Source organism: Balaenoptera musculus, chromosome 15 (genome assembly GCF_009873245.2).
Source record: "Balaenoptera musculus isolate JJ_BM4_2016_0621 chromosome 15, mBalMus1.pri.v3, whole genome shotgun sequence".
Lineage (NCBI taxonomy): Eukaryota > Metazoa > Chordata > Mammalia > Artiodactyla > Balaenopteridae > Balaenoptera > Balaenoptera musculus.
In genome coordinates, this window is record NC_045799.1 from 51,359,328 (window position 1) to 51,603,171 (window position 243,844).

General features: G+C 52.6%; 10 protein-coding genes, 1 non-coding gene and 1 pseudogene across 20 annotated transcripts; 7 read left to right on the top strand and 5 right to left on the bottom strand.

Moving 5' to 3' along the window:
* Window positions 1-1,145: 1,145 nt before the first annotated feature.
* NTN3 (netrin 3) lies at window positions 1,146-3,710 on the top strand. Its single transcript, XM_036826931.1, has 6 exons — window positions 1,146-2,073; window positions 2,145-2,333; window positions 2,424-2,573; window positions 2,742-2,792; window positions 2,920-2,994; window positions 3,295-3,710. Exons 1-6 carry the CDS (start codon window positions 1,146-1,148, stop codon window positions 3,642-3,644), a joined length of 1,743 nt encoding a protein of 580 aa, XP_036682826.1. The 3' UTR covers window positions 3,645-3,710.
* A 1,200-nt stretch (window positions 3,711-4,910) lies between these two features.
* Window positions 4,911-32,469, top strand: TBC1D24 (TBC1 domain family member 24). Of its 8 annotated transcripts, XR_005016620.1 has the most exons (12): window positions 4,942-4,995; window positions 19,815-19,923; window positions 21,659-22,738; window positions 23,323-23,340; window positions 23,798-23,956; window positions 25,136-25,199; window positions 26,265-26,360; window positions 26,657-26,879; window positions 27,325-27,495; window positions 28,210-28,564; window positions 31,874-32,015; window positions 32,128-32,469. XR_005016620.1 is itself a non-coding variant. In XM_036827132.1 (10 exons), exons 3-9 carry the CDS (start codon window positions 21,774-21,776, stop codon window positions 27,477-27,479), a joined length of 1,680 nt encoding a protein of 559 aa, XP_036683027.1. In that variant the 5' UTR covers window positions 4,942-4,995; window positions 19,815-19,923; window positions 21,659-21,773; the 3' UTR covers window positions 27,480-27,495; window positions 31,874-32,096. The 8 variants fall into 8 exon arrangements, 4 of the variants coding, with proteins under 4 accessions (XP_036683028.1, XP_036683029.1, XP_036683027.1 ...); XR_005016618.1 differs by lacking the exon at window positions 32,128-32,469 and having other exon boundaries at window positions 31,874-32,096; XR_005016619.1 differs by lacking the exons at window positions 4,942-4,995; window positions 32,128-32,469 and adding an exon at window positions 17,083-17,103 and having other exon boundaries at window positions 31,874-32,096.
* A 6,774-nt stretch (window positions 32,470-39,243) lies between these two features.
* ATP6V0C (ATPase H+ transporting V0 subunit c) lies at window positions 39,244-44,915 on the top strand. Its single transcript, XM_036825800.1, has 3 exons — window positions 39,244-39,466; window positions 43,828-44,011; window positions 44,161-44,915. The coding sequence occupies exons 1-3, from the start codon at window positions 39,388-39,390 to the stop codon at window positions 44,363-44,365; spliced, it is 468 nt and encodes a 155-aa protein (XP_036681695.1). The 5' UTR covers window positions 39,244-39,387; the 3' UTR covers window positions 44,366-44,915.
* A 145-nt stretch (window positions 44,916-45,060) lies between these two features.
* AMDHD2 (amidohydrolase domain containing 2) lies at window positions 45,061-52,017 on the top strand. Of its 2 annotated transcripts, none has more exons than XM_036825799.1 (11): window positions 45,061-45,237; window positions 45,317-45,453; window positions 45,534-45,673; window positions 49,059-49,113; window positions 49,289-49,501; window positions 49,594-49,673; window positions 49,753-49,897; window positions 49,972-50,079; window positions 50,245-50,313; window positions 51,308-51,409; window positions 51,791-52,015. In XM_036825799.1, the coding sequence occupies exons 1-11, from the start codon at window positions 45,155-45,157 to the stop codon at window positions 51,877-51,879; spliced, it is 1,221 nt and encodes a 406-aa protein (XP_036681694.1). In that variant the 5' UTR covers window positions 45,061-45,154; the 3' UTR covers window positions 51,880-52,015. The 2 variants fall into 2 exon arrangements, with proteins under 2 accessions (XP_036681694.1, XP_036681693.1); XM_036825798.1 differs by having other exon boundaries at window positions 45,064-45,237; window positions 49,585-49,673; window positions 51,791-52,017.
* A 10,132-nt stretch (window positions 52,018-62,149) lies between these two features.
* Window positions 62,150-62,417, bottom strand: LOC118881628 (60S ribosomal protein L39-like). Its single transcript, XM_036826753.1, has one exon. The coding sequence runs from the start codon at window positions 62,415-62,417 to the stop codon at window positions 62,166-62,168; it is 252 nt and encodes an 83-aa protein (XP_036682648.1). The 3' UTR covers window positions 62,150-62,165.
* A 749-nt stretch (window positions 62,418-63,166) lies between these two features.
* PDPK1 (3-phosphoinositide dependent protein kinase 1) lies at window positions 63,167-144,120 on the top strand. Its single transcript, XM_036824938.1, is given in 16 exon segments — window positions 63,167-63,527; window positions 100,130-100,396; window positions 103,386-103,428; window positions 103,693-103,830; window positions 108,864-109,008; window positions 109,887-109,984; window positions 121,564-121,639; window positions 125,892-125,960; window positions 126,196-126,292; window positions 127,321-127,494; window positions 129,204-129,279; window positions 129,282-129,385; window positions 129,387-129,421; window positions 137,129-137,186; window positions 138,200-138,352; window positions 138,777-144,120. Coding segments are annotated over 16 exon segments (1,941 nt in total). The 5' UTR covers window positions 63,167-63,236; the 3' UTR covers window positions 138,894-144,120.
* LOC118882139 lies at window positions 112,458-112,564 on the bottom strand. The gene has a single exon (XR_005016691.1). It is a non-coding gene; the product is annotated as a U6 spliceosomal RNA (small nuclear RNA).
* Window positions 144,121-144,860: 740 nt separating the features above from the next.
* Window positions 144,861-172,864, top strand: KCTD5 (potassium channel tetramerization domain containing 5). Of its 2 annotated transcripts, XM_036826667.1 has the most exons (7): window positions 144,861-145,145; window positions 157,073-157,181; window positions 158,841-158,932; window positions 160,897-160,992; window positions 164,257-164,382; window positions 167,144-167,202; window positions 170,895-172,864. In XM_036826667.1, the coding sequence occupies exons 1-6, from the start codon at window positions 144,894-144,896 to the stop codon at window positions 167,186-167,188; spliced, it is 720 nt and encodes a 239-aa protein (XP_036682562.1). In that variant the 5' UTR covers window positions 144,861-144,893; the 3' UTR covers window positions 167,189-167,202; window positions 170,895-172,864. The 2 variants fall into 2 exon arrangements, with proteins under 2 accessions (XP_036682562.1, XP_036682563.1); XM_036826668.1 differs by lacking the exon at window positions 167,144-167,202 and having other exon boundaries at window positions 170,895-171,285.
* Window positions 172,865-175,142: 2,278 nt separating this feature from the next.
* On the bottom strand, window positions 175,143-182,874 carry LOC118881283 (serine protease 27-like). The gene is made up of 6 exons (XM_036826016.1): window positions 182,781-182,874; window positions 179,445-179,471; window positions 178,620-178,782; window positions 177,222-177,493; window positions 176,671-176,840; window positions 175,143-176,219 (listed from the first exon to the last, which is right to left on the bottom strand). The coding sequence occupies exons 1-6, from the start codon at window positions 182,833-182,835 to the stop codon at window positions 175,926-175,928; spliced, it is 981 nt and encodes a 326-aa protein (XP_036681911.1). The 5' UTR covers window positions 182,836-182,874; the 3' UTR covers window positions 175,143-175,925.
* Window positions 182,875-194,169: 11,295 nt separating this feature from the next.
* Window positions 194,170-194,474, bottom strand: LOC118882055 (annotated as a pseudogene).
* Window positions 194,475-211,527: 17,053 nt separating this feature from the next.
* Window positions 211,528-215,767, top strand: LOC118880553 (brain-specific serine protease 4-like). Its single transcript, XM_036824204.1, is given in 7 exon segments — window positions 211,528-211,675; window positions 212,330-212,356; window positions 212,745-212,916; window positions 213,160-213,437; window positions 214,505-214,662; window positions 215,268-215,457; window positions 215,460-215,767. Coding segments are annotated over 7 exon segments (1,014 nt in total). The 5' UTR covers window positions 211,528-211,593; the 3' UTR covers window positions 215,567-215,767.
* A 19,928-nt stretch (window positions 215,768-235,695) lies between these two features.
* LOC118881629 (testisin-like) lies at window positions 235,696-240,976 on the bottom strand. Its single transcript, XM_036826755.1, has 8 exons — window positions 240,899-240,976; window positions 240,620-240,755; window positions 240,492-240,521; window positions 240,377-240,403; window positions 239,997-240,162; window positions 238,983-239,266; window positions 236,240-236,394; window positions 235,696-235,935 (listed from the first exon to the last, which is right to left on the bottom strand). The coding sequence occupies exons 1-8, from the start codon at window positions 240,974-240,976 to the stop codon at window positions 235,696-235,698; spliced, it is 1,116 nt and encodes a 371-aa protein (XP_036682650.1).
* Window positions 240,977-243,844: the final 2,868 nt, after the last annotated feature.

Consider the following 243,844-nt stretch of genomic DNA (forward strand, 5'->3'; position numbering starts at 1 on the left):
ACCCTTCCTGGGATGCTTTGCCTCCTCCATCAAGGAGGGACTCCAGTCTGTTGAGCTCCCTGGCTACATCCAATACCTATGTGGCTCATGAAATCCCAACAGCTTGGCAAAGTTGAATAATAGGCATCTGGCTGATGAGGAAACTGAGGCTTGGGCAGGTTGAGGAATTGAAACCACACAACTAGAAACTGGAGCAGCTTGGATTCAAAATCAGACCTGGCCCCAAGCCTGGGTTCTTTTTACTACAGCAGACTGCTGCCCTGGGGACACCCCACAACCACCAGCCCAGCTTGGCTCCCTCTGTGCTGAGTGTGCCCTGTAGGGACCAATGGGAGCATGCGGGTCCCACCTTCAGATCCAGGGCCCAGCCAGCCTGATGGGCCTGAGGGAGGAGGCAGCCAGACCCCCACCCAGCACGTGGCACAACCCCAGGAGCAGTCAAAGCCTGGAGGCAGGCCGGGGGCCGGCTGGGTGGTCCCCCACGGGCTCCGTGGCTGAGCCACCCCCTCCAGAGCCCTCCCACCAGCACATTCCTGGCTCCCCGGCCCCTCCCCCGGCTCCAGGGCCTCCCAGCCCCCTCCCCCGCTGGCCCAGCCAGTGTCTGAATCTGCTTCTGATTCCGGCTCTGCCGACGAGGCCCCCTCCCCTCCCCTCCCTCCTTCCCGGCCCGAGCAGCCCCGCCCCCGGCTGGGCCCAGGCTTGCGCCTGCTGCGCCCCCCACCCTCTACTGGCACAGCTCGCCCGCCCTCGCTGCAGCCGGGAGGAGGTGGCGGCCGGGGCGCCCCAGGCCCCGCCCGCCCTCGGCCGGTCCCGGGAGGCCGGGAGACCTGCTCGACCCGGCCCTCGGTGGGTGAGTGCGAGCGGCGGGCGGCGGGTGGGGCCTCTGCGGGCGGAGGCGCCGAGAGCGGGGGCGACGCCTGTCAACGCTCCAGGCCCAGCGGGAGGACGCGCCGACATCCCCGCTGCTCCGCTCGGCCCGCGGCGTGCCGGCGGCTGCGCCCACCTCTGGGCCCCGACTGGAGCGGCCCGGGGCTCTGGTTGCTCGGCACCGCGGGCCAGCGGGCAGAGCCTCGGATCGGGCTCTCTCTCCCGAGGGCAGCGGCGTGGGCCCCCGGCCGGCTGGCTGACCCACGGCGGCTCCGGCCATGCCCGGCTGGCCCTGGGGGCTGCTGCTGGCCGCGGGCACGCTCTCGGCCGCGCTGAGCCCGGGGCCGCCGGCGCCCGCCGACCCCTGCCATGACGAGGGGGGCGCGCCCCGCGGTTGCGTGCCCGGCCTGGTGAACGCGGCCTTGGGCCGCGAGGTGCTGGCGTCCAGCACGTGCGGGCGGCCGGCCACGCGGGCCTGCGACGCTTCGGACCCGCGGCGGGCACACCCCGCCGCCCTCCTGACCTCCGCAGGGGGCACCACAAGCCCGGTGTGTTGGCGTTCGGACTCGCTGACGCAAGTGCCCCTCAACGTGACCCTCACAGTGCCCCTCGGCAAGGCTTTTGAGCTGGTGTTCGTGAGCCTGCGCTTCTGTTCTGCACCCCCCACTTCGGTGGCCCTGCTCAAGTCGCAGGACCATGGCCGAAGCTGGACCCCACTGGGCTTCTTCTCCTCCCGCTGTGGCCTGGACTATGGCCGCGTGCCTGCCCCTGCCGATGGCCCAGCTGGCCTGGGGCCCGAAGCCCTGTGCTTCCCTGAGCCCCAGGCCCAGCCTGATGGGGGTGGCCTTCTGGCCTTCAGCGTGCAGGACGGCAGCCCGCCAGGCCTGGATCTGGACAGCAGCCCGGTGCTCCAAGACTGGGTGACCGCCACAGACATTCAAGTAGTGCTCACAAGGCCTACCATGCTGGGGGACACGAGGGATGCCATGGCCATGGTCCCTTACTCTTACTCAGCCACTGAGCTCCAGGTAGGCGGGCGCTGCAAGTGCAATGGGCATGCCGCCAGGTGCCTGCTGGACAGCCAGGGCCATATGATCTGCGACTGCCGTCATGGCACCGAGGGCCCCGACTGCGGCCGCTGCAAGCCCTTCTACTGCGACAGACCATGGCAGCGGGCCACGGCCCGGGAAGCCCACGCCTGCCTTGGTGAGGCCTTGGAGGGTGGCCTGGGGATCTGAGACCAGGCCAGCCTGTCCCTGACTCATCCCTCCCTGCAGCTTGCTCCTGCAATGGCCATGCCCGCCGCTGCCGCTTCAACATGGAGCTGTACCGACTGTCTGGCCGCCGCAGTGGAGGTGTCTGCCTCAACTGCCGGCATAATACCGCCGGCCGGCACTGCCACTACTGCCAGGAGGGCTTCTATCGAGATCCAGGCCGTGCCCTGAGTGACCGCCGCGCTTGTAGGGGTGAGCCTGCCGCCAGCCACCTGCACACCCTCACCTTCCGGTTTCCCACATCCCCAGATGGGCTTCTGACCATCCCACTTCTATCCTCAGCCTGTGACTGTCACCCTGTTGGTGCTGCTGGCAAAACCTGCAACCAGACCACAGGCCAGTGTCCCTGCAAGGATGGCGTAACTGGCCTCACCTGCAACCGCTGTGCCCCTGGCTTCCAGCAGAGCCGCTCTCCAGTGGCACCCTGCGTTAGTGAGTGATGCTGCCCTGCTTAGACCACCTCAGCCAAGGTCAACCCAGCTCCCTGCTGCTGCCAACCTGGGCCCCGCAGATCCCCCTGCCCCCCTCAGCTGTCCCCTGAGCCCTGCAGATTCCCTTGGCCCCCTTCAAAGGAAGGCCTTTATCCCATCCTCTCCACAGAGACCCCTGTCCCTGGACCCACTGAGGAGAGCAGCCCTGTGGAGCCCCAGGGTGAGTGGAGGTCCCAGAGGGGCATGTCCTTGGCTGGAGGGGGCTATGGATTCCAGGAGGGGAGGAGGAGAGGGTGGGAGAAGGAGGTGCAGATCGGTGCCAACCTCCTCCTGCGCCCTCTTCCCAGACTGCGACTTGCACTGCAAACCTGCCCGTGGCAGCTACCGCATCAGCTTGAAGAAGTTCTGCAGGAAGGACTACGGTAGGCCGCCCTCAGGCCTCCTGCCCCCGTCCTCCTCACCTTGCCCTCTCTACTGTCCCTCTGTATACCCTGACCCTCGCTGGACCCCAAGGCCATCCCCCGGCCCTCAGGTCCTCCGTTGTCGCCGGCCCCGCCCTGTCAGCCCCCTTGGCCTCTCGATGCTCCCGCTGCGGCGTGTCCTCTTTGTGTTCCTCCTCCACCCCCCCTCCCACCCCCGCGGGCGCCCTGTGCTCCTCTGCGCGGCCCGCCCCCTCCGGGCCCCGCCCCGCTTGACCCCTCCCCTTCTCGCCTCCCCCGCAGCGGTGCAGGTGGCTGTGCGCGCGCGCGGCGAGGCGCGCGGCTCCTGGACCCGCTTCCCGGTGGCCGTGCTCGCCGTGTTCCGGAGCGGCGAGGAGCGCGCGCGGCGCGGGAGCAGCGTGCTGTGGGTGCCGGCGCGGGACGCCGCCTGCGGCTGCCCGCGCCTGCTACCCGACCGCCGCTACCTGCTGCTGGGGGGCGGGCCGGGGGCCGCGGCCGGGGGTCCCGAGGGCCGGGGGCCCGGGCTCAGCGCCGCCCGCGGGAGCCTCGTGTTGCCCTGGCGGGATGCGTGGACTAGGCGCCTTCGGAGGCTTCAGAGGCGCGAGCGGCGGGGGCGCTGCGGGGCGGCCTGAGCCCGCGGGCCGGGCGGGGGCCGGGCGGGGCGCTTCTCACACATCAAGGCACACGTTCATCCAGTGCATCCGCCTGCCGAGAAGTCTTTGCTCGCGTCGCGCGCGTCGCCATCTGGGCCTCCCGCCCCGACTCTGCCCCGCGCCTCCCTCGGTGCCTCGAGCTCCTGCCCAGGAGGGGTGTGACGGACGCAGGGACACCCCCGCCCCAACACAGAGGGATGTGATAGCCCCAGAGAGGTGCTTTGAGGGCCCCTGGGGCAGCTGTCATCCAAAGGACCCCTTGGCCCCCCCACCTTCAAGCTATCTGCCTCCTCCAAGGGGCACCACGATACCCCCAGAGGGCTGTGAACCCCCTGTGGGGCCGAATACTTAATAGGCTCTGCGAACACCTCAAGGGCCTCTGTGACACAGCCCACCGTGATGTCGTGGTCCCTCAGCGTTCCCACTTTCCTGAAAGGCACTGACACCCCCCTCATATACTTATGAACCCCCTTCTGATGCCAGGACCCATAGAGATCTGCGAACACCCCAAGGGCCGCTGAGACTCCACCCGCCCCCGGACTCTGTGATCCGCCAGAGAGCGCCCTGACTCCCCAGGAGGCACTGTGGCTACCACAGACGCCTGTGGACCCCCATGGAGCTCGGTGACACTGGCTCCCCCGCCCCCTGTCAGGACACGCAGAGGGCGCTATGACTCCTCCCCCAACGAGGACGGCGGCCTCTGGTTCCCGTCTGTCTCGCAGGTCACCTCTGCCTGTCCTGTCTCTGCCGGCTGGGCGGCCGTGTCCCTGTCTCCCGCTGTGTTCAGCCTCTTTTTTGCCCCGTTGTGTCCCTGTCTCTTGTCTCCGTCTGGCTGTCTCTCTCGGCCTCGGCCTCAGGACTCCTCCACCCAGGTCCCACCCTGAGGCCCCCCCTGCACTCCTCCTCCACCCGCTCGGGACCGGACGTCGTGCCCACGCGGGCGCGCGTTCCCAGGTCTACGCGTAACCCGGCGCGGCAGCGACTCCGGCGGGCACCCCTGCCGACTCCCAATGCCCCAGCCTTGCCCACAGCTGGGCCTGGCAGCCACCCGCCCACTCGCGCGCACCCCCTCGCCTCGCATCGGGACCCGTGCTGAGCCGGCGCATGCTCCTGCCGCCTCGCCTCGGGGCGTCAGCGCGCATGCCCGGAGCCCGCTGCCCCAGAGACCCGCGGGCGCCGCGGGTGGGCAGCCGGCGGCGCGTCTCGGCGGGGGCGGGGCCGCGTGCGCGCGTGCGCAGAAAGGCCGACGCTCGGTAGCTAAGCTAGCTGAGGAGAAAGCGGCGCGGCGCGGCGCCGGGAGGTGGGTTCTCGGCCAGCGCGACGGGCGGAGGTAGGTGCGCGACGGGGTGGGCGGGAGCGTGACGGCCCGGCGCGGGGGCCGCGGGGTCTGGTGGCCGACTGTCACCGCGTCCCGGGCGTGCTGACGGAGGGGGCGTGGGGGCCTGGCTGCCGGGCCTCCGTCCGAGCGGGGCGCGGGGGCCGGCCGCGGCGCGGGTGGCGATTCCGTGGCCCGCGCTCCCGGGGCCCGCGGCCGTCCGCCGGGCACTGCCCGCCGCCGCCGGCGCTGCCCCGCGGCCCGAGCGCCGGGCAGGGCGCGACGTGGGGCCGGAGCCGACCTCGGCCCCGCGGGACACCCACCCCGGGGGTCGCACCGGCGCCCCTCACCAGGCGCTGTCGGCGCTCCGGCCGGCTCCGGGCGAGGCGGCGGTGGGAAGAGCTGGCTCTGTGTCACTCCTTCCTCGGGCGCTTTCGGTCTCTGCGGGGTAGGAAATCCTCTTCTGGACTCGAAATTGCAGCAGATTCTCTGATAACGTTCTGTCTTCGAAGACCTACAGCTGCTCCCGTTCTGGCCCTACGGTTGCCCCAGGATGACACGCCGCCCACCTGCCGCCTAGGTATCTACCCAGCCTCTGAGCCCTGTCCGGCGGGTGCCTCCTGGGGTGGCCGCTGTGCCAGGCGGCAGCTGTCCGCCAGGCTGTGCTGGGGGCGGAAGCGTTTCCACAGGGCCCCTGGGCGCTGTGCTCTCTGAGCCTTGAGTAAGCACAGCTGGAGGTCGGGGATGGGCTGCACTCGGTCAAGGTCCTCTTCTGGCAAGGGCGCTGGTGGCCTGGTGGCCTTACTCGGTAGGGAACAGACGAGCGGTGGGCTTCCTGGATTATCACTTGCTAGGCTGACACTAAAGGCCAGAGGCTGTCTGAAGACCATCTGGGCAGTGCGGAGGCACGGGTCAGCTGTTAGGATAGCGATGTGCCTGGGAGGCACAGGCCTGGTGGCCGATGTGGGCTGTGGTTTGTGATGCTGGTGTTGAGGTCTTTACCTAGCTGCTTATTCCTAGTGAGGAGTTTGCCTGCCTTTCCCAGGGCCAGTAGAAGGACTTGAAGGTGGTTTTCCTTAGTTCTGGTGTGTGTTTGCTCCCAGGTTAGCAGGAACAATCTAGGCAATTACAGGGGGGAAAAATCCCATTATTCATCAGATATAGCGGTTTATCCTACTTGAGGCCGAGGGCTCCCCTCTGTCTTCACTTTCTAGCCCCAGCACACAGTAGCCACCTGTAAACATTTACTTAATTGCCTGAAGATAGGTGTGCTGGTTTTTCTTTTTAAGGATACAGGCTTGGAGAAACAAACCCAGGTAAGAAAAGATCAAGAAATCTCGCAGAGGTTTTACAGTTTCCATTTCTAGACAGTGGTACAACCCCCACATATGCATCCTTTTATCCTGAAGGTTGGTCCTCATTTAGTCTTCTCAGCCCCTCAGGTAAAAGCTTGTATGAGAAGTGTTTATCCAGTAGCCAGTGCTCTGTTTAGAAGCTCATCTCTCCCTATGAACAGGGCCGGAGCCACGTCGCGTTCATCTTTGCTCCCCCATTGCCTCATATGGAATGGGCCAGGGTTCTCCCTGAATGGTTGTTGAAATGAACCAAGGTGCTAAAACTAATGCAGAGTGGTTTTCATCTGGATGAAGGGTGACCTTCAGGGATGTAAAGTAATCTAGTAATCTAGGCAGGTTTTTCATAATTAACAAAATTCACCCCTGAATTGCAAGTTCACCTGCTGGTGAGCCATGCTAGCTGTCGCTGACCACACCTGCCAGGACTGTCCAGCAGGCCAAGTGACCTTGGGCATGCAGTGTTGCGCCTAAGTCTCATTACAGTCTGAGCCAATCTCAGAAGACATATTTAAGTGTTTGCTTTTAGATGGTTTCTGGTTTGAAGTACATAAGGACAATGAAGCAGGTTATAAAAAAGCACTTAATATTTACCCTGTTCAATGTTTTACCTGTTTGAGCATAGCTTCTCTGTTATGACAACTCTGTGCAGGGAAGAAAAAAGGCCTTTTCAACTCGAAGCAGCAGTTTCAGTGGCTGTTTCAAGTGTCACTTTCCAAATGGAGATAATATCAGAGAAACAACACCTTGGGCTTTTCACTAAGGACCAATCTGAATTCATTATTTGATGATTTTTGTTATTCTTTCAATGCAAGTTTATCCAAATCATACTTCACATGATGAGGACTTGTGCCCCGTATTCTGTGGCTACAAAGTTGAGTGAGCCTGTGCCCTTGAAGAGCTTAGGGTACAGTGAGGAGACGGGCCAGTGAACTGTGGCACTGCGGTCGGCGCTCTCACAGAGGCAGACGGAGCTTGCTATGGGCACAGAGGGGTGGAGTCCAGCTGGCCTTTAGTGGGGGCTCCTGAGAAGGGCTCAAATTAAATTTTGAAGAACGGGGAGTCCCTGGCAGTCCAGTGGTTAAGGCTCCACGCTCTCATTGCCGAGGGCATGGGTTCAATCCCTGGTCCGGGAACTAAGATCCCATAAGCCTCGCGGTGTGGTCAAAAAAAAAAAAAAAAAAAAAAATTTTTTTTTTTTTTTTTGAAGAACGAATGGGAGTGGCAGGACCACATGATGGAACAAGACTTCCAGGCCAAGGGACGGTGTGTGAAGTACAGGAACACAGCTCCCACCCACCGGCTGTTGGGAGAAGGGCAGTGGGTAGCTCTGGTGGTTGGGGTGAGGAGAGGGAGATGAAGTTAAGGAGCTAAGCTGGCGGCAGTCAGGAGAGGCCTTGAGTACCAGTCCCGAGTTTGCATTTTACCCTGAGAGTGGTGGGGAGCCGCTAAGGGATCTCGGGTTTGTGAGTGACTGGTCAGATTGTGCCCTCATGGGTGACCAGGCAGTGGTGGCCAGGGTGGGTTGGTGAACTCCTGCACTGAGTGAGGGCGGTTAACAGAACACGGGGATATACCTGGTGGGACAAAAGGCCCAGCACCAAGGAAGGGCAGTGGGGACAGAAAAGAGAGCAAGACCTTGAGACAGGTGGCTGCGGGGATGGGCAGGACCAGGGATAGGACTTAGGGACCTAAGTCCAAGGTTGAGTGACTGGCAGCTGGTAGGGCCGTGCCACACAGAGTGTGCTGGAAGGGACAGGCCTGGGAGTGGGTGATGACTTGCGGTGTGGAGATGTTGAGCTGAGGGTTGGTAAGAATTCCTGGATAGAGATTGGTCTGGAGCCAAGGAGAGCAAGCACAAAAGTGTTCTGGGCACTACTTCCTGTGTGGCACTGAAGCCAGGGAGTGGGGTGGTGTGGAGTGAGAAAAAGAAGACTGAACCCTGGAGATGCCTGATGTTTCATGTCTGTAGAGCAGAGTAGATAAGGTAACAAAAATCTGATAATGCTCTCTTGCCTTTTGGGGGGATGGGGGCAGGATAGTGGGCTTTTTATTTCTGTCCTAGAGCCCCTGTTTGTTGGTTAAACAGCAAAATGTAAGATACTAAAGGTGCAAAATCACATGATTGATTCCCGGGGCTTCCTGTCACATGTGTGTTTATTTGCCTTTTGGGAAACTTCCAGATTGTCACTCATCTCAAAGGACCTCATTCCCCTCCAGCCCGACGGTTGGTCCTCTCAGGGCGTTCTCACAATTAGATCTCTGAAAAAAGGCCTTCTCAGACCCAGAGATAGACCCAAGGTTGCAGAATGCTCTGGGTCCTGTCGCTCTCCTTCCAGGACCCCAGTTTCTGTGTAGTGCATCAGCATTAGCAGCAGGTGGGACTTCGGAAAGACTTGAAAATACAGAGGCCAAGTGTATAGTGCCCCCTCCGTAATCTTTCCCCCATGCTGAGGGGCCGCACGGGAGAGGGTGAGGAAAGGCTGTTGCAAAAGGAGTTCCTCTTTACCCACAGGAGGCACATGGCCCCCAGGGCTGTCCCGGCCTCTGGATAAGTGTTAGCAGTTATCTTAGTCTCTTAGGGAACCTGCTCACTTAGCGATACGTGCAACAAGCTTTCCTTCTGTCTTGTTCAGTTATGGTCCCCTGCCTGGCCGTGGGACCTTATCCATCTCCCCTGGGTATTGCCCAAGGAGCTGCTGGCAGGGGTCACGTGTGCGCGGTCATGGTTTCTCCCTCCAGCCTGCACTCTCCTCTTACAGGCCATTGAGAAGCCACTACACATGGCTTGGCCTGTTTCGCATAACCTGAAACTGTGTCCGCCTAATTGTTACACAGTTTTAATTGGGTACCAATTGATTACCGATGGGTGATTCTGTTACCAATAAAAGCCCTTCCACTGTGTAGCATTCTAAATGTAGCTCATTACCTGTGTCCCACCAAAAGCTTCCCTGGCTTCTGTCTCTTCAGCCTTTCCTTGAATCAGTTTGTCCTCATTCCTTAATTATCATCTGTAATTCATTTTTCAGCAAGGGTCATTCCCGCCTTCCTATCTTCCTAAACCTGTGGGCCTTCAAAGGATCCAGGGGTATACATTAACTCCACTTGCCTCTGGTTTCTTTCCCTGCCTTCCTGGGCCATCCCCTCCCCACCTCCCAGCACACAGGAGCACTGTCCTTCCTCGGCAGCCTGGTGAACCCCAGGCCTCTGTCTTGGGCCCTTTGGCTTCTTAGAGCCCATGAAGCTGGGCTGTAGAACTGTCTTTGAATCTGAGCCATGAATGACACTCACCGGCCCCAAACAGCTATGCTCTCCAAGGCCCTGTCCTGTTCGCATGCTGTTTCTGCTGCTTCCTGGACGAAGGCCTCCTCAGCCTTCAGGATCTAGGCCAGGCAGGTGCTGGCTAGGGAATCCTTCCAGACCCCTCTTTTCTTGTGGGCTGGGGGCCCAGACACCCTGTGCTTTTCTCTCATAGCATCTGCACCTGAGTTGGCATGATCAATACACCATGTCCCCACGTCCAGAAGCTCATTGAGAGCTAGGACTGGGCCTTGCATCTTCATATTCCAGCACTTGATACACTGGTGTTCAGGAAGTGTCTTGAATGCCTACTAAAATGATTAAACCTGCAAGATTCCCTCCCAGCCCAGCTCTGTTGCCAGGCCTAAAGATACTTGCTGAGAGCCTGCCATGTGCCCAGCCTTCCGAGGCACACCTAAAACAGGCACCTTGCTCAGAATTCAGACCAGTCAAAATTCTAGCTTCTGACAGCTGCGTTTTCTCCCTCTGCTTCTCATTTTGTGCAGCTAGTTGGTTTCTCCTATGCCCTTGGGGGCTGTTTTCCCAGACCTGCTGTTGGGAGGACCTTTTGAACTCAGAAGATAAAGATCTTGAATTAGCAGAGCCCCCTTGCAACCCCAGTCCCTGCTTGTGGGTGGACCAAACCAGTGGTGAGCGGGGGCTGCTCCTCATTGTGGTGCACAGGCTTCTCACTGCAGTGGCTTCTCTTTGTTGCAGAGCACAGGCTCTAGGCACGGGCTTCAGTAGTTGCAGCACTCGGGCCCTAGAGCGCGCGGGCTTCAGTAGTTGCAGTGCATGGGCTCAGTAGTTGTGGCGCACAGGCTTAGCTGCTCTGTGGCATGTGGGACCTTCCCGGACCAAGGATCAAACCCGTGTCCCCTGCGTTGGCAGGCGGATTCTTACCCACTGCGCTACCAGGGAAGTCCCAGTGCCAAGTCTTAACCACTAGACCGCCAGGGAAGTCCCCGAGTCTCTGCAGAAAACCTTTCGAGTGGCTAATACGGTTAGGACTCTGCCCTGCTTGGGTCCCATCCATAGGCTCAGTTGCCACTGGTAAGACCTGCATTTGAACTTCTGACCGGCGGCAGCAGATGGGCCAGCCAACTGGACTGCGGTGCTGTGACTAACGCCTCCTTAATGGTTACGCCCCTTTATACCTGGCACGTGCTCTCCATTATGTGCCATCAGCAAACGGCCCACTATCAGGTTCCCGGTAACTGGCAGCCTGGCAGTCACTGTGGAATGCCAGTTGCCATTAGCATTTGAAAAATCCCAGTGCTGCTTCAGGGCTGAGGCGGAGCCCAGCCTGCCTTCTCATCATGTGAAGATGTCTGCTGGGAAGGACACACGCCTAGAACAAACGAGTTGGCAAATGGCCCCTGTTATTTAGAGTTAAATTTCCCTCTTGGGCCCAAGTGGTTTGGGATTTTCCTGAGTCTCCATTTGTTTCCTTCTCTTGCTTCCTTCTTCATGGGTACACTGAGTATATAGTGTGAGACACCTGGGCTCAAAGTCACAGTAGAGTAGAAGAGCTTGACTCATAAGCAGCTCATCACAGAGGCCTGCCAAGTTCAAACAGACCTGGACAAGGAGGGGTGGAGTGTGGGGAGGTCGCCCTCAGTCCTGCCTGTGAGGTCAGGAGTCTAGAAGGGCTGGTGAAGGAGGGGGCATTTGGGCCGAGGCTTGAAGCAGACTGGCCCGAGAGGAGAAAGAACAGGTGTGTCCTGCCTTTCCCCCTTCCCACTGTCAAGACTCCTGAAGCTGCCCTACCTGGAGGGCAGGTAGGGCCAAATCCTGAAAGGAGGGGGGGGTGGGGCGGTGGGCGGGAAAGGGTTTCAGGTGGAGAGTGGGGCAGAGTGGGTTGGGAGTCAGAGCTGAGCTGTGTTGGAGTCACACAGAGTGTGTGAAGGTGGGGAGACTTCAGGAAAGCAATTGGAGGTATGGGACCTGAGAATTCTCGGCTGAAAAGAAGATGGATTTCTGCAAAGGAGACATTTGAGGGACAGGGGCAGGAGCAGCAGCAGCCAGAGAGGCAAGGAGACAGACAGAAGGGGTTTCTGGAGGCCTGGGGAGAGGAGAGCTGAGAGCAGTGAGGTCAGCTGTGTGTGATTCAGGGAGATAAGGGCTCAAAGGTGTCTGTTAGGTCTGGCAGCCAGGCGTGAAGGGCGAGGGGGGAGACATACAGCCTGCTCTCCCCAGGAGCTTGACTGGGAAGGAAAGAAAGAGGAAAGGCTTAGCTCAAGGGGAGTGCCGGGTGCTGGGATTGGGGGTTGGGGGCCTGTCTAACAGATCCAGGACCAAGGGTGGGGGTGCAGATCAAGGGCCAGGGTCAGACAGGAGAGGATGCTTCTTGCCTAACACCGGGTTCTCAAGGAGAGTGGGAGATGTGAAGCTGTTGGCTAGTGTGGGGACCAGGGGCGGGTGCCGCGAGGCATGCTGAGGGCTGCCAGGTGGCTCCAAGGGCCACGAGCAGGGCAGTGTGATTTTCTCTCTACAGTTGGTGCGCGGGCGTGGAGAGGCATGCCGTCAGGCTGGCCTCTCGTGGGGCTTCTTCTGGGTAGCTGAGACAGGAGCATGGGAGTGGTGGAGCTGAGGCTTGGAGGGTCAGGTCTAGGCTGAGCAGACAAGTAAAGTCACAAAGGGCTGGTGGTGCAGGGAGATAGAGTTATGGTGAGTGGGAGGAGGGCAGTGAAGAGCTTCAGGACAGTTACAAGAGAGTGGGGTGTTTGTGATATGTGTCCTCTGAGTGGAGGAGTTTCTGGGGCTGACCTGGGTGTAGATGAAGCATCAGAGATGTAAAGGTTTCTAAAGTTGGGGAGCTTTGAGCCAGGTCTGCCTGCTTGACCCTCGAATGCCCTGCAATGAGGGCAGCTGAGGGGAGGAGGCCAAGAACTGGAATGAAGTGTGTGACACGTCCTGGGGAGACCCTGGAGAGAGGGGGCAGGGTCCCAGGGAGAGAGGGAGAGCCCCCTGCTTTCTGGCCTGGAGGAAGGGTGCATTAGGGGAGAGGATGAGGAGGTGGGGGATTGTTTGCTACAAGCCAAGTTCCAGAGCAAGAAGAGAGATGGGAGTTGGGAGTGAGGTCAGTAAAAAGCAAGGCAGCAAAGGAAGTAAATGTGGGGGATCGGTGACCGTAGTCACCCCAATCAATGACACTGTCACCACCAGTCATCTGCAGAATCGGGAATCATCCTACTGCTGAGGCCTTGGGCGGGGAGATGAGTATCCTCGACCCAGGGCTCCAGACAGAGTCTTGACGCTGTGTCTCTGAGGCCTCCAGCAGATCCTTGGGAGTGGGGTTGGGCATTTCCCTGGCCTCTCCCTATAGATGGATGGGAGCACTGGGCCTCTCATGAGGAAGTCAGACTTGGACTTGAGAGGAAGGTCCCAGCCTGAGGAGAGGTTGGAATGCATCCTGCCCCAGGCCCCACCCACCCCGCCCCTTCTGGGTGTCCTAGGTGGATGGCCTCAGGGATAACTCCTACCCCCCACCTCCGTCCACCTTCTCTGCCTCAGAGCTCCACCTGCCATACCCTACCCACCAGCCCAGATTCCCTTCCAGGCTATCCCATCCGCCCTGCTCCTCTACCCAAATACCCTACAAGCAGAGCCACAGGCAGGAGATCATCTGCTCTTCCCTGTCCTGCTGCCATATTCCATGCCTGGCACCCTGAGATCTTCTTATCAGGCAGTGACCATGTCCTGTAATTGCTGTGTCTTTCTCATCCCCAGACCTCACATACCCTGAGGGCTAGAGTGGGGCCACTAGTTGTTTGAAGGATTCGTCATTCTGCGTCCTGGCTGGGGACCGATGGTCTCTGAGGGTGAGGGGCTCCCTAGAGAGCGCGTGCTCTGAATTCCACCCTGGGGAAACTGCCTGAGAGGAGCGTACGTTTCTTGGTCACATGGAACTCCTCAGGCCCAGGACCTAACGCCTCTCACTGCCCCTCCTGCCCATCTGTCGCCCCATTCTTGGCCAGTCGGCAGGGCTGGAACCAGCCTCCTTCCTCTTTCTTTGTTTCCTGATCTCACTCTCAGGAAACAGATGTGGGGTTGCTCAGAGTGAAAGGGAAGAACTGAGACACAACCGTGCAGCACCCTGTCCTGTGGTGCAGTGACTAAGGCCCAGCCAGGCTGAGCCCCGGTTGCTTAGGCTATGAGCTATTCCTGCAGCCAAGGGGGAGGGCGGGGAGTGGTCAGGCTGGGCTGGGCAGGGGTCAGTAGGAGTGGGTAGGCTTCCTGGGGAGCACCAGGCTCCCTCTGCATAGGGCTGCCACTTTCCACCTGGGCCACAGTTGGCTCTTTGGTGGCCTCCGGGTGTGTGGAGGGGCCATCCGTGAGGCCCACTGGGTGACACAGGAGTCCAGGAGCCAGTGTAGGTGTCAGGGCTGAGGGCTGGGTGTCTGGGCAGGACCTCAGCACAGCAGCCCAGGGTTCTGCCTCACCTGAGCTGCTCTGGCATTTGCCTGAGAGGCATCTGTGTCATAACAGGCATTTTAAAATGGAGCACTTCCTCTGCCCCACCAAAACCCCACCCCTGGGCCAGAATTCTCTGTTCTTTGCTTGGGTCTTTGCCCCCCACCCCGAACAGGTCACCACATCTGGTGGAATCCACCCCATCTTCTGCATCCTCCCTGGCCGGCTCAGCCCAGCCCAGCCCTCCTCCTGCCTCCGTTTCTGGACTCTGCCCTCCTTCCTCCTCGGCCACCAGGGGTTTTTTCTAAAATGCAGATCTGATATGTCACCTTCTGCTTCAGCTCTTCTCCTCCTGCTCCCTCTTGTGTGGGGATGATGTCCGGTCTTCTAGTGCAGCTGGCACAGAAGGCCATCAGCCCCTCGTATCCCACCTCCGGCCACTCCCTACCATCTCTCTGAGGCTCCCCAGTTTGCCGTGCTCTCCCTCATGCATTTGTCCCCACCCCCGCCTTTGTACACTCAAGTACCATTGCCCCCTCTGTGGCACTCACACCGAGTCAGCGCCTGCCTTGGTGGTCTGCCAGTGCCCCGCCTGGGCTCTTGTAGTCTCACTGTGGATGCCGTGACCACTGGTCTCCTCGAGAGCTGTCTTTTACCCTCGTATCCCCGGTGCCCTGCCCAGAAAAGGAACTTCGTAGAAGTTTGTTAAATGAATCAAAGTTTGAGTCAAGGGGAGGCATGATGGGGTGCTGGGCCCTCTGGGAGAGGCAGCCTGTAAGGAAGGCATAGTGCCCAGTGTTGTCGGGTGGTTAAGATGGGATCACCCAGGCTTAATGTGGAGGGGTCTGTCACATGCAAGAGAGTTTTTTTTCAAATCCAGCTGTTTGGGAAAATCATGTTCCCCACTAAAAAGGTAAGAAAGGCAGAGGTCTTGTGACTCATCAGACCATGGGTGGTGCTTTGGGATAGCAGTGTGGCATTAAGAAGCCAGCCCTCGGACTTCCCTGGTGGCGGTGTTTAAGAATCCGCCTGCCAATGTAAGGGACACGGGTTCGAGCCCTGGTCCGGGAAGATCCCACATGCCACGGAACAACTAAGCCCGTGTGCCACAACTACTGAGCCTGTGTTCTAGAGCCCACGAGCCACAACTACTGAGCCCACGTGCCACAACTACTGAAGCCCGTGCACTCTAGGGCCCATGCTTTGCAACAAAGAGAAACCACTGCAATGAGAAGCCCGTGCACTGCAACAAAGCATAGCCCCCGCTCGCCACAACTAGAGAAAGCCTGCGTGCAGCAGTGAAGACCCAACACAGCCAAAAATAAGTAAATAAATAAATAAATAAATTTATTTAAAAAAAAAAAAGAAGCCACCCCTCAACTGGCTGAGGAGAGAGTGCAGTGGGGCTGGCCCTCCTGGGTGACCTGCGCTCCTGAGATGGGAGAGGGGTCGAGGACACTTGTGGGGTCACTCTGGAGGCAGAAGTGGCAGGTATGGGGTGGGGGGCTCCTCCCACCCCACTGGCCGCCTCCCTCTTCCTGTGGGCACACTTAGGGGGTTCACCAAGGAGGGCAGAGTTCGGGTTTATTTGACCTACCATGGGGTGTTCCCAGCCAAAGCGTCATCTCACAGGAACTCATCTCCTCAGAAAAGCTTCCTGGCCCAGGACCCATGGGACTGCAGTCCTAGAGCTGCTGAAGGGGCCCCCTAACACCCCTAAATAGAGGTCACTTAGTTCCACTTAACGTTTTTATTTTTTCTTTTTAAGGAATACTTGCGTTCCATTAGGCAGCCTGAACTCTCAAAACAGGTATAGTATTTGTGAGTAAAGGGACATGACGGTGACTGGAAGGGGCTTCCGGGTGGGGAAGCAGTAGCACAGGCAGGGAAGGGAAAGAAGGGCCCTCGAAGAGGCCATTCGGAGGGACCATCCCGAAGAGAGCAGGGGCCTTCTCGGGCCCGTGGGAGAACCTTGGCAGCAGCCTCCTGTGGCTGCACTGCCCCCTTAAGGAGGGGCACGGTTCGGCCTCACCACAGGACTGATCGGGCATTGGCATTGACCTACCTGACCCCATCACTCCCCAGACGTCCCTGAGCCAGTGCCAGGCCAGTGCCCAAGGAGCAGTAACCACGAGAGGCTCTCAGGACTTCTGAGCTGCCCTGCTGAGCCAGGCCGGGCTGAGTGCCTTCTATAAACAGGCTCAGTTAATCCTCACAGCAGTCAGCTTTTAAACCCCTCCGTTGGATCACATACCTTCCCTGCTTCCCACTGCACTTATAGTCCAGGCTCCTCCCCGTGCACGATCCAGCCCATGGATATCTCCGCTCTTCTTTCTCACTGTGCCCTGGCCGTACCGGATGCCTTTCCCTTCCTGGAGCAGGCCTCTTCCTGCCTCGGGGCCTTTGCACGCGCTCTTCTCGTGGTCCAGAGTGACCTCTCCTCAGCTCTTCTGGCAGCTTCCCTCTCATCACTTCAGCTCAGGAGAGGAGCGGTCCTCCTGACAACCCTAGCTGAAGTAGCCGCCACCCTCCAGACACACTGCATGGTGTCCCCACTATCTGAAATGGTCACTGTGTGCAGTTCTTGTGAGTCTAACAGGATGCTGAGCAGAATTTTTCCTGTTTTCCCAGAGTTGCAGGTTAGGCCCAAAGCTAAGGACAGAAAACACAAAGTTCCTTCCTACAGTCTAAATTCAGGGAGCTGCGGGCAGCTGGGGCCAGCCTCCTCCCACAGGGCTGATGGAGAGGTGCCACCCTGGAGCCAGCCCTGCCCCCACCCCCTTCTTCTGCAGTGAACTTGAGACGGGGGGGGGGGGGGGGGGGGGGGCGGGGGCGGTGCTTAAGGTGAGTGCAGTGTTTGTGATTAGAATTCACTCCTTCCCTCCCCTTCCTGAGGCTGAGGGAAAGTGGTTTCCCAGGGCACCTGCGGCCAGGGCCCCGCTGGCCGAGAAGAGTGGCCGTTTGCCCTGGGCTGCCGCAGGGCAAGGGGGAGTGGGAGAGAGTGGGATGTGCCTGTGTGCGGGGTGTCACCCACACCCCAGCCAGCGAGCCCAGAGTAAGAGCTTAACCCACAGGTGCTGTGTGGGGATTAATGTCTGTCCAGTGGCTCATATTCATCAGCTCCATTTTAGAGACGGGCACCAGCTGTTCGGGGAGGAGGCGCAGCTTATCAGAGGTTCAGCGCAACAAGCAGCAGAACTGGACTCTGAGCCTGGCCTGTCTGACTTTAAACTGGCTCGCTTCCCGAGTAAGCTCCTGCTTCCCTTCTCTACCACTGGCCGCCAGGCGTGGACGGGGGAGCACGGCCTCCTTCCCGGGCCTGGCGCCTCAGTCAGGAGCTGGGGGACTGTGGGGAGCCGGTGAGGCCTTGTGTTCTGAGTGGGAGCTGGAGGTGTGGACAGTGTTGCAGGATGGCTGCAAGCCGCAGGTGGGACAGCTGGGGGAGGGTGTACCTTCACCTCCATACGGTGAGTGAGGGTCCAGCCCAGTGACTTTGTGTTTTTGATCTGTTTCCCATCTCCTGACTTCCCCTTCCCAATAGCCAGCTTAAACCATCTAACAGGGTTGTGGATGTGTGTGCACGTAAATGCAAGAAAAAGGTTTTGAAGGACATGCACTTAGATGTGAACGGTGATTACCTTAGGTAGAAGAGGGAGTAGGATTGAGGGGGTGACTTAAACAGGACTTTATATTTTTACTCTATAATTTTGTATTACTGGATGTTTTCATGATTATGTGTTTATGTAAAAAACAAACCAAACAAAAACCTGCCCTGAGACCTGGCTTTATAGATGCCTAAGGAGGTCATTATAAGCCTTGTTTGCCTTGCTCCACAAACACCATGCTGTCTTTTCAGGTGGGAGGAGGCCTGCAGGGATCCAGGACCTCCTTCAGGGTCTTCTGCACCTGTCTTTGCCTCGGAGTCCCCAGGCTGCAACAACTTGCTACAGCAAATAAAACGGTGGGGGACTTCCCTGGCGGTCCAGTGGTTAGGACTCTGCGCTTCCACTGCAGGGGGCGTGGGTTTGATCCCTGATTGGGGAACTAAGATCCCACATGCACTGTGGCACAGCCAAAAAAGAACAAACAAAAAGTGGGTCTGCTTCTCCCTGAAGGTCCTTTCTGAAGGAATTTGCAAGGAGCAACAACTGTTTTTGGAGTTTCCAGTTTAATATTCAACCTGAATCTGAGGCCACTTGAGCAAGGTTTGGCACTGTCCTGCCTAGCTCTTGTTCTGTTTATAAACATGTTTATTGCCCTGACGAGGAGTGGGTTCTATTCGAGAAAAGAGGATGGGCCTGGGGTCCCTCCAGAGGCTAGTGGGCTCAGAGCCTAGAACGAAAGATGTAAACTCTACAGGTAATTCACAACCTGGGGAAATGGGGGAGCCCTAACTGCCATCCCTCCCAGGACAGAGCAAACAAACCAACTGCCATTTGGGATTCTTTTCTGGGGAAGAAAGTTCCATCACTGTCGGCACCTGGTCCTGCTGTGGGTAAGGTTTTTCCAGTGGGACGTGTTAAGTGGATGTTGTCACAAGACCTTATTTCTGTGGGAAAGTCTCTATAAAAACAGTATCAATGGATATATATCCAGGGACTTGAACAGATACTTGTACAGCTGTGTTCACAGCAGAATTATTCATAACAGCCAAAAGGTAGAAACAACCCAAATGTCCATCGACAGATGAATGGATAAACAAAATGTGTCTGTCCATACAATGGAATATTATTAGCCATAAAGAGGAATGAAATTCTGATGTTGCAGGGAGCAGGGATGAATAGGTGGAGCACAGGATTTTTAGGGCAGTGAAAATACATTTTATGATACTATAATAAGGATACATGTCATTTTATATTTGTCCAAACTCATAGTATGTACAACACCAAGAATGAATCCTCATTAATCTATAGATTTGGGTGATGTGTCAGTTTAAGCTCATCGATTGTAACAAATGTACCATCTAGTGGGGAAGGTTGATAACAGGGAGGCTGTGCATGTGTGGGGGCAGAGGGTATGTGGGGAAATCTCTGTACCATCCTCTCTAGCTGTTGAACCTAAAACTGCTCTAAATAATAGTCTTAAATTCAAAAAATATATTCTCATACATGCTATAAACATAGATGAACCTTGAGGACATTATGATCAGTGAAATAAGCCAGACACAAAAGGACAAATATTGTATGATTCCACTAATATGAGGTCCCTAGAGTGGTCAAATTCATAGGAAGTAGAATGGTGGTTAACAAGCTGGGGACCAGGGAATGAGGAGCTGGTGTTTAAAGGATGCAGAGTTTCCATTTGGGAAGATGAAAAAGTTCCAGAGATGGATGGTGGCGATGGTTGCACAGCATTGTGAATGTACTTAATGCTACTGAACTGTATATTTATAAATGGTTAAAATGGTAAATTTTGTTAGGTATATTTTAACACAATAAAAAAAGCGCAGCCTGTGCTCCGCAACAAGAGAGGCCGAGATAGTGAGAGGCCCACGCACCGCGATGAAGAGTGGCCCCCACTCGCCACAACTAAAGAAAGCCCTCGCACAGAAACGAAGACCCAACACAGCCAAAAATAAATAAATAAATAAATAATAAAATTTAAAAAAAAAAAAAAGAATGGGTTGCACCTTTTAAAAAAAAAAAAAAAAAAGCGCCACCATATCAAGGTGCTTTCTCAAGACATCTTCTCGAACATAACAGGTTTTACATTACAATTCTTTCCACTCAATATTTTTAAAATGTTACTTGCTTTTTATATTTTCAGATAAATGTTCTTGATGCAAGCAGAACCGGAATGATCTGGTCATTTACCAAAACTCACTGAAGCAAACCCTTGTGATAACTCCGGACAGTGTACCATCCCAGGTGGAAAGGTTAGTCTGAGGTGCATGGGCAGACTATTGTGCTTTAGTGTTGAGGACAGTAGCCTTTGGCAAAAACAAATGTCAAATTGCGGTATTCTGAACAGTAGACTTCTGTCTTGCCGTCCACATGCAGCCAGAGACTCTCAAATAGCACATTTTATCCTTTTTTTTATGTCTGCACGAATCTCAATAGTTGCCCATAATGGAGAAACAGCACCAAATCCCCCAGTACTTCTGGTTCATTTGGTTCCAGAAATGTCTAATTTTGAAGCTGTGACACCTTCCATTTATTTCTCAGCCCTCATGTCTACTCCCCACCACTGAGTCTTCTCTGGAATACCTGCCTGAAACTTAGCTGTTATTTTTAGAAAGTTAAGAGCTGGCTTCCAATTACTGGACTGAATGTCAATATTATGACATAGTATGAGTGTGTTTCATGTTTGGTAATTGCAATCATTGTTGCTTTTGTTGTGGTCATCCATGTACAATGCTTGGTGTCAGTCTATTTATCTCTTGTAAAAATAAAATACAGTGTGTGTGTGTGGAAAAAAAAAAAAAAAAAGAGCTGGCCTCCAAATTCCAAGCCAGGGGTCCTGGGACAGAGTAGGTGTGTGTCTTCCTCATGATACACGGCTGGTTAAAGGCCTGAAGCCTTTGAGAACTGAAACGCAGCGTCTGTTGACTTCATGGAGTCTTCTTGACTAGCTGCTCCTTTTACAAGGCCCACAGGCTGCAGGGTGAAGTGTGGGGGCCCGGTGGGCCACCCACCCCCGAGCAGAGAGTTGTTTACAGTAGAGTCAGCCTCTCGAAGTCCTTTCTCATAACCCAGAATCTCATGATCCAGAATCTATGTGACCTCCTCCAGTATCTTCATAAGCCCCATGGAAAGAAGTCATGCTCCAGAGTTTGTAGTGAATTCTCAGAATGTCCACTTATCTTAAATGGAAACCCTACTGATACTTTATAGAAAGACTAAAACAGGACTTCCCTGGTGGTGCCGTGGTTAAGAATCCGCCTGCCAATGCAGGGGACACGGGTTCGAGCCCTGGTCCGGGAAGATCCCACATGCTGCGGAGCAACTAAGCCTGTGCGCCACGACTACTGAGCCTGCACTCTAGAGCCCGTGAGCCACAGCTACTGAGCCCGCATGCCACAACTACTGAAGCCTGCATGCCTAGAGCCCGTGCTCCGCAACAAGAGAAGCCACCACGATGAGAATCCCCCGCACCGCAACGAAGAGTAGCCCCTGCTCGCTGCAACTAGAGATAGCCCGCGCACAGCAACAAAGACCCAAAACAGCCAAAAATAAAAATTAATTAATTAATTAATTAAAAAATAAAGTATACAATTAAAAAAAAAGACTAAAACAAAAACATGTTTTTTTTAAATGTAAACCTTTATACACGCATACTAAGCATGGTTTTTTTTTTTTTAATTAATTAATTTATTTATTTATGGCTGTGTTGGGTCTTCATTTCTGTGCAAGGGCTTTCTCTAGTTGCGGCAAGTGGGGGCCACTCTTCATCGCGGTGCGTGGGCCTCTCAGTATCGCAGCCTCTCTTGTTGCGGAGCACAGGCTCCAGACGCGTAGGCTCAGCAATTGTGGCTCACGGGCCTAGTCGCTCCACAGCATGTGGGATCTTCCCAGACCAGGGCTCAAACCCGTGTCCCCTGCATTGGCAGGCAGATTCTCAACCACTGTGCCACCAGGGAAGCCCCCTAAGCATGGTTTTTAATCCTGTAGGGTATGGGATGGCAAACAGGCTAGCAGAGAAGCCTCGGACAGATCGCTGGTGGATTTAGCTGCTCTTCGCCCCCTCCTGGCAGCCCCGGGCCTCCTCCTGGGCACGCCCTGCGCTATGGACTCCCTGGGCTACAACTGCTTTGTGGACAGAGATAAGATGGACGCCACCATCCAGGACCTGGGGCCCAAGGAGCTGAGCTGCACCGAGCTGCAGGAGCTGAAGCAGCTGGCGCGCCAGGGCTACTGGGCCCGCAGCTACACCCTGCGGGGGAAGGTGTACCAGCGCCTGATCCGGGACATCCCCTGCCGCACGGTCACACCAGATGCCAGTGTGTACAGTGACATCGTCGGCAAGATCGTGGGCAAGCACAGCAGTGGTAGCTTGCCCTTGCCCGAGTTTGTGGACAACACGCAGGTGCCCAGCTACTGCCTGAACACACGGGGCGAGGGCGCCGTGCGTAAGATCCTGCTGTGCATCGCCAACCAGTTCCCTGATGTCTCCTTCTGCCCCGCGCTGCCTGCGGTCGTGGCCTTGCTGCTCCACTACAGCATTGACGAGGCCGAGTGCTTCGAGAAGGCCTGCCGCATCCTGGCCTGCAACGACCCCAGCAAGAAGCTAATCGACCAGAGCTTCCTGGCCTTCGAGTCTTCCTGCATGACGTTCGGGGACCTGGTGAACAAGTACTGCCAGGCAGCCCACAAGCTGATGGTGGCCGTTTCAGAGGACGTCCTGCAGGTCTATGCGGACTGGCAGCGCTGGCTGTTTGGGGAGCTGCCCCTCAACTACTTTGCTCGCGTCTTTGACGTCTTCCTGGTGGAAGGTTACAAGGTGCTGTACCGCGTGGCGCTGGCAATCCTCAAATTCTTCCACAAGGTGAGAGCTGGGCAGCCACTGGAGTCAGACAACGTGAAGCAGGACATCCGCACCTTTGTCAAGGACATCGCCAAGACTGTGTCTCCCGAGAAGCTTCTGGAGAAAGCGTTTGCCATCCGCCTCTTTTCTCGGAAGGAGATTCAGCTCCTGCAGATGGCCAACGAGAAAGCTCTGAAGCAGAAGGGCATCACCGTCAAGCAGAAGAGGTAGGCAGGGGCTACCATCAGGGCCCGAGTGGGGCGGGGTTTTGGGGGAATGCATTCTGGGTGCTTGGGGCCTGAGCCTGTCCAGCCAGCCATCCGTGTGTGGATAGAAAGCCACGGGAAAGGAGAAAGCCTTCCTGGCTACAGCCACAGGCTGCTGAGGCAACTGTGGGCGCAGAAGGCATAGGGTCCTGTCCCCGGGTACAGGGGCCATGGCTGAGATGGAAGCTGGATGCTGACCATGGCCGCAGCAGGTCCAGCAGTGAGCCAGGCTGGCCTCCTTGGGTCATTTTAGAGCAGCTCCTGCTCCACCACTCTAGCTCTGGGCTCCCTTGCTGGCCATTCTCGTGGCTGCTGAGCGTGGCCCCCTGCCCTGAGCACAGGCCCCTGGGGAGCAGGCGTGGCAAGGGCCCATGGTGTCCTGATACCTTGGCAGCAGATGCTGTGAGTGTACTCTAGGTGTGGAGGCCTTTCTTGCAGGCCAAAGGCAGGCATATCCTGGGCATCAGTACTTGCAACTAACCTCTCCTTGTCTGTTTTATTTTTCTTCCTGGTCTCCATGTCTGTTGCTTCCTCCTGTTTTTCAGTGTTTCACTTTCTAAAAGGTAGGTCTGGAAACCATGTCTCCACGCCTGGCTTCCCTCTGTCTTCCAGCCTGTCTGCTTGCTCTGGCTCTCAGCGCTGGCTTCAGCAGTGCTGCCTCAGAGCCTGGCCAAAGTTCAGGCCCTGTCTGCCTGCCTGTCGGTGCTTGGCTGGCCAGGAAGCATTGTCTTTCAGAGCTGACTCACTCTCTATCCCCGTTTCTTAGAGAAAAGGTGCTTTTGTCCCCACCCAGGCTGGGCGCTCTCCCCTCTGTGTAGCGGGGTGGGAGCGGGACTCCAGGGGGACAGCTCCACCCTGTTTCTTCCTGAGGGCCCCTAGAACCAGGCTCTGACCTGACTGAACAGGTGAGACATTTCCTCCAGTCTGAGCTCACACAAGAGGCTCTGCACACCTCCAGGGTGGGGGGCGTGGCCAGGGCTGGGGTCGCAGCTGTGCTCTGACCTCTTCCCACTCCCCCAGGCAGTTTGTGCACCTGGCTGTTCACGCGGAGAACTTCCACTCAGAGATCGTCGGCGTGAAGGAGATGAGAGACATCTGGTCATGGGTCCCTGAGCGGTTTGCCCTCTGCCAGCCCCTCTTGCTCTTCTCCTCACTGCAGCACGGGTACAGCCTGACCAGGTAATGCCCAGGAGGCTGGGGAATGCTGGGCCTGCCCTCCCAAGGCCCCAAGGTATGGACTCCAAGGGCCAGACAGTGCAGAAGGGGTGGAGTGAGCTGTGGAGTTGCCCAGCTTCTTCATCCTGTCCCCACTTCTGGGAGGTCATGGTGGGGCTGGAAATGAGCCTTCGAACATGGGCACCTGGACAAGGCCCTGTCTCTTCCTGGGGGGCCCTAGAATTGGGAGCACCTTTTCTGGGCATCTCTCACTCCCAGGCCACCCAAACTTCAGGGGTCATTACAGTACACGCCGTAGCTCCAGGCCCCCACGTAGGTGTTGTGATGACGCGGGAGGCAGAGTTTCCCCCCGGGAGCTTACAGAACTGTCGGGACAACTTGAGGCGGCCGGCCTTGGTTCACTACTCCTCCACCCCGCTTCATCAGTCCACACGCCAGGTCCATGTTGGCCCTGTGGGCTGTGCCGGGCCCTGTGCAGGCTTCCCCCAGGGCATACTGTCTCCCAGGGTCACTCTGCCAGGCGTGGCCGCCCCCCTAGAGCCTCAGATGGCAGGTGGCTTCTGACCCAAGCTCTGGCTTGGGTCATAGGTGATGCAGTCGGGGCTGGCCCAGCCCACACGGCAGGCACCGGAGCTGTGCTGACCTGGCCCCCACTTCTGTGCAGTGTGGGAGGCCTGCTGAGGGACGGCTAAGCAGGGCCACCAGGGACGCCAGCCAACCCCTGGGCACCTGGTGCTGGCACAGCGGCAGCCTCAGGCCTCCTCACATGCTTCTCAGTGCTGCCCAGCTTCCGAGGACGTTCCGAGCTTTCCCAGAGCAGGGACCTGTTCCTCTGGTTCTTGCTTCCCCGAAGCACCTGGCACATGGCTCTGTCTGCTGGGGGCCCTCTGCCATGCAGCTTCTCCTCTGTGTCACACCAGGGCAGAGAGTCCTGGGGCCTTTGACCGCTTGGCCTGCGGGCCTCCTGGCCAGGGCTCCATCTTGTCTGAGAAAAGTGCCCGGGCCAAGATGTTACCATCCAAGCCACTGTGCCTGGTCCCTGGGAGAGGAGGACAAGCAGTTTCCAGGTCCATCCACCCCCAGACAGCCTGGGGCAACAGAGGCTGGCTGGAGGTGGCACAGGGAAGAGGTGCAGGTGTAATTGTTACTATCAGGACTGGCATGTGTGGTCTCTGCCCCCAGGTTCTATTTCCAGTGTGAAGGACACGAGCCCACCCTCCTGCTCATCAAGACCACGCAAAAGGAGGTGAGGAGGGACCAGAGGGAGCTTGGGGTCCTGGCGTCTGATGAGCCTGGGGAGTCTGTGTCCCAGAGAGGATGGGTGTTCCCCGATAGCCCCTACCCAGGCTCCCTGGGCTTAGGGGTGCAGAGCAGGGCCCCTCTACAGAGAGCCCTCTACAGAGAGGTGACTCTAGCCTCCCCTAGGACCCCCTAAGTACCCAGAGCCTCCCTGTTTCCCCTTGGGGTCCAGGCCCCCAGCCTGACACAGCCTGGCAGTTTAGAGGAGCTTTGCAGAAATGCCTAGTGAGTGAGGCCTCACCTCCTCCTGCAGTAGTTGGCCAGCGCCAGGTGAGTTGTCTGCCTTCACCTGCCTCCAGCCCCTGACAGGTAGTTCTCAGGGCCTTGTTCTCTGCAGTGCTGTCATCTGGAAAGCATCTAAGATGTCTAGAATAAAGTCAGAGCTCACACGCCCCAATCCTGGGGGTGTCTGCATGAGATAGAGCCTCCTCGTTCAATGGCTCCCAAACCTGCACCTGTGGGAGTTTCAGTTTCTTCACCCTGTTCCAGAGTCTGCATCTGCCTCTCCAGGAGAAGCCCGGGCATCTGTGTTATAGCGGATGACTTTGATTGTCAGATACTTTGGGCAAATCCTGTAGCCACTCAAAGGAGTGACTCTCTAATGGTGAAATCAAGCACTTTGCTGGCTGATGGGAGGGTTGGAAAACGTTTCTTGAGCAGGGGTGCTTCCTGGAAGCTTCCATCTGAGGGGCCTCCCTGGCGCTGATGCCCACAATCAGAGTGTGGATATGGAGCTTATTCCCATGCTTTAGGGCCCAAGAGGGAAATGAAAATATCCCAAGTAAGCTGATGGCGGCCGAGGCAGCCCCCGTGCACGCTCACTGCCAGCCCCACGCCCTCCAAACTCTTGACTTTCCCTATTACTCTCCAGCCCTGGTCCTCAAGTGTGAGGGGGGCTGTGACCACAACAGCCCCAGCTGTGACTGTACTGTGGCCTCTCAGCAGGTCCTGAGTGAGGGGACGCTCCTGCAGGCAAGCAGGGCACAGCCTCACCCTGGGCCTTTCTCCCCAGGTATGTGGAGCTTACCTGTCAACAGACTGGAGCGAGAGAAACAAGTTTGGAGGCAAGCTGGGCTTCTTTGGTACCGGAGAATGCTTCGTGTTTAGGGTGAGTGGGCCTCCCTGCAGGAGGTCACCCCCACTCACGTGACCCTGTTTACTTCCATCAGAGCTGTTACCCTACAGGCTAACCTCCCCGTCTCCTTCTGGTTTGTGATCATTGGACCGTGAGCTCCGTGAGAGCAGGCAGGCCCTCATCTGCGCTGTGCAGCGCCATCTCCCAGCCCCCACTCGGGGCCTCACTCAGGGCACTGATGATGAATTGGGTGGGATGGGGGGCGGGAAGCGGGCAGAGGCCCTGTGGGCGCCATATGCCAACTCCTCATGCTGCCCTTTCGCCCTCAGCTGCAGCCCGAGGTCCAGCGCTACGAGTGGGTGGTCATCAAACATCCGGAGCTGACCAAGCCTGTGTCCTTGGAGTCTACCACCATTCTGTCCTCGCCCTGCCGCTCTTTGTCCTCAGACCCTGCTGACCGCCTCTCGCCATTCCTGGCTGCTCGACACTTCAACCTGCCCTCCAAGACGGAGTCCTTGTTCATGGCCGGGGGCAACGACTGCCTCATCATAGGTGGGCGCCTCCCTGCACCTCAGGCTGGGCTCCTGTCTGCCCTTGGTCACTTAGCCTGGGAGGAGGGTACAGGGTCGTGGGTGGCTGAAGCCCCGGGCCAGCCCTTGCTGAGCCAAGTGGTAGGTACCTCACCTGAGGGACAGGCAGAGCCCCTGTGATGGCGGAGGAAGGCAGCGGGATTGTTGGGGGTGGAGCATGCATGCGGGGCAGGCGTGGGGACCTGAGGCTGCATGCTGGGGAAGTGGACTCACTAGCAGGGTCTCACCAGGAGCCGGGGGACTTTACAGAGTGGAAAGCCAGCCCCGTGGTTTTAGAGAGGCCTCTGGCAGGGCTGCGCAGGGACGGCTCCAAGACTTGCCCTGTCCAAGTGGAGATGCTCAGGATCAGGAGAGCCCCTTGGGGGCAGCGCTGGACAGCGGGCAGCCACTGACCAAGCATCCCACAGGTGGAGGGGGCGGCCAGGCGCTCTACATCGACGGGGACCTGAACCGGGGCCGCACGGGCCACTGCGACACTTTCAACAACCAGCCCCTCTGCTCTGAGAACTTCCTCATCGCTGCCGTGGAGGCCTGGGGCTTCCAAGACCCTGACACCCAGTGATAGGCGTGAGCTAACGGTGACCGAGCTGCTGCTGTAGGGTGGGGTGGTGGCTGGGCCCCTTCTTCAGGGAGGAGGCAGTGAATGAAGGACCGCCACCCCGCCACGTGCGTGGGCACCATCAGGGTGCAGCTGGGCTCTGGTGCTGGGCTGGGCAGTGGTGCCAGGACCTCAGCTGGCCAGGCCTGTCCCTCCTGGCCCTTCTCAGACCTGCCCATACTTGCTACTGTCTCCACCTCGGACTCAGGCCCTGGCTGTCCTCTGTGCAGGCATCCTGTGCCCAAGACCGGAGGGGTTAAGTCTTGCAGCCCCTGAGCCTTGGTTCTGTGGGGTGAGAGGGGTGGGGGAGATGAGACTGGAAAGGCAGAAGGAGCCTGCCCCTCTAGTGTGGGTCCATGGCACCCCCTGCTGGTGCCTCTGAGCATGGCTCCCAAGCAGGCCCTGTGGCCTCCTGCCAGGCCTGCTGCTGGTGGTTCCCTAGGGGTGTGTCGGTCTTGGGAAGACAACAGGCATGCTGGGGACTATTCCTTAGCAGGAGCATCTGCCTGAAACTTCTGACTCAGTTCCCTCCTCCCCATACTGGCCTTCTGGGGGTGCCTCTCAGACAGGAACGGCAGGGTGAAGGCAGGGAGGGCAGGCTGTGTGCAGGGCTTTGGGCCCCTCCCGAGGGAGGGCCGAGGGCCAGTAGGGTGAAGGGCTGCAGGGGACAGTACGTATCCTTGTGTTTCTACAGAGCCTGATGCTTCTGCTGGGCCTCAGTGTGCAGTCATGCCTAAAGAGGCCGCCCAGGGAGGGGCCTTCCGTGACTGACCTCAAACCAGCCAACATTTCCAGGGGCCTGCCTGGAGAAGCCTGGACCCCTGGAACCTTTTTCAGCCCTCCTCTCCAGCTCGGGCCCTCCTTAGCTCCCCTCCAGTCCTTGCGGCGACCGCATTTCGCTGCAGTGACGTGGCCCAGGATCCTGTCCAGACCCCTCAGCACGGCGTGCTGGCCTTGTCCAGCCCTACCCATCTCACCTTCATTGTGCTCCACACGCCCTCCCCAGCTCCCTGCCCCCGAGGCACCTTCCTGACGCACCCCTCTGCATGGTACGAGTTCTCCCTCTGTGTCTCTCAGGGCTGTGTGAGCCCTGCAGGGAGTGGCCCTCCCACCCCATGACCTCCCTCAGCTGGTCCTGAGGGCCTGGGCACACCCCTGAGGAAAGAGAGGAGAAGCGGACACCCAAGGGGCTGTGCCAAGGCCATGGCAGCCTGGGCCACAGATGCCAGGGGGTCCTGCCTCTCCATGTCCCCACATGCCACGCCTCTGTCCTCCACACCTTGCTTGCTCTTCCTGTGGGGTGCTCATCCTCCCCTGCCCACCTACTCAGATCCCCCCGAGCCAGGCCGAAGTGATACAGAAGGAAGGACCGGGAACCCTGTGTGGCTTTGGGCAAGCTAGTGAACCTGTCTGGAACTGTTTCCCCAACTGTAAAATGGGGCCAGTCATCCTGCTGTGCTGTCCCCACAGGACTGCTGAGAGGCTCTGAGGGGCCAGTGTGAATCCCTGTAGAAGGGAGAGGTGTTGGGAGGTGGTGTCACAGCTTACTCCCCCCTCACCAGACCCTGCAGCCCTCGCTGCCCCCTGTCTTCGAGCCCCCACAGCCCTCACCTGTACTTTGGTGTTCATTAAACACGGTCTCGTTACATGAACTCCAGGGATCCCGAGTCTGGTTTCTTCAATTAGGGGGACCTCCCGGGCCTACCCGCCCCTAGGCATGCCACCGAACGGGGTGCAGCCTCCTGCTTGTCAGTGTTCTATCACGGGAACGTCAAAGGCCTTTTAAAAGCACAGCCTTTCAGAAGCAGCTGAAGGCATACCTGAGCGCTATTTGCATGGCCCCCTCTGTAAACTTCCTGAACTGGGGTGTTCTTTTTCTGGTGAGTAAGTCCAGAGGGTTCTCTGTGGCTGCCCCAAGGGCCCCCAGAGGTCTGGCCCAGGGAGGGTGACTGCTGATTAGTCACGATTTCTGTATCATGAGATCTTCATGTGTGCATGCAAAATATTCAGTTTCTTTGAATTTCACATCTTCTCCCTAACTTTTCTGCTAAACTAAAAGGTATGTGGTTATTATCTTTATTTTTTATTCTTACTATTGTCCTTGTTATCTGATATTAGGTGTTAATATTCTCTATTATTTCTTCCTGATTATTACTAGCATTTTATGTTAAAAATTAGCCAAAGTTTTATGGATTTGCATAATGAATTATTTGTTTTTCTAGAAACATTTGAAAATTTATTTTAAAAACAAAAAATTAGGGACTTCCCTGGTGGCACAGTGGTTCAGAATCCACCTGCCAATGCAGGGGACACGGGTTCGATCCCTGGTCTGGGAAGATCCCACATGCTGTGGAGCAACTAAGCCCGTGTGCCACAACTACTGAGCCTGCGCTATAGAGCTGCAAGCCACAACTATTGAAGCCTGTGCACCTAGAGCCCGTGCTCTGCAACAAGAGAAGCCACCACAATGAGAAGCCCACGCACTGCAACGAAGAGTAGCCCCCGCTCACCGCAACTGCAGAAAGCCCACGCGCAGCAACGAAGACCCAACACAGCCAAAAATTAATTAATTTAAAAAAATTTTAAAAATAAAAAGAAAAACAAAAAATTGAACATAGATTAAACCAGTTCATTATCAAAGTGGACTGTATGCATTTAAGGCTTTAGAAGATCAGTTTTTCAAAAATAATTTGTAATACAAGAGTAAGTCATTTGTACTTTATGAGTTTTTCAGTTTTAATTATTGAATTAAAATAAGTATTTTGGACTTCCCTGGTGGCACAGTGGTTAAGAATCCACCTGCCAATGCAGGGGACACGGGTTCGAGCCCTGGTCCGGGAAGATCCCACATGCCGCGGAGCAACTAAGCCCGTGCGCCACAACTACTGAGCCTGCGCTCTAGAGCCCGCGAGCCACAGCTACTGAGCCTGTGTGCCACAACTACCGAAGCCCGCGTGCCTAGAGCCCGTGCTCCACAACAAGAGAAGCCACCACAATGAGAAGCCCGCGCACCGCCACAAAGAGTAGCCCCCGCTCGCCACAACTAGAGAAAGCCTGCACACAGCAACAATGAAGACCCAATGCAGCCATAAATAAATAAATAAAATTTAAAAAAATAAGTATTTCAATTTTTCCTATTTTTATAAGTTCCATGCTTATTATTTTTTTCAGGTTTTCAGGGCAACTTGTTTTAGAAAATTCTGAAGATTTCACAAGACCTTCAGATTTCTTTTATCTATTTCCTGAAGCCACAGAGCCTTTGTAATAGTCTCCTTACATATTTTATGTTTAGTAGATTCAGTTTTTGTCACTTTATTTTGAAATAATTTTTGATTTACAGAAGAGTTTCACGGATGGTATAGAGCTCCCACAACCCCTCCCCACCCTCCCTCAGTGTTAACAGTGCATGTTTATCAAACCTAAGAAATGACCATTAGTACGATGCTGGAAACTTAAACTACAGTCTGTGTTTAGATTCCCTCAGTTTTTCTATAGTCGTTTTTGTTCCAGGAACAGATTTAATTTTTATAACTGTTTACTTCCCCACATTTTAATTGAATCCTGAATGTCATCAAGTTCACATGACTAACACCGGTCAAAAAAAAATTGCCATAATTAGGCCGTACAGCGACTGCATCAAATATGTATTCCTATATCTCAACAGTCCTCCCCCAACTGTCATGTTTGCACAGAGAAGTCGCCAAATGAGGCAGGAGTGCCAGGCACACCTCGCAGGTGCTTCACCCTACGATGTCAAGTTAGGCAGAAAGAAAAGCGTTTGCATGTTTAAAAATAACCTGTTGTAAAACAAAAAAAGAATTTATGATCTTCGTTATATACGTGTCAGACTGCTCGAAGTTAGGTGCAGTGTCATGTGACTCATGTCTGGAGCTGAAATGCCTCCCACGTGTGCAGACCCACTCATTTCACCCGACCACGTGGAATTTATCAACACTGCACTTGGTGACCAAGGAAGCAAAGTCAGTGGACACACTCACACAGACACTGACCCATGATGTGACATGGGACACGCCAACTAACAAAAGCTTCCGCCTTAGACCGCTAAAGCCCAGGTGTGGCTGCTCAGTTAGGTTCCCCATTAGATGCGCCCCTGGTTGCAGGGAGCTTGCAGGTCTGATCTTGTCCAGTGATATGGCTGACAATGTGGTGAAGCTAGCTCAATCCAAGCTATCCCCGCCCCTGTTTTTATCTTCACACAAAGATACAGGAGCAATCCCCTGTTCTATTTCACCCTGAAGTGCGTTGACTGGCAAAGAACACGTTTTGTCAAAAGTTTACAAGCTAAAGATCGAAGAGAAGAGCTGTGTGAATAATTTTACCTTCTTGTTCTTGTCTAGGATGGTTATTGGCTGAAAAATGGATTACTGGACTGACACTTTGGAGCATTTAAATGAATGTAAAAAAAAACTCTGAGGACCCTGTGGAAATACATGTAGTGAGCGAATGTGTAACTTTGAAGCAAAATCTAACTTTGGAAAAGTAAGTGATTTAGTGATATGTTTGGTCAGTGTTAATTTTGAGTTCTAAATAAAATGAATGAGAACAAATGGATCAACATCACTGTGAAGTATTTGATGTGAAAATGTTTCAGTGGGATGGGAATTCCTGAAGGAACCACTGGACATGAATTTGAGGGACTGCATTAGCTGATCATGATCAACGGGGAGAAGTTTCTTCATTCCAGAGATAGATCCTCTGCTGCCTCTGGTGCCAACCAAGTCTTCCCCTGATGGATTTTGTCTACTGTTGTTCACGGCGCCCGGCATGTGGACGTGCTCCGTAAACATGAGGAATGGCCATCAGAAAATGTCGCCCAAACTTCTCCGTCCAGAATTGCAAGGATCCCTGTCCGTGTAAAACTCAGTGTCAAAAAAGTCATGCTCATTCAAAATAAGCATATTCTATCTGGAAGTTTATAGAAGTCACTATGAATGTTTTTTCTAATCCCTTGCATTTTAGTTGGGTGTACGTATACAACAAACACGTAAGACCTATTTTCTCTGCCACGTGCACATGCCCGTCCTTCAGTTCCTCCCAGGGCCGGCGGATCGCCAGCGGCCCTCCCATCCTGCTGGCAGCCATGGTGGCTCTGTCCCGCTCTTGCCTTCTGTTCCTCTTCCCCACACTGGCGGCTGGACACTCACTCCTGCTGCTCCCCCTTCCTTCGGCGTTGCTTTCCAAGACCTGTGTCTTCCCGTCATCCCTTTCCTGCTGCCACCCTCAGATGGCCTGGCCCAGGTCCCAGAAATCCTGGGCTGGTAGGGGAAGAGAGGCTTGGCCCCAGTGTTGCCAGCTCTCTGACACCAGCTGTTTCAGTTCCTCTTCTGGACCAAGAGCCTGGGCCTCTGGACCATTTCCCATCCATCAGTGGGCTGCGTGCCCCTGCCCCAGTACCCCTCCCCTGTTGGCCTGTGAGAGCAGGAGCCCCCCCATGGTCCTGCCCATGCTGGTGTCCATCGGACAGTTCTGGATGGGGATGGCTGTGCACCTGTCTCACGTGGCAGTGTGTGTTCCTGGGGCCTGCGGTTGGAGATGCCCCAACATTCCCTGCAGTCCCTTCTTTTTTTTTTTTAAATTTATTTATTTATTATATTTTATTTTTGGCTGTGTTGGGTCTTCATTTCTGTGTGAGGGCTTTCTCCAGTTGCGGCGAGCGGGGGCCACTCTTCATCGCGGTGCGCGGGCCCCTCAGTGTCGCGGCCTCTCCCGTTGCGGAGCACAGGCTCCAGACGCGCAGGCTCAGTAGTTGTGGCTCGTGGGCCTAGTTGCTCTGCGGCATGTGGGATCCTCCCAGATCAGGGCTCGAACCCGTGTCCCCTGCATTGGCAGGCAGATTCTTAACCACTGCGCCACCAGGGAAGCCCCTTGCAGTCCCTTCTTACTGTAAGTGGGCTTAGGCCCATCTTATGGTTGACATTAAGACACTGTGACCCTGGGACTTCCCTGGTGGTGCAGTGGTTAAGAACCCGCCTGCCAGTGCAGGGGACACGGGTTCGAGCCCTGGTCCAGGAAGATCCCACATGCCGCGGAACAACTAAGCCCACGAGCCACAACTACTGAAGCCCACACGCCTAGAGACCGTGCTCCGCAGTGAGAGAAGCCACCGCAATGAAGAGTAGCCCCCGCTCTCCGCAACTAGAGAAAGCCTGTGCACAGCAACGAAGACCCAACACAGCCAAAAAAAAAAAAGACACTGTGATCCGGGCCAGAATTGGGCAAGATGTGTTCCCTGGGTGGGGGGATGGAGAAGGCCCCCATAGGGGAGGTAGGGATGCAGGCCTATATCCTCCAACATTTCAGAGGCATGCCTCCCTCAGGCTGGGTCAACTGTGGCGCCCACGGTGTCTGCCCAGAGCTCGACCAGGCTGGGCTACCTCTCTCCTCCCACCACCACCTCACGTGGGCCCCTTTTTGGGCCTGGTCCATGGTAATCGTATCTCAGCTTGTGTTCCCACCTGTAGCCAGCCATGGAAATGCTTTGTTTTATTGTCCTTTTAAACATTCAAATGGTTAAATTCAAAGTGAGCAATGCAGTGGCCCTTAGTGCCATCACAGTGCTGTGCAACCACCCCTTCTATCTAGTTCCATGACATTTTCATCACTCCAAAAGGAAACTCATTTAAGCACTTGCTCTGCATTTCTCCCTGTCTCCTGGTTTTTTAAAAGGTAAAATATGCACCTCATAGAAAATCAATACAGTACAGGAATATCCACAGGGGGAGGTCTTCCTCCCAGTCTGGTCTCGGGGGCCCACCGCTGTCAGCAGGGTCTGTGTGCACTTCAGGTAACCCACCTGTGCGCTCTCCCCACCCTGCTGCCTGTCACTTAACTGCATCTCAGGGGTCATCCACCTGCTTCCATCTCCTCAACAGCTGCCCAACTTTCTGTGGTGTGGATGGTCTGTAATTTAAGCACAAACAGGATCCTGTCTCTCCCCTGCTCAAACCCTCTTTATCTTTTGGGACTTCCCTGGTGGTCCAGCAGTTAAGACTCCATGCTCCCAATGCAGGGGTCCTGGGTTTGATCCCTGGTCAGGGAACTAGATCCCACATGCCACAACTAAAAGATTCCACATGCCACAACTAAAAGATTCCACACGCGGCAAAGAAGATCCCGCATGCCGCAACTAAGACCCGGAGCAAACAAACAAACAAATAAATAAATAAATAATATATTTTAAAACCCTCTTTATCTTTTAAAAAAAAAATTTATTTATTTAGTTTGTGCTAGGTCTTAGCTGCAGCACGTGGGCTCTTTAGTTTTAGTTGCGGCATGCAGAATCTAGTTCCCTGACCAGGTATTGAACCCGGGCCCCCTGCATTGGGAGCGTGGTCTCAGCCACTGGAACACCAGGAAAGTCCCTCTCTTCATCTTTTAAGCCCTCATTTAGAGATCACCCGCTGGGGGCCATCTGAGCTTTCCAGGCTCCTCCCTCCTTTGTAGCTGATTTGGCACTGGGACGTCATTGTCTGTGAGTCCAGCCCTCCCAGGTAGGGTAGGAGCTGTCTTCCTCAATCTTGTATCCTCAGAGCCTAGCTCAGTGCCCGCACATGGTAGATGCTCAATAAGTGCCAGACGAGTGGCTTAGAGTTGAAGGCTGACTGTTGGAGTGGAGGGAGGTCATACTGGCCTTCAGGGTGCTGAGCCCAGACCAAGGCCGATGGTGCCCACCAGGGCTGAGGATTCATCCAGTGCCCTTTCTGAGAACTTGCTCCCTGTGCCAGGCCCGGCGCCTGGCCCTGGTTTACTGTAAACCCATAGGATTCCCCCTTCCTTCCTCTCACTGGCCCGGGGAAGGAGTCACACACTGCCCCCTGGCAGTCGGGGCCGGCCCCTGGGCTCCCTGCCTGCTGCCAGTCTGGTTCTCAAAGAGTTTTAAGAATCAGTCAGGCTGGGAATTTCCTGACAGTCCAGTGGTAAAGCCTATGTGCTTCCACTGCAGGGGGTCCGGGTTTAATCCTTGGTCAGGGAACTAAGATCCCGCAAGCAGCTCTGCTTGGCCAAAAAAAAAAAAAAAAAAAGAGAGAGAATCAATCAGGCCCTTTCTCATCAGCCCACAGAGTTGGGGTCAGTGAGAAGTGGGGGGGCTGCTCCATCTCTGGGATCACCCCAGTCCTCCACCTCTTGCCTCTCTCAGGGCCTGACATCCAGCTGGAGCCACTCAGGAAAACACAGTTTCCCCTGCAGGACTGGCTGCCCCCAGCTGTGCCCCTGTCCTGCTTGTACATAGACATTTTTTATTTAAAAAAAACCTTGTATCTTTTTGTAAGCTCCAATTATTTTAATTATACCAAAAAGTCATTTTTATGCATCCCGCCCCTCCCCCCTCTGATATCGCAACTATATTTTTTGTTCCATCTCCTCCCAGCCTTGCCTGGACCACACTTAGCTCTTATCTAGTCAAGTCAAGAGAGCCTGGTGCCCTCTCTGAGCATCACACCCTATGGTGTGTCTTCATGGCTACTCGGAAGAATGGGACTGTCCGCTGGGAGAAGGCGCTCTGCCTGGACACCTTGTCTGCAGTTTCCTGATGTTCTTGATAAGACTGCCATGTCAGGCTGCAGGACTCTCTCCTTTCTTCTTTGAAATGGCTTCCTCAGGATTAGTTCATCTTTCTAATCATTTGAGGCCCTTTGTCACTTTATTCCTGGTCTCCATTCTCCCCAGCCATCTCCTCCTTCCCTGAGGTCTCTGCAAAGTGCCATTGGATTTCTCTCTCCCACCATCTTTCAGTCCAGACAGTGGGCCTGTTCATCCCCATTAGAACCCTCGGGGAAGTCGGGACCTCACCCCGCATCTCTCTATACCTCTCCCTATTGCGGTCTCTGCCTTGAGTCTCCTAAAGCCCCTCCTTCTTTATTCCTGGAAATTCCCACCTGCACAGTGACAGGCCAGGGGCTTGTGACACTGTGATTTCACTCCAGGGGCTGCATAACTGTGAGGGAGAAGGCAGAGGTGTGTGTCCCTGGCCATTCCCTTCCACATCCCCTGGCCCACCCCCTCCCTGGGCCCTGCCTGATTCTGGGAGGCCAAGGGGAAGGTGACCTGGGTCTCTCCTGTCCCTGTCACTGGTCACCAGACACTCCCTGAGCGCCTATGCAGGAAGCAGGAGGTGTAGTAAGCCGCACAGGCTAGGCTCAGCCTGTGGAGTTTGAGTTTCAATTCCACTACTCGCTAGCCGGCTAACCCTGGGCAAGGTACTAAACCTTTCTAGGCCTGTTTCGTCCACAAAATGAGGGTAATGGTTATATCTTCCTCAAAGGATCATTATGAGGATTAGATAATGCCCCCAAATGCTTAGAGGGACATCGAAGGATTCCAGGACCAGAGTGACTGGTCAGATGTACCAGTTAGGAAGCTCCCATGGTGACAAGGCGAGGAAGACTGGGCAGGCAGACCAGCTTGGAGGCTGTGAGAAGATCCAGGCCAGAAGTAAAGGCCTGCCTGAGGGGCAGCAGCAGCAGCAGCAGTGAGGCAGGGGCAGAGCTGAGAGCTGGGAAGCCACAGAATCTCGGGGCCTGGTGAGTAATGAAGAGGGAGCTGTGACTCGAAGGCTGCTGGTGTGGCAGTGGCTGATGGCTGTGCCTCTTGCCGGAAATGGAAACAACCAAGTGGAAGCTGGTGGTGATGCGGTGGGAGGTGAGCTCAGTTTGAGACATGCGGGTTTGAGGTGTCAGCAGCCCCACTGGAGACCCGCTGTGACTTCTCACACCAGAACTTGGGCAGAAAACTAGAGGACGGTGAGCAAAGCCGACCTGCCCTCTGAGCCTGAGAAGGGAACTGTCTCCCTGACCTCCCAGTCTCAGGACTTCAGCTGTGCTGGGGTTTGTGCGCTTTGCCACCACTGTGCTTTTGGCTGTGCAGTTTCCCGAGGGGGGCTGTCCTGCATCTCCTTTCCTTAGTCTGAATTCTGCCCCTGCATGCAGCCTCCCTGCCCCCCAGCCAGTGACAGCTCCCTGGTCTGGGCTCCCCGGGCCCTGGACCCTGAGTGCCTGTAATTATGGGGATTGGGCCTGGGGCAGACACTTGGGCATTCGCTTGCTCGGACAGCTTCAGGTCTGGAAAGGTGCAGGTGATCAGCCAGGGTAGGGCAGGGCAGGGGGAGCCCTGGGAACACCCGGGACCTGCAGTGAAGCTGAGGCTTCAGGGCTTGGGTCCGTCCTTGCTCCTCCTTGTGACTCCAGGAAGGAATGAGGGCGTCAGGGCAGATGGAGGTGAACTGGAAAGAGTGGGGTGTGGAGAAGTGGGCAGCAGGCCGCGGCAGCAGAGAGGCCCATTCAGACAGCTTGACGAATGTTCCTCAGCTTAGAGAAATGGTGGTCACCAGCAACCTTGGCAAGGGCAAGGAGCTGGGGAGGAGGTGGAGATGCTGAGTGAAGATTCCTCTTTCCAGAAGTTGGTCAGGTGGCAGAGGGTGGTGGGGAGGGCTCTAGCAGAATGGTGGCCTCCTCTCTTTTGAAACACGACAGACATGGCACTCTGAGGGCTGCAAGTTCAGAGGGGGGCAAACTCAGCCTCACTGAGAAGAGGCTGTGAGGGAGGTTCCTGTCGTGGAAGGTGGGTCTGAGAGTCCAGTGGGAGGGCCAGGCCAGGGGAGGTGACCCCACCACCCACATGGAGAAGGTTGATGACAGCTGCTGCTCAGGCTGTTCAGGGAGGGTGCTTTAATGCTGGGACAAGGGCTTGGGGCTCAAGGGAGACCCAGGACCAGATGGCAGCCACCCAGGGCTCCTGAAACGGACGGGACAAAAAGGCAAAGGGAACCAGAGCTGGTGGGCAGAGATAAGGCAGCCAGTTGGGGTGCCAGGATGGCCACATGGAATCATCAGGGTGGGGCCAGTCCCAGGCCAGGCTGCCTGCTGGGCTGAGAGGGAACCACTTACTGCTGCTCCAAAGATAAGGGCGGCCCTGCATTTGCAGGCTTTGTGTGGGAACAGGCAGGACAGGGACCCCAGAAGATGTAGAAACCCGAGGAAGACTTCACAGGTTGCAACACCGACAGGGCTTCAAACCAGTCATGCTTACATTTTGAGGGGCAGAGACAACCCCTCCAACTGTAGTCTGGGTCCCTGATGCAAAGGAGGGAACAGATACGGGGGAGGGGGCTCCTTTTCCTCGGAAGCCAGGGGAGAAATCAACAATTGCTGGGTCGGGGCCTGGTGGGTCTGGAAGAGTCTGGGGACGGTTTCAGCGGGGTGGGGGTGGGGGGCAACCGGGGACACAGGATTTCGGCTCCGCCTGCTTGGACTCTCAGATCACCCCAGGAAGTATGAGGACGTTCGGGGTAGACGGTAGTCCTGGGTCCCTGCGGGCTGGGCCGTGAGAACCCCCCGGCCAGCCTGCACACCGAGAACGCAAAAAAAAGCGACGCTCGGAAGCGAACACCGGATAGTGCCGCGCAGCCGCAGAAGAGGCGGGGCACCTCGAGCCCCGCCCCATATGCTAATATGGCGCGCCACCGCCCCGCCCCGGCCCGGGGACCGGAAGGGCCCAACGCCGCGGGGTTCGAGAGGCCAGCGGCGCCCGACAGCGCACCTGAGGAGGCCGAGGTGGGGCGGGGCGCAGGGGTCCAGGCCGGCAAGGCGACAGCACAGTGCGTGGGCAGTCAGCGGGCCGCTAGGGGGCGTCCCGGGGCCGTGACGCCCCCTACCGGCGCGAAGTGGTATGGCCCGCAGGGGCGGGGCCCGGGTCATGTGACGCGGCCACGGCCGCCATTTTGTTCTGCGGTGCTGGTATTTAGAGCGCAGCGGTTGACGGCCTGGATCGCTTGCCCAGCCGTCTGATTGCTCGCTTCGTACAGCTCGGTGCTCGCCGCGCCCGGCCCGACCTCGCTCCCGCCTCACCCGCAGACATGTCCGAGGCCAAGAGCGGCCCCGAGTACGCTTCCTTTTTCGCGGTCATGGGCGCCTCGGCCGCCATGGTCTTCAGCGGTGAGCGCCGTGGCAGGAGGGACCCGGGAGGCGGGGGGCGCGCGGGGCCCGTGCCTGCTGCTCGCCGGGGTTCAGCGTGTGACGTCACTCTGACGTAATTTCGAGCTGTTGGGGGTCCCGGGTCTCACGTGACTGCAGGCCTGGGCCAGGACCCTGAGGGCTGCAGGGGGCTGTCGGGTGTCTGGAGGGCAGGGCATGCGGGTTAGGCCCCGGTGTGGGTCCCAGGGTCTCCCGGGGGTCCCGGGCTGGCCCGCGGCCAGCCGGTCGTGTCGGTGCGGGGGTGGGGCGGCGGCGCCGCTGCCATCTTAGCCCCTGGAGAAGCGGGAGCGAGGCTGGGGTGGGGGTTCGCGGTCCTGCGTCTGCTCCGCACCCGCCCCCCCCATCCTGCGGCCAGGTGTGACGTCACACCTCGGAAAGATCCCCCGACACGGGGCCGACCCTGTCCGTGGGCGGCGGAGGTGGGGAATCCGGCCCTGGCGCTCCCCGCTGTGGTCCACAGCCTTCGCCCTTGTGGAGGCCTGGCCTGTCGGCGGGGGTCAGGTTGGTCTGCACCTAGTCAGGTGCTTCCAGTTAGGGCTTGTCGGTGTTTCCCAATACCCCTGTAGGCGGTGTGGGTTGGTTAGAAAAGCTGGGTTGAGAGGTTGGTCTTGAGAGCCGGCAGGGACCCAGAGGTGGGAGTGGAGTTGGGGGGTGGGGGTGGGTCAGACAGGCCGAGGGTGCAGTATGGATGTCTGGGAGACAGGCCAGCCTCAGCACTGCGTTTGCGGACGCTTGTCTGGGTGAGCGAGGTAGCATGCAGCCTCAGTGTTAAGGGGATTGGGGTTTTTTCCATAGAAGGAAGTCTTCAGTTCAGGCCTGAATGAATGAATGACCTTTTTCTCCTTCCCTGAGGCCTGGATTTGGGAGGGGCTGCCCTAGGAATGGAGAAGGGGCCTTGCAGGGTTTTTGATGGCACCTTGGTTTTGAAGTTGGGTCTTATCAGTACTGGGGTGTAAAATTCAATGAAAATTGGCCCTTCTGGGAGAAGAGCACTTGGGCCCGGCCAGGAATGTGGGACCCAGGGACGTGAGTCCTGCAGCCCCTGTGGACTGGTCTGGCCTGGTCTGGTCCAGGCCTTCTGAGGTAGGTCTGGTTTGGGCTTTGATGACTCGCCCTGCCCCACCCTGTGTGGTGGACTGGAGAGGCTCCCTATGCAGGTATGTGGAGGGATGAACTCTAAACACTCTCTGCTGACTGTAAACACTAGTGGGGTGGGGGCTTGGGGCCTCCCTCTGCCCAGGCAGGCCTGACTGCCGGTCACAAGCTGCTGAGTGGGCCCTGCCCTTCCCATCATGTGTGAGTAAGGGGTCATTTGTGGTGGTAGAAGTGGCCTGTACTTCCCCTTCTGTCCTAAGCGACGCCTACTATTTCCACATCTTCCAGAGCTGCCTGTTCTCCCGTGCCTCCCAGCAGGCTGATGTACCCCCTTTTCCCCCAGCCTTTTCTGCTTTTTGCCTCTGGAATGCCTTCAGGGCCAGTGCCTAGCCACTTGTGGGTTGTTGATTGTCTGTCATTGACTATTCAGCAATTCTCCATTGAGCTCCTACTATGTGCCAGGCACTGGGGGACATCGGTGAACAAAACAAGAACCCTGCCCATGTGGAACTTGAATTCTCGCTGAGTTTGCCCCTGAACCCTTTTTCCGTATCCAGCTCCTGGCCTCCTTCCGGTCACCAGGTGCCTCTCTTCCTGTCCTTCTAGAACTTACTTGGTACTTTTGAATGGAGCGTGACCAGCAGGTCTTTGGAAGTTACTGAGAACAGGGTATCACTGGTCCAGAGGTATTTTGCTTGCCTCAGGCTCCTGGGAATTGGGGCCACCCGTTCTGGTTGGCTCGTATGCAGCTCCACTCCTGCTCCCCTCCCTACATGGGGCTTGCTGTGGCCCTACAGTAGCCAGCTTCTTACTTGGTCAGTTGGGTCAGACTCTGACTTAATTTCTTTCTCTAGAACCTTTCTCCAGGGCCTGTCTTCGTCTACTTCCTTGTGCTTTCCTGAAAAGTTCTCAGGCCTCAGGTGTTGCTGCCAGGGTGAGTGCAAGCTCTGTCCGCTGCTCCTGGCCCAGATTGCCCCTGGCCTGCCTAGCATTTGGCTGACTGGTCTTCTTACGACTGAATGAGGTCCACTCCCTCTCCCAATCCCCATCACCCATTCCAGCTTCCCTTTTTTTCTTAACTTACGATCCAAGTCTTGTATATTCTTTCTTCATCATGTCTTCCACGGAGCCGTCAGTTGCTCCTTTTCCATATCTTCTGTGACTTCCTCCCTACCAGTGAGCCGCTGGTGTTTGGCGCTATGTTCACGGAACCGTGTGCTGATTCCTCTTTCTGTTCCCTGCTCCATCTGGAGCACCTTCAGGCTTGGACTCTGGAGCTGGCATCCAGGGTCTTCGCAGCCCAGCTGCCTGGGCCAGGCTGCTCTTCCCTCTTGATGGTCATCCTTGTTCCCTTTGTTCCTCTTGTGGCTTCCCCACCCCCAGGGGAAGCACAGCCACATGATCTCCATGCTGCACTCTACAGAGAAGGGCCCAGCTCACTTGCTGACTCTTGCCCGCTCCAGCCTTGCAGCAGGGCCCACTGCCTGGGGTGCTGGCTTCCCTGTAATGGGGTCTCACTCAGTGCCACCTATCAGTCTGTGCCCTCGTCCTTGAGTAATGAGCCCTGGTGCTGGCCTGGTGTGGTGCTGGGCCCGTAGTAGGAGGTCAAAAAATGCACTGTTGCTCCAGGAGCGGCTTGGTGAAGATTGGCACCTGAAGGCTGGATGTTGGGGGTGTGGAGGGGAGGCAGTGCAGGTCCTGCTGCCCCCACCGCTGCCTCCCTCCCTCCCTCCCTCTGCTCCCTATCTGGTGTCTCTGCTCTGTGTGGTCTGGAATCTTCTTCCTCTTGCCTCGCCTTTCTGTGACCACCTACTCACTATCAGTCCTCCACTCAGTTGTCACCTCCCTTGTGAAACCTTTCCCCAGACCTCCCCACTCTTCCTGGAATGTGTTGCCATGCTTGGAGGGGCTGCGTCTGTCTCTTCACCAGGCTCAGAGCCCTGGGAAGGCAGAGCCCCTCTGACCTCATCCCTGCTCTGCAATGAGCACAGATTAGTCATCTTTTGGCACCCCAAATAGGTGAGTCAAAGATGCACAGGAATGTCTGGGATTGTCCTGGCCCCTTCCATCTCTGACCCATGTCAGCATCTGCTCAAGCTGCACATTGGGAGCCTCGAGGGCGGCGACTGGAGTCAGAAGAGTTGCCTGGGCCCCTGTGGTTCTCTGTTGTGCTTGCAAACGTTTTTTCTAGGCTTGGAAGACAGGCCAGGAGAAGGGGGGCTTTCAGGAAGGCAGCCCACCCTGGGAAGAGGGAGGAGGGACAGTGGCAGGGGAGACAGGAGTCCTGCAGTGCCTAGAGCCCCCCCCCCCCCCCCCAATGACTGGAGGCCTCAGCACAAGCTAGGCTTCTCACAGGTCTGCAGGGGCCTTGGGGTCGGCCTGGGTGATGGCTTCACAGCCCACTGTCTGTCCTGTACCATCCTCTCTTTGACTTGCCCTTTCTCTGGTTGTTCAGAGAGGATTCTCCCCGAACTCAAGGGTCCTGGCCTGCTCTGTGGCTGAGGGTGCCGAGAGCTGCCTTTTCTGGCAGAGCATTCAGCCTGTTGACAGACACACTAGCTCTTGCTGCAGCGTGTCCCTGGGCTGGGAGTTGTGGGAAGTGCGGTGGGCAGGGTGGGGAGTGGGCGAACCTCTGGCCTGAGAGGACGAGAATTGCCAGGCCAGCTTCCCCTGACCCTGCACGGCAGTGGCTCTTCCAGCGTGTTGTCTCTGCACTTAGTCCCAGGGCTTGTGGGCTGACCCAGGCTCAACATCTGGGCTGTTGACATAGCTTGTGCTTTTCTAGGCCTTTCTTGACCTGGGAAAGTGCCTGGTGGGACAAAAGGTGCCCAGAATCTGCAAGGCTTCTGTGCCCAGCTGCCTGTTTCCCCACGTGACAGGGCAACCTGTCACAGCTTCACCTTTTAGGTCTGAGGCTCCATGGGAGCATGGGATCTATGCAGCAGGCATGGGGAGTGCTGGTGAGCCTGGGTTGGGATTTCACAGGAGAGCAGGAGCCCATACGGGCCAGACAGCCATGAGGGCATCTGGTGGAGGAACCCATACAGTGGGTTCCTTGAGTGCCCAGCTGTGGCCGTTCCTCTGAAGGCCACCTGCTCTTGGCCGAGTGCCACTTTCGTCTTGCCCCTTGCGGGTGATAACTTGCGTTGGCCTTCAAGTATGCCAAAAGCTGCCCCCAGGGTCCTGGCCACAGGTGCTCTGGGCTCACCTCATCTTCTCCCCCTCAGCCCTGGGTGCCGCCTATGGCACAGCCAAGAGTGGCACCGGCATCGCAGCCATGTCTGTCATGCGGCCGGAGCTGATCATGAAGTCCATCATCCCAGTGGTCATGGCCGGTATCATCGCAATCTATGGCCTGGTGGTGGCAGTCCTCATTGCCAACTCCTTGAATGATGGCATCAGTCTCTACAGGTGAGGCCTGGGTTGCTCTCCCTACACCCTGCCTGGGGTAAAGCCACTGTGCGGAGCCGGGAGGGGTCTTGGGTGGATGGCTGGTGACCCATGCCTGCTGCCTTCCCTGGCTGTTGGCTAACATCCATCCTGTGTACTCTCTCCCCCAGGAGTTTCCTTCAACTGGGCGCTGGCCTGAGCGTGGGCCTGAGTGGGCTGGCAGCTGGTTTTGCCATCGGCATCGTGGGGGACGCCGGCGTGCGGGGCACTGCCCAGCAGCCCCGGCTATTCGTGGGCATGATCCTGATCCTCATCTTCGCCGAGGTGCTCGGCCTCTACGGTCTCATCGTCGCCCTCATCCTCTCCACAAAGTAGCCCCTCCGGGCCCACCAGCCACAGAATATGATGTAAAGACCACCCCCTCCTCATTCCAGAACGAACAGCCTGACACACACGCACGGGGCATCTGCCTGCCAGTAGTTGGTCTTGTAAATGCGCAGTGTCCTAGTGCCCATCGTCTGTTGCCCCCAGCCTTGCCCCTGCCCGCCCCGTGCCGTGGACATCTGGGCCCACCACTCCCGGTCCAGGCCCCTGACCAGTGAGGATGCAGGCCTCTGGCCGCCCCCACCCATCTGCCCTAGAGTGCTCTGTGTATAAGGATGAATTAGAGTTGTCATTTTCTCTTCACTGGATGTTTATTTATAAAGATTTGACCTGTTCATACGTCTGTGGAGCAGCCCTCCGTCTCCCAACTCTATAGTAATCTTAGGTAGACTGTTGCGTTGTGCGGTTACCATTTGCCCTGAGACGCGTTGGATGGAACCACCTCCTGCAGCCCTGGCTGCCAGGGCCGTGGCGCAGTGTGTTGGGCCCACTGGGCCCTGGCGCCGAACCGTGTCCAATAAAGTTCTCGGATGTGACTGGATTCCTGGGTGTGGGTCGCTTGTTGGGGCCCCGGGCTCGCGGGTGGCGGGGCCGGGAAGGAGGGGCCGAGGGCCGGGCCACCCGGGAAGACGTTGCCGCGTCACTGTGGCCTGCGCTGGTCACGTGGGCGCCCGGATCACGTGGGCGCGCCTCAGTCAGCTGAGAGTCACGTGCGCCCGGCCAAGCTCTAGGCCGGAACTCGGGGCGGAATCCGGCGCCTCCCGCTCGGTTGGGCTCAGGATGCGCGGCGGGCAGGGCGCGGCGCGGGCCCCGGTGATCCAGTTCACCAACTGCCGCATCCTGCGGGGCCGGGCGCTGCTCAGGTGGGCGCGGGCCGGGGCCGGGGCTGCCTGGTGGGCTCCGGGGCCGGTGATGCGAACCTCCGCCCCGCTCTGTGCGCAGGGAGGATCTGTGGGTGCGAGGGGGCAGCATTCTGGACCCGGAGAAGCTGTTCTTTGAGGAGCGGCGCGTGGCTGACGAGCAGAGGGACTGCGGGGGCTGCATCCTAGCGCCCGGCTTCATCGACGTGCAGATCAACGGTGTGGTCTGGAGCCCGCGGGGCGGGGACCCAGAGGAGGAGCTCTGAGCATCGTGTGATCCCCTCTTGTCTGTACCGCAGGTGGGTTTGGCGTTGACTTTTCTCAGGCCACGGAGGACGTGGGTTCGGGAGTCGCCCTGGTGGCCCGGAGGATCCTGCCACACGGAGTCACCTCCTTCTGTCCCACATTGGTCACCTCGCCACCGGAGGTTTATCGCAAGGTGAGGTCAGGCTCCCAGCCTCAAGCGAAGGAGGTCCCAGGAGCACCCAGCCTCTTAATTTTCAAATCTGATCTCTTTCCCTCACGAACACCCCTTGGCCCTTGAGTCTGCCCTCACCTGCTGGCCTCCCTCCACCCGGGCCTGGGGGTCCCCTCCCCTGGGCTTTCTCATCCAGGTGTTCCTCCGCCTGGTGTGCCACTGCGGGTCTGACTGTCCCCATGGGCTTCCGCATTCGCTGCCTCAGCCACCTGCCATATGCCCTCCCCACCCTGCAATCTGGCCGCCTCCAGGCACCTCCTTGACTAAGGCTGCTGGGACTCTGTGATTGCCACGTCCTTAGTTGATCATGCCCCACCACCGATCTGTGGTATGCGGTGCCAGTGAACAGCTCTACAGAAAGAAGCTCCGTCGCCTGCCCCAGGCTTCCTCTGCTGCTCCCGCATGCACCACCACACTGTTCCAATTCTTTCTTATCTGCAAGTCTTGGGATTCAGTTGTCCACGGTCCATTTTTCCTTTAAGTTTTACTTTGTACGCAGCTTCTCCGGTTTTGCTCTTTGCCACGTTATGTTATTCGATCTTGTTTTCTCTGTATATTGTTCTGTTTCTCTGAATTTATGAATTGTAGCTGGCACACAACATACGTGTTTGCTCCTTAGTATTTACCCCTTTCTTTTTTTTTTTTTTATAAATTTATTTATTTATTTATTTATTTATTGGGTGTGTTGGGTCTTCGTTTCTGTGCGAGGGCTTTCTCTAGTTGTGGTGAACGGGGGCCACTCTTCATCGCGGTGCGCGGGCCTTCTCACTGTCGCGGCCTCTCTTGTTGGGGAGCACAGGCTCCAGACGCGCAGGCTCAGTAGTTGTGGCTCACGGGCCTAGTTGCTCCGCGGCATGTGGGATCTTCCCAGACGAGGGCTCGAACCCGTGTCCCCTGCATTGGCAGGCAGATTCTCAACCACTGTGCCACCAGGGAAGCCCTACCCCTTTTTTAAAAGCATGGGTATTCCTTTATTCGAGTACCATGGAGTCCTTGAGTTTGCGGAATTAACACGGTTACCTTTTAGTCTACCTTTTATGTTCTAGTTTTGTAGTTTTTCTCCAGAACAGGATCCATCCCAGGATCCCGGATTGTGTTGCCTGCTGTGGGGTCCCTTCCTGGGTGTGTGCAAACAGACTCAGAGCCGGGAGGCGGGGGAGGTTGGCTGTGGACCCGGGTTCGGTCCCGGCCCCCTGACTTCATGTATCGTCTGGGAGACTCGGGACAACGTTATTTGTTTCTGAGCCTCAGTTTTTTCAAACCTTAAGTAAGAATAATAACGGAATCCATCTCTTAGGGTTGGGCGCTCAGCACTATGCTTGGTTCATAGTATGCCCTTGGTAAATGTCAGCTATGGACATCTTTCTGGAAATTTCCCTGAGTCTCCCACGACAGAGTCAGGTGTCAAAAACCAATCTCGTTTTCCTGCTGCAAACTGGCCCCTGGTTCTGTGTTTTCTCTCTCAGTCATCAGGCTGTAATTTCCCTGCCCAGGATCCAGGAACATGCCTACCCTCTTGCCCCCGCTTCTTTCTCCTCCCCTCTCCTGGTCCCCAACAGTGAGGCTTAGTGACTCTTAACCCAGTCTCCCAACTGCTCTCCCAGCCCTGGGTCCTGCCAGAGTGGCCTTTCCCAGGTATCAGGCTCCGCACAACACTCATGTTTCCCCCAACCTCCTGCAGGGTGGACCAACCCTCCTGAGCATTCCTTCCCCACCTGCATTTCAGCCATTCGAGGCAGCTCCCTCTTCTGCCCCCAAGCTCTCTGCCTGGAAGGCCTCTGCCTCTCTCTGTCCACCCTGTGTAGCTCCTCTGCTGCGCACTGCCCATGCCGTGCTGTCACCCGCTGCCCCTGATTTCAAGCAGCACCTTCAAGCATCATGATATGAACTGTGGGGCTTCTTCCATAGGGGAAGGAGTTTTGGGCCAGTAGGGCTTCTGTCTTATGTTTTCTTTCTGGCACCCGTCACCCTTCATAAATGCTTACAGGATGAAAGCCTTGGGAGGCATAGAGTAAACTGATGTATGGTGGAAATCGTGGAGGGCTTTGAATATGAAAACTTTGATACCAGTATCGCGTTAGAAACTAGAGAACTGTTCACTTGGATGTCCCCACACACGCCCCCCCCCTTCGTTCTGCCCCACCTCCCTCCAGGGCCATTTCACAGTGGGCGGAAACGGATCGCTACTTTGTCAGAAGTTCTTCAGGTCCACTGAGACCAGCTGCTCTTTTTCGGGGGTCTCTTCCTCCAGTCTTGCCCTTTCCTACCCTTCCAGGAGGAGGGTCTGAGTGCGTTGTTCTCTGCTTCAGGTCCATTGTCTGCTGAGTCAACATCAGGCACCTCCTCAGGGTGGCAGCCAGGCCCTTTTCTCAGGCCCCACACGCCCTCTACACTTTCACCTTTTCCACTGCTTTCCTGCCTTGAACGTGCCTCATTCCCTTCATCTCCAGACTGTCTGTTCTGTCTACTCAGTGCTTTCTAGCATTCCCTTTTAAAACTCTATTCTAGAAAAACTCAGCCATTATTTCTTTTTTTAATTTTAATTTTCTAACCCTTTAGTGAACTTACATGTATCACACGGCTTGTTAGGAAAAACAGCAGCCCTTTGTTCCCACCAGTTCCTACCTAGAGGTAATCACTTTGAACTCAGCTGACCCTTGGAATTTGCCCCCATATCTCTAGAAAATGTGCTAGTACTCCTGCTTAACTTTTTGGTTTAGGGCAGCGTAAATGTTGCTTTCCACCAGGAAAGATAAGAGTTAGCTTTCTGTTAGCCCTTTGAGGCCCATCTCCTGCCCTTCCAGCCCCCCATCCTCCCCAGAGAGTCACACAAGTGCCTTTGCCCCTGGTGTCCAGATCCGGGCACAGTGTGGCTGCGCCGTCGGTGCCTGAGCTTTCCGGCCACCAAGCCCTGCTTCTGCCCCTTGCTCTGCCTGGACTGCGTGCCCTCCTCCTCCACCAGCCCTGCTTCCTGGGCCTGCAGCTCAGTGAGGCCAGGCTGGTCATCCTGTCTGGGTCCAGACCCTTTGGTGCGCAGCCCGCTGCGTCCTAGCTGCTGTCTGACGGGGCCACCTTGAGGGCCTTGGTGCCACGTGCCTGCCCCCTGCTTGGGAGCTGTCTCCCCGCCTCTAGGTCCTCTCAGGCAGGGCAGGCTTGCATCCCTGGGCACCTGTCATTTCTTGATGTGCTGTGCTTTCCCGTGGTTGGGGTCTTCGACCATCTTCTAACACCTGAGGGAAGGCCAGCAGGGGCTGGGCTCTGAACTCTGACCTCTGACCTTGACTGGGCTGTGACCTCTGGGTGCTGGGCCGTGGGGGGCAGGGCTTTAACAGCTGGTTCCCCCCAGGTCCTTCCTCAGATCCCCGTGAAGAGTGGTGGTCCCCATGGGGCAGGGGTCCTCGGTGAGTGGCTGACCCCTCTCCCCACCCCTACCTTGGGAGGCTCCTTGGGGACCTGTTGGCAGCCCCTTGCCTTCCAGATGCCCAACTGGGGAGGGAGGGCGGGCAGGCAAGAGAGGCCAGGGTGGGGGCTGCAGGGCAGGGGGCCTGCTGGAACCATACCCTCCCCTCCCCCCAGGGGTGCACCTGGAGGGCCCATTCATCAGCCGCGAGAAGCGGGGCGCACACCCCGAGGCCCACCTGCGTTCCTTTGAGGCCAACGCTTTCCAAGACTTGCTGGCCATCTATGGGGGCCTGGACAATGTCCGCATCGTGACACTGGCCCCTGAGTTGGGCCGCAGCCACGAGGTGATCCGGGCATTGACGGCCCTCGGCATCTGCGTGTCCCTAGGTAAGGGGGTGTGTCATCACCTTGGGGGCCGGCCCACCCGGGGTCCTGGGCTGGGTGCAGAGTCTGAGTCTGGGTCCCCGCAGGGCACTCAGTAGCTGACCTGGGCACTGCGGAGGAAGCCGTGCAGAGCGGGGCCACCTTCATCACCCACCTCTTCAACGCCATGCTGCCTGTGAGTGCCACCCCAGCTCCTGGCGGGAGGGTGCAGGGGTCCTGCTGTTGCTCAGCGCCCCCCGCCTGCCCCTGCCCAGTTCCACCACCGTGACCCAGGCATCGTGGGGCTCCTGACCAGTGATCGGCTGCCCCTGGGCCGCCACATCTTCTACGGGATGATTGCTGACGGCATACACACCAACCCTGCCGCCCTGCGCATCGCCCACCGGGCCCACCCCGAGGGTGAGCGGCCATACAGGGCGGGAGCCGGTAGGAAGACGAGGCCGGGCAGCTCCTGAGGCCCCTTCCCCTTGCAGGGCTGGTGCTGGTCACTGATGCTGTCCCTGCCCTGGGCTTGGGCAATGGCCGTCACACGCTGGGGCAGCAGGAGGTGGAGGTGGATGGGCTGACAGCCTACGTGGCAGGTGAGTGACCCCTGTCCCGAAGACTGCCGGAGTGAGGATAGCCTCTCAGCCCCTCTGGTGGGATATAAGAACCTGGGTGTCCCCTGCCGACCCACTGGGCCTTCGGGTGGCCCAATGTGCCTGGTGCCCTTGGCCTCCCCAGAACCTGCCCTCTCTGCTCTCAAGGCACCAACACACTGAGTGGCAGCATAGCCCCAATGGATACCTGCGTCCGGCATTTCCTGCAGGCCACAGGTTAGTGAGGCTGGGGTGCGTGTGCCGCGTGTGTGTGTGTGTGTGCGTGCGCGCACGCTGGGGCAGAGGCTACATCTGGGAGTGGCTGGAGGGAAGAGTGGGGACCACCAGGGCCTGTCTGTGTCTGGTGGGGTCCCCAGGGGATGGGCACTAGGAATGTGGCCAAGGTCCCGCCTGCAGGAGCTCATGGCAGAGGGAGAGGGCTGCGAGCAAGCGGATGGCTGGAACCCACAGTGACAGGCACTGAAACCACAGCACCCGAGGGCAGGGCCTTGGCCTGGGGCCTGTGGGACTGCAGGATTGGCAGGTGCAGAGCTGTGGAGGGCGGCGGGGTGGGGGCAGCACTCCAGGCTCCAGGGTTGGGCTGCTCGGGGGTCTCTCAAGGGGGTTGGCATGTTCTTGGGGAGGTGAGGAGGGTGTGTCTGGCAGAGGCTGTGGTGGGCCAGGCCCTGTGGGGCTCTTGGCAGTGCCTTGGGGCTGGGATGTCACGCAGGGGGCGGGGGTTAGGGGGCACCGTGGTCCAAGGTGCTGTTTGGAGCCGCAGGGAGACGAATTGGGAGGCACGGACAGCTGTGGCCTGGCTTGGGGGGTGAAGCAGGGGATGGAGAGAATTGGGGTACCCAGCAGTGTCCTCAGGTTGGGGGGAGGGGAGGGCCTCGTCACCCTGCTGTGGAGTCCTGGGGTGTGACCTTAGGATTTGGAGCTCTGGGGCTGGGGGAGAACCCTACTGGGTATCCTCTTCCTGCCACTTACCCATCCCAGCCCTGCAGGGACCTCACTGACAAAATGCTCTGGACCCAAATGCCTGCAGGCCCCTCCCCTTGGCTTCCAAGGAGAGCACCCCTCCAGGAAGCAGGACCCCAGGCATCATGAGGCCACCCAGGACTCGGTGCTCTGCCGCTGCGCCCCCACCCCCGGCCTTGCCTGCCCTGAAGTCAAATGGCAGAGCCAGCCAGAGGTTGGGGGTAGTCACCCATTTGTGCTCCCTGAGCAGGCTGCAGCGTGGAGTCTGCCCTGGAGGCTGCGTCCCTGCACCCTGCACAGCTGCTGGGCCTGGAGAAGCACAAGGGGACCCTGGACTTCGGAGCCGATGCAGGTCAGGGCCCAATGAGGGGCGGCCTGGGAGTTCCTGGGAGGCCCGGGACAGGGCCAGGGAGGCAGGTGGGCAGGAGGTGGGCTCTTCCCCTCGCCTAGGTGGCTTTGCCTGGCCAGCGGCCTCGGTCGGCCCCCCCTTTCCCATCCAGCAGGCCAGGCCTTCTGGCATCTGAGACGGGCCAGGCAAGGGTCTGCGGGAGCATTGTTGTCTGTTCTCTGCTGCCCGGAGTCTTGCTTCTGGGGCCTCAGTCTGTGATGGGCCGGGATGTCCTGCACAAGTCGTGTGCTGGGCCTTGGTTTCCCGCACCCGGGCCTTGGGGTGGGGACGGTGGCGGCCCTGCCCCTGCCTCTGCCTGCTTCTCACCACCCACCTCTGACCCAGACTTTGTGGTGCTCGACGACTCTCTCCACGTCCGGGCCACCTACATCTCGGGCGAGCTGGTGTGGCAGGCGGAAGAAGCCAGGCAGTGACTGAGGACTGCCGCTGGAGGGGATGCCCAGCCCCAGCTGGACACTGTCGGCTGGGCCATCGAGGAACTGGTCTCCAGAGAGTGGTGGGGGCCTCGGCCTGGAGGCGGCTGGCTTGGATAAACATGTGCCCCGTAGGGACTCGCCTGGTCTCTGAGTTTTTTGCTTCAAAGCGGGGCTTTTGCTGTTTCTGCCCTCACCCTGGTGGCTGTTGGCGGTGGTGGTTGGGGGTAGTGTTTGTGGCTCAGGGTTGGGAGTGGCCGGATTCCAGCTCCACCCTGCCCGTGGGGTTTATGGGGCTCAGTGGGGGCAGCAGGTCCCCTCTCTGTTAGACAGATGTGTTTGAGGCCTGCAGACCCACAGGCAGATGAGCTAGCTGAAAATGAATGGAGGGCAGGAGGGGGAAGCCATGGACTACAGGCTGGAAAGCCGGCAGGAAGGGGCTTGGGGAGTGATTGTGCGGCTTCAGTTTGCCTGTGGGGCTGAGCTAAAGGGTAGGTGCACCTTGGAATGTTTAACAGGAAAGAATGGATCAATGGTCATGGAGACAAGTTAGGGAACAGGCTGGGAGGAGCCGAAGACAGAAGGGGCCTCGGGTGGGCACTGAAAAGGTTTTGGGAGGCTGGTATGTGCGGGTGTCCTGTGGGTAGGTCTCTGTACCCTAGTTGGGTGGGCCGAGTGGAGGCCCAAGGCCACAGCGCTGGACCTGGACACGGCACCGGGCACTCCTCTCCGACCTTCAAGAGGAATCTGCACTGGCCTTGGGGCCCCTGGGCTGACCCCGGTCAACCTGCCCAACCAGAGTTCCCACTGCCTTGAGCCCTCAGGATAATTGAGGCACCATTTCTTTTGGCTTCTTTTCTGAACAGCTCTACCTCCTGACCCAACTCCTGAGTGGGTAAAATGATCCGCTTGTGCCCTGGTGTTTACACAGCTGTGGGTGACCCAGCCTGGTGCTGGTGGGCAGCTCGGGGGTCCTCGGTGTGTGTCCTGCACCTTGCCACTGTGTTTGTCCATTAGTGTCATCCTGCAGCCTCCGGTGTCCTCTCAGCCTTGGCAACAGTCCCCCCACATTGGGAGCACAGGCTCTTGGGCTCCCTGGGTAGGACAGCTTTTTTTTTTTAATCTCTGCATTTTAATTAATTTATTTTATTTATTTATTTTTGGCTGCACTGGGTCTTTGTTGCTGCACGCAGGCTTTTCTCTAGTTGCGGCGAGCGGGGATGATTCTTCTTTGCAGTGCGCGGGCTTCTCACTGCGGTGGCTTCTCTTGTTGCGGAGCACGGGCTCTAGGTGCGCGGGCTCAGTAGTTGTGGCTTTCCGGCTCTAGAGCGCAGGCTCAGTAGTTGTGGCGCACGGGCTTAGTTGCTCTGCGGCATGTGGGATCTTCCCGGACTAGGGCTCGAACCCATGTCCCCTGCATTGGCAGGCAGATTCTTAACCACTGTGCCACCAGGGAAGCCGGTTGCAGGTCCCAGCTGTGTTTGACGGTGAATAGGCTGGGAAGAACAACCATGTGATGCAGGCCTGAGGGATGGCCTGGGGTGGGGGCCACCTGCAGGAGCCCAATAGGGAGGAGACTTTACAGTGCCCACCAGTGCCAGGCCTCCTAGTGCTCTAGCATGTACTAGTACTCCTTCCTTCTGTCCACAATCCAAAGGGGGTTCCTGTTTGTCATCCTCATTTCTCAGCTGGGGAAACGGGGGCACCAAGTCCCAGAGCTGGTGAGCGCTGGGGTGGGGACGTGGCCTGGCCTGCCCAGCTGCCGGGCCTCTGTTAACCCTGCTACCATGCTGCCTCTCTGGGTGGAGAATCACAGAGGGGCTAGTTGAGATGGTGGTCAGCAAGAGTGACACCAGGGAAAGTGGGAGCGAATGCTGGGCTGGAAGCAAAGGGAACTGCCCCACAAAGGCCCAGTGCACAGGCTGTGTGTTGATGGAACACAGATGGCTGCTAGGGCTGGAGGAGGAGTTGACCTGGGGGCTGAAGTGGAACCACAGCGTGGGGAGCTGGGCCTTGCAGTTGGCCTGGGAGTTTGGATTTTATTTGAGGTGTGGGGGCAGCCACTGGAGTTTGTTTTGTAAAATATACGTAACATTCACCATTTTAACCATTTTTAAGTGCAAAGATCAGTGGCATTAAGTACATTCACATTGTTGTGCAACCATCACCATCATCATCTCCAGATCTCCCCAAAGTGGAACTGCACCAAGGACACTCTCACTCCCACCCCGCCTCCCCCAGCCCCGCACCCACCTCGCTTGCTTTGGTTCTGAGTTTGAGGCTGCTGGGTTTTAAACACAAGGATGCCCTGGCGTTTTAAGTGCTCCTTCCGGTTGCTGGGGGCGTGGCAGTAACAAGGAGACCCTGAGGGACTGGCTGTCGGGTGGCAGTGGGGCCAGAGACAAAGTACGGGGACAGGCTTGCTCTGGTGTGGGTGTGGACTGGGGGGGCGGGGGAGGTGACACCAGGTGTGTGTCTGAGTCACTGGTGGGTGCGGGCGACTTTCACTATTTGGAGAAACTGGAGTGGGATCCGGGGAGGGGACCTGGGGGCTCCCAGCTAATTCGTGGCTTGTTTGGGTGTGGGTGAGAGGACTCGAGGGCCCAGCGTTGGTAAGAGAGTCTCTGCAGGGAGGTGCTCGGCCCACGCGGCCACTGCGTCACGACTCCCCTGGGTGGGGGCGGGGGACACCTGGCTGCCGAGCCTGGGCTCTGCGAGGCTTCCACTGGACGCTTCTGGACTGTGCCGAGCGCCTGCGGTTCGAGTTGGAGTCTCGGCGCTGAGGTGTCCCTCCCGAAGCCTCGGGCTTGTCATCGGGATGACGGGTCTCCTAGGCCCCGAGCTCACCGGGCACCGTGGTGGGCCATTAATGCGCTCGGGGTCGCACGAGGATTCGTGCAGGGGTTCCGGGTGGTCCCGGCCGGAGAAGCTCGTTTGGGGGTTGGGGACCGACTTAAGGGCCACGCCGAACCGGGCTGTGTCCGAGAGGTGGGTCGTCCACCATGAACCTGGTCCAACCCGCTACGCCGCGCGCCAGGGCTAAGAGGACCTGCAGGTCCGGGAAGGGGTGCGGCATCCGCTGACTCGCTCGCCCTGTGCGGGGCTCCTTGCTGTGGGCGGGCTTCTGGCTCCGGCCAATCGGGGCCGCGCTGCGGAGAGCCGCGCCTCCGCCGAGCAATAGGGGTGCGCGGAGCCCTCTGACCCAGTTTAAGGGAGGCCCAGCGCCCAGACCCACCCGGCCCCGCCTCTCTGCGCCTCTTCCCTCTCCGTTCCATCGCCTGCCTATGGACCCCCCTGCACCACAACCCTCTTTTCCACGCCCCTCTGCGTCCCACTCCCCCACCGTTAACAGCTTGGTGTGGTTCTTTACAACGTGACCCTGGACTTGTTTCCACATTTATGTCTTTGTTTTACAACCTGGGATTGCACTGTTTTGTTTTTGTTTTGGCCCGCTGTGTGGCTTGTGGGATCTTAGTTCCCTGATCAGGGATCAAACCGACGCCCTCTGCAGTGGAAGCGCAGAGTCTTAACCACTGGGCTGCCAGGGAAGTCCTATGCACTTTTAATACTGCTCTGCCATTCACTATTTTTTTAAATTGAACAACGTGAAGTGGAGAGCTTCCCAGGTGGGGATGCGTGGATCTGTCTCACTGTTTTAACAAGGATGGATGTTCCTCTAAGATGCATGTTCCTTGACCTAATAACCAGATCCCACCATGGACCAGCTGGGTTCCTCCCCACCCACCCCAGCTGCCCTGGGGAGGATGGACCCTGGAGTGATGCACAGGGAACTCTGCGGATTCTGATGCTCAAGTGTATGTAGAAGGCTGAAGGGGGCCCTGCCTGGGCACTCCTTTGGGCCCTGTGGGTTCCTCCTCCATCCTGTGGCCACAGGAGGGCCACAGAAGGGCCACAGAAGGGTCTTCTGTATTAGTTTCTTAGTGCTGCTGGAACAAATTACCACAAACTTAGTGGTTTAAAAAGACATAAATTGGTTATTTTACAATTCTGAAGGTCAGAGTCAAAAATAAACCTCAATGGGCTAACATCGAGGTTGTGGCAGCTCTAGGGGAGAATCTGTTTTCTTACCTTTTCCAGCTGGTACATGCTGCTGGCATTCCTTGGCTCATGACCCCCTTCCATTGGCAAAGCCAGCAATGGCAGTCCAGTTTCTCACATTACATCACTCTGACCATGACTCTTTCTGTCTCTTCCATCTTTTAAGGACTCTTGTGATTATATTGGCCCTACCTGGATGATCCCCTGATTTTTAAAATTTATTTATTTATTTTATTTTTTGGCTGTGTCGCGTCTTAGTTGTGGCACGCATGCTCTTTGTTGCGGCAGGCTCTTCTTTGCAGCACGTGGGCTTAGTTGCCCTGCAGCATGTGGGATCCCAGTTCCCCGACCAGGGATTGAACCCGTGTTCCCTGCATTGGAAGGCGGATTCTTAACCACTGGACCACCAGGGAAGTCCCTAATCTCCTGATTTTAAGGTCAGCTCCCTAGCAACCTTAATTCCCCCTTTCCATGTAAGATAACATATTCACAGTTTGGGGGATTAGGATGTGGACATCTTTGGAAGCGCTGTTATTCTGTTATTCTCCCCACCATACCTTCTAGAGAGAAGGGCCTAGGCCAGGGCTCCGCACTGCCTGGGTCTAAAGGGGACACTACATTACTACCATCAGTGTATGAAGGTGCTAGTTGCCCTACATGCTTATCGACACTGGATGTTTTCAGTCTTTGGAATTTTGACCAATTTGGGGAGTCAACCCATTTTAAAGTTGGGGAAGCTGAGTTTCAGAGAGGGAAGCTTACTTGCCTGAGACCTCATGCAACTTTCCATTTCCAGACTTCCAGTCTAGGTTTTTTCCTCACATAGCATGATTCATATGGGAGGATATTTACCCAGGTGGCTAGGAAATCGTTGGCTGAATTTGGCATCTTTCATCCATCCACCAGCAGCCACGAGCAAACCTCAGGCATGGTGACCAGGGACTTAGTAGGCAGAGGCAGAGACCACGCCAATATCTTTTTTTTTTGGTTGCGTTGGGTCTTCGTTGCTGCACGTGGGCTTTCTCTGGTTGCAGTGAGCAGGGGCTACTCTTCCCTTGCGGTGCGCAGGCTTCTTATTGTGGTGGCTTCTTGTTGCGGAGCATGGGCTCTAGGTGCGTGGGCTTCAGTAGTTGCAGCACTCAGGCTCAGTAGTTATGGCACACGGGCTTGGTTGCTCTGCAGCATGGGGGATCTTCCTGGACCAGGGATCGAACCCATGTCTGCTGCATTGGCAGGCAGATTCTTAACCACTGCGCCACCAGGGAAGTCCCCCCCATTATCTTTTGAGAGTCCCCGTGTCTCTCCCTAACTGGATGCGTCCTAACTGGTCTCCCTACCTCCCCTTTTCCAGGTAGAGCACTTTCTTCCCAGGCTCACTAAACCTCCGGGGGTGCGGGCCTGGCCTGCTTCTCTTACCTTGTCTCTCCCTGCGTCCTAGCAGGATTGGAGTCCTGGCTCTGCCCTTGACCAGCTGTGGTGGCCAGCCTTGAAGATGGCCCCCAGCGATCCCACCTTCTGGAACTCACACCCTCCTGCAGTTCCTCCCGCATGGTACCAGGGGTACCCTGTGACCTACACACCGTGTCAGAAGTGATGCTATATCGCTTCCGAGATTAGGTTATAAAAGTCACTGCAGCTTCAATCTTGGGTGTTCTCTAGACTCATTCACTCTGGGGAAAGCCAGCTGCTGTGGCATGAAGACAGACAGCCCTGTGGAGGGGCCCCCATGATGAGGAACTGAGGCTTCCAGCAACAGCTGGGTGAATGGGTCATCTTGGAAGTGGATCCTCCAGCCTCAGTCGAGCCTTTCAATGACAGCCTGAGCTGACAACTTGCCCACAACCTCATGAGAGACCCTGAGACAGGACCATCTAGACAAACTGCTCCCGTATTCCTTATCCACAGGAACCATGAGATCATCAATGTGTGCTGATTTATGCCTCTAAGTTTTGAGATCATTTGTTGCACAGTACTAGATAATTAACACTAGCTGTGTGATGTTAGGCAGGTTCTGTAGCCTCTGAACCCCAGTTTCCTCCCTTGCGCCACGAGGGTTATAGAAGTGAGTGAAACATAGGAAACAGCACAGGCCAAGTGCAAGCACAGGGCCTGGTTTGCAACAAGTGCTCCACACACATGGGCCATGTGCTTAAAGCAGCCTCCCAGCCCCCTCCCAGGATGGTTACAGTCATCCTCCTGCCCCTCCCTGGGCGGAACATGACCTCACAACATCAGGCCGAGCCATTGCACTTTTGGCCTGAGGTCACTCTCAAGCCAGCCAGGGATAGAGGCTCTGGGCAAGGAAGGGACAGATCAGAGCCGTGGACCGTCCCTCCCCTTTCTCCAGCTGGGGCACCAATGAACTGTGCTGGGCCAGGTGAGTCCATCTCCCTTCCTGCCCACTGTCCTGGGATGGGCAGCCAAACCCAGCCCATAGAGGGGGTGCCCTGCCTCTCGCAAGGTGAGAGGAGTGGCCTGGTGTGGCTTGGGCTTTGCACGCTGGCTGCCTTTCGGGCCCCGTGAAGACTGAGAATTGTCCTTCGTTCTTCTTTCAGCTGCCCCTCCCTGCCCTGCCCCTGCTTCCTGCTCAGCTGACTTCTTCAGGGCCATGGCCTCCCCCTCTCCCGTCACCCCTTCCCCTGAAGCTGGCTGTGTGTGATCCCCTCCACCTGCTCTCCAGCAGGCTCTAGTGTCGATCACAGACGTTTTCCTCAAGCTTTGTTCACCTCCCTGTTTTTCCTTGCATAACTCAAGATCCCCATTGGCCATGCTTTGGTGTCATAGACTCTAATTTAAAAAAAGCTAAGACTCCAGTTCATATTCTGTAACTTGCTTCTCTGCCCTTACTCTTTTTCTGTGTTAGAGCTTTGCCCTATGCTTTTCAGCAGCTGCAGAGAATTCAGGAGGAATGTGCCTAATTTACTTTACCACTCTCTTGATAAATATTTTGGTTGTTTCTTTTTCTTTTATGCTTTTTGCTTCTTATTAAAGCCATGTGGTCATAGACATCCTCACACAGCTTTACATTAGCAAGTGAGAGCTTCTTAGAATTTCCATGAAGAAGATATACCAATTTATTAATCATTATTTGCATCAATGTTTAAGAGGCCAAACAGCCCTAGAAAGGCTTGTAATGAAAAACAGCAGCCCCCGCCACATAGCTCCCTACTCACAGCCCAGTTACCACTGGTTTAAGTGTTCTTCCTATCATTTCTGTCCATCTTTCTAAATAATATCTTTGTACTTTATGATTTGCTTTATCACTTGTAGTCATTATCTATTGCCTTTCTGTTAAAAGAGGTGAGAATTCAGCTCTCTCATGCCCCACTTCCTCTCCGGGTCCTGCCAGGGTGGAGTATAGTAATTACCGGTTGAATCAGTGCATCTGTGTTATGCCTGTAAATATCACTCAGTGCTGAGATGAGTGAGCTGCCTCGTGAACTGCGATTGTGCTTTCTTTCTTTTTTTTTTTAAATTTATTTTAATATTTATTTATTTTTGGCTCTGTTGGGTCTTCGGTGCTGCGCGCGGGCTTTCTCTAGTTGTGGAGAGCGGGGGCTACTCTTTGTTGTGGTGCACGGGCTTCTCACTGCGGTGGCTTCTCTTATTGCAGAGCACTGGCTCTAGGCAGAGCACTGGCTCCAGGCTCGCGGGCTTCAGTAGTTGTGGTGCATGGGCTTAGTTGCTCTGCGGCATGTGGGATCTTCCCAGACCAGGGATTGAACCCGTGTCCCCTGCACTGGCAGGCAGATTCTTAACCACTGTGCCACCAGGGAAGTCCCGTGTGCTTTGTCTTTGGTGTGGCTGTTTTTCTGAAGTTTTTCTCATCTGTCTGTCAGCTTCTTAATTCAATTTTTTAATGTGGTGAAACCTATCATAGACTCTATCATTTTCAGTATTTTGGGGGAGCCCTCTGAAGCCTGCTCGCTTCCCTTGGGTCTGAGGAATCTTGGGATTTCTCCCCTTTATCCATATCAATTGCACCTTCTCCCTGGGCACTCCTGTGCCCCAACTTACCTGATTTTCTTTCTTCCCCACAGTACTTATTACCTTCCAACATCCCATAAGATGTGCTTATTTATTATGGTTGCTGCCCCCCTTGCCCCCCACCAGTGGTATCAGAGTGCCACGAGGGCAGAGATTTTTGTGTGTTGTTCACCAATGAATTGCCAATGTCTACCACAGTGCTTGGCACGGAGGGGAGGTGCAATACATGCTTGTTGAATGGACAGTTCCTGGGACTTCCATTTATTGCCCACCTGTGTGCTTACCCCCTCATTTGGTGGAGCTCATGCTTCAGTAACTTTCTGAGAAAGGGTGCTTGTGGGATACACACACACACACACACACACACACACATTTTTTGGTCATGCCACGTGGCTTGTGGGATCTTAGTTCCCTGATCAGGGATCGAACCCACGTCCCCTGCATTGGAAGTGCAGAGTCTTAACCACTGGACGGCCAGGGAAGTCCCAAGATATATATTTTTAGACTCTATAGCTATATATATATTTACATTCACATTTAACGTTGTGTCTGGCAAATTTCTTCAGTTGTAAGATGGTAATAAACATTGAGTATCTCAAGGTTGTGGCGAGAAGATAAAGTGGTTAGCATTCTTTGAGGATAAGGTATTATTACTTTGTGAGGATTGAAATAAATAGAAAATAAGAGTTGTTGGGAGGCAGTTGAGCCCAGTGGCCAAGAGCAGGGCGTCAGTGTTGTTCGGGGCTGGTTTTGAGTCCTGTGCTCTGTAACCTAGTAACTCTGTGACCAAGAGTAACAAAGTCACTGAAGCCTTGGTTTCCTCATGTAAAGAATGGAAATGGTCGTAGTACCTATTGTTTGAGGCAAAATCCAATACACTGCTCTTAATATGCAGTAGTGGTTATTGACGTAGTATAACATTGGATGTGGCTTGGTATGGGAGCCAGAGCAGTGTCTACCTTGGACTTGTCTTTGTGTCTCCTGAGGGTGAGAGTGTCTCACTCTCAGAGTGGGGTAGGCAATTAGCAATTTGCAGCAAAAGTCCTGAGGGGGATACTGGCATTTTGACCCAGCAGTTACGTCTACTAAGAATTTATCCTAAGGGAAGAAGTAAGCATGTGCCTGGATTGACATGCAGGGCCTTGTTCATGAGGTAGAAGTCTGGGAACCACTTCAGTGTCAGGAGGGAGCTTGATCAATACATGGATCTATAGACTCTAGGCTTCCTCCAGTGGGGTCCTCTGTAGCCCTTACAACTGAGGAAGGCAGCAATCAGATATCAGGAGAGCTAGACAGGGTACACGATGATACACTGGTAAGTGAAAAAAGTGAGTATCAAAACAGCGGCAGCCTGGGCCTCCCCTGGTGGCGCAGTGGTTAAGAATCCGCCTGCCAAGGCTGGGAACACGGGTTCGATCCCTGGTCCGGGGAGATCCCACATGCCACGGAGCAACTAAGCCCGTGTGCCACAACTACTGAAGCCTGAGTGCCTAGAGCCCATGCTCCGCAACAAGAGAAGCCACCGCAATGAGAATCCCGCGCACCACTACGAAGAGTAGCCCCTGTTTGCCGCAACTAGAGAAAGCCTGTGGGCAGCAACAAAGACCCAACGCAGCCAAAAATAAATAAATGAATAAATTAAAAAAAACAACAGTGGGAGTCTTCTGAGGGATATGGGTTACATTTGCCTTTTTATTGGTTATTTATTTATTATTAATTAATTAATTAATTTTTGGCTGCATTGGGTCTTTGTTGCTGGGCACGGGCTTTCTCTAGTTGGGGTGAGCGGGGGCTACTCTTTGTTGCAGTGTGCGGGCTTCTCATTACGGTTGGTTTCTCTTTGTTGCGGAGCACGGGCTCTAGGCATGTGGGCTTCAGTAGTTGTGGCACGCGGGCTCAGTAGCTATGGCTCGCGGGCTCTAGAGCGTAGGCTCAGTAGTTGTGGTGCACAGGCTTAGTTGCTCCGCGGCATGTGGAATCTTCCCGGACCAGGTATCGAACCCGTGTCCCCTGCATTGGCAGGCGGATTCTTTTTTGTTTTTTTCCAACAAAAGGTTTTATATTTATTACTGAGTTACACAGTGAACAGTGGTGAGGAAAGATCAAAAAAAGAGGAGAGAGCCATTCCATTTCTCCCATCAAACACAGGCAGCTGTTCCAGACACTAGTGATGTTATGATACAGTAAGATGCAATTGACATTGATAGCATAAATGTGTGCCACTTCATATGTGAGGCTCCTTATAGACCCAGCTTGGTTCTTCTCCAATGTCTTCTCTTGGAGTTGTACCTGATTTTATTACCAGTTTTCATTCGAATCCATTGGGGAATGGGACAATTCTCCTTTTGTTTCTTGGCCAGGAATCGCTTGATCCTGAAGGTCTTGTGAGAAGACATGGCGAGGAGCAAATTCAACCACACATAGGATGGGGGATGAGAAAAGAGCGGCAGGCGGATTCTTAACCACTGTGCCACCAGGGAAGCCCTAGACATGAAAATTCCTTAATAAGAGTAAGCACCAAGTGAATGTTCGCAGCCATCAGTGCTATGCAACAATTAATTCTGGCCAGTGGGATGAGGGATTCACTTATCTTACTGTTACTTCTCTGTATTGTCTAAATCATTATTTTAAAAAATGAACATGTATTTCTTTTGGAAATAGAAAAAAAGTTATTTTAAAATATGCAAACCTTCAGGTAGCAAGGCGATTCTAATTTTGTTTGAAACAACATCATCTTAGAACAAAGTGAATGAATGAACTTAATGCCACTGAACTCCAAAATGGTTAAGATCGTAAATTTTATGTGTATTTTACCACAATTTTAAAAAGCAACAATATCACCGTCATCAACAACAATAACAACTACCAAAAAATTCAACATCATCATCGTCAACAACAACAGCTCCAAAAAAATTTATAAGCAGAGTAGAAAGTTCTGAAGGTGTCCCTGGGACTATTAGCAGTGATGAGATGGGATTGTTTTCTGCCTTATAGCTATGGCTTTAGAGCCTAGATTTCCTTCCGCGAACACTTCTTAGTTTTGCAACTAGTTAAGTTGCTCCTCTCGATGTTTACTCAGAGCCCCGCTCCGGAGTCGAAGCTGCACGGTTGGAGCCCAGCCCCACTCCCCCCTCGGGGCCGACCCCAGCGAGCCTCAGTTTTCCTGTCTGGCAGCGGGGATGACAGCTCGCCCGGTCCCGCGCCCGGCCCCACCCTGCGGCCCTGGGATTGGCTCGCGCGGGGTTCCCCCCCAACACCCCGCGCCCGAGGCGGGGCCGAACCTCTCCCGCCTGCCAGGCCCCAACCCGGAAATGCAGCTCGGAGGCGCCGGCTGGGCTGGCCGGGGCAGCGGCAGAGCGACGGTGAGTGTGACCAATGGACGCCGGCGGCGGCGGCGGTGCGGCGGAAGTCCCGCCTGGCGTCGCGCGGGGGCGGGGCGGCGCTGGGGGTGGCAGGCCGCGGGGCGGGCGCAGGATGCGGGCGGCCATTGCTGGGGCTCCGCTGCGGGGAGGAGGACGCTGAGGAGGCGCCGAGCCGCGCAGCGCTGCGGGGGAGTCGCCCGTGCAGACGCGGGGCCCATGGCCAGGACCACCAGCCAGCTGGTGAGTGCGCGGCAGCCGCCCGGGCGCGCCGGCCCGTCACCCCGCCAAGCGCGGCGGTCGCCGGGGCCCGGCGGGGCGGCCCGCGGTCCCGGGGGCCGGGCGGCGCCTCACCTGCGGCGAGCGGCTGGGCCGGGGACCGTGGGCGCCGTGGGGGCGCCGCTTGGCTGCTGCAGGAAGCTCTGGCCCGGGTGAGGCGGGCGCCGGCCCGGCGGGGGCGCTGACAGGCGCGCGGAGGGCGGGGAAGGCCGGGGAGGTGTCACCGGCCCGTCGCGGTGGAAGTGCTTGGAAAGTTTGTTTTCGGCGCGGCGCGGCCTGAGGCAGGCCTCCGGGGTTACCTTTCGTTCTGTCTGCAGAGGAACCGCCCCGGGCCTTCACCTGGGACGGGGTCCCTGTGCCTCCGCTTGCAGCGAAAGCGGGACGTGCGAGTTCTTGCTCGAAGCACCTGATGCTCGGGCCCCTCCGAATTCTCGGTTGGGGTGGAGTCTGATACACTCGGATATGCTCCTTTCCCGGCCCGGTGGGGCGGCGTTTCGGTGCTTCTCATGCCTCGGGGCTCCGCTCCGGCACCGGCATCGGTGTGATGGGAAGCCTCCTCGAGGCCGGCCTTGAAACCACCACCGCGGGCAAGTGAGCGTGACCGGCGGAAGGATTTTAGGGGGAAGGAAAGAGATAAAGCACTTGTTGGGTTAAATGTTTTGCTGCAAGTATCGTTAGTGTTTCTGTGTTTTCTTTCTGTTGCTAAAAGTATCCCTAGTGTTTTTATGTTTGCCCTCGGTTAAGTTCGGGAGTCTTGGGAAGATGGTTTAAGGATTTATACCTTGTATGCGAATGTGAAGAATGGAAGAATGTCGAGACAGCTTGCAAAGTCTGGTTCAAAAGGCAAATCCCTTAAATGAGGGAAAACCCAAGAAATTTACATTACCCCTTATTTTCCACGGTAGCGGCTGTTAATCTTTCTGAGGGGTCATGGGCCCTTTTGAGAATCTGACCCAAGATCTGAGTCCCCTCCTGAGAAAACCGCACGGCTTTACTGAATTTTGTAGTTACTTCAGGAGGCTCTTGATCCTTCTGGAGCTGGTCCGTGGACTTGAGGTTGAGAACGCTGCTTTGTAGAGATGGGTGATACTCTGAAGTCTGAGAGGAGGAGGACCTGTTCAGTTGAGAAAAATGGTGAAAGGCCAAGGGATGTCTTTGACTCTTGCGACGTGTGGTTGTACCGCGGGGTGCCTGGGCTAAAGCGCAAAAACACGAGTTAGGCTGCTTGGCGGACCTCAGTGGCGGCTGGGGCTGACAGTGATCACGGAAGTTTGTAAGACGAACTTTCACACAGTGATGCTATTGCAGTACAAGGTGTGCGCTCTGATGGCGTCCAGGGGAAGAGGAAGAGCATATCGTGTCATAGTCTTGGTAGTTCCATGTGATGGACACTTGACATCTGGAGTTTCTTTGCAGAAGGCAGCTTTTTAGTACAAAAAGACTGGAATCCGGTGAGAAGAAATGAATTACAGAATAAAGGATGGACCTCCCCATCAGGAAGTGAGAGGAACTAGGCTTTTGTGTTTTCATCAGCTACATTTGTCCACATGTATGTGAGAATATGCTGTATTTCCCATCAATAACGGCAAAGATGCCCCCAGTAGTGGATTTTTCATCTGGGGACAGATAGATTTGCACTGTTCAAGTGAGTTTGCACCTGGATTTTTAAGGTGGCACTTTAGGAGAGGCCCCGTCCCAATTACTTTCCCGCTTCTTTACGTGTGTACGGGCAGCGGGGGAGCAGTATGAGTTGGGAAGTCTGGAAATGGCCCAGCCCAGTTTGGTACTACGGTGAGCCAGAGGCTGTCAGAACCATTTATTGAGCACTTACGTCAAGGCAGGCACTTTGCAAGATAGCTCACACCGTGTTGCTTGACTTCTGTCAAAAGTGTTGTGAGATAGGTGTCGCTCCCATTTTACAGGTGCAGAAACTTCAGTTTCCACAGTGCAGAGAGGTTAAGGACCTGCCTAATATATAGAGTGCAGTTTGAACCCACGTCTGAGCGATGGCAGAGGCCTGGGTGCCACCCTGCCCCTCCTGGGAGGGGCGCCCTGAGGGAGGGTCGCAGCCCTCTGTCTGGGGAAGTCCTCAGTGCCACTCCCCAGGACGTCTTCCTGGGGGTTGTGTGTGTCCTCGGACTGCCGTGTGGGAGGCAGGAGGGACATCTTCTCGTGGAAGGACAGCACACTTAGCTATTTCTTTGGGCAGATGGCTGAACTCTGTGACCCCTGGACCCTGTTTCAGCCTCACGCTGTCAGAAAGCAGCTGTTTGGAAAGAGGCTCTGGTCCCTCCTTATTTGAGGGCTGATATTCTGAATGGGTGAGGTTTGGAATCCTTGCTTCTTAAAAAATTGCGCAACGATTTTGTTAAAGGTAAAACTGTTGATTAGGGAGAGTGGTTCCTTGCACACTCTAGGGTGGCTTTTGCAAGGGTGGCTGCATCTGTGTGGGAAGCCAGTGGGGAAGGCAGAGAACTTGGAAAGAAGTGGGTTCTGATTTTCACACACCCTTTTGGGGAGCTTCTCATGTGGCCTCGTGCAGTATGATGTATTTGTGACGCCCCTACAGCACTTACTGAGCCGAGTCCAGAGGTGGCAAGGTGAGGTCCCTATGCTAATAAAAGGTGGAAGTGTAGGTTTGTTCTAGTCTTCTGACATGCGTTTTATAAGAAGGATGACAGCAGCAGCTTGTGGCGATATGGGATCTGAAAAGAGGCCTTGGGCAGCTCTTCAAAGCAGGACTTGGCCTCTAGGCTGCCTTTTTTTTTTTTTTAGATATGTAAGATACATTTATATAATGATAAGTGTAATGAAGAACATACTACAGGATAATGGGTTACAATGACGGGGGTGGGGGGCAGGGTGGACTGGCGGTGGCACTTGAGACTTGAGTCAGTATACACAGTCTAGGCTGCCTTTAGCACAGGTTTGGGGAGGAGGAAAAGGCAGCTCCTGGGTGGGTCCCCCTCTTCAATCTGTGCCTTTGTCTGCTGAGCCACCTAACGCGGGGTTTGGGTGCATGTAGGGCAAGTGTGTAATGAACTGGGAAGCGCTGCAGAAATGAGGGGGTGAACAACGTTGGTCCCTTCTGAGTTGATGGTGTGAGGAGAGCCTCCACTGGCCCTACATTTTGTCCCTTCCTGAGGAGTATCTTCTTTGGAAACGGACTTTGATGGAATCCCACGTGATACTTCACTTCTGTGACTATGGAGCAAGGAGCCACTGCTGAGGAACACTTGATGCAGAAATGACTCCCTCAGCAGGTGTGAGGGTTGGGGCCAACGTGTGCGTGCTCTACGCCTGCCCTTGTGATGACAGCTGGCCATAGGGGTGCGGAGCACAGTTGTTTTGAAGGCAGGTTCAAAGGGCAGATCACCGGGGAGGAAGTGCTGGTGTGGAAACTGTAAGTTTTGGACATGTGTTGTTGAGGCCTTTTCAGTAGTGCATTCTTCCGTAACTGGATTGCATTCTTGTTCACTGTGATACCAAACCCTTTTAAAAACTTAAATATTGAGAACCAGTCGTGTATCCAGTCTCTAGATGAAACAACAGCCAGAGTGCATTTTCTCAAGAGCAGTGGGGAACATGTTCTGATGATGCTGTCTTAGAGGAGAAAGACCTGTTGGGTTCATGGTGGTTCTTGGCGGGGGGGTGGGGGGTGGGGGTCTGTTTTCTGTGCTCGACGCTGGTTGCATTTATATAGTTGCATGAAGTCTGCTTCCATCCTCTTGGTCTAGAAAATTTTTCTAATTTAAAATGGAATTTTATTATTTATTATTTTTTATTTGGCCACACCGCATGGCATGCGGGATCTTAGTTCCCCGACCAGGGATTGAACCCGCGCCCCCTGCAGTGGAAGTGCAGAGTCTTAACCACTGGACCGCCAGGGAAGTCCCTAAAATGGAATTTTTATCCCAAGAAATTCCAAGTTGTTTTGAATGTGTTAAGAGAGAGAGTTCATTATAAAGCATTTACATTTGTGGGCTTCAAATCCCTTATCAGAGCAACTGATTCAGGTTTCTGTTTAAATAGTTGGATTACACATAGGCTCACAGAAGCGAGAACTGACAGCACTGCAAACTGTGTGTGTGAAAAAGAGGGACAAATCTGACCTTAGCAGCTCATGACTGGGTGCATGGCCCACAGAAGAACAAACAAGTGTGGTTTCCATCTGGAGTGTAGTCGAGGGGCCTGATGAAGGTGAGCACATAGTTCCTGGTGGCCTGGTGACCTCCTCTATCCTACAGATAGGATTGTGTGCCCTCTGTACCAGCCACTTGCAGCCTTCGAAATATTTAAAGATGTGGTTTGAAGGTATGTCTGGAGGTCCCTGTCTTCCGCCTGTTTGTGGAGCTGGTGGCAGGTCTGCCCACACTGGAGAGGGCTGATGAGAGGCTGTGTGTGTGTCTCTCCTGGCAGTATTTCAGTCAGAATCTATCTGGGTAAAAGCTTATTTAACAATGAATTCATTGTTGTTAAAGTCTCATTCTTCAACCTGTTTTTCTTTTTTGGAATTAATTTTACTGCAGCAGGAGTTGTATCTCAAAGTGACAGCCTAATATTGGATGCTGTCAAAGAAGGTTGATAAGATTCGCCGGGAGGCTTGAAGCCGCATTGAAGTTCTCCTTAGTGCTTTGACCTGCAGTGGAAACCTGTGGGAAAAGGGGCTTGGAGTTAACTTTTCTATCTTCCCTCCCTGTTTCTGGAAGATTTGGGAAAACAGGGGCTGCAGTGGACCTGGGAACTCTGCCCCGTCCAGGGGGAGAAGGTTTACCTTGCAGACCTTGCTCTTGCACCGGGTCTGAAGTGCAGTCGGTTCTTGTGCTCGATGGTGGCGTGGCTGTGGACGCCCTCCTGCAGTGAAGGAAGTAGTTACGTCTGGAGGGGGATGGCCGCACTGCGTGCTCATCACACGCTCTCGCCTGTGGGGCTGAAAACATTGACACATTTTTTCCCTAGTTTTCCCTTTCCTGGTGAGGAAGTGAGTTGCTAGTGGGGGTCCCCAAATTCCAATGCTCCTGTGACTTCCCCTGCTTTTCTTGGCGTGTCACTTAGCTCCTCCTCCGCGAGCGTCACTCAGTTGCCCGTGCCATGTGGCCTCTCTTCCCAGCCTATAAAGCCCAGGACAGTGTCCAGGATGTTCTTGGCTGCCAGGTTTTCCTCTTTAGGCCCTTCCTCTTTGCCTGAAGAAATTCCCCTCAGTGGAAACACACCGGCCTCCCCACCCCCTGGCTGTGAAGCCTTTTCTGGCCAATCAGCTTCTTTGTGTCCCCCCTACGGCCCTTTGGTCTGCATCAGCTTTTGTTATATATTCAATGTTTTGTTTCTCGAAAACAGGTTCTGTACCTTGTTATGTATATATCTCTCTAAACTTGGAGTCTAGATGGTTTCTGTTACTCTTTTTCACGCTTTCTCTTCATGGTTCTCATACCCGGCATATTTGTGACAAGCTTGTCTTACCATTTTTGCTACTTATTAACGAAGACATCTCTGAATCCTGCATGTGTATTCTGACTCCCTGTGTTCAGAGCTGTATATGTTTGAGGGATGGAGGGTCTCATCATAAACTGTTTGTTGCTTAATATGAAAGCATTCCAAACTAGGAAGAAGTCAGATGGTTAAAAACATGGTCCCATGTACCATTTCTTCATTGTCTAAGGAAATATAATTCAAAAAATGGATGGCTCTTTTTTCTCTATATATATTATACCACCTACCCTTTTACCACTTTTCAGCCCTTGAAAGGTTGTATTTGAAAGCCATTGGTTCCTTTTTTTTTTTTTTAATTTTTTATTTTTTTAATGCTATTTTTGTCTGCTTACATTCTTTTTATTTATGTATGTATGTATGTATGGCTGTGTTGGGTCTTCGTTTCTGTGCGAGGGCTTTCTCTAGTTGTGGCAAGCGGAGGCCACTCTCCATCGCGGTGCGCAGGCCTCTCACTATCGCGGCCTCTCGTTGCCGAGCACAGGCTCCAGACGCACAGGCTCAGTAATTGTGGCTCACGGGCCGAGTTGCTCCGCGGCATGTGGGATCTTCCCAGACCAGAGCTCGAACCCGCGTCCCCTGCATTGGCAGGCAGATTCTCAACCACTGCGCCACCAGGGAAGCCCCATTGGTTCCTTTTTATACTACAGTCCTTCCTGGGAAGTTTCGGTGATCAAATGTCAGGTTAAATCTGGATTAGTAAGTGTTAGTGTCAAGCATACAGTATTCTGGCCTGAGGCTCTCCATGTTGGCACTGCTGCCCTGCTGTGCCAACAGGCAGGGGTGAGCCCTGCCATGGACCACTGTCCTCATGTGGTCAGACCTTGAGTATCTAACTTGTAGAAGAGCCAGTGTCGGCTTTGTGGACCCTGCAGGTGGGCCCTGAGGATCAGGATGACCCTAGCAGATTCTCTGACCAGAAGCCAAGCTGCTTTCCCCTCATGACGGAAGCAGCCACCCTGCTCTGCGGTCCCTTTGGCACACCTCTCTTTGCTGCTTTGGGTAAGATCAGAGAGAGCTTTTCCCAGCCCTTGGCTTTGCTCTAATTTCTAAGAGTGTCCTGTCTTAAGAGGAGCACATGCTCTGTGGGTGTGTGCAGTGCCACAGCTGTCCCCCTGGCTGTGAGGGGCTCCACCTTCCTGAGATGGTTGTGCGGGGCTGGTGGTCCTGGGGGATCCCAACACTCAGTGTCTGAGCAGCCCACCTTGTCTTGGGTTTTCCTGCCATGCACCTGTGCACGGATGTGGGGTGAACGAGTGTGAGTGAGAGAGCCACCAACCTAGGAGGAGGGCAGGAGTGGATGGGAACTTCAGACCTAAGTGTGTGCCAGCACTGGCCGTGAGCAGTGCTTCTCCTTTGGGAAATGGTGGGAACAGCCCAGTCTTTGGGAAAATTGCCCGAATACTGGCTCTGCTCAGGCATGTTCTTAGGAAAGTCTGATCCGTGGCAGCTAGGCTCTGGGGAAGCAGGTAAGTTAGCAAGCCAGGAAGCTTGATAACTGCTCATTTCCGGGGTCCTGTCATTATTAACCGGCTTCCTTCCAGAGGGTGAGCCCTTAGCCATTCTGCATTTTTCTCTCAGAGTGGCCTGTGACTTAGCCTGGACTGGAGACTGAGAGAATAAACTGTTTCCTCAGTGCACAGTCTCAGAAGCTCAGCCCATACTACCCTCTTTTTCCATTGTTAACTCATTTTTTTCTTCCTGCAGTTTGGCATTTTTCTTTCATGGGTTTTTTTCGTTGGTCAAAATTATAGTCTGCTGATTGTATGTACATAGCTGTTATTATCAGATATACAGTTTTAAAGTTGTGCATCTAAATATAGATTTTATTTGCGAACACATTTATTTTCATTCCTAGAAAAACAAAACTCATACAATCTAAGTGCTTTTTTTTTTTTTTTTTTATTCTTTCAAAACTCTTTTACCCAGAAGCGCTGGCACTGGGCTTTGTGTTTCGGGGGAGTGGGGGGTGAGGATGGTCAGTTGGTGAGTTAGGAGAAGAGGCATCAACAGAACAGGGCTCCATGCTTATGCCCTGAAGGAATCCTTGGGTGAAAAGGACCTGATGTGCAGCTCAGTGGGTGGGGGGCAGCCTACGTGCGCACTCTCACCCCTCTGTGACCCCCTTAACCATGGCCCCGCTTCAGGGACTGAGGGGAAATGGTCAACAGTGCGGCCAGAAGGGAGGGCAGTGCTCTGCCAGGAGGGGGTGGCCGGCCTTTGTAGGGCTGCTGCAGTGAGGAACACAGAAGAACCTGGCCCCAGGGTGCACCGAGCAGGGGGGCTTTCATGGCAGGGGCAGCCCGGAGGGCAGGGGAGAAGGGAAGTGGCTGAGTGTGGAGGAAGTTCAAGGAGGGAGCGCCAGTTTTGTGTGCTGGGAAGACCAGGTGGCTGTGCTTGCCTAGTGCTTTCTCGGGGAGACCTGCTGTGCTTCCAAACACGGATGTCTTTTGGACAGTGCATGATGAAGGTGGTGGTATTTGGAAATTTATACTGAATTTATTCAGTGTCAGGTTTTTTTCCCTTCCTTTCAAGTGTATTATTTTCCTTCAGTAGCCCTATATTTTTCAAATTAGTGTTCAGTATGGACTCTGAGTCAAGTTGTTTTTTGTTGTTGTTTCGTTTTGTTTTTGGCCGCGCTGCACTGCTTCCCTGAGCAGGGATCGAACCCGTGCCACCTGCAGTGGAATCGCAGAGTCCTAACCACTGGACCACCAGGGAATTCCCCTGAGTCAAGTTTTTAATGACACAGGATGTTTTCAGATCCTTTAAGTTTGCTTGAAGCTATCAAAATAGCCTACAAACAAACTTATTTTTAAAATAAACTTGAGGGACTTCCCTGGTGGTCCAGTGGGTAAGACTCCACATTCCCAATGCAGGAGGCCCGGTTTTGATCCCTGGTCAGGGAACTAGATCCTGCATGCGACAACTAAGAGTCCACACGCTGCGAGTAAATGTGCCGCACGAAGATTGCGCATGCCACAACTATGACCTGGAGCAGCCAAAATAAATAAATAAATATTAAAAAAATAAACTTGATTTTTGGAATAACTTTAGATACATAGAAAGGTTGCAAACACAACACAGAATTCCCATAATACCCATCATCCCACTTCCCCTAATGTTAACATCTATACAACGCTGCCACATCTGTCAAACCTAAGACTTCAACATTGGTGCCACACTATTGACTGTACTGCAAACCTATTGGGATTTCCTCAGTTTCCCCCCAATGTCCTCTTCTGTTGCAGGGTCCCATCCAGGGTACCACGTTGCATTTGGTTGTTGTGTCTCCTTGGTCTCCTCTGCTCTATGACAGTTTCTCAGTCCTTCCTTGTTTGTCATGAACTTGACGCTTTTGAAGAGTACTGGTCAGGTATTTCATAGACTGTCCCTCAGTTTGGGTTTGTCTGATGTCTTTTGTTGATGAAACTGCGGTTATGGACTCAGGAAGAATCCCAAGGAAGTTGGGTGCCCTTAGTGCGTATATCAGGAGTGCCTCATGTCCATGTGACTTATCACTGGAAAGATGAAACAAGATTAGTTCTGATTGACTGGAATTAGGCCTATGGCCCTGCTCTGCTCTCTGATACTTGCTGTTTGTGTGTCATAGGATGACCACAGTATTTTTATTTTGGGAGGGAGCTTCATGCTTACCCAGTTGGATCCTTCTGGTTTCCAGATGAAGACACTTGGGACTTGGAGGGCTTCTGACTTATGTACCAGGTCAGAGCTGGCATGGGGTCCAGGTGCCTGCCTGCTCTGGCCACTTTCTGCAGGCATGGACGCTCCCAGGACACTGTGCAGGGACAGAGATGTCCCCAGGTGCCGAGTGAACCTGAACCCACTGATAGAAACGCTTTCTAATCGGGGAAGGCCCGTGTCCCTCCGGAGTATTTGGAGGCTGCTATTTGTGATCTAATTAACATTTGCCGTCATCTGCTCAGGTCCTGTGTGCTCAGTCTCTTTGCTCAGTCTCTTTGTGCTTTCTTTGCAGGTAGGAGGATAGATCTGTATCACCTGGTCTTTGTGAAAGTAGGTGGTTAGCTTTGGTATGTTCTCTAGCTTTTTTTCTTTCAAGTGAAGCTATGGTGTTGTTTACTGTCTAAAGATCTTGAGTCACGGCCTGACTTGTGGGCTGTTACTTTGAGACATTTAGATTGAAACAAGCACAGAGTTTGGAGTTTCTTCTAGCCCAGAACTCTGAAGATAGGCATATTCAGGAAAGTCATGAGTTTGGTTTGTTTTCCCGCCCATCTGTGGATTTGCCCCTCCAACGTCGTTTCCATATGACCACAGCAAAAACAAGACAGTTATGAAGGTAGGAATTGGTGGGAAGAAGGACCAGGGCGCTGGTATAAGGGCAAAGCACTATGAAGAAAATGACAGAGAGGGCTCCTGGCAGCAGCGGAGAGGCCTGAAGGCATTGAAGTCCCTCCCTAGGACTGACTCTAGGAGTCCAGGAGGCTGTTTACGTGTTTGGGGTTGGCTAAGAGAAGGTGAAATAGAGACTGGACTGGCCTGGCCTGCTCTTCTTTCCTTCCTCCTCCTCTCTTTGTTTCTGGTAACTGAATTCTAAGTTGGTGATTGGTGGAGGTGTGGATGAATGTCATGCTAGACAAAATAGATCTTTCTCTGCACACTGATGATGTTGTGAAGCTCTTCTGTAGGAGTTAGCCGTTAACAGTGGGACAAAGTCTCTCTCTGTCTCAGTTGGCCATTATTGTTCCCAATAAGAAACTCGTTATTCAGAATTTGCAGATAAAGGCCCAGGAAAGGAAAGCATCTGTTAAAGGAGCCTTTTCAGGTGTCAGGATAGGCATTCTTAGTTAGAATAAGCTGGTCTCTCTCCTTCCGTTGCAAAACCATGTAAGTTTACACTGCTGGAAGGGTGTTCCTGCCAGATGATGTTGATATATATGGCCAGTGGCATTCTGGGCGCTGGTTTGTTTTTCTCCTATTTCAAAGAGAGAGGAGCTTCAGAGGATTAAAAACCAAAAGTCTGACCACATTAATCTGGCTTTTTTTTTTTTTTAAACAGGATAATCTGTTTGGGTGATTAGAACAGTTATCCATATCACTGTGGTTGTATGTTTATGTGTGGGAAACACCAATGGAGGGTAAACAAAATCTAGGGCATTTTAGGGAAGTTCCAACAGGTCCGTTTGCTGCTTTCAAGGATCGTGCACCTTGCTGGGGGAGGTGCACAAGCTGTGGGCCGGCAAGGACAGATTACAGTGCAATCCCCACTGAGGTTGAAGGACACAGGAGGAGGAGAGGGCATGGCTAGTGGGTCAGTGTCAGCAAGGGGAACGTAACGGGGCTGCTGAGGATCCCCAGCGCAGAAGAGGGGAAGGGGGGGGCTGGAGGGGAGGGGTTGGGAGGGCTGGAACCCTAGAGAACGGTTCTCATTTCATTGAAAGTGCCCATGTGCTCTAGATTTTATTTTAGCCGTTGACCTTTCAGTCTTGGAGGCTGAGGGAGGTTTCCTTTAAGGAGCTGGGGTTGGAAGCTGGAGAGTGGGAAAGAGGAGCCCCAAGGTTCAGCTCCTCTGGGTAGAAGGGGAAACAGCTCAGTACCTGCTGGCCTCACCACATCACTTAACTTTCAAGATAAATTGCTTTGGATCAAGTTAGGTATCACTCAGATTCACGAACTAGATTGCAGGGGAAAAACGTTTGCTGAATGAGTTTAATTCCCAAGGAAAGATTCATATTTAAGTGGTGTATAATTAATGTGACTTGAGCTTAGAAACTCAGTTTTTCTTAGTTGTCAAGTTTAATATGTTATATTATTTTAGTAAAACAGAAGGCGAGAGCTTGTTGATATTATTGTTTTCTGACTAATAATAGGTTTTACTGAAAAGCTTTTTTACTAAAGCTTTTAATGCATATTCTTTGTAGATTTCATCCAAGTTATTTGGCTGTGAAACAGAATCTTAAGTATATGGATTGGAGTGTCTTTGAAGTGCTGCTGTTTTGCTGATACTGCTCTAGGATGACAGGCGTTAAAAGCAGAAATAGGATTTCCACACTGGGCCCCCAGTGGTAGTTAATGATTTCTTCCTCACACATAGGATCTGTATCTAAAAGATCCTGATTTATTCATCTACTCATTAGCAAATACTTTTTATACATCGCACATCTTTTCTGGATGAATGAACTGATGGACCTGGAAGGAAGTGCAGAAGGTCTCTGGGCCCCACGTGGTATCACCAGTGTCTATTGAGGACTTAGTGGCCCCTGTGGTCGGTGCGCCATTGATAAGGTCCCTCAGAGGCCCCCACCGCCTGGAGCCCCTGTGCTGCATCTGCTGACCCTCCTAGGTCAAATTTCATCCCTGCAGCCATCAAGGTTAATAGTTACGAGGAACCAACTGGAAGATCTATCTTTTCTTCACCCAGGGGTCATCGTTTCCTTTCTGTATTTTTAAAAAAATCAAATTGGGCCCCTGACCGTTTATCTGAGACAGTTTTGTCTCCTGCTGTTTTTCACTGAGTGTTTTGCATGAGCCACTTCCAGTGGCTGTGTGGTACTCCCCACTGTGGGTCAACCATGAGTAGCCATTGTCCTGTTGTGGACGTTTACATAGGCCGTTTCCAGCTGTTTGGAGTAATTTCTTAATGAATGTTTTCATAATATAAATCTTAGTATGAATTTGACTGTTTCAACTAGATTCAGTGTAGCAGAAGTTGGCAGGTCAGAAGGACTTGAGCCTAAGATGTGATATGGGAGTGGTTACTGAATGCTTCCCAGGAAGGTCCTGCCAATTTGGGGCCCTACTTTCTTGTTCCCTGGGTCACATGGAGTATCAGCATCAGACATACCCTCTACCAGCTGGGGAGGGTTGAGAGCGAGTTTGAATCTGGCTTCACTGTTGGGCTTTTGACTTTGGACAGGGGCCTGATGTGTGCCTCAGTGCCTCCACCTGTGAAAAGGGATGCCAGTGGTCCTTACCCCCAAGAGTTGTTTTGAGGACTGTGATAATATGTGTGAAATGCTCAGAAGTGTGCGTGACAACAGTAAGTGCTTAATAAAAGTTATTTTTAGAAGTAGAGAAAAATGACAGTTCATTAAGTTCCTTTTAAGCAATATTATTTACAGTTGTATCTATAAGGGGTGTATATTGAGAATTCAAAACAAACTTGCATGTGCCACCACCCTGTTTTTTTTTTTTTTAGTTATTTCTGAGATATACATTTTAAAGTAATAACTAGGATTATGACTTATAACATTATACCAGAACATATAAGATTTTTAGAAATTTCATGTAATGTCTGAAACATTTATATTAACGTATTTCCGTACAAATAACCCAATGAAAGTTTAGTATTAGTTGTTTTGTTTGTTTGTGTTTTTATACTGCAGGTTCTTACTCGTCATCAATTTTATACACATCAGTGTATACATGTCAATCCCAATCGCCCAATTCAGCACACCACCATCCCCACCCCACCACAGTTTTCCCCCCTTGGTGTCCATATGTCTGTTCTCTACATCTGTGTCTCAACTTCTGCCCTGCAAACCGGCTCATCTGTGCCATTTTTCTAGGTTCCGCATACATGCGTTAATATACGATATTTGTTTTTCTCTTTCTGACTTACTTCACTCTGTATGACAGTCTCTAGATCCATCCACGTCTCAACAAATGACTCAATTTCATTCCTTTTTATGGCTGAGTAATATTCCATTGTATATATGTACCACAGCTTCTTTATCCATTCGTCTGTCGATGGGCATTTAGGTTGCTTCCATGACCTGGCTATTGTAAATAGTGCTGCAGTGAACATTGGAGTGCATGTGTCTTTTTGAATTACGGTTTTCTCTGGGTATATGCCCAGTAGTGGGATTGCTGGATCATATGGTAATTCTATTTTTAGTTTTTTAAGGAACCTCCATATTGTTCTCCATAGTGGCTGCATCAATTTACATTCCCACCAACAGTGCAAGAGGGTTCCCTTTTCTCCACACCCTCTCCAGCATTTGTTGTTTGTAGATTTTCTGATGATGCCCATTCTAACTGGTGTGAGGTGATACCTCATTGTAGTTTTGATTTGCATTTCTCTAATAATTAATGATGTTGAGCGTCTTTTCATGTGCTTCATGGCCATCTGTATGTCTTCTTTGGAGAAATGTCTATTTAGGTCTTCTGCCCATTTTTGGATTGGGGTGTTTGTTTCTTTAATATTGAGCTGAATGAGCTGTTTATATATTTTGGAGATTAATCCTTTGTCCATTGATTCGTTTGCAAATATTTTCTCCCATTCTGAGGGTTGTCTTTTCCTCTTGTTTATGGTTTCTTTTGCTGTGCAAAAGCTTTGAAGTTTCATTAGGTCCCATTTGTTTATTTTTGTTTTTATTTCCATTACTCTAGGAGGTGGATCAAAAAAGATCTTGCTGTGATTTATGTCAAAGAGTGTTCTTCCTATGTTTTCCTCTAAGAGTTTTATAGTGTCCAGTCTTACATTTAGGTCTCTAATCCATTTTGAGTTTATTTTTGTGTATGGTGTTAGGGAGTATTCTAATTTCATTCTTTTACATGTAGCTGTCCAGTTTTCCCAGCACCACTTATTGAAGAGACTGTCTTTTCTCCATTGTATATCTTTGCCTCCTTTGTCATAGATTAGTTGACCATAGGTACGTGGGTTTATCTCTGGGCTTTCTATCCTGTTCCATTGATCTGTGTTTCTGTTTTTGTGCCAGTACCATATTGTCTTGATTACTGTAGCTTTGTAGTATAGTCTGAAGTCAGGGAGTCTGATTCCTCCAGCTCCGTTTTTTTCCCTGAAGACTGCTTTGGCTATTCGGGGTCTTTTGTGTCTCCATACAAATTTTAAGATGATTTGTTCTAGCTCCGTAAAAAATGCCATTGGTAATTTTGATAGGGATTGCATTGAATCTGTAGATTGCTTTGGGTAGTATAGTCATTTTCACAATGTTGATTCTTCCAATCCAAGAACATGGTATATCTTTCCATCTGTTGGTATCATCTTTAATTTCTTTCATCAGTGTCTTTATAGTTTTCTGCATACAGGTCTTTTGTCTCCCTAGGTAGGTTTATTCCTAGGTATTTTGTTCTTTTTGTTGCAATGGTAAATGGGAGTGTTTCCATAATTTCTCTTTCAGATTTTTCATCATTAGTGTATAGGAATGCAAGAGATTTCTGTGCATTAATTTTGTATCCTGCAACTTTACCATATTCATTAATTAGCTCTAGCAGTTTTCTGGTGGCAGTTTTAGGATCCTCTATGTATAGTATCATGTCATCTGCAAACAGTGACAGTTTTACTTCTTGTTTTCCAATTTGTATTCCTTTTATTTCTTTTTCTTCTCTGATTGCTGTGGCTAGGACTTCCAGAACTATGTTGAATAATAGTGGTGAGAGTGGACATCCTTGTCTCGTTCCTGATCTTAGAGGAAATGCTTTCAGTTTTTCACCATTGAAAATGATGTTGGCTGTGGGTTTGTCATATATGGCCTTTATTATGTTGAGGTAGGTTCCCTCTATGCCCACTTTCTGGAGAGTTTTTATCATAAATGGGTGTTGAATTTTGTCAGAAGCTTTTTTTGCATCTATTGAGATGATCATATGGATTTTCTTCTTCAGTTTGTTAATATGGTGTATCACATTGATTGATTTGCGTATATTAAAGAATCCTTGCATCCCTGGGATAAATCCCACTTGATCGTGGTGTATGATCCTTTTAATGTGTTGTTGGATTCTGTTTGCTAGTATTTTGTTGAGGATTTTTGCATCTATATTCATCAGTGATATTGGTCTGTAATTTTCTTTTTTTGTAGTGTTTTTGTCTGGTTTTGGTATCAGGGTGATGGTGGCCTCATAGAATGAGTTTGGGAGTGTTCCTTCCTCTGCAATTTTTTGGAAGAGTTTGAGAAGGATAGGTAGGTGTTAGCTCTTCTCTAAATGTTTGATAGAATTCACCTGTGAAGCCATCTGGTCCTGGACTTTTGTTTGTTGGAAGATTTTTAATCCCAGTTTCAATTTCATTACTTGTGATTGGTCTGTTCATATTTTCTGTTTCTTCCTGGTTCAGTCTTGGAAGGTTATACCTTTCTAAAAATTTGTCCATTTCTTCCAGGTTGTCTATTTTATTGGCATAAAGTTGCTTGTAGTAGTCTCTTAGGATGCTTTGTATTTCTGCAGTGTCTGTTGTAACTTCTCCTTTTTCATTTCTGATTTTATTGATTTGAGTCCTCTCCCTCTTTTTCTTGATGAGTCTGGCTAATGGTTTATCAATTTTGTTTATCTTCTCAAAGAACCAGCTTTTAGTTTTATTGATCTTTGCTATTGTTTTCTTTGTTTCTATTTCATTTATTTCCGCTCTGATCTTTGTGATTTCTTTGCTTCTGCTAACTTTGGGTTTTGTTTGTTCTTCTTTCTCTAGTTTCTTTAGGTGTAAGGTTAGATTGTTTACTAGAGATTTTTCTTGTTTCTTTAGGTAGGCTTGTATAGCTCTAAACTTCCCTCTTAGAACTGCTTTTGCTGCATCCCATAGGTTTTGGGTCGTCGTGTTTTCATTGTCATTTGTCTCTAGGTATTTTTTGATTTCCTCTTTGATTTTTTCAGTGATCTCTTGGTTATTTAGTAATGTATTGTTTAGCCTCCATGTGTTTGTGTTTTTTACGTTTTTTTCCCTGTAATTCATTTCTAATCTCATAGCGTTGTGGTCAGAAAAGATGCTCGATATGATTTCAATTTTCTTAAATTTACTGAGGCTTGATTTGTGACCCAAGATGTGATCTATCCTGGAGAATGTTCCATGCGCACTTGAGAAGAATGTGTAATCTGCTGTTTTTGGATGGAATGTCCTATAAATATCAGTTAAATCTATCTGGTCTATTGTGTCATTTAAAGCTTCTGTTTCCTTATTTATTTTCATTTTGGATGATCTGTCCATTGGTGTAAGTGAGGTGTTAAAGTCCCCCACTATTATTGTGTTACTGTCAATTTCCTCTTTTATAGTTGTTAGTAGTTGCCTTATGTATTGAGGTGCTCCTATGTTGGGTGCATATATATTTATAATGGTTATGTCTTCTTCTTGGATTGATCCCTTGATCATTATGTAGTGTCCTTCCTTGTCTCTTGTAACATTCTTTATTTTAAAGTCTATTTTATCTGATATGAGTATAGCTACTCCAGCTTTCTTTTGATTTCCATTTGCATGGAATATCTTTTTCCATCCCCTCACTTTCAGTCTGTATGTGTCCCTAGGTCTAAAGTGGGTCTCTTGTAGACAGCATATATATGGGTCTTGTTTTTGTATCCATTCAGCAAGCCTGTGTCTTTTGGTTGGAGCATTTAATCCATTCACGTTTAAGGTAATTATCGATATGTATGTTCCCATGACCATTTTCTTAATTGTTTTGGGTTTGTTTTTGTAGGTCCTTTTCTTCTCTTGTGTTTCCCACTTAGAGAAGTTCCTTTAGCATTTGTTGTAGAGCTGGTTTGGTGGTGGTGAATTCTCTTAGCTTTAGCTTGTCTGTAAAGCTTTTGATTTCTCCATCAAATCTAAATGCGATCCTTGCCGGGTAGAGTAATCTTGGTTGTAGGTTCTTCCCTTTCATCACTTTAAGTATATCATGCCACTCCCTTCTGGCTTGTAGAGTTTCTGCTGAGAAATCAGCTGTTAACCTTATGGGAGTTCCCTTGTATGTTATTTGTCGTTTTCCCTTGCTGCTTTCAATAATTTTTCTTTGTCTTTAATTTTTGCCACTTTGATTACTATGTGTCTCGGCGTGTTTCTCCTTGGGTTTATCCTGTATGGGACTCTCTGCGCTTCCTGGACTTGGGTGGCTATTTCCTTTCCCATGTTAGGGAAGTTTTTGACTATAATCTCTTCAAATATTTTCTCTGGTCCTTTCTCTCTCTCTTCTCCTTCTGGGACCCCTATAATGCGCATGTTGGTGCGCTTAATGTTGTCCCAGAGGTCTCTTAGGCTGTCTTCATTTTTTTTCATTCTTTTTTCTTTAGTCTGTTCTGCAGCAGTGAATTCCACCATTCTGTCTTCCAGGTCACTTATCCGTTCCTCTGCCTCAGTTATTCTGCTATTGATTCCTTCTAGTGTAGTTTTCATTTCAGTTATTGTATTGTTCATCTCTGTTTGTTTGTTCTTTAATTCTTCTAGGTCTTTGTTAATCATTTCTTGCATCTTCTCGATCTTTGCCTCCATTCTTTTTTTTTTAATTTTTTTAATTTTTTATTGTTTATTTATTTATGGCTGTGTTGGATCTTCGTTTCTGTGCGAGGGCTTTCTCCAGTTGCGGCAAGCGGGGGCCACTCCTCATCACGGTGCGTGGGCCTCTCACTATCCCGGCCCCTCTTGTTGCGGAGCACAGGCTCCAGACGCACAGGCTCAGCAACCGTGGCTCACGGGCCCAGCCGCTCCGCGGCATGTGGGATCTTCCCAGACCAGGGCTCGAACCCGTGTCCCCTGCATTGGCAGGCAGATTCTCAACCACTGCGCCACCAGGGAAGCCCCTTTGCCTCCATTCTTATTCCGAGGTCCTGGATCATCTTTACTCTCATTATTCTGAATTCTTTTTCTGGAAGGTTGCCTATCTCCACTTCATTTAGTTGTTTTTCTGGGATTTTTTCTTGTTCCTTCATCTGGTATATAGCCCTCTGTCTTTTCATCTTGTCTATCTTTCTGTAAATGTGGTTTTTGTTCCACAGGCTGCAGGATTGTAGTTTTTCTTGCTTCTGCTGTCTGCCCTCTGGTGGTTGAGGCTATCTAAGAGGCTTGATCGGAGGCTCTGGTGGTGGGTAGAGCTGACTGTTGCTGTGGCGGTCAGAGTTCCGTAAAACTTTAATCCACTTGACTGTTGATGGGTGGGGCTGTGTTCCCTCCCTGTTGGTTGTTTTGCCTGAGGCAACCCAACACTGGAGCCTACCTGGGCTCTTTGTTGGGGCTAATGGCAGACTCTGGGAGGGCTCATGCCAAGGAGTGCTTCCCAGAACCTCTCCTGCCAGTGTCCTTGTCCTCACGGTGAAGCAGAGCCAGCCCCCGCCTCTGCAGGAGACCCTCCAACACCAGCAGGTAGGTCTGGTTCAATCTCCCCCAGGGTCACTGCTCCTTCCCCCGGGTCCCGATGCGCACACTATTCCGTGTGTGCCCTCCAGGAGTGGGGCCTCTGTTTCCCCCAGTCCTGTCGAAGTCCTGCAATCAATTCCCACTAGGCTTCAAAGTCTGATTCTCTATGAATTCCTCCTCCTGTTGCCGGACCCCCAGGTTGGGAAGCCTGACATGGGGCTCATAACCTTCACTCCAGTGGGTGGACTTCTGTGGTATAAGTGTTCGCCAGTCTGTGAGTCACCCACCCACCCACCAGTTACGGGATATGATTTTACTCTGATTGCGCCCCTCCTACCGTCTCATTGTGGCTTCTCCCTTGTCTTTGAATGTGGGGTATCCTCCTTCGTGAAGTCCAGTGTCTTCCTGTCGATGATTGTCCAGCAGCCAGTTGTGATTCTTTTTTTTTTTAAATTTTTAAATTTATTATTTATTTATTATTTTTATTTTTGGCTGTGTTGGGTCTTCGTTTCTGTGCGAGGGCTTTCTCCAGTTGCGGCGAGTGGGGGCCACTCTTCATCGCGGTGCGCGGGCCTCTCACTATCGCGGCCTCTCTTGCTGCGCAGCACAGGCTCCAGACGCTCAGGCTCAGTAGCTGTGGTTCACGGGCCCAGTTGCTCCGCGGCATGTGGGATCTTCCCAGACCAGGGCTCGAACCCGTGTCCCCCGCATCGGCAGGCAGATTCTCAACCACTGCGCCACCAGGGAAGCCCCAGTTGTGATTCTTGATGCAGTTTTGAAACCAGTTCCATCAGGTACTGACAGACAGCAACCAGCAACTAGGAGCTCCTTCAGACACTGTGGAAGTGGGGAAGTGTCTTCCTTAAAATGCAGGAATGGTGAATGGATTATTTTCTCCTTTGGGGTTGAGTTATTTAGCGGTTCTTTCAGCTTCTGGTTTGAAACTAAACATCCAGGGTAAAGAAATCATAACACTACTTTCGCTGCGACTTGCTGTTCATGTTCCTTAAAAAGAACTATATATACCTTTTGATGGGTCAAAAACACGCCACCTTTTTATCCTTTGTGCTCAGTCTAGTTGCACTTGCTCACAGGGGGTCGCGTGTAGAGGCCTCACACCCGGCTCTTCAGAACTCCTCAGCTTGCTGAGCCTGTGGAGAAGCGCTGTCCACCACCCTGTTTTAAACGTAGGATTTTACTAGGCTCTTAGAAGCCCTCTGAGTGGTTCTGCAGATTGTAATCTCCTCCCTTCCAACCCAGAAGTCACCTGCATCCTGATGTTCATGTTAATCAAGTTCATGGCATGTAAAGTGTACCTTTATGCAATTCCAAAGTATCCGAAGGAAGTTAGAAGAGCAAAGAAATCCTGTATTTCAGTGTTTCATAGTATGTTTGTGGTATGCACAAAGTTAATGTTGAAGGTACCGGTTTATTAGCAAAATTCAGACATTGTTTACTGAGTCTTGGGGTCTGTTAAGCCTGAGGACTAGACTTTAGGCGGCTGGCAGCTGTGACCTTGTGTTCTTCCACCTGCCTCTCGCTGGGTGAGAGGCTCCAAGGGGCTGCAGAAGAGAGTGGGAGGACAGATTAAGTGGTCACCCTCGGGGATCACCCACTAGACGCTTCTCCCTCCCCTGGTGCACTTTCTCCACGCTGCTCCATGGAACAATAGAAAGTCTTACTCGGGTCTTCATTTAAATCCAGTCAGCTATCCACCTGGAGCTCCTAAGTGTAGTTCCATGCTGGTTAGGATGAGCTGCATTTTGCTGTGTGTCGAGCTGCACAAGAGCATTGGTGACCATTTGTGTCATGTGGGCCAGCTCCTGGTCTGCCTGTGGTTGAAGGTTAATGTGGGCGGAGCATGTGGCATGGTCTGTGTTACAAGCACCCATGCCCCGCAATCCCCTCCCACCACTTTAGGCAGTAGCCATGCCTGGTCTGCCCTGTGAACACAAGACAGATGTATTTCACAAAGTAACTTTGAGCTCCTGACTGTTGTGGGCACCCAGCAGCCCTCAAGGGGTGGGTTAGTGTTATACAACTCACTTCACAGACTAGTAAATTATGGCTCAGAGAGAGTGTGGCTTACCCATGGTTACCCATGATTTCAGCTAAGTTACCTTGGGTCCTCGATTTTGCTCCTTCACTCTAGTTCTTCATGGTAGAGGTCTGGGGTTTGGGGAAGGTGGCAGTGATTGCTGTCCCTGCCTCTGCCAGGTTTTCTGTGCTGGGCCTAGCTTTGTGGACTTTCTTGAGGTGAGAGGAGGTTCTTACCAGAGTGTTCTTTGCCAGTGAGCACAACTGACTTGAGAGCAGTGTCCCTTTGGGGATGAGCTGGTTAGATTTTGTGGCAGTCTACCACCCCCCTTTATGCAGGGGCCTAGAGGGAGGTGTTCCTCTGTGCGGTGTTGGCTGTACCGGTCGAGGGCCTTTCAGAGCACACTCCGCCCAGGCAGCATTTAAAGGCAGCTTAGCCTTTTGAGCTTGGGATCCTTTCTGTTGCTGGCTGGAGTCTTAAGCTGCGTGACAGCATCTTGACCATAGAAGGCCCTGATTTTGATCTTGATTCCTCTCCCAGTGTGTTAGGGAGCTCAGCCTTCCTGTATCATTTTGTCTGCCTCACAGTTAGAATTGGGCCTCCTAATTCAGTATATAGTTAATTCAGTTTACTCACAGATAAATATAGTATGTGGAAGGGGGATGGGTTTCATTTTGGTCTTGAAGAGCTTATTTTATGATCTGATGACCCTTGGTTGGGAAAACCTGTGTGTGTGTGTGTGTGTGTTTGTCTTCTGTGTTATTTAATCATAAAACTGCTTATAGGGGCTTCCCTGGTGGCGCAGTGGTTAAGAATCCACCTGACAATGTAGGGGACATGGGTTCAAGCCCTGGTCCGGGAAGATCCCACATGCCGCAGAGCAACTAAGCCCGTGCTCCACAGCTACTGAGCCTGTGCTCTAGAGCCCGCGAGCCACAACTACTGAGCCCGCATGCCACAACTACTGAAGCCAGCGCGCCTAGAGCCCGTGCTCCGCAAGAGAAGAAGACACCACAATGAGAAGCCCACGCACCGCAACGAAGAGTAGCCCCTGCTCGCCGCAACTAGAGAAAGCCTGCGTGGAGCAACGAAGACCTAACACAGCGAAAAATAAATAAATAAAATAAATAAATTGATTAAAAAACAAACAAACCAAAAAAACTGTTTATAGCGTGCTCCCTCCGAATCAGCTTGAGTGCTTTGTGTAGATTAACTCATTAAATCCTCATAGCAAGCCTGGAAGGTCCGGTTCTCCTTATCCCTGACCATTAGGTGAAGTCTGAGCCACAGAGAGGTGACTTAGTGTATTCAAGGTCAGATGGCCGGTCAGGAGCAGAGCTGGGGTCCCAACCTGGCAGAGTGCAAGTTCTCACAGTTTGGTGGTAACTTCTGTACTTGTAGCTGTAACTTGTTTGTCGGAGGCAGCAACTATTCATATGCAAAAGGTTTGGACAGTTTAGTAAATAATGATTAAGCATTTGCAACTATTCTTGTGACGTCAGATTCTTCCTCAGCAGGTTTGTAGGTAGAAGTTTTAAACTCTTAAGAGCCAAGACATGTTTAAAGCATCTAGTTGCGATTGCTTAAATACGGGGTGTGTAGGCCCCGAGGTTTGAATCCTTGGCTCTGGTGCGGAATGACAGGCTCCCTCATCAGGATGGAAGACTGTTTCTCATCACACCAACCCTGAGTCTAGCTTCAAACTCCCAAGCTTCTTCTTCATATGAAATCCTTGCTTAATTTGCACTTTATCCTTCCTAAAGAGATAAAGAAAGATCCAGAGGGATCTGAGGAACATCAGTCAACCCTTTTCCCCTGAAGTCAACTTGTCTGCTTCCTGGTGCTGACTCAGGGGCTGTTTGCTGTTTTCTTTTCTCCTTCTAGTCCCTAGGGCTCAAGTAAGATTGGGCTCCTGGTAGGTGCTAAGTGAATATCTGTTAATAGAATGAACAGATAAATCACTTTTCATTGTAAAGTGTTTTAAACTATATTTCAAAACAGAGGAGGAGAAACCATGAGTCTTCCTTCCTAACACAACCTCTCTGAACCATTTTGGAGAAGAAATCATCTCTTCAGCTGAACCCTACCCCATGTTTAGACACAGCAGGAGCCTTGGGAAGCCACCGAGGCCACTGGCTGTGGCTTCTCCCTTACACACTTGCAGTGCCTTCTGAAACCTGCTGAGTTGCCTCCTCTCTCCACTTCCTCATCTGACCCTCGCAATACTGTCTTGCCACCAGGTAATTAAGGTCTGAGGTGCGCTTTAAAAATATGACTCTGTATTTTAAAAATAAGCTTCCATTTACCTGGCAGTTTAGTCTCCTAAGGGTTAGTGAAGTTGTCTGCAGCTTTGGAAGAGGTGAGGTGTCCAGTATAGGAGACTTGATGGAGGTAGAAAAGAAATCTGTGGGTCATTGTTTTCCTTTGCCCCAAATTCATTTGCATTTTAATCTATTTGTCAATCAAATATTTGTCACATTTAGCAGTTTTGAATGTTGGATACTGGATATTTTGATGTTCATATTTTCCTAAATTCTCTTAGTGGTTGAGCAATGTATTGCATAGTTAAATTGAACCTTGATGTGTTTTTGGTGGATATGAAAATGTAATTCCATCACAAATTAATTTTCCCTTGAGGGTTTCTACCTCTAAGAGGAGACTGCTGAACTCAACACTCAAAAAGTCAAAGAAGTTGAAAATCCTAAGCTTTTATATACAAATTGGTGTGAAACCAGTTGAAGTCTACAGAAAACGCCCAGTTTATGGGCAGTATTTTTACAAGTTCATTTGGAAGTCAGTTGTTTAAGACTTGGGTTTGTCTTCCTTACAAGAGGTGCTCTTGCGGAAGGGTGTCGTGGTCCTGCTCTGGGGAGGCTGTGAGCACACAGGCGCCCTCCTGCTTGCTCAGTCACGCGACACAGTGACAGGTGCAGGACAAGGTACATGTTGAGTGCAGTTGGGGGGGGTGTGACCCATTTTTCCGGAGACATCCCAGGTGCTGGATGTTCGTGGCGCTGGTTTTCCTGGCCAAGTGCAGTTGAGAACAGCTGTCCTTCCTTGTTCGCAGTAGAGCTGAGCCACAGACATGGCTCCCACTTCATGCAGTTATGGAAGCTTGTTCTGACAGCCACACAGGAAGCAGGAGAGAGGAGCACAGAAGGGGTCCTGTCCTGTGGGGGGATTTAAAGGATGCTGGTACCGGGAAGTGGGGGAGAAAGGGTGGGGGTTGGGGCCTGGCCTGGTCAGTGCGAGGCCTTGGCCACAGGGAGCCACTGGTGTGAAGCTGTTGGTGAGGCAGGCTGCAACTCCCAGCCTTCTCTTGGGTGTGAGGTGCTTGCATTTGGGGTGTACCTGAGTGTGTAGGAAAGGCCAGCAGTCATGACTTGTGGTGACACAGTGCCTACAGGACCAGGTAGAGAGCCGCGTTCTTGAGAACTTGTGACCAGCTCCATTTTATTAGGGAGGGCGAGGATGGGGGACAGGGTATTGTTGCTTTAAATTTCTCCAGAGACTTAAATTTCAGAAGCTTTTGAGTAACCAGATGTATTTACTTACCATAATTTTGGGTCACCAAGTGGGTGGTAAGCTGATTGGGCTCTGCTGGGAGGGAGTGACTCTCCCAAGGCCCTGGGTTGCCTGGGCACACAGGGCTGCACTGCCTCCGCAGGGCCCAGGGCTGGAGGGCTGGAAGGAGCTCCTTGGGAGCCTGACCCCCGCCTCTGCCCCTGGGCCACCGTATAGTGAGTGTCCTCCAGATCATGGCAAACCGTCTGAGAGTGCTGTTTATGCAGCTTAATTACCACCTCAAATGTGAAAAAAATCAGCCCTTTAGAATAATAGCTGTAGTACAAATAAACATTTGGGCTTTTCACACTGGAAGAGGGCTTTTTTCTTAGGTTTTTCATTTTATAATTGATGCTTTTAAAGTGCTTTAAAAGGTAATATTTTGAGCATCATTTTAACTGCAGAAGTGAAACTGTTCATTAAAACATACCCATGCCAGCGACTTATCACTACAGGAAGAGAAAGCATGAGCACTGAGTTGTCACTATGAACATCTCTCCATCAGGGGCCATGAGAGCTGGTCCTGCACTGAGGTACTTGGCTGGCATGCTATGGCCGAGGCAGGAAGGAAATTGCGGAATTCCACAAAGGAGAAAGGCTGCCCATGACAAGTCCCTGTGTCATCATGCCCATAAAGCTGGAGCAGAGCGGATGCTGCTGTGGCGCTTCCAGAGCGGCAGTGGTCTGGTGTCCAGCATCTTCCAGCCCAGGTCTGATGAGGGACAGTACAGCCAGGGTTAGGCTGGCATCCGACTGTGGTTCAGGAGGCACCAGGACTCTTATGGGAAGTCCCATTGCTCAGGCTTCCACCCTTGTGGTTTGAGGTGCCCAGAAGTGACCCCAGGAGGAGTGTTTCAGGGACCCTGAGGTCCTGCCTGGCATCCAGAGGTTCTGTCTGGAGGTGGCCCGTCCAGAGGGCCAAGCTGGACTGTTGTGAGTCTAGAGCTGCTCCTGCCTCTGGGCTTTCTCATTGCCCAGTCCTCTCCTGGGAAGGCTTTCCCCACCTCCTCGGGTCTTTGTTCAGATGTCACCTTCCTAGTAAGGGCTTCTCTGATTATTTAAGTTTGTACCACTCCCATCTTCCTTCCCTGCTGTATTTTTCTCACAGTTATTTATCACCATTTGACACACTGTAGATTTTACCTGGTTTTTGTTTTTTGGGGGGAGTCTGTCTGCTCCTACTAGAATGTGGGCTTGAGGGCATGGGCTCAGTTTTGTTTTTTGCTGTATCTTCAGTGTCTAGAACAGTGCATGGCACACAGTAGGTGCTCAGTGAATATTTGTTGATGAAGTGGATAAAACAGTGTGGTCTTGAGGGTACTGCATTTACCTTAAATCACTGAAGCTGCTATGAACTGCTGGTGGTGGCCCTGCCGTTTCTTATAAAGCATGTGGTGGAAAAGCAGGTATGTGTGTATGTCTGTCTGTGTTACATCATCTGTTATTGCCATTTCAAAAATCCGGAGTTCATTCTACACTTCACTTGGATGTTGATTTCAGAATGACTGGTTTTTCCTTCTGACTCATAAAGGCTGCTGAATCTGAATTTTGAATCTGAAACATTAGGGGAAAGTGAAATTTTGAAACGCGTGATGCATGATTAGCTATTATTATATTTCATATTCTGTATATGAGTATTCCCCTTCCTGCCACTGCAGCACATCTAAGCCGCTGTCACCCTCCCCTGGACCTGCTGCAGCCCTCTGGCTGCTCCCCCCTACCCCTCCAGCACCCTCTCCCAGCCCCTCCCCAACCCATGCTCCGGCCTCACAGCACTCATCCACTTCTGCCATGGCTGCCCTCACAGCTTTAATTTGCTAGTTCTGTAAATGATACTGGGTCTGTCACTCTGTTGGGATGTAGCTTCCTAGGGGTAGGGACCACGTCTGCCTTACAGCCAAGTCCCTGGACCGTCGCTAGCACAGCAGCCATGTTTGTTGAGTAACTGGGTTAAAAATGTAGTTAATTTACCTTTTTTGAGAAACACTGATGAGCAAAATGAGTGCATATATTTTTATGACATAACAGAAAAGCATGGCTTTGGAGAACAGGGTGTACTTTACAGAAGTCACTCCACATCTAGTCACTCCAGAGCTGTCTGTACTAGTGAGTTAAAGGTCTTGGCGCTCCCCTTGACCCTCCTGGGACTGTGCGCACTGCGCTGCGGGATGCGCTATAAGCTGTGGCAAACAGCAAAATGTGCCTGCTGTGTGTGGCGGGGATGAAGGGGCGGAGAGGTTCCTGGGGGCAGTGGCGGAGTCCTGGGCATTTGAGGTGGAGGGGGATGGTGGTTGTGCTCTGGGGGTGAGGCCGGCTGGTATATGTGTGTAGACATACAACATTCTCTCCCTGCCCCCTCTCAGCCTGGCCCCAGGGTCACGTTTCCACCTGCCGGCGTCTCCAGAGCACACACACTGTTTCTCTCCTCTGACTGTAGTCAAGCTTTTTACTTCAGTGCCCACCGAACTGAAGCGGGCATGGTTTAGCTCAGGCTCCAGAACATTCTACACCTGTCCAGAGCATGCTGACAGTTTCAGCCAGCTGCCGATGACAAAGAAAGACGGCTTACTAGTTTATGTTAATTTATACTAAGGTGGTGTGTATCCCTTAAAGAGAGGCTTATCAGCTGCCTTCAAACCTCTCGTTGAAGTTGTGCTTTTGGGCTGGATGAACTTGCCAGGCATCTTGTAAAAGTAAGAGTTGGCATCAGGTGCATTAATGTTTACAGATGGGAAAATCCTGTGCTCCAACCTTTACCTTGTGACAGGTTCTGGGAAGTATACAGGTGGCCTGGGCATTTTCTGTGGCGCTTATCATGGACGGGTGTCAGGGAGGACGTGAGCAGGTTTTATCCAGCACGATGCTCTACCTCCTACCTTGTCATTGCCCAGCCAGATGCTGCTCGGTGTCATAGGTCTGGAGGCAGGTCCAGCTCTGTTGAGACAGCATGTTGATTTTCAGCGCACCTCGTGGTTGATTTCTGCATGTCCACCAGAAATGGACAGAGTTGCGAGCCGAGGGCTGCCGCCTGGTTGGTACCTATGTGTGGGGTCGGTCCAGCTGAGGTCAGGAGCAAACCTGTATTTTCTAAGGGACAGTGCTCTCCTTTGAGGACCTGTTCTGGAGACCTTTTTTTTTTCTTTTTTTAATAACCATAGAAACTACTTTGATGAAAAGGAAAGAAAGCTCTCAGAAACATGTACTTGTCAACCAGTGTTTCATTAGACGTACCTTTTACTGTCTTTGGAGACCACTCTCCGTGGGCTGGACGCGTGTTCAGTTATCATTATGGAAGTTGGAGCTGAAGACCGCTTTCCTCGGTAAGTATTCCTGAAGCCAGCATAAGAATTCTTCACTGTGCTGGGCCTTCCCAGGGTGTTTGACATCAGGGTCATCTGTCCCTGGAGTAGCCAATTTGATGGTGGTTGTCACGCCAGGTCTTGCTTTCCGTGGCTGTGGATGCCTGCTGCCTGCAGGCCCTGCCTCCTCATCCTTGCTGCTCTTGGATGTCACTTCCAGCACCTCCCCTCCCAGAGTTGAGCTTCTGCCCTCCGTGAAGAAGCAGTGGGTTGTCCCTCGCCTGTGCCAGAAACCTTCATGTGACACATACGTTGGCGCCTTTGCTAGAATTGTCATTGGGTCCAGAAGCATGTCTGTGTAAAATTACATTTTTCCAGGTCCATGAGTCACCTCATCACGTTTTGTTATTTAAAAACTTCATGTTTGGGCTTCCCTGGTGGCGCAGTGGTTGAGAATCTGCCTGCTAATGCAGGGAACACGGGTTCGAGCCCTGGTCTGGGAAGATCCCACATGCCGCGGAGCAACTAGGCCCGTGAGCCACAACTACTGAGCCTGCGTGTCTGGAGCCTGTGCTCCGCAAGAAGAGAGGCCGCGATAGTGAGAGGCCCGCGCACCGCGATGAAGAGTGGCCCCCGCTTGCCACAACTAGAGAAAGCCCTTGCACAGAAATGGAAGCCCCAACACAGCCAGAAATAAATAAATAAACAAATGTGGGGTTTAAAAAGAAAAACAAAAAACTTCATGTTTGAGATTTTATTCAGTAGTTCACTTGTCAGTTTTGAATTAAAAGCAACATTTGCCACTGTTCTGTGCATCTCCGGTTGTCTCCTTGAGCCTCACTTGGCAGGAGGCTGGGCGCACAGGTGAACTTAGATGAGGTCGATAAACAGGCCCACACTTGGTGGGACAGGTGTGGTGGGGGTGGGGCACGACAGAGACAGGAGGTGCTCTCCCCTCCCCTATCCCGTTGGGCAGCGATGGCCCCCGGTGGGCCTGCGACCAGGCCAGTTGGAAGCAGTGCTGTAGTGCCTGGGACGGCGCTGTGTGAAGTGCTGGCTCTTTCTGCTTCCCCTCTCTCGTGTGTGTCCCTTTGGGTCACACAGTCCTGCTGCTCCTCAGTCCCGGACCTGAGGGTCTGCACTTGGAATGACCCTGCAGGCCCAGGGAGTGCTTACCCCTTGGCTGTGTCTGGGAACCCTGTGAGGTTCTCGGTGCTCCCTGGGCACAGTTCTCGGTCATCGTGCATCTGGCCTGGCTGGTGAGGACAGTCCAGGCCTATCTTGGTTCTTGATGGACGTCAGCCTGGTGACTGTGACCTCTTCCTCACTTACCACTGCCTTCGAGGACAGAAAGTTCCAGCTAATCTCCATGGGAAGTTATTGAATTTGATTACACTTCTGTTAAGATTGTATGCTTTGTTTATAGGGACAAATTATTAAGGTACTGACTGACCAGAGAGCTTGGTCCAGCCCTTGGTACCTCTCATGAGATAGAGTGTTTATGAAATGCATAAGGCACGCTTGACTTATTGCGACCCATAGAGCATTCAAGAAAACAGCAGTTTGCCGTAACTAAATGGTGCGCCTTGGACTCCCATTCCAGCTAGAGAGCCTATACTGCTGGTCATGTTTGTGCTGTGTGCCACATTTAAAAAGTCAGATTCTCTTAGATATTTTTTACAAAGCCGATTAGTCATATTCTCCTAGTATTTCACGGACACTGTGCCTTGGGTTAATTCCTTCATATTTGTATACCTTACCTGAAGTGATAATGATCTTGACAGACCGATGAGTAAAAGAAGCTTGCCCTCTCCCAGCTGTGGTGCAGCTCCAGAGTTGGTGGTGGCTCCTTGGTTGGGAGCTGGCATGTGGTGTGTCTTCTGGGGTGACCCTGCCTGAGCTGGCCTTCCCGGGGCTGGCCTGCCATGTGGAGCCAAGGTTTATATGGCCTTTCGGGGACTGCCCAGACTCCTGCCTGTTCTTGCCATCTGCTGCCTCACTTCTCCACCTCCGTGCTCATCATGTTTGGGTCACAGGATGTTCCGTCTAGATTTGTTTTTTACTTATCTTAAGATGAGCGTCTCTGTCTCCATCAACTTTTCTCTTGTGGTTGAGCTGTCACCCTCTGCAAACCATTGGTTACTGTGTGCTCACCTGTCTTGCCTGTTCTTGGTGCACTTTCTACAGGCTTATTCATAGTTCTCTGAAGTCTCCCTTCCCTATTTTTTAAAAAAATTATGTATTTATTTATTTATATTTATTTTTGGCTGTGTTGGGTCTTCCGTTTCTGTGCAAGGGCTTTCTCTAGTTGCAGCGAGCGGGGGCCACTCTTCATCGCAGTGCGCAGGCCTCTCACTGTCGCGGCCTCTCTTGTTGTGGAGCACAAACTCCAGACGCGCAGGCTCAGTAGTAGTTGTGGCTCACGGGCCCAGTTGCTCCGCGGCATGTGGGATCCTCCCAGACCAGGGCTCGAACCCGTGTCCCCTGCATTGGCAGGCAGATTCTCAACCACTGCGCCACCAGGGAAGCCCCTCCCTTCCCTATTTTAATGGAGAGAGAAAATTTTTATCCTTTATGAACAAACATATACACAGTATAAGAAACAGCTTTGTATGGCCACAGTCCCTTAGCTATTTAAATTTATAATATTAAGTGTTCAGTTGTTTTCAATCTGCTTTTATGTTGCCATGTTGATATACTTATCACCTTGTGTATTGTTGCAGACTCATGATTTTTCCCAGTTTCAGCTCATTCTAATTAGCTGTACTTATGTTTGCAGGGTCACAACATGGCCAGTAACGACCCCTACAGGCTAGCTTTCCTGCCTTTTCCTCCTACTACAGACAGCCTCCTTTTCAGATGTAGCAAGGGATTCCAGGCCCGTGTTGATTGTCTTATTCCTGTTCCAAGATGTGGAGTCAAGTGCTCTCCTGGATTCTTTTTTTTTTTTTAATATCTTTAGTACTCAATTGTACCTTTTTTTTTTTTTTTTTAAATGAGTAATGGGGTGTTTTTGTTTTTTTTTTTTTTCCTTTTTTTGGCTGCGTTGGGTCTTCGTTGCTGTGGGCAGGCTTTCTCTAGTTGTGGTGAGCAGGGGCTACTCTTCGTTGTGGTGTGCAAGCTTCTCATTGCGGTGGCTTCTCTTGTCGCGGAGCACGGGCTCTAGTCCTGCGGACTCAGTAGTTGTGGCTCACGGGCTCTAGAGCACAGGCTCAGTAGTTGTGACGCACAGGTTTAGTTGCTCCGTGGCATGTGGGATGTTCCTGGACCAGGGCTCGAACCCGTATCCCCTGCATCGGCAGGTGGATTCTTAACCACTGTGCCACCAGGGAAGTCCTCTCCTGGATTCTTTTAATGGGCAGTACTATTAGAAGCAAATCTGGGTGCTCCGAGTTTATTTCATGTTGTTCTACAACAGTCTGGTGATGAGTAGGCTAATGATGTCACTGCTAGAACAATTTAGACTCAGACTGCAAAAGAGTTTTTTTTTTAATGGTTGTGGGCACAACTTTTATGTATTTCTGATTTAACTTTGACATTCTCCTTTCTTAATGTCCATCTGAATATTCAACTGTATATCTATCCACTTTAGTATTTTTGTGTATCTCACTGACAACTGTTGTGTTGTCGCTTTGTTGGCAAATTACCATATTGCTTTCCAAAAACGTTTTAACAGCAGCACGGGTTTATGGTGCCAGCCACAGTTGTATGAGTATACTTGCTTTATCACAGTCTTGCCAGCATTTGGTGTCTCTGTGTGTTGCCCACATACTTAATCATAATTCTTATCTATTAATTCACCCCCCCAGCCTCCTCCTGTAATTAAAAATGTACAGCACTATCTCCGGTGCTTTAACTTTCTTTGAATACAACACACATTTTCGGCTCTTAGTTACTTGTTTTTTTTTTTTTTTAACATCTTTATTGGAGTATAATTGCTTTACAATGGTGTGTTGGTTTCTGCTTTATAACAAAGTGAATCAGCTATACATACATATATCCCCATATCTCTTCCCTCTTGCGTCTCCCTCCTTCCCTCCCACCCCTCTAGGTGGTCACAAAGCACGGAGCTGATCTCCCTGTGCTATGCGGCTGCTTCCCACTAGCTATCGGTTTTACATTTGGTAGTGTATATATGTCCATGCCACTCTCTCACTTTGTCCCAGCTTACCGTTCCCCCTCCCTGTGTCCTCAAGTCCATTCTCTAATAGGTCTGCGTCTTTATTCCCATCCTGCCCCTAGGTTCTTCATGACCCTTTTTTTTTTTTTAGATTCCATATATATGTGTTAGCATACAGTATTTGTTTTTCTCTTTCTGACTTACTTCACTCTGTATGACAGACTCTAGGTCCATCCACCTCACTACAAATAACTCAATTTCGTTTCTTTTTATGGCTGAGTAATATTCCATTGTATATGTGTGCCACATCTTCTTTATCCATTCCTCTGTCGATGGACACTTAGGTTGCTTCCATGTCCTGGCTATTGTAAATAGAGTTGCAATGAACATTGTGGTACATGACTCTTTTTGAACCATGGTTTTCTCAGGGTATATGCCCAGTAGCGGGATTGCTGGGTTATATAGTAGTTCTATTTTTAGTTTTTTAAGGAACCTCCATACTGTTCTCCATAGTGGCTGTATCAATTTACATTCCCACCAACAGTGCAAGAGGGTTCCCTTTTCTCCACACCCTCTCCAGCATTTATTGTTTGTAGATTTTTTGATTATGGCCATTCTGACTGATGTGAGATGATATCTCATTGTAGTTTTGATTTGCATTTCTCTAATGATTAATGTTGTTGAGCATTCTTTCATCTGTTTGTTGGCAATCTGTATATCTTTGGAGAAATGTCTATTTAGGTCTTCTGCCCATTTTTGGATTGGGTTGTTTGTTTTTTTGATATTGAGCTGCATGAGCTGCTTGTAAATTTTGGAGATTAATCCTTTGTCAGTTGCTTCATTTGCAAATATTTTCTCCCATTCTGAGGGTTGTCTTTTCCTCTTTTTTTTTTTTAAGTAATTAATTTATTTTTATTTATGGCTGTGTTGGGTCTTCGTTTCTGTGCGAGGGCTTTCTCTAGTTGCGGCGAGCGGGGGCCACTCTTCATCACGGTGCGCGGACCTCTCACTATCGCGGCCTCTCTTGTTGCGGAGCACAAGCTCCAGACGCGCAGGCTCAGTAGTTGTGGATCACGGGCCTAGTTGCTCCGTGGCATGTGGGATCTTCCCAGACCAGGGCTCGAACCCGTGTCCCCTGCATTGACAGGCAGATTCTCAGCCACTGCGCCACCAGGGAAGCCCTGTCTTTTCCTCTTGTTTATGGTTTCCTTTGCTGTGCAAAAGCTTTTAAGTTTCATTAGGTCCCATTTGTTTATTTTTGTTTTTATTTCCATTTCTCTAGGAGGTGGGTCAAAAAGGATCTTGCTGTGATTTATGTCATAGAGTGTTCTGCCTATGTTTTCCTCTAAGAGTTTCGATAGTGTCTGGCCTTACATTTAGGCCTTTAATCCATTTTGAGTTTATTTTTGTGTATGGTGTTAGGGAGTGTTCTAATTTCATTCTTTTACATGTAGCTGTCCAGTTTTCCGAGCACCACTTATTGAAGAGGCTGTCTTTTCTCCATTGTATATTCTTGTCTCCTTTATCAAAGATAAGGTGACCACATGTGTGTGAGTTTATCTCTGGGCTTTCTATCCTGTTCCATTGATCTATATTTCTGTTTTTGTGCCAGTACCATACTGTCTTGATTACTGTAGCTTTGTAGTATAGTCTGAAGTCAGGGAGCCTGATTCCTCCAGCTCCGTTTTTCTTTCTGAAGATTGCTTTGGCTATTCAGGATCTTTTGTGTTTCCATACAAATTGTGAAATTTTTTGTTCTAGTTCTGTGAGAAATGCCATTGATAGTTTGATAAGGATTGCATTGAATCTGTAGATTGCTTTGGGTAGTATAGTCATTTTCACAATGTTGATTTTTCCAATCCAAGGACATGGTGTATCTCTCCATCTAGTTACTTGAGTTTTTTTGGTGTCTATCCTTTGTGCATTTCTTCGTTAAAAAAAGTCTTTAGGATTTACAGATTTGAATGAGATCTTATATATAAATTAATGGGGTCATATATGATATAGCTATTTTTATAACAGTTTATTGAGATATAATTCATATACCATACAATTCACCCATTTACAGTGTACTTCAGTGGCTTTTAGTGTATTCATGAGGTTGTATATCCCCATCCAATTCCAGGACATCCTCATCATTCCAAAAACAAACCCATTAGCAGTCACTCCCCATTCTCCCCTCCAACCCCTGACAACCACTAATTTTTCTTCCTCTATAGATTTGCCTATTCTGGACATTTCATATAAATGGAATCATGCAGTATGGGGCTTTTGTGTCTGGCCTTTTTCACATAGCATAATGTTTTGCATGTTCATTTGTTTTTTAGAATGTGTCAGTATTTCCTTTTTATGGCTGAATATTCAATTTTATAGCTAGATTACATTTTGTTTATCCATTTATCCATTGATTGTCATTTGCGTTGTTTCCACCTTTTAGTTGTTATGTATAATGCTGCTATGAACATGCTTGTACAAGATTTGTGTGGACCTATGTTTTCATTTCTAGGAGTGGAATTGCAGGGTTATGTGATACCTGTTTCCTTTTGAGGAACTGTTGTAATGTTTTTCAACGTGGTTGCACCATTTGACATTCCTACCACCAATATGACGGTTCCAATTTCTCTACGTCTTCATCAGCACTTGTTATTATCCTTTTGATTCTAGCCATTCTGGTATGTGTGAAATGGAATCCCATTGTGGCTTTGATTTGCATTTCCATAGTAACTAATGATGTTGAGCATCTTTTCATGTACTTATTGGCCATTTGTATGTCTTTTTTTGAGAAATGTTTATTCAGATTTGTTGCCTATTTTTTAACTGTGTGGTTTTTGTTTTTTTATAATTTAGTTGTAAGAGTTCTTTATATAGTCTGAATACAAGTCCCTTATCAGATATATGATTTGCAAATATTTTCTCCCTTAATTGGGTTGTCCTTTCACTTTGTTGGTGGTGCCTTTGAAGCACAAAAGTTTTTAAATTTTGATGAAGTCCCTTTGAACTGTTTTTTTCTTTTGTTCCTGTGCTTTCGGTTTCATATCTAAGAAACCATTGCCAAGATCATAAAGATTTACTCCTACATTTTCTTCTGAGAGTTTTCTAGTTTTATTTCTTACATGTAGATCTTTGATCCATTTGAGTTAAATTTTGTTGTGGGAAAGGCATCCAACTTCATTCTTCTGCATGTAGATATCCAGTTGTCCCAGCATCATTTGTTGAAAAGACTGTCCTTTCCCATTGAAGGGTCTTGGCACTCTTGTCAAAAATCGATTGGCCGTAGACATACGGGTTTATTCCTGGACTCTGTTCCAGTCACCCATGTGTGTATCCTTATGCCAGTACCTCATTGTTTTCTTTCTTTCTTTCTTTCCTTTTCTTTCCTTTCCTCTTTATCTATCTTATCTATTTATGGCTTCGTTGGGTCTTCGTTGCTGCGTGGCCTTTCTCTAGTTGTGACAAGCAGGGGCTACTCTTCGTTGCTGTGTGCGGACTTCTCATTGCGGTGGCTTCTCTTGTTGCGGAGCACAGGCTCTAGGCACGTGGGCTTCAGTAGTTGTGGCGCGCAGGCTCAGTAGTTGCGGTGCACGGACTTAGTTGCTCTGTGGCATGTGGGATCTTCCCGGACCAGGGCTTGAACCCGTGTCCCCTGCATTGGCAAGCGGATTCTTAACCACTGTGCCACCAGGGAAGACCTGCACTATCTTGATTATTATAGCTTTGTAATGAATTTGGAAATTAGGTAGTGTGAGTCCTCCAGTGTTCTTTTTTGAGATTGTTTGGCTATTCTGGGTTCCTTGAATTTCCATATGAATTTTAGGATCATCTTGTCGATTTCTGCAAGGAAGCCAGCTTCTTTTAATAGCGATTGCATTGAAAAAATTTTAAAACTTGTTAGGTTTTTGAATTTGTTTAAATAACTAAAAAACATAATTCTTTAATTTGTTTAGAGGTAAGTTTGGTGTGTAGTGAGCAGTTGGGCTCTAAATCAGTTATTTTTCAAATTGTTAAGCAGTTATTCCACTACTGTCTTTTTTTTTGAGCAGCTTATTTCTTACCAACTATATCTTTTATGTGTAGTTGGCAATTCTTGGGCTCTTTTTTCCATTAAGTTATACTTCTGTGTTCCAGGATTGCTAGGTTAAAATTCTATTTAGTTGTGGGATATAGTTATTTATTTATTTGTTTGTTTGTTTATTTCTGCTTTGGATCTTCGTTGCCACGTGTGGGCTTTCTCTAGTTGTGGTGAGCGGGGGCTACTCTTCGTTGTGGTACGCGGGCTTGTCATTGCAGTGGCTTCTCTTGTTGTGGAGCATGGGCTCTAGGCGTGTGGGCTTCAGTAGTTGTGGCTCGCCTGCTCAGTAGTTGCTGCTCACAGGCTCTAGAGCGCAGGCTCAGTAGTTGTGGCGCACGGGCTTAGTTGCTCCGTGGCATATGGGATCTTCTCGGACCAGGGATCTAACCCGTGTCCCCTGCATTGGCAGGCGGATTCTTAACCATTGCGCCACCAGGGAAGTCTGGGATACAGTCTTAAGCTAGTCTGTTTGTTCAAACCCTGAGTGCCTTCTGTGTGTCTAGCCTTATATTAAATGTGAGTGGGTGAGCAGGGGGGGGGTTCTGGGATGGGAGACACCGTGGTCACAGGGTTGGACCAGCTTTCTCTGTGGACAGGGCCACAGATGATGTTTAGGCCAGGCAGTGTGATGGGAAGGCCAGCTGGCCATGGCTGGGTGGGGGTGGGGGAGGTGTTGGAGAATTACGCAGTGCTGAGGGAGAGGGTGAGGGCAGGTAGGTTCTGGGTGGTGGGGTCCGTGGGCACGCAGGACAGGGCAGGGTGGGATTTGAGCGGGGAAGGGACTTGAGAGAGGAGGGCAGTGGCCCAAACTGCATGGCAGAACATCAGATGGCCTGCCCTGTGCTTGGTGGTGTTTCAACGATGTCAACACTTTTGTTTATACGTTTAGGAAGGGTGAGCCACTTTGAATCTTACCTCTTTTTTCCTGTGTCCACCAGTATGACACCGTTCCTATTCAGTCCAGCGTGGTATTATGTTCCTGCCCGTCCCCATCAATGGTGAGGACCCAGACTGAGTCCAGCACGGCCCCTGGCGTTCCCAGCTGTGGTAGCAGGCAGGGCCCCACCATGGACAGCACCGCGGCCGAATCCCGGCCAAGTGCCAACTCGCTGCAACACGCCACACAGCCGCCACCACAGCCTCGGAAGAAACGGCCAGAAGACTTTAAATTTGGGAAAATTCTTGGTGAAGGCTCTTTTTCAACAGTGAGTATAAGCTGCTGCTGTTTATCGAATGAGGGTGTTTTCCTTGGGAATACTGGCCTTCCTCGGGACTTGGAGCTGGGGGACTAAGACACCACAGTGGTGTTCTACCCCAGAGGAGGGTCTCAAACCCTTGGGGATTCCTCTCCTGTTGCGAAGGTGACTTGGGGCTGGCTACCACCAGGCAGATCATGTGGTTTAAATATCTAGCTCATGATTTTGTAGGGGAAAGCTTTAAAAGGCATTTCATGATCTTATTTTTAATTTTCTCAAAAAATGCAGTTAGATTGTATTCTAACCAGGCGTCAGCAAGTTACATTTCATATCATTGTGTCCTGTTAGCAAGGCCCTGGGAAGCTTTCCTGTTCCTTAGAGTAAACATTAGTGTTGGTGTATCTCTTCATAGTTTTGGGTAAACATTTAACGACCTTTGTTATTTCTCTGTTATTTTTAAAATATAAAACAGTACACCATTGACATTTGCTAGCTTCCAGATTTTTGTGTCCTCAGTTTCATGGACAGAATTACTATCACAGCACTGTCACGTCACACTCAGGGTAATTCTTTTTGTTACCTGAGAGAGTTTTACCTATCTTGTGGTATTTTTCCTCTGAAAGCAAAGATATGAAGGTTCAGAGCTGCCCTTTGCTAAGTTGGAGGCCTCATGTGGCTATGGCTGGGCCAGAGGCTTGCTGCAGGCTCGGGAAGGCCAGAGCCCCTGTCCCCTGGCCAGGGCGCGCAGTCTTAGTCCGTGCCTTCAGAAGAGACAGATCCTTGCCGCCGTGGTCTCTGAGCTGGGCCCAGCATGAGCTGCAGCTCCTCACGCCAGCAGGGTTCCTGAATAATGAGACTTTCTTGCCTGGCCTTTGTGAAGAAACCTCGTGTGAAATTTGTTTTCCTTTTCTTTTTTTCCATTTATGAAATATTTCAAAATACAAAGAACATGACATACTGGGGCTCACCCATGTTCCCAACATCGTTTTAAGTGTTAACTTTTGCTCCTTTTACATTTTTAATTTAGATTTTTTTATTGGCAGTTTTTAAGTTAATGAAATAATTGGGCCCTCATGATAAAAACCTTCAACTTTGAGGATAATCCCCAGTAGGTCTGGTACTCACAGGTCCTTTCAGAAAGAAAAAACTATTTTGAAAAGAATCTGGGGTGTTCTGCACAGTTACTTACACGAGTCCAGTAAAAGAAGAAGTGTTCTCTCTCCTTTTCTCAGCTGTACTTCATTGAACATTTATATTGACTGGAAAATGAGGATGTATTTATGAAATTCCCCTGTGTCCCTGGGTTTCCACCGTGGGTAAAAGTAGGTGCCATCTGTTCTGGGTGACAGACTCCTGATGTAGAAAAGCCCCAGCTGAGATTCTTGTCATCCCTGCGCCAGGGTGGTGCCCAGGAAAGTGCTGTGAGCCTGGAGCCTCCTTTCTGGTACTGTTTGGAATCCTGCAGCCTTGGGTCTCAAATTATATGTGCTACCCTCAGTTCCTTCTCACCATTCCTGAAATAGAGACAACTTAAAATGAGGTTTCCAGGGGAGGCAGCTCCCAGGCTGGATCCCCAGGCAGGACCTTCATGTGATGGAGCCTGCGCTGGAGAGGGGGAAGCCTGGTCCACTGCCGCCAGCTACCTGAGGGTGATCCTGACGTCTCCTGCCCCTGCAGTTGGCCTGGGCCGTGTGGAGGGACATAAGGAAACTGCATAGAATATGCAGAGTTCACACAACAGAAAGATGACATAAATATCTTCTTCAGATAGGATTCCATTAAATATTAGTACTCAGTGTTTTTCTTCCTTTTTCCTACTTACGTAGCTAGTGCATGCTGCTGTGAAGAAATTTAGCGTTACATCGGTACATAACCTAGAGAAGGCCAGCCCTTCCCCAGCCCACTCTCCTGGACTCACCAGCGCCTGAGAACAGTCCACACAGGTTCCTTCCTCCACAGAGATCTTTAAGATCTTTCCACTTGAACACATATAATCCGACCTTGTTCTTCTTAAAAACTGCAGGGTTACACACAGTGCTTTTCCAGGGTCACTTCTGATGAACTTGGTGAAGAATTCCCTAACGGGATATAACTTACAACCAGGGGCCTCCAGAGGTCTTCCCAGAGGCTCTGGTATTTCCCGGGAGTCAGCAGGTTTTCATCTGCTCTCTGGTCCTCGGCTGTTTCCTGTAGGTGTCTCAGGAGAGGAATTTGCACCAGCTGGCGGTGGTGGGGACCACCCCAGCTCACTGCCAGACTGGGCTCATCAGGCATTTGGAAGTCGTTACTCAGGTTGTGCCCAGGGTGTGTTCGTGTAGAAAGTTCTTTTCAGTGTGTGTGAGGCCCCACTGGTGCTCTGTCCCCGAAGTCGAGTGTAAGACCGGGCTGTGCTCTGGAGAGGGCAAAGGGGGTGGGGGGCGGGTGTATGTGTGTGACTGCACGCTGGAGGGAGGCGCTGTCTGCCGGCCGCGGTTCCTGTGCCCTCAGTAGCAGGGATGGGATTTACAGCATCTGAGAGTGGCATCAAGTGAAATGCAACTATTATTTGTAAAAGCCCAAATTCAGGGTAGCCTTTTGCAATGAACATGTACTGGGGACCTATCCATAGAGTTATTTTCTGAAGAAATTCCCAGTACTCACCTTGTGGAGATATTATTTGCTGCTTCTTCCTACTGTTTGTGTGAGGGTTATGCTGGTCGTAAGATGTTCCTGAATATATATTTCACTGCATGAGGGGGGACTGTTGGCATCTGATGAGGAACCTTCTGGAAACATTTGAGAGATACATGTGTTTCCTTTAACTATTAGAACACATTAACTTAGTCATTGACACTCAGCTATGTTTGTTAGCACAGGACCAAAAATATTTAAAATGTAATTTCGTGGTGGGGGCGGGGTAGCCTGTGTGGTTGGTTGCAGGGTGACTTGTGAGACTCAGTGCCCTGGTTACATTGGGTGTTTTTTTCTCTTCTTTTTCCCCCTTTTCTTCCCAAACCAGGTTGTCCTGGCCCGAGAACTGGCAACCTCAAGGGAATATGCTAGTAAGTAACTAACTCCAGCGAGCTAGGATGCTCCAGTGTCTAGGATGCAGGAACAGCGCACCTCTGGGTACGCGGCCACCTGGCTGCCCAGCCCCTGGAGGTTTCTGTGCTGATTTCAGGGGACAGGACACTGTTGGTCTTAGAGATCATAAATCTGGTGGGTGCGTTTTGTGAAAAACTTTAATTTTTATCTGTTACTTTATGAGTTGTGTCTTTAGTGTTTTCTTACCATTTCCAATTGTAGTAACTTGCTTCTCTCTTAAGTTAAAATTCTAGAGAAACGTCACATTATCAAAGAGAACAAAGTCCCGTATGTAACCAGAGAGAGAGACGTGATGTCGCGGCTGGATCACCCCTTCTTTGTTAAACTTTACTTCACATTTCAGGATGATGAAAAGCTCTGTATCCTTTGAACAGTCAAAGCCTTCTGATATCACGCCAGTGACCCTTATCGTTTTGGAACCATGACCCCGTTTTTGTTTTCACAAGTAGCCCCTTCCCTGGAAGGGAAAAGGGTAGCTTATTCTAAATACAGACGAATTCACATCACTTTGCTTTGGGACCCCCTGGGATTGCTGACATTCACTGAAGTAGAACATTACTTCAAGGGAGATCATCACAGTCATTTTTGAGGTTTTTTGTTGGTAAGCTTCATATCTAAAGGATCATTATTTTAATGCTGTTCTTGCTAGACATTTATTTAAAGGCATGCCCTCATTCCTTTTTAATCAGCATCCTTGGAGTATCTGTCAGGTGTCAAATCCAGTGCTCAAAGCAGGGAAGTGAGAGAGAGGAAGAAGGATCTTGGGCATCCGGGGCTCCCGGGAGGTGGGCACCTTTCTGCCCTCTTTGGCCCTGGGTTGTGGGGTTTGGTTGGAAGGAACATCTTTCTCAGGCTCAGCTGCCAGGTAGAAAGTCTAGGGAGTGACCCACAGGAGCCCAACCCTTTCTTTCTGTATCTAGGACTTGTCCTCCCAAATACAGCCCCTCCCCAGGGCCCTCCAGCCTCCCCCACTCCCGCCCCTATGGATGTCTCTGATCATCCAGTGCCTGGCTCTCCAGGGCTGTGCACACTGCTTCTCCAGCTGCTTCTCCTGCAGGGACGTCACACCCTGCTGATTCTTTGTTTTATTTCAGGGCATCTCATGTTCCCTGACTTCTCCTCTAATCCCTGGAGCACTTTTTTTCTTTCTTCTTTGCTCAGGGTTCAAGGAGACAGGGCACCGTGGCAGTCAGGGTGGGCCATATCTGTGTCGTCAGCTTGTCTCTGGGCCATTCATCATACAGCCAGGCCCGCCAGGTCTCCTCACTCCCCAGCCCCTCTCCTGCAGTTGTTCTTCCAAACCGGGACTCCCTCAGCCCCCGTTTGCCCAGAGACTCTGTCTTCAATCCCAGCAGCTGCTCTTAGCTTCTTCTCGACGAGGGAGGTCGAGCTGCCAAATGGAGTTGAGAGCTTGTTCAAGTGTAAACCTCAGTCTGTGCATCTGTTCTTTTCCTCCTGCCCTTAGGTCTCCAGAGCCCCTTCCCCTCACCCCACCACCTGCAAAGCTTGGCTTCCCCATCCCACCTGTGGGTGGGGGCCTGATCTTAACCCCCTTCCCTCCCCCTCTCTCCTCTCTCCACACATATTCTTCTGGGTTAAAACTTTGCTCGATCCTGTTTCCCCTTTAACACCATTTTCTGGCTCCTTCAACTGTCAGCTGAATGTTTCCTTTTGTTTATTGAGAAGTCCTGGTTGAGTGCCAGGTGATGGGAACATGCTGGTAAATGAGGTGAAGGCTCTGCGCTCATGGGGCTTGCATTTCTGCACAGGAGTTAGATATACACAGGTGATTAATGGCTGTGTGATAGACACTGAGGGAACAAGAGTAGTAAGGCCAGGTAGGAGTTGGTCGGTGGAGAGTTGGATCAGCTGTTTTAACTTGGTGGTCTGAGGAGACGACGTCAGCACGAGGCCTGGGCAGAGCAGGGGCAGGTGTGCGTATGTGTGGGGGGTACAAAAAGGCTGGGCAGGGGTCAGCTCCTTGGGCCTCGGAGTCCCGGCAAGAATTTTGGATTTTCTTCTAAGTGTGGCACAGAGTCCAGTAGGAGGGTCTGGAGCAGGGTAGCTGTTTGCTCTCACTCGGGCTGCTGCTGCAGGGAAGGCTCTTGTAAGTGAGCTGGGAGGATGGAGTCAAGCTGGCTTGTGGGTGTGGGGCCTCAGAGCTGGGTGCACAATGGTCCTGTAATTGATGCATCCGTTGATCCTTGCTACTTGAGGCCTGAGTGGGCTACTGGGTGGCTGCCTGCAGAGCCTGAGGAGTCAGGTTGGTGTGCAGATTGGTGGGGGGTGGGCTGGGGTGTCAGTGGGCCGGAGGGTGCCCAGCAGGGAAGAGTTCCAATGAGTGGAGAGAACAGAGTTCCAGGGGCCATGGACCAGATGGTTTCTGGTGGAGGGTGCTGGCTGCCCTGCCAGATAGTGCCAAGTGGTCAAGTAGCTGGGCCCTGGCCTGACCTGTGGATTGCTTCCCATGCAAAGTGTTGTTGAGAGTGGCAGTCTGGGGGTGGGGCGGAGGGCTCAATCGAGAGAGAGGCAAGGAAAGGCAAACAGAGTGGGTTTTTCCCAGTGGTTTCACCGTAAAGGGGAGCAGTAAAGTGGTCTAGTAGCCAAGAGCATGTGGGGCAGGGAGGGGGGTTCCTTGTTGGTTTGTTTTAGGTCTTTTAAAGTGTTTGCCTCTCCACCTGGCTTCAGCATCACCCCATGTCCCCGTCTGCTGTCAGTGCTCATGCAGCAGCCATCAGTGACCTATCTGTTCTGTATCTCACCTCTGAGGCCACCTAGACCTCTTGCTCCTTGTGCTCCATGGCACCCATGTGATTGTGCTTCTCTTTGAGCCTGTGGGGCTCTCTGGCTGCCAGATTTCCTGGAGTCCCAGGCCTGGGCTTCCTACGGGGCCTGGGGAGAATAAGTCTTGTTGGTTGGGAGGCTCCAGCAGGTCACACACACTTGACTTCATCTTCTCCCAAGGTCATGTTCAGTAGGATCAGGCACTCAGAGGCTAGATGAGTGAGCTCGCTGTCTGATTTCAGACGGGGTTGGCCAGAGTAATGCAGGTGGAGGGGACTCTAGGTCTCTATCCAATGGTGTCTGTTGCTTTTGACATTTTAAGACAAATTTGAAAGCCTGTGGAGATTGCAAGGGCTCACTTACCTCTGACAGGAGCGAGACCTGGGGACTTCCGCTCCACTGAAAATCCTTTGTAGTATACAGTGTGTTGAAAGATAAAGAAAAGGAAACACTCTGCCTGAGTAAAAGCCCCAGTGTGCACACTATCCTCCTTTAAGCCATAATTTACACATTGGGGAGAGAGGGGAGCAGCTCCTCCAGCGACTACAGGGCTAAGCACACTCTCAGGACAGGTGAGGCAGAGCCTGGTGACACCCCTGCAGCAGACTGAAAACAGGCAGGTAGATCCGTGAGGGGCCTCCTGGGCACTGGCAGCCTCTTTGCCCTCTGGAGGTTCAGTTTGACCAGACTCAATCCCTGCTCCCCAGAGAGGGCTGAGCTCAGAGAAGCCCTCCCTCCCTCCTTAGGTGCAATGCAGGGCTGGGCACCGCAGCCAGCCAGCCAGGGTGCCTTTCCCTCCAGCAGGGATGAAGGCTGAGGGGTTTCAGAGGCTGTTGCTCTGCTAACCTGCGTTCTTCCTCCACCTCCCACCTGCCTGTCCTTGTGTGTCCTCTCTTGCAGCTTGGGGACAGGAACAGCACACTAGACCTCAGGAAGCTGGACTCCAGTCCTGTCCCTCTTTGGCTTTGTGACCTTGAGTCAGTTGCTTAACCTCTCTGGGCTGGGTTCCTCTGCAAAGCGCAGGCGTTGGGCTCAGCAGGCTCTCAGGCTCTGCCACAGGCCTGATCTGTGCTCATCGTCCCAGGAATTCACTCGCTCCCTGTGAGAGAGCAGCCTCCTCTCACTGCCCTGGGGCCTTAGCTGTGCTGAGCGAGGTAGAAATGTTCTAGGGTGTGAAATGGACCACTGAGGTCTGAAAGAGTGTTTCTGGGGAATGAGGAACGTGTGTGGTCAGAGAGAACACGGGCTTGGAGCCATGATCCTCGACATGTCATGTTCAAAACCTGTCGGTCACTTAGCGCCACAACCGAGCAGAGAACTAGAAGTGTCCCTTACACAGGAAACAGGAACTCAGGGAGTGGTCAGATAAGGGACAAAACCTGTGAAGCCAGAAGAGGCCCTGTGGCCATGGCTGAGCCTCTCACGTGGGCTGCTGGTTTCTGGGAGACTGTGCTCCTGAGTGGGGAGGCTCTGCGGCCGGTCCAGGTCCAGGCGGGGCCCCTGCTTGGGGTTGGGTGGGCCAGAGTCTGCAGGCTGCTGGTGAGGAGGCCACGGATACCAGCCTTCCCCGAGGAGGGATCAGAGCAAGGAGAGGAGGGAAGGGGCCCTGGCAGAGACCCTTTGCATTCCCTAGAAGTAAGGTTGGTTTTGGGCTTCAGCTTCCTGTTAAACGTTGTTCTAGTAGGAAGGGCTTGGGAGGCCACAGGTGGGGCTCGATCACAGGCAGGTTCGAGCAGCTTCAGTTGGTGGTCTCTTCCCTCCTGGGCCGCAGCTTCAGGCATCATCTTTGGTGTGAGATGGCAAGTGCCTTGGCAAACAGAAGCCAGATGGGACACCTTGAGCACAGGTCACCCCTTACCCCCTCGGAGCCGATGCTCAGGGCGGGTGAGGACTTGGGTCACCCTGTCCTTGGCTGCCAGGGAGTGGCGGAGTACCTGTAGATTTCCATTAAGAGGTGCATATGTTCGGTGCTTCCAGGAGGAAGCAGTTATATGGGATCCATTTATAGTTTCTCCTCTTAGAAAAAGGGAGAACAGAAGTAAAACAAATTACACTGCAGTGGTGTCTGAGGGAAAGATGACTGTGTTGCTCGAGTCTCTCCCCAGTGGGGGCCCAATAAATAGATTGAGTTTATCTGTTAATGGCATTTCTCTTACAAAACTTGTCACTTTATACTTGGGAAGGAGCATTCATTTGAGGAACCTTGACGTGAATGGACTCAGCACGGCATGTGGCGTGTGGTTGGTGCAGGTTGGAGGCTGTGTGCTGATGGGGGCGTTGGGGCCACAGGCCCTGACCGCCATCTCTAGCGGCTTCCCTTCACTGAGCCCACAGGTGTCTTCTGGGGATGGGGGGTCCAGAAGGGGCAGTTGGCCTGAGAGGCACGTGTTTTTGTGTTGTTGGTGAGAAACTCACTCTGGGACCCTGTCCTGGAGCCAGGGATTCCCTGCAGACCCAGTGCTTGTGGTAGGGTCTGGCTGGAAGAGGGGCAGCTGTCTCGGGCCACAGGTACCTTCAGTTTTAATTAATTTAAAAAATTGCTACTGGGCTGTTAAGGTCAGTTTAAAAGAAAGATTTTTGCTCTCTTCCTTAACTATTCAATGTTTAGACTTTGGCCTTAGTTATGCCAAAAATGGAGAACTACTTAAATACATTCGGAAAATTGGTTCGTTCGATGAGACATGCACCCGATTTTACACAGCTGAGATGGTGTCTGCCCTAGAGTACTTGCATGGCAAGGGCATCATTCACAGGTACCAAGCCAGGGGGCTGCAGGCTTTGCTCCCCAGGCCTGGGGGTCAGCTCTGGTCTCTTTTATGGAGGGTGGGATGCCTCATTGTGAGAATTAAGAAGAGTTCACATTACTCTGATTTTGAGAGACTGTGGACCTTTAATATCAGATGTCTTTTTTGCCAGACTAACGATTCTCTTAGCCATGTTGACTGGTGCTTTTATTTTGTCAGTTGTAGATTCTGTGTGTACTTACCATTTTCCATGATTTTCCGATAAAGTCAAATTGAAAGTGTTCATTTAAGCTTTTTTTTTCTTACTGATTTTTTTTTTTTTTGGTGGTGGTAAAATACCCATAATGTAAAATTTACCGGGAATTCCCTGGCGGTTCAGTGGTTAGGACTCCGAGCTTCCACTGCAAGGGGCATGGGTTCAATCCCTGGTCGGAACTAAGATCCTGCCAAGCTGCGCGGTGCAGACGAAAAAAAAAAAGAAAAAAGCATAAAATAAAATAAAATTTACCATTTAACCATTTTCTCCCTCCCAGTTTTATTGAGAAATAGTTGACATATATATATATAAATTTAAGGTGTACATTTATTGCGTAATGATACCACAGAAGGTTTAAAGGCGCTTTATAGGTTAGGCATGATAGATTGTACTTCAATTAAAAGTTTATTGAAATGGTAGATACAGTTATGAAATGATGTAATTTGAATGTCCTCATTATATGCAGTTGATATTTGTTCAGTGCTAACCTTAGACTTGCATTCTTGGTTGTTAGTCTGTAAAGATTATAGGTATTAATCAGTTCATTTTGGTTTTAGCAAAATTTAGAGGTTGTAATAATGTTACTGTTTTAAATATTTCATCTCAAACGTAAAAAAATCTGCTTTCACAGGGACCTGAAACCAGAAAATATTTTGTTAAATGAAGATATGCACATCCAGATCACAGATTTTGGAACAGCAAAAGTATTATCCCCAGAGAGTAAACAAGGTGTGTGTTTTATTTCTAGTAGATCCCTGCTCAGTGCTTAAATCAAAATCAACTTCTTAGAAACAGGTTGAATTGCTTTATGCTCATCATTAATGACAGTTGTTTGTAGTACCTTTGTTATTATAAAATGGATGCTTGAGTTTTCACAGGGGAAGCCTCTGCCTTTGGGCAGCTTTAGCTGAGGGTCTGGGTGGTGTGTGCCTGGTCTGGTGGGTGCAGGGAGGGGCTTCTCAGGCTGCCCGTGGTTGGTCCTCCTGGCCTCAAGTGGTAGTAGGTCACCAGGCGCTTTCTGCATGTTGTCATAGGCCCTCGGATGCCCACTGTGGCTCACCCTCCCTAGTCATCTTCCTAGAAGATGCTGGGGTACCACATTTGTTCCTGGTCTCCCATGCAGGGGTGCGAGGTCAGTGTGGTCAGCTCCCAGCTCTTCCTGTTGGCACTGTGGTTTCCCTGGGGTTGGGGGGTGGTATGCACACACACACACACACACACACACACACACACACACACACACACACACCCCTGACCTTGTAGCCCACTGTCTGCCTGTCTCCTGTGCGCAGCTGCCAGGGGTGGTGGCCCAGGCACGCTGATTATAGTGAGGTTCTATAAGATCACAGAATGAGTTGGGGGCTGGTTTTTTTCTGCTGGTCAAGTGCATGTTAATCATTGCAGACCCATCTAACCACTGTTCCTCTAGGGTATTTCCTAGCCGGATTATGTACTGTGACAGTTGCTGGCAGTCCACCTGGGTCAGAAGAGAGCCCTGCGTATCTTAGCTACCCAGGGGCATCTCGGCCATGGTGGGGGTGGGGACATCTTGCTGTCCTTCTGGTGTTTGTTGAATGGAAATCATAAACTCCGAGGGTAAAAAAAATGGCAGTTTAACTCTTGAAAACTGTGTTCAAGTATTGGGGTAGAGAGAAGATAAAGCCCTTTATGGTGAGGGTTGGGGGAAACTCAAAGCCCCTGTGTGAGTTAATAAGTGACCTTGAAAATGAAACTTGGGTGTAGGGACAGGTGTGACTGTCAGAGCTACCCTGACCTGGGAGGCTGCTGCAGGGACCTCCACTCAGGGCATGTGCTTCTCTGCCAGGCTTGTGGGTACCCCTGAAAGAAGGACCTTGATGGAGAGCCCTGGGGGGACGGACATGCTAGGGGAGGGTAGAGGGTTTGTTGGTGGAAGAAAGATTCAGACAGAAGCATCCACTTCGCTGCAGCTGCTCTCGCGTGGAAAAGGGGAGCTGTGAGCGCAGGGCAGTGGTGGGGAGGAGCTGAGCCCCTCCGAAGAGCCCTCTAGCTCAGCTGCGCTGGCCTGCTCTGCCTCGGGCTTGAACTGAGGCCTGTTTCACAGCAGCTGCGGGGCTAACACCTGGGGTTTTGCTCCTCCCGGGCACGGTGGGCAGAGTCTTGACTCTGTGCTGCTGGAAGGGCCTGGCTGGGCCTCCATGGGTTCCCTTCAGCAGGATGCGTGATCTTTCCTTTCCAGGCCTTTTCCCAGCCCTGTGTTTTCAAACTGAGGGTTCTTGTCAAGTCTGTCAGTGCTTTCATCTGTGCACAGACACTCTTTGAGTCACAAGACGGCATCTTGAATTCGGGAACTTTTCTGAGAATCTTAAAGCACCACCCTTTTGTGTTTGAAACAAAACTTGCAGTCAAGGCAGATGCTCTTACTTCTCAATGAGGCTTAGTCCTGGCGACGCTTACCTACCTTTGTATTGCACTTCCCAGCCAGGGCTCCTGCCTGGAGATGCACTTCCCAACCCCCAGGAAGTCCTCCTGGCACCTGTGACATGCCCCAAACCTTGATCTATTTGACTCATTCCTATTGTATAGTAACATTTTGTTGGCAAGTAATTATGTTTTGATAGACATGGTATAACTCGTAACCTAAGCAACGTCCATGACAGAGGTGAACCAAACAGGAACCTGAATGTTCTTGCTGGGCTGCTGGGCATCTCATGTGTGACTTGCCGCTGAGACCAGCCATCGCCTGCCAGTCATCAGCCATGGGAGTCACCCCCTCAGAGTCTGCTTGGTCCTTTTTTTCTTCACTTAGATTTCCTTCAGATCTGATATTTGGCACAGGCTCGTCCTACTGCCATGTAGCCATTAAAAAAATGTAAGAACTTAAATGCATTGGTGAAATAGTGAAATAAACCTGATTTTTAAAATCTTTCTGGAAGCAGGAGGCTAAAAAGTCCTTAACATTGTAAACCAGGCAGAACTATCGATACTTATATATACACAGTTGAGTTGGCTTTTTTTTTTTCTTCTTAGAGGAAATGTAGAAAACATGTATAATAACGTGAATGAATAATTTTGGTGACATACTCTCATTTTCTGTTTGACGTAGTTTAGAATCTTAGAGTTTATTCCTGCATTAGCTTTTTTTTTTTTAACATCTTTATTGGAGTATAATTGCTTTACATTGTTGTGTTAGTTGCTGCTGTATAACAAAGTGAATCAACTAAAATATATGGAACGCTTCATGAATTTGCTTGTCATCCTTGCGCAGGGGCCATGCTAATCTTCTCTGTATTGTTCCAATTTTGGTATATGTGCTGCCGAAGCGAGCACCTGCATTAGCTTTATAAACTTTTGTACAGAGATGGTTTCCTCAAAACATCTTAAAGCTTCCAGAAGGGAACTCTTCGTGGGAGCGAGGCCCAGGTTCCTTAGCTGTGCAGTGAGCATGTTTTGCCCTCCACCTCATGAGAGACAAGCTGTCTGTCTTCACAGACCTCCGTCCAAGTGGGTGGCTCCTAGGAGGGGGTGAGCCCCGCATCCCTCTCTTACTGCTGCCTGTCGGGTCCAGGGAGTGACCCCCGTGCTGTGAGGGTGGGTGGGCACATGGGTCGATGAGGCCTTTCTGGCACAGAGGACTTAGGCCTTCTAACCTTGGGGTTAGAACCTTAGGTGTCCCACAGAGCTTTACACTGAGGGCGGCTTAATTACATGGAGTCAGCCCCTCATCTGTGGCCGTGTGCCTGGCCGTGGCCCTCTTTGCAAGAAGCTTGGGGAGTTCAGGGTGCCCTGGAGGTTGAGACTTGAGGTTTGTGTCTGGAGGCCTGTCCTGAGCTGTGCAGGCCTTTCTGGTACAGTTGGGCGTGGAGGCTCCTCTCACCACACACGGGGGTGCGGGGGGGGCGGCAGGTGTGGGGACTGCTGGAGAGGGGATGCAGCAGGGAAGCCTCAGAGCCAGCATCACTGTCACTGCACCTGTACCTGTGCAGTGCCCCTCTGTGGACAGCCTTTGTCCAGACCCTCAGACCAGCGTTGACCCCCATCCTGCTGTGCTGTGGGCTGGAGACCCTCTCACAGCCTCTGCCCTGCCGCCACTCTAGCACGTGCAGGGCCACCTGCCCCCCTATACTCCCACCACCAAGCACACCTCCCAGCCATCGAGAAGTGATTACTCTGGTCTTTACAGTATTGGTATTTGTTTAGTCATAGCTGTGATGCATGGAGTGGTGTTGTTTTTAAAACACAAGAGTACCTGCTTTTTGTAAAAATTCAGACCATCCTTGTGACCTGATTTCCACCATCATCGATTTGTTTTCCCTGTAAATATTTTAGTATTTATTACTAAATACAAAGCATCTTTTTAAAAAACATAACCATAATACCATGCCATTTTTATACATTAAAAAATTAGCAGTAATAGCTTAATATCTTAAAATATTCAGTCTGTGTTAAGCTTCCAGTCGCCATAATTCCACATCATAATTTTTTGGTTATTGCTTACTTGAATCAGGTTTCAAATAAAATTCTCACATTGAGCTTAGGTAATTTTTCTCTTAAATTTCTGTTATCTATAGCTTCTTCTCCATCTCTGTTTTTTCCCTTGCAGTCTGTTGAAGAAACCAGGTCATTTGTCTTACAGAGTTTCCCAGAGTTTGCTGATTGCATCTCTGTGGAGTCATGTAACATGCTCCTCTCCCCTCTGTATGTCTTGAAAATTGGGAGTTGGTTGTGGCTGCTTGATCACATTCAGGTTCAGTCCTTTCACACCAGAGGCTGGTGTGTGTGGTGTGTTCTTCATTAGGAAGCGTGTAGCATCCAGTCGTCTCTCCCTGTCAACAGCCCTTTATAGCCATGATGGCCTAGATCCATCAATTCATTAGAGAATGCAGAGTGATCATAGCCCAGTTCTTTCATTCTTGAGCTGGAATTCTTTTTTTTTTTTAATTAAAAAAATTTTTTAAAAATTATTTATTTATGTATTTATTTATTGGCTGCGTTGAGTCTTCGTTACTGCACATGGGCTTTCTCTAGTTGCAGCGAGCGGGGGCTACTCTCTGTTGTGGTGCGCGGGCTTCTCTTGTTGCGGAGCACGGGCTGTAGGGTGCGCGGGCTCAGTAGTTGTGGCTCGTGGGCTCTAGAGCACAGGCTCAGTAGTTGTAGTGCATGGGCTTAGTTGCTCTGTGGCATGCAGGATCTTCCCAGATCAGGGATTGAACCTGTGTCCCCTGCCTTGGCAGGCGGATTCTTTTTTTTTTTTTTTTTTTAATAAATGTATTTATATATTTTATTTTTGGCTGCGTTGGGTCTTCGTTGCTGCACGCGGGCTTTCTCTAGCTGCGGTGAGTGGGGGCCGCTCTTTGTTGTGGTGCTGGGCTTCCCATTGAGGTGGCTTCTCTTGTTGCAGAGCACGGGCTCTACGTGCACAGGCTTCAGTAGTTGTGGCTCGCAGGTTCGTGAGCACAGGCTCAGTAGTTGTGGCGCACGGGCTTAGTTGCTCTGCGGCATGTGGGATCTTCCGGACCAGGGCTCGAACCCGTGTCCCCTGCATTGGCAGGCGGATTCTTAACCACTGCACCACCAGGGAAAAATCCCTGGAATTCTTATTTAAAGAGAAACTTCCCCTTAGCCACTATTTGTTTAACTAGTGATATTGATTGTGGAGGAAAAACAGGATAAATGCTTGCTTCATTCCCCTTTATTTGCAGCTTTTGGAAAGCATGAATTGGTTCACTGTCATCCTCCAACGATGACCAATTCATCAAAAACATTATTACCCCACCTCACAACATACACAAAAGTTAACTTGGACAGATCAGAGATCTGAATGTAGGAGCTAAAACTATTACACTCTTGGAAGAAATCATGGGAGTAAACATTCATGACCTTGGGTTAGGCTCTGGTTTCTTAGATACAATACCAGAAGTACAAGCAGCAGAACAAGTTTTAAAACTTTGGTGCTGTGATACCATTAAGAAAGTGAAAAAGACAACCTATGGGGTTGAATAGAAAAAATTTCAAATCATATATCTGATAAGGGGCTTGTATCCAGAATATATAAAGAACTCATAACAAAAAAAGTCTTTTTTTAATGGGCAAAGGGTCTGAATAGACATTCTTCTAAAGAAGATAAGCAAATGGCTAATAAACACATGAAAAGATGCTCAATATCATTAGGGAAATGCAAATCAAAACCACACTGAGACACCACTCCACACCCACTAGGATGACTAATCAAAAAGACATCCGATAAGAAGTATTAGCAAGGCTATTGAGAAATCAAAGCCCTCGTACTCTGCAGGTGGGATTGTCAAATGATGCAGCCGCTTTGGAAAAGTCTGGCAATTCCTCAGAAGGTTAAGCATAGTTACCTTATAATCAGCCATTCAGCTTCTAGGTATATGTCCAAGAGAATTGAAAAACAAATGTTTACATAAAAGTTGTACGCCAGTGTTCATAGCAGCCTTATTTGTAATAGCCAAGGAGTGGAAACAACTCAAGTGTCCATCAACTGATGAATGGATAAACAGAGTGTGGTCTATGTGTGTAGTGGAATATTATTCAGCCTTAAAAGGAATGAAGTTCTGATATAGGCTCTAGCATTGATGAACCTTGAAAACATTGTGCTAAGTGAAAGCCAGCTGGGATTGGGATAGGGATTTTGTTGAATGTATAGATCAGTTTGGGGAGTATTGCTCTCTTAACAATACTGTCTTCTGATCCTTCAACGTGGAATGTCTTTCTGTTTATTTATATCTTTTGTAATTTCTTTCAAAATTTTTTTGTAGTTTTCAGTGTTATAAGCTTTGCACTTTTTTTTTGGCTGTGGTGGGTCTTCGTTGCTCTGCACGGGCTTTCTCTAGTTGCAGTGAGTGGGGGCTACTCTTCGTTGCGGTGCGCGGGCTTCTCATTGCGGTTGGCTTCTCTTGTTGCGGAGCCCGGGTTGTAGGGTGCGTGGGCTTCAGTAGTTGTGGCGCGCGGGCTTAGTTGCTCTGTGGCATGCGGGATCTTCCCGGACCAGAGATCGAACCCGTGTACCCTGCATTGGCAGGCGGATTCTTTTTTTTTTTTTAATTTTCAACTGACATTTTTTAAAATTTAATTATTTATTTATTTATTTATTTTGGCTGTGTTGGGTCTTCGTTTCTGTGCGAGGGCTTTCTCTAGTTGCAGTGAGCGGGGGCCACTCTTTAGCGCGGTGCGCGGGCCTCTCACTATCGCGGCTTCTCTTGTTGCGGAGCACAGGCTCCAGATGCACAGGCTCAGTAGTTGTGGCTCACGGGCCTAGTTGCTCCGCGGCATGTGGGATCTTCCCAGACCAGGGCTCGAACCCGTGTCCCCTGCATTGGCAGGCAGATTCTCAACCACTGCGCCACCAGAGAAGCCCTGGCAGGCGGATTCTTAACCACTGCGCCACCAGGGAAGTCCCAGCTTTGCACTTCTTTTGTTAAATTTATTCCTAAGTATTTTATTTTATTTTTGAGGCTATTGTAAATGTAATTGTTTTCTTAATTTTCAGATTGTTCATTGAGAGTATATAGAAATATAGTTGATTTTTTTTGGTACACTGATCTTACGTCCTGCAACCTGGATGGACTTGTTTATTAGTTGTAATAGTTTTTTAGTGACTTCCTCGGGACTTTTTACATACAGGATCATGTCATCTGTGATTAGAGATAGTTTACCTCTTCCTTTCCAGCCTGGATGCGTTTTGCTTCATTTTCTTGCCTAATTGCCCTGGCTAGAACCTCCCCATTGAATAGAAATGGCGAGAGCAGGCATCCTTGTCTTGTTTCTGATCTTAGGGGAAAAGCTTTGTCTTTCACCATTGAATATGATGTTCGTTGTGGGTTTTTCATAGGTGCCTTTATCAGGTTGAGGAAGTTCCCTTCTGTTTCTAGTTTGTCTTATACTTTACCATGAAGGAGTGTTGAATTTTTGTTAGATGGTTTTTCTGCATCTCTTGATCAAGATGGTCATGTGGTTTTTGTCCTTTATTCTAATGATGTGATGTAATATATTGATTGGTTTTTATGTGCTGAACCACCTTTGCATTCCTGAGATTAAATCCCACTTGGTCATGGTGCACACTCCTTTTTATGTGTTGCTGGATTCAGTTTGCTTGTGTTCTGTCCAAGAGCTAATAAGCACATTTTGTGGAGTGTGTTTGCTGTGCTTCACATGTGGGTTCATGGATAAGACAATAGCGGTCTGCACTTTTGGCTTTGAAGAGAGTGTTCTGACATCAGGAGCATGTCAGGTCCCTCCGTCCCTACTGGCACCTCACAGTCTGACCTGCAGATCTGTGGTGGCCAGGGTGGTCCACAGCCCAGGGTGCTGGTCCGTTTATTTGAACCATTTTGAGGGTGGAGGTAACAACCCAGCCCAAACCCTTCTTTACCCTGACCCTTTGGCCTCCTGTTGAGTGGGTCAGTGGCCTAAAGGAGGCAGCATAAGCCAACAGTGGCTTGTGGACCTTGGTTTTCCAATAGCTGGAGAATTTTGACCTCTGGCTAATCTCTGAGCTTACAGGGGGAGGTAACTAGATTATCTCTGTGGCTTTCTAATGCACTCTTGGGCTCTTACCCTGGTGTCACAGATAGAAATCTGCCATTCGTGAAGTGGGAGAGGAGAAAATTACTTGTTTTCACTAGCCCCTCAGTGAAATCGAGCATCTCGTTCAGTTATGAAGGTAGGCAACAAACATCTGTGTCATTAGAAATCACAGATGTTTTCATGTCCTGTCACAGTCGTCACAGATTCTTGATCTATTGTTTATGCTGATCGCTACTTCAGAATTACTCTATTAATAGACCTGCTGCCAGATCTTGTTGGTGCATTAATTTTAAAAAAAATATTAGTATATTGCATATTTATTACTTTAATATTTTGATACTTTCATTATGTATAGTCTTGTAGATATTATTTTATGTCTTCAGAACATCATTCTGAGGACAGTTATTCTTTTCCACACTCCAGAGGATTCATTCATCTCTAGACTAGCGAAAGAGCTCCTTTCTAAGGGGGTGACTCTGTATCCCCAGGGACTTGGAGTCCCTTTAAGCAGGTGGACATAGGCTCCTGGGGAAGAGGAAGCAGCAGGTGTTGTGGGGGACAAGCAGACGCAGGCCCAGAAAGCTTACAGCAGCAGCAGCAGCACACAGTCCTAATGCCGTCACGATTTGCTCTTTAAAGCCCAGCCATGTCGTGTGTGTGTGTCTCCTGTCCACTTTGTTTTGTGCATAATGTAGCTATTTAAAAGCACAAATACCTCTGCATACTGTATGACAGTCTGAATTATTTAATTATGTGTAATACATATCTTTCCATATAAAAATATATTTCTAGAACTTTTTAATAATAACATTTAAAAATATAAATCACGGAAGTAATGCACGATTATTATGAAGAACAGAAACACTAAACAGGTGAAGCATCGAGTTGAAGCCTGGCCCCCGAAGGATTGTGTCATGGCCCTGCCATCTGTGCTGGCTCTGTCCTGGAGGATCAGGTGCCAGAAATGAATTGCTGGGTCAGAGAGCAAGCCTGTCCTGTATGACTTTTGATGTTTGTTGGAAAATTGCTCCCCCAAAGTCACAGCATTTCACATTCCCACCAGTAGCACTGTGAGGTTTTCCTCTTCAAATCCTTGCCAATACTGTGCATTTTCCTTCTTTTTTATCTTTGCTGATTTGATAGGCTATCGTGTTCATTAACATTTCTTTGATTCATTGTAAGGTTGAATGGTTTCACTTGGTTTTAGCTCTTGATTTGTTTTCTTCCTCTGTTGAATCACTTCGGTGTTCTCGGCTGTCAGGGTCCTGGAAGGATGTAAGTGTGGCTGAGAAGTCTCTACAGGAGAGTAGCTGACCTCTAGGGGACCAGTTACAGACAGCAGGGCCCAAGGAAGCTGGACTCCCGCAGCGGGATAGAGAGCCCCTCGGCCCTGGGAGGGCAGGTGGGAGGGACCAGCACCTGAGGGGGGGGCCCTCTGTGGTGGGAGAGGGCTGTGGCCTGGGGGTTGGCCAGGAGGAATAATCTCCATCTCTCTCCTGTCTCCCACTGGGGGTTCCTGCTGGCTCCAGGGCACAGAGAAGGACAGAGACCACATCTGGGAACACATGGGGAAGATACGCAGCATGTCGGCCTTGTCTGTGTTTTTTAGGCATCTGCCTTTGGAGGCTGCTGGACCCGCAGTTAGGAAGTCTCCCGTATGGGGAGCCCTGCTGGCTGACCACCCCAGGGATGGCAGGTGGGGAGCCAATGGCCACCATGGCCAGTGGGCCTGCCTCACAGCAGACCATTGCATGCTGAATTGGTGTGGCCATGGGCCCTGGGTTTCTTGTGCATTTTAATTCTGGTGTTGTGTTGTTTATAGCCATACACTGTAAAGAATACAGCTATAGACAGACAAAGCATGGGTCTGTTGTGTTTTACTGCAGGTGGCTGTACCCTGTCAAGTTATTTCTGAGTCAGGCCTAAGTTGAGGTGCCCAGTACAGAGCCTTCAGTCAGTGCAGGAAGAGAAGGGTACTTTCCCCAAACTGGAGCACTTTGTGTAGCAGGGTGGTTGACTTTGAGAAGGAAAGACGAAAAAGAAGGAACTTTCAGCCATCCTCCCTTCCCCAGCTCTCCCTCCTCTAGAACATCCCAGAACTGAGTGAGTTGCTCCTGCTGTGTTTAGAGCCAGCTCTTTGGAGGGCGGGTACTCATGTCTGGGCAGAGCGCTGTCCCATGGAGGCCGCCCAGGGCTTCACAGCCAAGCCCTTGGGGGCGTTTGGGGTTGGAGAATTCTTGGCTGTGGGGCTGTCTGGTGCCTGCAGGATACTTAGCTGTATCCCTGGCTTCTACCCACTAGGTGACAGCAGCCCCTTCCCGCCCCCATTGTGGCAGCGAGAGATGTCGCCAGGCATTGCCAGATGTCCCGGGGGCCCAGTTGTCCACAGCTGAGACAGTGGGGCCAACAGGCAGGCCCCTTCACCGGGGGCCTGTTACAGTTTTTAGTGTTGCCTGATTTCAGAAGTGATCCTGAAGGGCCAGAGACCTCTCAGTGGTAGGTATATTGGTGTAATGTTTTACCCGGTACACTTTCTAAGTTAGTTCAGGAAAATTTGTCCACAGAGACAAGTAATTTCTAGCCCAGATTATTAAACATGTTGAGGAAAGGGACAGCTTGATCTGTAGAAGGTCAGGCTAGGTGAAAGGGTCTTGTTTGTCTGGAGCACAATGGTGTTGAGCTGTGGTATTGTGTCCTGCTTGTGCCCCGGGTTGCCGTGCAGGGACCTGGTAGTGGGAAGCGCGGTCTGAGCAGGGCCAGAGCCTCGCTGGCAGCCGTTCAAAGCGGGTTACCGAGTCTGGTATGCGGCGCAGGCGTGGAAGGTCGTGGGAAGCAGTTGGCTGCCAGTGCCATGGGTGTCCCCAGTGAATCAGTCGGTGGAGGTGACCCAGCACTTCACGTGCTCCTTAGAGAAGTGATTTGTCCTCAGATGGTGGGCGGCTCTCACACGGGAATCCCCAATCCTGTGTCCTCTGGTCGTGGGCAAGGCTGAAAGCAGCTGTTCTGTCCCCGATGCCAGAGGATGCCCTGCGGGGGATACCTCTGGAGTGGCGCCGGGGGGTGGGGGGTGGGCAGGCTGGCTTGTGCCCACAGTGCTGCTCTGTCAGGGCTGCCTGGACACTGATGAGCCCCTGAGGACCTACTAGGGTGACGTGGGTGTCATGCCTCCTTGCGGCAGTTATGGGTGGGTCCAGCAGCCAGACCCCACAAGTCTGCAGTTGAACTTGGCACAATCCAGTACTAGAGGTGGCAGACTGTTGCAAAGGGTCTCTGGCCGTGACGCCCGAGTCTTATTCCTCTCGTAGTCCCTAACCTGCCTGAGCTGTTTGTTATGAGGAGAGGGTATCCCTGCCCTGCGTGCAGCCTGTGGGAGATCCAGTCCTTTCCACATTCTGCGTGTGTCCGGGGCTGTTTTAGGCACCACAGGTCCAGCAGTGAACAGACAAGGCCCCTGTCCTCAAGATGCTCCCAGCTGACAACACGCTGGGCGAGGTCACTCCGGTGTGTTGGCGAAAGGCAGGGAGGGGTCCAGGAGGGGCTGCCCTGGCAGTCAGGGCTGGTGTTGCTGAGCAGGTGACCTTGAAGCCAGCCCTCGAAGGGGCGGGTCCAAGAAGGGGGTGTGATGGGAGGGCCCCTGACAAGTCCTGTTCTCGGGAGCGTACAGTCTGATCTCAGGTGACTGTGGCTTCCCAAGAGATGAACACCGACTGTGCAGCGTCCACGGTGGAAAATGCTCTGTGTCTCAGCATGAACTTTACCCTTTTCCCTCTTCTCATCAGCCAGGGCCAACTCGTTTGTAGGAACAGCCCAGTATGTTTCTCCAGAGCTGCTCACAGAGAAATCGGCCTGTAAAAGGTAACCTGTTTTCATCTGATCCATAATTCTCTTTTCTCTAAAGTAGTTGTTATTTTTTTCAGGTGAAATTAATAGTTAAGGGAGTGCCTTTCATGGCCTTTACATAGCCAAGCCTACTTTGGAAGAAGTTAGCCTTTTGTCTTTTAACCAGCATCTTTACTTTGATAACCTATGTGCTACTTTGTTACTACTTATACTTCCTGGCATGGTTGTTGCTTTTATGCTTCGAGATTTGATCTTGTTCCTTCAGGAACAACTAAACAACTAACTATTCAGTGGGGAGTACTGTGGCCGACAGGTCTGTATTAGTGACACGAGGCTTCCTGCTGTGTCCCAGAGCCCCGGGACCCTTGGTGCCACCTCCGGCTCAGGCACCCTGGCTGTGGCAGCAGCTGCAGGTCAACTGTTCAGTGTAACGTGCTCTGCAGAGTGCAGGACAGGCCCAGAAGGCAGCGTCTGTGGGAGGAGACAGGACTGGGCCAGTTTCCCAGCAGGGGCCCAGCCAGCACTACAGGGGGCAGGCCCAGTGGTGGCCACAGGATTGAGGGCCTTGGTGGAGTCCTCAGTTGTGAAAATGAGAAGTGCAGGGGGTGGGATATTGTGTTCACAAGAGTGGAGGTCCAGAGAGTGGAGAGGGTAAGTGGCAGGGCAGTTGGGCAGTGGAGGTGAAGCAGGTGGGGGTGCCGATGGCCAGGAGCTGGGAGAAGTCTGGGGTGCTGTCTTGGGTGGACATGAGGCAGGTAGAAGACGGAGAGGCGGCAGGAGAACCTAGGCTTTCAGAGTTTGGGGATGACAAGTTCTGTGGTTGAAGCTTTTCTTTGGATTTTGCCTGCCCTGGGCCAGACACAGCCCACTGGGACCATTGCTGGAGCTGACAGAGGCCCACACAGTCAGTGTCGTGCACTGGCATGCTGCAAGGGGCTGCCTTCCTAAAGTGACAAGTGACTGCCAGGGCAGCAGAGGAGTGATGGTTCTGGGCACAGCAGCTCTGTGTTTCTGAGCCTGACGGCTTTTTAAAACCTCTTTAGCGAGTGGAGCCACAGGGCACAAACATGACGGTTGGAAGGATATTCAGAAAAATTAAGCTTGGGCATCTTAGCAGTCTCTGGGCTCTTTGGGTTTTTTTTGTTTTTGTTTTGCTTTTTGTTTTCTACTCTTATTGAACCAACAAACTTTGAGCTCTCACTGTGGGCCAGATGCTGTTGTAGGTCAGGGCTTCCCAGCTGGGACAGTTCTGCCCGCCAGGGGACATCTGGCCATGTCTAGACACAGTTTTGGTGTCACAACTTGGCGGGGGTGGGGAGGGAATGGGTCGAGCCAGGGGCACTGCCCAACATCCTACAGTGTAGAAACGGCCCCCCAGCGAGGATGACGGGTCCCAGATGCCCACAGGGCCCAGGCTGAGAAACCCTCCTCCAGGTGGTGGGTGCACTGGGCCAGATTCTCCAAGTGTGTGTCACTGCTGCCTAAGAACTAGCTTTTCCTCGAGTTGGGGTTTACTTTCAGCAAGAGGAATTCCTTTCGCACTAATGGAGGAAGGTCTCCAGGCTCTACTGAGTGAGAGAAGGAAGACACAGAATGGCCTCCCAGAGTCACTTGTCTGTGCATTTAAACCTCAAGAAGGATATACAAGCCACGGATAACTGGTTATCTGTGGTGAGGGTAAGGGTTAGGGCTGTGAGTGAGACCTCACTGGGTGCCTTTTTATGCTTTTAATTTTTAAAGTCATGTGATACTTATTTAAAAAATAGTTAAGAATTTTTTTCCTGATTCTAAAAATGATACTTATTCATTATAAAGAATTTTTAGAAAATATGGAGAATAAAAAAAAAAAAGTAGGGAGTTTCCTGGTGGTCTAGCGGTTAGGATTCGGCACTTTCACTGCTGAGGCCTGGGTTCAGTTCCTGGTGGGGAGCTGAGATCCCACAGTCCGGGTGGCCAAAATCAAACAAACAAACAAAAAAAGCCAAGGAAACACTCATAGTCTCCAACCCACTAGTAGTCACAGATAATGATTTGGTATGTCTTTCTTTCCAGCTACTTTTTTCTGTGTGTTTTAAATGTGTTTACATAATTTTTATACAACTGGAATCATACTGAATAACCACTTTTGAATCCTGCTCCCTGTGATTATATGATGAACATTTCCCCATACCACTAACATTATTGGCAGAAATCTTTTAACAGCTGTGTGATTTTCCAACATATGAATTCATTGTAGTTCATTGAGCTTTTCCTTTACTGTTAGACGTTGAAGTAGTTTTCATATCTTGGGCACAGCCTGGTGTGCCTTTACGTGCGGCATGCCCTGCGCTGGGGAAGAAGGGCCCTCCTGCCTGTTCAGCTGGAGAGTCTGCCAGGGATGCCCCATGTTCCTCTTTGAATTTCAAGAAGTAGAGTGGCTTGGTTTAACTGAGCATTTAAAAAATCATCAGTGCATACTGCTTTCCAGAAATGTTACACTGGCTTCCCCCTTTAGTTTTCATTGTATTGAAAAACATTTTAAATGGCAAGATAACTGTGGAAAGTTAGCCCCGAAGCCGTTCTGCTGGCAGTCCCACTCCCTGGAGATGACCCGTGAAAGCAGCACAGGCAGCCCCACCCCACAGCCCTGCCCCTCCTCTCTGGCCACTGCCGCATGGAAAGGCCGATACTTTTCTGTTGGCGTTTTTCTCTTGTAGCTTCCCCATTTTAACTACACTGAACAGCAGAGAAAACCAAGTGTAAGAACTAGTTACTGAGTAGAATGTACGTTCATTTTTAACATGCCCTTCACTCCATCTGTGTGTTGTGACTCAGATTTCGGATCTGTGGCATTTTTCACCCACATCAAGTGCTTCATCTACCCCGGGCCAACGGTGCTGTGATATGGGTCCGAGGACAGAGCCTTCACCCAAGGCCCCCAGCACTGTAATTGGCCTCTTGTCTCCACCCACGACCTACGATTTCATCTTCCAGAATGCCAAGCTGTGGCCTCTTCCAGAAACTGACTGTATCCAGCAACGCATGAGCCCTACGTATATTTAGGGCTTGCGGGGAGGTAGTTGGCCATGCAGGGCAAGTTGCATCTTGATGCTTTTATAGGGCTGAGCTGGGAATAGAATGCAAGATTTACAGAGGAAATAAAATATGCAAAGTAGTTCTCAGCCGTGAACTCTGAGATGCACTGAGGGGAGAGAAAAAACAGGAGCAGGAGGGAAGGAGGGTGGTGAGCAGAACAGCCCCTCCAGGGTCCCTGCCAGCTGGTTCTGGAAAAGACTTAGGGAAATTCAGAACCGTAGTGTGTTTCCTTTAAAATGTATAATTAAGGGCTTCCCTGGTGGCGCAGTGGTTAAGAATCCGCCTGCCAATGCAGGGGACACGGGTTTGAGCTCTGATCTGGGAAGATCCCACATGCTGCGGGGCAACTAAGCCCACGCGCCACAACTACTGAGCCTGTGCTCTAGAGCCGCAAGCCACAACTGCTGAGCCCGCGTGCCACAACAACTGAGCCCGCGTGCCACAACTACTGAAGCCTGCGCTCCTAGAGCCTGTGCTCCGCAACAAGAGAGGCCACCGCAACAAGAAGCCCGTGCACCGCAATGAAGAGTAGCCCCCACTCGCTGCAACTAGAGAAAAGCCCACACACAACAACGAAGACCCAATGCAGCCAAAAATAAATAAAAATAAATTTTTAAAAAATGTATAATTAAAATGTTCATAAAGGAGGGGCAGGGCTTTGCACAGTGAGTCCAAGAAGGGAAAGAGAAAGCTTGCTTTGTGTGCATCCTGTGGACTGTGATTTGACTCCTTGGCATACATGAGCTCGCGTCTGTGTCCTGGGGGTAAACAGTGAGCTGTGAGAGAATCTGAGACTCAGCTGTACCAACCTGCCAGTGCCCCTGCCCCCGCCCCTGGGACTGGAAGAAGGGGCTTTTTGGCCAGTGTTTGCTGTAGTCAAGAGTGACCGCTGCTCCCTGGCCAGGACCAGACCGGGCCTGTGAGGTCGTTGGTTGCCCCTGAGCGAGGCGCCCAGCCTGGCCCAGCAGTGCCTGCTGTGTGTGTGTGGGATCCTCTGGTCCTGGATCCGCAGAGAGGCCCCCTCAAGGAGAGCCCAGAGCAGGTTTCCACCCTCACACTGACCTGGTTTTAAAGGTGAGAAACAGATCAGAGGCTGAAATGGGTGGTGTCAACAGACAGGATGGAAATGAACCATGCTCCCCACTGAAATGTTACAAATGTCATTCTTCTTTGTTTTTCTCCTCCCTTAAAGTTCAGACCTTTGGGCTCTTGGATGCATAATATACCAGCTTGTGGCAGGACTGCCACCGTTCCGAGCTGGGTAAGAGACCCACACCCCACACCCCCCTCCTAGCCCTTCGCAGCAGTCTGACAGAGAAGTGGGAGGGGGCAGTCCCAGGGTTAGGGCTGGGTGGGGGGAACTTTTATGACGGCTCTTTAGTGAACCTGGTGGCTCTCTGGGGAGAGAGGGAGACGGCTGTCCCAGGAAAGTACAGCTCTGTACTGGGGAGGTTTGTGTGACCCTGCCCAGAATGATGGCTTTTCTTATTTTACAGAAATGAATATCTTATATTTCAGAAGATCATTAAGTTGGAATATGACTTTCCTGAAAAATTCTTTCCTAAGGCAAGAGATCTTGTGGAAAAACTTCTGGTAAATATTTCGAATTTTCTTCTGGTAGGATGATCCAGTAGCCACACCCTGAGTCCCTCTGAACTTGTGATCAGAGGGCCTTTCCTTGGAGGCACCTATGTTTAATAAAAGGGCATTTTAGGGTTGATAGTGATTGTAGGTAGATGCATATCTTCAGTCTCATCCCATCAGGCCTTTTCAGTTTCCAAGTGCCTGATTCTTGAGCTTAATAAGATAGGAAATTACTGTATCACTTTGCATTTGCTCATCAACACACACACCATTTTAAGTTACCAGACGCTGGAGCAGCTTGGCGTGCTGCAGTGGCAGGTGGCTGTAAATTCTACTTAGCGACATCTGTGAGTATCAACTTTATAGAGTCAGCTACATGAAGGTGCTAAAGATCAACCCAAGTTATATAGCAAAGGTGAACAGATTTACCCAGGAAAGGAGTGTCTGTTTATGTTCTGGAAACTGTAGTGTCCCTTCCCCTGGTGTGTTTTGGCTCCAGACCTTCCATTCACTTGATTTGGGGGAGCAGGGTCAGTCAGCCTCTTCCTACCTGTCCCTTGTGTGTCTGTCCCCTCTGGGGGAGTGCGTTGGATCCTCTGTGGGTCTGGGGGGGGGCAGCCGAATTCTGGAGGAGCTGGCTGTGTGGCCCTTTGAGACCACGTGCAGGTGGGGGACCCAAGGCACTTTACTCCCCATCTGTGATAGCTTCCTGTTCACGTAAACTCTTCATTCTCTTATTAAAGCCAGTGAGTTCCTCTTTTTCCTGTTTTAGGATTTTAAGAGAATACTTGCTGCTATTCATTAACTTTTGATGTAGTGATTCATTTTCACCTGTGGGGGGAGGGGCAGAGACTCAGGAGAAGTGAAAGCTGCGCTTGGCCACCCCCCCCAACCCCCCACGGTGACTCAGTTGTCCCCAGCACACTGTGCCCTTCCTATTTCCAGGAGATCCCAAGAATTGAAAAGAACTACTCAGAAATAATTTTTTTTGTCAGAATTACTTTTTAACCCCGACACTGACTTGACTTCTATTTAAGGTTTTAGATGCCACAAAGCGATTAGGTTGTGAAGAAATGGAAGGGTACGGCCCTCTGAAAGCTCATCCATTCTTTGAGTCCATCACGTGGGAGAACCTGCATCACCAGACGCCTCCGAAGCTCACAGCTTACTTACCGGCCATGTCGGAAGATGATGAGGACTGCTACGGCAATGTAAGCCAGCGCGCCAGGGCCGAGATGGGTCCTGCTGGCCCGCCTGGGAAGTGGCTCTTCTGGGCAGGGCCAGGGACCCCAGGTGGTGGGATGAATGGCTAAAGGGGGGAGCCAGTGTAGATCCTTGGAGGGGGAGGGGCAGTGAACACTCTGTGGCCGAGTCTGAGTCCCTCACTGAGACTTGGGCCGAAGAGGCTTAAACGTCTGCCCCGAGTGCAGATCGCCAGTACGTGCATCCCTTTCTCATTTCCTCTAGTTAATTTTTGCCCAAAGGGGTCGAACCAGAGCCTGGGCGCTGATTCTCCTGGTGGGCTTCTGTCTTCCGGTTTTGGCTGATGTCCTTATAATTTTGTATCTGAAGACATTCCGGAATGCCTCTGGTATTTCCCAGAGAATCCCAGGGTGCTGCTGCTGCTTTGAACTTTTGGGGGATGTAGTGTTGAGGATGGACACTGGTCACTGTCAGCTCTTAGTGCCTGGTACAAGCGGGACAGTGGCGCAGGCCCGAGGGATGAGGCACCCTGGGGTCCGAGGCAAGCTCAGACATAGGGTCTTCAGTATACTTTGTCCTTTAAACTTTCCTTATGGACGGTGTGAAACATGCAGAAATGGGCCGAGGAGGATGGTGAGCTGCAGTGTGTCCGTCACCACCTTCAGGTCACCCTCCACCAGGACCCCCATATTTACATGTAATGTCAGGTGTTTTGATTATCAGCCATAGTCCATATTTCTGATTTGATTTCTGTCATTGTGGCTTATTGTAACCAGTTATCATATATAGAGTTCCGCCTCAATTGACTGAGGAATTCTAGAGTTCACGTAAAAGTCATCCAAGGCTAAGTTAAAATTACAACTGGCATCACCTCTTGGAGATCAAGAGCCCCCTATGTCTCCTATCTACTGTTTTAAGCAACACATCCCTCCCTTTTTTGCCCTAAAATATCCTTTATGCCCAGACTTGAATTGAGCCAGATGTGGAGTGCCGTCTGTGCTCCCCCCTGACTTGCTTCCCTACCTCAGTGGTCACGGCTGTCCACAGCCTCTGCGTGTGCAGACTGCAAAGGGCTCCCTCCCTCGGCCCTAGTTGCCGACCATGCCCTTGGGCCCTGATGTCGTTCTGGGGTCATGGCCGGCAGGCACGGGTGGGGTCCACAGGGCCTTTGGCAGGGGTGTGCCAGGGGAGCAGCACGCTCTGCTGGCCAGACTCTGAGGGAGCCACTGGGGCCCCGGTTGTCTCAGGTCTCAGTGCCCAGGGAGCCTGGCTTCATGGGCGTGTGCGCACTCTTGAGTGTGTTGCAGGCTCTCTGTCTGCTATTCCATCATGTTTGCCATGTTGAGAGCTCTGGCTTCTCGGTACTCAAGTGTCACCATCTTATCCTGATCCTCCAGGATCAAAGAGGCCAGCAGGCCGCAGGTCCCGGGCCTCCCCTTCCTGTAGGTTAAGACTGAGGATAAGCTCCCTCCCTGGGGCGAACAGCTTCTGACATTGCCATCAGAAGGGGGACGCAGGGCAGGCTGGATCCAGCCTGAGGCTGGTGGTCAGCTGTGTAGTTAGAGGAGAAGCTGGGCTGCGTGTCGGTGACTCGTCTCCCATGGCCTTCGGGGTGAGAGCTTGCTGGGTGTACGATAGGTCAGAGTGTGTCTGGATCTTTGGACCAGAGGGAAGTCCAGGCGCTGTTCTCTCACTTTTCCCTCTCTTCTCTGTGCAGTACGACAATCTCCTGAGCCAGTTCGGCTGCATGCAGGTGTCGTCGTCCTCCTCCTCCCACTCCCTGTCTGCCGCGGACGCGGGCTGCCCCAGAGGGTGGGAAGCAACATCGAGCAGTATATCCACGACCTGGACACTAATTCTTTTGAACTGGACTTACAGTTTTCTGAAGATGAGAAGAGGGTTGTTATTGGAGAAGCAGGCCAGTGGAAACCCTTGGTAAGAACGTACAGCTGTAAGCAGCGCCCCATTTAGAAACGCAGGGATGGAACGCACGGGGATGAACGCCAGCCGTGGTAACTGACAGAGCTTGGGCGTCCTAACCTTCGACACCACTGCTGTAAAGGCTCCGCTCCCTTCCGCCTCACACAGCTGCCTTTCTGCAGATGAGGACCCTCAAAGTGGTCCAACTGGAAGTGGGTGTTTGGAGGGCCGGCTGGGGGTGGGTGGAGAGGGTTTGGACCCTCCGGGCTCTGGCCCTTGGGACTTGGCGGGCCAGGCACACCAGCAACCGTGTTGGGGACCTGGATTCACCATTATTTAAATAACCGCTGCCCAACAGCCTTTCCTGCCCTGGAGCGTTCAGATGCTCTAGAAATGGACCCGTGTGATTGGCGTTTGTGTTCTTTTTTTTTTTTTTTTTTTTTTTTTTTTTTAAAGATTTATTTATTGATTGATTGATTGCTATGTTGGGTCTTCATTTCTGTGCGAGGGCTTTCTCTAGTTGCGGCGAGTGGGGGCCTCTCTTCATCGCGGTGCGCGGGCCTCTCACTATCACGGCCCTCTCTTGTTGCGGAGCACAGGCTCCAGACGCGAGGCTCAGTAGTTGTGGCTCACGGGCCTAGTCGCTCCGCGGCATGTGGGATCCTCCCAGACCAGGGCTCGAACCCGTGTCCCCTGCACTAGCAGGCAGATTCTCAACCACTGCACCACCAGGGAAGCCCGGCGTTTGTGTTCTTATCGAGGCAAACATCTTCCATGTTCATTGGCCATTTGTATTTATTTTTTGAGGTTCATTTGTATCCTTTGACTCTTTTTTTTCTTGTATGTTTTGCATCTTTCTAAAATTGACTTTTCAGAGCCATAGATATGAAGACTATTTCTCTGTTTATTTTGCAAACATTTTTTTCCAGTTTATCTCTTCATTCTATTTGTGCATTTTTTGGTGGGGGGAGTTGCAGATTCTTACAAAGTTGAACCTGTTTGTGTGTTTATTTTCTGCTTTCCATCTTGGTCCTGTTGAGAAGAGCTTCTCCACCTAGACATTTTCTTCAAGGATTTTTATGGTTTCACCTTTTGCGCAGGCAGAGAGGAGCCTGGGTGGGGGTGGGGAAGGAGGCTTAGAGGAAGAGAGGCCACCTGGACATGGGCGCTGTTGTGCAGAGGAATGGGGGTGGGGGACGCAGAGGAAAAGTGGCAGGTGGATGAGGCTAGGATTTTGTACAATTAGAAATGATTGTCTCTAGGGACTTCCCTGGTGGTCCAGTGGTTAAGACTTCACCTTTCAATGCAGGGCGTGTGGGTTCGATCCCTGGTCGGGGAGCTAAGATGCCACATGCCTCCTGGCCAAAAAACGAAAACATAAAATAGAAGCAATACTGTAACAAATTCAATAAAGACTTTAAAAATGGTCCACATCAACAACAAAAAAAAATTATCATCTCTAGAAAAGTGAGTGTACCTCTTGGCCAGCTGAAACAATCTCCAGTTCTTGGGGGCTTACGTTCCCTGCAGTGGTGTTCTGAGGAGCCCTAACGTGTACCGAGCAGGAGGGAAGGGCTCCTGCTGGGCGCCCTGCTCTGAGCAGGTCCATGTGCCAGGTTGTGATCCCTGAGAAGGGCCTGCTGTGTCCACCCCACAGGCTTGGCCGGGTGCAGAGCACGGCCGAGAAGCACTGTTGCCGGCATGGGGGTGGCTACTCAGAAGGCCCATGTGCCCCGCCCGGGGCGTTTTCAGAGGCCCTGGGCAGCCTGGGCCCTTCAGCCTGCGGTTCCGGGCAGGGCAGAGTAACTGGTGGCCGGTCAGGCCCTGCAACCTCTCACCCACTCTTTCTTTTTTTCGCGCTCTCCTCCCTTTCCTCCCAATTCAATCCCATTTGGAAGCTGACGACTGTGGAAAGTTTAAGGCATCTCTCATTTGGTCAGTGGAGATCCCTCAGGCACATTCTTTAGAACGGTGATTCTCAGTGTCCGGCCCATAGACCATAATAATCATTCTGTAATAATACTAAGATGGTGTTTGCTTTTCTACTTTTATTTTCTATGAATGTACAGTGGAGTTTTTCAGAAGCTACACACTGTAGGATGACATTGCTTTGACAGCTAATGGAATTTGTGTTTTCTATCTTTTGAATCTTCTAAAGAGGTAGGTTTATGGTATAAATATGTGCACTTTTAGACATTAATAAGTTCTCAGTATTTCTGCTGGGCTCTTACTAGCTATTTTCAGCTGTACCTCCTATAATTATTGTAACTTCCTATCATCGAGTAATTTACCGCTTTGCAATCCTGAAATTTTTCCTGTGCCCACATGGAAACACAGTAAAGAAGTAAGTATACTTTGAGTTGTTTGGCAATATTATTTTAAAATTTCTCAAAAACTTTAATAATTTCTATCTGAAACTTATTTTAGATTTTAATGATATATTCTAAAACAAAAGAACATTTATATGTTTTCATATTTGAGTATAGATCATTGACTTAAAAAGGGAGAAGACTTGCTTTCCCACCCACAGTAGCATCACCTCAGTCTAAAGATGCAAAAAGAAGACACTGGGTTCTCTGACTCATGGAAGGAAGGAATCCACTCCAGAGAAACTAGGCAAAACTATAAATATGAAACAGAAATAGGGCAAAAGGCTATCTTTCCCTGGCTTTATAGATGTGAATACCTTGCTGTGTTGTGTCTATGAACAGAATGTCTTTGCATACTATTTTGGTGCCAGTTAAGTGGCAGCATCATTTAGAGACCAGTCATTCAGAATTTTAAAGATACAGGAATTGAATATTGTAAGTGTACACGTGATGAGCTCTTTCAGAGCCAAACATCAGAAAGCCTCTGGAGTGCCTTAAAAAGCGCTGGGAGGCTGAAGAGCCTCGAGCCATTGACCCTGCTGAGTGAATGCCATTGATGCAGATGAGAGCCACTGAGAGGAATCCCGGCCACAATGGTGGTCCACGATACGATACAGCGACTCTCTGGATTAAAGATGTGGCTGCGGAGGACACAGGGAGTGAGTTGGTATCTCTACCTCCAAATTGTTTTTTTGCCTTCCAAGTGGATGAATCTACAGATGGGACTAGACTCACTGCTTTACTTGTATTTGTCCGGTGCTCACCCCAACTTACCATCAAAGAAAGATGGTTCTTTTACCTTTTACCTAAGTGCTTGGCAGAAAGCACAATTTGTGCTGAGACAGTCCGTGTTGAGCACCTCTTTTGAATTTCACAGTTCTGGAACAAACATGTTGACATGTGCAGTGATGGTGCAGGAGCAACGGTGGGTAAAACTGTCAGTGCCAGGTCATGAATCCCGGCCATGGCACCAGGCGGTGCGAGAAGAGCCGGCTCTTCACAGCCACACGATCACAGGGGCAGAGGAAAAGACAACAAGCCAGCCTCACTTAGGAGTGGTCATTGAAGATGATTGATTTAATTAATGTGCTGTAGAACGAAATGGGAAGTACGCATAAAGCACTTCTGCTGCACCTCCAGGGTGACGGCTACCTCAAGAAAAGCGCTGTGTGGTGGTTTGTGCTGGGAGCTGAACGAGCTGCTCTTTTCATGGAAGACCATTTTCACTGGAAGGTTTGACTGACAAACTGGTTGTTCAGACTTGGCTATTTGACCAACATTTTTCTGGAAAATGACTGGAATGAGCCTGTCACTTCAAGGAAAACAACTGCTGGTGTTTGTTACCAATGATAAAATCAAAACCTTCATGTGAAAATTAGAATTGTGGGAAACTTTATTCATCACTGTGAGCTTGACATCTTCCCAATATTTAAAGACTTTTTTGGGGAGAAAGGTAGCAATATTTATAAATTGATTTGTTGATATCGTAATATGAAATTTGTCAACATTTGGAAGATCTCCATAACTCAGTGAACCACTATTTCCAGATGACCAATGTTTGGTGCTGTAAACTCATATAAGGGCGGAAGATCTATTCAAAGTGCAAGGTAGGTTGGTGGATTCTAATGTCAAAAGTATGAAAAATTCATTCTTGGGGATTCAGATTCCACGTGGCAGCTAACCTTTAAGAAACTGCACTTCTGGAGTTTTGGTGTAGTATCAAAGAAGAATGCCCACAAATATCTGAAAAGGCTATTAAAATACTCTTATGATTTCTTCATGTACTTCAGCCTGGACAGCATATCACAGTAGAGTGAAGGCAGAGGCAGATGTGAAAATCCAGCTCTCTTCTGTGAAGCCAGATGTTAAAGAGATTTGCAAAGTGTACAGCAGTGTCATGCTTCTCATTAATTACCTTCATTTTCAAAAGAAATTATTTTTAAAATTAAAAAATCATTTATGTTAATGTGGAATGGATTTATTTTGTTTTTTAATGAATTAAATATTTGAAAATGTCTGTTTTAATTTCTTATACATAAGTATTGATGCATCTAACCCAAATGAAGGAGAGCTCTTTGGGGTCTTCCATAAAGTTAGAGTATGAAGGGGCCCTGAGACCTGAAGGGTTGAGAGATGGCATTTTAGAGCAAACTGGCCGTGCTCATGTGGTCCTCTCTCACCTGCCTAGAAGCCCAGCGTGGATAGCCTGCCCGAGGTGGTTGTAGAGCCCATCGGGCCCTGGCAGACTCACTCCGCTCTCCTGAAATGGCCCAGACTTGCTGGTGGCCTCAGGTTTATATCCTTGAGGTTGGTCTTCTCGGGGTTTGGGTGGGATGGGAGAGGGTGAGGAGCAGAGAACTGGCTTTGGAATCAAAAAAAGTGGGGGGTTTTGCACTGTTACCCCTTGTGAAATGATGGTGGGGAAGTCGTGAGACTCTCAGCCCCCGTGTTGACATCTGTACAGAGGCAATGACAACTGTTGCCTGAATGGTGGGAGCCAGAGGCTGGGTGAGAAAGCAAGGCTGTGTTAAAGCCCTGTCTGCACACTAACTACATGCTACCTACATGCTGAGAATCAGGCGTGTCTCTGACTTAGGTCTGGTTTCGGCGCTTAAGCTGCAGACGGGCATCTACCACCTGCCAGAGAGAAGAAGGTGCCAGTGCGGGGCGGGGGCCTGGGGAGCTTTCTTCAGGAGGGTGGGAATTGACTTTCTGAAGTAAAAGATCAAAATGATTACTTTAAGTCCTTAAGCTTTTCAAAGTAGGTCAATAACCGGTAGCCTGTTGTAAGCTGCTTGGTTAGTTAACTGAATGAATGAACGGACTGGGGTGTTTATGCTGACAGTGGAGCCTCAGGCTGCTCCGTCCACCCACTCTGCGTCCTGCCTCCTGGGCTCATTTCACCGCAGCCACGGGGTGCAGTCGGAGCCCAGCTTTGGCCTTTCCCGCTTTGGGCCACCCGTGGTTCTCCTGTCTCGGGAGAAGCTGGGAGAGTGTGGTGCAGGCTTCGGCCTTGTGTCAGGAGATAGCTGGGCCCCTCCCTCTGCAGGGCTGGGAAAGGGCTGGCCTGCTTCCCTGGCTTCAGGTTCACTCATGTGACTAGTACTGCTGTGAACATTTGTGCTCCTCCTTTTTGTTTTTCTTTTCTTCCTTAGAATAAATTCCTGGGAGCCGGATTACTGCAGTATTCAGCGAGTCCTCCTCATTTCAGGGCCGGTGGTGGCGGTGCGGGTGAGAATGCTACTCCACAAGCCCCGCCTGCGTTCACCTCACCCCAGTGCACCCCAGTAGAACGCCTGAAAAGTGGGGCTCGATTTCCTTTCTTTGTTTAGAGCCATTGAGAATTTGTGGTCACTTAATTCCCTTTTGGGAATTTCCAGTTTGTGTCCTTCCTCAGTTTTCTCTCAAGGTTTTAAGCCTTTTATGTTGCTTTATGTATGCTCTCTAGAGTACAAATGTTTACTCTTTATAGGTAATATTTGCTGAAAATCTTCTCCAGCCTGTTTTCATGTGAATTTTGGTTATTTTTGTAGTTAGAGATTCCTTTTGTTCCTGTGTAGTCACGTCTGTTACTCTGTATTTGGTGACTTGTTTTGTTTTCAGCGTAGATGACTGGCCCCTTCTCTTTTTCGTTCTCTTGTTTAATTTACTGTTTTAAACCGTCCTTCGTGTTAACCCAGCTGAGGCTGCAAAGGCTCCTTGAGGCTTCTTCTGTCCTTGCCTGTCAGGCTTCCCTGGCGACCGGCCCCAGCAGCCCAGCTAAGTGGAGGGCTTGGTGGTGCAGTCCTTAACCGGCCTGGGATTAGACTGCACTCGCCCCGCCCGCCACCCCCCCACCCCCCCCCCACCCCGCCGATAATTTAATTAAAGTCTTCCGCTTATTATCAGTTTGTGGTTCTTTACTACGCATACATTCTGACATAGTAGGGCCTGCTGGTTAAGGGGCTTTCCCTTCGGCCCTGTATTTCTTGTGCTGCAGTGACCCTCATTACGTCTCCTTCTCACAAAATCTCCTTGATTTTTTTCTTTGTTTCAAGTCTTGTTTTTGTTTGGTTGGTTTTTAAATACATCTGAGAGGAAGCATCGCGCTTTTCCTCATAGAGGTCACAACACTTTTTTTGTTATTATTGACATTTTTCTTAGTTGTTTTCAAAATCCATATGACGCTGTGTCAGTTTACCTGGGCCTGGGTCCTCCGTGATGGGGCCTTGGTGGAGAAGCCCAGTGGGCTCTGGGGAGCGGGCCTTGGTCTGGTGTGTTAGGCTGGGCAAACCTGGGGGCCAGTTAAGCTCGGTGGCAGAACGTCTCAGGAGGAGCCAGGGGAAGCAGGTGGATGTGCTCAGATACTCACATGGTAAAATTGTCACTGTTTGAGGTGACAGTTGTCTTATGCCTTTTATTGTTTCTACAGTAGAACCTTAGATCAGGAATTTCAGTAAAATCAGAACATAAAGCAGTAACTGTTAGCTTTAACCAAAAGAGAGAACCTGCAGAAATTAAACTCCTGTGAATCAAAGTGGACTATACTTGTTAACAATGTATATTAAGTCAAAACCAGTATTTGAAACTTTTCCTTCTAAATTCCTGCCGTATTTGGATACAAGTGCTTTATTACTATGGTAGAAATACCAGATAAGATGTTCTATTTTTTTTTTTTGATGTGGACCATTTCTAAAGTCTTTTATTGAATTTGTTACAGTATTGCTTCTGTTTTATATTTTGGTGTTTTGGCCTTGAGGCATGTGGGATCTTAGCTCCCCCACCAGGGTTCGAACCCGCACCCCCTACATTGGAAGGTGAAGTCTTAACCACTGAACTGCCAGGGAAGTCCCCAGATAAGATGTTCTTAAACCAAGTTTCCCACTTGGCTCTCTTAGGGATTTGTGATTCTAAACAGTGCAGTGGTTTCTGAGCGCTGAGTTGGGGTTCCAGCTTGGGGAAGTGACTTGAGAACAATAGTTTGCATCCTGAGCTTGCCTCGCAGCGGCCTCCCGGCTCTGGTGGGGTTCTGCGTCTCACCCCAGCCTTGCTTAAAGTAATGAGGACTTGTGTTCCCACCACCTCCCCTCTGCCTTTCGCCTGCTGTGCAAACACTGCTGAGGAGAGGTGAGGGTAGGTGATATTTCTAGGATCTGTGGACCCTGGTCCACATACAGATTGCAGATTCTGTAAAGCAGTAGGGCTTGCATGCTAAGGTACATTTGGGTTTTCTCACGTTACTGAAGTGATTTTGGATCTCTGAAGGGAGAGGATTGAAGCAAAGTTCACAGTGCCATCGGGGAGTTTGTTTTGAAGGGAGGAGTTTGGAGAATTTCTGTCTCTGACTCTGATTCATGTTTTCTTCTTTTTATAGGCACCAGTTTGTAGAAAATAATTTAATACTAAAAATGGGTCCAGTAGACAAGCGCAAGGTAAGTTAGATTACTATGGCTCCTTGCTGTGCGTCTGTATCTTCCTCCCAGTTCTCACTCAGGGTCAGGCCTTGCTCCTCGGGCTCCTGTATAACTCATTGCCCATAGCATCTTTGTCTTGGTTCCCTTTAAGAGATCATCTCTAGATTTCATAGCTGAGGAAGATTTCAGCCGTTCAGGGGAGGCATTTGAAAGCACGCAGAGGCCGTGGCAGACAGAAATGCAGACTCTCGTTTCTGACTGGGGAGCCAGGGTTCCGATTTGTGCCCAAGGCTGGGTTCACTGAGGTCAAGGTTTCTGTCTGGTTGAGGAGGTTCTGTTTGAATCCCAGCAAGTCGTTTATTACTTCATTAGAATTGTTTTTGAAATCTTACTTATTATGTCTTATGGATTAATTAAATAGATTAACGTATCCAAAAATATCAGACTCCACACATGTTCTCTATCTGCTGCGGCGGGCCCTTCTCAGTTCGGGCTCCCAGCTTGCATTGCTGGCCGTACTCAGCCTCCCATACCCCGGGGCATCTCTGCCATGAGAACCTCTGTGAAGGTGGCTTGTGGCGGCACCGCCAGCAGAAAGGACACTGTGCCTCGGCGTGGAGCAGAGGGCAGGAGAAGCGGCAGGGGCCTGACTGCCAAGGGCAGGCCCCTCTTGGCCGACTCAGCAACAGGGCCGTGTGCCGGTGTGCTGGCCTCGGGTGTGCTGCCTGTGTGGCCACTCCCCCACATGACGCCCGGCACAGGGGTGTCGGGATCCAGCTCACAGAGGCAGACAGGCCGGGCAGTGAGTGCTGCCCACTTCTCTCTGACCTTAGGGGCTGAGTCCAGGTGAGGAGGAGGTGTGCACGCCCCTCTGTCCCAGGCGAGTGGGCAGGTGGCCAGCAGTGGTCCCTGTGCCAGGAGCTACTCTGACAGTCCAACCTCCAAGGCAGCAGTAAGTGCTGTCAGCATCCACTTCTGAGCCTTAACAAGCAGTGTCTTCTTTCTTTCTTTTTCTTCTTAATTTGCATCAGGGTTTATTTGCACGGCGACGACAATTACTGCTCACAGAAGGGCCACACTTATATTATGTGGATCCTGTCAACAAAGTCTTGAAAGGTGAAATTCCATGGTCACAAGAACTCCGACCAGAGGCCAAGAATTTTAAAACCTTCTTTGTCCACACGGTGAGTTTGTCCCCACGAGTTCTCCCTTGCAGGGCACTTCAGAGGCCTTTGGGCCTTTGTGCCTCCATTCAGAGCTCCAAATGCTGTGGCTCAAGGAGGCATCTGGAGTCGAGGGGCAGTGGTCTCCCTCTTTCCCACCTTCCAGGGACCCCAATGTTCATGGCTCAGTTCAGAGTTGGGCTGGGAGATGCCTGTGCTTGTTTTCAGTTTGGGGGTGACCTGTGGGAGCCATAGGTCATCACCTGTATGTTTAATTTCTGCACATATGTGGAAAGAAAAAATTCACATGCTCATGTGCTTCCGGAAGGGACTTGGCAGTGGCTGCAGTGGACGGCGATTTCTTTTTACAGTTTCTTGCTGATGGGTGGAAGTGCTGGTCTTGGTGGGACTCCCTGGAGAATGTTAAACGTTTCTGTCTCTGCAGCCGAATAGGACATATTACCTGATGGACCCGAGTGGGAATGCTCACAAATGGTGCAAAAAGATCCAGGAGGTGTGGAGGCACAGATACCAGAGCCACCCGGATGCCGCCGTGCAGTGACACCCGCGGCCCTGCACCCGCTGCAGGACGTGTGCCCAGCACGGCTCACCGCCACCTGGACACTTCCAGACCACCTGCCAGCCATCTCAAGGGGGACGCAGACGGCGGAACCTTGCAGCTTTTTTATTTAAAAGAAAAGAAAAATACCCAACCACACAAAGAACAAAACCAATAACGAAAAGGAATTCAGGGTCGCTTTGCTTGCTCTCTGTGCCACGTGGAGCTTCTCGCACTCTGCTCGCCATGGGAACCAGCATCGTGCACATCCGCCTGGTTCCCGCCCGGACTCGTAGACAGACTCGCGGCACCACCTCTCCACCATGTGCCCTGTCACCTGCCGGTCCTGCTGTGGCCAAGGGGACCACCCAGGCATGTCTCTGGGCTCTCTCTGCCCCTGGATCATCGTGGAACTAACTTTTCACCAGGGAGCCGGGCATACCTCTCTTGGGGTGGCCCCCGAGCTCTGTGGGGCAGGAGAGTTCTTGGCTTTTGTCCGTATGCTCCTTTCTTCGCGTCCCTAGTGTATGGCCTGGTCCCCACGGCCCGTGCTTGCCTCCTCAAGTAACCCTGGCTGTGAGATTTCTGCGGTCCTTGCTGTCTGTCTGTGAGTTGTGTTGGCCGGGCAGGCTTCAGGCACTGAGAAGTAGAACAGGTTGTCCAGGTGAAATATGGATTCGCTGTTGTGTTAGAAGGTGCCAGCCAAGCATTCCGATGTGTCATCCCTTGGAGCAGCGTTGCCCTCTGAGGTGGGGAACTGAGTACCTGCCCGGGAGGAACACCAGGTGCACCAGGAGACGGGGCTCAGTGACCTCCCCTCCCCGTGTGAGGCCAGGGCAGTGCAGCAGATGGGCCTGGAGGCCTCCCTGTGGAGGAGTAAGAGCTGGTGGCCCCTCCTGAGAGTTTTGTTTGAAAGGTGGAGGGCTAAGTCAGGGCTGAGAGGTGCCTGGAGTCGGCACACTGGATGGTCCTCCATCACACCCAGGCCTCACGGAGGAGGGCAGGCTCCCAGCTGCCACATGCACACTTTTCCTGCTAAAGTTGAACAGTCTCATAGTCTAACTCAGAGCGTTTTTACATATGCACAGTGAAAATCGAAAAGCCTTCTCATGTTGCCAGGTCATCTGGTCCCCATCAAGTGGACTTTGCCTGGAAAAAAGTGTCACTCACCTTGCATGAGGGGCAGGAACACCACACTTGAACCCAAGCCCCAGCCTGCTCTCCTCCAGTTTCAGGCTTATTTCCTTTAGCTCTTTAGAGGCTACACACTGCTGTGCACTTAGGATGGTCCAGGGCTTACTGGTCCATTGATTGTCTTTGCTGCTGCCCCCTGAACAGAGAATGCCTGTCAGCCAGGCAGGGCTCAGCCATTCCTCTCCCTGCCCAGGGTGTCTCTGGGGGGCAGTCCTCAGTCCCAGGTGGGAGAGGAGCAGGCGCTGTGGCCTGCAGGCTGCCGCTCACAGACACGGCTCTGTCCCCAGGGGAGGGATGACTTTGCCATTTCCTTTAGACTTTCACAAAGGCACCAACAGAACCTCCCACAGAAAAGGTCCCCTGACTACTTCCCTGCCCCCATCTCCTATCTCGAACGAACCATCCATCACCCTGTGTGACCACTGGTCCACATGTAGAGGAAAGATGTCTTAAACTGTTTTAGTGATATGATAGCAGTGGCTCTTAAACTAGGAAAAAGGTTCGGATGTGGAGAATCCCACGGTGCTTGGACAGGGAGAGGGGTTGGATGGGAGCAGAGGTGGGAGCCAGGTTTGCCAGGGGTTTCTGCTTGGGCTGTGTGTGTGTGTGTGTGTGTGTGTGTGTGTGTGTGTGTGTCGAGGATACCAAGGTGTAGGGGGTGCCTGCCCTGGGGGCGTCCCAGGGTGCCCTGGGCGTGTGGTCGTAGACTGAGCCCCCTTTCCTCCTCCTCACTTTGGAAAAGTCTTGCCTGTGTTCACGTGCTTTCCAGAAAGTGAGTCTTTCTTGACCCTTTCAGGACTTTGATTTCAGGCGCACTCCCATGTTTATATTTACCCTCGTCAGAGCGTCCTCATCTGTGTGTGTGCAGTTAGGAGGGTGAGGAGCCCGCTCCTGCACAGCGTCTTTCCTGGGTGTCTGGTTGCAGGGAAATAAGCAGAGCTGATATTTGGCTTTTAAAAGAGCACTCGGCTGGGCTGCTCGGGGAGAGACAAATCTTCCGTTGCATTCTTCCCTCTGGATAGCGCCACTACCTCCTGGGCTTAACCGACAAGCTCCATCTTAACCTCCGAAACCAGAGAATAAGGGGTTCAGGGTTGAGCTCGAAGCTGGCAGAGCTGAAGTGACTGCCCAACCTGAGCCAGTGACAGCTGAACCCTTCTTTGTAGGTCACCGTTCTCTGCTCAGAGTCCTCTTTCCTTTTTGTTTTTTTAAGGCCCCTATATATTCCAGTCTTACCCTGTGCTTACTCATGTCATCTTTAGTTTTATCCACCTCATCCTTTGAGCCATCATCCTGGCATGCAGGTGCCTTATGTTCTAAGACGTGGACGCGGGTGTCAGTCTCTGTACACATGCAGACATACCTAGAAATATATATAAATGTGGTCTTAACCAAGGTGAGAAAGAAAATGCCCTGGTGTTTAATAGATCCAAGAGTGTCTTACTGAGAGGGGACAAGACAGGGATAAGCACCAAAGCCAGCACCTGTCAAGCAGCGATGGTCTCACACCATGCAACCTCTCTTGGCACAGAGTGGAGGGAGGACGGCCAGGAGGGCCAAGTCTCTGCTGGCCCAGACAGCCTGCTTTGCCTTGCCTGTCTCTGGGAACGTGAGGAAGCTGGGTTTGGATGGGGTTTCCTTCCCTCTGTGGACCTGACCAGGCCAGTGGGCAATGGGCAGCCCCATGTGGAGCACGAAGCCCCACCCTGTGAGTGGCACCCTGCGTGCCTGCCATCCTGAACCTTGACTCTTGGGAGGCTGGTTACAGACTTGCTTTGGGAAAGATGGCTCTTGGGGTCATGCCACAGCTGACGGGAGCTGCACCTACCCCAGCCCCCTTGGGGGCTACTCTGTGGTATTTGTGGTGCAGGCCTGAAGGAATTGTAGGAGACAGTCTGTGGCACAGATCCCCGAGGACAGGGTGCCAGCATGGGGTTCCAGGTGATTTTGTACTTTCTTAAAACATTTGTTTTCTGAAAAAAATCAACTGGAGGCTCAGCGCCCAGGAAAGACCACTGCGAGCATCTTGGTGCCTAGCCTGCTGCCCCCTCCTCCCCACCCGCACACGTGTGTTTGCTTTTGTAACTGAAGTGGGAACATTGCAACGTGCACCATTTTGCACCCAGCTTTTTTCACTTGGTATTTATCTTAATGTCGTTCAAAAACCTTGTTTTTAATGATTGTAGAGTTTAATGGTTAATAATTTTTATCATAATTTATCTGACCATTTCATTGCTATAAAACATTTAGATGGTTTCTGGTTTTTCACTATTTAAATAATGCTGTGATTAATATCCTTATAAATCTTTGATTTTTGACTCTGATCTCCCTTGCCCCCACCCTGCCCAGATTCTTAGAAGTGGTATTTTGGGGTCAAAGAGTTTGTTCATTTTAAAGCTAGTATAGTCTCTCTTCTCCTCTGTCTTGATCTGATGCTTAGATGTTCAGAGTTCCAGTACAGAACTTTCTTAGTTGTGTCCTACAGATCCTGAACAAATCAATTTCTGGTAAGCTGTGTGTTCCCAAGAATGTTTGAATAAGACTGCTCTTTTTTTTTTTTTTTTTAATGCTAAAATGTTGTCATTACCGCAGGCCATTTGTGACATATTTTTCCAAAAGCCAATTTCCTTATTTTATTGAAAGAACCTGGTTGTGCTTGCATGTTACCTTCCCATCCCTGCTGCTATGGCTTTCAAGTGCTTGGTGATATTTACAGAGTCTTGTACTTTGTGTCCACAATGGTACTGAATTTGCATCTGCACAGTCAGCAGAGATAAAAAGTGTTGAACTGACCTTGCCACATACTTAGTGGATGAGTTGTAATTAAGTTTATAGACTCAGAAAGTACATTGGGCCATTTGGAATCAGTAAAAGAGCAAAGGCTCTACTTGAAAAAGAAACCATGTAGACAACTAGATTTTACAGAAGTGTGTTTGCCCCCATGTTCTTGAAATCGCGGGACTTAGTCAGAAGGTCTTAGCAGTTCAGTAGAGCACACTGGCCAGGCTTTTTCATTGTAGAATGTGATTGTCCTGGCTGACAAGGATTTAATGATTTCTCATCCCCTCTCCTCGCCCACAGTGTTGCAGGTTGCCTAGTTGTCTTGAAGTACAGACCACCCAAATTTGGTTTCATTCTTAATTTCTCCACTTCAGTTTGGGGTCTGTCAATTCTGAGGTGAAACATGCATGAAAGATTTTTCTAGGTGCCATGCTCAGTGCCACTTGGCTATGCCAGAGATTATGGCCAGATTGTGCAGAAGTAGGTTTCCTACCTTCCCTCTGACACCCCAAATCCCCTTCTCCCCAGGTTGGTCCACAGAATGAGGCAGAGGCTGCAGCCACTATGAGAACATGGTGAAGGTACTATTCTTGGAGATGGTGCCATATGCGTTTTTACATATTGTTTCTTTTCATATCCAAACCTAACATGAACTGATGGTGACTCAAGTGGGTGTGGCCCTTGCCTCTTAGGCAGACTACATGGCAAGTGCCTTAAATCGGGGCAGGAGTCACTCCCAGAGCCTCTGAGGGGTGCAGGCTGCTGGCCCAAGATTGCAGGGTTGTAAATTAGGCCGCCTGTGGAGAACTGGTCTGGGGCGGAAGCTGTTCCAGCAAAGGGCAGTTTTATCTGTAGCTCAGACAGCGTGGTGGGCAAGCCTAAATGTATACCTGAATTTCCCCCAGAATTCATTTCTTCAATATGAAGAAATCCCAAACTTTATGTACAGAGAACTTTTTACAAAAGGCAAATGTTTTTTAGCTGTGTGATCCACCCTAGTCTAACCCATCTGGCTGAGTGACTATGAATAAGGGTCGTTTTGCTGATGAAAAGCCTCTGTCATGATAAGTTTGGACATTGCAATCAAATTTTTGCAATATTTAGAGCTGCTGTAGCTGTTCCTTAACAACACAAAATAGGATGAATCAGTAGTATGTTAGCTGTCTTTCAGGTTGGTGGCAGTCAGTTAGAACATGTATAATATTCTCTACCTGGTCTGTAGCTGTAACTGTGATGTACAGGCAAAGCAAAAATTAAAAAAAAACAACTTATGAAAACAAATAATGCAATGATATTAGGATATACACTTTTGTATTTTTATTCTTATATAAGGTTATTTGCTGGCTATTGTTGGCCTCTAGTTCAGTCTGTGTTATTTAAAATCTAATATATGAATTATTTGGATTGAATTCATGTTCGGGGCCACGTTGTTGTATGTATTGATGTACAGCCTTGAATGTGAATAATTATTGTAAACTATATTTTACAACTTTTTTTCTGGCTTTATTATATAAATTTTCTATTTGGTCGATGATTTAATCATATAATAATTTAATGAATCTGTTTATTCTTTTTTTCAAATATTTGTGCTTTAGATGTAGTTGCCGGATGATGAATTTTCCACGTATGCTCGGTAGTCTTGTAATAAAAAAGCATGTAGAGTGTAGACGCTCGCTGACGTAGCTCTTCCTTTGGCCGGGGCTCGGGTCGGACGACCTGGATTCGCGGCTGGGAACCGGGCGTCCGGGCACGCAGGTGCCCGGCAGAGGCCAGCGAACCCCTCTAGAGGCCGACGCCCGGCTCCGCCGCGGCCCGCTCGCATTGGCTTCATCGGACCACGCCGCGCCGGGCTCCGGCCGGAAGGTAGCACGGACGGCCGCTTTTCCGGACCTGAACTTCCGCCTCCCGCGTGACGTCGGGGTGGGCGCTTTACGAGGGCGGACCTGTGGGCGGGACGGAGCTCGGAGGACTGTATTAAAGGCCGGACGCTTCCGGGAGAGAGGAGCTGTGGCGGGGCTTGCTGGGATCATGGCGGAGAATCATTGCGAGCTGCTGCCGCTGGCCCCGGGCGGCCTCGGGGCGGGGCTGGGGGGCAGCCTGTGCCGCCGCTGTAGCGCGGGGCTCGGCGCCTTAGCCCAGCGCCCCGGCAGCGTGTCCAAGTGGGTCCGGCTCAACGTCGGCGGCACCTACTTCCTCACCACTCGGCAGACGCTGTGCCGGGATCCGAAATCCTTCCTGTACCGTTTGTGCCAGGCCGACCCCGACCTGGACTCGGACAAGGTGAGGGCCGCGCGGGCCAGCCAGGAGGGTTCGGGCCGCCCTGGTCGGCGGCCCGCCGCACGCCCCCTGCCCCACGCTGAGGAGACCCGCCCCGGCTCCGAGCCCCGCGCTCCCCTCGTCTCCAGCTCGACCCGAGCCCCCCGACTCCCTGTCCTGGGCCGGGGAAGGAGAGGATGGCGCCCTGGCGCCCATCACCCTCGAAGATCCCCAGCCAGTCCACGTCGGGGTGTCTCTCTGTCTCGCCCTCTCTGCTCTTCGGTGGAGGAGGTTTCGCAGACCCCAGACTCTGCTGTGGATCTACTTTCTTTTCCTCCGCAGATTGTTTTGCCCCTGGTGTGAGAACACCTCTTCTCCGTCCCAGTGTACTTAGTGGCTCTGGAATCCGAGAACCCTGGTGTTCTTCTCATCTTCTCACATTCCAGACGTTTGACTTAACGTTGGTGTGGGGGGTTGACACGGGTGGCCTGCCTTTCCCAGTGACTTGCATTTAGAGAGTTGGTGCTCCATCGTTTTCAGCCGCAACACGCATCCACTCAGCACTCTCAGAAAGTGCCGTCCATAGAGTGATTTTTCAAACGGAATGTTGCTCATATTAAGGGGTGGCTTAGGGGTGTTAAGGAAGGGCAAAATAGGAAATCTTTTTCAATCTACTTTCTAATTAACCTAGTTTTCCTATTGCCCTCTCAAAAGGATAGGAATCTCTAGCTTGGTTTGCTGATTGCCTTTCATCAGATTAAATGCTCATACTGTTGTGCAGATGGTACTAGAAACTATTTTAATTATTACCTTTACAAGACTTGTGTGGCTGAAGAATATCTCTGGAGCTGAACAGCATTGAAACTCATAAAAGGCTCTGTTGGAGGAATAATTGTTACCTGTATTTATCCTAGGCAGTTCACAAACCTTATTCTAACTTTCCTGTGTCTTTCACTCGAGCCTACATAATTGCACTTGGCTTTGTGCCTTGCCAGCCCAGCATTTGCCAGGCATAGGCTTCCCAGAAAGATTCAGATCCGTCTTCAAGATCCAGAAGCCTGACACAGACCATCCTCTGTGTGGCATGACCTTATGATCGGGAAATGAGAACTCGAGTTACCACAAAACCACCAGTCATGGGTAGAAATCAGGGTTTGAGATGCCAGCGCTCCGGTACCCTCCCCCACCCCCCCAGCTGTTTCCATTGCTCATTTGACCAAGCTCTCCATTCTTAGAGAATTGACCTCCCAGAAAATGATAGTCATCTCCAGGATAGAAATAAGCTTTTGTTAGCTATGATTTTCCTTTTATAGCGTGGGTGTATGTTTTACTGTTTTGTTTTTCTGTTTAAACAGTGGGCCTTAGTGGTCATTCACTTGCATTTCTACTTGAGCGTTTCTTTTTTGTATATTGAGTCCGATTTTACATTGCTCTTGTCCATTGGGTTGTTTTGAGGCAATGGCTGTCTGTTCAGCACTGAGACAATTATTCAGAGCTGATTAACTGTAGTTTGCCCAGTTAAGTCTTTACTGTCTCAAGACTACTTAAAAAAATTATGCTTTACTGTATAGTAGTTCTTTGGGGAAGGGTAATTTATCAGAGTATGGTCTATGTTGAAGTTGCTTTTTTTCACCATCATCCACTTAACCACATTTGATTTCCCAATTGTAAAATTGAAATTTAGAACATAAGGTAATGCAGCAGATACAGTTTCTGTCTCATAAAATAGTTGATAGTAAATATGGGTTAGTTTTAGCCACGATGTGAATTTGCCAGAAAGGAGTAATGCTAATTCCCATTAGTCATGGTCGTAGAGTGTTTTACCTCAAATGAGAAAATGTATAAGGTACTCATTCTTCTCAGTTTTTTCCCCCTTTGGTTCTGATGAAAGAATGTCCCAGAGATTCACTCCTAGATCATTAAACCTTGAGTGAGGAATCTGAGGATGAGGGTTGGAGGGAAAGGGGTGTTTGGAAGAGTGGGATGCTAGCAATTATGTGATGGAAGAGAAACAGGATGTTGAATCACATGTAAAAATCTCCAAGCCCTGACCTCATAGTTAAGATTGATGAAAGCATACCTCACAGATATTCACAGGGCTGGACGCACCTGGTGGAAGATTTCCTGCTGGGCATTTGTCTCCTGTTCATTGAGCACCTGGGCTTGCAGAGTAGTGCTTGGGTCGGGGTTGGGTGGGGAGATCAGGGGGAGGAGTTCCAAGAAGTGGAAGATCTGGAATCTTTCAGGAGCCTGATGGGTTTGGAGTTCACTGGGAGAGTACCTGGAGCTTGCTGTTAAACGCACAGTGTCTGGCGGGGAGCTCAGTCATGAAGCCCTGTGGGAGTGGTGGTGTCAGGACATTTTTCTGGAGGAGTGCTTTGTTAAATAGCCGACAGGTTGTTAGGGAGGGTGGGGAGCTGGGCTGTAACTGGGACCCACTGCCCACGGTGCCCCAAGCCGCTAAACCCTTACCCTCTTGTCTCCAGTTCTGACTCGGGGCCCTTGCTGCCACGAAGTTCTCTCTATAGATAGCCCAAGTGTGAATTCTCACTTCCTCCTGGTGCTTCCCCAGTGGGGCTGTGTCTGTGTTATTCATTTCGGCATCTGTTCACCTGCTATCCTGGGTCATTTTTCTCTCCCCTGTTCCATCAGGGGCAGGCCAGGTGTAACACTCCTTCCCAGAAGTGCTTTGTAAATACTCGACATGTGATTCATTTGGGTTATATCTCTCTGTATTCCATGGTACCTGGCCCAGTGGCATTGTTGAAAACAGATTAGAGTTTGTTCAGAGCTGAATCAGTCCCTGTTTCAGTGTGGAGATACTTTAGGAATAAAAGGGAAACAGAAATACTACTTGGTGGTTGAAACCACTCAGATTAAGTAGGATTTGGGGTTGGGGGGCATTCAGTCTCTGCACCTGAGCCAGGCCTGGAGAAAACTGTGTTTCACATGAGCTTTTGCCCTTCAACAGGGCCGTCGTCCTGGCTTTGGGGTTGCAGATGTGGTGGCATCAGATGGGTCTTTGAGGGGTGGGGCCGTCGAGGTGCTTCCGATGACATGCCATGTCCTCTGCAGTTCTTTGCCTGTGCCAACCCCCAGCGTACTTGGTGTTGGCTAGAGTTTCAGGATTAGAAAGATAGTGAGTGAAAGGAGTTTTACGGACAGGGCTAAGTGATGGGGGTGTGGGTGGAAGGACTATCTTTTAAGCTGCTTGGCAGGAGAAGTGGGGATTACTTAGAGTGAAACGGCAGATTATGTTCCGTGTGACTAAGTCAGAGGCGAAAGGCTGAGAGCATCGTGAGCTCCAGTGAGAGGGCTGGGTCTCCGGTCTGAGGCCAGGAGTGAGGGTCCCGAGCCACTGTGCATTTCGTCTCACGCTTTGCTTGAGGATTGGCTCCGAGCGTATTCTCAGCCCTGACCCCACGCCTGGCTCAGGCCCTGGGCAGGTGGTGGCCCAGTGCAGTGGGGGTTCGCTCGCCGTGGATGCCATGGTCACCTCTCCACAGGGCCCCTCGGACCTGAGCAGGGAAGCCCTGAGGAAGGGCTTGCCTTTAGTGAGGAGAGCTGTTTGGGGCATCGGACACAGCCGTCAGCCGTCTGAGGGTGGCTGGGAGGAAGTGGTCGTCAACTGCAGAGCAGTTCCTCTTTCCCCCGACCGCACGGGCAGCCTTCACTTGCTCTTGGCCAGCGGGACAGTGACTGGTCTTGGTTTCGAGCAGCAGTCAGAAAGCTGCGGTCCACCTGCCTGGTTTTGCAAATAGAGTTTTATGGGAACCCAGAGATGCCAGCTCCTTATGGCTTGTCTGTGGCTGCGTTCCCCTGGAGTGGGTGCACATGGCTGCTTTCCAGGGATGCTCAAGGACAGCTTTCACTGGGCCAGGAATCTTTAAAGTCCTTTAGAGGAGCTGACTCTGTGTGGCACCCAGGGAGGGGTCTGTGTGGCCAGGGTGCCAGCAGGCCACCTTGAGCACTGGTGCTCTCCCCAGACTGCAGAGCGCCCAGCACATTCCGGTCTGGAGTTGGTGGGATGTGGGTGTTGGGGGTACGGGGCATTTTTCATGGTGGCCAAGTTAGACTTTGGACTCAGGCCTGACTTTGACTCCACCCACAACTTAACCTGCCCTGCGATTTGGGGTTAGTTAATGAATCTCTCTGAGCGGAGTCACAGAGGAGGAGTTGTGAGAATTAAGGAAGCTGAGGAATATGAGCCCTCCCCCACACAGTGCCTGGTGCTGGGTCGTTGCAGGAATTAGAGATGGCTCTTAGTAGTCTTTATTTTACTTTTGTACTTTGTTTTTAGAAAGAATGTACCAAGAATGCTTTTTTGTCCCCCTCAGAATTTGTTTTTGTTCCTGTTAGTCACTTATTACACGCTCCCTCACTTGCCGCAAACCTCATGCTGCTGGCAGGTAGCTCTGGTTGCTGGGCCGGCCTCAGAGGGTGGGGTGTGGAAGCCGGGCCCTTCAGTGCCCCCTGCGTCCCAGACGGACACTTCTTAGGACAGGCCCTGGAGGGCCGGTTCCCAACTCTGGGCACTGGAGCCTGTGCCAAGGGGGAGGGGCGCAGCTTCCTGGGCAGCCATCGAGTTATTGTACAAGAAACCTGATGCCCTCGAGCCTGGAGAACACAGCTCCAGAGTTCAGTACCATCCTCCATGTGTGTCTGCGATGGGCTTGTGGCATCAGGGAGGCGTCTGAGCGGGGGTGTATACCGTTCATCTCTCCTCGTCATCCGTATTATGTTCTGTGGGTTTTAGTTTCCTCAGTGGTTGGGCTTCCAGGATCCTGGCCTGGTGTTACAAGTCAGGCTCCGTTGGGGCTGGTTCTGGAGGTGATGAGCTGGGCCAGCCCATCACTGCCACTACATAGGCCAAGGTAGGTTTTTCGAAACAGGTAATGGAGAGGCAGGCAGTCCTGGGCGCCAGGCAGTCCTCGGTGAGGAGGGGAGGTGGGCGAGGGTGCAGAGGAGCCGTGGGCCTGCTCTTCAGCCCCAGCGAGAAGGAAGGGGGAACTCTGCACCGGATCTGCCGGCAGGGCCGAACGTAGGAAGAGAACAGAGGCCGCCTTGGAGCCAGCAGGGCGGTGGCTGTGGGGCAGCTGCTGGGGAGGGCTCGGGCACCCCTGGGAGCAGCGGGCGTGGTGTGAACCCCTGGCGGGGCGTCCTGGCTGCAGAATGTCCTGCCTGCCTGAGCTGAGTGACTGGCGTCCAGGGGACTGGAGACTCTGGGCCTGGAGGGGGCCTCGCCTCCAGGCTTGCAGAACCACTGTGGGGAGGTTTGCGGCCAGGGACCTTGGGCTCTTCCTACTGGTGCTTCTCTCCCAGGCGGATGTGGTTTCCGCCTGTTTCCATGTCAAGTTGACTTCCTAGTTTCTCTCTCTCTCTTTTGCCACCAAGCTGAGTAGTGTGGCATCTGTAGGGGATTTATGTGCAGGTGTTCTGTAACTGGAGTGTCTGTAGGGAGGGAAGTACCTGAGAAATCCGGACAGATGGCTGCCCCCTTGCCTTGTGATAGAGATGTTCATAGCGCTGTGACCTGGACGGGTGGCTCTCTGGCTGGCAGGGTCCACCCACGAATCCTGCCACGACTGCCCCACACCCTGGGGTGGCCTGATGCCTGTTTCTGTCTGCACAGTTGATGTGGCATCTGCTCCAAGAAGGCCCTGGTCCTGCTGAGCTGAACGGTCCCTGTGAGCCATCTCCGTTGTTCGTGGAGCTTGGTGGGACCCTCCCCACCCGCCACCTTAGGTGAATTTGAAGCACGTTTGTTCTACGAGAATAACCAGGAGCCTCATGTGCTGGAGTCCTTTCACACGTCCTCTTGCATTTGTTCTTAGTGAGCCTCATTTGAGTCCTCTATGTCACCCTAATTCTGTTTCTAAGCCACATTCTAGGACTGGGAGGCACCGGGGGTCAGGGCCCTGAGAGCTCGGTGCTGGTGAGATCTGAGGGTGGGAATGACCCAGAGCCCTTGCTTTTCCTTTATTCCCTGTGTGTGCCGGAGGGTTTCCGATCTCCAGGTGTACACAGGGCATCGTAGGGTCTTATATGGGGAAAGCTAAGTCAGAAGCAGCCAGCACTCCCACACACGTCAGCATAGTTCTGCCACATCTGCTGCTTGGACAGGCCTCTAGTCTCTGGCCTCTGGGCCTCTGTTTCCTCATTGTAATTGGTGATGTCTAAGGCCTCTTCTAGGTCAAGGATTTGACAAACTGTAGAAAACAAAAGAGAAAAGAGGGCAGAGGTGACGGTTTTAAGTGAAACAGAATCACTTAAATGGATAATTTCAGAGTGAAAATTATTTCTAATTATGTTGATTGCAAATGTTTGTGTACAGAAAATTCTATGCTTTTGCGTTTAGATTTCAAATGGGGAAATCTGACAGAATACATCTTGCGTTTAGCTTGGGATACTCAACCCTTTGCATTTCTAGTCTCCAGTGACCATGCGTTTCTTGTGTTCCATTTCCTCGTGTGTTTGTGGAAGTTGGGAAGGTGATAGAAAGGAGCCAGGTGCAGGCCTCTCCAGAGAATGCACAGAGCTCGAGTGAGACTTGACCACAGAATGCATTTCCGTCTACAGCCTTGCCTGAGAGCCTGACTTCCTCGACCCTCGTTCCTTATGGCCGTTTTCAAGGCCATGTGCATGGTTCTATCAAGGGGGCCGGCGGCCCGCCCTGGACCCACGATGTTTCACCGGGCAGTGCATTCGAATCTGTCTTGAACGTGAGGACCAGGCACAGGCGGGCGGGAGAACCTCAGCGGCCCTGTCAGGGCATTGCCTCCTAACCAGCGCCGAGGGGTGAGGCTGCTGGGCTGCTCAGAAGGGAGTGGACGGGGTGGGGCTGCGCGGGTTTCCAATCAGGATCATTTTCTCTGCCTCCGTCCATTTTGGGACTGCAGGTCAGGGGTCTCCTCAGAGAGCATGTGACATGGGCTCTGGCCTGTCTTGCCTGCTGGCTCCTCTCAGAGAAGTGACTGCGGGCAGGGTGCTCCTGGCCGTGGCCAGGGCGTTCCCTCTGCGGCACAGGCTCAGGGATGCAGGATTCACAGTTCCCTGGAGCCCAGCAGCTCGGCCTCAGAGGCTGGGCCCCCTTGGAGTGGGATTCGGCCAACTTGGCCATCAGTGAGCCCCCAGCAAACAGTGTGTAACCTGACGGGCATGACCGCCATTAAATATTCAAGAGCCAAGTCCAGCACTTCTCTCTTTTATGCCTTTAGGATAGATGTATATTTTAAAAGCCAGCACCTCACAAGTAGGTCAAATGCAGACTCAGTGAGAAGTGGGGATAATCAATAGAGAAAAATGATTTGTCAAGCAAGCAATCTTAATTCTGGCTCTTTTACAAAAAAACCCAAAAACCTCAAGCCTTGCCACTATATAAATGTAGCACACGCTTGTTATATAAATTGAGGAGAGGACGGAGGGAGGGAGGAGAGAGATCCTCGTGTCTTGCTGCCTTTTGTAAGTGTGACCATGCCAAGTGCACATCACAAGGTTCTTCTCCCGTGAGCAGGTGATGGATGGGGTGCTGTTACCACAGCTGCCGGTGGCTGAGCCTCGGACATCCCCTTCCGCTGCTGGTGTGGGTGTCACAGAGACCATTCTCTCTATGCTTTTGCGTAAGCGAGCCTGAGACTTCTGAATTTGGGATGTTTTGGTATTTTCTCTTTTTCTGTGTTCTGTAGTTTTCTTTATTTATGCCTTAGGATGGAGGCCCCAGGGCCACTTACAAACACAAGCAACATGAGATGCCGAGGGCCCTGGCGCCCGTGTCAGTCGCAGCCTGGTCACAGTCAAGCGTGCAGGCAGCCCTTGCCGGCACGCGTACACCCTCGAGTGCTGCTCGGGCTCAGGTGCTGGAAGACGGCGTTCCTCCAGAGCTCCTGCCTGGGTGCCTCTAAACGAGAGTCAGTCTGCGGTCCTCTGGGCTGTTACCCAAGATAAAGCCCAGTGGAATTTGGGGGCCCTGGCACTCCTTGTAGGATGAGAGCACCGCCCCAACATGCTGCTGCCCAGTCTCTCCTAACCCTAGAGTCTCAGCCTTGTTTGTTTCTTTTTCTTAATTTCTTTCTTTTTTTTTTTTTTTTTTTTAATTTTGGCTGCGCTGGGTCTTCGTTACTGTGTGTGGGCTTTCTCTAGTTGCAGTGAGTGGGGGCTACTCTTTGTTGTGGTGTGCAGGCTTCTCATTGCAGTGGCTTCTCTTGTTGCAGAGCGTGGGCTCTAGGCATGCAGGCTTCAGTAGTTGCAGCACGCGGGCTCAGTAGTTGTGGCGCATGGGCTTAGTTGCCCCGCAGCATGTGGGATCTTCCCGGACCGGGGACTGAACCCGTGTCCCCTTCATTGGCAGGTGGATTCTTAACCGCTGGACCACCAGGGAAGTCCTCGTCCTTGTTTCTTAATGAAGCCCATCAGATCAAAACAAATCCACGGGAAGAAACTGGGCCAGAGAGTCCTGTGGGGTCCATGGAGGAAGCTGCCATGAAGCCTCCTAAAGTCTGCTTAGCAGTGGCGGGGCTGGAGGGGCGGGCTTGTCACTGCTAGGGGATGGCCACTTGACCTTCAGTATCTTAGGGTCACCCCATGGGCCTGCATTTCCAGGTCTAGGTGGGTGGGTCTTCCCTCCCGGGAGGGAGTGCTAAGGCCACACTGCTGGGGCCAGCGTGGCAGCTGCTGGACTGAGCTTCCTGCCTCAGCTGGTGACACCACGTGGGAGAAGCATGGGGTGACAAGGGTCCCAACTGAAGCCCATTCCAGCTTCCCCAGTCCCCTGGAGGCCGGCTCAGGCAGTGCGTCCTGGGACACCCAGGGAGCTGGTGCCCAGCTGTGGGCAGCCAGTGCTCTGGTGCAGGTCTGGATGCCCAGCACCCAGGCCTCTCTTTCTGGGGTGCTCTCGGCCCCAGCTTTCTAAACCCATGTGTGGATTGAGTGCCCAGGATGGCCTCCTCTAGGTTTTCACATGGGTTTTTAAGATAAGCCACGGACTGTGCGGTGGGGGTGGGGGGGGTGGGGAGGGTGTCACTGGAGGCACTGCCTTCGCTTCCTACCCGGGGAGGAGGCATGGAAGGCGCAGGCCTCTGAGGGCCCGGCCAGGTGTGTGCTTCAGTCTCCTGGCTCTGTGCTTCCCCATCTCTGTGGCCAGAGCATGTGGCTTCCTCTGCCTTGGAATTTGTCCCAGCCCCCAGGACAGGTCACGAGCCCAGCTCTGTCACCTTGAAGAGATGTTGGACTAGACACAGACCGTTAGAGCCAGAAGGGCCCCCGGCCTCCTCTTGGCTGAGTATCTCATTTGACAGATGGGGAAGCTGAGGCCTGGAGAGAGGAGCAATGTGCCTTGAGTAGCCGAGCGTGAGCCTGGACCCCAGGGGTTCGACCTCCGTGCTCCCGCCAACTGTGGCTCTGTGCCCCCCTCGCTGTGGTGCCAGCTCTCTCCCGGCTGTGCTCCCGGCATCTCCAGGGACCAGAGCCTCTCTTGTTCTCCGGGTGGGCCACCAGGAACGTCTGTTGGTGGATACGAAGCCTGGGTTCCAGACCCTGAGACGCAGGTGGGGTCCTCTTTGCTCTTCCACCCTTGGGCCTGGGCTCCAGCCCAGTTAGCAGCAAACGCCTTGGACTCTTTGGCCTTGTTCTGGAAGTATCCGTGAGGCTGCTCCTTTTATGAAGGCAGGGGTCCCCACACAGCGACGGGCCTGCCCCTCCCTTGGATGGCTGGGTAATTGAGCATGGAGGCCACTTGCCTTTGAGCACAGGGTATGGGCGGGAGCATGTTGGGGAGGCTGGTGGGGGCGTGCTGTCCCCCAACCCCTTGCTGCTGCCTCTGCATTTGCCAGCCTGGGTGCTGGGTCCCCAGTCTCTCCTGGGGAGTCCTCAGCCCCCCGGGGTTAGAGGGCCTCACCTCAGGCACCCTAAGATGGGGCCACGAGCCTGGCCTGATGTGCGCCGAGCTGAGGGCTGGGCCTGGGCAGGAGTTTCTTCGGAGCATTGGCCACGTGGCCTTTTAGTGAAAAAGCCACCCCTGTTCAGCGGCCTCCCGCCCCTGCCCTTCTCCGGGTCAGCCTGGTGTGTGGAGGCCCAGCCCCATCGCTGGCTCTCCAGTGCTCTCCAGTGCTTGGTCAGGGGTCCCTTTGCATCTGGGCGGTGGCCCTCTCACCTGGCCCTGGGCGTGCCACCACCACAGTTTTGTGGGCTCACCTCCTTTCCCTCCTTCTCTGTCCCATCCCCCATCCCTCCAGGCTTTGGAGGCCTGGGTCACTTCCTTTTCCTCTCCCGCCCACTCCCAGTGCTGAGCGAGATACCCAGTGTGTTGGTGGCATGGCCTTGAGCCCTGTCGTGGGACCTCAGCCCCGTGTGACAAGGGAGGCTCCCTGGGGTGTCCTGAGGGCGGAGATGAGCCCAGTCCCTGTCTGATCTTTCCTTCTCGATCTTCTGCCAGCTGTCTGTGGAGGTAGCAGTGAGCCGATGAATAATTCCTGAGCTTGGCAATCTGCACTTGTCACGCTTGGGCTCTTTTCATCGGCAAGGTGCAGGGAAGAGCCCCTGGATTCCGTGTTGCGGCAGCTCCATCCTTTTCTTTCCAGACCTCGGCCCCTTTGTAGGAAATGGCGGCTGTTTTTCACCAGTAGGGAGGCTGCTGAAGCATCATTCTTCCAGAAACCTGTCCCAGGGGTCTTCTGGCCTTGCTTGGAGAAGAGGGGTCTAGGGAGTCTGGAGAAAGGGCTGAGGAGCCAGGCCGGGAGGCAGGGTCCCTTGGGACAACATCTGACCAGTGCTTCCTTAGATGAAGTTGGGGGTCTGTGTGTGGTTGGATGCTGCCCTGGGGGCTAGGAAGCCCATGGGGGGACCAGGCGGTGGCCTATCGAGGCAGGAGGTTGGGTTGAGCACCCAGGGCCTGTGGGAGAGAGGAAGGGGCAGAGGTGCTCCAGGCTGAGCGGGGCCTGCCCACCCATCAGCGAGGCTCCGGGTCCCGCTGGCCCCACATCCAGATTTGATCTGAGGAGAGCAGGTTTTTACAGCTTTGTGGACTCGGGAGGAAACCCGTGAAACCACCAGGTTTATTACACGAAATTCCAGATTTGATGCTCATGAGTGAGAAGGGGGCCCTAACACAGCACTCCGCTTCACGGTTGAGATTCCTCCCAGTGGGAGTGAGCTCTGGGGACCGTGGGCTCACCACGTCCAAGAGGTTCAGGGGGTTCCACCTCGCCACCTCCCTGCCAAGATGCCTGACGCTGTGTGCCGTGGGCAGTGAGGGTCCCTAACACTCAGAAAGGCCCTGGCCCATGGGGGCGAAGCAGGGCCTGCCCAGGTGTGGAGGGAGCGCCTTCTGTAGATGGACCCCGGGAGGCGCTGCTGTGGGGGAGGCCTCCTCGGTGGTCAGCAGTCTCAGGGGAGCTCTAGGGTCACTTGGCAGCAGAAAATGAAGCTGTGTTCCATGAGCCTCTGACTACCCAGTCCTGCCCAGCGAGGAGCCCCGAAATGAGTAGCGGCGGCCCGGGTCACGGTGTCCTTCAGATGCTGACCTGTTGGCATCAGTCCCGCCTTTGAGAGCATCCCATGGGGGAAAGTGTGTCAGGTTACTCTTGTGGGACGGTTGCTGAAATGAGAAAAGGATGAACTCGCCCTCAGGAATTATTGGAGCTGTGAGGAAAGAGGCCTTGTACACAATCTCCTTGCCTCAGAGTAAATAGGGAGGTCACCTTGATGCAACAGAGCTTAAACTTGGCTTCACTTGCAGTGGTGACAGATCAGGGTCAACGGCTGCAGGTGGCTGGAAGCAGGCGACGCTGCTTAGGGGTTCCCTAAAGCGCCATAAACACTGATCCTTCCAGTTGTGTGTTAGACGCGTACAGCCCACAAGCCTCCAAAACCCCCTTTAGCTGTGGCTGGGCTGCGGGCCAGCTGTGGGACCTGTGCTTTCTTGACTGGGATTCACCTTGGTGTGTTGTTCTTTGTAGGATGAAACAGGTGCCTATTTAATCGACAGAGACCCCACCTATTTTGGGCCTGTGCTGAACTACCTGAGACATGGAAAGCTGGTCATTAACAAAGACCTTGCTGAGGAAGGTGAGTCGCAGGCGGGACCGGGGTCGGGGGGGCCCTCCCTTGCTCTCCAGCTCCATCCCTCACAGATGCTTATCTCAGAGGCAACAGGGCTGCTCGGTGCTGCCTCTTCCCCTTTTTTTCCTCCAGGAAGCTGAGACAGTCCAGAGCTGGGTGGGGGCCGGTTGGGACTGCAACCCATTCCCTCCTTCAGGCGTCTGGTTGCTGGTGCCGTGAGGGTGGGGCTCCTCCCTGGGGCCCGCTGCTCTATGGTTGCCTTGATTCACACAGCTTGGGGCCCGCCGCCTCCCGGGGGTCCCCGGTCTCGGTCACCCCGGGTCTGCTCTCCTTCTGGGGCAGCCCTGGCAGAACCCCCTCTGAGTTCTTCCTGCGTTTCCAGATGCCTGCCGTACTATGGCTCCCAGCTCAGGGTCCGGGTGGTGCTGAGAGCCCAGGGCTCTCTCCCCTTTGCTTGTTGAGCTGAGCCCGCTGCCTCCTTCTCTCTGGGCCCTCTTGCTCCTCCGACTGCGTGTCTGCATCTTCTTTTGCAGCGTCTTTTTCGTGCACACACGTGTGTTCTGTGTGTGCAGCTGTACAGTTCTAGGCAAACTGTTCCCAGCGTGATTTGCTTAGAAAGCAAATGTGGTACTTGCCACAGATCAAGCCCCTGCCGCCCGGCCTCGCTCACCTATCTTCCATCAGCCTCAGACGCAGTGCTTTTTTTCGGGAGAAAGGCCCCCACAGGTGCCGTTTCCCATCTGCCCCTCAGAGCACGAGGGGTGCCTGGAGCATCTGGATGGTAGAAGGCTGGCCCTTCAGGCCAAAGCGCTTATCCTGAGGCTTCCAGGGCTTATTCGCAGCCCCACAGTCCCCACCCCTGGAATCCAAAGGGAAGGGTTGATAGGACGTCGCCCCGCATCATCCTGAGATGGGACGTGCCAGGTGCACCTCCCTTTGGGGCCTTGAAGAGAGAGACGTCTGCCTGGGCGGTGGCTGCCCCACCCCCCGCTCTGCTGAGTCCCTGAGACCTCATTAGGCTGCAGCTCGAGGGTCAGACAGAGTCCACGGCTCTGAGCTCCCGGTGCCGCTAGCGCAGGGACCCGCTGTGCAGAGTGCAGACTGGTCGGGACAACCAGGCATGGTGGCAGCAGGCATGCACCTGACCTTCTGGAATACCCACGAGGAGCCCCCGAGGCAGGGCCCCTCCGATCCGCTCTTCAGAGTTTCCTGGCCGTTCAGAGCCCCTAAATTGGGGACATTGCAAACGGCAGGAAAGGGTTCCTAAGCTGGCAGGACTCCCGCAGCTGAGCAGCCTCTCAACCAGCCGTCTTCTGACTGACGCAGGGACCCATGTGAGGCGGCCGCTAGCCCAGGACAGACGGCCGCAGGCTCTGCAGGTGGTCTGTTCGAGAAACGTCCCGGGCACCCGGCGTGAACTCAGCACCCAGAGGGTCACCTGGAAGGACGCGGGCCAGACGTGTGTCTACAAACATGCCCTTTCTCCATGTGCGCCCTGGGGCCCTGAGAGCCAGCGGTGTCTGCAGAGTCTGTAGGATGGCAGGACGGGGGCCGGGGGCTTCCAGTGGGCTGGGCTGAGAATGGGCCACCGGTCCACTGAGGGGCAGAGGCACAACGTTTATTCTTTGATCTGGTGGGAATTATAGTTGTTTTTCTTTATTCTAGGGGTGTTGGAGGAAGCAGAATTTTACAATATCACCTCACTAATAAAACTTGTAAAGGACAAAATTAGAGAACGAGACAGCAGAACATCACAGGTGAGACCGGTGACTAAGGTGCAGGAACCTTCCGAGGCCTGGCGTAAAGGTGCGGCTCGCTTTCCTCCCTCCTTGCTGACCGGCTTCCTCTGGAGTTGTCCTGGCGCCTGTGGCCTGCCCTCTGGACACCTCCCGCGGTGCTGCCAGCTGGCACCCTGGCCGGCACGCAGGGCACGTGCTTCGGGGGCCCCACTCCAGTGGGGAACGATGAGCAGCTGCTGAGGAGGACGGTCCAGTGAGGGTGAGGAGGGGGCAGAGGGAGAGCAGGAGGCCTCTGTGGGACTCGAGTGTGTGGCCGTCTCGGGGAGGGTATTGCAGACAGGGCACAGCAAGTGCAAAGGGCCTGTGGTAGCTGAGTACTCAACCCATTCAGGGGGCCAGCGTGGCTGGAGGGACAGCACAGGGGAGTTGGCGGCAAGCTGGGCACAGACGGATGAGGTGGGGGTCCTGTAGGTGTGCGTAGGCACGATGAGAGTTTGGCTTTTACCAGGAAGGAAGGGCTCAGTAGGTACTCTTTGTGCTGGACTGTGTCCCCAGTGGTGCAGAGCTCCATGTGGGACCCATTTGCACTTGACCACAGTCAGCAGTGCCAGGGCCAGCACGGCCACTCTGCTACCCATTAGGCCAGTGTTGTTTGAGGTGGGCTGTGTCTAGCACCTCCCACGAAGGGAGGTGCCAGAGGGTCTAGGCATTAGTCTTTGTTGCGGTGCCGGCTCTGCACTTGCTAGCAGAGCGCTAGGCCCTGCCCGGTGGGTTCCCTCTGCCAGGAGGCTGCTGTGAAGTGCACTTTCTCTCAGAGCTTCATGCCAGACTACATGAAGAGTCTCCGTCCACTTAAAACCCTTTCACTGCCCCCCACCCACCCCGGGCTTTCCCGCTGGGCGCCCGGCAGGCCCTGAGCTGGAGCTCTTGGCCTTTGTGAAGAGGCTTGCTGACAGCCTGGCCTCTCCGAGTGGCTGGTCAGGGGCCAGGGGAGGGCACACTGGGGCGACGGCATGGGAGGCTGGGACCGCCCACCACACAGCCCCCGCCCTCTCCCTGTTGCAGGAGCCACGGGACCATCGGGACAGCGGGAGGGGCCTGGGGAGGGGGCAGGAGATGTGGCCACGAGCTCCCCAGTCATCTCTGGCCAGTTTGAGGCCTCTTTCCCCTCCGCCCAGCCCCCCTGGTTACGAACCCTGTGACCTGGGCTGGCACCAGCCCTCTGTGCCTGTGTCCCCCCTGCATGGTGGATGTGGGAGAGGCCCCCTCACAGGCTGGCAAGGGGATTAGCAGGCTCAGGCTGAGCAGCGCTCAGTGTCCTCCACTGTTTCACAGATGAAAGCACTTGGGCTGTGTGGTGACCAGTGTACTTTGAGCTGTGACCCTGTCACTGACGCGTTGTGTATCGGCTGGAGCGGCAGCTGTATTGGGACAGGCCTTTGGCCAGTGCTCCCCGCGGTGTTGCCAGAAGCCGAGCTTGGAGCATAGCTCAGCAAAGGTCGGGTGGGTGAGTGGATCGGAAGATCCACGGGCTCCTGTCCGAGCTGCTGTGCGTGTCTGAGAGCTTTTTTCTGGGAGCAGGGCTGAGGCTGGTCCTGCCTGGCTCTCAAGGCACCCCCTTAGTTCAGAGACTTTGTGTGGTTCCCCCAAGGCACAGGAATGGCTGTCATCGTGTATTCACATCTAGCCACAGGTGCTCTTGGGATTTCAGGAACATGACTCATTTTATTTTGGAATTCAGAAATGGAAATATTTTTGGAGGTGGATGGGAAAGCAGAAAACGGCAGCTGTTCCAGCATGTTTGTTTTGCTTCTTCGGTGGATGCCTTTGGGGTTCCTTTAGGCATCACGACCTGGGCCCCAGAGGTGGAAGGGAACCGTCGGCCTCCCAGGGCCCCCGTCGCCATCCCTGATTGACACGTGGGGTGGGGCTGCGAGGCGGCGGGGCACAGGCATTGCCCTCACCTGTGGCCCTTCTCACAGGTGCCAGTGAAGCACGTGTACCGTGTGCTCCAGTGTCAGGAGGAGGAGCTCACGCAGATGGTCTCCACCATGTCCGACGGCTGGAAGTTTGAGCAGGTAGAGTACCCCCTGAGCCTGCAGCACAGTGGATCTTTTAATTATAAAGGCTCTGCTCGGGTCCTCAGGTCAGCTGGCCCCCGGGACCAGTAATGAGGTGTTGGGCGGACTGCAGTTCATGGAAGCATGGGTCCCCATCATGTCTCCAGCACCTCTCACAAGCAGCAGCTGTACCAGTCCCGACTGGATTGGTCACGGGTGATGGGGGGAGTGGCAAGAGTTGTTCTTAGGGTCCCACCTCCCAAGTCTTCTCTCTGCAGTTATTTTTCTTAGTCTAGCCCATTCTTTTGTGGGAGGACTGTTCTGTGTGCTTTTCTCTGACATCTCCGTGTGTCCGTGTGTGTGTGTGTGTGTGTGTGTGGAGTCAATATCCTGAGTGCCTCCTGGCCTGACCCCACCACCCGTCCCCTCCCGTGTCCGCCCTGGCCCCTCCTGGCCCTTCTGTGCTGGCCGAGCAGATGGGGCTCCAGCTCCTTTGTGCTGCCGTTGGCACGGATGCCCTTCCCCTTGGGGCTGCTCTGCAGCCCCCCAGCCCCCTGTCCTGCCCTTGATTGGAAAGTGCTGCTGACTCTGGCTCAGCCATGCCCCTCATTTTCCTCAGCTCTGCTTTTGCTAGGACAGCTGTGAGAAGGGGTGAGAGCCAAGTCTCTTCCGCCCACCCACCGCCCTCTGTCCACAGCGCTCTGGTGTTTCTGTGGGCATGCTGCCTCTCGTCCTGGGGAACTGCAGCCCGTTACCTGTGGGCCTGAGAACACGGCAAGGATGTCCTCTTGAGTGGGTGATACCTTGCCCACAAGCTCATTGTCGCTGTTTGTGTGTCTCAGGCAGAGACTCTGAGGTTTGGGCTTATGACCCTGCCCGGCCCGAGCCCCGGGCGCTGGCCGTGAAGGGCGGAGACCAGGTCTGTGACCCCAGCCCGCCCCCTCTGGCTCCTGAGAGCGTCCTCTGGTGCCACCTTTCTGTCCACGGTGGGAAATCATGGGGTCCCCTGGCATCCCTCCTAATTAAGGCTACCCTTTGTTATGGGTCTTTTGAAATAATGAATCAGGCTGTAGAATGCTTGGCAACCTCTTGAAATGTCATGAAAGGTGCAGTTGGCACTTGTGTCCCACTCTCCACCCGGAGACGTAGCCAGCAGGGCTGCTCTGATGCCCTGCCCTTGCCCTGGGGCGGGGGTGTGGAGGGTGTCCAGGCGGGGTCCCGTGGTTGCATTTGCATTCCTCACTCCCTGACCCCAGCACAGTCACGCCAGGCTCACAAAGGAAAGGAAGGCTCCCACCGCCCCTCGTTTTGTCCCTTGGTGTGCAGCCTAGAAAAGGAAGGGCTGGGGAGACGGGAACTGTGGTCACCGGTTCAGGATCCGTGAACTAGGTCACCCTCGCTGTGGCTCCTGTGGAAGGGAGAGGGGTTCCCGTGCCTCCTGCATGGGCACTTCCTCCCCGAGACCAGCTCAGGGGCTTTGTCCTGAGCTCCTCCGAGCGGATCCCAAACCCACAGCAAAGAGCAGCTCCTCTCTCCCCAAGTCTCACCCACTTTGCCCAGTTCCTCCCTTGGGGACGTGCTCCCCCTGTTCATGCCGGAGAAACTCCAGAACCAGGGTCATGTTTGTTCACTTGTCTACTTCCCAGAAACAGGAGCCAGAACTGCAGGGGAAGAGGGGCCGGAGCCTGGGACCCCGCGAGGTGGTGGGGCTGAACCCAGAGTCGCCTAGTGGTCAGTGACAAGGCCAGAGCCAGGTTCTGAGAGGCTTGCACGCCTCGTGAGGATGTGGTCCCTGGGCAGACCTGGTTATGAGTGGCTGCGTACGCGCTGCTCCGTCTGCATCCAGGGCCGGGCACCCCTGAGGTCCGCAGGTGGCGGGCCTGTCTCCGAGAGGCATTTATGAACCTAGAACAGCCTTTCAGTCTGTTCCTAGAACAGACCTTTTTTTTTTTTTTCCTCCCCTTCCTCAACTCTATTTCACTATCGCTTTGGTAGCCATCTAACCCCCAATGAAAAGCCTAAGGTTTACAAAGAAATTACAAAACAGCATTGCTGCAAGATCAGTCCCATGTTTCGGAAAACAAATACCTGTATGTGTACACAAAGCACAAACTCCCTGGACCCCATTCCCCAGCATCCAGAGTGTTATCTCTGGCAGAGGCTGACAGGTGGGCACCCTACCTAGCCTTGGGGGAAGGGTGGGAGGGATGAGTTTCTCGGGGGTCTGATCAGTTCCCTCCATGACCTCTAGAAACCATCCACTTCACTCCACCAGAGAGGCAGGGTGGGCACGCTGGCCCTGGGGCTTTCCTCTCCTTTCCCAGAGCGGGCCGCACCACTCTGCACACTTCCCTCGCTCGACGGTGCTCACCGTGTCCTTGTCACTGCACGTGGTGCTCCCGCCCCTGGCCTCTCCTCCGTGGGCAGTTCCATCAGTAGAGAAGGCAAAGATGGAGGGCCTTTCAGGCACTGCCTCGATAATTGTGCCACTGATAGCTCACTACAATTTTAGTGCTTTTCTTTTGATTAAACACAAAGTCCCTGGTGGCTCTGGGGCTAAGCTGGAGCAGGCGGGTCGGCCCTCAGCTCCTGTGTGGCCGTAGTGGTGACCTGGAGGCCCGGGGATGCAGGGCCATGGGCGTGGACACACCCAGACTGAGATTTCGGCTGAGGCGTGGGAAGCCACAGCCCCGGCATCTCTCTTGCCCCCGGCCCTTCCCTGAGCCTGTCGGAGCTGCTGCGGCCCTCCTATGCCCCTTCGCAGTCAGTAGCCCCAGTGGGAGGAAGGCTTGGTCCTGGCTTCCCTGGGGAGGGGCTCGCCCTCACATGTGTGCGGGCGTGTGCTCACACTTGTGTGTTCAGAGCCCGTGCGGAGGGCACAACTTATGGGCAGAGCAGAGTGCCACCGCCCCGCTGCCTGCTCTCGGGCCCGGCCCGCTTGGTGCCCACTCCAGCATCGCATTCCCCTCCCTGGGTCGCTCAGCGTCCCCGGGACCCAGCCAGGAACCTGAGAGGAGCTTGGACGTGCTGGCACAGGAGGCCTGTCCTGCACGTGGTGTGTGTGTACGGTTGCGTCCGAGCTTGAGTGTGGGTGTTCAGGGACTTTATTTTCAGTAAGTTTGTTAAAAGTCTCTTGGCTGAATCCTGTCCCTTAGCTTCCCTGAGCATTGGCCGTCTTTGCCGGGGGTCTTCGCAGGCTATTTCCCTCCTGGCGGGGGGCTGGTCTTGAGCCAAGTGTGTGAGGCTCTCTGCCCACATCCCACTGGCCTTCTCTCCTCCCAGCTGGTCAGCATTGGCTCTTCCTACAACTACGGGAGTGAAGACCAGGCCGAGTTCCTCTGCGTGGTCTCCAAGGAGCTGCACAACTCCCCGTACGGCACGACCAGTGAGCCCAGTGAGAAGGCCAAGGTGGGTGAGGCTGCGGCCCGAGTGCCCTCTGCAGGGCTGGGTTTCTCTCCTTTGCTGTGTTGTTTCTTACTGTCGTCATGGCGCTCCTGGCCGTGCAGGCTTCCTGGCGGCCTGCTCGCCTCATGCTGCTTGTCCATCATCACGTAATTCTTGCCTGGCATATCAGAAGCAGAGTCCTGGAACAGAGGACATGGACGTCCACGGGATGCGAGTGGTGGAGCGTGGGGTTGTTGAACACACTGCGGCTCCCACAGCCCAGGCCTTCCGCCCTCACCTCTTCTAACCCGCTAGCCTGCTCCTGGAAGTGTTGCTGTCTTCCAGTCCTGCCGGTGGGGGCTACGCTTCTGAGTGATGCCACTGTGGGCTGTTTTCCTGGGGACTGGGGACGTCGAGGCTGGAGGGCAGGGCCTCCTGGTGGCACCCGCCTCGGATACACCCATCCCAGGCTTGGGAGTCGTGCTGGTTTGTAAATGGAGCAGATACGGCAGGTTGTGTGATTTTGAGACTCCACGGAGTGTTGCCTTGGCCTGGCACAGGCCAGTTCCTGTTGAACTGCACCGGCTCCCTGCTGGACGTCTGGCCCTTCTGTCTCCCGAGGAGCGCAAGGGCAGCCTCGTGGCAGGGAGCAGCTGCTACCCTTGCCTGGAGGTGACAGGTTCTAGTGACAACTCCTCTGGGCTTGTTCCTGAGGTCAGTGACTCCAGATGTGTCTGTCCTTGCAGAGTCCAGCATCAGTCTGGGCAGGCCTTCTGGACCTTCAAGCCAGGTGGTGCCTGGACAGCCCCACAGCCGGCTCTGAGGGGACCCAGGGGCTCTGTGGTGGCCAGCCTGTGTGTCCTGGACCCACAGGTGGCCCTGGTGGAAGGCTCCGACATGCTGTCAGAGGGTGTTTTGAGTCAGTGTGGGCAAGGCCAGAGGGGTTTTAACTGATGACATTAAACCAGGAGCTCCAGGCCTTCCTCACACCCTTGGCTGGTGCCACCCTGGCTGCTACCTGCCTAGAACTGCCCCTGTGAGCCTTTCAGGGTCTTCCTTGGAGGCGTGGGCTTGGGAATGGATGGCAGATTCACCTCGCCTGCTGGTCCTCCCGCAATGGCCGTCCTCCACTGGTGCTCGAGGCAGCTCTTTCACCCCAGCACGACTGGGCAGTTGTCCAGGCCCTGGGGCCTCCTGAGTCTTCACATCCTGGCCCCCACCCCACCCCCAACCCCTGGCCTGCAAGGGTGCCTGCAGCTGCAAGTGCAGGGTCTGGGCTGTTCCGCCGCTGCCCAGGACAGGCTGTCGTGGGGATTGGTGCAGGTCCCTGCAATGGGCCGGGAACAAAGGGGTCCCGGTGCCATGCCTGGGGACGTGCTTCCTGTTGAGTCAGGGTAGGAGGCAACCCCACCTCCCGGAGCCCCCAGCCTCACGAGGAGCCATACCTCTCTGAGCGTTTGCAGGGCTCTTTTGCAAGTTGTCTTATTTTTAGAAACTTTTATTTCTGAACTTGAAAAATTCTCATAGCTAAGTCCTCCAGGGCAACTGCCTGAGCTCATGTCCCTCGGGTGGCTTTTCAGCTGCAGAAGGGATGCGTTTGTGCTGACAGAACTCCACTCATGACCCCAAATCCCTTTGCCATTGAAAGTGCGGCCCTATTTCTCTCTCCAGAAATACCTGGCTCTAGAGTGTGGCAGCCACAGCGGCTTCTAAACTGGGGCCGTGGCAGGAGCTCCCCAGGAGGCGGAGCACAGCCAGGGCCTCCGTAAGCCATGGAAAAGCGTTGAGGCCGGATTGGGGGTCGGGATCTGGGGACACTTGTGCACAGCCTGGTTGGAGCAGTACTTCATGTTCTGAGGACAGTGAGTCCACTACTGTGGACCTGCTCACTGGGTGCCCACAGCACGGGCCCGACACACACACAGACACACACACACACACGTCTTGAGGTGGAAGTAGCAGGAGAGAGCGGGTGGGGGTCGGGCAACTCAGAGAGGGGACCGGTCCACTGAGAGCGGCCACCAGCAGCCCCAACTTCAGGGGCTTCCCAAACCACTCTCCGACTCCATGATCTGCTGGGAGGACTCAGAACTCACTGCTGGCTGTTCTGCTCAAAGTTACAGTTTATTACAGGAAGTACGGAAAGAGGGGGGGTTTCAAACTTACCAGGGGAGGGTGTGTGGGGCAGAGGCCAGGAAGTATGCCAGATGTGGAGCTCATGTTGCAGAGGTGCTCCTCGTGCAGTCAGGATGCGTGGCACCGTGCATGGAGCACCGCCCACCAGGGGTGCCCCGACAGCCTCCGTGTGCAGAGATATTACTGGGCTCAGTCACATAGGCATGATTGATCCATTGATCAACAGTTGATCACCCATGTGCCTGATTGCAGTCTCCAGTCCCCCGGCCAACTGACCCCACCCCCCCATCACATGGTCAGACTGGTGTGTCCTGGAGGTCATGACCTCCCAGGAGCTGAGGGCAAAGGCCAGGCCTCTGTTTGGGCAAGGTTCAGTTTTTCACAACACAGAGGGAAGGAAAACTCTGGAACTTTGGGAGTGCCGGGGCCCAGGGACGTCGTGCTTCCCCCCACAGTGTGATCTGGACGAGGCTGGCCTGTAGTTCGCCGCACAGCACAACTTCAGGTCCAGCCCTGAGCGCCGTGCTCTCTGCTGCCCCGTGGAGGCCTGGTCTGTCTGGTTGGGCTTCCCTCTGCTGCTTCCCGCCTCGCCCTGCACTGACGGTCCCTCTCTTCTTCTCCTCCCTGCCGCCTGCCGGTGCCGAGCCAGAGTGACGACGAGGACACGGGTCACGAAGGGAATGACTCAGATTAAGTGTAAATGTCATGGTGAGCCTGCGCCCTTGAAACTGACCACCTACCTTAGCCTCCTTGATCCCAGCCCCTCCTCCCCTGCGTCTGTCTCGTGCCTGTAGTTGACAGAGAACCTTCCATGCTAGATGCCAGCGCATAGATCTGCACTGGAGCCAGTCTGTCTCGGGGCGGGGCTGTCTGTCCCGTTTGAGGATGCCCATGTGGGTGGGGTTGGGACCTTGGCTGAGGCACCTGCGCGCTGTGTGTGTCAGGCTTGGGAAGGGCCTCCTTGCCATGGGTGCCAGCAGCAGGGACACGGGCCTGCGCCTCCTAGGGACATGCAGCCCCCAGCCCGCCAGTCTCCCCACCTTGTCACCAGTCCACCCATGGGCTCAGGGCCAAGGAGTCGGGGCTTGTGCCACAGAGAGTGGGCCCTGATCCCGACACCAAAGCCCGTGGCACCCCTACTCCCTCATGCCTCAGACTAGGGGTGCTGGTGGAGAGGGGTCTGTGGGGACCCTCCTTCTGTTTGCCCTGTCATGGGAGGCTCCGTGGACGCCCCCTCAGCCCCTCGCTGCTCCTCAAGTCCGTGCTGCCTCCCGGCCCCTCTTGTTGTCCGAAACCCGTGGCTCAGCCAGGATCCCATCAGCAGGGAGCGCCTCGTCTGCTCCCTCGCGTTGCGCAGGGGAGGTTGAGGCCCAGAGAGGGCAGGGCACAGGTGTCATGCAGGGGTTCCCCGCCAAGCCCTGCAGGTGAGGAGCTCGGGAAGAGCCTGTGGCCAGCCATGTGCTGAGAGGCCAACATCTGGCTGTGAGTCTGGTCTGGGGACGCAGACCAAGAATGGCTTTTACGTTTTTAGTGGTTATTTTTCTGGTGATTATATGAGTGCATAATATCTTCAGCTTTACTTCTTGACTCGGAAATCCTGAAGTATTTACTACCTGGCCCTTTAAGGAAAAGTTTGCTGGGCCCTGGTCTGGACCACTGCCGTCCAGGGCATGTGCAGCACGAGCTCCATCTGTCGTTTTAAACTTTCTAGCAGCCACGTTAAGAAAATAAAAAGATGCGTGAAATTGATGTTAATACTGTTAGCCCATTACATGCATAATATTGTCATTTCAACCTAAAAAATCACTGACATATCTTACTTTGCTCTTCTCTAAGTCTTTGAAATCAGGCGGTAGTTTGCGTTTGTGGCCCGTCTCGGTTTGGAGTGACTGCACCTTAGGGGCTCAGCTTGACTTTGGCCTGGCCTGATGGTGAACTGTGGTAGGAGCCAGGGGCACGGCTGGGCGGGGGCAAGGATAGAGGAGCCAACCTCCAGGAGGGAGGAGGGGCTTCTTTCAGCAGCACTGCCCACCCCCCGCCCCCAGTTATAGACTTCACATCTGCTGGCAGGAGCCGCTTCAGTGGCCGTGACTGCCAGGGTCTGGGCTGTGGGAGGGGCGAGGTGGGCTGATGGCAGGGCAGCCCTGGAGTGGCCCTGGCCCCTGGGCCTGCTGGGTTGGGGCGGGGGGCGGGGGTGCCATGTGCCATGCACAGCCTGCTCAGTCCCTGTGGCCCAGCTCAGGCCTTCTTGTGGGCGGCAGCCCAAATGAGAGCTCCTTCCAGGGCAGACGGGCCGTGACCGTCACAGGTCCCGGGAGGGGTCTTCTGTCCTCGTTAGGAGATAGTCACTGGGGCTCTGGCTCTGGCAGGGCGACCCCTCCTGTGCTGTCACCTCGCTGCCAGGCTGCGTGGTAGTTACGTGGGCCTTGTCCTTTCTACCACTGAGGCCTGTGAACTCGGACGCCGTCTGCTCTGCTGGGCTCCCACTGAGTGAGCAGCTCTCGGCTTCATGGCCCCCCAAACTCCAGCTTTCCCTGCAAACAGCCACGATGATAGGGCGGCAGACCCTCTTGGGGCTGGGACTAGCGCCATGGGGGCCACAGGGTCCTCTAGGGCTGAGTGGGGACCCACCCTCACCCCAAGTCACGTCCTCAGACCATGTCCCTCCGACAGGGGCCTCCTGGGCTTTCCCAGTGAGCGGGCGAGTCCTGCTGAGCTTAGGAGCTTGTTCTTGTCTGGCTTGAGGAGGGGCCTTCAGCCGGGGGTGCTGTTCCTCCAGCACAGTGGAAGGTGCACCTACCGGGGAGTGGGCAGCGGGCAAGAGGGTGTGCTGCCTGGACGGCCTCAGAGCTGTCAGAGACAGAGGGACAGGCCTGGGGAACCACAGGAATGGGGGGGCATCAGGGACAGGCTGGAGAGCTTGGGCTTCTCTTGAGTCATTTGAACAAGCCCTCGGGGGACTTGAGAGATGGGCCTTGTGGTTCTGGACAGCCGCCCTGACAGTGAGCAGGAGTCAGGGCCGGTGGTCACTGGCCATGAGCCTGAGAAGTCTGCCTGTGCCCGCAGGGCCTCACTCTGGCTGGGCATCCGTGTGAGCTGGGCCTGGCATGAGCAGGGCGTGCCCCTTCCAGGCATGTCCCCGCGTTGCACCGGGTCCAGGGCTCAGCAACACACAGTGTCCTCGGGGCCGTATCTCTCTCAGCTCTGAAATTCAAGTGGAAAATGCCCCCGGGAGGCCACTCTCACTGCCAGTGGGATCGCAGGGAGGGTCATCTTACAGTGCTGGCCTGGGCGCGGTTGGGCTTGGCCGGGACGCGTGGCCTTTCTGTCCTGGTTACTTGGTGCTTAGCAGCCATGCTTGACGTGTCGAAATAGCACAGTTTGCCAACTCCAAAGTCTCCCCTGGCTCCCATGGGGTTGTGGCCTTGAGGAGCTCCCAGCTTGATTTGGGGGAAGATGGGAGGCATGGATGGTTCCAGTGGCGAGGAAGGCTGGGTGGGGGCGCTGCTCTGGCTCCGAGGTGCCGAGGAGGAGTGGGAGGGAGAGGCTCAAGCATGGCGGCCGAGGGCTGGCAGGGTTCCCCAGTGGGGTCAAGTGTGTGTCCCAGAGAGTCCTGTCTGGCTGTAGCAAGGAGGGGGCTGGCACCGTCAAGGGGGGTGGTCCATTTACGGAAGATGTGACCCCAGCCAGGCAGTGTGGGGAGCAAGCTGGCACGTATGGATGTGGGCGTGACAGGGCAATCCCAGGGGCCCAGGTTTCTGGGTGTGTGGCTGCAGGGTGGAAGGGATATGGTTTACAATGGGGCATGGAAGAAAGAAGAGGGGCAGGTTGGGCTGGGGGCCCAGGGGGCCCTGGTTGCACACATGTGTCTTCCGCCCGGGATCAAGCTGGGCTGGAGAGAAAATCAGGAGTCGGTGGGCAGTTAAACCGCCGGGTGGGCTTTGGCACCCTTGGGAGCAGGGAGCCTCCCATCCTCAGGAGGCCATCAAGAGAGATGCTGCCCAGAGGTCCTTGGGGCCTCAATGAGGAGTCATCCCCCCGGAGCCCTGCCACATGTCTCAGGAGGCCCGGGAGGCGCCGGGTTGAGGACAGGTCTGCTGCTGCCTCCCAGGCGTGGTCGCTCGGTGGTTTCTCGCAGCCTCCACAGGTTCACTACTTCCCAGGCAAGGTGATGTCAGGCTCGGGTGGAGAGGTGGAGAGCTGGGAGGCCTGCCCCTTGTGTGCGGCCTGGAAGTGGGCAAGCTAGGCCTGCACAGCAGGGTCCCCGTTCTCGGACCCTGGCCTGCGGTGGGCTCCACCCCCAAGCAGGGCACTTGGCCTCAGGGCCGTGAAGCTCCCGGCTGCAGGCTGCCTTTCCATTCAAGGCCCGAGTTCTCATTGTCTGCATTTGGCATTTTCAGATTTTGCAAGAACGGGGTTCAAGGATGTGAGGAACACAGTGTTGACAACTGAAGAGACGTTTTACCTTTTCCCAAGATGCAATGATCTGCCATGTCGAGGAAGCTTGGCCGTGAGAAGAAACCTGCTTTTGACAATTTCTCTAGAGATCTGGGTGTGAATCCTTTTTTTGCCTCTGAGGTGGGTGGTGAGAGACAGGACCAGCTGTCCGAGGCCGGGCGTCGCCACTCAGAGGCGGCATGCTGCCTGGGCGGGCGTCTCTGTAGGGACCTCCGCTTGGTTTTCACAAGTGCCGCTCGGGCCTGAGGCAGGGCGCTCCTGACTGACCCTTTAATCACCGAAGATCATTTAAAGGACAGCGTTCTTGGTGCTACATAAACAGTCTGTAACGGAGCCTGGGCCTTGCTGGTAGGAAGTGGCCGCAGTGCCACGGCCCTGGGCTCTGGGTGCCTGCTGGTCACCCTGGCATGCACCAGGCCCTGGTCCTCAGGGCAGGGGGTCTGCTGTGCCTCCCAGACATGACCGGTTGGTGGTTTCTCCCAGCCTCCGCGTGTTCACTACTTCCCGGTCCTCCTTCAGAGCTGGGCTCCACTGGCCTGACCCGGCCTGGCACAGTCAAGGCTTCTCCATTTGTAGTTTCCAGGCGAGAGACCTTTGCATCCTTTGCATCCTTTCTTTCCAATTGTGGATAGACTACCCAGTGCTTTCACTTCTTAGAAATGCCTAAAAGTGCTGCTGCCTTTTGGGCTGATCTGTTAAGTCATGTAAAGGGAGGTACAAGTTTTGCCTCGTCTGACCCACCTTGGGGCTCAGGGGGAGCTGGCGCCCATCAGTGCCTTGTTCTCACCTGGGGTGGAGGTCGGGGCGGGAGGCCTGTCCACCCGGCTTCTGGAGCTGAAACTCCAGGTCACGTTGGAAATTGGATGTTTACAGCACATCACAAACATCTCTCTCTCGCCGGCTCTCTCGTGTAACTATGCAGTTCTCTCTGACGTTTCTGGGGCGCTGGGGACACAGGCTGCACGGGCCCTGCCCCCTGACGTGACGGAGCTACCGGGATTCCTTTGAAAACCGCTGTCCGCATGCTTTGAGAACAGACCTTCCTCAGCTGGTCGTGGGGCCTGTCCATCTGGGGGGCCTGGCCCGGCAGGCGGCTCTGCCTCCTGACCTCCAGCTTCCAGGGAGGCTGTGCCTACCGACCGCTGTCTGGCTCCAGACGCTTCCAGAGGCTTCTTGCCTGTGCCCTCTTCTCCTTTGCCAATATTACCTGATGAACCAAGTTCTCCAGCACCTAGGACTTACCTCCTCCTTTTGTAAGGTCTGTTGTATGTTGTTAAATGTTTGGCTTCATCCGTTTATAGCAATCTGTCTGCAGGACACACTTGGCCCTGGTGACCTGTCCTCCCGGTGGAGCGCGCGGGGGCTGGGCAGCCCCTCCTTGGCCTCGGGGTGTACCAGTGGGGCGCTGCTGGCCATTTAGTGTTGTTTGATTTGTGACCTTGACATAATAGATAGGCTTGTGGGGTTTTTTTTTTTAATTTAAAGATATTAAGACTTAATTCACTAAAATTTATTGTAAGGGGATATTTATACTTTTGTACTTTTTTAGGTATCCGTATTTTATCAGCTTACAGTTTAATGCCTAAGTTTCCCCTGAAAATAGCAAATAAAATTGTGTATTTATGAATGAGCGGAACAACTGTTAGTGTCTTAAAATGCACGGAAGAGCCACTACTGCGGAAGCGCCGCCTTGGGCTCGCGGCAGCCCCGGGCCTGCCGCCTGTGTCACTGTCCAGCCTGGGGCTGGCAGGTTAGAGCAGCACAGGCCCGTCTCCCCGCTCGGCCGGGCCAGCCCCCGGCCCCTCACCCATCATCTCTTGGTGGTATCGTGCCCCCATCCTTGGGCCAAGGAGATCATCTTCAAGTGACTTTTTAAAAAGTACTGATGCCTCGTTGCGTCAAGCGTGTGCACCTGTCTTGTCTCTTTCCCTGGCCAGAAGCACCAGCTTCAGAGAAATTTCTCTGAAATTCCCTGGGCCCCCATCCCCCACAGCCACTCTGGCTCTCCCTGGTGGTGGCTCTTCAGAAACTCCCTGGACGCCAAGGCTTTGAGGAAATTCCCGTTCCCCGTGTTCCCTGGAGAGCTCTGGCTCCCAGAGGTTGGGTAGGATGTCTTTGACCCCAAGATGCCGGAGTCTCCTGCAACCCAAACTCTCAGCCTTCTTGGAGTGTCTGTCGTGTTTCCAGGGCTGGTGTCTATGAGCAGAGGCAGTGCCACTCTGGCACCTTTGGACTGAGCCGTGCTTCCCTGAGACAAACTGCAAATCTGGACGCTGGTGTACAACCCCTGGGTTGGGATGGTGTCTCTGGTTTGGGGGGGCTTTGATTGGCACCCCTGCCTGCTCCAGGTGTTGGCGTCAGGACCATGGCTGACCCCTGATCCTTGAGGCCAGAAGGGGTCAGGGGTCCTGGGGTCCTGGCCCAGCGGTTTTCCTTCTTGGGGCTCCCACAGGCTGATCTTAAGCCTTATGTTCCCGAGCGTGCAGTGTGGTGTGTGCGCACATGGATTTCCAGGCTCGGTTGTGGCCCCCTCCTGTGGCTTCACCTGCCGGCCGCTCTGGTTGCTGCAAGGTGGGCCCTGCCCTGGGCTGGGCCCCGCTCCCTCCGCCTGCCACGGCTTGGTGGTCTGTGCCAGCCAGCTGTCACTCCAAAGCCTTCTCCCTGCAGCCGGTGGGGCCCTGGTGGGGCCCCCACCCACCAGGCGGTGGCTCTGAGGAGCTGGTTGGGGGCAGCATAGAAAGTTGTGTCTGAGCGGCGCCCCACCCAGGTGGGAGAGGGGACCCGTGACAGCTGGGGGCACTTCTCTCCTTCCCCTTCTTCACAGCACTGAGCGCACTGTGAACAGCGTGAATAAACTTGCTTCCCTTTAAACCCCTAGTCTCTGCACGAGTGTATCCCTTCCCCTCCTGCAGCTGTCTCGTTGAGTGTCCACCCTGGGTTTGGGGAGCCCAGGGCGTGGGGGATCTGTGCCCTAGGGTCGCACACTGGCCACCACCTGGGACCCACCCAGGACCCTAGCCTTGCCCTCCCAGCCCGGCTGGGTGGGGCGTCACTGGGGAGCACTGGGCTGCCCTGACATCTTCGCCCCTCCTCCCTGTTAGGCCCACAGGACCCTGACCAGACCCCTGCCCTGTAGCAGAGGCAGGAGGATGGTGGGGTGATGGGGGACCCCAGGGCACTCAGAAAGCTAGGACAGCAGGAAGAGGAGGCAGGGGCGGGGTGGCAAGTCCTCCTCCAAGGGGGGCCTGGCCCTCACCTGGGCTCCATCCTGGCCTCTCACCACAGACGTGGCAGATGGGCCACCTAACCTCCTCTGACCCCCATCACTGCAGGACCTGAAGCTCTTTCTATTCCCCACAGCAGCGTCGCCTCTCTCCAAAGCTGCAGGACCCAGGCCAGCCCCTGCTCCCAGCCAAGATGACCCAGAACTTGTCCCTGGGGCCACTCTCAGGACACCCACAGCCCGGTCGTCCCCCCATCAGGCCTCAGTGCACCTGCTGCCCCGCGCCCCCACCTTCCCCGCCGGGGCTCAGAATCCATCTCTGCTCTGGAGGAGAAGCCCTCAGATGGCCCAGTCCCTGGAGGGCCACCAAGCAGTGCTCCCTGCCTGGCAGGAACATGCCCAGGCAAAGCAGAGCAGAGGCGAATTCAGTGTGTGTTCCCCACTCCATCCCCGGGGCCGGTCCACAGCAGGTGCCTGCTAAGTGCTTATTGATACGTTCCATAAATACCCAGGCCTGCTTTCTCCCAGCACCTGCCGGGCCAGCTGGGCCTGTGCACGAGCTCGCGTACGTGTGTGTTTCTCTGTGTGTGGGTGTGCAAGTGTGTGCGTGTACTAGCATGTGAGCATGGGTGTGCGTGTGTGGTGTGCGAGGCCCTGCCCTCTCAGGCCTCTCGTCTGTTCATGGTCACTGAGCACGGCAGGAAGCTGGGTGCCTTTCAGGAATCGGCCCACACTGGGGAGCTGACCGTCCAACCGCAGAAGGCCTGCCGTGGACACGCTGGGCCAGGCTGAGAACCCGGGGCCACCTCCGTGGGCAGCCGCACCATCGCGGCCAGGACAGGCAGGGCCAGAGCGAGCTGGGGCCTGGGCTCTGAGACCTATTCCTGCTAGATTCCTGGTGGCCACAGGCCATCACGGGAGGACTGGGAGGGGGATGGCGTGGAGCTACTGACAGGACAAGGGACGAGAGGGGGCAGCAGAGCTGGGGTGGGGCCCCTGGGGGCAGGGCCAAGCACCAGGCTCTCTGTGCAGGATTGCAGCTCATTCCTGAATTCCCCAGGGGTCCTCGAAGAAACCATTAAAGACTGCTGCAGGGATGGCCTGAACCCCAGACTTTGCGGAAGGAAGAAGGAGGGGGTCCTGGCCCAGGGAGCTGCTGAAGCCTTGGCCTATCTCGGTTGGGGGGCCTGTCCTGCCGACCTCCACGGCCCCGAGTGGCCTGGGCCTTGCCTCCTCTGTGTGACAGCCAAGAGAAGTTCAGGGTGATTCAGACATAGGCAGTGGGGGCTGTGCTCCCCCACGCCCCGCAGAGCCCCCCTCCTTCAGGACCCTCTGCCGGGCCCCCGCCGGTATCTGTTGCTGCCCCCAGTGCCCAGCACAGGGCACCCCTTGGCAACACTCATGGTGACGACCACGTTGGCAAGGATGCTGAGGCGGGGGGGAGCAGGGAAGCCCCTGTGAGGGGGTCAGGCCACAGGTGTCACAGGACTCGGTGATGTCTAGCCTCCAGTGTGCCTGCTGTAGCTTCTTCCACTGGGGAGCCTCGTCTGCCACACCCCCTGCCCAGCACCAGCCCCCTCCTTCCCGGTGGGTCTACACCCAGGCAGCCGGCACTGAGGTTGGGGTTTTATTAGAGAGTGAACATAAATAGAAATAAGTGGGCATTAGAGAGTAGGGAGAATTGGAGAGCTATTTACAAATGTACACCATAGGCCCCGGGGCGCCACTGGCCCACTGGCCTGAGCGCAGCTCAGAGGAAGGTGAGCAGGGCCATGAGGACCAGGAGGATGGCATGGGCTGCCAGGAAGGGTGCAAAGTTCCGACTGAGGGGCTGCTGGCCCCGGGGGTCCCGCTTCTGGCCACCCGAGCTAGCCCGCTGGAACTGCAGTTCTGGGATGATCCGATGGATCCAGTTATGGTGGGAGGTGACCCGGATATAGACACCTGGGCGGTTCTGGCGGGCGCAGCCCTCACCCCAGCTGATCACCCCAGCCTGCAGCCATGACTGACCCACAAGGCATACCAGGGGGCCCCCCGAGTCTCCCTGCAGGTGAAGAAGAGGTACCGTTAGAGTCCACGGAGGCCCAAGAGCCAGGCTTTGCAGCTACATGGGTGCACACATGCCTGTCTGCCTCCCTTTATCTGTTCTTCCCTGCCCAGGACCCACCCCCCCACCCCCACCCCCCCACCCAGTCCTTCCTCTCTGACCTGGGGTGCCCATTTCTCTAGCATCCCCAGACTATCCACCCTGATTCACCTCAGGAGAGTGTGTTGAAAATGCAGTTTCCTGGGTCCCACTGCAGACCTGCTGCCTGACTCCCCCTGGGTGGGGTCCAGGAATCTGCTTTCCCAGCTGGTCAAATGCACAGCCCTGTCAGGACCCCATGGGCCCACCTCCTGGGGCCTTATCCCTTGTCCCAGGTGGGCTGGCTTCCACCTTGACTGGGGCCTGGGGAGCAGGGCTCAGCCTTGGCACGGCCCACCCTGGTCCCTACCTTGCAGGCGTCCTTCTTGCCCTCGGCGAAGCCAGCACACAGCATGTCATCCTTGATGGTTTTCGGCTGGAAGCTGGACTCGGAATCCTTGCTGTAGAGCAGGTTGCACTTGGGCGTGTCAATGATGGGCACAGCGAGTTTCTGCAGGATCCGGGGGTTGGGCAGGTGGTCTAGGGAGGGGAGACACAGCCTGCGGCTCAGTGGACAGTCTTACTAAGGACTCCGGGGCCCTGGGTTCTCGAAAACCACAACTCTGTCCCTCCCCGTTTCTCGCTTGCGTTTAGACCTTCTCTTCTGGCTGGGGGCTTTGTGGGACAGAATTCCTTCTTCCCTCCTCCCACCCACCAGCCTGGGCTCTTTCTATTCCCCACTCTCCACTTCCCCATGGCTCCTCTTCCTGAGTCTGCTGCCCCTTTCCCATACCTACTCCACCCATTTGAGTAGAGATCATGTGCACCAATATCAACAGAAAAAGATTGTTGGTTCAGAGTGGCCCCCACGCTGCCTTCTCTAGGCATGTCCCGCATTCTGCCCTGGCCCTGCCCCATTACCTTGTTCACTAGGGCTGCCCCAGCCGGCGACCCAGCAGTTCATGCCCGTCTCAAAGACGACTGAGGGGTCAGGCACACACACAGGGAGGATGTAATTGTTGAAGGTCACAGGTGCCTCCAGCTCCACCAGAGCCACATCGGCACTAGAGGCCATGCCTTGGTACAGGGGGTTGCTCTTGACCCGCTTCACCCGGGCGTACATGGCGTGCGGCCCTGGCTTCACCAGTTGCCGCACCCCCAGCAGGACCTGGTACAGGGATGTTTCAGAGGTGCTGGTGGGAGAGCAGAGAGCTGGTGTGAGGCAGCCCCACAAGGGCTTCACAGATGGAGTTGGTGGAAGTTAAATGGAGACGGGAAAGAGGGAGGAGTTGGGCTCCCTCTAGGCCCCCCATGGTGCCAACATCTCTCTCTGCACATTGTCTTCAAAAAAGTAATCTCCAGTGGGACATACATCAGGATGAGGTGGGTAAGGGGGTAGAAGCTGAAGCAGCTTTAATTCCTGACTTTAATTCCCAGCTATACCCCGGCCAGCCCGGCGACCTTGGGCAAGTCACCCAGCAAGTTCTCTGTGACTCAGTTTCCTTGTCTGTGAAATGGGGACACTTACAGTCCCCACCTGAAAGGCTTGCTGTGAGGGTTGAAGGAGATGATCACCCACCAGGGTGCATCTGGGGGTTGGGCCTAGCCTTAGGCAAGCCGCCTGCTCCCTCTGAGCCCAAATATCTGAACTTAAGATGTCAGGTTTTAAAAGAATTGCAGAGCTGTGGTGAGGCAAGAGCCAAGATGCTTGGGAAACCCTGAAGGTCTAGGACCAAGTGGGTCATAGTATGGTAGTAGGGATTGGGTGACTTGGCCCTTTGGTTAGGGACGGCATAGGTGACCTTAAGGCCATTCTGCTCTAGTCCACCTGTACCCAGAGTCCCAGCCAGAAAGGGAGTGTCTTATATTTGAGGTGTGGGAGGGGGACGGGGAAGAGGGCCAGGGCATGGGAGGAGCCTGCCAGCATCGGCAGGGGCAGGCCCCAGGTCTGGCAAAGCACCTCACTGGTGAGACCAGCAGTAGGAGAGTGGACCCCTCCCAGCTGGGCTGGGGGGGAGCAAGAGCCGGGAAGCAGGGGTTGCTGCTGGAAGTTGGCCCCGAGGTTGGACCTAAAGGGAGCTCTGGTAGGGAAAGCTCAGATAATGCAGACCGAACCCGCCCCCCATAGGTGGTCAGCCTGAGCGCCCCACACTGCAGCGGGTCGGCGCTGTCCGCGGTGCTGAAGCTGGGCGTTTTGCGGGGTTGGGTAGGTGTGGGAGGTGTTGTTTTGTCTGCATTATCTGCGCCCCTGGTGGGGAGGGAGGCTGGCTGTGCTGGCGAGGGGTGGGGAGGGGGAGCGTGGGGGCTCAGCCAACTCACTTGGAGAAGCAGTGCGCTGCGGTGAGGACCCACCGCTCTGTGATGAGGCTGCCCCCGCAGAAGTGGCTTCCATTTCGCTGAATGCTGACCTGCCATGGCCACTCGCCCTCCAAGGCGTCCTGCCCGCCCACCATCCGGTTCAGCATCCTCGGGCTCCCGCAGGCTAGGGGAACACAGCCAGGGGTGCGCTCACTGGGGGCCAGTTCCATCGGCTCTGATTCCATACCCCCAAACCCACACTTTCACATTCTGTTCACTTCCTGGCCTCCTTGCCCCTGACCTGCTTGGGGACCTTAGGCAAGTCAGAGGCCTGGGCATCAGGTCAGCCTCTGACACAGGCAGACCCTTCCCAGCTGTGGGAAAGTCCCCCACCCCCATGGGCCCCACTCCTTTCACCTGTGAAATGGTGACATCAGACCTACCTGGGGCGGGGAGTGAGATAACACGGGTAAAGGTCTTATCACAGAGCCTGACAAATGGGCTCCCAGAAGGTCAGTGGGTGTTGGGAGGGTCCCACGTAGGGTAGGTGAGTGGTCTTCCAAATCTGTCTTTAGATTTAGCTTCTTTTCTGTTGCTTTCCCTGCCCCCTTCTCCATGCTTCCTGCCTTGATGGCCCTCTTGTGCCACCTACACTGTGTGTCAGACCTTCCCCCTCCACTCCTGCCTGGGCTCCACAACTTTCCCGCACTGTGGGATTCCCTGTGCCCGGCCCGTTCATTCTGGGTCTCATTCCGGGGGTGTGTGAGGGTGTGGGTTTCTGATTAGTCTTGCAGCTCTCAGACAAGCCCACTCCTATCCCCCGACCCAGGGGACTTGGATGCTTACCAATTAACGCCTCAGCCTCCTGAGTCCCTGGAAATGAGAAAAAAGAGGGTGATCAGCCAACTTAGCTGAAGCTGAGGTCTGCTCCTCCCCGCCACCCCCACCACTGCTGGTCAGCGTAGCCCCTCATCTGCTCCACATGCAACCTCCTGAGGACTCAGCAGGACAGCCCACAGGGGGACCTGGCAGGAGAGGCCAGTGGCCTTCAGTTCCCCACAGGTCCGGCCCCCGAGATGTGTACAGGCCAGGCCTGTGGGCCAGAGCTCACCTGCAAGGGCAGACAAGCCCCTTGCCACAGGGGGAAACAATCAGGAGATGCCAGTGAGGGGACCCTGTCAGGGCTGACTCTCCTGTTTGGGGCAGGAGGGCTCCTTCTTGTCCCCACAGGGCCTTCCCTCCACACCCCACACTCGTCCTGGTCGGAAGCTCTGAGGAGCATCCAGCCTTCAGCCCTGGTGCTGTGGGGTCTCCCTCCCTACCCCTCTCCACCAGCCTGGGGCTGGGATGAAGGACGAGATAGAGGGAGAGAGGCTCCATGTCTGGCTGGAGTCCTGGGGCAACAGCCCAGCTACTCGGGTCTCTGGGGAGTAGAGAGAGGCCAGCCAGTGGTTGTGGGTCAGTCCTCCCAAGATTCCAGATTCCCAAGAGCCAACCGGTCTCTCAGACATTCCAGCATGCTTGCAGTTGGAGCCCACGGCACCCTGTTGGGCCATGGCACCCCTGCCCATGCGAGGGACAGGGGAGGGGTGAGGGTGGGACCGTTCGGTAATGGCCTCCATCTCCCCAGGATCCATTGCCCCCATGTCTCTGGACATAGGCACAGGGCCTGCTACTTGGCTTTGACAGGACCCACCCCCCCCAGCCCAGAAACCCCAGCCAGGCCGACAGTCCCCAGCCCAGTGCCAGCAACACTCCAGAAATACCCGCCCTGTAGAGAGAGCCCCACTCGCGTATCTGGTTCACTGGGGGCAGATCTGATCAGAGCTGGGATGGGGGGCTCAGGACAGCCTCTCCCCACCTCAGCCCTCAGTATTCCCCCTATACACCAGCCCCTCTTGGTAACCAGTCCCAGGCAGCTGAGGGGCCCTGGGGGCAGGAAACGACCAGGCTGAGCCACGCCTCTCTAAGGGGTGCCCGAGGACCCTGGGGATTTTTACGAGACCCACATTCTTGCAGTCTAAGGGGTGCACTCCCCAATGCTGGGGGTGCTGGATGAAGAAGCGGTTGTGGGGGGGAGCTGTGCTTGGAGCAAGAGGAGGAGGAGGGGGCTGAGGAGGCACAGGCAGGACTGGCCACTCTTCAAAGTAGAGGTGCCAAGCAGAAATGTGGGGGTGGAAGTAGTCAGCCCAGGCCAGCGGGGGGTGAGGGGGAGCAGGAATTCTGCCTGGACATTGATTTGTGTTAATGAGGTGCCTTTTTAAAATGCAAATGCCCCCAGGAGGGCGGTTCCCTCCAGCCCCTCATCTTAGTATAATATGATTTAATTAGATTGATAACACCAGACCCCGTGCTCTTTCTAAGGCTGATGCTTCTGCTGGCAAGATGCTCCCATTCACCTTGTCCTCGGCGGCATTAACGTGCTTTCAGGCTTGTTCCCTCCCTGTGGGACTTTTCCAGAGCCTTGTCCAGATCCTCCCCACAGCCATCCCCCCTCCCACACATGCAGATGGATCCTCCACTGCCTGCTCCCAGGATCAAGGGCACTCGCACCCTGCCTGGCAGCACACCCACCCCCCACCCCGTTGGAGCTCTGCAGTCTTCCTCACCCCAGCCTAATGCAACTCTGCTTCTCATTCGGACTGAGCCTTCCGGCCTCTGAATGTTTGCCCACAACACCCCTTTCCTCCTGGTGTCTACAAATCCAGATTCTATATGGTCCTAATCCAGATCAGGCCTAACTGAAATGCTTCCTCCTCCAGGCAGCCTTTCTTGCTTGCACTGTCTGGGAAGCCTGGCTCCCTCTTCTGAGCTTTCTGTCCTCCCGCCTGGCCTCACAGAGCTCTGCTTACCTTGCCGTGGGGGTAGAATTGTTGTCTCATCTCACCTATGGGCTCAGGAGCTCTGTGAAGGCAGAGCCCACATCCATGGGGCCTGAGCCCGGGGAATGTATAAGAGGGAGAGAATGGGAGCAGCTGTGGGAGCATGGCTGACCGGGAATGGGTGATGTGGAGACCTGGGCTCTGCAGGGTGGGCGTCCTATAGGGGCTGAGTGAGCTGGTGGGGGTGTCAGGCCCCTCCTCTGGGCCCAGGGCCCTCATGCTCCTGTAGCTAGTTGCTAGTGGGGATAGATAGGAGAGACCCAAGTCTCTAGGAGGGAACAGCCAGGGATGAGGGGCAAGGACAGTTTTGAAGGAGTTCAGGCCTCTGGTCACAGCTGTTTGAGAGCCAAGTGCAGGCCGCTGTTTCCATTTTGGCGATGACCTTGGTTTCTCAACCCACCAGGAGCAATCACGGTGTTACACACCCTGGCGGAGATGGGCTCCCTCAAAGAACGCTGTGGTTCTTGAACCAGGAGGCCAGGAGAGGTAGGCCAGGCAGAGAGACCTGGGGAGGCCCTGTGGAGCCCAGGGAGGCTGGGGCCTCCCCACCAAGGTGCCGCCCTGGTGCCCTCCTCCCCTGGTGGAAAGCCTGGAGCCCTGGCTGAGTTGCAGCCTGGGGTGACCCGGCCTGGCCCTGGGAGGTGACTTAAGGACAGGGAAGTGAGGTGGCCCAGGAATGCGGGAGAGTTTCCCTGGCAGAGAGCAGCCCGCCCACTGGGAGGGGCCTGCAGGTGGGGCGCCCTGGCTGGCACCTGCTAACCCTGACCCATGATTGGGAGAGGGGACAGGGGTTCAGGGCCTGCTCCTCCCATACTCTCCCTCTCTGGTGGGAGCTGGAGCCTGCACCCCTGTCCCCCTGCTCCCTGCTAAGCCCTCGCCAGCCTCCCGAGGCTCCCAGGCTCAGGCAGCAGCTCAGCTACCCCTCCCGGGCCCAGCGAACAGTGGCCCAGGGATTGGAGGCCAGCGGTTTCGAGTTCAGATCCTGCACCCATGCAGCCCTTGGAGAAGGGAGAGAGGCCCAGATGAGAGGAAGCAGAAGCTCCAAGCCCAGAGCTTGGCCGTGCTTGCCCAAGGCAAGGGGAGCAGGGTTATGGTTACTGCCTCCGGGCTCCTCCCGGGCCTGCATCCACACCCCCATTCAACCTTCCCCACTTTACTCCCCCAGGTGGGACGTCTGGAACCTTCCCCCCTGGGGCAGGGAGGAGAGGCCCATGCTGCAGCCCCAGGCCTGGCCAGGGAGTGGGGTGCTTAGCTACAGCTCCAGGTAGGAGAGAGGGGCCCTGCAGCCTCTAAGACTCACCAAACCGCAGCAGCAGCAGGAGCAGGAGCAGGGCCACAGCCGGCACCTGCCTCATGGTCTTGGCCTGGCTGGAGTGCCTGCCAGGCACGGGACAGCAGTGGCAGGAGCTCCGTGAACACTAGCACAACATTCGGGGCTCCATGAAGTGGGGTTATATGCTGGAGATGAGTGTCAGCTCGGCTATGCCGCTGGACCTGTCAGCCTGGCCCGCCCAGTTCCTCTCAGCAGGAAGGAGGCACCCCAGAACCCCGACTCCTCCATGACCTGGCCCTGAACCCCAAGGGGCCAGACCCCTCACCCTAAGACACCTTGGGGTTTGGGGGCCAAGGTGCATCTGCCCCATTTAGGTGCTTGTGGCATGGGGTTCCACCCCCCACCATGGCTGACCGCATCCCCCAACTGACCACAGGCCCCACATAAGCTGACTACAGTCCGCCCATGAGACCCTCCCTGTTTCATTCATTCATTTGTTCATTCATATTTATTGAGCATCTACTATGTACCGGACATCAGTGAATGAAACAGAGTCCAGGACTGGGGCTTACACTTTGGGGGGAGGGGGGATGGGCACGGAAAAGTCCAGGTCACCTGTGCTTATGGAACAAAGGAGAGCAGGGAGGGAGTCCGGAGCGGGGTCCCCAGCGGACCCCAGCGCTCTCACCGGCCCTCCCTCCAGGAACTGGGTCCCAGCAGTCCCAGGACCGGCCCCAAGGTGGCCATGACCTCCCTCCCCCTGCCTCCCTCCCGTCCCCGGGTCGGCACCCTCCTCCCCTGGGCCGGGGGCGGGGGGTGGGGGTGGGGCTTCCCGGAGCCCGAGGGCCGGGGTGGGCGGGGCGGAAGCTGGCTCTGGGAAGGCCGGGCCGGGATGACCGTCCCGGGTGACCCTGCCCTGGGCGCGGCTGGCCGTGTCCGGGACTTGCGGCCGCCACGGAAGCGGCTCCGGGAGGAAGTTATTTGGGGCACGGGGCTGACGTCAGAGGCGGAGTCGGGTCTCGGCGGCCACTGCCCGCCCAGGCGGCGGGTTCGGATTGGGGCCGGAGGAAGGGACCAGGACCGGCAGATCCCCTCCAGAACTGGGGTGGGGAGCGCAGGATAAGAGGCAGAGCCATGCCTCAGCCTCCCCGCCTGCGCAGTGAGTGCGAGCGTGGCCTGGGTGTGCTACGGTGCGCCCCGGGGGGTAGTGGGGGCCGGGGTCGCGGGCTCCGGGGCTGGGTTGGGTGTCAGGCAACCCCCGCCCCTCTTGCCTTGGCCTTCGCGGGAGCTCCTGGTCAGCGCAGTTCTGCCCTCTAGTGGCCGCCGGCAGCAGCGCCGGGCGGGCCGGGCAGGATGCTGGTGGGGGGCGGGGGAGGTCTCTCACCTCCTCACTGTCCCTCTTCTTCCCATTCCTCCCACCGCTCCCCCCCACACACACCGCGAGCACTCCCACCGTCCGTTGTCCTCCTCTCCTGACCCCCTCCCCCCAATTCTCACTTTGCTTCTCCATCAGCCCTGTGAGGGGGAGGGGTCGTCACCCTGAATTCGTGACTGCCACCCAAGCGCTGGCCCGCCTTCTCTCGCCCCCCTGCCTCCCCTGTCCCTCCTCCGCGACCCCTCCGTGCTGTGTCCCGGAGTTCCCGGTGGGGTGTCTGGGCGAGTGGGGTCCCTCGGGGAGGGAGGAGCGGAGTATGGGAAGAGGGATTCTAGAATCATTCGGTCATTCAGTCCGCAAGTGTTTTTTGAGCACGTTGGGTGCCCAGCACTGTCCAGGAGACGGCAAGACAGAATTAAATCGAAAATGTCTAATCATAAACTTTGGAAAGTGTTTCAAAACGTCAGGGTAACCACATTTCTCCAGGCACCTGATGATTAATTCCCGGGATCTCAGAGGCCTTTCAGATTCTTTTGGGCCGACCACTTACTCTCAGGTCCTTCTCGGTTTTCTCTGCCTTTGTTTTTAAAAGCCAATTCTAAGAAGGCTTGCCTTGAAATCAAGCAAGCAACAAAAGTCGAGAGGTGATCAGAAAGTGGGGACGCCGGGGAAGGTTGGGCTCCTGATGACTCCAGTGACTAGAGAAAGAGCACCCGTGTCCCCTGGACAACCGTTGGCCCGGAGCCTGTGGACCCCCAACTGAGCAGGAAGCTGGGGGCAGGGGTGCAGGGTGAGCAGGAAACCAGGTCCCTTCCTCACTCCTGCCACCAAACAGGTGAGGAAGATTGGAATCCAGAGGGATTCAGAGACTTAAATATATTTTATCAGTTTCTCCTAAAAAAAAAAAAAAAAAAAAAAAAAGAAGTGGATATCTATCAACTCTGGAAGGGGGCACGTTTTCTAATGTTAGAAGTCACAGTAGACAACACAAAATAAAAGAGATATGGCCCATAAACTAAAAAAATACAAGCAAAGTTGGTTTCAAAATAAAATGGCAAACAATAGGAAAAATATTTGCAGGAAATGTGGCCAAATGATGACAACATTATTGTCCAGAGTGCTTAAGAAATTGATCAGAAAAACCCTGAGCCCCTAAAGATGAAAAGAACAAAGGACACAGACAAGTCTCCGAAGAGGAAACCAATTTGGCTTATAGACTTTTTGAGAAATGTTCAGCCTCAGTGATTAAAGAAATGCAAATCAAAGCCACAGCAAGAAGATACTGTTCTCCTGTGTGGAGTTAGCTTGACCTTGGAATGCTGTTAGTTGAGGATGTGGGGAAATGCCCCAGCTGGTGGGCATGTAACTGGCACAACCCTTTCATAAATTGGTTTGTCAGTCTTTTTAAAATAGTTATTCCCTTTGACTCAATGAATTCATCATTGGAAATCTATTCTAAGAGGAAAATCCTAAATACAGAAAAAGCATGAAGATGTCAGTGGCCAGGTTATTTGTAATTGCAGAAACAAACAAAACAAAAACAAAACTTGTTGGATGATGGTAAATAAAACTTCCTTTGAATATAATTAATAAAAAATGACATTTCCATGGAGAGTGGGTAAATGTGGAAAATGCTCATGATATAAGGGGAAATTTTAAAAGAATGTGTATAAAGATTTTTAGAAAATATAATGACTGAAAAAATAATTAAATTTCAAAACAACAGCAGAAAAGCTGTTGTTTTTAAATTTAAAAAGGAAAGCTTTGCAGAATGTTCAGGAGTGACCATCCAAAAGAAAAGCTTGCAGAATGTTCAGGAGTGACCATCTAGTAGGGCTTCTGCAGTCATGTGGATTTCTTTCAAAAGCAGGTGACAGCAGAACTAGAACAAAAAATTTTACAGTTTTTATGGAAACACAAAAGACCCCGAATAGCCAAAGCAATCTTGAGAAAGAAGAAATGGAGCTGGAGAAATCAGGCACCCTGACTTCAGACTATACTACAAAGCTACAGTAATCAAGACAGTATGGTACTGGCACAAAAACAGAAATATAGATCAATGGAACAGGATAGAAAGCCCAGAGATAAACCCATGCACATATGGTCACCTTATCTTTGATAAAGGAGGCAAGAATATACAATGGAGAAAAGACAGCCTCTTCAATAAGTGGTGCTCGGAAAACGGGACAGCTACATGTAAAAGAATGAAATTAGAACATTCCCTAACACCATACACAAAAATAAACTCAAAATGGATTAAAGACCTAAATGTAAGGCCAGACACTATCAAACTCTTAGAGGAAAACATAGGCAGAACACTCTATGACATAAATCACAGCAAGATCCTTTTTGACCCACCTCCTAGAGAAATGGAAATAAAAACAAAAATAAACAAATGGGACCTAATGAAATGTAAAAGCTTTTGCACAGCAAAGGAAACCATAAACAAGAGGAAAAGACAACCCTCAGAATGGGAGAAAATATTTGCAAATGAAGCAACTGACAAAGGATTAATCTCCAACTGAGACTCATGGAACACAACAGGTATTCATGGGACCTTTGGTCCTGGTTCATGGGACCCAGTTCATGGGACCTTCCTGTGATGCTCCAGTTGAAGGAAGAGCTTCAGGACCCAGGGTGGTGCAGATGGCCTTCCATCTTAGCCCCAGGATGTGCTGCCACTCTCTGGTGGTGATGCATTCTCCAGTCTCCAAGATGACTCCTGGAACCAGGCACACTGGAGTCCCTTCCTCAAGGAATGCCAGCTAAGTGGGCTACAGCTCCTCCTCTGCCCCACTCAGTGTGAGCAATCCTAGGGAAGGACATTAACTGTCCCACAAGTAGCCCAGGCTCGTCGCATGGCCACTATGTGACCACAGGACAGAGGTTGTTAGCAGAAAGGAGGAGGGAAGGAAACTTGTCAGCAAGAAGCAATAACTACGACACTGACTCCAGTGTGAGAGTGAAATAAAGACATTTTCAAACATGGAAGTTCTCAGAAAATTTACCCCCCAGGCATGATTTTTGGGAAGCCACTGGGGGGAAGATGTTCTCTGACTAAAGAAGGAATAAACCAAGAAAGTAGGAAATATGGGCTGTGGAAAACAGATCAAACTCAGAAGAGGAGAGAAGGGAATCTGCAGTATGCTGGTGAAGGGAGATTCCAGAATGGCAGCTGTGCCCCAAACAGAGAGAGCAGCCTTCACTGGAACACTGTGACAAAAGAGACAGGAATGCTGACAATGTCACACTGTCATCATGATGCACTCTGCCACTGAGCTGTCTTTTCAATCAGATGAAACAACTGGAGGATGTGCTACACCAAAACAAGATGTAAATCAAGAAAGAGGAAGATGTGAGACCCAGGACGGGGAATCCAAACCAGGAGAGAGGCAAATGGAATTCCAAGGATGACAGTTAAAGGGACATCCCAGGATGACAGTGGTGCTTAGAGAGCAACTATCCCTGAGAAAGGAAAATGGGTATATCAAGGGGGGATGAAAAAGAGAAGAAAAAAAAAAAGAAACTGATATGTTCCCTAATGGGATTGACCTGGTGGAGAGTTGGAAAGTTTGGGTAGGTACAAAGGCAATTAACAATAACAAAGGCTATTATTAACTTCAGGGGAAAAAATTAAGAAAGGGAACAAACATAGTACTCCCCACCCAAAGTCTCATCCTCTTATGGTATCAGCCAGACTTGAGGTCCAGGATCTGGTCAACTAAATCAGATTTAGATGCAGACGAGGCTTCTTGGGCATAGTTCCTCATGATCTGAAGAACTGTGAACTAAAGAGTTCACCCTGCTCACCCAACATGCAAGGGTGAAGAAGGGACAGGATAACCACAATAGATAACCCCACACATAGCAAGCACTGGTCCATAGCATTTCTGAAATCTCGCTAAGGACACGTGCTGCCCACTTCTGCTCCAGGAGCAGGGAGTGTGTGTTGTCTAGAGGCCCTGGGAGTAGTTCTTCATGACTCTTAGCTCTGCCCTTGGGCTTTTGGCTTTGGCTTCTGAATCATCCATGCTTTCCCATAAAACATGGTTCATGTCTGTAACTGAATAGCTTTCTCTGCCAACCTGCTTCTTGTCTGTAGAAAGTTGGGAATTTAAAGAACTGTCCCTTTCAGTTCAAGCTTGTACAATTTGCTGACTTATCATAAATAATGGAGACCAGAAGACAATGGAACAACTTTAAAGTGCTGGAATAATGGCAATGGTAGTAATACCTGCCAACCCGTAATTCTACATCCAATGAAAATATTCTTCAAGAATGGAGGGGAAATAGACAATTTCACATAGTGAAACTAAGAGAATTTATTGCCAGTAGGTCTGTACTATAAGAGAAGCTAAAGGAAGTTTTCAGGCTAGAGGTAAATGATCCCAGGTGAAATTAAAGATCTTCAGAAAGGACTAGGAGCACTGAAAATATGTATATAAATATAAAATACTCTGTTTCTTTCTTCTCAATTTCTTTAAAACACATGAACGTTTAAAGCAAAATGTTATATGTGGGGTCTGTAATATATGTAGATATAATACATATGACAACTATGTAGATATAACACATACGACAACTATAATATAAAGTACAGGATGAGGTAAATGGCCTATATAATTGCAAGTTTCCTACATTTTATATGGATTGGTATAATATTAGCTTTAAGTAGACTGTGAAAAGTTAATAATTTCCACTTTTTACATTTGTTATTGGGACATCCCATGTGATCAAACCAAACTACTCCAGTAACTGATATCTTATTATAGAGTATGATGTGTTGACTTCTCAGGAGACACCTAACACTCTGGATTTCACTGGTTTGTACAAGAATTTCCACCCTGGCTAAAAAATATTTTTAAATGGGGTACCTGTAACTTACCTCTGACTCTGACCCAGATAAGAGATAAAACAAACCATCAATTTTTAAATGCCACTTGATAAATGAGAGTTGACCAGTCTGATCCTTGACGCTTATTCTCCTAATTAGGCCTCAGTTGACTAAAAAACTGAATGCAAGGTATGTTCTCACAATACTTGTGATTGTTTTCAGATCATTCTGCCCTCTCCACTGTTTGATTCAGAGTGTTAAATATTGCCACAAAACCATTATTCTGAACTGGGATCCAGCTAATCCCACCAGGCAAAAAAAAGCCTCATGGTCAAAAGTGGTGCTGTCGGAGCTTGTTTTGAGGGGGTTGTGGAGAAATTCTGATGAGGGAAATGGTGCACACCTGGATGAACCAAGAAGGTGCTGATGGAAGGACAATGACAGACGTCACATAGGTGTGTCCCATCACCTATGCTCTACATCACGACTCTCAGGTTTTCTCAGAATCCAGAAACAACTGAAATTGTTTTCTCTGATACCTCAAGTAGACCTACTCAGGGACAGAATGAATAGACTTACTGCTCTGCTAATTAATTTACCTCTCAAAATGTGCAAAACAGATTCATCTTTGTCAGACCATCTGGTTTGTTTCTCCCTTCTTTCTCCCTGACAATATTTATTTATTGACTCATCCAGTTTTATGGAAGTATAATTAACAAATAAAATTTGTATATATTTAACATGTACAATGTGATGATTTGATATATGTATACGTTGTGAAATGGTTACCACAATCAAGCTAATTAACACATCCATCACCTCCTGTAGTTACCATTTTGTGTGTGTGTGTGTGTGTGTGTGTGTGTGTGTTGAGAACACTTAATATCTAATCTTTTAGCAAATTTCAAGTATACAATATTATTAACTATAGTTACCATGCTGTGCATTTGATCCCTAGAGCTTATTCATCTTATAACCAGAAATTTGTACCCTTTGGCCAACATCTCCTCATTTCCCCCCACCTCCCAGCCCCTGGCAACCACCACCACTACTCTCTGTTTCTCTGAGTTTGACTTTTTTAGATTCCACATGTAAGTGATACAATACAGTATTTTGTTTCATAGTGTGTCTGGCTTATTTCACTTAGCATAATTCCTCCAGGTTCATCCATATTGTCCCAAATGGTAGGATTTCCTTCTTTTTAATGGCTGAATAATCCATTGTATATTTATACAACCTTTTCTTTATCCATTCATCCATTGATGGACACTTGGGTTGTTTCCATATCTTGACTATTGTGAATAATGCTGCAATTAACACGGAAGTGCATATATCTTTGAAATACTGATTTTATTTCCTTTGGATATCTACCCGGAAGTGGAATTCCTGGATCATATGGTAGTACTATTTTTAATTTTCTGAGAAACCGCCATACTGTTTTCCATAATGTCTGTATCAATTTACATCCCACCAACAATGTACGAGGGTTCACTTTTCTCCATATCCTCCCCAACACCTGTTAGCTCTTGTCTTTTTAATATTAGCCATCCTCGGGGATTCAGTGCTTTCACTGCCGTGGGCCCGAGTTCAATCCCTGGTCAGGGAACTAAGATCACATAAGCCATGCAGAGAGGCCAAAAAAAAAAAAAGGATGACCTGTTGGCCATCCTAACAGATGTGAGGTGATATCTCATTGTGGTTTTTTTTTTTCTTTTCATTGTGGTTTTGATTTGCATTTTCCTAATGATTAGTGATGTCAAGCATCTTTTCACATACCTGTTGGATATCGTATGTCTTCTTTGGAAAAATATCGACTTGGGTCCTTTGCCCATTTTTAAATTGGGTTACTTATTTATTTTTTTGCTATTGAGTTGTGTGAGTTCCTTACACACTTTGGATATTATCCTCTTAGTATATATATGCTTTGCAAATATTTTCCCCCATTCAGTAGGTGGCCTTTTCATTTTGTTGATTGTTTCCTTTGCTGTGCAGAAGCTTTTCAGTTTGCATAGTCCCAGTTGTTTATTTTTCCTTTTGTGGTCTGTGCTTTTGGTGTCAAATCCAAAAAATCATTGCCAAACCAATGTCAGGGAGGTTTTCTCCTATGTTTTCTTCTAGGAGTTTTATGGTTTCAGGTTTTACATTTAAGTCTTTAATCCATTTTGAGTTAAATTTTCTGTATGGTGTAAGGGTCTGATTTCATTCTTTCACTTGTGGATATCCAGTTTTCCCAACATCATTTATTGAATAAACTATTTTTTTCCCATTGTGTATTCTTGGCACCCTTGTCAAAGATTAATTGACTGTATGTGTGTGAGTTTATTTTTGGGTTCTCTGTTCTGTTCCATTGGTCTATGTGTCTGTTTTTATGCCAGTACCATACTGTTTTGATTACTAATAGCTTTGTAATATAGTTTGAAATCAGGGAGTGTGATACCTTAAGCTTTGTTCTTCTTTCTCAAGAATCCTTTGGATTTTCAAGGTCTTTTGTGATTTCATATGAATTTTAGAATTACCTTTTCTATTTCTGTGAAAAATGCCATTAGAATTATGATAGAGATTGCATTGAATGTGTAGATCCCTTTGTGTAGTGTGGATATTTTTAAAATATTGTCTTCCAATCCATAAACACATATCTTTCCATTTACTTATGTCCTTTTCCAATTTCCTTCATCACTCTCTTATAGTTTTCAATGTACAGACCTTTCATGTTCTTGGTTAAGTATATTCCTTAGAACTTTATTCTTTTTGATGCTATTATAAATGGGGTGGTTTCTTAATTTCTTTTTTCAGATAGCTCATTGTCAGGGTATAGAAATGCAAATGAATTTTGCATGTTCATTTTGCATCCTGCAACTTTGCTGAATTCATTTATTAGTTCTAACATATTTTTGGCAAACTCTTTAGAGTTTTCTATATGTAAGGTTATGTCATTTACAAACAGGGAGAATTTAACTTCTTTTCTGATTTGTATGCCTTTTATTTCTTTTTCTTGTCTAATTGCTCTGGCTAGGATTTCCAGCACTATATTGAATAGAAGTGGTGTCATACAGAGTGAAGTAAGCTAGAAAGAGAAAAACATATATCATATGTTAACACATATATGTGTAATCTAGAAAAATGGTACAAATGAACCTATTTGTAGGGCAGGAATGGAGACATAGACATAAAGAATGGACATGTGGACACAGAGGGGGAAGGGGAGGGTGGGATGAATTGGGAGATTAGGTTTGACATAAATACACTACCATGTGTAAAATAGATAGCTAGAGGGAACCTGCTGTATAGCACAGGGAGCTCAGCTCAGTGCTCTGTGATGACCTAGAAGGGTGGGAAGGGGTGGTGGGAGGGAGGTCCAAGAGGGAGGGGATATAGATATGGCTGATTCACTTCATTGTGCAGTGGAAACTAACACAACAATGTAAAGCAATTCTACTCCAAAAAAAAAAAAAAAGTGGTGAAGGTAGGCATCCTTGTCTTGTTCCTGATCTAGAGGAACAGCTTTCAGCTTTTCACTGTTGAATATGATGTTAGCTGTGGGCTTGTCATATATGGCCTTTATTATGTTGGGCTACATTCCTTCTATACCTCATCTGTTGAGAGTTTTTATCATAAAAAGGATGTTGAATTTTGTCAATGCTTTTTTGGAATCTACTGAGATGATCATATAATTCTTATTCTTCAGTCTGTTAATGTAGTATATCACATTTATTGATTTGCATATGTTTAATTTTCCTTGCATCCATGGATAAATTTCACTTGGTTGTGGTGCATGATCCTTTTTTTTTTTAATAGTGAACTTATTTATTTATTTATTTATGGCTGTGTTGGGTCTTCATTGCTGCACGTGGGCTTTCTCTAGTTGCGGAGAGCGGGGGCTACTCCTCATTGCAGTACTTATTGCGGTGGCTTCTCTTGTTGCAGAGCATGGGCTCTAGGGTGCACGGGCTTCAGTAGTTGTGGCACGCGGGCTCAGCAGTTGTGGCTCACAGGCTCTAGAGCGCAGGCTCAGTAGTTGTAGAGCACGGGCTTAGTTGCTCCGCGGCATGTGGGATCTTCCTGGACCAGGGCTTGAACCTGTGTCCCCTGCATTGGCAGGCAGATTCTTAACCACTGCGCCACCAGGGAAGCCCGCATGATCCTTTTAATGTGCTGTTTAATTCAGTTTTCTCTCATTTTGTTGAGGGTTTTTGCATTTATGTTCATCAGAGATATTGGCCTATAATTTGCTTTTTTTATACTGTCTTTATCTGGCTTTGGTATGAGGGTAGTGCTGACCTTATAAAATGAGTTTGGAAGTGTTCCCTCCTCTTCAGTTGTTTGGAAAGTTGAGAAATATTGGCATTAGTTCTTCTTTAATTAATTAAATTCTATTTATTTTTAGCAGGGGAGGGGGAAGTAGAGGAGGTAAAAAAAAAGTTTGGTTTCTGCATCAAAGCACTTTCCCTAAGAGTGGTGATTCATTCATTGCCTATCATCATGGGTGCACATAGTTATCCTGGCTTTCATGACAGTTTGAATTCAAGGTAATGTATGGAATATGTATTTTTCTGAAATCCAGTGTGTTCATGTGGACATATACAGGGTATCCCTTGTGTTTTCATTCTCATGTGAAAGATAATGGCACTTTGGCTTCAAGAACAAATACAAAATATCATAATTACAACTTGTGTTTGATTTGGGTCTGGGCTAATTACTTAAGGAAAAATTCAGTAATAAAGATCTCAGATATTTAAATTCCCTATGAAGCTGCAGTTAATTAAGGGGCTGCTGATTCTGAGAACTATGCAACCAACAGGGAATGAGGGAAGAATTACATGTCTGGATGCCAGGTTCAGAGCCAAATATCAATAATCTCCTTCACACTTTTGCAATATCTACAAATAAAGTAGAGAGAAAGGATAAAAATAATATATAATGATAAATAAAAAGTACAAAGAGAACTGGGAAAATCTTTTTTCATTACATTTGCCACTTATTCCAGTTCAATAAGATGTTTGTAAGGAAAAAAAGCAACTTAAGACAGAAAACTAGTTACACTGTTGCAGTTCAGAACTGCTTGAAAACAGAAGAATGAATACGAATCAACTTCCCTGAATTAAACCTAATTGTTTTAGGACATATTTTGTAACCTGAACATCTATGTTATGCCTTGAAAATTCAAAGCAAAAAGTAAATCATATGGAAAGCCAGAAACTTCAATACATCTAGACAGACGTTTGCTTGTAGTTTTTGGTATCCAAATTTTTTTCCCCACGTAGCGCAGACGCCCTTTTTGTAGGCACAGCACTGGCAATAATGAGAACCCAGTTGGTGCATAGAACTTTTACAAATTCTGCAAGTGGAGGACCTATTCTTTCCATGTGGATCAAGTCTTGCTTTTTTTTTAGGTCAAAGCTTTATTTTTGTCCAGCTCTCTTCTACCACTTCCTGTGATATTCCTTGCACCATCTTTCCATGTATCTAGAGTGATAACAGTACCAAGTTTCTTTTTACATTTTTCACACACCATCCTTCCATGACAGAAGGAGTGGTAGCTAGTTCTTCTTTAAATGTTTGGTAGAATTCACCCATGAAGGCTTCTGGTCTTGGGCTTTTCTTTGTTAGTAGGTCTTTGGTTACTGCTTCAATTACCTTACTTGCAATTGGTCCATTCAGATTTTCTATTTCTTTACAATTCAGTCTTGATAGGTTGTATGTTTCTAGGAATTTATCCACTTCTTATAGGTTATATACAATTTGTTGGCGTATAGTTTTTCATAGCAGTCTCTTATGATGCTTTGTATTTCTGTAGTATCACTTGTAATGTCTCCTCCCTTTTTTCTTTGTTAGTCTAGCTAAAGGTTTTTCAGTTTTATCTTTTTAAAAAACCCCAACTATTAGTTTTGTTGATCTTTTTAATTGTCTTTCTAGTGTCTTTGAAATTTATCTCTAATCTTTATTTCCTTACATCTGCTAACTTTGGACTTATTTTTCCTTCTTTTTTCTAATTCCCTGAGGTGTAAAGTTAGATTGTTTATTTGAGATCTTTCTTTTTTCTTAATGTAGGTGTTTATCACTCTCAACTTTCCTCTTAGGATTGTTTTTGATGAATCCCATAAGTTTTGGTATGTTGTGTTTCTATTTTTGTTTGTCTCAAGATAGTTTTTTATTTCCCTCTTGATTTCTTCTTTGACCCATTGGTTGGTTGTACAGGTGTATATCGTTTAATTTCCACATATTTATAAATTTTTCTCCTATTTTTGATTTTGTTTCATACCATTGTGGTTAGGAAGGATACTTGATATGACTTCAATCTTATTAAATTTGTTAAGACTTGTTTTGTGACCTAATGTATAATCTCTCCTGAAGAATGTTCCATGTGCATTGAAAAGAATGTGTCTTCTTCTGGTTTTGGATGGAATGTTCTGTATATGTCTGCTAGGTCCATTGGTCTATAGTGTTATTCAAGTCCACTATTTCCTTATTGTTTTTCTGTCTGAATGATCTATCAGTTGTTGAAAGTAGGATATTGAAGTCCTCTACTATTACTGTATCACTGTCTATTTCTCCTTTTAGTTCTGCTAATATTTATTTTATATATCTAAGTGCTCCAATATTGGGTGCATATATATTTATAATTGTTATATCTTCTTTATATATATATATATATATATATTGGGAACTATGTTCCCCAGAATTCCCTTCCATGTTGGTATGGCTTGAAAAGAAATCCATGTGTGATCAGGAAGGTTTAAATGAAGCAGCAGCCATGAAGCTCTGAGGTCAGTGCAGGGATGAGTCCTCACTAGCTCATGCACATGGTCACTGATCTGCTGAGCCCCTTTGGTCAGCAGCAGGTCCATGGCTCCTGCAGCTCTCACCAAGTCTCTTCCACTAGCTTCTCAGTGTCCTGAGCCAGGCACATTTTCAGATTCAAGGTGAAGGACACCAGCTCCTTCTGCAAGTCATTATGTTATCAAGGGTAGAGGCAGAGAGAGACAGATGTGGTTCCAGTTTGTCCTCGCTCTCCCTTGCTTCCCCCTTAACTCTTTTTCTGATTTTCTGATTTCTCTGACTTTAGCAGTTGTAGATGAAGAGGCAGCCGGCCTTCCATAGACTTTCCCCCTTACTCCCACAATCATGTAAAACGTGATCTCTACAATTAATTCCTTATTTTATATTGCTCATGGAGGTTCTGCTTCCCTGGTCAAAACTTAACAGATATGTGTATGAATTTTACCCTAACACATATACATAAATGTATCTTATGTCGATGTCACGTCAAATCAGTGGGGAATGAAAAGGTTATTCAGTTAGCATCCTTGAAAATAATTAGCTAATATATTTGGAAAATAGTATACCTGCACTTCATATCATTCATAAAAATGTGATGATATGCTTATAGAAACATATTGGAAGAAAATATAGAATATATTTATAGCCCCAGAATACAGAAACAAAATGCAAACATCGAAAAAATTGAAAATTTTAATGTATCAAACATAAAGCTGTTCAAAGGCAGTTTTATTTCTTGAGTTTGTCCAAAAATTTTTTTAAAAAAAGAATCTCAGGGGACTGACTTTGAATCAAGACATCCAGCTAGATGATAAAAGTTGTATAAAATTTCCAAAATGGAGTGTGTGTGCGTGTGTGTGTGTGTGTGAGTGAGAGACAGAGAGACAGAGAGATAGATAGTTGGAGAGAATATGTGTGTTTGAAGAGAATTTTGGTCATAAGAGCAGCGTGGGCCAGGTATGGAGTCAGGAGCCTTCAGCCATACTGGGAATCAGTATTCCTTCCTGGCTGGATCACAGAAGGAAGATAGGAGACGTGGCTGAAACGTCGTGTTGCTGCAGACGTGGAGCTCACAACAGGAGAATACACAGAGCATCCCCCATCCCATTCTGTCAGGACTTGCTCTTTGCCCCCACACTAACCATTCCTGCTCAGCCTCAGCAGTGAGAACACCAGTGCTTTTCCAGATCCATCTCCCATCACCCTCCTCTTAGCTCTCCTGTTCCAGCCAAATCTCCAAGGCCCTCTACAAACCCAGGCCTTTGCCTGGGCAGTTCTCTCAGCCTGGAACCCACCCCTCTTCCTTCTTTTGATAACTTCCCTCTGCCTACAAGCCCTACTTGTCAGGGCTGGGTCACAGCTTCTTTGCCTCCTCCAGAAAGAATGTCACCCTTTGGCACTTTGAACTGCCTTTTTCAACGCACTTATCACACTCATAGTCATTGTCAGTTTACTATCTCTTGCACCATAAGGTTGAACTCCCTGGGGCCATGGATTGTGATTTACATTCCTCTCCACAGCCTTGCCCCTACACAGGTCCTGAGTGCTGAGCCAAGTCTTGAATGAACAGTCTGGTCTCCTGGTTTCTGTTCCTTCCTCTCTTTAACCTGTCCTGCACACAGGCCTGATTCTCATCCTAAAGCAAAATTTGAATTATATCATTCCCAACTCAAAATCCTTCCTTGGCTGACCTTCACCAGGGAAACTATTTCAATTGTTGGCATTCAAGGCCTTGCACACCACGCAGTAAGGACTGTTAGGTCAACTGGGAAAAGGTCAGGTAAGACGCACAATCAATGTTAGGTAAGCTGATCTTAAGAAAATTTACAGAGAGCCCAGTTTAGCATATAATTTTCTCCCTCCCTCCCTTCCTCATTCATTGAGCACCATGGTCAGGACCTGTGCTGGGCCTTGATAAAGAGGAAACTGATTATGTTCCTGTGCTGGCCCCCCAAAAGACATGGGCCTTGTTCTCTGTGCACCCCACCATTGTCTGACTCAAGTGGTGTGCTGGTGAATGACCCTGGTGGGAGTTGGGGGTTGGGGGGGTGGGGACTGATTTCTAGAGTTTGCCAATTTCTGTGGTATAAATACTCCCATTATGGATGATGTCAAGTTACCAACAGGGTCACTGAATGTGGAGTCAGAAGTAAATGTACAGTAGCACATCATTGTATGCTATTTCCACCATACGGACATAATAGACACAAAAACCTCGAGAACATAGATAATCGTAAAATAAATAGAAAGCGATGAATTTTGATTATTTGCTAAATTTTTGAATATAATTTAATTGTAGGTTTATATAATACAACTTCTAACGATGACTTTTTAAAAAATATATATTTATTTGGCTGCACCGGGTCTTAGTTGCAGCATGCGGGATCTTTAGTTGCGGCATGCGGCATCTAGTTCCCTGACCAGGGATCGAACCCTGGCCCCCTGCATTGAGAGCGTGGGGTCTTGACCACCAGGGAAGTCCCCAACAATGACTTTTAAAAGATAAATAATGTATTGAACATCCAGCTTGCAAAACTCCTGAACACACTGTCTCCTCATTTTTTAAAAACAATTTATTTTATTTATTTATTATTTTTGGCTGCGTTGGGTCTTCATTGCTGCGTGTGGGCTTTCTCCAGTTGCGGAGAGCAGGGGCTACTCTTCGTTGCGGTGTGCGGGCTTATTGCAGTGGCTTGTGGCTCGCGGGCTTCAGTAGTTGTGGCTTGCCGGCTCTAGAGCGCAGGCTCAGTAGTTGTGGCGCACTGGCTTAGTTGCTCCGCAGAATGTGGGTTTTTCCCGGACCAGGGCTCGAACCCGTCTTCCCTACAATGGCAGGCGGATTCTTAACCACTGAGCCACGAAGGAAGCCTTCTCCTCTCATTTCTGATGGTTCGTATTTTACTTCTTCCAAGGCGCTGGGACACAAAGGCAGGAGGAGGAATGGGGCTCAGGTGGGGAGCAGCAAACTCCGGCCCGAGTCCCCCACACGGCCACTGGGGGGCGACAGACACAGTCTGATAGGCAGCCGGAGTCGGAGTCGAAGACCCCTGCGGTCCGCGGCACCTGTTAGGCTCCTGGACCATGAAGACGCTTTTCCTTTTATTTCGGGCGCGTCCAGGCCCGGGGGACGCTGGCAGGGGTCTTGGGGCGCGGAAGGGCCGCCCCCAACGCGGCCGCCCTCGGCCCAAAGCCCACACCCGGCAGCCTCTGAGGCCGGAAGTCGGCCCAGCCGCCGCCTTCCCGGCATCCCCCGCGCGGTGATCGTGCTTCCGCCTGCTGAGGTTCCAGAGCGGTTCTAGGTCATCAATTAATCAGTGGGCAATTAGCTTATATTTCCCTGGACTAGTGTGGATTAGTGCGGAGGGACGAGGAACAGGAGCTTCCTCCTGGGTCACCCTGAGGCAGCAGCGCCCGGGAGATCAGGGAAGGAGGCTTCCCAGGCTTCCAGTGTGGGTGAGGACGAGGGCAATGGCCTGCTGGCCAAAAAGCCTGCGTTCTCCCCCCAGCTCTTATGCCAACAGTCTGTGTGGCCTTGGGCAAGGCATTTAACCCGGCTGGGCATGGGTTACTGCAGTAGACACTGTTGTTTGGCTCCCAGACATCTGTTCCCTTTCTTTCTCTTTGGCAGGTAGTGCCCACCCCTCCAGGGAGATTTACTCCAGCGCTGCGTCTGGCCCAGTTGGGCTCGGCCCACCGTGTTGGTCCTGTACCCCTCGTCAAATGCTGGCTCCTTGAAAATACTATCCAAACAGCCTGTTGCAAAGACAGAACTGAGTTTGTTGCTTCCCTTGTTCAGGGAGAGCACCATCTTGAAAGAGTCCTTAGTGGAGAGGAGGTGGGAAGGGCAAAGTTGAGATAGAGAGGTTTTGGGGTCTGGTTTAAGGTGGACCTTAATGAGGATTGGGTAAGAATCATGTTATATAGTGTAAGGTTGTTGGTCACAGTAGTTTAGGATTTGTCGTCTCAGCGAGGTGAGGGTTTCAGAGTCTTGGAGCTTCAACAGTTGTTTGATGTTACCTGTTAAAAAGTTGTGCCATGGGGCTTCCCTGGTGGCGCAGTGGTTGAGAATCTGCCTGCCAATGCAGGGCACACGGGTTCGAGCCCTGGTCTGGGAAGATCCCACATGCCGCGGAGCAACAAGGCCCGTGAGCCACAATTACTGATCCTGCGCGTCTGGAGCCTGTGCTCCGCAACAAGAGAGACCGCGATAACGAGAGGCCCGCGCACCGCGATGAAGAGTGGCCCCCACTTGCCGCAACTAGAGAAAGCCCTCGCACAGAAACGAAGACCCAACGCAGCCATAAATAAATAAATAAATAAACCCAAAGTTAAAAAAAAAAAAAAAGTTGTGCCATTTTTGATGGATTTTTCTGAAGTCAAGGAGTAAAGTTATCTGCACCTTGTGCTCCCGGGCAGGTGTTTCCAGGAATAGTAAACTCACAGTAACAGTCATGTTATTTTGCCTCAGCCAGTGTGAGTCACAGTCCTCTGCTATTTGCACCCAGAGGAATCCTGTATGTGGTTTTCTTGTGCGTGAAATGGGGATTGGGGCGCGGGGCGCGCGGGGGGCGCGGGAGGAGCTGGGCATGCGTGAGAAGACCAAGGTTTCAGCCTGTTGGAGCCTTTCAGTATTACAGCATGGTGGGGCTTACAAAACTGTCTGCGTCTTGAAAAATAATTCTTACTCTCAAATCCGAAAAGGGAGCTGCCAAATCGAAACGAATAGATGTTTATTAAATGTCTCCAACATATCACTATGTTCACTTGCCAACTGCGACTGAACGCATATAGTAACAGGGTCATTGCATTTACTCGGTAAAGGGAGGTGCACGTTCACATGTTTGATGCCATGTGGTGGAGGCGTCAAGGTTACAAATGTTCCAGGCTTATCAAGGCCTTAAAATGGCCCTGGGGTGTTTGACTCCTGGCCTTCCTACTTCCCAGTCATGTGAATTGGGGTGAGCTCCTCCCCTCTCTGAGCTCATTTCCTCCTAGGTATGGTGGGGAAGACGGTGCTTTGGGCAGGATAAGGAGGCTGAAGTGAGTTCATGTGTTGAGTGCCAGCAGTTGCAACTGAGGTGCAGATGATTCTGGAGCAGCGTCAGTCCTTAGCAGTGTGGGCTGCCCTGTGAACTGTGGGTCTAGGACAGCTGTGAGAGAGAGACTGGTTCCATGGGAAGCAAAGTTGGGAAGGACTCAGAGGATTAATCAGGTTGGGAGAGAAAGCAGGAGAAATGAAGATGACAGTAACCACTATCCCAGCTCAGGGAGTCTGGGGCTTGTTCAGGTCAGTTCCTGCACTGCTCCCCCTGACGCCCTCCCCATCCCCAGGACAGGTGCAAGGGCAACATAAAAAATATTGAACAACCAGTTCTTTACAGGCAGGAAACAATCAGAAAAGGCTGGCCGGAGACCCTTGGAGGTCCCCTGTCTCAACAGGCATTAACCACCCCCCCTCTTTTTTTCATTTTTTGGCCATGCTGAGTGGCATGTGGGATCTTAGTTCCCCAACCAGGGATCAAACCCATACCCCCTGCACTGGAAGCACAGAGTCTTAACCACTGGACCGCCAGGGAAGTCCCCAGCATTAACCCTTTAATTACTCCCTTTGGGGGTCTAGGGGAGGGCTGGAGCAGTGGCATTAAGGGGCAGTCGGGGGCTTGAGGAAGCAGCTATTTACAGCCTGTAGGTGACATTCATTTGGGCCCCCTCGGAGCGTCCTGGCTGGATATCTGCTTTGCTAGGGAAGCGTGGAGGTGGCATGTGTGGCACAAGTGGAGGTTGGCAGCGCAGCCCAGTGCAGGGCAGGCATGGGTGAGGAGTAAATTCTGATCAGGTGGGTCCTCTCTGGGCACTCCCAGGCCCTGGCACCTGATGGCTGGGGTCTCCCAGTGAAGCCTGGGCTCCTTGGGGCTCCTGAGCCTTTGAGCTGCGCCCTCACACGGAAATCTGCTGGTCTTCCCTTCATTTAAACTGGGGGAATTCCTTCCCCCTTTCTGTTCCTCAGTGAAGCATTTCCTGTCTCCTCTTGTCTTTCCCAGCAGACCTGAGGGCAAGGTAAGTCTTGAGACCAAGTCATTAGCAACTGGAAAACCAGTTCTCTTTTCCTCGAGGGCAAGAAAGATGGGATCTTGAAACTCTGCCAGGATATGAGGGGAAAATATTTGCATTTCATCTTTCTGTGGTAAAGAAAGGAAAGGAAAATAAATCACTATACAATTTTAGAATAGAGAGTAGTTTGATAATACATGCTAAAAACTGTATATAAGTTTATAACCTTTGACCTAGCAATATCTCTATTAGGAATATAACTTGTGGAAATAATCAGAGATGTTTTTCAAAGATTTCTGAATAAGATTGTTTAATGAAGCATTCTGTACAGTAGTAAAAAGAATGAATGTCCAGTGTTAATTTTCATGTTATGAAAATAGTTCACTGACATGGGAAGATACCAAAATATATTACATTTAGAAAACAGATTGAAATAATGTAGTAGCATGATTCCAATAATATAAAAGGGTAAAAATAGAATCCATAGCCTGTTTTATCAGTTAGGAAAAAAGTTGTGTACTGTTTCATTTAATTAAGTAATCAATTGACTCAGCAAAAGTGGGAGCTGCTACGTGCCAAGCATTGTGGGTATAACAGTGAGCTGTTAAAAGTGTAATTTTCAAAAAAGGTAAAAGCATGACTTTCAAATAAATATAAAAGTGGCATTTATCAAAGATTTTAACTCATTAATGAAGGAGGAAACCATCAAGATGTTAAAACTGGTTTAAAAGAGAATCTGAAGAAGAGACATATACATGGGAAATCAGGAATGCTGAAATCAATTTGCTAATAATGGATGCAAGACTGCTCAGTAGCCTAAAGCAAGGAATGTAACGTTTGGAATCATCTCTTCCACAGGACGACGAGAATGCCAGCCAGCAATGCTGTCCATCCTCACAGGGCAATAATCAGTAGCATTGGTGGGATGTGACTTGCTTTCTAGGAGCAGGAATTATTGGCATTACTATCAGTTTTCTGCCAATTAACTTCTGTCTCCACAGAGCTGTCAAATAGCCTCATCAGAGACAAACAAAGGTGCACTCCCCTATGGGATCAGATGATCCCTGGAGGCTCCAGCTTGCCTTGGAAGGCTATCCAGGCATCTCATTTGCCCATTTCAAGTCTTCCACACTTTTCCCAACAGGGCTGTGTAAAAGAATAACAGAGGGACTTCCCTGGTGGTCCAGTGGCTAAGACTCCGCGCTCCCAATGCAGGGGGCCTGGGTTCTATCCCTGGTCTGGGAACTAGATCCCACACGCCGCAACTAAGAGTTCCCATGCCACAACTAAAGATCCCGCACGTGGCAACGAAGATCTTGCTTGCCACAACTAAGACCCGGCGCAGCCAAGTTTATTAATTAGTTAATTTAAAAAAAAAAAGAATAACAGGGTGTCACTTAAACTAAGGCCAAAGAGAAGGTGCCTGCTCTGAAGGTGCGGTCAAGACCTTCCGGTTAGATGAAGCAGCACGTGCAAAGGGCGAAGAGGAAATAGAGGCCCAGTGGGGCTGGGCGTGAGCCAGGAGTGAGGACGGGAAGGGGAAGAGGTCAGCACGGGTGGATGCTGCAGCACCTGCAGGGAGGAGCCGCGAGGATTTGAGATCTCCTAAGTGCAGTGAGCACCGCTAGGGTTTTTAACGGGGAGATGCCGTGATCTAGTTGGTGTTTTGTTAAACATCTCTGGTTGCTGTGGGAGAAGAGTCTGGAGGGGACCCAGGACCCACCAGGAGGGGGGCTGGCGGACCTGTGCCGGGGTTGTGGGGTGGGGGAGAAGGCCTGGGCTCTCCCGCTCGCTTGTTCTGGGCTGGAGACACCAGGGCGTGCCGATGGATTGGTGGGAAGTAAGAAGTATTGCTGTGTCGGGCTCAGCCTATCAGTAGTAACGCTGGTGGCGAGGGGTGCCTGAGCCCCTCCCCCGGCCCCACGACACGGCAAGGCCTTCACAGACGTGTTGTGGCTGGACTGGCCCTTGTGGTTCTTATTATGATTGCAAGACACACCTTAACAACAACCCTCAGGAAACTTTGGAAAGAAACCAGATTGATTACTCACAGGTCCTGGAGGGCACACCGCACACCCTAGGGCCACACAGCGAGGTCGAGGGTAGGTGGGGGATGGGGGACGCGGACAGGGGGCTCTGCCTTTATTAGGGTCCAAGGGTGAGGAGGCTGGGGTTTCCCGGCTTCACTCTTTGTCGAATTTAAATTCTAATTCATGGCCAAATTTAAAAGCTGAGAGTTGGGGGAGTTCCTGGTGGTCTAGTGGTTAGGATTCAGCACTTTCACTACTGTGGCCCAGGTTCAATCCCTGGTCGGGAAACTGAGATCCCGCAAGCCTCTCGGCAAGGCCAATAAATAAATAAATAAAACCTAAGAGTGGGAATTTGGGCTCAGGAAGGGAAAAGTGGGGTCACTCCAGTGGTCAGTTATCTAGGTCACCCAGGGCTTTCTAAACCTTTCTAATCCTTCATGGGCGGGGCCGCCTGGCTCCTTATCTGGTTGTCAGCTAGTAGCTGTGTCGCACAGCTGGCGATGTGTTCATTCGAGATGGATGTCTTAAAATGGATGCCCCAGCAACCAAAAGCTTAATGTCAGACACTTACACTGCAAATATGTATATATTGGTCTCTCCCCCCCTCACCCCCGTTCCTGAAGCCCTTGGACTTCCTGGGTGATTGGAGCATCTTTTGTTCTAATGAGATAATTCTTGGTGGCCTCTTTGGCTCCTGGATGGTGACTGGTCACCAGAAAGACCAAGCCGTGATTAGAAGCTTGAAACTTTAAGCCCCATCTCCCATCTTCTGGGGAGGAGGGACGGGCTGGAGATTGAGTTAATAATGGATCGTGCCCACGTGACGAGCCTCCATAAAAATCCCTAAAGTACAGGGTTTGGAAGGCATCCAGGTTGGGGAACACATCCACGTGCAAGGCAGGTGGCACACCCCAGATCCATGGGGACAGAAGCTCCTGCAGTCGGGACCCTTCCGGACTTTGCCCCATGCGCCTCTTCACCTGGCTGTCCATCTGTGTCCTTTATTGTATAATAAACTGGTAAATGTAAATAAGTGTTTCCCTGAGTTCTGTTGAGTCGTTATAGTAAATTATCAAACCTGAGGAGGGGGTTCCTGGGAAGTCCCGATTTGTAGCCACGTCAGACATGTGCAGGTGACCTGAGGACCCACCACTTGTGATTGGCATCTGAGATGGGGGGAGTCTTGTGGGACTGAGCCTTTAACCTGTGGGATCTGCACAAACTCCAGTTAGTGTCAAGATTGAGTTAAATCGTAGGACACACAGTTGGTGTCCACAGAGAATTAGAGAACTGCTTGTGGTGGAAAAACCCGCACACCTGGTGTCAAAAGTATTTTGTGTGTACAGAGAAGGAGTTTTTCCTTTACAATTGGTTATGGGTGGGGAGAAAAAGGCTGAATCAAGGATGGCTCGCGGGCGTGTGGCTTGAGCAACTGGGTGCACGGTGGTGCCGTTTTCTGAGACGGGGTGCCTGTGGAGTGTCTGAATTCGAGGGAATCTCCAGGTTCCTAGTTAAAGATGCCTGGTGGGAATCCAGATCCCCAGTACCCAGCCTGTGTCTTGGAGGCACAGCTATGGACTGCAACTGGGGGGTGTCTTTCTCCCTGGGCCCCTAGAAGAGGGGTATCCCAATCCCAGCTGCCTACTGACTCCCCCAGAGCTGTCTGTCCTCCTGGCAAGAGAAATGTCCACACTCTGACTTACCCAGAAGTCATTCATTAGCAGTAATTAGCACAGCCACTTATTTCCCTGGAGGGTTGATGGGGGAGGAGGAATGTGGCTGGAGGCAGGTGGCTCTCCACCTTGCAGGGGATGCTGGAGCCGGTTTCTCCACGCCTCCTCTCTGGCCAGCATCACGTGGCTGCCCAGCTCATGGCTCAGTAGGTACCCCACAGGCAGACCTGCAGACTCCAGCTCTGTGCCCAGCTCACCTCTGGAACTGGGGGCCTCTCATTCTCCGCCTACCCTTAGCCGAAGTTAATTCTGTACAGTCACTTCCTCTCCATGAGCCCTTGGCCATGACCTCTGACCTCACAACTTCTAGGTCTGCGAGTTATTGATGAGTCACCAAGAGTGCTAGAAGTGGCCCAGGCCGGCGATGGGCACCCAGCAAGGCAGTTTGTCCTGCGTGCCCACTCCCTCTGCCCTTCCCAGCTCAACTCTTCCCATCAGGCTCCGTCCGGGCTCGGCCCTTCCCAGCATGGAGCTCCCCTCTCTGTTTCCTGGTGCAGAGGAATTGCAGTCCTTCCAGACTGATTTCTCAGTGTTGCAGTGAGAGTCATTCTAGTTGGTCCTGGGTAGGAGGAAGAGCAGTGTGCTTGACTGGTGAAGAACGCTCTTAGTCATGGAGGAAAGGAGACCTTTCCAATGACATTTCTGTAGGATGACTGGCCACCTTCCTCCCTGGTGATTCCCAGCCAGGCTGGTGGGATATTTTTCCAGAACAACAGGAGTCAATGGGGAAAACGTGCTCTAAGAATTCTGATGTACAGCCAACTTTTCCGAAGAAGGAATAGGTTATGAACAAAACCTAGGAGAATGCTCTAAGCCATGGAAGGAAAACTCTGGAGGAAGCTGACATGGAGACCTGCCATCAAGAAAGAGATGGACCACTAAGGAATGGAGGAACAAGTATAAGGGCAGTTTTTTAAAAAGTGCTGGAAGTCTTAGTGGACCACGAGAATGAACAATGCTCCATATTCCAGGAAGACATTAACCAGAGTGAAGACACATGGAGTCACACCATTAACACCTGGACCCTGGATGTCCAGCATTCAAAGAGTCAGACAGTGGTGTGGGTCAGGGAGGGGCTCTGTGTTTAGAAAGTATGGGGTTGAGGAAGGGACTGGGGAGGAGGGACCCCTAGGACTACAGAAAGGAAGGCTGGGCAAGGAGGGGGATGCTCAACTTCCATTTTGAGGAACTGTCAAGAGAACAGATAATGCTGTTATAAGATGGAGAAAATTTTATTTCGCAGAATTTGGGGTGGGGGTGCGGGTGGGGAGTGCCTGGACTACACAGCCCAGGGTCCGAGAGCCTGAAGATGGGGAAAGGATTCGGTGTGCACCGATGAACCTGGGTTTCTTCTGGAAGGGAGAAGAAACAGAACTCTGGGGCTGGGACTGGGGTAAGCAGAACCGAGAGGGCCTTGAGGAGCCTGGGCAGAGGTAGAGGAAATGCGAGGCCTGGGGCCATAGGAGCCATGGCGAGGCTCTGAGGGGGACCCAGGCTCTTGGGACGGGGAGAGCTTTCCAAACGTCACTGGAAAGGTCTCCTTTCCTCCATGACTAAGAGCATTCTTCGCCCCAGTCTCCAAGAGGCAGGGAGCCCCCGAGTGACAGCTGAGCTCCCAGGACAGTTCAGGAGTGGTTAGATGGAAGGACGTCCCCTCGGAAAGGTGATGAAATGCCAGCCGGTGAGCAGTGTCCCTGAGACCAGCCAGGCCAGGTTCCTCAAAACCATTAGTGCCCTGGAAAAACTTGCCTGCAGACAGCACAGCCTGGCCGTTGCTCAGTCGGCGCTCAGCCTGGCGTGGCCTCCAGCCCTTTGCCTGAGCAGTCATGACCGACATAGCGGGGCTGACAAGCCTCTGCACAGATGCACAAACCAAGGCCAGGTTGGAAGAAGCAGCTGCTATGTCCCTGGCTCCTTCGGAGTTCTCTGCTTGCTCTGGGAGCTTACTTGAGTCACCTGGCAGGGATGGAGCATCTGTTCTGTCCCAAGCCCTGCCCTCCGAGCGCAGGAGATACCCAAAGACGCGGTGCCCTGGCTGGCCCAAACCTCAGAATGCGGGTGGGTGAGTGGGGCTGGACTGGAATCAGGCCTCTCAGCCCAGCGGGGCCCAGTGTTGCCACAGCTTCTGAGGTTCATGAAACGGTGGATATTCAGATTTCTTTTTCCATTTTTTAATTGTAGTGAAATATACATAAGATTTATCATTTTAGCCATTTTTAAGTGTACAGTCCGATGGCATTACAGACGTTCACAGTGTTGTGCAACCATCACCACCATCCGTCTCCAGAACTTTCATCTTCTTGAGCAAACTCCTTACCCATTAAACACTAACTCCGATCCCCCCTCCCCCAGTCTCTGGCACCCACCCTCTACTTTCTGTTGCTATGAATTTAACTGCTCTAGGGACCTCATATAGGTGGAATCATACAGTATTTGTCCTTTTGTGTCTGGCTTATTTCACTCAGCATAATGTCCTCAAGGTCCATCCATGTTGTAGCGTGTGTCAGTGCTTCATTCCTTTTCATGCTGAACAGTACATAATGGTCCACCTTTTGTTTATCCATTCATCCATCGATGGACACTGGGTTGTTTCACCTTTTTGTCTGCTGCGAATAATGCTGCTGTGAACATGGGTGTGCAAACATCTGTTTTAGCAGGGACTCAGAAAAACATTTGTACACTTGTGTTCACAACAGCATTAGTCAAAATTCAGATTTTTTTGGCCGCGCCGCCTGGCTTGTGGGATCTTCGTTCCCCAACCAGGGATCAAACCCGTGCCCCCTGCATTGGAAGCATGGAGTCTTAACCACTGGACCGACAGGGAAGCCCCCAGATTTTTTTTTTTAATGTGGATTTGCCCAATTTAAAAAACACAGCAGTGCGGGTCTGACCAAACCCACTGGAGGGCTAGATTCCACACCTGGAATGCAGTGCTGATCTCAGCCAAGTGGCTTGCCTGGAGTTCAGCGTGACCCCCACCTCACCCCGGCTCCCCTCTCCAGCTCAGAGATCCAGCCTCTCCTTACAGAAAACAGCTCGCAATCTCCAAGCCAGGGCCAGAACTGCATGAAAATGAGCCTCAGAGGAGAGAGCAGTTCCTGCGGCCGATGCTCTCTGCTGGGTTTCTGTCTGCAGGGCTCCTGCCCTAAAGCCAAGGCTCCCTTATATGGTTGGGCCCACAAGGACCCTGGTGGTCTGGTGGCCTCTGCCCCGAGTACCCTGTCCCTGTGCCCTGAGCTGGTTGGCCCCTCACCCTGGATGGCTCTCCCCACCTCTTCTCCTAGCGTCCCCAACTCATACTCTGGAGCCAGGCTCAGTGTCACCTACACAGGGAGACCGGGTGGCCGGGCCAGGCCCCCTTAGCCCCTGTGCTTCTCCTTTGCCACTGGAATCCTCCATTCCACCCACCGAGACTTTGAGTTTGCTCTTCCTGCGGCTGGAATGGCCTCTGACCACACCCGCCTCTGCCCCTCTCCTGCAAGTCTCAGCTGAAGGTTTGCACTTCTTCCCTGGGCTCCTGATTTAAGATTACAAACCCCAAAACCCCACACCCCACCTCCTGTTCCCCCTCCCATCCCCACCCCCACCCCAGAGTCCCTTCCAGCTTTGGTTTTCCCCATAGACTTTATCATCTATTAAACTAAATGATTTACTTATTTATGTTGTTTATTCTGTTTCCCCTGGTGTCCCTGCCATGAGGGCAGGATTGTCTTTGGTTTGGTTTATTCACAGCTGTATCGCAGTAGGTGCTCAGTAGATTTGGTTGGATAATGAACGGATACCCCTGATCAGATATCTGCCAGACTCCGGTGCCCACATCTGAGATGCTGAGAGAAGGGGGGCAGTAAGTCACTTCTCTGGATTGAGCATTGCTGGCTCCAGCTGCTATGCCCTCTGAGGCCTCTGCAGCCCTATCTGTCACCCCCACCTCCCTGCAAAGTCATCAGTGGTCTGAGACGGCCTGGCAGGGACACGGAGAGTGGGTGGCAGGGTGGGCAGCCCATCCATCTCCTGCCCCGGCGAAGAGATGCCCAGCCACGATGCCTGGCATAGGTCTGGCATACCGTGGGCACAATGAATATTCTGTTTGAATGAATGTTGAATCATACCAAGGTCTCCACTCCTTGGGAACTGGGGAGCCGGTCTGTGGGGTCCTTTTCCAGGACTTGTACCAGGTAGTCTTCACTGGCTTTTCTGGACTTCCCCTGGTTCTTCCAGGGCCCTTCCCCTTGGGGCTATCTTCCTGGCCACCCCATCTCGAGGACAGCAACATCTTGGGGCACATGCCTGCCCCTTGGATCACCTGGGAAGTGATCCAGGTGGCATGAATGGCATGAAGAGCTGGAACAGAGAGGAACTGGAGAGGCAGGAGGCTGGAGCAGTTGGTCCCCAGTGGAATTCTCCAGACTCACTTCTTCCTCACTTGTTTATTCATTCAACAAACATCCATCGAGACCCAGTGTGCACCAGGTACCAACCTAGATCCCGAGGATCCATGGGGAAACTCCTCACTGTCCCTCCCCTCTGAGAGTCGCAGCACACAGCACCCACCCTCAGGAGGGCCCTCCAGGGTCCACGCCTGCAGCCCCCTCCTTCCCTGACACTCCTACCCCAGTCCCAGGCCTCTGTGCCCATCCCCCCATGACCCCTTGCGGTCATTACTTGCTCACTGCCTCCCACCCCTGGGGAGACGTGTGCTGTCTAAGGACAGGACATGTGTCTTATTCATTATCGTGTCCCGGTGCCCAGCACAGGACCTGGCATACAGCAGGTGCCCAATTCTCTAGAATTGGGGTTCACATCTGGGCTCCTCCCCTCACCAGCTGGGGGACCTTGTGTAAGTCACTAACCTAAGCGGCCTCAGTTTGCTAATCTGCAGAATGGGAATAATAATAAGGGACTTTGCAGACTGAATGAGGTGGTGCCTGGCTCACTAAGCACGCCGTAACTGCTGTTATGTCCATGCCCCTCCCCAGGCATATCGAGGGCCATCGCAAGGTTTGTTGATCAAATGACTGAAGGACAAAGATACACAGTCTCACTCGGAAGAAGCCTGACTCCTCCTGCTCAGGGCACGGGTGTCTGGAGTGTGGGGCGCTGAGTCACGGAAGACCTGACTGCAGGGTGGGGGCTACAGGATCACGCGGGCAGATTCCTTGGGGGAGCATTTCGCATCCCACACTCCCACCTGGGCTCCCCGCTCAAGCATCACCCAGCAGCCGTTTGACCCCAAGGAGGAGTCCAGGGGGGTGGTCCTGGGAGCACAGGGGCTGGGGTGGGGTGTGGGGGACTCAGCATCCCAGCCCTCCCCAGGCAGCCGCATCAGTCACAGCCACCTGGGCAACTGGCTGCCCCGTCCGGGCTTCCTGGGAGTCCAGGTGAGAGATGAATCCTCAGGCTGCTGAGTGACAGGGCCCACAGGAAGGTGTCCCCGGGACAGGTGGCCACTGGGGGTCTGATTCACGCCTTCTGGCAAGTGGGTTAACGGGATCCCCGAGCCCAGGGCTGGGTCAGGTCTTCCGCTGAGTCACAGGAGCCATTACGGAGCCTCTGGGCAGCCCCTTGCCCGCTGTCACCCACCCGAGGCCCCAGGGCCTCCCCAACGGCTCCCGCCACTGCGGACCCAGGCCCCAGGGTCTGAGTGCCTTCCTTCCCCACCTGGACCACCCCCCCTTCAAGCTTAAGGGCCTTTCTCTGCCCTGCCCCCCCCAGTCAAGGTCAAGGCCCAGCCTAGACCTGAGGGCCCAGGTTCCCTCGCCTGCCCCTCCAGAGCCCAGATCCTGAGACCTGAATCCGCGGATCCCGGCCCGAGGTAGGGGACCCAGCTAGAGCCCTCCCACCCCCACCTCCAGCCCCACCCCCACCCCCGACTTTAACGGCTTATTTCCTCCCCGAAGCCCCACCCCCTCCCTGTGACTGACAGCCCGGGGTGGCGGGACTGAGCCACTCACTTGGGGGACTGGTCCGACGGCATTCCGCCTCACAGGATAAAACCTGGGGTGGCCTGCAGGGAACCCAAGCTCTCCTGTCGGCAGTGGCCATGGTGGTTCCCAAGACTCTCCCTGCCCTGGGGAGGCACTACCTCAGGATTGTAACCTCCCTGCTGCTTCTGGCTGCTCCAGGTGAGTCCTGAGGGCCTGCTGCCCCCTCCACCCCTTCCCCATTGTCCACCCAGCCGCCCTCCCTCTTGGTGCTGCCTGAATCCCTCCTCTCCCTCTCATCTGTTGCTCTGTTCCCCCACCTCCCTCTCTCCCTCTCTCCCTCTACCTCTCTTCCTCTCTATCATTATTTGCCTGCTCTGAGCCTCAGGTTCCTGCACAGCTGTGAGGAGTACATGAAACACTGCACTACAGGGCCCAGGACAGGGCTGAGCGCAGTCAGCGCTCAGTGTGCTCAGCTCTGCTTGCTTTTTACCCTCTTCATGTCCCGTTCCTGTCTCTTGGGTCTGCATGGTCCACTGCTGGGGCAGCGGCATCCAGACCTCTGGCCTGAGAGGGGGGTTCTCACTCTCACCTCAGTGAGACACCCCAGGAGCTGACCCCTCACCCCCAGGCAGGCTGGATGGAGCCCGGGCACAGGCTGCACCGGAAGTTGCAGGGAGGCCAAGGCCACAGCTCACAGCGAGGGCCTGAGGTTTCTGTCTGTCCTGCCCAGGCTCCAGGAAATGCCCCACCTGGGGTGGCCTGGAGGGCCCCAGGGACTGAGCCACCGGGAAGGATCGCTGGGCACCAGGGCTCCCCTCCACCGGCCTGACCCTTTCTTTCTCTTGCCCTCAGCCACCCTAGCTGCTGCCAAGACAGCTGGTAAGTCAGAGCTGCCCTCAGGGAAGCGGGGAGGGAGGAAGCCTGAAGGGCAGGGTAGTGTCTGTGTGTCTGTCTGTGGGGGACAGGTCAGAAGCGGGCAGTGGGGCAAGAGGGGGTTTGAGCTGGAGAGGAAGGGCAGGCAGGAAACGAGGCCCAGAGAGTCGGGATGCGGAGGAGAGAGGCCCAGGAGGGGGTGAGCGGCTAGGGGACCAAGTGCAGAGCCAGAGGGGAGGGCAGAGGGTGGAAGGGCCGGGAAAGAGGCAGCAAAGGACTGAGCAGGGTGGGAGGAGACTGGAGCACAGGCCTAAGTGCTGAAGGCAGGGAAGGGGGGCTGGAAGGGATGAGGATTGTGCCTGAGGGTTTGACACACCAGCCCCTCCTCCGCCAGGCCCCCCAGCCTGTGGAAAGCCCCAACACCTGAACCGAATCGTGGGTGGTGAGGACAGCACCGATGCCGAGTGGCCCTGGCTTGTGAGCATCCAGAAGAATGGCACCCACTACTGTGCAGGCTCCCTGCTCACCAACCACTGGGTGCTCACGGCCGCCCACTGCTTCAAGGGGTACATATGCTCAGCCGGTCCCCTCCACTCGATTCCCCAGACCCCGGGCTGCCCACACGGCCCCGGCTTCCAGGCCTTAGTCCAGTCTTGGGTCCCTCAGGGGAGTCCCTGCTTCTCCCCAGAAGCCTCTTTTGCTCACCAGGGGCCTTCATATGCCTGCCATTCCCCCAGAAACCCTTCCCAGACCCTTCCTGACCACCCAGTGGCTCCTGGCTGATGCCACCCCCTCCCTCTCCCTTCCAGCCATCTGAACAAACCAGCCCTGTTCTCTGTGCTGCTGGGGGCCTGGCAGCTGGGGAACCCCGGCCCGAGGTCCCAGGAGGTGGGTATTGCCTGGGTGCAGTCCCACCCTGTGTACTCCTGGAAGGAAGGCGCCCATGCTGACATCGCCTTGGTGCGCCTGGAGCATGCCATCCAGTTCTCTGAACGCATCCTGCCCATCTGCCTGCCTGATTCCTCCGTCCATCTCCTTCCGGACACCAACTGCTGGATTGCTGGCTGGGGGAGTATCCACGATGGAGGTGTGGCTTCTTTCCCACCAGGGGCGTGGGGGTGGGTGGGGATAGAGGGTGGTGGACACTGGGAGATACAGGTGCCATGGGCAGCAAAGGATAGAGGCCAGAGGCAGAGCATGACACAGATAGAAGAAAAGACAGGCTGTGACCCAGAGATGTGATGACGCAGAAGCCTAGGTGGATAGTTCTAGATCATTTCTAGTTAAAATGTACCTTTTGCTGTGTTCTGAGGCAAAGATGCCAGATCAACCAAGATATTAAGTGATATAGGAACAGCTGAGAGGAGGTGTCTATGGGACCAAGCTGAACCAGGTGAATATGAAAACAGCCCTAAGATTCCAAATCTGGAATAAATGCCCCCTGGTGGCATCATGACACAATTGCAGGCAAAATTCCCAGGAGAAAATGCAGTCTCCATAAATGGTAAAATATAATTGGCAAACCAAGTCTGGAGGTTTGGAAAACCTCATCTAGAAACACAAATTAGATTAGATAAAGTAAGAGGCAGAGAAGCAGTGACATATATATATGGAACTTTAACCAGATTCCAGAATTAAGAGAAATGACACCAGTTTGGGCGTCTGGGGACCCCACTGACTCTGAAGTTTCAGCCAGCCTCCCCACGGTCATTCTTAGGGGTTCCTGTGAAAGGTGGATTTATGAACTGGGGAAGGTCTACAGACCAACCCTAGGGTCAATCCCCCTAGGGGATGGGGGGGGTGGTCCCTCAAGTCCCAGTAACATTCAACACTGAGTGGCCATTAGTCTGTAGCAGTACCGGTGCTGGTTAAAGTAATGCCTGAGACGGGACAAGCCTGGACCATTGGTTTGAACCATCTCATTGGCATCAGAGATCTTGTTAAAGATTCAGAGTTTCAGGCTGCACGTTCATTTGGGATTCAGTAGGTCCAGAGTGGAGTCCTGGAATTTGGGCTTTCTGCAGGCATTGTGGGAGAGCCTGACAGAGCTGATCCATTTACCCTTTGAGAAACGCTGCTGAGGGAATTGAGGAGGGAATTGAGGAGGCCACCAGGAGAGTCTCCCAAGCCTGACTCTCTCCTCCCTGCTCCCAGTGCCCCTGCCCCACCCTCAGACCCTCCAGAAGCTAAAGGTTCCCATCATCGACTCAGCAGTCTGCAGCCGCCTATACTGGCAGGGAGCCGGGCAGGGCGCCATTACGGAGGACATGCTGTGCGCCGGCTACCTGGAGGGGGAGCGGGACGCCTGTCTGGTGAGCACACCACCTCCTTCCCAGCCCTGCCCCACTGAGCTCCATCACCCCTCTCCTCCTGGGCCTCCTCCCAGAATCGGCTGTGACCTGGTAGTCCCCCTAGATAGATGCCTACAGAACCCGGCCCCAGCCTGGCTCAGCCATTCATACATCAAACATTCTGAGCACCTCCGGTGTGCCTGACCCCATTCTCAGGGAGCTGGCATCCTCCTGAAGGGGTGCCACGGTCCTGGCCCCCAGAACCAGCTCCAGCTCCACCACTGTGGCGGAGCACGGCGGGACGGTGCGATGGTCCACACCCGGGCTGGGTCAGTTTTCTTCCTTCTGAGCCTCAGTTTCCTCAACTGTGAAGCAAGTCACAATCCTCCCTGCCCCAGGGCTGTGAGGGAGAAGGTCTAGCACAAAGTGCTTCTTACCGGAAGTGAGCCTGGGAAGTGTGTCCTTCCCCGCCCTCCCGGTCCTGGTGGCGTTGGTTAGAGTGCCGCGGCCCCCAGGTCGGAGAAATGGTCCCCCGCGAAGGGAACTGCCACCCGCTGCGGTGCGGGTCCTGGGCTCTGCTCACCGCTTGCCCCACGCGGGTCCCTAACCTTCCCTCCTCTCCGCAGGGCGACTCCGGAGGTCCCCTGATGTGCCAGGTCGAGCGCACCTGGCTGCTGGCGGGCGTCATCAGCTGGGGCGAGGGCTGTGCGGAGCGCAACCGGCCCGGCGTCTACATCAGCCTGGCCGCCCACCGCTCCTGGGTACAGGGGATCGTGCAAGGGGTGCAGCTCCGCGGGCACTCGCAGGGTAGCGGGCCCACAGGGCGCCGGGGACGGGCTCTGGGGGCGCGGCGAGCTCGCGGGGCCGCCCGGGGCCGCGGGGTTTAGGGATCTGGGGAGACCACGTGCTGTTTCCTCTGTTGTAAATAAGCGGTCTACCTCTGGGGGGGCGCCCGAGTGCCGGCGCCTGATCTCCTCCGCGGGGAGGCCCCGCCCCGCCCCTGGGCTCAGGCCCCACCCCCGAGGCCCGGAGCGCCTTTGTGTACATACATGTTAATGATTTTTACAGTTATTTGTAACTCCTCCCACACGTCTTATTTATTCCTCCAATTTCAATAAATTGTTTATTCCCCAGTTCCTATTTTTTCCCTCGTGTATGGGAACATTGGGAAGCAGGGTCCAGTCGGGGTTAAAACGGGGGCTGGCAGGTAGGAGTTTGGATGGTGGTCTGGCCAGGGACCCAGGTGTCCTGCCCACCTAGGATTCAGCATCCTGACTTTTGACCTTTGCACTGTCCTTTTGTAACCCCTTGCCGCCAGAGAGACCAAATGGAGAGGAGACAGGAGGCCCAGCTCTCCCACATGAAAGGTGGGTGTTGGGGGCTGCAGGGCCAGGCAGGTCCCCAACCTGCCTGTTGAATTTCCGAAACAGGGCTGGCTAGGAGAACCCCCGCCACACACACACGAGAGTGGGGTGTCCCCCATCCTCCCTCATTTTAGAGCCGGGTGTCTCAGTTTGGGCTGAGGCAGCCAGGACTCCCCAGGAGCTGACTCAGCCAGTGACTCACTGCCGATTCTGTGAATCCTCCCCCCAGAACGAAGGAGCAAAACAGTGAGACAGCAGGTCTCCGTGGGGGCTTGAGTCACCTCACCTGCCCCCACGGGGTGGGGCTGAGAGCTGAGTCCTAGGCCACCATGGGGTCTGCCTGGGACCGAGCTAATGCTCCCCTTTCCCACGGCCCACCTTCCTGCAGCCAGGCCTCTGGCCTCCTGGACCAGCCCTACCCCTCCTCCCAGGGCCCAGGACGCTGTACCCCATCAGCCCCACCTGGGCTTCCCAGAAACAAGCGAATGTGCAGGCAGGGCTGTGTGGTTGGTTTGATGAGTATGTGCGGGAGAGATTTTTTCTAACAGTCAGGAAGACAAGTAGGCCCGGCTGTGCAGAGGACAGAGCTGAGTGGCTGCCTCAGGGTCTCCAACTAGAAATGATCAGTGCAGTGAGCTTGAGGAGGCAGCACAGGTGTGGTTTGGTTGGTTGGTTGGTGTCCTTTACTGGGAGCATTGTTCTAAAACTTTTGTTCATATTGTTTTGATTACCCCCATGTTAATAAGTGCTGTGGGGTTGGTCTTATTAACAAACAAACGCTAACCTGGCCTCCCACTGGCCTGGGAACCAGCTGGGGGGTGAGCAGGTGGCTCAGGTGAGGCCCCTCCCCTTTGTGACCTGGTCCCGCTTTACCTGTCACTCTGCTTCCCTTGTCCACTTACCCTCCTCTCTGGACTCAGTCTCCCCTCCCCCCCCCATACCCCTCCACCAGTGCCTCATTCGCTGCCCTTCTTCCTGCCTCCGTTTCCCCCTCTGCCCTCCAGGCTCTTCCTCTGTTCCTCGTTCCCCCACGTCCTGTCCCTGTCCCCTCACTCCTTCTCTGTCTCTGTCTCTGGCCACTGGCCTCTGTGGCTCAGTGTCCCCCACACCCTGTCTCTCACCGCCCGCTGCCTCTGCCTCCAATGGCATCCTGACAGAAGCCCCTGAGAAGGCCACACCTAGAAACATCTGCTGGGGGGACTTCCCTGGTGGCACAGTGGTTAAGAATCCGCCTGCCAATACAGCAGACACAGGTTCGAGCCCTGGTCCAGGAAGATCCCACATGCCGTGGAGCAGCTAAGCCCGTGCGCCACAACTACTGAGCCTGTGCTCTAGAGCCCGTGAGCCACAACTACTGAGCCCACATGCCACAACTTACACCCCATGCTCTGTAACAAGAGAAGCCATCACTATGAGAAGCCCACGCACCGCAACAAAGAATAGCCCCCGCTCTCCGCAACTAGAGAAAGCCCACATGCAGCAACGAAGACCCAACGCAGCCAAAAAAAATAAAAATAAAAAAAAAATAAAATTAAAGAAAAAAAGGAAACATCTTTTGGGGCTGAGAAGTCACCCCGTAAATGTGGGACCCTCAGGTGAGGGTGGGTTTTCTCTGAGCTGGCCATCACCCTCCAGGGAGCCCCAGAGCCGGAGGCACCTTCCCACAGCCCCAAGAAGCCTGACAGACGGGCTGGGCCATGGGGTGGGGAGCCCGCCCGGGGTCCAAAGTGTGACAAGATTTCCAGTGACTCCCTCCCCAGTCGGGTGGGGGGTCCAGGAGGTGGAAATGTGGTCAGTCTAGCCCTGGTGGGGTCCACACCAGCATCGCAGAGAGCCTGTTTGCCCCTAGTTTGGAACCAGGCCAGGAGCAAGCCCCAAATGGGTGGGGGTGGGGGCCATCACTGCTTCGGCTCCGCCGACACCTCCTGCCTCTGGGGGCGGCACATGGAGCCCCTTGGGCCTGTCGGGCTAAGAGGAAGTGCCAGTGGGAGGGGCTGGCACGCCAACCTGGGCTCCCAGCAGGTGCCTCCACTCACCTTTAACCCCCCACATGGAGCAGCCCCAGGGAGAGTCCTCCTTACCTCCCCCAGGGCAGGGGTGCCGCCATCTGGCCACAGTGACCCATGTCCTTACTATGGAAGTGCCTTAGTCATAGGCTGCGAGGTCTGGCTACTGCCTCCACATGCTCCTTCCCCAGATCTTTAATTCTTTAGAAGACTTTCACTCCCACGCCAGGGACCTGCCAATTCGTCTCTATTGTGCATCCAGAACAAGTGTGTAAATCACATCTAACCCCATGAGCTCCCTTGGTGGCCGACTCCTTTGGCTGGCTAAGCCAATAACCCCATTCCAACACCCCTCCCTTCCTTCTTCCACCTTAGAGACTGGAAAAACTAAATGCTCCTTTCCACAGTCTCCCACAAGGTCCCAGTGGAAACAGATGTCTGATGGGTAGTTTCTTGGGAAGACTTTGTTTTGTTCCTGATAACAGGAACATGTTCAGTTGGCATTATCCTTTCCCACCGTCTGCCTTCTTCTAGTCTTGGATACAGATGTAATGCCTAACCCTTAGCAGCCATCTTATCACCATGAGGCTACGAGTTGAATAACACCTAAATTGACAGTGAACAAAGATTCAGAAGCTGCAGGTGTGAGGACATGGTTGAGAGGTTGCCTCCATCCTAGACAGCCACCTCCATCCTTCTTGTGTGCTTTTAAGCCACTGTTGGTTGGATCTTCTTTTACTGCAGCTAAATGCCTTTGTAACTGATATACCTGCTTCAGACCCTCTGTCAATCTAAAACTATTCTGAAGAATCGTTTTTTAAATTATTTATTTATTTATTTATTTTTATAAATTTATTTATTTATTTATTTATTTTTGGCTGCATTGGGTCTTTGTTGCTGTGCCCGGGCTTTCTCTAGTTGCAGTGAGTGGGGGCTACTCTTTGTTGCAGTGCATGGGCTTCTCATCGTGGTGGCTTCTCTTGTTGTGGAGCACGGGTTCTAGGTGTGTGAGCTTCAGTAATTGTGGCACGTGGGCTCAGTACTTGTGGCTCTCAGGCTCTAGAGCGCAGGCTCAGTAGTTCTGGCGCACAGGCTTAGCTGCTCTGCGGCATGTGGGATCTTCCCGGACCAGGGCTCGAAGCCGTGTCTGCTGCATTGGCAGGCGGATTCTTAACCACTGCGCCACCAGGGAAGCCCACAGAATAGTTTTAGATCAACAGAAAACTTTTTTGCTTTTTTTTTTTACAAAAAACACTGTTTGTTATCATGGAAACAGTATGTCAGATTTCGTCAGTACAATCAAATCACACTTAAATTATCCAAATTATGAAGGCTTTGAGCTCATACCTGTCCACAAGAGCTTTGGACCTTCAGAGGGTGTCCCAGTTAGTTTCATGTTTTCATATCATGCTTACTCAAGAGCAATTATTTTTTTTCTCTCCCTTTCCTGCTTGAAGTCTCCCAGTCAGTGCTGCTGCCCACGGAGGCACCTGAAGGAGTCTCACCATGACCTCATTGATGGTGCCCTAATGAGCTCACCAGTCTCCTCACCAAGGGCACCATCTCCCCAAGCTCCCCAGACTGCCTGGGGAGTGTGGGATTCTACGTGAAGGTGGAGACAATGGATTTCCCAGCTCCAAGCCAAACTTTGCTACCTGTGCCCAGGTCGTTGTGCTCATAGTATCACAAAGTTGCTCATGGGAAAGATGACTGGGCCTGTGAGTATGACCTTCAAGGTCTGCAACCTTAGACCTCACATGATGACACCAGGCAGACTGGCAGGTAGCTAGTGAGTAAGAGCGTAACCAGGGCATGGGGGAAGGTGGTGTGTGTCAGACTGTGGGGGCTGTGTTCATCTGCATCACCACTTGACCTTGACCCAATGGGCCTGTGGGTCTGATTTCCTGTTGGCAGCTACTAAACAATCACACACAGGCAAACCAGGACAAATACCAGTTTTCAGGGACACAGTTGTCTCAATTCTTACTGAGGGGGGAAAAATCACTTTCACAGAACATAGTCTATTTTGCTGGGTCTTCCTCGTTTTCCCAACCTCTATGTGATTGATGCCCCAACATCAGAGCTGGGGCTTCTCTCCTCCTTCACCTACTTGTATCCATGGGTGATAGCATCTGGTGTCATAGCTCTACACACCATCCATAGAGGTGACTCCAGAGTTCTCTCCCTGCGTGTCCACTCAACTAATCAACATCCCCTTGTAAATATCATATAGACATCTCATCCTTAAGGTGACCCCAAATGAATCTCAGTATTCCCTCTCAAACTTGCTCCACTGGCAGAATTTCCATCTCAGCACAAAGCAGCAGTCCTTCCTTCCAACTGCTCAGTTTGGGAACCTTGGAGTACTGACAACACCAAGTGCTGGCGAGGATGCAGAGCTCCTGGAACGCTCACGTGTTGCTGGTGGGAGTGCAAACTGGTACTGCCCCTGTGGAAAACATGCTGACTATTTCCGGTAATGTTGAACATCCATGCAGCAATCCTACTCCTAAGATTGATCCAAGAGAGAAGACAACATATTCTTACAAAATCTGTATGCAGATATTTATAACAGCTTTATTCAGAATTGGCAAAAATTGGAAACAACCCAATTGTTTCTTCAGCTGGTGAATGGATAAGCAAACTGTGGTCCATCCATTCAGTAGACTTCTACTCAGCAACAAAAATGAACAAACTATACACAACATGGTGAATCTTTTTTTTTTAATCTTTATTTATAAATTTATTTATTTATTTTTAATTAATTAATTAATTTATTTTTGGCTGGGTTGGGTCTTTGTTGCTGCGCACGGGCTTTCTCTAGTTGTGGCGAGCGGGAGCTACTCTTCGTTGTGGTGCGTGGGCTTCTCATTGCGGTGGCTTCTCTTGTTGCAGAGCATGGACTCTAGGTGCGCAGGCTTCAGTAGTTGTGGCATGCGGGCTCAGTAGTTGTGGCTCTCAGGCTCTAGAGCTAGGCTCAGTAGTTGTGGCGCAAGGGCTTAGTTGCTCTGCGGCATTTGGGATCTTCCCAGACCAGGGATCCAACCCGTGTCCCCTGCATTGGCGGACGGATTCTTAACCACTGCACCACCAGGGAAATCCCTCTTTTATTTTTGTCTTTTATGATGCCGAGGGGAGAAAGCTGAACTCCAAAGGCTCCACACCATGAATCCATTTATATGACACTGTTGAAAAGGCAAATCTATAGGGACAGAGAGCAGACGGGTGGTTGCTAGGAGCTGGGGTGGGGGAAGGATTGCCCCCAAAGGGGCTTAGGGGGATTTTTTAATAGTGATGGAACTGGCTTTATATCTTTTTTTTTTTTTTTTTTTTAAAGTTTAATTTTATTTATTTATTTATTTATTTATTTATTTATGGCTGTGTTGGGTCTTCGTTTCTGTGTGAGGGCTTTCTCCAGCTGTGGCAAGCGGGGGCCACTCTTCATCGCGGTGCGCGGGCCTCTCACTATCGCGGCCTCTCCTGCTGCGGAGCACAGGCTCCAGACGCGCAGGCTCAGTAGTTGTGCCTCACGGGCCTAGCCGCTCCGCGGCATGTGGGATCTTCCCAGACCAGGGCTCGAACCCGTGTCCCCTGCATTGGCAGGCAGACTCTCAACCACTGCGCCACCAGGGAAGCCCTGGCTTTATATCTTGATTGTGGTGATGGTTACATGACTGGATGCATTTATCAAAACTCATAGGACTATAATTTATTAAAAATAGTGAAATTTACTCTGTGTAAACTATACCTCCATAAAACTGGTTTAAAAAACCCCAACAACACGAAACTGTGGCGTCTTCCTTACGCCTCTCTTCCTCTCATTCTCTAAATTCACGCCATCAGCACATCCTGTGAGATCCTATCTCCAAAATACATCCAGATCTGGCCACTTCTTCCCACGCCATCCCAAGCGGCTTTCCTCTTTATCCCAGATTTCTGTCATGGTCTCCTAACTGGTCCCACTGCTTCGGCTGTTGTTCCCACCAGGCACAGCAGCCAGAGTGGTTCTCTTAAAACCTATGTCAGATCCTGTCATTCTGTTCCAAACCCTACTCAGAGTAAATGATGTCATCTTTCCAGCCTCCCTTCTCGTCTCTCTCCTCCTTGTTTGTGGGGCTCCAGCCTCTCTGGCTTCCCGGCTGTGTTTGGGAACACAACAGGCAGGCTCCTGCCTCAGGGCCTTTGCACCTACGGTTTCCTCTTCCCCTGCAGGACTGCATGGCCACTCCCTCACTTCCTACAAATCTCTACTCAGATGTCACCATGTCATCATCTTGTTTACAATGTTCCTTCCCTCCACTCTTGCTCCTTTCCTTGCTTTCTCTTTTTCCAGCACATTTATTACTATTTAATATATACAATTTATTTCATTTGTTCCTTGTTTATCATCCCCTCCCTAACACACATAACCAGAAGGTAAGCCTCTGTCCCTGCATTTGTCATGTTCTCTTATTACTGTCTATTTACTCAGTTATCTTTCCCAGGAAATATTCTGAGCTTATGAAGGGTGAGACCTTTACCTTATCCACCATGATACGGTCAGTGTCCAGAAAAGGGTCCCGGAAAAATAGCAGATGTTAGTAAATGTTTCTTGAGTTAATGGTAATGGTAATGAGTATGGTCTATGTCATCAGTTTGGTGGACAGTGTAGACACATCTCTTTTGTTTTTCTAATTACTCCCTCAAGCACTGAGTTCTCTCCTTAGCAGAAGTCTATTCTCTCTTGAGGCCACCCCATTCTGCCCAGAAATTATTCAAGAATCCTACAGGTTGACTCGGTCCGTAGGGAGGAGTCCTATGAGAACTGGAAAGTCGTGTTATTCCTTCAATTCGGTTCCACTGCTTGGGTCAAGGTCAAGTGGGGACGCCAATGAACACACCTCCTGCCTGCAGTCTGACTCACAATGCCCTCCCCCTCGCACTGCTTACACTATACACAAGCTCACTGCCAGCCCGCCCTGGTGTTTGCACGTGAGGTCTAAGTTTGCAGGTCTTACAGGTTGCACTCAGAGACCAGTCACCCTTCCCACGAGGAGAGCACCCAGGTGGCTATGTTCAAAGGAGCATCTAGCCTCAGCCACCTGCTGAGCTCCAACCCTTAGATACTGCCATTGACCCACATCACTCAGGAGATTTGCCTTTGGGGTCCTTGGGTTTAATTTCTGCTAACTGACCCAGTGGGGACTGTCCCTAATCATCAGAGAAATTCTAATAATGTCAAACTCACTCAATTCAACTTGCCTTGTCCTACTCCACAAATAAAAAGTGAAGGCTTTGTTGTGGATTAACCATGAACTCAGAGATTTCTACTCTCCGTGAGCTGCAGCTTCCTCTGGGAAGAAGGGAGTCAGGAGGTGGCCGGTCCACAGGGAGACCTCGCGTGCCCTGGGTGGGACAGGGAGACCAGGTAGCCATCCCTTAGCAGTGAGTGGGGACCCCAGGTCTCCTGGACACAGGGGGGGACGGGCTGCCTGCAGGATGACGTGGCTTTCACGTCTCAGTCTGGGGAGGCCCGACCAGCTCCACCGACCCTGGATCCTAGGAGGGACTGGCCTCAGATGGGCCCTGTGGTCCCCGGCCTCCTCTCAGCTGTCTCCCTGGAAGTGGCAGGACAGGAGTCCAAGAAGACTGCCAGCGAGGAGCGGGCCAGGTCCTGCCCAGCCAGGGCTCCGGGTGACTGCCATTGGTGAGGGACCCACCAACCATCCCTCGGGTGCCATCCAAGGATGCTGACCCTTGAACAGTGTCTGCAGGTGGAGAGTCATGCGGCTGGCCAGGCCTCCGCCTGCTTCTGCTGCTGCATCTGCTGACTGCTGCCCTGCCCCGCACTGGCCCCTCTGCTCTCCTATGGGGCCTGGGTCTCTTGCTTCTGTCATCCTCCGGGGAGCTTTCTGGATGGCTGGGACAGGGCCAAGGGGCAGAGGCCTGGCCCTGGGGGGCCAGCGAGCCTCCTGGGGAGGTGGGAGGAGGAAGAATCAAGGAGGAGACCCGGAAGCTCCTTCCATCTGGGGTGGCCTCCCCCAGACCAGAAGGAGAATTGGGATTCGCCCTGTTCTTGCACTCCTGGTCTAACAGAGGGGGGTGACTTTATGACCAGAATGGTGACCCTGCCTCCCTGGTCTGTCTTTCCTAGGGGCCCTCAGGGATGTGCTGCCTCCAGGTTGGCCCAGCCCTGGACGTCCCAGCCAAGGGTCCAGGGCCAGTGAAGTGTGCGTAGGAGGTGCTGGAGTAGAAACTGAGAGGAGGGGACACATGTGATGGCCGAGGCTGGGCCCTGTCCCCACCTGCCGGTCTCTCCCGGGGTGGAGCCTCCCCAGGGATGCCGGGAAGATTGTGGGAGATCAAGGGGCCCAGGAAGGACTGTGGCTGCAGCAGGTGAGCTGAGGATGGCCTCAAGGGGCACGTGGGTGGGGGCTCCCTCACCCACCTCAGCTGGGTGCACTGGGCGTTACTGCTTCCTCGGGTGAGTGGGATGGGTGGAGGGCGGCCACCGGCTCCTTAGCTGCAGAGGCAGCACCTGCGTCTGTTCCCTCCTAGGTCTTTATTGATTGATTGATCATGTGCTTTGGAACACCTGCGCTTTACTAAACAGGATGGCGTCCTCAGCAAGAGTGAAGGGGCGTCTCTACACCTGGCTCTGGATGCGGGACCCAGGGTCTGTGTGAGCAGGAAGCTAAACGGATGCCCTGACTCACGTGGTTGTGTGTCGTTGTTACTGCTGCTGCTGCTGCTTTTGCTGTGGTCACTGTGGGTGCTGTCGCCCCTGTCGCTGGGTTGTGGTAGTGGTTGTTGCTGCCGTTGCAGCGTGAGTGAGGGCGGCCCCTCAGCCCTGCTGGGCGGCGGGCTCGCCCAGAGCTCGGGGCTCCATGGAGGGCATCCTCCACTGCTACTTCCCTGCTGGTCTTGCAGAGTCTCCTGGAGGGCAGGGGCGGCCGAGGCCCACCCAGGGGACACAGACCCTGGTGCCGACATAGTGGGGACACTCACCCGTGCCATCATCCCCGGAGGCTGGCACGTGGGATCATCAGCGCCTCCTGGGTGTTCGGATCCCAGCTCTACTGTGTTGAGGCAGGTGGGTCGCTCCCTCCCTTTCCCATCCCAACTTGGCCTCCGTGTCTCCTTGTCCCCCCTCGACCACGGGCAGGGGTGGCCCAGGGGACAGATTCCTGGTGCAGTTAGACTCCCTGAGCCCTCTCACCACAGGGACCCGCATAGGACTTGGGGGCCTTGGGCCGGTGTCCTGGATTCTGCCTGTGGCGGAGCCAGTGCAGTTGAGGCTGAGAGTCTGTGAGATTAGTAGGGCCCTCAGTTCCCAGGCAGATGCCTGGGGCTTGAACTTACTGCCCCAGCCCCTGCCTCCTGGCTCTGGGAGACGGGAGGAGCTGGGTGGGCAGACGGGCAGGAGATCCAGTCCTAGCGCGGGTCCTCCCAGCGGTGGCTGGGCCCATCTGGGTTTGGGAGACGTACCAGCAGGTGAGCACCTAGGATAGCCCAGCCTCCCCAGGAAGGGCCTCATCCAGGATGACATGTTCTGTGCCTCTTTGTGATGGGAAAAAAGACTCCTGCGAGGTGACAGTGGCTTCCACCCACCCTCCAGGTTCTTTGTGTCCCCACTCGGTCCCCACCCCCACACCCCAGCGTCCCCAGGGAGCAGCATCCTTGCCCAGCCCCTGTGGCCTCAGCAGAGGGTGCACAGGCCCATGGGCCCCGGGAGGCCTTGTGCTCGGCTCCTGCCCTCCCTGTCCCTGGGGTGACTGTGGGGGCCACTGCTCTGTCCCATCTATGATACTTGGATCCAGGTTGGGACTGTACGCTGGGAATCAGGCTGCGCTGGGCCATACCAGCCTGGTGTCTACACCCATGTGCCAACCTACACAGACTGGATGGGGAACACTGGCAAAGTCTCCCTCAAGCACCTCTGGGTTCCACGCTGTGCCCCTGCTCGAGCCGGTGGCCTTATTCTTGCTTGGGGCCCTGTGAACCCTGAGTGATGCAGTCCAGACTCACCCTTCTGGTGGGATTTGCGATTCAGGAGGCTTGGAGGTGACACAGAAAAAATGGACCTCAAACTGGGGATTTGAAGGTGACAGCCCAGGCACTTGAGGCCCCAGAGCTCAAAGTGACTCTGGTGCATCGTGACTCCTGGAATAGCTGGTCCTTCACTTAAGCAAAACGCCTCATGTGTATGTGTACGTTTATGTTTCTGTGTGTATATGTTTGCGTGTGTGTCTGTATTTGTGTATGTGTCTGTGTGTGTGTGTGTCTGTATATGTCTGTGCATCTATATGATTGTGTACATGTATGTGTGTGTGTTTATGTGTCTGTGTACATTCTGTACGTGTCTGTGTTGGGGTGTTTCTGCGTGTGTGTCTGTCATGTGTGTATGTGATCTGTGTGTGTGTGTTCCTCAGAGCACCGCACATTTGCTGGCAAAAGACAGCAGAAACGGTTCAGTTCCCCCAGCCAGGGGTGCCTCCTCCCCCCACCCCACCTCCCACTTGTGCCGATGGAGAGTGAGGAGGAAGGAGCCTGAACCAAGAGCAAAACCCACGGAGACCTTGCAGCCTGACCTTGGTTGTGATACACACACCAGCCCCTTTGTCCTCTGTTTCCCCGGCCACTTCCAGAGGGTGTTTGCAGAGGATCTGGAAGACTGACACTTGTGCTCATAAAACTCCACCCCAACCCCGGCTTGGTGCAACAGACAAAGAGGGTTCTCTTGGGGCCTCTTGGGGGTGGGGTGGAGTGGAGGGGCTGCCCCACCTCCAGCAGCTCCCCTCAGCATCTGGCTGCCCAACCACCCTGGCTGCATGGCTGCATGTCTCTCAAGGGCCCCCTGATGGCTGGCCGGTGGTCCCTGCACCCTGGTGGGCCTCTGGTGGGCCTGGGACTAGTGACACTGTCCAGGGACAGGTTAGGGGCTGGGAGTTCAGTGCTGTGGAGAAGAAACAATTCACAGCCCCCAAACAAACGACCCTCCATGGCTCAGCCAGGACGTGGATAAGGAAGGGGTTAGAATGTACTCAGATGTTCCGAAGGCTGACAGGCTGACTTCCGACCAAAGCCCAGATGAAGAGCAGGATCCGAGCCCAGGATAAACCGTCCCTCTGTCAGCCTGGACCCCAGGGCTCAGGTTTGACACGTGCCTGGTTTCTTAACTTTTGTAGAACCACTGAGAAGGAGATCACAGGGGCCAGGCCGGCTCTGCCAAAGGCCCTGTAAGTTCTGGGCCCCGAGTTCCCAGAGCAGCGGAAGGAAACCTGCAGGGAGACCGCTTGCTGTGTGAGTTTTGAAGTGTGTGGGGACACTCAGGAAAGGACATCCCTCCCCCCAGATGGCACCCAGATGGGCACTGGATGGACATCTGAACAGGGGAGTGGGGGGCAGAGCGATAGTGGGTTTAAATTCCACAACCACTGGGTAAATTACATCAATTCTCTCAGCCTGGGTTCCCTCATCTGTAAAGATAGGATGTTAACACCCACCTGAGAGGTGTTGTGAGGATTAAATGAGAGAACAATTGTGAAACCACCTGGCAATAGGCCTGGCCCCACATGGGTGCAGGATGGATGCTAGTGTTCCTTCAATCCATCCTTCCATCATTCCATCCATCCACCCCCTGTTGCAGGAATAAATCAAATCACAGGAGAATTACTCACACACGTACACAAAACACTGCAACAGAAAGCAGTTGTCACAAGCAGCACTCTGGAACCAGTTCCTTTCTGTTGCGTAATTAATTCCTTGCCCCTGACTTGCTAAAAGGGAAATATTTCCAGTACTGAGGAGACTCGACCCCTTTTCTGGGGCCCACCTTTCCTGGGGCTGGCAGCTGGGAGGGGGTCGCCTCCCAGTGCCTCCTGGTTGGCAACAACGAGGGTCAGAATGGGACAGTGTTGATGGGAGGAGTGACAGCACTGATCCCCACAGCAGTCAGTGCCTTAGACTGGGGAAGGTAGGAGAAGAGGAGCATTTGGAGGAGAGCAGGAAGAGGAGTGGGTGGGGGTAGGAGGGGAGGGAGGGGGCGGAGCAGGCGTGGCGCCAGCTCAGGGGCTGCTGTGGGGACTAATTGCGAAGCACCGTCCCTGGCACAGTTCATCCTTATTTGGGAGCCGGTTCTTGGGAATTCCTTCATCGTTCCCACTGCAAACACTGAGGTGTCCTCCAGGCCGAGGCCTGCCCGGGCCCCACGGAGTCACGCGTGGTGGAGACAGCGTCCTGAGATGCTGTTCTCAGGACCTCCGGTCATCAGGATATAAGGCTCGCATAGTGTGCGGGGCCGGGGAGCTTGGGGGCGCCTGGAGCCACTCCCCTTGGGGGCAAGAATCAGGCGGGCTCACGTGTGTGCAGAACCTTTCTTCAACACGGGCATTCAGCATCACTCTGGCCTTGCCGATTGGTACCAGCCCGGGGTCACCTGGCCTCTGGTCCCGACAGGTGAGGGAGCCCACCCGGCCGCGAGGAAGCAGCGCGTGGTGGGACCCGAGACCGGCTCAGGACCACACTGGGCCTCGCTGGGTCCTGCTTCCCCGCGCGGGTCGTCAGCTCTCTGGTCACCGCGGCGGGCCGACTGGGCGGACGGCTTCTCGGGGTCAAATCCCCACTTGAAGCCGATTCCCGAAAGGCAGTGGAGCAGGTGCTGGCCGTTGGCGGACGGGAGTGGCCGCCGGGAGGCGGGAGGGCGGGCGCTGAACCGCAGGCCCGCGCGGTACCCGATGGTGGCCTGGCACCCCCTGCTGGTGCCGCAGCGCCGGTGCCGGATGCAGGCCGCCCGGGTGACCCTCTAGAGCGTCTACCGCAGGGACTCCGGCCCGCTGCCGCTGGGGGCTCCTTACCGCGGGCTCCAGTGCGCCCTAAACCTCAGCCGGATGCTGGGAGGGAGGTGGACTTTCCGGCCACACACTCCCCCCTCCAGCACCCCCTCCCCACTCCAGGACTGATGTTTGCTCTGAAACACCCAAGAGCCACAGAGCCCTGGGTACGTGAGGAGGAAGAAATCAGGCAGGTTCTGCCCTAGGTGACCCCCAAGGGGTTGGAGACACAGAAGCAACTGCACGGAACAGAAGGCCGGCTGCAGAGAAAGTGGGAGACAGGGCCCCACCCTTCCCTCATTTAGGTGGAGTTGCTTGTGCTCTTCTAAGTAAATTGAAAGTCTAATCCCACGGCCCCGTCCAAGGACTTGCGGTATAACACTGCTGGTGGAGCATCACTCGGATCAGGCCTCCAGACTAGCGTCCTGATCCTGGTGACATCGCATCACTGCTTTATTCCCACTGCATCTGAAGAAGCAGCCTCGGAGAGGTTCCGCACCTTGCCTGAGGTCACTAGGGGAGATGGTGGCCAAGGCCAGGCAGGACCCCAGTGACAAGTCCTGAGCCAGGCAATCATCGCCACACCCCATTGCCCCTGATCCACGGAGACCCCTGCTGAGCTCCAGGCGCCCCTGGCTCCTTGGCCTCTTCCCAGCCAGCGTTCAGCCCCCTTCCCTGTCCCTGGTTCTTGCAAACGTCCCCCAGCTAATGGGCACATGCAGAGCTCAGCACAACCCAACCCACCTCCCCAGGGGACCACACAGGAGGACAGGCTGTCACCTATTCGACCCCTTGTGACAAGTGAGGAGCCCCCCCGGGGAGGAGGGAATGTAGAAGAGCTGCCAGCCTGCTAAGCCCTCAGCAAAGAGCACACTCAGTGCAGCGCAAAGAGCTGGAGATTCCCCTCGACCAAGCCTAAGACTGGAAAATCTCCACTGTGAGTTTTGCTGCCCTTTCCAGTTCCTTCCTTTTGCCTCCCCCTGATACAAGAAGAAAGGAACGTCCCACAAAGCAGCTGCAGATACACCTGTTAACACGTGCCTTACGAGTGTCCTATGAACACCTGTGCTTTTATTATTGACTCAGGAAAAGGCAAATCTGGGGGTTCCCTGGTGGCCTAGTGGTTAGGATTTGGTGCTTTTACTGCAGAGGCCAGGGTTCGATCCCTGGGGTCGGGGAACCATCCTGCATTGCAAGTGGGGCGTGGCCAAAATAAAAAAGGAAAAAGCAAAACACAAACACCCATAATTTGGAAGCAGTGCTGAGTGTGAATTTCAAGCTATCTGGGACAACTGTAATTGATATGACGAGGGCACAGGCGCTGTTAAAGAGGGGTCCCAGGTCCCTTCTACCGATGGAAACATGAAATTTCCAGTAGAAGACAATGAAAATATCGGTGCTTTTTTCCTGATCCGAGTTCATGGATTCCTGAATTTTCCCACAGACTCCAGGTTAAGAACCACTAAGTGACTCTCAACCAGCATGTAAAATTAGAATTAGAGAAGAGGAACATGTCAGTGAGTATCACAAAGAGACGTGAGGATCCGTTAGGAAACTTTTGCTGGGTCTGCGGTTCTGAGCCCAGACGATGGTGATGGTGGTGAAAGCACACGGATAGTGCTTACTCTATACGGGGTATTATTCTAAACCCTTTATATATTAACTCATTTCATTTTAACAGTCTATAGGGAAGGTACAAATTTTTAGATATAAAAAATGAAGTTGAACTCTCATTCATTGCTGGTGGGAACACAAAATTGGCATATCCACTTTGGAAGACAGTTAGGTGTGTCTCCCAGGCCACTGAACAGTTTGGGACACATTTAAATCAAAGTAATGCCTTTGGGGCCACACACAGGGCCTTCTGATGGCCTGAGGAGGCTATTTCTTCAGATACGAGAAGGCCTCCTGTGAAGAAAAGGGAACAGGCCCGCCTGTCTCAGGCGATTCCCCAGAGGTGGATGCTGAGGGAGCGAGGCACAGGGCGGAGTGAAGACGGCGGGACAGCTCGCTGCAGCCCGCTTCTCCTTCTGAAGGAAGGGCACCATCGCAGAGCCCAGGGGGTCCCGCCTGGGCAGGAGGCAGCAAGCTGGGGGCTGGGGGCTGGGCTCCGGGCTCCTTTTCTTGCTCTGCCCCCAGCGCCTGTCAGGGTGGATGTGGGGACTTCCTCTCAGGGCCAGGAGGGGGCGCTGTAGAGCAGCCTGGGATGGGCAGAGCCCTGTGAACACACCCCTGTCCCCCGACCCCCATCGTGTGCCCAGGGGGCACCCCAGGAATCCCCACGGGGCCAGAATCAGCCCCTGCTCAGCCGAGGGGCCGGGTCACCCATGCCATGCCCAAGCGGGCCCAGCCTGGCTCCCAGGGCAAATGTGCCCTGAGAACCTGAAAAGAGGCAAGGTGTGAATATTTCTTTGTTTTGTTCACTTATTTGTTGACTGGACGCCCTCCCCCCGCCATGAGGAGGTGGCCTTCCCAAAGGTCTGTCTGGGTCACGCATGGGTCACCAGCTCTGAAAGAGATTACACGCCCCCATGCCCACCCCACACCACAGCAGGCCCTGAGTTGGGCTTGGGGATCCTCAGCCTGAGTCCCGTGTCCCCTTGGGCCCTGGCTAGGCCCTGTCACCTGTCCTCTTCTCCTCCCCCACACACCCCCATGTCCTGGGTGTCCTCAACCACGTGCAGCCACCGGGCCGGGCCTGCCCGTCTTTGCCCATCTTCCTGGTGTCAGGTCAAGTGCTCCTGGGTCCGACCCTTGCTGGCCCTACAGGGTCCTGGCCAGGCCAGGGCTAGGTCCCAGTACTGTCCCCAAGAAGGGATCAGTGGGGGGCTCTCATCCCCTCCTGGACACACAGGGTCCTGAGGGCCAGGCTGGGGCAAACAGGGCTGGCTACATGACTGGGCCCTATTGCCCACCTCCCAGGAACTTCCTCCTCCCTCCTGTTCCCGCACCCCCGCAGGGGGAGCTGATTCTGGCCCCGAGGGGAGCTCCCCAGTCTTGTTTCCCAGGACAACACTGAGTGTCTCTAACATGAGCCTCTTCAGCCAACTGGGGCTGAGGTGCAGTCACCTGGGACACCTGCCCTAGGCAGTTTCCTATTCTGACATCCCAGGGAGCTGTGCCTTTGTGGGTAGATGCCACTAGGGGGTGCCCTCTCTCCACCCTTCTCCTGCCCTCAGGTGGCCTCTGAACCCCAAACCTCCCCCAACTTCCGCCTCATGCTGGGTCTGATGCCTGGTGGATCTGGGTCTTACCATTTGTGGGCTAGAATTCTGACAAGTCCGTTGCTGAACTAAAATCAAGGTGTTGGCAGGGTGTGTCCCTTCCTGCAGGCTCTGGGGGGAATCACTTTCCTTGCCTTTTCCAGTTTCTAGAGGCCACCCTCATTCCTTGGCTTGTGGCCCTGCCTCCATCTGCAAAGCAGCAATGGTGGGTCCTGCCTTACCACTTCACGCCCCATCCCTCTGACTCCCTCTTCTGACTCCTTCTGGTATAAGGACCTTGGGATTACACTGGCTCACCCAGATAATCCACGATAATCTCCCCATGTCCTGTCCTGAACTTAATCACGTGTGCAGAACCCCTTTGCCAAGTGAAGTACATATTCACAGTTTCCGGAGATTAGGACATAGGCATCCATGGTTATGGTCCTTGGATAGGGCAGGTGGGAGATAAACCTTCTAAGCTTTCCTGTCTGAGAGTGACATAATTTTGCCCTCCCCTTTAATTGATGGTTTGCTGGGTTTAGAATTCTAAAACTAAGCTAATTTCCTCTCAGAACTTGGAAGGCCTTGCTGCATCATCTTCTAGCTTCCCAGTCTAGATTCTTATTAGCATTCTGTGCTTACTGATAGCAGTGGTCCTGAAATTCCTACGCCACTTAGAAGTGGCGTAGGAACAACAGTTTGGTTGGAGGCAGGTGGCTTGAATCTGCATCTGTACAGAATCCCTTCTGAAAGCCTGAGAAAATGTCTCTTGTCCAAACTGCCCAACCAATTCTGGATTCTTGTTTGGTTTTGGTTTTGGTTTTCTAGTAACACACTAGTAAATGGTTAATGAAGAAAATCTGGAAATGGCTAAAAAGTATACAAAAGATGATAATCACCTATACCCCCAGCACTCAGGGGTAACAAGTGTTGATATTTTGGTGTCTTTGTATACATACCCAACTCTCCATATGCAAAAATATATACAAAGCTCTGAATTGTGTTTACATTTAGAACCTGTCAGAAATACTTCGATTTCCCCTATATTCTATTAAACCTTTGCAAAAGGGAAATAATAACCTTAGTGGCTGTCAAGAAAGTCTGTTCTGGCTTTCTACAACTTTTTGGAGAATAGGAAAAGGAAGGGAAAAAATGTATGAGCGGTGCCATTCACAATATGTGATGAAAAATAATAAGCATGAGCTCAATAAACTAACAATTACCCTAGAAAAACTAGGCTTAGAAAAGCATCTTATGACTGCAAACTAAGGATGAAAGTTGCAGGTTTAACTGTCTTAGCAAATGTGAGAACAAGAGGAAGCTCCTCTCTGTTAACACTGGTTGGTGGGAAAACACACCATAGGACATTGGTCACTTATGATCTAGCAGACAGGGCCCCCCATGTCCCCACCTTGTGGGTTCCCCCAGTGATCAGAGGCACTTCAACTGTCCACAGGGTCATGGCACTCCCGGCCTCAGCGGTGGCGGGACAGGCAATGCCACTTGCAAAGCAGGTCAGCACCTACTCGTCAGTGATGGGTCCCGACTGGGGGTGGTGCAGGACCCTTGTGTCCAGGAGTGCCCAAGGCCACTCTCTGGGGCCAGGGTCATGTCTTTCGTGGACGGCAGCTGGGAATACAAAGGCTGAAGGTTATGGGGCCCAGATGGTGGGGGGTGACAAGCCCTGAGTTTCTCCACCTAGGAAAGGCCCTGCCCCATCACCCCTGCCTGAAGATCTCCAATTCCTTCCCAGGTCTCTTCAGCCTGTCCCAGGACAAGTGCTGAGAGCAAGGGCAGTGGACACGGCAGGGGGTGAACCAGGGACCCTGGTGTCCCCTCCCTGTGCTTACCCAGCGCCCAGGGCTCTGTATGCCCCAGCTGGGCCCTTGGCTGCATGGGTCTGCGCCCACGATGACAGTAATGAATGACCCCGGGGCACAGGGTTGAGGGTCCCCAGCTGTTCACTTTCTCCCCAGCCTTGGGCCCCGATTCCTGGTGGGGCTGTCAGGCGGCTCCACCACAGGGGTGTGCCATAGGTGACCTACAGGGAGAGCACGTGGCTACTCAGTCCTGCTGTGGCCTTGTGCGCCAAGCACAGACCAGGGAAGCACCTCACCCTGCCCAGCTCGGGGGAACAAACGGCTTCTGCAGGCTGAGGGCCACCCATTTGGGAAAGTACCACAAAGCCCACATTCATGACAAACAGAGATAGTTGGCATGAGGGACTGACTGTGAAGGGTGTGGTGAGCAGGCATGATGGGCCCGATAAAGAGACAAGGTCTCAGCCGAGGCCTGGAGGAAGGCAGGAGCCAACCAGGAAAGAGAGGAACATTCTAGAACATTCTAGACCAAGGGAGCAGCATCTGCAAGGGCAGAGGTGGGCAAGAGCTGGGCACCTAGGCGCTATGCAGCCAGAGTGGGGGGGGTGATAAAAGGGGGGCCCTGCAGGAGACCCTAGGAGCACTGGGAAGCTGCAGGGGTGTTACAGGGGTGTTACGTGTTGGCCGGACTTGTTGGGTGTAGATTTGAATCCTTGTGGCTGCAGAGGGGATGAGAGCTGGCGGGGGAGGGGGGGTGGGTTGGGTGTGGGGGTGGACGGGGGGGCACGGGACACAACCGCGGGGGGCACTTCCGTCTGGTTCGGGGCTGCCCACCAGCGTTTGCCCACCCTCCCTGTTTGGGAAACCCCCAGGGCTCACACATGAGCAGGGAGGATGGGGGTCTCCGGGTGGGGAGGGAGGGCAGGATGTGGACCCACCAGAGCTTCTCATACCTTCTGCTCTCACAACACCTCTGGATCTCATGAAAACACAGATCTGCCCGAACAGTTCCGAGCGTCCCGAGTTGGCCCCGCTGGCCTGGTCCCTTGGCCATGCTGAGGCTGGGTTCTGCGACCCCAGCGTGGGGGGGGGGGGCGACACACTTGCTGCTGCCTCTCCACCCAGGCCACCTATGGAGCTTGGAGCCCCCATGCCCCCAGGACAAGCCTCAACCACGGGGAGTCAGGAGAGAAGGGGCCATGCCAGGTCCTCGTCCCCCACGGGCGATGCTGAGGTGTGTTCCCGTGATTTCTCAGGGGATCCCGGCCAGACAGTGCCTCAGCTGCCAACAGGGTAACCTCCTCATCTGGACAAATGTCACTGGCTCTCGCCCCTCCTGCCTCATTTCACCACTCTTCACTGGGGCTTCTTGGTATCGCCTCCTAAATAAACTACCCGCACCCTCGTCCTGGTCCCGGGTCAGCCTTTGGGGGACCGTGGTGAGGCCAGGAGCATCCGGCGTCTGTGTGGTGGGAAACACGGCATGAGCGCTGGGGGTGTTTGGGGGCGTTTCCTCCACTGCACTCCACTCCAGCCTTCCTAGCCCCCAGGGACCTTGGTGCTACTAATGTCCTCCCATAAATTATCTTTCTGATTGAACTAACCTGAGAGGGTTTTGTTGTTTGCAACCAAAACCAGTATAGCACAGATGGGTGACAATGATTTAGGACTTAAGGAGTGGTCTTGGCGTGGATGGGACACGGGTGACCGTGAGGGTGTCCAGGAAGCCACCCGGGGCCACAGAACACAGTGCAAGGCTTCAACTTGAACATGCACAGGTTTATTAGCAAAGGGGACTGGGCCTGACTCAGCAGATGGCCCTGACTCTCGGGGGCCATCTGCTGGGCTCAGGCCAACTGTAGGAATGGGGGAGCCCAGAGCAGAGGGAAGAGCAACAGCAATGGGCAAGAGTCCGGCCTGCAAATGGTGTTTTTGGCCAAAACCGTTCGGATCCACTTGTAGTGAGCACTGATGTTGGTGTAGACACCGGGCCGGTTGGGCCTACCACAGCCCACTCCCCAGCTCACGATTCCAACCTGATACCACAGCCCTTTCATTTCGCAGGTCAAGGGTCCACCTGAGTCACCCTGGGGAGCAGCATGGGTGAGCCCAGCCTGGGGTGGGGCAGGAGGGGTGAGCAGAGAGGCCAGGAGAGCAGGAGGGGCTGTGGAGCTGGGCAGACTGGATGCAAATGCCACTCCTCCCCCTGGAAGTAACCAAGCCTCAGTTTCTGCATCTGCAAAGTGGGGGCAATAGTCTCTACCCCCGCCCCCAGGGTCGAGGTGAGGACCAAATGAAGTGCAGGGATACAGATTGCTCTCAGGCCTGGGGGCTGGGGTGATGTGATACTAAGGCCCAGAAGCCCTGGTTGGGGACGGGAGGGACACTCACAAAGCAGGAATCCTTGCCACCTTGAGGGTCGCCAGCACAAACCATGTCTCCCCAGATGTCACGGCGGAAATCAGGCAGTGAGAACAGGTGGTTACACATGGTGGTGTTTATGATGCCGACCTGCACTTCCTGGAGGGTGTAGGGAGATGGCAGTGCTGCTGTAGAGTTGAGGGGACAGAGAAAGATGGCATCCTGAGCCTCTCCCCTACCATCAGGTTGGGAGGAATGGCATAGGCTACGAAGGCGGTGGGTGGGGGGAGGCGGTCATTGGGGCACCCACGATGCCTGGAACATTGCCCCTGATTCCCCTGCTCTAGCCCAGCACCCAGCACCTGATGGGTGATGAACAACATCACATAAAGAACCAATGGATGGACAAGCTGTTACAGGTTTCCCTCTCTGTAGCCTGCAGATAACAGGCCCTGGCTGAGGCCCCGGGGAGAGACCGGGGAGAGACCTTAGCACGCCTGAGGGCGGGGCTAGTGCAGCTGAGATGGTTTAGGATTAACACAGTCCAGCGCCCAGGTGCCTGAGGAGGTGGGGCATCCCTGGTGCACTCTCTCCCCGTGCATTTGCGCATGCCCGGCCCCCCAGGATGCAGTGCGATCACGCCCCATTCTCAGGTAAGGAAAGATTCAGGAGCAAGATTGCCCTCCCCCACCCCCAGCAAAGTATCAGGGAACTGCCAGAGCCTGATATGAACCCAGGTCTGTCCAATTCCTAAGTCTGGGTCCGAATCACCTCCTTATCCTGCAGAGGATGGTGACCACAATAACACTGAAAGCTGGTCTGTAAATAGAGCTTCCTGGCTGCCGGGCGCTCTGCTAAGCCCTCATGTATGAATGCTTTTAAGCCTCAGAACTACCCTCTCAGGTGTGAGCTATTATTATGCCATTTTTGCAGATGAGGAAGCTGAGGTACAGTGAGATGAAGTGCCTTGCCCAAGGTTTCCCAGCTAGTACAGAGTATATCAGGTCTGGGGGGTGGGGGACAAGAAGTCACCTTCTACCTGTGAGAGTGAGGGTTCAGCCTGGGGCTGCGTGTTACCACCTGTTAGCCGGGGGAAGGGAGCAGGGTCTGCCTGGCTAGGCTCCTTGGCTCACACCCATTCAGCCCTTTGGGCCCAGGCAGTCTGCACAGGGGCACTTTCTCCAGCCCCTTCGGGTGAAGGGAAAGGACGGGGCAGGTCTCCTGTCGACTCCTCTGTCTGCCCCGTGCCAATTCCAGGTGTGCTACCCTCTCCGGGCCAGTGAGCCCTGGCTTCTCCATTGAGCCCTGGGGCCTTGGGCAATTTCCATACCTCTCCAAGCTTGCTCATCTGTAAAGTAGGTATAAAAATGTTCCCAGCCTCATTGGCAGGTAGGCTGCAGAAGGAAGAGAGTCCCTGGAACCCAGAACAGTGCCAGGGACACAGAGCGCGTGAGAGGAGCTTTATCTATATGGTTGCTGTGGTTAAGGGTGAGGCAGGGCCACGCTGGGCCTGGGAGCAGTGTGAGGCGCCGTCCAGTCCGTCAGGCTAGAGCCCCCGCAGCCCCTCTGGGGGCCTGTGTCCAGTGGTTTCAGAGGATTCGTAGTGAGAGAGAAGCAGGTGGCAGCTCATGACAGCGCAAGGAGCCCCACAGAGACTCAGGGGGGAGCCAAGGCTGGAGCATGGCTTGACATTTCAAGGAGAGAAAAGGAGCTGGCACTCCAGGACAGGAGGCTACTCCGGCAGCTGCAGAAGGGATGGAGAAGCCAGAGTGGGAGGCTGGCTGGCGGTGGGGGTGGCGGTGAGCACCCTGCTGGGGTGGAAAGGAGGCCTTCCTGAAACAGCCCTCCCCAGCCCCACCCCTGCAGGCTGGGGCTTCGGGCCTGGGCCAGCGAGCCACCCTCTCTGGCTTCCGGTGAGCCACCCTCTATGGCTTCCGGTGAGCCACCCTCTCTGGCTTCCGGCGTGCCACCCTCTCTGGCTTCTGGCTCACAGTCTCCGGAAGGGAGGGGGAGCTGAGTGTGTGTACAGAAAGCACTGCTCGTTAAGGGGGAGCAAGAGTGGAGAGCCACGGACTTCCCTGGCGGTCCAGTGGTTAAGACTTCGCCTTCCAGTGCAGGGGGTGTGGGTTCCATCCCTGGTCGGGAAGCTAAGATCCCACATGCCTCGTGGCCACAAAAACCAAACATAAAAAAACAGAAGCAATATTGCAACCAAATTCAATAAAGACTTTAAAAAAATGGTCCACATCAAAAAAAATCTAAAATAAAAAAAAAAAATGAGGACTTCCCTGGTGGCGCAGTGGTTAAGAATCTGCCTTTCAATGCAGAGGACACGGGTTTGAGCCCTAGTCCAGGAAGATCCCACATGCCACGGAGCAACTAAGCCCATGCGCCACAACTACTGAGCCTGCGCTCTAGAGCCCATGAGCCACAACTACTGAGCCCATGTGCTGCAACTACTGAAGCCCGCGTGCCTAGAGCCCGTGCTCCGCAACAGGAGAAGCCACTGCAATGAGAAGCCCGCGCACTGCAACAAAGAGTAGCCCCCGCTGGACACAACTAAAGAAAACCCGTGCAAGACCCAACGCAGCCAAAAATAAATAAATAAATTTATAAAAAAAAAAAGAGTGGAGAGCCAGTGTGGAGAGGATGCTGAGTAGGCCAAAGAGGGGATGCTGCCAAGGTGGGGGCCACTGAGGCTGGTGCAGCTAGAATGAGTGGACATGACATTGCCGCCCTCCCCTGCCCCAGACCCATCTGTCCCCAGCCTCACCCTGATCTTCTTCAATGTCCCCCCAGCCGGTCACCCAGCAGTCAGTCCGGTTCTCAAACTCAGAGGAGGAAGCCATGAGACAGATGGGCTGGATGTACTTGGTGTAGGTAATGGAGGAGGACAGCTTCAGCAGGGCGATGTCATACGATGCAGACCCCAGATACCTGGGGCTCAAAAAGATCTGCTCCACGTTGTAACGGTTGTAGTAGGCCCGCAGGCTCCAAATGGGTGGTGTGGCAGACAGCTCGCCAAACTGGACCGACCATTCATAGGGATCTCTGTTGCTGGCAGGGGAGGAGAAAGCCGTCAGGGGTCCTCAGAGGGAGGGTGGGCCACCTGAGCACACCTGGGGCTGCTCCCTGAGCTGAGACCCCCGGGCTGCTGCGGGGCTCACCCCAGACACCATCAGCAGGTCTTCCTTCGACCAAAGAGGCCAGGGTAGAAACGGGGAGAGCCCAGACAGCCCCAAACAAAGTCCCACACCTGGGGACTTGAGGGGGTTGGTAGGAGGGTGCCTCCCCTGCCAGCTCATCTGGCCAGTCACTCAACCACCTGTCACCTCCAAGAGCCCTTCTCAAAAGGGAACAAGCAGGTGCACGGGCGCCACAGCAGGCTGGGCTCAAAACAGCTTCCGGGGCCACTGTCACCACAGGCCAGGCTCTGTGTCCAGCACTTACTTCAGCTCATTCCTCCCCCGGGGGGGGGGGTCACCTCCGCTGGGAGGTGGGGTGAGGAAGGTGGAGGTTGGTGGTGCCATTTGGGGACAAGTGAAGCAAGAAAGAAAAGAACAAGACAAACAAATGTGCGTGGGAATGTTCTGGGAGAACATTCTGGAAGAAACTGCACAGGGTTTCCTCCCGGAGCGCCCTGGTGGACTCGCGTGGGTGCGTAACGGGCTGCAGCCGGGACTGGGCCTCAGGAGCACAGGAGGGCCGTGTCCACGTGGGGCATGCGCGCAGGTCCTGCTGCAGACCCAGGGCCCGGGGTCAGCGGGCCGCCCGCCCCCAGACTCACTTTTGGAAGCAGTGCGCGGCCGAGAGCACCCAGCGGCGGTTGAGTAGGCTTGCTCCGCAGTAGTGGGAGCCCCATAGGCGCAGGCTGCCCTGCCACGGCCAGCGCCCAAGCTCTGCGTCCTTTCCACCCACTATGCGTGTCGGGACAGTCCGTTGGCCACATGGCCCTGGGATGGACAGATGGACACCAGGCTGAGCTGCGGGAGGCAGGCCCACCCCGTCCACCCTCACCCACCGGGTGGGAGAAGGGAAGGGGCGCCCCGGGGAACCGCGCGTCCAGGGGTCTTGCCGCCCAGGAAGAAGGGGACGCTGGGGACCTGCCCCACGTGGGCCACAGGCGCCCGCCCCTCCCCCACACCCAGGGGCGGCCCCATCAGTTACATGCGAGCATAGAAGAGTTCTCGAAACCTGGGGCGGGGAGAGGAAAAGATGAGTCGCCCTTCGCGCTCCGGCTCAGGTGCCCTGCGCAGGGAAGCGCGCCCCCTGGACGCCTTACCTGGAAGCAACAGGTCCCTATCCCGCAACGCTGCGGGTAGGAGAGAAAGTGAGCTCCCCTCGGTCTCCACGCGCCCCACCCTTCCCCCATCACCCCTAGCTGCGCCGGCAGCCCCAGCCTCAGCTCACCCTGCCTCGCGATTTCGACCCGCACCAACAGTTGCGCGAGCAGCAGCGCCCCGACCTGCGCGCCCATGGCCTCTTCTTCCCGCCGCCTGGCGCCCCCTCTGCTTCCGCCAGCTCCAAGGCCCGGCTGGGGCGCCCCCTCGGGGAGAGGGAGCCACGGGAACCCTGGCCGCCCCCTTCCCTCAGCTTGACCTCTCTGGTCCAAGGGCTGTTTGGGAACCTGGGACGTCACAGTGCCCCGGCTTTGAGCTTCTACTGGGGCTCGGTCCCCCAACTACGTACCTTGTTATGACCCAGGAGCCAGTGTACCCAGACGATCCCTTTCTTGTCTGCGACCCTGGGGGCCTGGCTGCCCCCCATGCTGCCCCCTTTTCTACCCATTCCTTCTGCTAGGAAGGACCAAGGACCTGACCCACAGCCAGGACTCCCATGAAAGCACATTAGCAAGTCCTCACTGAGTGCCCATTGGGGGTCTCGCACTGTGTCATCTACTGTTAAACGTGATGATCCTTTACAGGACCCACAGAATAAACGCTGGCCTGATTTGACCATCTAGAGGGCTCTTAGCCTCCCTGTCTGCCTGCTGCCCGGCAACAAGCCTCACCTAACTCTACGGAGTCTACAGGTAGCTTCCCTTCCTTGCAGACAATATTGCAGGGCACCAAAGTCACCAAACTGGCTCTCTCATAGATGTGAGCAGACCACTGAGTTGGGGTCCACAGGACCACCCACTGAGTCAATGATTTTTTAGGAGGATTCACAGAACTCAGAAAAGCTGGTGTACTCCTGGTTATGGTTCCTTACAGTTAATGGATACAGATAACATCAGCAAATGCCAAAGGTGCAGAGGAGAGTCTGGAAGAGACCAGGTGCAGGCTTCCAGCTGTCCTCTTCCAGGAGAGTCAGGTGGGCAGTGCTTAATTTTCCCAGCAATGATGTGTGACAACACTCGTGAAGTTTTGCCAACTAGGGAAGCTCACTGAAAGTTTGGTGTCTAGAGTTTTTACTGGGGTTTCATCACATAGGCATGGACGGCCCATGTGGCCAACCTTATTTCTCAGACTGCAGCCCCTTCAGAGGTCCAGCTGATCCAGTGTGACCCAAGGCCCCGCCATAAATCATATCGTTATCATCAACTATCTGGAGTGGCCCGAGACCCCAGGTCTACAAAGACAGTCTTTTCAGGCAGGACATTCCAAGGGCTCAGAGGTTATTTCCTAGGAGGTGGGCAAGGGCCAGTCCTTTCTTTGGATTGTGCAGGGTTTGAACATCCTAGGCCTGTTCAGTTAACCTTTTACTGCACAGCAACCAAGGATGAAGAAATATTTGCAGAAAATCTGCGCATGCACCAGAAGGATCTATTTCAATAAACTGAACTGACTCCAAGGAAAATTGAGATAATACAGTAAGTCCCCTACATACGAATGAGTTCCGTTCCGAGAGCACGTTCATAAGTCCAACAAAGTTAGCCCAGGTACCCACCTAAGACAATCGGCTATATAGTACTGTACTGTAATAGCTTTATAATACTTTCACACAAATAATACATAAAAAGCAAACACAAAAATAAAGAAAACTTAAAAAAATATTTATTTATTTGGCTGTGCTGGGTCTTAGTTGCAGCACACAAGATCTTCGTTGTGGCATGCGGGGTCTTTAGTTGTGGCACTCGGGAATCTTTTAGTTGCAGCATGCAAACTCTTAGTTGCAGTGTGTGGGATCTACTTCCCTGACCAGGGATCGAACCTGGGCCCCCTGCACTGGGAGCATGGAGTCTTAGCCATTGGACCACCGGGGAAGTCCATAAAGAAAACATTTTTAATCTTACAATACAGTACCTTGAAAAGTACAGTAGTACTAGCTACATCACTGCTGCTTTTATGCTTACTTCCGGACATCCTGGGCTTGAAATAAAGTTACTGTACTACTGTACTCTATACAGTACTGTACACTAAAGTACACAAAAGCACAACCACTTGTATAGGATGCACGCACATGACAAAGTACACCAGACACGTGAACTAACTTACGTGATTGGACATTCAAATGCACATTCAAATCTTTGAAAGTTCACAACGTTCAGTTTCGTATGTAGGGGACTTACTGTACATGGAACAGCAGACAACTTGGAAAATTCTAACTGGTGTCCTCAGAAAGCTTGAAGAGGGGTTTATCAGCATTAAATAAGAATTATACTATAGAAGACCAATCAGAGAACGAGAAAGAGTGTTTGGAAATTTAAAATATTGCTGAATTGGACTTCCCTGGTGGCCCAGTGGTTAAGAATCTGCCTGGGGACACGGGTTCGAGCCCTGGTCTGGTAAGATCTCACATGCCACGGAGCAACTAAGCCCTTGCACCACAGCTACTGACCCTGCGCTCTAGAGCTCGCGTGCCACAACTACTGAAGCCCATGCATCTAGAGCCTGTGCTCCGCAACAAGAGAAGCCACCGCAATGAGAAGCCCACTCACTGCAACGAAGAGTACCCCCGCTCGCCGCAACTAGAGAAAGCCTGCACGCAGCAACGAAGACCCAATGCAGCCAAAAATAAAATAAATAAATAAATAAAAATTACTTTAAAAAAAATGTTGCTGAAGTTGGGACTTCCCTGGTGGTCCAGTGGTAAAGAATCCGCCTTGCAATGCAGGGGACGCCGGTTTGATCCCTTCTCGGGGAGCTAAGATCCCACATGCCACGGGGCAACTAAGCCTGCATGCCACAACTACTGAGCTCACGCGCCTCAACTAGAGAACCTGCGTACCACAAACTGCAGAGCCCACACGCCCTGGAGCCTGCGCCCCACGACTACAGAAGAGAAAAACCGCACGCCACAACTAGAGAGTAGCCCGTGCACTGCAACAAGGAGGCCGCATGCCTGAACAAAGATCCCGAGTGCTGCAACTAAGAACCCATGTGGCCAAAAATAAATAAATAATAAATACATCTTTAAAAAATAAATAAATGAATAAAAATAAAATATTGCTGAAGTAAAACATTTTAGCCAAAAGGCTGAATAATAAAATGGACATGACTAAAAAATGAATCAGCAAACTTGAAGATAAAGTAGTGAAACATGGTCAGAACTTAGAGCAAATGTTTAAAAGGGGCAGATTACATGAGAGAAAAATGTAGAGATGTGGAAGGATATTCAAGATCAGTTCTTGTATATACATTTTCCATAAAAAAAATGTTTTAAGTGAAATAAAGTAAGGGGTTGAGAAAAGGA

Excerpts from the sequence above, each read along its gene's own strand:
- LOC118881628 (XM_036826753.1), bottom strand. The coding sequence starts at position 62,417 with ATGTCTAGGGCTTCCCTGGTGGCACAGTGGTTAAGAATCCGCCTGCCG.
- NTN3 (XM_036826931.1), top strand. The coding sequence starts at position 1,146 with ATGCCCGGCTGGCCCTGGGGGCTGCTGCTGGCCGCGGGCACGCTCTCG. Across the intron at positions 2,574-2,741 it reads TCCAGTGGCACCCTGCGTTA|AGACCCCTGTCCCTGGACCC; the intron begins GTGAGTGATGCT and ends TCCTCTCCACAG. Across the intron at positions 2,995-3,294 it reads GTTCTGCAGGAAGGACTACG|CGGTGCAGGTGGCTGTGCGC; the intron begins GTAGGCCGCCCT and ends CCTCCCCCGCAG.
- KCTD5 (XM_036826667.1), top strand. The coding sequence starts at position 144,894 with ATGGCGGAGAATCATTGCGAGCTGCTGCCGCTGGCCCCGGGCGGCCTC. Across the intron at positions 145,146-157,072 it reads CCGACCTGGACTCGGACAAG|GATGAAACAGGTGCCTATTT; the intron begins GTGAGGGCCGCG and ends TGTTCTTTGTAG. Across the intron at positions 157,182-158,840 it reads CAAAGACCTTGCTGAGGAAG|GGGTGTTGGAGGAAGCAGAA; the intron begins GTGAGTCGCAGG and ends TCTTTATTCTAG.
- ATP6V0C (XM_036825800.1), top strand. The coding sequence starts at position 39,388 with ATGTCCGAGGCCAAGAGCGGCCCCGAGTACGCTTCCTTTTTCGCGGTC. Across the intron at positions 39,467-43,827 it reads GGCCGCCATGGTCTTCAGCG|CCCTGGGTGCCGCCTATGGC; the intron begins GTGAGCGCCGTG and ends TCTCCCCCTCAG. Across the intron at positions 44,012-44,160 it reads GATGGCATCAGTCTCTACAG|GAGTTTCCTTCAACTGGGCG; the intron begins GTGAGGCCTGGG and ends TCTCTCCCCCAG.
- LOC118881629 (XM_036826755.1), bottom strand. The coding sequence starts at position 240,976 with ATGGGGGGCAGCCAGGCCCCCAGGGTCGCAGACAAGAAAGGGATCGTC. Across the intron at positions 240,756-240,898 it reads GGCTCCTGGGTCATAACAAG|GGGGCGCCCCAGCCGGGCCT; the intron begins GTACGTAGTTGG and ends CCTCTCCCCGAG. Across the intron at positions 240,404-240,491 it reads TAGGGACCTGTTGCTTCCAG|GTTTCGAGAACTCTTCTATG; the intron begins GTAAGGCGTCCA and ends TCCCCGCCCCAG.
- AMDHD2 (XM_036825798.1), top strand. The coding sequence starts at position 45,155 with ATGCGCGGCGGGCAGGGCGCGGCGCGGGCCCCGGTGATCCAGTTCACC. Across the intron at positions 49,114-49,288 it reads CCATGGGGCAGGGGTCCTCG|GGGTGCACCTGGAGGGCCCA; the intron begins GTGAGTGGCTGA and ends CCCTCCCCCCAG. Across the intron at positions 49,502-49,584 it reads CGGCATCTGCGTGTCCCTAG|GGCACTCAGTAGCTGACCTG; the intron begins GTAAGGGGGTGT and ends GGGTCCCCGCAG.
- LOC118881283 (XM_036826016.1), bottom strand. The coding sequence starts at position 182,835 with ATGAGGCAGGTGCCGGCTGTGGCCCTGCTCCTGCTCCTGCTGCTGCTG. Across the intron at positions 179,472-182,780 it reads CCTGCTGCTGCTGCGGTTTG|GGACTCAGGAGGCTGAGGCG; the intron begins GTGAGTCTTAGA and ends TCTCATTTCCAG. Across the intron at positions 177,494-178,619 it reads GCAGCGCACTGCTTCTCCAA|CACCTCTGAAACATCCCTGT; the intron begins GTGAGTTGGCTG and ends CTCTCCCACCAG.
- TBC1D24 (XM_036827132.1), top strand. The coding sequence starts at position 21,774 with ATGGACTCCCTGGGCTACAACTGCTTTGTGGACAGAGATAAGATGGAC. Across the intron at positions 23,957-25,135 it reads CACGGGTACAGCCTGACCAG|GTTCTATTTCCAGTGTGAAG; the intron begins GTAATGCCCAGG and ends CTCTGCCCCCAG. Across the intron at positions 25,200-26,264 it reads TCAAGACCACGCAAAAGGAG|GTATGTGGAGCTTACCTGTC; the intron begins GTGAGGAGGGAC and ends CTTTCTCCCCAG.